Here is a 258,565-nt window from a genome sequence, read left to right on the forward strand (position 1 = left end):
TCCCAGCTGCAAAAGTTTGTCATGATGACAGAAAGCAGCACGTGCCCCTCTCTCAGCATGTCCCAGCTGCCTCCTCCCCCACCCTTACTGGCACCCCCACTGCCCACCCTGACAGCAACACCGCCGGCCTCTTTCTCTCCCCTCCCCAGTCCCTCCCTTTCTCCTTGCCTTTGCATCGCCTGGTTCCTGCTCCCCATGAGTCTTTATTTCCAGGCCTCTTTCCTCTCTGTCTTCATAAATAATCCAGGAGAGGCACTTCCAGTGCCACCTTTTCATGGGCTAAGTAAAGTGGGTGGCTCTGAGACAAACTCCTCCCCAAACCCATCATCAGATCGGGAAACTGGGGGAAGGGCACATGGCGCCCCCTCCTGCCCCTGCAGCACTGTCCCTTCAGACTGGAACAGACGTGTCTTGTGTACCCACTCGGCAGGCTCCCAGACTTGCAGGGAATACTGCTCTTCCCCAACTTCTTCAGAAGTATTTTTACAACCTGAAGAATAGGAAGGATGGAATTAAGCAAAATTCTAAATTAGTATCCAGCTCACAATACACCCAGCCAGTCCTAAATTAGGTGGTTTCACCTGGTAAAAAGGTCCTGGGTTTTTAGGTGTTCAGACCTGACTTTGTGTCCCAGCTACCACTTCCTGGTTTTGTGGATTTAGGCAAGTTCCTTAACACTCTTTCCTCCACCGCAAAAAGCTTGATCGCCTCATTGTCTTGCCAAGGGTTTCAGCCCCGGGCAAGTTCACTACGGATTTGATGAGACCAAAAAGTGACAATGGAACGATCTTGGGGTGAGATGGTTTCTACCCAACTTTATTCTCACGGTGGCAGGTAAGTCACTAGAATCCCATTCACTCACAGGGAGTGTGCATGCTTCAAGCCATTCTGCCTCTGGGCCTCTCTGTCCTCTGCGCTGCCACCACTTCAGTCTGCTCTCCTGCAGCCTTGCAGCTATGCCACCATGCCGCCCAGAATACAATGAGTCAATAATGTATTGCCACTGTGTGTGCAGTGAACAAGCCAACCAGGGCCAGATGAGAATCCTGAGAAAAGGAACCTTCACCTTATCCACATTCCACCCCTCCAGGATTCTCACCCCTCAATCCATGTGCCCTCAATCATCTGCAATGGTCTCTGTCAAAAGAAGCTGGAACATGGTAACCTAATTCCATAATAACAATGTAGGCTACAACAATATACAAATAACAAAAATTACAACAAATTATAATAACCCTCAAGCCTGAGGAGATCCATTGCCACCAAGTGGTCATCCTGGCTGTATTCAAACTGGTTCTACTCACATGAGTTAACCAAAAGGACCATGGGTGGGCCTTACAATACGCACCTTCTCCAGCCTCTCCAGCAGAAAGTCTTGCAGACACACAGGCAGATCTTGTTGCTTTGTTTCTGGCTTCTGCTTCATCCTCAGCAGCCAGAACTTCTGTTCCGGTCTCAGTTGTTGCCACAGCTCCAGTAAGATTCTATTTGACTTTCCATCTAATTTATTTCTGTCTGCAACTGCCTTTATCAAACCAACACACATCTGGGTCCTCATGACCTTCATGAGGCCTTTCAAATTCTTTCTTCGAGTAGCAGACCGTATTTCCTTTTGTGCTTTCATTGCTTGAGCCTGAGGATAGAAGCAGAGCATGGAGTCTCCATGACCTGGGGAGGGGGCTGCCGGTTGCCGACTCTTTATTTTCCTTCTGGCTTTCCACCAGCTTCCAACCGGGTGGGGTTTCAATCCAGGAGGGGCTGATGCCTCCGGCACTGGCAGGGCCTCCACCCGACCTGTTCATCAAACCTCCCCTCCTCCGTTTCTGGGGCTGACAGCTCCATTACATCCTTCACCTGCCCCATGGCACCTGCAGCCTGCACTCCCGGGCTGCTTCTACTCGGGCCACTGCTCCTCTCATGCTGCTTCCTGCCACGACATCCTTTACCATTTCCACAGCACCTCGTAAGGACATCACTTCAGTCATGAACAAATTTTTTACCTCCTCAACGGCACCTCACAGCTCATGGACTTGTGCTGCTCTTCTCATGCTTCCTGCAGGAGGGCGTCTTTCTCCCTTACAGCCTTTCTCAATATTGTGAGAAGAAAACTCCCCACCATTCCCCGGTCTCAGGGGCACTCTGTTTCTCTAAGGAATTCCCTATATTGCTGAGGGCCAACTTTACTGCCTCAGGCGTTGCCTCCTCCCCTTCCCAGTCTCAGAGTGGGGCCAATCCTGTAGGAGGGAAGCCACGTCGAACCACAGGTCCACTGGGGGACAGTCGAAGGTCTCCCCATTCACAGATGCAGCCCACTCAAACACTCCTCCCGTGAGGGCAGCCTGTTCTTTTCCTTGGTCAACAATGAATCCTGCCAATGTCACCAATTGTCTTGCCAATGGGTTTCAGCCCCGGGCAAGTTCACTATGGATTCAATGACACCAAAGAAATGACAGTGGAACATTCTCGGGGTGAAAGGGTTATACCCAACTTTATTCCCACAGTGGCAGGTCGATCACTAGAATCCCGTCCACGCAGAGCGAGTGAGTCTGCATGCAGCAAGCCGGTCTCTGCCTCTGGGCCTCTCTGCCCGCAGCCGTCTCAGTCTCTGTCCTCGGCACTGCCACCACTCCAGCCTCTGCTCTTCTGCAGCCAAGTGGCCATGCTACCACGTCACCCAGAGCACTGGGCGGAGCTCTTTACATAGAGTCAGTAACAACATATTGCCCACACGTGTGTAGTGAGCTAGCCGACCAGGGCCAAGTGAGACTCGTGACCATAAGTATCTTCACTTTATCCACACTCATCTTGTAAAAATTAAAAATTTTTTAAAGAATGGAGAGATTAAAAAAAACTGGCTTGGCCAGTTGCAGTAACAATTAAAAGATGTAAAATGTACCAAAGGAACAGCTCTATAGGTTCTCATGACTGTTCTTTTTCTTCATTCCTTTCTTTGAGTTTGAACATTATCAGGCCAACTCTTCAGGCCAGTGTGGACAGGGGGTTCTGGCTTGGCTGGACTCGCCACCCTGTGCATCACCCTGGCTCTCCCCATGGACCAAAGTACCACTTGACACCCAAGCTGAGCCAAAGTGATGCCAGCTTTTTCCATGATTTGCACCTTCTGTCTACAGGGCCAAAAGAGCCCACCCCCAATCCTGAGTATGCAAATAGGGTGGCCTCCTGAAATTGCCTCTATCTATTAATGAAGTCTTGCTTAGTTTTGCAGCTCCAGCATTAAAACTCCAATTAGTCACACATGAGAATCCTCCCTGGGGGCTGTGCTGGGAAGGGGACAGGAGGAGGAAGTTGGAGCTGCAATGATTGTGTGGTTCAGCAAACCCAGACACTCAGTTCTCTATACTCAGCAGCAAAAGAAGTGCTTAGAACGCAGCTGGCTCTCAAAAAAAGAAAAAGAAAAGACAGGAAAATGTTGGATAAGTAAATAAATGGCACTCCATAAAATGGTATATTCAAAGACAAACAGATGCGAGAGAATATAGAAGGTTCAGGAAACCACATGTGATTTGGTCTTGCAGAAAGGAAAGGTGTAAGAGAGATAGTAGGGTCCAAACAACAAAGTTGGGCAAGTCTGCACCCTTACCTGAAGGCAGACGCAGACTGAGGTCTGTCTCCCAGACCCTAGATTCCTCCCTCCCTTGCCAAGGTCTGCATTCCAGTCCCCCACCTTGCCCATGACCTGCTGTAGCTGGTTTTCCTCTCCCTTCTGCTACTAATCCTTTGCCTTCACAGGATGTCATCACAAGATCTGTGTGGCTTTATTAACAATAGCTGACAGCCAGAGACATTCCAGTTGTCCATTACAGATGAATGAGTAAACAAATTGTGGTATAGCCATACAATGGGAGAATTAACTGATATACACAAAAGCATGAAGGAATTTCAAAAATATTAGGCTGAGCAATGGAAGCTAGAGAAGAAATAATCATCAAACTGCTAAAATTAAAAAAAAGTCAGTCTAGATTCTATACACAGCAAAATATCTTCCAAAACTACAAGCAAAATTACCACATTTTTAAACTAATAAAAACTAATTAATTTGCCAGAAATCTTAATGGAAAGTTTCAAAACTTAAACTAAATGATAATAAATACCTGACAGCAAAACCAGTGGGAATCAGCTAAAACTATGCTTAGAGTAAAATTATACCCTTAAAATGCATATAGTAGAAAGAAGAAAATTTGATTAATCTAAGCATCCACCTCAAGAGTTGAGGAAAAAAATCAAATTAAACAAAACAAAACAAAAAAAGGAGAAGGAATAAAATAAGATGGTAAATAAAGAACAGAGAAGATCAACAAAGCCAAAAGTTGGTTCTTCCAAAAGAAAAAATCCCTGTCAAACTAAGAAATAAACAGAGAAAACACAAATGACACGTGTATAAATAAATGAATATCACTACAGATTCTGTAGCTATTAAAAATATAACTACCATAACTCACCCAAAATGATGTGGGTCATTCAAATAGTACTATAACTGTTACAGAAAATGAATTTGTAATTTATAATTTTAAAATTCCCTGAAATCTCCAGGTCCAGATAGTTTCATTAGAGAATATACCAAACACTTGAAGAACATTTAACAGCAATTCTACATAATATCTTCTAGAAGAAAGAAAAGGAGGGAATACTTTCCAACTCTTTTTAAGAAGCTGAGATAACTCTGATGCCAAAACTAGACAAAGATAGTACAAAAAAAGAAAACAACAAGCAAGTATACAAACACAGATATAAACAACAAATACAGATGTGCATTTTATTATTAACAGAATATTAGGAAAAATTCGACATTATATAAAAAGAAGCATACACCATGGCCCCGGAAGATGACTGGTTAGCCAGAGACGGTAAGATTCCTCAAGGGAGGAACAACCTAAGACAGGCACAGTCGCAGGGGGGCCATCAGGTGAGAATTTGGGGATCAACAGAGGTGAGGCTCAGAACCTCACCCCCCTGCTTTGAGAGACATCTTCTGCATCCGTGGATGTTTTGCTGCCCTTGTCTAGCCTGGATTAATACTTAGTCCATAGGCACACACCTGATCATCTGATCATCTACATTTGCCCTCTTACAGCACTAAACTATGTTTTCTACCTTTATCTTGCATCTACCTACCACTTCAGCATTTTATTAAAAATAAAAATAATAATAATAATAAAGGGAGAAATGTGGGATCAACATATAAATCAAGTACAAAAATCAAACGAATATTCATATTTGACCTGATTGTTTATAGGTCATAATGCGTAATCAAAACCGAAAGTTTCTGTGATGACTGCCCTTGTACTGTTCACCATGTAAGAATTTATTCACTATGTAAGAATTCGTTCACCATGTAAGAACTTGTTCGTTATGCTTCAGAAGATTGGAGACTGACGAGAATTAGGCTTGAGATGGATTAATGATTGTACATTGAGCATTGACCCCCCCTATATTGAATTTTATTGTTAACAACCATTTGATCAATAAATATGAGAGATGCCCTCTCAAAAAAAAAAAAAAAGAAGCATACACCATGATCAAGCAGAGTTCATTCCAAGGATGCAAAACTGGTCAGTACTCAAACATCAGTCAGCATGACCAACCATATTTACTGGAGGCCAAGGAAGAAAAATCACATGATCATAACTGAAAGCTTGTGACAAAATTCAGTGTCATTTATAATACAAACTCTCAAAAAAATTAGGAATAGAGGGGAATTTCCTCAGCTTAATAAAAAACATGCAATACCATTTCTACTAGATGTTGAAAGACTTAAAGCTTCCTTCCTAAGACTGAGAAGAAGGCAAGGATGTCCACTTTTACCATTCTTTAAAATAAAGAACAAATGCTTTGTTGAGGTACAATTGATACACATACTTGATGTATAAAGCTTGATAAATTTGGAAATAAGTATACATCCAGGAATCTATGCCATAAACATATTCATAACCTTCAAGTTTCCTAATGTCCCCTTATTTTTTTGCAACAACAACACTTCACATAAGATCTACTCCCTTAGCATATGTTTTAAGTATACAATACAGTTTTGTTAGCTGTAGTCACTATACTAAAGTAGGTCTCTAGGTCTTATTTATCTGGTATAACTACAACATTGTGCCCTTTGTACTCTTTAACTAATACCTCCCTGATTCCCCTTGCCCCCAGTCCCTGGCAACTACCATTCTACTCTCTGCATCTGTGAATTTGACTATTTTCTATTCCTCATACAAGCGGTATCATGTAGTATTTATCCTGTGTCTAACTTGTTTCACTTAGCATAATGTCCTCCAGGTTCATCCATGTTGTTGCAAATAGGAAGATGTCGTTCTTTTTTAAAAGGCTAAATAATATTCGTTTATATGTATTTTCTTACCACATTTTCTTTATCCATTCATCCAGTGATGGGCATTTAGGTTGCTTCCATTTCTTGGCTATTGTGAATAATTCTGAAATGACCATGGGAGTACAGGTATCTCTTTAGATCCAATTGCAATTCCTTGGATATATATACCCAAAAGTGAAATTGCTGGATGATCTGTTATTCTTTTTTTAATTTTTTAAGGACCTCTACTGTTCTGCATGGTAGCTGCATGAATTTACATTCCTACCAACAGTACATAGTGGTTTGCTTCTCTCCACATCCTCACAACACTTGTTATCTCCTGTCTTATTGATTTAATAGCCATCCTAACAGGTATGAGATGATACATCATTGTAGTTTTGATCTGCATTTCCTTCATGGCTGGTGATGTTGAATATCTTTCAATATACTTTTGTATGTATTGTCTATGCCATTTGTACGTTGTTTTGGAGAAATGTCCGTTCAGTTTCCACATTTTTAAAATAGGTTATTTCTTTTTCTGCTATTGAGTTGCAGAAGTTCCTTATTTTGGATATTAACCCTTTACCAAATATATACTTTGCAAGTATTTTCTCCCATTCCATAGGTTGCTTTTTCATTTTGTTGATGGTTTGTTTTGCTGTACAGAGCTTTTTAGTTTGATGTAGTACCACTTGTTTATTTTTGTTTTTCTTGCTTGTGTTTTGCTGTCATAAACAAAAAAACTGTTGCTAAAGCCAATGTCAAGAAACTTTTTCCCGTATTTCTTCTTGGAGTTTTATGATTTCAGGTCTTACATTTCAGTCTTTAACCCATTTTGAGTTGATTTTTTTATGTATGGCATAAGAGCCCAGTTTCATTCTTTTGCATATGCATAGCCAATTTTCCTCAAGATCATTTATGGAAAAGACTATCCCTTTCCTATTGTGTATTCTTGGCACACTTTTCTAAGATCAGTTGACTGTACATGTGTGTATTTATTTCTGGGCTCTCTACTCTGTCCCATTGCTCTGTATGACTATGCCAGTATCATACTATTTTGACTACTATGGCTTTGTATTATATTTTGAAATCAGAACAATGCTTCCAGTTTTGTTCTTTTTGCTCAAAATTACTTTGGCTATTCAGGGTCTTTTGTGGTTCCATACTAATTTAAGGATTTTTTTTGTTTCTGTAAAGTATGCCATTGAGATTTTGATAGGGATTGCACTGAATCTGTAGATCACTTTGGGTAGTATAGACATTTTAACAATATTAAGTCTTCCAATCCATAAATACAGTATGTCTTTCCATTTATTTGTATCTTTTTTATTTCTTTCATCAGTCCTTTATAGTTTTCAGTGTGCAAGTCTTTCACCTCCTTGGTTAAATTTGTTCTGAAGTATTTTATTCTTTTTCATGCTATTATAAATGGTACTGTTTTCTTAATTTCTTTTTTGGATAGTTCATCATTAATATATAGAAACAACCTATTTTTGTTCATGTGCTTACTTAACCAAGACTTTATTATTCTATATAACATGCATTGCACAATACATGACACCAGTAATTCAAACTTTGGTGCTATTAGACAGGTCAAATTCCCTACAGCCAGAAAGGAGGGAGAATGGCAGAACCTAACAAGAACTCCTATCACATAGACACAACAGCTTCCAACTTATCAACCTGGCCAAGGTAGGAAAATGGGGAGTGAGTTCACAGTGTAAATCTGCCATCCTCCTGGCATGCAGCAGTATGGTGTTTCTGGTTTTTGTTTTCTTTGTTCCTGCAGTCCCTGCCAACCCACATGGGTGTCCTTCTCCTCTCCTAAAACCCATGTCAAGCAAATAGTGTCATTCTCCCCTGTGCTACAGCACATATCTTTCTTGGACTATCTATCTCTTTGCTTGCATCTGATGCCAGACCTCAAACGTCTCACTTGTGTATCTGCACCCATTCCATCACTTAAGTGTACCTCTCACCTGTGCTTTAGCCTCTACCTGCTTATGTTTGTCTACAGTCTGTGTCTCTAGTCCATCTAGACAACCAGGGTTTTCACTTGCTGCTCCTCCAACCCCTGTGTAAACTCATGTGTTTCCTTGCCCTGTGCCTGCAGCCTTGTGCACCTCTAACATCTCCAAATTCTGTGCCCCACATGATTGTTGCTCACCTATTATAGGACATCTTAACTCCTTCTAGGTTTTACCCAATACTAATAAATCTGCTTTATATATGTTCCTAGTAGTTTTTATGTGGATGTATGTTTTCACAACAGGTGGAAAAATACACTGAGGCACAATTGCTGCACTATGGTGACACTATGCTTAGTTTCACAAGATTCTGGCAAGATACCTTCTCATTTGTATTCCCATCAGCAATGAATTAGATTTCTTTTTGTCTTACATCTAGCAGTTGGAATTGTCAGTTTTGGGTATTTGGCCATTCTAATAAATGGGTAGGGTATCTCTCTGGTGTTTTAATTTGCTTTACTTTAATGCACAATGCATATTGTTTTCCAGTAATTCCCCCCTGTTGAGCAATTTATACATGGTTATTTCCCATTTATAAATTTTTTGGTAAGGTGTCTACTCATATGGCCTATTTATTTTAATTTGGGGAATTTGCTTTCTTATTGCAGAGTTTTACTAGTTCTCTGAATGTTTTGCATGAAAATCTTTCTTCAGATATATGCTTTGAAAATATATTCTCCTAGTCAGAGGCCTGTCTTTCCATTCTTTGAACATTGTCTTTCATGGAATGGACTTTTCAAATATAATAATGTTCACATTATCCACTTTTTTTCTTTCACTGTACTTTTTTGCATTGCATATGAAAACTAAGCATCAAACTCTAACTCAAGTACATTTTATCCCGTTTCCTACCACAATTTTTGTAGTTTTGCATTTTATATTCAAAGTAATGAAAGATTTTGAGTTGATTTATTTCTAAGGTGCAGAGTTAATGTCTTCTTTAATTTCCTTATGGTTGTCCATTTGTACTCTTAGCATTTGTAGATGATGACTAAAGACTAAAAGACTTTCTTTTCTGTGTTGATGTGCCTCTATTCCTTTGACCAAGGTCAAGTTTCTTTTATGTGCACAGGTCTATCCACTGGCTCTATTTTGTTCTATTTACCTACGTGTCTGTTTAAAAATAATCATGTTCTCTTGGTTATTGTAGTTTTATAATAAACCTTGAAATTCATTGACTTGTTCATCATCAGTATTGTCTAGACTACTCAATGTTTAAAACAAGTTTGTTGATACCTACAAAATAGCTTGCTGAGATTTTTATTGGAATTGCACTGGACCTTTAAATCAATTAAAGAAGAATTGACATCTTAATAATATTGTACCTTTTGATCATGAACAAATATATCTCAATTGATTTATTTTTCTTTCATTGCTTTCAGGAGTATTTCACACTTTAAAAAATATGTATTCCATTTTTTAAAACTTAAAAAGAATTCACTCATTTCTTTTATCGTTTACCCCCCACTTTTGCAACTACCTGTATCTGTTCTCTATATCTATGAGTTTGTTGGGAGTTGTTGTTAGATTCCACATATAAAAGAAATTATACAAAGTCTGTCTGGCTCATTTTAGTTAGCATAATGCCCTAGAGGTTCATCCATGTTGCAAATGGCAAGACTTCATTCATTTTTATGGCTTTATGATATTCTATTTGTTGGAAAAAATACATATATATATATATATATATCACATTTTCTTTATCAATTCAGCTATTGCTGGACACTTAGGTGGTTTCCACGTTCTGGCTATTGTAAATAATACTGCAATGAACATGGGGGTGCATATATGTTTTTGAATTAGTGTTTACATTTTCTTTGGATAAATACCCAGATGTGGAATTGCTGGATCATATGGTAGTTCTATTTTTAATTTTTGAGGAATATCTATATTGTTTCCCATAGTAGTTGCATTAACTTACCTTTTCACTAACAGTGCACAAAGATTCCCTTTTCTCCACATCCTCACCAAAACTTACCTCTTGTCTTTTCTTTGACAGCCATTCCCACAGGTATGAGGTGGCATCTCTTTGTGGTTTTTATTGTATTTCCCTGATGGTAAATGATGTTGAACATCTTTTAATGTATCTGTTGACCAACTGTATGTTTTCTTTGGAAAATATTTATTCAGATCCTCTGCCCATTTTTTAATAAATTTTTTTTTTGCTATTGAGTTATATGAGTTCTTTGTATATCTTAGGTATTAGCCTTTTATCAGATATATGCTTTGTATTTATTTTCTCCCTTCAGTAGTTTGTCTTTTCATTTTGTTGATGGTTTCCTTTGCTTGACAGAACCTTTTTGGTTTGACATAGTCCCAATTACTTATTTTTTCTTTTGTTGTTTTGGTTTTGGTGTCAGATTCAAAAAAATTATCACCAAGACCTGTGTCAAGGAACTTACCATCTATGTTTTCTTCTAGAGTTTTATGTTTCAGTTCTTACATTCAAGTCTTTAATCTACTTAGAATTAATGGTATAAGACAGTGGTTCAGTTTATTTTTTGTATGTGGTTGTCCAATTTTCCCAACACCATTTATTGAAGAGAAGAATGTCCTTTCCCTCTGTATAGTCTCAGCTCCTTTATCGTAAATTAATTGACTGTATATGTGTGGTTTTATATCTAGGCTCTCTATTTTGTTCCATTGATCTATGCATCTGTTTTTATACCAATACAATTCTGTTTTAATTACTATAGCTTTGTAGTATAGTTTGCAATCAGGCAGCATGATGCCTCCGCTTTGTTCTTTCTCAAGATCCTTTTGACTATTAGGAGTCTCTTATACTTCCATACAAATGTTTTGGATTGTTTGTTCTATTTCTGGGAAAAATACCATTGGAAATATGGTAGGGATTGCACTAAATCTGTGTATTGCTTTGGGTAAAATTGACAGTTTAACAATATTAATTCCTCCAATCTGTGAGCACAGAATATCTTTTCATTTATTTGTGTCTTCTTCAATTTTTTTCATTAATGTCTTATAGTTTTCAGTATACAGGTCTTTCACCTCTTTGGTTAAATTTATTCCTAGGCAATGTTTTTTATGCAATTGTAAATGGAACTGTTTTCTTAATTTCTCTTTCTGATGGTTCATTATTAGTGTATAGAATACAGACATTCAGTGTTTTCTGTTTTGTAGTTCCCTTCATTCAAGCTCCACTGAGAAATAAATGGCATACATCACTGTGTAAGTTCAAGGTATATGGCACAATGGTTTGATTTACATATAGTGTGATGATTACCACAATAGGTCTAGTTAGCATCCATCATCTCATACAGATACAATGAAAAGAAAAGAAAGACAAATTTCTCCTTGTGATGAGATCTCTTAGGGTCTTTCTTAACAGCTCTCCTATATATCACGGTGTTAGTTATAGTGCTGACTATAGTCATCATGTTCTACACTCATCTCTAGTACTTACTGATAACTGGAAGTTTGTGCCTTTTGATTACTTTCCTCCAATTTCTCCTCCCCAACCCACTGCCTCTCATAACCACAAATCTGTTCTCTTTTTCTATGAGTTTGGTGTTTGTTTTCTAATTCCTTTCTTCCTCTCTTTCTTTTCCCCACTTGTGATTGGATGTTTTTATATATATTTGATGTTCTTGTTTGAAGTTTTATATATATATATATATATATGTGTGTGTGTATATATATACATATATATACAAAATATGTATATAGTGATATACTTTCTTTTCTCTTTATCTTTTTTATTACTGTAGTTTTTTCTTTGTGTTTACCAAGAGGCTTGCATAAAACTTCTTATAGTTGTAACAGTCTATTTTAAACTGATAACAATTTAGTCACATATAAAACCTTAGTCACTTTAGTCACTTACAAATCTTTATCACATACAGAAATTCCACATTTTTACTCCCTCACCTGAACACACACTTTCTTATAAACATCAGAAATTACTTCTTTTATACTGTGTATTCATTAGTAAGTTTTTATGATTGTAAATATTTGTGAACTTTGCTTTTCAACCTTTATCCTGGGTTTCCAAGTGATTTACATACCAACATTACAGCATTACATTACTTTGTGTTTGTCTATATGTTTACCTTTACCAGTGAGATTTATACTTGCATATGTTTTCCATTGCTGTTTAGCATATTTGCATTTGAACTTGAAGAACTCCCTTTCTCACTTCTTGTAAGGCAGGTATAGTGGTAATGAATTCCTTCAGCTTTATCTGTCAAGAAAATATCTTAGTTCTCCTTGATTTTGAAAGGACAGTTTTGGCAGGTACAGTATTCTTGGTTGGTCAGGTTTTTCTCTTTCAGCACTTTGTATCTTTCTGCTCTTTATTATGGTCTTTTTAACAAATCATGCTGGAGCAACTGTATATCCACAGGCAAAAAAAAAAGAGCCTTCACCTAAACTTCACACCTTATTCAGAAAATAACTTCAAATGATCACAAATTTAAAAGTAAAATGTAAAACCATAAAACTTTTAGAGTAAAGCATAGGAGAAAATCTTCAGGACCTATGTTTTTCTAAAATTTTTTTAGTTTTTCAAATTTACATTTTATTGAATAACTGGACGAATACTGCAAAATGGTCATTATCTACATTTTGTGCTCCAATTTTCATGAGATAATGTCCTTTGTAGCCCACCCTAACTGCAAACATACCAGAAAGGAAATTCTGAAAAACTGTATTTCAGGCTAGCCAAATTAACACATTAAAAACCATACAGATATATAGACATATGGAAAAAAATGTATGTTGACACTATACAATCCCTCACCATACCACACATCATACAAAAAAGAGTCAATTCTGAATGCATTGTATATCTGAACATAAAGAGCATAGCAATAAGTCTTCTAGAAGAGAACATAGAGAAACATCTGCATCACCTTGAGATTGCCAAATATCTCTTAAGTGGGACAGAAAAAACACTAATCACAATGAAAAAAAATAATTTACATACATTAAAATTTGGAAATTACACTTGTGAAAAGACAAGACATAGACTGGGAGATTTATGAATATAAAAGCAAACCTCAGCTGGTAAGAAATATTTGTAATATGTACAAGTGACCTACAAAGAACTGTTTCAAGGATACACAGAGAATGTCTTTAAAAACGGGAAAAAGACAGGCAGGTAATCAAATAGGAAAGGAACATTTTCAAATCACCAATAAACATATGAAAAGATGTTCTTCATGAAAGTGTCAGTTAAAACCACAGTTAAAAACCAAGGGCTACACAATAAAATGGCTAAAGTGTAAAAGAGTACCAGTACCAAAAGTTGTCAAGGAAATGGAGCAACTGGAGCTTTCAGATCCCACTGCAAGAAGTAGAAATGTGTACGACCAGGGGAGAAAACTGTTTGGCAGCGTCCATGAAAGTTAAATGCATTCATAACTCATGATTTAATAATTTCAGCAAAGGTAGGAACAATGTAAATGCCCATATCATAATAAAATGGATTAATAATAGCAGTATATCATATCATAGAATATAGCAATGAAAATGAATGAACTCTTGCTATACACAACATCATTATTGAATCTCACAACAAATTGAATGAAAGAAGCAAGGCACAAAGAATATTGGGTGATTCTATTTATAGGGTCCAAAACAGGTATTAAAAATCTATGATGTTAAATTTGAAGTTATATTTATCTTTAAGAAAGAGTGGGAATAATGACTAGAAGGTGGCATTGAGTGTCTTCAAGGATATTGCTAATGTCCTATTTGTTGACCTGGTTAGTGATTACTTGGGTGTATTCTTCCGTGAAAATTTACTGAACTCACTTGAAAATTAAGTGCTTTTCTGTATAAATGTTGCCTTTCAACAAGAATTTTTATTAGAAAGTTAAATTTGAAATGGTAATTATCAGCAAATACTAGACACAAAAGGGGCAGAAACTTTTTAGATATAGATTGCCCCAGGGAGGCCAGGAAATACCAACCACACAGGGGACCAGATGCTTGAAAGTGAGGAACTTCTCAAGAATGAGTGCCAGGAACCAAGAGCAGGTGGACTGGGAGGGAATGCCAAGGTACTAGACAAAGAAGAGGTGGAGTAGAAGATCCTTAAAATACAGTGGCTGAAATAGGACATCAGAAGCTGAAAAGCACTTTAAAATGAAGGAAGTGGTGGTGCCCAGGTGAGCATTTGAGAGAGACATTAGAGAGCAGTGGGATGATCTGAAATAAGACTTGTTATAACCATTTATCCCAGTAATTTTGTAGTCTTTCTGTGCAGTACTTGTTGGTTCCCAACTGATAGAGGTCACCTTGGAATCCTAGGCTATAGAATTTAACTTCTGCCAGTTCCCAAAGGATTTCAGTGCAAGACAGAGAAGGGAGTTCACACTGTGATATATACTAAATATTCAAAACCACCCCTCTCTGTCTCCTCCTTGGTCTTTGAAAAACCAAGAATGTTTATAGTACAATAATGAAATAAAAATAAAGTCATTCATCAAAAGCCCTGTATTTATTTTCTTTATGTCTGAAGGTTGTTAAATCCTAATTATCCTGAACTATTTTCATACTGGTGAGCAGCTTCCACTTATGAAGTCAGTAATTAATATTCAATTTGCCTAGAGCTTTCAGATTTGCATGTTAATTATTGATTTCTTAATCACCAGGATGGATATTTGAGAGCTTTAGAGAACACTGACATTTCCATAAATGTTACAGTGATCATTTCTGTAGATTGGGGTTTTTAAGAAAATATTTTGTAATCATTCACTTTCAGATTTCCTCTCCACCTGCAGATCTGTTTCTTTTTGTGAGGCATCTGCTCAAGCTTTGCATTGCTGTTATTGATAGAATTACAAGTATGAATCTGGAAAGAGACAGTGTTCTCCTTTAATGTCTCACCCTGACCATCCCTCTACCAGCGTCATCCCTCCAGGAGGGGCAGAGTGAGGAACACCAGCAGAGAAGAGGCAGATGAAGCTGGGACGAGTCTGGCTAGACTCTGGGGATGTGACCTGGCCTTAGTGGTTGGTTTAGTCAAGGTATCTTGATTATCCAAAGCACAGAACTCAAAGAAACTCTAGTTGGGAGATTGAGAAATATAATGGGAGGACGTTCTAATGGCAGGTGATAGTGATACTGACATGCAGAAAGCAGCAACATCAGCTGCAGCCATTCAGTTCTTCCACAGTGGAACCCAGCCAGTCACGGGAGGACCCAAGGAACAGGTCTACTCATTTCCCAGGGTAAAGGAACTGACATGACAAGACCTGAACATGTTCTTATGAACTTACTCACTGGGTTGGTGCTCAGATCAGAGTTCCAGCCTAAGCTGGAGCCTGAGTGTCTTCTTACCACAGTCATCCCACAGCTAGAGTCAGGGAAGCCATAAACACACATGAGTCATTATTATGGGGCAGCTGAAGGAGTATTTCATGAATTCAAGAACTGGAAAAAAGACCCATATGCCAAGTCCATCCAAACCATGCTTGAATCAGTCAGGAGGAGACTAGCCAACAGCCAGGAAAAGATGTGCTTGGCCAAATGATGGGACAAATGGAGTGGAAGAAAAAGGCATTGCAGTGATGTTAGAGGTTGGATAACAAACAGGTAGCGATGGAGGAGGTAGGATATAGAGTGGAGCAGTTTAGAAATGAGTCTTGAAAATATAACTGCTAAATCTGACACTCTACTGCCCAAACAGTAAATGGGCCTCAACATGAAAGGCTGTTAGAGGCTAGACCTGTGTTAAGAGGGTTGGGAAAGGAAATGCTCTGGCTTCAGTGCTCACTAGTAAGCATTCACCCTGGAATAGCAGTTCTGCAACAGGTGACTAATGAACTCCACCAGAGCAGGCTGATAATGCTACAGATTTCATTCCTGCTGTCTGGATTGGCTAATAAATGGAGAGGGCCTAATTCCACAGAAGGAGCTATAAAAGGAATTTGTCTTGACAGAAAGCTACTGGAAAATTCCAAGCTACTAATTTATGCTGACCACTATATTGATGTTATTTAGTGAGTTGATCCAAAGAGGATATTTCCCAGCAAGGAATGTAACCAATAGAATAGCATAACATATCAATAGCCTATATATCTTTAAGCATCCAAAAGTACCTTAATGTGGTTTCAGTAGATCGACTGACCATTCTTCCACCATACAAGATTATAGGATTTTGGAAACTTAATTAAAGGTATTTTTTAAACTACTCAGGGTGGTAAACATGAATCCACTGTTTAAGCACTTTAAGCAACATTTCAAACTGGGAGCATCATGCCTGCCATTATCCCAAGATATTAAATAACTCAAGAGGAAGCCAGATGCGTGGCAATGTGTACACCCATCATTGCCTTTATATTCTACTCCATCCCTTCCCTGAAACATTTCTGCCCCCTATTGAGCTTTTAGCCTGACCTCCAAGTGGCCCAACACAGCTTGATGTAGCCGTCACTTTAAGATGACTCACCCAATGCTCAATCTTGACCTTCTTCTCACTTGCCTGCAGTGGTAGACCATATTAATAACTCCAATTCTGCATCCTTTCTGGATCCATTCCCTTTCATTGTGACTAAATAGACAAAGAATATTCCCATGTCCACCCCCTCTCTGTCTCCAACCTGGAGTCTGTCATGTGACTTGTTTTGCCAAAATGAATGTGAGTAGGCAAGAGTGAACAAATGTTTGCAGAGTGCATTTTTGGTCTTGGCTAAGAGTCAAGAATCTTCAGGATCTCTGACATGTTTTGAATCTCTATCTCAGGAGCATAAGAAAATCCAAGTGTTCTCCCAAACTTCTTGGGGCCGAAGGGTTCTGCAAGGTCCTCTCTGCTCTTGATTCCCATATCTTATTTTCCCACTTGGCACTATAACAGCATGGGAATTACCAAAAAGCTGCTATCCTCTGGATTCCATTGACTCTCAGATCCCCAGTATTTTCCAGAGGTTCCGGACCCTTCATATGCAGTGAGCCAACACTGGGAGCTGTTTCTCAGTGACGCTCACCTGCACACACTCTTCTCCTTCATTCACAACTTGTTTCTCTCTTCAAATGCAGAGATTTTTCTTTTTCTTCTATGAGTCGAAATAGGGAGAAAAGGGAAACAGCTAGCCTAGTGTTCTTTCAAGCCGATTTCTTATGTCAAGATAACTCGTTTTGTTCTTGTTTTTCTTTCTAATTCTGCTATGGCCTCCCTTCCTGGAAGGCCAAAGTCCAGTTTGAGCGGTGGGAAGGGCAACAGAATGAACAAGGGAACAAGGCAACAGTGCCACAGGCAGAAACTGATTATTATTCCATTTGTTCACTTGCATATCGAACAAGTATGGGCCAAATCACAGACAGGTTCAGGCAAATAGACAAACCGCCTAAATTACCAAACCAGAAATAGGAGCTCAGAAGCACTATCAAGTCACTGGACACCAAAGTAGGCTACAGCTATTGGTAGAAGCCCCATGCCATAGAGACATCAAGAAAAAAAGCCAAGTTATAGAAGATAAAATAGAAAGATCTATGCCATGGCACATGTGTTGGACTCAAGGAAGGGCAAATGGAGATGCGCTTATTGTGGGTGTGCAAGATCAGGCTAGATGGATGATGCTGTGACTCACTGATTCAACGTGCTCATGCCTCAGCTGCACTGTGATCACATTTTCTCAGTCTTAATGCAGCTGTTTTCTTAAATCACTGCCTAACAATCCTGAGGAGTACGAAAAGATCTGCTTTTCTCCCCCAGATGGGATAAACCAGCCCTCAGTGACTTTTTTTAGTTTTGCACAGTCACATATCTTAGGAATGCTTTGGTCATATGATTATAGGTACAAATATTGCTGTCAAACCACCTTTATTTGTTGTAAGTTCTCTCCCTGCACAGTGATTTACCCTTTAATACAACTGCTCTGATAGGGACAAGATCTTTTTGTTCCTTCTTCTCTCATCCATCCCTGTTACCCCAGGACCAGCCTAGCATAGGGCCTGGCACAGATTACACTTGAAGAATATGCAGTGGTGGTGAAACACCCTTGAAAGTAATTGCCATACTGCTGATCCTAGTCCAAACATCTGGTTAGTGATACCCTCCTGTTGGCCTTTACGCCTTACTCTGACCATGAACTAAACCTCCTGTGTACTCACATCATGCTAGTATTGACCTGGACTTGCTCACCCATGAGTTTCAAAACCCTAGAAGAAATATCTGGAAAAGAGTAAAAGGAAAGTATTGGAGTAAGTCCAGCCTGAACACCAGACAGAGACAAACTGTGGAAGACTAAACATCCTCCATCTAAAAAATGATGTGCCAGTGTTCTGAGGCAAGCGTGAGGAGCTGTCTGGGTCAAGGATGATCATTATTTCTGCTGTCTGGACCACTGGAGACAGAATCCATGACCCCAGTGCATCTTTTCCATCTTGGACATATATTATTCTATGAATTTTTGATGTTTCAATCTGTGTGCTTTGGGGAGAATAGTGGTGATTACAAAAGAGTACTTCCCAATCTTCTGGGTGTGAGGTAGATGGCTGGCTTCCGGGCCTATCTGCAGCAGGGAGCATTATGCTAGCTGTGAGCCGATCTTACACACGCCACTTCTGAAAGGCAGGCTAAATCCTGTCAAAACAGGAAGAAGTTGTTGCCAGTGTCTTTAGGTGCTCTATTTCATACAATATGGAGTGGTTATTTGGGATTAAAAGAAAAATTGAATCTGTATCAAAAAGAGGTTTGCGATTCCTTACCTTCCTGACAAATGTGTTATTACTGCCTTTGCAAAGGGGCCTTACCTGTCTGTCAGAATATACTTTGTTTGCATTTTGTGTGAAATCCTCTTTTACTTCTGAAGACACATCTGTGGAATAAAATGAATGATTCTAACAGGCATTTCTCAGGGGGAAGCACAAGCCTTTACCCAGCCCATCCTGGCCTCTGAATAGCACCATTTTTTTGTTGAAATGGAGTCATGGCCCTGTGTGCTTTCAAAACAGAACCCCATGGATTTCCTTCATTTCTAAGGTCTCTACTGCAGCTCTCATTCACATGCTATTTAAGAGATTCCTTCCTGAACATTCTCCCTCATTTTTCAAGAAGTAAGTACTTTTCATTTAAGGTGGGCAGGGTGGGTGGGGGTGTTGGGAGGGTGCATTGCAGCTCTGTGACTGTGAGCCCCCACTGTGTTAAGATCCTCAGGACAAGGGTTCTCTCTTGTTTCCTAACATGCTCCGAGTTAGCAGTGCATCATCCTCTGGAGTGAGTCACCCAATCTTCAGGCTACCATCTCTTGCACTTGGTGAAAACTTTGAAATGTGGTGCCAAGAGCCAGCTCTAGCATAGTGGTGGTTCCTATCTAGAGCTCTCGATTTACAGAGTGTTTGCACATTCTCTATCTCTTTTGAGCCTTTTAACAATCTTAGGAGGTAGTTGTTTGCTCACTTTACAGATCAGAAAATAAAGGTTTGATGAGGCTAAGGGTCTTCCCAGAATCAAAGAACTCTACGAATGGTCTAACCCTGCTCTCCTATCCCAGGCTTCTTCCACTGCCAAATAAAAGCAATTATCAATGAGACCAAAAGTTATGGGACTGAGGCCTGTACCAGGTATACACTGGGCTTGCCCACAGTCTCCTGGGTGACTCAAACATGCAGGCAGAGCTGAGAACAGCTGCGTTCCCCCATACAGGCCTCCTCTACATGCCGGCCCTTTGCTCAGGGATGAGAATGGAAGTAATGACTTTTCACATAGGAAGAGGCTGGGGGGTTGTGCATATGTGTGGGGGGGTGTTAAAGGGAGGGAGCAGGAGGAAGTGCCTAATCTGCATATGCACCTCAGGAACTCCAAGAAGTCAAGGTACCTGGGGTCCTCCTTCCTTTAAGGGTCTAGACTCACTGAGAGAAATGGCAGAAGGGTTTCAGGGAAAGGTGGTCAGATCATAGCCACAATTTAAGACTGTCTTTGTATGTAGTACATTTATTTTATTTCAGAGTTTCTCAAACTCTGCGCCATTAACAGTTGAGACCAGATAAGTTTGGATAATGGTAATTTTACTTTATATTGTAGGGTGTTGGCAGCATCCCTGGCCTCAACCCATTAATGCCAGTAGCAACCCCTTTCCCCACTGCTGTGAGAGCTAAAAATGTCTCCAGATATTCTCAAATGTCTCCAGGGGAACAAAATCATCCATCCCCAGTTGACAACTACTGCTTTATTTCATTGTATTTAATGTACACTTACCTATCTCCCCTTAACTGCAGGCACTTGCAGGCAGGGACTCTGCCAAACACACCTCTACAATCCTCATACCTGGTAGCACACCACAGAGACCTTTCATCTCACAGCGGCCAGTTAAATTGACCTTCATTCCCAGGAGTGATCCTCCAGGGGTTTGTGCTTCACAGTCCTGGTCCCTTGGCCATAGTTTACTAGACAGGAAGTGGATTCTTAATTCGAACTCCACCAATCAGATTCTCTCTCCTGTTGGTACTGAGACTGATAGACTATGTCAGCATGGGCTGGTCTTTGCATGGATGAGTTGAGAGTGTAAGCAACCTAGCACATGAACTGAGATGCAGAGAAAAACATTTTTCCAAGAAATAAGAATGAAACAGATGCTAAAACAGAGACTAGGGACAAGATGAAAGCACCTCTGGGCTCATGAAGGTTTCTGCTTGATGTTTTTCCAGTCCCTTCCTGAGGCCTGACTGCATTTCTACCTTGGGTTCTAGGAAAAATCCCTCCTCTTTATGGTAGACTCTTTTTTCGCACATAAAATAAGTTTGATTGAATTTTGATACTTGTAACCAAAGAAACCTTACTAATACATGAGCCCTGGTACTGGGTAGATATTCACAAATCTTGTCTAATTAATTGACTAATTAATTAATAAGCCACAGCCAAAAACAGGAGGCCGAGAGAACAGAAGGATGCCACAAAAACACCACCAGGGACCTGGGGGCCACTGGATGGAGATGGCTCATCCCTCTAGCAGTGCGCAGCCCAGCCTGGAAGCAGAGGCAGATCCAGACACTGGGGAGAAGGAGTTCAGTGGCAGAGTGAGACGTGCCATAATAAAACCTGTTAGGGTGTTGACAAGAATTCAGTCCTCTGAGTCTTTCCAAGCTGGGCCCATCCTGGGGCAATAGGGCTCCAACTGGCCTGCAAAGAATCTAATTATTCACTCAGCCACAGCTGCTGCTCCTAAAGCATTGCAAGGCAACTCCCAGTTCTCGGTCATCCACACGGTAATGCAGTTTTGTTCCCAGCTCTCCAAGGGTATCCTGGAATGAGCTAAGATCCTCCTAGATGTGGGTCTGCAGCAGACTGGGATTTGAGGAAAGCCCTTCCAGCTCATGCCTGGGCACACCAAGACGGCATTCCGTTCTAAAAGACAAACGGCACATAGGGCGAGGACCAGGCGAAGGTCCCATGTGACTCCAGGGGCAGGCAAACACGTCCCAGCATTAGGCCAGACAGGACAGGCACAGAAGGTCCCTGGCCTCCTGAAAGATGAGCAGATGGGTCTGGATGAGGCAGCTAATTCTGGTTACAACCGGGAGGGCTCTGCATTGTTGAGTAACAGCACTACTGATGAGGGCATCACCTAAGTGAAGCCAAAGCCACAATGGCTGACATATGAAAAGGTGCTCAACATTCCTAATCATTAGGAAATGGAATTCAAAACCACAGCCATTAGGATGACTACTGTCATAAAAAAGGAAAATAACAAGTGTTGTCAAATATGTGGAGAACTTGGAACTCTCACACTGTTGGTGGAAATGTAAAATGATGCAGTCACATGGAAAACACTGTGGCAGTTTCTCAAAAAAATTTTAAAAAAAGAATTACCATGTGGTTTAGCAATTCTACTTCTGGGTATATACCCAAAAGAAGTGAAAGCAGAGTCTTAGATATTTATAAACCCATATTCATTGCAGCATTATTCATGATAGCCAAAATGTGGAAACCACCCAAATGTCTATGGCGATGAATTGATAAACAAATGTGGCATATACACATGATGGAATATCATTCTGCCTTTAAAAGGAATGAAATCTTGGTGTACATTATGAATCAACCTTGAGGACATTATGCTAAGTGAAATAAGTCAGTCACAGAAAGACAAATGCTGTACGATTCTTCTTATGTAAGGTACCCAGAATAATGAAATTCACAGAGTCAGAAATGGTGGTTGCCAAGGTCTGGGGGGAGAAGGTAATGGAGAGCTGCTGTTTAATAGGTACAGTCTCAGCTTTGCAAGATGAAAGGGGCTCTGGAGATGGGTTGTACGACAATGTGAAAGCACTGACACTGCTGAACTGTGCACTCAGAATGGCTAAGATGGTAAATGTAATGCTATGTGTCTTTTATCACAATTTTTAAAAAAACAAACATAATGGCAGACAGCATCATCAACACAGCAAGCCTAGAGGATGGAGACAACCCACCTTTGCTCACAGAGCAGAGGGTTCCTTGTGAATGGCTCATAGCATAAGGCAAACAACTGCCAGCTCAGAGTTTCAGGCAAGAGACTTCTCTGTGTGGGTCGTTTCCCTTGGACAATGTTTCCCTGTAAAACACCCAAGGCATCTGCACAACATGTTTCTGTGTCCATTCTTGCTAGTCCATCACACCATCTGGAGCTGTTTAGGGAAGCCAGGATGCAAGAGCAACCCAAAGAAGGTACATGATCCTCATCTTGTAGGTATAGGCTATCTCTGTCACCAGAGAGTCACAGAAGTCGGGGTGGCAGAGCAGAGCTGGGTGAGAGAACTTGGGCACTGACAGAGCTAGCGCATAAGGCATGGAACCAAGGCACATGCTGCCATTGCTGTATATTGAGGAGATAAACTTTGGCTGTGAAAGCAACCTTTGGTGGCTTGAAAGAGTAACCCTATAGGAAAATGGATGGTCAGGAAGAAAACACCTCTCCAGCAGACCCAGGCTGGTGGGCAGCCGGTAGAATAAATCATCACCCAGGGCCTCACTGAACCCTAGACAGGAGGATCCCTCTAGGAATTAAGTTGGTTAATTCCTCCTCTGCGCAGCCTTCCTGGCACACCCCTGCAAATGTGAGCCACTCCTTCTTGAGGATCTCAGCACCTCCAAATGCCCTCCTAATTCAGATTTGGTTTGTTTCTCCACAGGCCCTCATGGACACAGGGGTGACAAGCAGAAAGCCCCACACAGGTTTGCTAAAAGAGCAGACTGGTGAGGGACACAGCTCCTGACAGCGAGGACATGCCTTGGGCGTTTCTGCCCCCTGCCCCCAGCCACTACAAAGGGGATTACTTAGGCTGACCTCGTAGAAAGCACAAGAGCCTACAGAGCAATTTTGAAATAAGAATTTCTAGTGTGGCAGGTGATCTATAAAACGCGGCACCTTTAGTCCCAGCATCAAACCCTAGGGAACCAACCACTAAGCCATGCGTGGCACAGGAAGTCCCCAGCTTCTAAAAGCACTATGTCCCCAGCCTTTCTTTATTTATTCAGTGGTACATTCCACAATATTAATTGAGTAAGAGTGTGGCAGATTTTGGGCTAAATGCTAGGAAACCAAAGTAGAGAAGGTTCTCCTGTCATGGAGCTTACATTCTTAGGCAGAGGCAATTTTTCCTCTGAAATGTAACTGAGTGTGGGGCAACTGAAAGATGCCCAGCACCTTTACACAGGGGGCTCACAATCCCCTTCAGGTCTTTAACTAATAAAACCGAATCTGTGCCCTTTATAAAGAGGGTTAGAACAGGACCATGCTCTAAGCATCAAGGCTTCCTGGTACTAAAAACATGAAGATTCCATTCTTTAACTCAAGGTTGTCTGTCTTTTCAAGAAAGCATCCTAGGAGCCCGCCCTAGGCAGGAAAGTTAAGTCTTCAATCCTGGTCCACAAAGAAGCTGGCCTTCTTCTAAGACCAAGCACAATAAAGCCATTATGTCACATTGGCTCAAAGCAATGACTTTTAGAGTCAAATGGCTTAATCCCACCAGTTATTGACTGTGTGAACTTGACCTTCTCAGTTTCCCCATGTGTAAAATGTAGATAATAATCTCATCCTCCCAGAGTTTCTAAGTACATTGAAAGAGGTCCTGTATTTAAAGCAGTTGCACCAAGCCTAGCATATGAGATTCTCAGAGAAGTTCAGGGGTTCCCTCTCCTCCCTTGGGCCGAATCTCCCTTCTCCCACCCTCTGGCCTAAGACCCCACATGCTCTTCTAAAGCCTCCTTCCCCTCTGTAGTACCAAGACAGTACTCATTTCACCCAGTCTCCCATTTCTCGTTTCTGTCCCCAGATAACCACCAAGACCTGAAGTATCCTGAGGATCACAAGTCTGTGAGTCCCTGTCACTCACCTGTAGACCCCACATCTAGGGAAGAATCACCCAGGAGAGGACTCAGGTGGTGTGGAACTCACGCAAGGGAATACTGGGGACAAGGGGACACTCAGAGACCCCCAGGAACAGAGTTGCCCATGTCCCAAGCCCGGCAGGATAGCTCCTCAGCAATGAAGCAATCACTTGAAATCTCACCAACAAGCTAAAGTAATCAATTTCGGCTGAATTCGCCCTCTGCCATACTCCTTCTGCCAAGCCAGCACTCACGGGTGGATGAGTTACCTGTTTGTACAGTAGTGCCTCCCAGTTTTATTACAAATTAAACATGCACACATTATAAACAAACAATAGGCATCTCTAGAGCAAATATACAGCTTTCAGACCCCTCATAAATTCTTCAAGAGGAGCTCTTTGCAGTTTATAGCCTCAATACAATTTTGAGTGAGTTACAGCCCCAGGTGGGGTGTCAGAAAGGAGACTGCTCATTTAGGGGGGTTATAGAGAGCCTCTCTGCTCTCCCATGTTGCTGCAGACTTGTGCAGGCTTGGAGTGTGGCCAAGGCCCAGCCCCACACTGGCCCACCCTCACCTCTCCATGCCTTTTGATTTCTTAGAAGAATTTCTTTCTCTAACAAGCTCAGAATTCACCCCTGCTCACCAAATACCAAAAATCTGGGACTAGGGAAATCATATCCATTTACCCACCTTTCTCTTCTTAAAATCTGATGTGGGGAGACCAAGGTCCCAGAGCGGCTGAGAAACTTACCAGTAAGCTGTAGAAAGACTAGACACAGATGTGCTGACTCCCAGTTCAGTGCTCTTCTGAGCACGCTGTGGGCTCCAGGAATCTGACTTATATCAAAGGGCTTCTAAGTGCTCTGGATGATTAAGTGCTATAAAGGGTAGGAAATCAGAGAAAGGAACCAAAGGGTAGGAGTGGGAGATAGAGTCAGAACACCAAACACAAAATCAGGACCCACATGGAAGGAGCAGCATGGGGCCCATGCACGGCCTGAGTCTCATTCCTGAGGGAGGACAGCGGAGACACACAGGCATGCAGAGCCAGTGACAAGCCGGGAGGCAGACAAGGAGCAAGGATTTCTAGAACTGAACCTGGGAACAAGTTTGCACTTAGAACATTCCTCTCTTCCATGGAATGGGATTAATGCCTTTGTAGAATCTCACCTCACACCAACCCTTTGTTCTGAGCCTTAGAGTAAGTCAATAGGGACACCATTCAAGAAGGTCCTAGACCAAGTGGGAGATTTCCATCTCAGGAGATGCTAAGAGAATGTCCTATCCCCATAGCAAATGCCTTCTTGGGGTCTCTTACAGGTTTCATGTGACTCTGACAAGGGCAGTCTCCAAAAGAGGTAGGTGCTTGGGTATTAGCTCTTGCTCTGCATATTCAGATGAGAAAACTGAGGCTCCTAGAAGCCAGCTACTGAAAATGATACAGCTCATAACCAAAGGGCTCCTTATTTTACTCTGGCGTTCAGATTCCCCTTCCAGAGCTCTTCCCCACCACACCTCCTCCTAAACTACCTCCTAGCTATTCAAGCCAGCTCCATAGCATTCCTGCCTGCTTAAACAGCATTACAGGTGACAATGGCTTTTCATTAAACTTTACTTTCTGAGAATGTTGTCAGGGTCATGATAACCCTGGAGAGCATCATCAAAACTCTGGAAGATCTCTCTCTCTAACCATCATATGCATAGAGCCTGGGGAGGGTGAGAAAACGCAGACGGCGGTAGAGAGCCATGGGTCAAGGTGAGCTAGCGTGGGTTCCATACGTTGTGGTTCCCTCGGCCGTACCCCCACTTCTTGTGGGATTCTCTCTTGTGGAGGGTAGGGTGTGACATGATAACTCCTTTTCTTCTCCTTGTCCTTTCTCTGGGTATCCCCATTTGACTCCACAGCTAAGACTATCATTCCTAAAGGAAATAATCTGTAGTAGTGAAAAAAGCAAAAAGAAAGAAAAGGTTCTAAATGTCCAGCAAGAGAAAAAGAGTCAAGAAAATCATGTATTCATTTGCTAGAATAATACATAGTCATTATAAGTGATATTTATAAAGTATATCACAGGTGAATGTGTAGTCTATGAAGTTTTCAGTGGAGAATGTTCACAGCTATATGAGAACTGCGAACAGAGAACTCTGTGTAGGAAAAAGGCTAGATAGAAATGTAACTAAAATAAATCATGGATTGTCTGAATAGTAAGATAATAAGACATAGTCATGAACTGAATGTTTGTATCCTGCACACATACCCCTGCAGCCCCACACGCACACAGACACACACAAATTCCTCTGCTAAGATCCTAAACCCCAGGTGATGGTATTAAGAGGTGGGGCCTTTGGAAGGTGACAAGGTCATGTGGGTGGAGCCTTCAGGAACAGGATTAGTACCTTTTCTCTATTTCTCATCCCTCTGTGCCACCGTGTCTCCATTTCTCATCTCTCTGTGCCACCACCTCCTCTTTTGTTCAGTTTGAATAAAAATAATATCTATTACACGTTGTCCCTGTGATGATTACACGGAATCAAGCATGAAGAGCGCTTGGCACAACCCCTGGCACATGACAAGTGTGCCCCATGTTCCCAGTGATCATTCCCGTTGGCCTTGCTGCTGTCGCGAAGTCCAGTGCAGGAGCTAGAGGCCAAGAGTGCATACAGGACCGAGAACAGCCTAGCTCCCCCTTCTGGTGGACTGGACCCCAAGGATACTACATGAGGACAGCAGTGCTAGAGGGAGCTTTGACCTTTCTATTCTTAAAGAGCCCCTGGCTGGTCTGCAGTGAAAAGAAGTTGCTGTGCAAGGTCATTGGTTAGCCAAGCTCCCATTCTCTTCACTGTGAGTTTTTCCTGGCTCTAGACCCTCTCAGGACATCATTGCATTTTTGAAATGGGGGCTGGGGGGCTCTCTGTATAAATTTTTCTGAGGAGAAAGACTCCTAGATTGTTTTCTAGACTTGTACATGTTCTTTTGATTGGAACCTAAATTCTTACATTGAAAGGAATATTCCTGCTGCCGAAAGCATTCATCAATAAATGATGAGAGATTAGACAGGACAACAATAGAATTCCAAATAGCAATTGAGTTTCTCTGAAGAAAATGACTATTTTGTGTCCAGGAAGTTCTGTTAGCTTCTTGGCATTGAAGCTATGTGACTGGGAAAATAACAGTAATTTTTCCAAAGTGACAGATTTCCTTAGAATAAATGAATGGATTCCTTTTATCCAGTTCTTTAAAATCCCCTCTGAGCAGATTCTAGCCCATCACATCTCTGGTCTGAGAACTGTATTGTGCATTCACAGGTAGTCTTGGATTACTACGTGCATGGAAGTACCCTATGGGAAAGACCCTCCTTGCTGCTCACAAACCTTGAGTATGAAACTGGCATCCAGAATGAAGATGAAATCAGAGGATTTCTACCAATAATGCCTCTTAGCAATACCCTTGGACCTATGAGACTCAAAGTTACTGTTGGCAAGATATGTTGATGATATATTGTCAGTTTAAAATAACTCAATCCACTGAGCCCAGTGTTGTCTGCCATTTTCTAAAGCTTAATGATGAGAGGATCAGTCCTAATTAGTATGCCTTCCTTCAGAGAAATCAGGACACTTTGTGCTTATGTCCATCAATGTCACTCTAACCCATCATTAGGCTGATCAAGACCCAGGGGAAAACAGAGGAAGCTTAGTAACAGAAAAAAGAGGCCTCAGCATATCAAACCCCTATTTTGTTCCCATGTAGCAGTGTCTCCTGATACATATCCCAAGGCTTTCACCCATCCCCAGTGCAGTTGGAATAAATGTTTATAAAGAGTAGGACCTGTTTTACGGAGCACAGGTTTTAATGAGTATAGGGATATGTGTACCACCAATTTATCCTCTGCCTTTTGGCAATAAAATTTGACTGCATCTGAAGGAGATTTTCATAGTTCTATAAAGAAAGGCAGCTTATAGCATAAAAGGCTTATAGTTTTTCAGGGAGAAAAGAAAAATAGAAGCTGAAAGTGGTTAAAAACAAAACAAAAAACAATAAAACCTTCCCATACAGCTTACAAGAAATGAACTATCCTAAACGCCCATGGTCTTTGAGACTTGCCACAGGAAGTGCTCCTAATATTTGATGATTCCATTTCCATGATGACTGGCACATTTCAGAAGCGAATGCCTTTCTTCTGGATTTCTTTCCTGCATCACCATTATTATTGCTGTCACTGTTAGGTTAGGCACTAGTTTTAGCTAAAGCAACAAATTATCAAAAATTCACAACCTTCAAGGCTCTCCCTGAGCCTTCAGTACACCTATACTGGATCTTATGTTATCATTATTGCATTTTTATTTCTGTCAGTGTAGGACTCTTCAGAGATCTGAAAAACTCTCCATCTCTGTGAACAGAAAAGCATTCCCAAACTCTATAGATTTCCCCCAAACAAGTAAAAATATTATTACCTGGGGAATTCAGAACCCCGTGTTGCTTTTGCCTTAACTAACACGAAGATTTCATTCTACATTGCCATCAACCTTCCCTCTGGCTGTGAGAAATTCTACCGTACTGGAGTGGAGATATGGATGCAATGGGTGGTGGCTCTCAGTAATGTGGACCATCCAACAGAGGCCGAGGTACTGTGTAGGGCATACTGTGAGCTCCTGGAGCTAGGAAATGAAGCTTACTTGTTCTCTGTCCTTCAGCACCGAGTGTAGGATCCTTGAGTGCTTGTTGAATCTAGCTAGCTCAACTGAATAAGAGGGTTCCAACTAAAGCAACCAGATGGATGGTCCAAGACTCAGGGTCTGATAGTTTATTCTGCACTGACTTAGCCAAGATGAGGCAGGCCATTGATGGTGTGTTGGGTTGGGGAAAGAAGGTGTTGATGGAGCAGTGAAATGGAAGAACTTGGGATTAGGGGAGATGCACACAGACAGGTGATGACAATTTTAGTGATCCGTCCATTCCCAGCAGGACTTCAGCCAGTAACTTGGGAGCGGGTGGTTCAGGAAGAAGGTTTCAGGTCCTTTCCACCACCATCCAGCAGGGAGGGAAACACTGAACTGAGTGTAAGTCCCAACCACAGAGACAAAGTTTAGGTTGGGCCCCAGTCACAGAAAAAGAATATGATATAAGGCATGATTGCCAGGGAACTACAGGGCAGAAGTTGACACAAATGCTCAGCCCAGCAAAGTCTTATACTGAGTCAGGAATGACCAGCATTGGGCAGCCCCTCAAACAAACAGAGCACATCCTTACGACTCAAACCTCAAGTCTGGGAGTGTGACTTAACTCCTAGACCCTGGGGTGTCAGGCTACTAATGTCCTAGCTATGCGACAGCCATGCCCTTGTGAGAAATGGTTAGGGGATTTATAAGGCCCTGAACCTGACCAACCCCCAAGACACAAGCAGAGAAAAATCTGCAGCTCTTCCCTGACCAGTTTCTACTGAAATTTCAAATACTTGGTAGTTTAGGCTCAAATTGGACCAAAAAAGTACATTCTCATAGAATAGTTATTAAAAGATGATCTTGGCCTGATTTTGTCCATTATTTGAAGGAAAAGAGCAGGTGGTACAGCATCTTTTTCTAGGTAGCAAATCTAAGTTCTTGATTTTTTTAAGTGTCTGGCACAAGGTTTGGGAAGGTTGGTGAGTAGGCTGGATGTGCCTTGCCTTGAGGAATCTTTCTTGGTGTCGGCTAAGCTCCCCTGGTGTAACCAGGCAACTAGATGATTTTTATCAAGACTGCAGAAGCAGGAGAGCTGGCCAAGTTCTATAAATCGGTGCTCTGAGAAAGGTGTGTCGGTGGCTTCTGGTAGCTGGCGAGAAGAGGGAAGAAAAATACCACTCACAATGATCACAGCACACAGAGTAGGAGAAAGAGAGGACAGAGGTCCTGATGGGAAGAGGAAAGGAGGCTGTTTCATTCAAGATCCAAGGAGCCCAGGGATTAATACAGATGTGCCTCTTGTGGGCAACTGGAGTCTTAAAGAGGGCAGACTCTCTACCCTTCTCTCCTCCCACCGGCATCCAAATCTAAGTTGTGTTTTTAGTATGATCTATTCCCATTGTATCAGTCAGTTCAATCAGAAAAAAAGATTCCTCCAGGTTTTCCAAATAGGGGAGGTTTTCGTGTAGAGAATTAGACACATACACAACCACCAGAAGGGCTTAAGGAGCAAAGATCAAGGTAGCAGCTGCCAGAGTTCATAAAATGGAGAAGTGACCAGAGCAGGGAAGTGGTTGCCAACAATCTCTGCGGCTCACAGCTCAAAGCAAGTGACATGGGTGTTAGCCTGGAGGTGCTGCAAGCCTCAGGAATTTCAGAGAAGTTGGTCTCAGCTGCCTGCAGCAGGTGGTTCATAGGAACTCATTTGGAACCTTCTGCAAACCTCACCTTAGCCCCTTCCCATCTGCCCATGATTGTGCCAGAAAATGAAGGCTTCTCATGCTTCCCTCTCAGCTTTCAACAGAGTTTACAGAATCTACTCCAGAAACATCCTGAACTGGAATTCTGGGAAATGTGCTTGCAGACTTCTCTGTAATGATGATGTAATGATAAAGATAATGGAGAGGCAGACAGAGAAGATGTGGCATTAACAGCAGACAGTCTGGTACACCCACTGAGAATGGAGGTTTTGCCAGTATTTTTATCCTTGGCATGTACTTGTAGATTTGAAGTGTGCTATTGAATCACTTTTGAATCTATCTCCTTTCACAGGCTTGCACTGGGTGCTTGAGAAATGGGAGAGAATGCTAACTTGTTTATTCACTCATCCCCTGGAATATTTGCTAAGTCGTACTATGTGCCAGGTGCTGGGCATACACTGGTGAACATGACAGACAAGGCTCTGCCCTCAGACTTTACATTCTAATAAAAGATGCAAGACAGTACTAAAATGAACAAACAGAACAATGGAATTTCTTTTTCCTAAGAACTTTATTGGGCACTGCTAAGATCTTTTTATGAAATAAAGTCCTAAGCAGCTGACAGACTCACATGCAACTTCTTCATTATCCTCTCCTTTCCTTCAGAGCCATGCTTCTTGCTGCCTCAAATACCACGTTATAACTTGTCAAGTCACTGGGTCACACATAGCTCTTTGTGGCACCACCCCAGTTTCTTGCTTTCAAACTAGAAGGCTTTGTCCTTCACAACAGCGTGCATCTACAGGATTAATCACCCCCCAGAACCAGTGTTATGTCAATAAAGATGTGGTTAGTGTTACTGTGAGCTAACAAGCACTCTGCAAGACACCTGGGACTGGTCATTGTGGAAAACACAGTCCCTGAACCTTGGGGCAGCAGACCTGTCCACAGTGGCAGTGCCAGGGGCCATTGCTCTGATGGCACAATGCCCAGAGCTCTGTGAAAACCAGCATGGGACAGCTAGGGAAGCCGAGCCATCATCTAGGCCTTGGAGAAGAGAGAAGAGTTTGACAGGTGGTCAAGGGAGGGGAAGGAATGATATGCACCAAGGCCCGGAGGCAGGATGGTGAGAAGTTTGGGTTGGCTGAAACATGAAAATGAAAGACTGGAGAAGTAGTACAGAAAAAGATGGCAAAGATCCAAACGAGAGCAGTGATGTTGAAGGTAAAGAGGGAGAAAAGAATGTAAGAGACATTTCTGAGGTTGCATAGTCAGTTCTTTGCAACCAAAAGACATCGGCAGAGGGGCGAGGAGGAGCACGTAGGAGGGCTCTCAGGTGTTCACCCTGGAGGACTGAGAAGGTGGGAGCTCCACTAACTGGATGGAGTCCTAGCAGGAAGCACAGGTGAGCAGTGAGGTTTCAGCTCAATATGGCATGTGTGGAATTTGATGTGGGGAGCCTCCAGGCCAAAATGGGTTCCCAGACAAAGACATGTCCAATGTGTGGCTCTGTTGGAGCCCTGGGGACCATGCTGCTGAAGTGCACATCCTTCTGTCTGATAAGTAACCATGTCTGGTAGCCAATCAGTCCTACAGATGTGTCTGGACTGCGCAGAGGGTTTGAGCAGGCATCTTCATGAATGCGCTTGCTGGAGTCACGGGGTGGAAAGAGTCACTGGGGTGACTTTCGACACAGCTCTTCCCCATACCCACCTCATCTTTCTATTGTATTCATGTCTTTCTTCCTTTCTTCTCTTCCTGCTTTTCCCTTGCAGCTCCCAGTGAATGCTTGATGAATCCTGGCTCAGTGAATAGGCTAAACCCTCCACTTAGAAGGCAAGCCCTAGCTTTTATCTTCCTCTGTGGGTCTGAGTTTGCTAGAATCAGAGTAATATTAGCACAGTTTGTTTGGATTAGCATGAAGACTTCTAATACGCTCTTTGCAATATTCCAATTTTAATAACTTTAATAATTACTGCTTCCTTTTTCTAATTAAGAGCTTAGAGACAGAGACCTTGGAGATGGACCAAAACAGTGGCATTTTTGGTACTGTGGAGAATGGAAAGAAATGATTGCGTAGCAGAATCAATGTTCAGAGCCAGCTAAGAAGTACTTGGACTTCAGTTCTGGGAGCAATTATTGTGCCCCATTGTGGACAAGGGCCCCAATGCCAGAGATAGAGATGCAGCAGGCAATTCCTCCATTTTTTCTGGGGTCCAACTAGGATGCCCCAGGTTGCACTCTGACAACAATAACATAAATTTCGTCACAATATCTTTCTGGAAATGTGCCTAACAGTCCTTAGAGCTTAGGAGAAATCCAGACCACCTTGGCTCTCTGTCACGGTTTCAACTTTGGGGCAGGGCACTGGGGGGACCAAGCAAAAGTTCCCATTGGGGAGTTGCCTTCAAACCACAAAAGCTACTTCCTGTCCTCAGCTCCAGGAGCAGCTGTGCATTTTAGGGTGTGTCTTCCCTGCTAGAAGCTAACCTGAAGGACCCAGACACGCCCTCAGGACGCTCAGGCTAACTTTTTGTCATTTCCTGGCACTGCAGGGGTGTGGAAGCCACCACAAAGGGAAGCTCCATTCTCTGGGAGCTTTGGGTGAGGAGAAGGCGAAGTGCTGAGCCTGCTGTCAAAGTGCCGCTCCTTTGGAGAGCTGGCTGTAGCTCAGAGCAGTGGGGGGGGGGGGGGTCTTCTGCTCCCACTTCAACCCAGCCCAGACCAGTCATTACACAGTAAGTCTTTGTGCTTGAAGCCCAGCTCTGCAATGAGCTTGTCTTCAAGCTGAGCAGCTGTTATTTTGAACTCTCATGTATGGGATTGTGTTGTGCCCTTTTCCCTCAGTCATACTGCAACCCCTCTTCTAACAAACTCAATCTTTAGTGATTTCAAGGGGCTTTGCCTTTCTCAGGAAGACCCTCCAAAGGATTCCCCTGCCACCCTCTAAGAAATGCTAGCCTCAGGGAGTCAAAAGTGGCCTTTTACATCCTTCCCACTGAAGAAGAGAAAAAAATGCACATATTCAATCTCCAGTGGGTGACCCACTGGTAAGGACTCCAAATCCCAGAGATACACTTGATGCTACCTCTGCCTCAAAAAACTGTGGTTTTTGGAGGAATCAGACACAGGCAATAATACTTTTATAAGATAGGATAGACTAAGATTAAAGATGGCAATGAGAGGAGAGACAGAGGCTTCCTCCTAAAACCCACATATGTGAAACAAATACTAACAGAATTAAAAGGGGAAATAGAATGCAATGCATTCATTCTAGGAAACATCAACACTCCACTCACTCTGAAGGAAAGATCAACCAGACAGAAGATAAGTAAGGAGACAGAGGCACTGAATAACACAATAGAACAATCTAAAACTGAATTAGAAAATATAGTTGGTGCAACTAATCCTGAGAGAGCAACAGGAAAGAGGACAGCATCAGATAGCATACACCTGGAGAAAAGAGCAGAACTAACCTAACGGGTAATGTACCAAAGCTGTGGCCAGGCAGGACCCAAGCCCTTCCCCAACCCCAGCTCACCAGTGAGAGGAAAAGAAACAGAGCAGGGAGGGAGTGGAAGACCTGGGACTGCTGAATGCCTAGCTCTGGAGATCTGCTCTGGGAGCACAAACCTACATTTCATGGTGCTTTCATGAGACTCGCATGACTACCCAGTTGGAAAGTTAATACAGGCAGAATTCCTGGAAGACTGAGATTCCAGCCACTTGTGAAAAGCAGGGATCCATATCCAGCTGCTCTGGGACAAAAGCTTATACCTGTGTGCTCAGCCCACTGGTTAAGGCAGTGGAGACAGGCACAGCAGCCGGGAGGCAGGGAACAGCTCTTTCCTCCCCCCAGGCACCAATACCACTCCCCTGTGACACCCAACATTGCTTCATGGGCTCAGAAGCTCCAGAGTAGAGCTTCTGGACACTAGAGGGTGGCATATACAGATATGGTCCAAAGGAACCTGGTCCAGAGTAAAATTAATATAACTCCGGAGCAAGATTTAAATGACATGGACCTTATGACTCTTCCAGAAAGGGAGTTCAAAATAAAAATCATCAACATGCTAATGGAGGTATGGAAAGATATCCAAGAACTCAGGAATGAATTCAGGTCAGAGATCCAATCGCTGAAGAGCACAATGGAGGGTATTAAAAGCAGGTTGATTACAGTGGAGGAGACAATAAATGAAATAGAAACTAAAGAGGAGGAATACAGAGAAGCTGAAGCACACAGAGAAAAAAGGATCTCTAAGAATGAAAGAATATTGAGAGAACTGTGTGACCAATCCAAACGGAACAATGTTCGCATAATAGGGATACCAGAAGAAGAAGAGAGAGAGAAAGGGATAGAAAGTGTCTTTGAGGAGGTAGTTGCTGAAAACTTCCCCAATATGGGGAAGGACATACTCTCTCTGGCCATGGAGATCCACAGATCTCCTAACACAAGGGATCCAAGGAAGACAACACCAAAACACATAGTAATTAAAATGGGAAAGATCAAGGATAAGGACAGGCTGCTAAAAGCAGCCAGAGGGAGAAATAAGATCACATACAAAGGAAAGCCCATCAGGCTAACATCAGACATCTCAGCAGAAATCTTACAGGCCAGAAGGGAGGGGCATGATGTATTTAATGCCATGAAGCAGAAGGGCCTGGAACCAAGATTACTTTATCTGGCAAGATTATCATTTAAATTTGAAGGAGGGATTAAACAATTTCCAGATAAGCAAAAGCTGTGAGAATTTACCTCCCACAAACCATCTCTACAGTCTATTTTGGAGGGACTGCTATAGATGGAAGTGTTCCAAAGGTTTAATAGCTGTCACCAGAGGTAATAAAACCACAGTAAAGAAAGTAGAACAGCTAATTACTAAGCAAATGCAAAATTAAAATAACTATCCCTGAAGTTAATCAAGGAATAGACAAAGAATACAGAATATGATACCTAATATATAAAGAATGGAGGAGGAAGAAAAAGGAGGAGAAAAAAAAAAGAACCATTGATTGTGTTTGTAACAGCATAGTAAGTTAGTTAAGTTATACTCTTAGATAGTAAGGAAATTAACCTTGAACCTTTGGTAACCATGAGTCTAAAGCCTGCAATGGCAATAAGTACATACCTATTGATAATCACCCTAAATGTAAATGGACTGAATCTACAAATCAAAAGATATAGACTCACTGAATGGATAAAAAAAAAAAAAGACCCATCTATATGCTGCCTGCAAGAGACTCACTTTAAACCCAAAGACATACATAGACTAAAAGTGAAGGAATAGAAAAAGATATTTCATGCAACTAACAGAGAGAAAAAAGCAGGAGTTGCAGTACTCGTATCAGACAAAATAGACTTCAAAACATAGATAGTAACAAGAGACAAAGAAGGACATTATGTAATGATAAAGGGGTCAATCCAACAAGAGGACATAACCATTATAAATATCTATATTCCCAACACAGGAGCACCCACATATGTGAAACAAATACTAACAGAATTAAAAGGGGAAATAGAATGCAATGCATTCATTCTAGGAAACGTCAACACTCCACTCACTCTGAAGGAAAGATCAACCAGACAGAAGATAAGTAAGGAGACAGAGGCACTGAAAAACACAATAGAACAGATGAACCTAACAGATATCTACAGAACTCTAAACCCAAAAGCAACACATTCTTCTCAAGTGCACATGGAACATTTTCAAGGATAGATCATATACTAGGCCACAAAAAGAGCTTCAGTAAATTCAAAAATATTGATATTGTACCAACCAGTTTCTCAGATCACAAAGCTATGAAATAGAAATAAATTATGCAAAGAAAATGAAAAATCCCACAAACACATGGAGGCTTCACAACATGCTCCTAAATAACCAACAGATCAATGACCAAATAAAAACAGAGACCAAGCAATAAATATATGGAGACAAGTGACAACAATAATTCAACACTGCAAAATCTGTGGGACACAGCCAAGGCTGTGCTAAGAGGAAAGTATATTGCAATACAGGCCTACCTCAAGAAAGAACAACAATCCCATATAAGCAGTCTAAACTCACAATTAATGATAGTAGAAAAAGAACAACAAATGAGGCCCAAAGATAATAGAAGGAGGGACATAATAAAGATAAGAGCAGAAATAAATAAAATTGAGAAGAATAAAACAATAGAAAGAATCAATGACAGCAAGAGCTGGTTCTTCCAGAAAATAAACAAAATAGATAAACCCCTAGCGAGACTTATCAAGAAAAAAAGAGAGCCTACACACATAAAGAGAATCAGAAATGAGAAAAGAAAAATCACTATGGACACCACAGAAATACAAAGAATTATTAGAGAATACTATGAAAAATTATATGCTAACAAACTGGATAACTTAGAAGAAATGGACAACTTTCTAGAAAAATACAACCTTCCAAGGCTGACCAAGGAAGAAACAGAAAATCTGAACAGACCAATTATCAGCAATGAAATTTAACTGGTAATCAAAAACCTACCTAAGAACAAAACTCCTGGACCAGATGGCTTCACTGCTGAATCTTATCAAACATTTAGTCAAGACTAATACCCATTCTCCTTAAAGTTTTCCAAAATATAGAAGAGGAGGGAATACTTCCAAACTCATTCTATGAGTCCAACCTCACTCTAATACCAAAACCAGGCAAAGACACCACAAAAAAAAAGAAAATTACAGACCAATATCCCTGATGAACATAGATGCAAAAATACCCAACAAAATATTAGCAACTCAAATTCAAAAATACATCAAAAAGATCATCCATCATGATCAAGTTGGATTTATGCCAGGGATGCAAGGATGGCACAACATTCAAAAATCCATCAACATCATCCACCAGATCAACAAAAAGAATGACAAAAACTACATAATCATCTCCATAGATGCTGAAAAAGCATTTGACAAAATTCAACATCCATTCGTGATAAAAACTCTCAACAAAATGGGTATAAAGGGCAAGTACCTCAACATAATAAAGGTCATATATGCAAACCTACAGCCAACATTATACTTAACAGTGAGAAGCTGAAAGCTTTTCCTTTAAGATCGGGAACAAGACAAGGATGCCCACTCTCCCCACTTCTATTCAACATAGTACTGGAGGTCCTCGCCACAGCAATCAGACAACACAAAGAAATAAAAGGCATCCAGATTGGATGAAGTTAAACTGTCCCTGTTTGCACATGACATGATATTGTACATAAAAAACCCTAAAGAATCCACTCCAAAACTACTAGATCTAATATCTGAATTCAGCAAAGTTGCAGGATACAAAATTAATACACAGAAATCTGTGGCATTCCTATACACTAACAATGAATTAGCAGACAGAGAAATCAGGAAAGCAATTCCATTCACAACGACATCAAAAAGAATAAAATACCTAGGAATAAACCTAACCAAGGAACCTAACCTATACTCTGAAAACTACAAGACATTCATGAGAGAAATGAAAGAAGATGCCAATAAATGGAAACACATCCCATGTTCTTGGATAGGAAGAATTAATATTGTCAAAATGGCCATCCTGCCTAAAGCAATCTATAGATTCAATGCAATTCCTATCAAAATACCAACAGCATTCTTCAATGAACTAGAGAAAATCGTCCTAAAATTCATATGGAACCACAAAAGACCTCAATAGCCAAAGCAGTCCTGAGAAGGAAGAATAAAGCAGGGGGAATTATGCTCCCCAACTTCAAGCTCTACTACAAAGCCACAGTAATCAAGACAATTTGGTACTGGAACAAGAACAGATCCATAGACCAATGGAACAGACTAGAGAGCCCTGATATAAACCCAAGCATATATGGTCAATTAATATATGATAAAGGAGACATGGACATACAATGGGGAAATGACAGCCTCTTCAACAGCTGGTGTTGGCAAAACTGGACAGCTACATGCAAGAGAATGAAACTGGATTATTGTTTAACCCTATACAAAAAGTAAACTCGAAATGGATTAAAGACTTGAATGTAAGTCATGAAACCATAAAACTCTTAGAAGACAACATAGGCAAACATCTCCTGAATATAAGCATGAGCAACTTCTTCCTGAACCCATCTCCTCAAGAAAGGGAAACAAAAGCAAAAATGAACTCATGGGACTACAGCAAACTAAAAAGTTTTTGTACGGCAAAGGACATCATCAACAAAACAAAAAGGAATCTTACAGTATGGGAGAATATATTTGTAAATGACATATCTGACAAGGGGTTAACATCCAAAATATATAAAGAACTTACACACCTCAACACCCAAAAAGCAAATAACCTGATTAACAAATGGGCAGAGGATATGAAGAGACAGTTCTCCAAAGAAGAAATTCAGATGGCCAACAGACACATGAAAAGATGCTCCACATCACTGATCATCAGGGAAATGCAAATTAAAACCGCAATGAGATATCACCTCACACCAGTAAGGATGGCCAGCATCGAAAAGACTAAGAACAACAATGTTGGTGAGGATGCAGAGAAGGGGGAACCCTCCTATGCTGCTGGTAGGAATGTAAACTAGTTCAACCATTGTGGAAAGCAATATAGAGGTTCCTCAAAAAACTAAAAATAGAAATACCATTTGACCCTGGAATCCCACTTCTTGGAATATAGCCAAAGAATACAACTTCTCAGATTCAAAAAGACTTATGCACCCCTATGTTCATCGCAGCACTTTTTACAATAGCCAAGATATGGAAGCAACCTAAGTGTCCATCTGTAGATGAATGGATAAAGAAGATGTGGTACATATATACAATGGAATACTATTCCGCCATAAGAAAGAAACAAATCTTACCATTTGCAACAACACAGATGGAGCTGGAGGACATTATGCTCAGTGAAATAAGCCAGGCAGAGAAAGACAAGTGCCAAATGATTTCCCTCATTTGTGGAGTATAACAATGAAGCAAAACTGAAGGAACAAAATGGCAGCAGACTCAGAGACTCCAAGAATGAACTAGTGGTTAACAAAGGGGAGGGGTGCAGCAGGGCAGATGGGGAGGGAGGGAGAAGGGGACTGAAGGGTATTATGTTTAGTACACATGGTGTGGGGGATCATGGGGAGAACAGTGTATCACAGTGAAGGGACATAGTGGATCTCTGGCAACTTGCTACACTGATGGACAGTGACTGTATTGGGGTATGGGTGGGGACTTGATAATATGGGTAAATGTAGTAACCACATTGTTTTTTCATGTGAAACCTTCATAAGAGTGTATATCAATCATACCTTAATAAAAAAAAATTTTTAATTAAAAAAAAATAGGATAGACTAAGTACCAAATATAAGTTTAAAAAAGTCCCCATTCATTCTGACTTGGTGAATTGGGGAGAGTTCCATAGAGGACCTATTTGATCTAGTTCTTAGAAGATAAGGATATACAAATTGATAATAAGGGAAATGGTATTTCAGGACGGGAGTGCAAAATGAGCAGCCAGGGAAGCTCAAAAAATCAAGTTTTACTTAAAGAACAATGAGGGGTCTGGTAGTGATAAAGAGCAGGGTTTACTTTTACCAGGCTAGATGGACCTGAAGCTGAAACGTGTGATGGCATTCAACCACAAGGCCTTGAGTGCAGTGGTGAGGACTTGGGTCTTTATTCTGGAGGGGTTGGAAAAGCACCATGGCAGGTTTGCCCAGAGAGGAGTGATCCAATCCTTCCTCAGATGACTGAGCTTTAGGAGGTTCACTGCTCATCCATGTGAAGGATAGAGAAAACAACAGGCCACCAGCCTGAAAGTTATTGCTACCTGCCCAGAAATGAGAGAGAAAGGGCAACAGAATGCAGGGGAGATGGTACAGAGAGAATCAGTAGGCTTCTGCCACTGACTAGCTGAGGTACAACTGTCTGACTATATGTTTGATCTCCCTCACCAGAGTGCAAGCTCCTTGAGGGCAGGAACCATGCTGTGGGGTAAATGGAAATTTTCACCCAAAATGCCTAGAATTTCCTGCCTGGCCTTAGTCCATTTAAATACCAATGAATGTTTACCATAGCAGAACCTCCCCGTCCATCTGGGGCAAGGGGTGGAGAGAAAATAGCCATTCTCTCCTCCTCTCTGTTCCTGGTACCTAATTGGTCTGTCCCTCACCAGTCACCAAGAACCCACCCATGGAGTCCCTGCAGGAAGGGGAGGACAGGGGGTTAGTGTGCAAGCTGCAGTAGCTGGAGAGGGTGGACAGCGCCAGGACTGGCTAGCAAACTTGAGCAAGCTGTGAGCAATAAAAACTCTTTCTCCCAACTGGCCCTTCCTCTCATCTTCCTTCAGTTTCACCAGACTCATAGGGAACTTGTTCCATTAGGGGGACCCCCTTTCTCCCAGAGCTACACTTGCCTTATTCATCTTTGTGGCCTTAGTGTTTAACACACGGGGCTCTCATTGTAGTAGACGTCTTAACCTGCTAGCCATAGGTAGATGTGGATAAAGTGAAGGTTCTTATGAGCAGGATTCTCACCTGACCCTGGTTGGCTTGCTCACTACACACGTGTGGGCAATACATTACTATTGACTCTACATAAAGAGCTCCGCCCAGTGCTCTGGGCAACATGATGGTAGGGTCATGTGGCTGCATGGCTGCAGGAGAGCAGAGACTGGAGTGGTGGCAGCACTGACAACAGAGACTGAGACTGCTGCCGGGGCAGAGTCCCAGAGGCAGAGACCGGCTTGCTGCATGCAGACTGGCTCTGAGTGGACGGGATTCTAGTGATTGACCTGCCACCGTGGGAATAAAGTCAAGTATAAACCCTTTCACCCCAAAAATGTTCCATTGTCATTCCTCAGTCCCATTGAATCCATAGTGAACTTGCCCAGGGCTGAAACCCATTGGCAAGACAGTGGGCTTCAAAGGAGTCTGGAAATCCCCTAAAAATTCTACGCAGAATTTTGTGTGTCTGTGCATATGTGCACCTTTCTATTGAAGAGGTCTATAGCTTTTATCACACTCTCAGTGGACCCTAGAACTGAAAAAATGGTTAAGAACAACTCTAAAAATTTGTTATCTTCATAAATGTGACTCTCGGTTTCTGTTTTTATTACTTCTCTAAGGACCAACTTCAAATGTGTATATATATATATACATATACACACACACACACACACACACACACACATATAAGAGGACAGGGTCAAAAACATTAAATGGATACTGTGAACATTATTATATTTTATTTGTAGTCAAAACCCAACATGCAAATTCAGCTATGAGCCTAAGTTTTGCTGAAACTCTGAAAGACATTTTCCCTGCTTGTTCCTGCCCTCATTCTCCGGTAACACATTGCAGAACCTACTCTCCAATCACTAATGCTTGTATAAGGGTGTGGATCAGTTTTAATTTGGACTTTAGCTTCTGCTGCTAGTGCCTTTGAAGAAGCACCTTCCTGAGAATGCCAATTTGCACCTTTCAGTTTGGGCCAGATAATTAGGATGCAGGCTCACCTGCTACCCATTCTATCTCTGTGTGGGGTGGTGGAGCACAGACAGGGCATTGATGGGCAACTGACACTTTCACCAAGCATTGAACGGGGTCATGTTGTCCGAACCCAGGCTGAAGAAGGAGTTTGTGCCACTTCTGCATACCAGAACAGTCTGGGAGACATGGCTTGGATGTCAAACTATTGGATTCTTTTTTGTGATAACCCAGGGGCTTGTGGGGACTACGGAAGAGAGCATTTAAAAGTGGGACTGACCTGAAGAATCTGGAGCATATGTTCCCTGGAAGAAGGAGGCTCTGACTTCCAAAAAAAAAAAAAAACACATGCAATCTATGGGTGTGGCGGGGGATAAGATACATACATAGGAAAAAGAACCTACATAAAAATGGACAAAGAATCGAATGTTTAGCATGAGGTAAGTTATTTAGATGAAGGGGAAAGAGGCTGTAGGAATTCAGATAAAAGAGCTGCTGCTGTGTGATGAAGCCCAGAAACAAAAGGACCTGAAAGAGGGGATGAACGCAAGGAATTAGCACAGTACACCCACCCCCCACTTTCACATTTAACTTCATTCCTCTTCCTGTAACAACTAGGGAGCACTAACTGTGGGCTGGATACAAGACCCAGTGATTTTACATATATGTTATCTATCAATCCTCATGACACACATAAGGAAGGAATTAGTATTCTCATTTCATGAATGAAAACTGAAGCTCAGAAAGAGGAAAACCTTTCCTAGGAGGCACAGCTATTAAGTAGCTGAGCCAGAACTAAAACACAGGTCTGTCTGAGTCCAAAGACTAAATTCTTTTCACACCACGCAGTGTCCTTAAAAAACTGTTAGGACAGCGTGGATAAGTCTCACAAACTCTTTTTTCACTCATACAGGATAATAACTGATTCATTCTTCTGAAACACACTTTTTCATACAGTACAATGTGGTCATCTTTCCATGTATGTACATATGTCTACTTCATCATCTTAGATTAATGCCTATTATTACATAGTACAGAGGAACTATTATTTATTTAACCAGCGCTCTGTTGATAGCATTTAGGTCATTTCTACTTTTTCACTGCCACAACAAATACTACACGGTGAACATCATTTAAATTTTGATAATCCTGTAAAATTACCCTCCAAAAAGATTATAAGAATTTACACTTCTCAGAAATACAAATATTTCCATTGCTTCTAGAAAGCCATCAATCGGCTCCACTTCAAAATTTCTAGGAGGAAAGAGGTTTACAATGAAAGTTTCAGGTTCAGAATGGGAGTGCCTATTCTTGCTGGACTTGAATTTATTTCCTGTGTCTTGTAACATGCACACTGGAGCCCAGTCCTTAACACTCTTTCTCAGCCCAGGTGTCTGGACACCACCCAGCAGCCAGCAATTCAGATCTGTCCTCAGTGCTCTGTGCACTTGGCTTACATGGCCATCAGGATCGGCAATACTCGTCAGCCCCCAAGCCTGTCTCCGGAGATCCTGTAACGGAGCCTCCCTAAGTGAGCACAGAGCCAGTGACCATCTCTAATTCCCACAGAACAGTCATTCTGTCTATCTGATGGGCTTCTGTCCTGGTCCCTGGCTTTCCCTTCAGTTTAGCACTTGGGATGCAGCCCAACTAGCTCGGACTCTGCCCTCTTCTCCTTGCTCCTCTCTGCCCTTCCTCCCAATCCTGCTTCCTCTAACTCAGCCATGTATTAGTCCCAGCATTTCCCCAACAGATGGGCATGCTGGGAATCTTGAGATGTCCACTGACTTCTTGTTGCTGTAACTGTGTCTTGGACTGGATCAGAATTCACCTCATCCTCTAGAGAAGGGGATTGATGTCCTCTAGAATTAGAGAATTAACAACTCTGACTTTTAACATAGTTGCCTAGGCATCCAACTGCCAGCCTGTGCTACCCTCCCTCCTGCAATGCCAGGGCCTCACCTCTCATTTCATTTATTCATTCAGTAAACATTTATTATATGCTATGCACATTTTCTACCAAATTGCAAAACTCCTGAAATAACTTACATACACATCAAGCTCTACATTTTTATTGTAATATGGTTGGAAGGTGTTTGAATTATTACTGTAGATTGGATATAATTCAGTCTTTTTTCTGGAGGAGCTACACTCCTAGACAGTGGCCATCATTGTACTCTATTCCATCTCATTGACATTGTATAATAATAGCCAACATGTATCAAATACTCACCAAGTGTTGGTCCAAGAAGTGTGCATGTGTTATTAATCCTCACCACAACAAGCTTACGAGAGAAGTATTGTTGTAGTCCCACTTTATAGGTGAAGATCTGAGGCTAAATAAATTACCCATGTTCACCCAGGCTGTAACTGACAGAGCCAGTATCCAAACCCAGGCGTCCAACACCAGAGCTTCTGCTCTTAACCGTTATGGCATCCTGCCTTTCCATAGTGGTTTTCTATATCAGATCATTGGTCAGAAGCCCAAGAAATTAATCCATGGCAGCTTTGGAGAAGCCTGAAAGAAGAAGAGTCCAAGACCTATAACGAGATCAACAGCTCTGGTCTCTGGCAATGGAACCACTTAGCAGGTGTAGGGATCTATAGGCAGTGGGCACCATTGTGGCTAACAGTCCAATGATGTGATGAGAGAGAGTCAGAGGCCAGTGCTGAGGACACAGAGCTCAGTTCTGCCCTGCTGCCAGGCATCTTGCTGATGAGAAGTGACCATTCAGCCTTATTCTTCTTTTAACCCTGGTCATCCCCAAGCTTCTCTGCATGGTGGGTAAGCGTTCACTGTGGGAACTAAGGGCAAGGACTCTGGGGTCAGACTGTTTGGGTCCATACTGCATCCTAGCTCTACTACAAATCACAGATGTGTGATCTTGAGATAATTTACTGAACATATCTATACCTCAATATTTAGGTGTATAAAATAGTGGAATTAATAGTATCTGTCTTAGTGAGTTGTGGGGTTTATATGATGGGGTGCATATATTTTTTAAATACCAGTAAACGTGAACTATTTTAATATCATCTCAAAGTCTGGCTGATCACTTTGGAACAGCTGAGACAGTGAACATAAACCACAACAAAAAGATTTGTTTTTGTACTTGTGCTGTAAAGGGTGCGTTCAGAGTGGGGCAGGTGATGGTAGGCGGCAATTTGAGTGAAAATAACTATCAGTTTGCTGGGACTGTGATAGCAAAGCCACACAGATGGGGAGGTTTTCGGAACAAAAAGGTAGTGGCTCCAGTTCAGGAGGCTGCAAGTCCAAGATCAAGTGTCAGCAGGGTTGGTTTCTTCTGTGGACCATGAAGGGAGGATCTGCTCCAGGCCTCTCATTGACACAGACGACCATCTTCTATCCATGCTGTTCTATTTATTATCTACAATACCATCTCCCCTCTATGTTATGTCTCTGTGTCTAAATTCCACCTTTTTATAGGGATGCCACTCTTGTTGTATTAGGGGCACTTCAATGCCATCATTTTAACTTGATTACCCCTGAAAAGGCCCCATGTAAATGAGGTCATGTGCTGAGCTAATAAGAGCTAGGATTTCAGCATATGACTTTTCACATAATACAATTCAACCCATAATAATGACTAGGAATAAAGGTTTATTTTTGTGCAGCTACCATGTGTTGAACACATTACAAACTCTGACTCTTTTTAAAAGCCACAGCAAACTTTCAGGTATCTACTAAGATAATCGAGATTCAGAGGTACAGTGACTCACCCATAAACAGCTAGTCATAATGAACCAAGATTTGAATCAGGACCATCCAGCCCTAAGCCTTTAAATGACATATAACACTGTCCTTTTCAGTTGGTACCTAAGGAGCAGTGACTCAGGACCATTCCCGTTCAGGTGTGAGGGCTTGTCTAATCTCTGTGCCCACCTCTGTAATTCCTCTGCATGGGAGGAGGGTTAGTTCTGTTCACATACCAATCCATGGGGTCTCCAGAAAAATCATAGACTAGCAGAGCAGGAAGGAACCTCTGTTGTCAACCAGTCCATCCCCTGCTCTGCAGAAGAAGAATGAGTTACATGCACAAGGTCACAGAGGAAGAGAGGAATAGTCTTGCATCTGCTCTCTCTACCCAACACTACCTTTACTGGAAGAATTCTCAACTGTGCTAGTTAATCTAATTTATTTAGCAAATTGCTTAACAGATTAAGCCATCTATACAAAATCATGAGATTAATCATTTTTAATCAAATACAGTCTGACACAGTGTGAAATAGCCAAAGGTAGGTCTGTCATGCAAACATCCTGCAGCCTTAATTGCCAAATGGCTGGAATGATGGACAGCCCCTCACATTTATCACAAGAAGCATTAAACTTCTTACATAACTTATTTTCTATACCAACACTTTTAACAGTAAGAAATAGGGAAAAGGTAATCTGTTCTTATCACAGGAAGTGTTATATAAAAAAGGAGAAACATATCAAATTTTCATATCCATTCTCCAGACCATAAATATGGTGTTCCTCCATAATAGCATCTGTCTTCTCACAATCCCCAGCTTTGGGACACAACCACCTGGCTGGCATCTGGGCAAATGTCCACTGCCATGTGGCTTTCTCTGACCCAGAATACCATCCAAGTTTCTCAAGAGCATTAATCAGGCAAGATGACAACAGAATTGAGGCAGCAACACGATGGCAAGGCTAGTAGTGAGAGGTGAGATTACATGAAAAGAGCCAACAATCTAAGAGCCTAACAATCTACACCCAACTCTGCCTCTTAGAAACAGGACAACCTTGGGCAGATAACTCAGCCTTCTAAAAAACTCAATTTCCCAACCTTTAAATGCCTACATCACAGGTTGTAAGGATTAAAGAAGACAATAGTTGAGAAAATGCACAGCACAGCAGCTGGCAAACAGTAGGGACTTAAATACTTTTTTTAATTGTTAGTGTATGGTAAGTAATTTTCTTCCCTCTAAAACTGATCTGGGGTAATGTGTGTTCCTTCCCTTATTTGTACACAAATAAGAATGGAATGGAGTATCATATGGCCGATCTTTGTTCCAATGCTGCCACCTGCTGCTAGACAGCCAAATTCCATTTCTGTTCCATTAGCTGTTACTTCAAAGGGATGCACTGGCATACGTGGTGGATTAAATGGGATGCACACAGACAAATCCCTCCCCAGCACACTTCCCTCCATCTCCACCCTTCAGATCCCGGTCATGAGCACACCTGACTTATCTGATCCTGGAGTTACAGCCTAATTTCTTTGGCAGGAGGGATTTTTCAGACAGAGGATGACTTTCGTCACGTTTTCCAGCATTGGGAACATGCTGCTCTAGAAGTCAAAAATCAGTATGTAGCCAGCAGACATATTTCACTGAAACTACATGTTGTTGGCCCACACTGGTTTATTGTGAATAAAATTCAAATCACCTGCTAATGCTTACATTTCAGTTTTCACTTTAAAATATAGATATTCAGATTGTTGAAAAATCGAAAGCTGCAGCAACACGTGACTCACATGCCTCCATGACAGCAAGTAGCTGGAGCTGAGTAGCAAATAGCCCTGTAGCCTGAGCAGGCCTTCTCCAGTTTGACACTACCAGTCACCTCTGGGTCTTCCATTTGGCCTGCCTTACTTAGTAAGGTTATCTTGCTGACCCCTGACCCTGGCTCCACACAATTGTTGTCTCCCTAAATCCCAACCACAAAGTCTTTCAGGGACTAGGATGGCTAAATAGAGTAGGGTTGACTTACATCTTCAAGTAATACTAATAATTAGTAATTACCAAGCACCTACTCTGTATCAGGCACAACAAAGAGCATTTTGACTCTAACTTTTGACCTCAAAGATATTTCATCCTGGTGTACTTTCAGATCTTATATCTTTGCTCCATGCATGGCTTTGTTCACTGGGCCAAGAAATAGAAAATCGCTAACACAACCAATTCTTAATAAATATGACTTGCAGAAATAATCTATACAAAGCAAAACTCATAATGGCAAGTGCTTCAAACAGTAAAACTTATTATTGACTTTTAAATGACCCCCCCAAAAAAAAGCATTTCTTCTAGGTATTATGGAAGACAGCAAAATTTGAACTCAAATTTTTATGTTAAAAAAATAGAATCTTCACAATGTTTTGATCTAATCATTTGACCCAGAATAATTGTACTTGCTATAAACAATGACCAAAGAAAAAACTCACAATAGCAAAAATTACAGTCAGTAAAGCTACATAGGAAAAAAAAGCTAATTAGTTGATTGTCAAAATATGTATATGGAAAAAAATGACCTTAGTAAGAAAAATTCGGTTAAATACAATGTTTAATTGGAAAAAAGAAATGTTTTTAGGAAACTGTTAAATTACGTTGGTTTTACTAACTGCCCTTCTCCTGCAAAACTACAGAAAACCCACATTAACAATCTAACATGTGTCTGTCCACATATTTCTCTATATTATATAATCTCACATCATCATATTCATATTGGCCAAGTCTTTTGATTGATTGTCATATGAAAATTGAATCATATTATATATATTTCCTGGCATCTTATTTTTCTCACTTAACAATATCTTACAGAGATCCTTTCAAAGCAGAATAGGTTTATTTGCATAAAGAAGGTCCATGAGCAGGATTGCTAGGTTGAAGGAAAGATATATTTTTCTTTTTAAAAGAAGTTTCCAGACTACTTTCCAAAGAACTAGAATAGCTCACATTTCCCTTGGCAAAGCATGCAAGTAGCTCTTTATATCCCACCAGCAGTTGGCATTTCTGCTTCTTTCTAGCAGTCTGGAAGAGGTAATGATGAATCTCATTCTTACTTTAATTTGCATTTCTCTAACTTCTAGTGGATTTGAGCAGCTTTTCATATGTTTTCTGGTAACTAAATTTGCTCTTCCACAAAATGCCTGTTTATATGTCTTGGCCATTTTTATTGGATAGTATGTCATTTGCTTGCCATTTGTAAGAGTTCTTGTTATATTTTTATTACAAATCTTATACCTGTTATATGCATTATTATTTTTTTTCCAAATCAGTCCTTTGTCTATTGGCTTTATCTATAACATCTTTGCCATATGAGAGTTAGGAATGTTTACATAGTTAAACATGATTAAACTTCTGGTATACAGGTCCTCCCTCTTTATTCCCAATCCTTAGAAAATCTAGGAATATAGTTTCCTAGATGATGTTGCAAGTTATTATTAGTTTTTACATTTAGTTTTTATATCTATCTTTAATTTAGTTTAGAATATACATAAGATAGGGTCCATGCTTTTGTTCCAAATGGATAGCTGGTTTTGCCAGGACCGTTCACTAGAATGCAACCTTTTTCCACTGAACTAAACTACTGACTTTGTAATATAGGAGATGCTTATATATTCCAGGATCTTTTTCCAGGGTCTCTATTCTATTTTCTTTCCAGCCCTAGTCTGCATGTCACTGCTCCATACTATATCCTTAAGATTAACTAAAGCTAAATCTACATATGCAAATCATTTTGACTGACTTAATTAAAAAGATTAGTCAATTGCAGAAATTAGATTTTTACAAAGTTTAAGTTATTCTAATTTTTACTTAAAATAGGTATCTTGACATAAGTGGAATCAGCAATAATGTATTCATGCTTGGTAAACTCTTGGGGAATTTTAATTCTCTTTAACTAACAAACAGACTCCTTGTTTCCTTCATCCTAAAACTGGTTTTTGACCAGCACCAGTAATTTCTGTGGAAGAAAGCAAAACCCTCTTTATCTGAGACTATGAATGTTATTTAATTCTTGAAAGTGGTATTCAAATTAACATGAGACTTCATTCAGTTTAATAAAACACTACCTAATTAGGAAGAAGCTTTACTATTATCTCTGGGGGTATATTAATATCATTAAAATAACATATGGTTCAGAAAGTTGTATGTACATTTATAATTTTGTTCCCTTCTGAATACAAAAAACTAATTAAGATTATTACTATCTTTAAACCTTTTTCTCAAAGGAAATGTTCTTCATTCTAAGCTACATATCTTCTTTGGAAAAAAATATATTTTAAAAGAAATTCTGAAATCCTACAAGAACATAGGCTCTGTTTGTATCCAAAAGAGAACTCCTTTCCTCCAATCCTCCTCATATCTCTGTAGTACAATACCAATCAGGATTGCTGTATGTGATGTTTTCTTTCTCTATCGATGACAGCTTTTTAACAATTTTTTTTTCATAAGTAAACTGGAGAGAGAAACTAATCCTCTACATATTTCAGGCAAAAAGAAAGAAAGAAAGGAGTGTAGGGCTTGGCAGGAGAGTACAGACAAGTCCACTCTCTCACCTTAGATATGGACTCAGATAATTGCTCATCAGTCTATTTTTCTTTGTCTTCACAGAAAAACCCTCTCTGCCCTCATGGTCGATATACTTCCGTTTGTCCCTTGCCCTTCTGTTTTCCTTCCATCTCAGCATTCCACTTTCTGACTTTCTTGTTCTGTGTGTAATATATCTCTGCTGAAACTGTTCTTCCAAAGGCCATCCTCCCTGTTATGAGTTGCACTGTGTTCCTACAAAATTCATATGTTGAGGTCCTAACCCCCAGTACCTCAGTACTTGACCTCATTTGGAAGTACAGCTCCTGCAGACATAATTAGTTAAGGTGAAGTCAATCTGGAGTCGGGGGACTCCCTAATCCAACATGACTGGTGTCCTTATAAAAAAGGTAAAGTTGGAGGCAGACACAGGAAGAATTACCACGTGATGACAGAGGCAGAGATTGGGTGTTGCATCTACATGCGGAGGAACGTCAAGACTGCCAGCAAACCACCAAAGCTAGGGGAGATGCATGGAGCAGATTCTTCCTCAAAGCTCTAAAGGAAGCAAGCGTGCTGACACCTTGACCTTGGACTGCCAGCCTCCAGAACTGTGAGACAATACATTTTTGTCATTTAAGCCACCCAGTCTGTGGTACTTTGTTATGGAAGCACTAGCAAACGAATATATTCCCCTTCATATAATATATATAATATATTCTAAATTTAATGGTATTTTCTCTATGCCCAACCACATTAATTTCTCACTTCAACTGATAAGAGTGGTCACCAAGTGAAACTCTCTCCTAAACTGTAAAACTATAGTCTGTTATCTTCTGTTGTTCTTCTTATCTTCTTCTCTGACTTCTCCTCCATCCTCTAAAAACGTCATTACCCAAGTTTCTAGCCATAATCATTTCCATTACTGGTGGTAATAAATATTTTAAATAACTAGCTTTTACTGAGCATATGCCAGGCATCATTCTAAATATATTACATATATCATCATATTTAATCTTCACATCCCCTCTGATAAAAATGCTATTGTCTATCCCATTTTATAGATGAGAAAACTGAGGCCTAAAGAGGTTAAGTAACTTGCCTGAGGTCACATGAAGAGTATGTGGCAGAGCCGGGATTCAAATTCAGGTCTGTCTGACTCCAGGGCACAGAATCACTTTTACACTACCTCTCGCTCTTTCTCCATAGAGAAATCTCCTCTGAAATCTTACGGAATTCCACTGCTTTGTTTTCTCCTCCATTAAGTTGGTCCTCTATTCTATATCTCCAGAGCCATTTTCCTCCCATACTCCAAGCCTGAATTTCCACCTCAAACTCGTCTTGTCTAAAACTGAGTTCCTCCCATTTCCTTCCGAATATGTTCACCTTCTGTGCCCACTGTTGGCTCTGTCATCTTCTCAGCTGCCCATGCTTAGATACTTCATAGCGTTTTCGGTTCGTCTCTGTCCCCTGCCCCTGGCCCACCTTGGCTTTCAGTATGCCCTCCTCACTAAACCTCATCATTCTAGCTTTTGATTGAGAGACATATGACTCTTCCTGTCACTTGAACACTAAGAGGCCATTGTAGGGTTACTATTTGGCTTAATTTCGATATTGTTGCATCTCAGGGAATAGAGAGGCCCAAGGAGAGAGACAGAGGTGGCAGAAGAGCCAGTCAGTGGAGCAGTCAAAACACACATATTTATCAATTAAATTCACCATCTTATATGGGCATGGCTTAAGGTTCCCCAAAACAATTACAGTAGTAACATTAAAGATCGCGCTCACAAATCACCATAACAAATATAATAATAATGAAAAAGTTTGAAAGATTGTGAGTATTTCCAAGACATAACACAGAGACACAAAGTGAGCAAATGCTTTTGGAAAAATGGCACCAAGAGACTCACTGGGCGCAAGGTCGCCACAAACCTTCAATTTGTAAACAACACAATAGCTGTGTAGTGCAGTAAAGCAAAGCACAATAAAACGAGGTATGCCTGTATTCGTCTGCATGTCTTACATTCCTCACCAGACTGAGTTCCCAGAGGGAGAGCGGGACTGTGATTCATCTTAGAATTTACCACAGCACTTAACAGAGTATCTAGTATATGGTAGGTAGTCAGTAAGTATTGATTGGCTTGATTTTTAATGTCTCTAAGTAAATTACTGTGTTAGACTGTTTGAAATTCACAGAGCTCAAAGCAGTTAAACTTTGAAAGTAGATTCAAATCACCAAAATCACCAGGATGCCTGGCTCACCTGGGACTCATTCTGATCCAGTCCCAGCTTGTTATTATACACAACAACCTGCTTTTTGTCCCTGAGGAGCACTCCAGGTTAAACTAACCCACTGGCACCAAAACCCTTTTCTCCTCATTCCCACCACACCCTGGAAGGCCTGAACATGTCATTATCCTTCATCATGTCTCAGACTCCAAGATGCTAGGTAGATGGCTAAACTCCTTTGCAGTGATAACAAGGTAACTGGTACTAAAGTACTTTGAACTTGGTAGGTCCCATTTACCTTGTTGTTAAGAGCATTGCCAGGCCAGAGGCCACCCTTAAGAGGCTCCAGCATGTCCCTGAAGCCAGGCTGTTCAACAAGTCTGTGGGAAAGATTGGAGAAAAACTTCAAAGTCTTTCAGTCCTAAGCTAGGGGAACGCAGGTGACCATTCACCTGATTGCACAGCCAGAGGGGATCTCAGGGCCTGTTGAGGAACAAGTGTTGCCCTTTTCCCCACAGATTTGAGATTCCCAGTGTGGCAGTTAGGTGGATGGTAAGATTTCCAGGCAAGAAGGAAGGCCTTCTGGTCTTTGGAAAAACAGGTTGTGACATCCTTACAAAGCAATGTCTCCATGTGTTTCCAGAGTTCCAAGATACTAAAGCTTGGGGCCAGTGTACAATCCAAAAAAGTCCTATGCTCAGAAATGCTTCTTCCTCCCCACAAGTGAGGTCTTCTTTTTTGGGGATAAACACCTTCCCTTAGGTCTTAATACAAGCAGATCCCAGATAGGCTCACACCTCTACTCATGCTCAGACATATTTGGTCCTTAAATGGAAGGCAGCTCATCTCCAGGTGGGACCTGTTATACTGGTGAGTTTTTCTATGATGTTGTGTGGTTTGGGGGAGAGACAGGGTAGTGCACTTTAGTGCACAATTTCTTCAGCACATAATAGACACTTGGTAAACACTATGCATCTGAATGAATGAATGTGCTTATAGAAAGGAGGAAACAGCAGGGAGGAGAGAGAGGTGGAGAGGAGAGCTGGTAAAAGAGAGAGGAAAAGAGACCCAAGAAAATACAGGGGAGGGGAGAGGAGAGACAAAAGACAGGAGTAAGAGAAAAAAGGAAAAGAGAGAGAGGTGAAAGAAAAATTGGGGCAGAGAAATTGATAAGAAATCTGAGGAATACAAATGAATGCCCCAGTCGAGGCACTGTCACTTCTACTCCAGCAAACACGACTTTAAACACAGAGAACAACTGATGAGAGAGTAGTTTTAGCTTTGTGTACAAATCTCTCTGTTGAAAATGTGTGGCAAGTATGGGCTCAAGTTTTGCTCCAAAATAAATCAAGTGCAAAAGATTATAGCTGCATATCTAATATACTTGAGAGCAAATTTTGTATTGAAACTCAAAAAGACAGGTGCTCACACTCTATTCGAAAGCCTGGCATCTATCGCTGCCTGCAGGGAAGGTCTTTGATTTGGATAAAACCTCCCAGCGCACATCAAATGAAAGTGATATTTTGGGAGCACTTAAAACTCTAGTGTTGTGGTTTTTACTAACAGTTTGTAGTAAGAATAAAAATGCCAGCATTTTAATGTCAACTAAAAAAATGAGCAAAATACAATATAATAGTCTGATAACACTATGTAATAAAAGAAAATGTTAGAAGTAAATACTTCCAAAGTACTACATTTTTAAACAAAAGGACAGTTACTGATTTTTTTCCTACTCGTCAGTTTTCCAAATTTTCCAAGTCAATATGTTTCGTTGTCATGACACGACAAATGAAGCTGTATTTAAAAATGAAGTTCTCTAAGCTGTATTTTCAAGTGGGAAAAAAAAACCCATGAGAATAGTATACTACCATTTCTATGAAATATATTCATTTTATAGTCTATGACCGGACAAAAACAGAAGGAATTAATAACAAGTTTCATCTAGGCAGGTAACTAAGGGATGAAGAATAGGAGTGAGAGGAAGAATTACTTTCCCTGCATGTCCTTTTATAGCATTTTTTTCATGTACATGCATGACTTCTATTAACTGAGATACAATAAAATGCTCTGCTGAAAGGCCGTGCAAGTGCAGACCCCAGCAGGTCTGCCGTCTCCCCAGCACAGGGGAGGGCTATCCCTGCCCTGGAAGGAGGCCCCTGGACAGCCAGAGAAACAGCCAGGGGTTGGCTCTCCTGTGACTTCCCTATCGCCTCCCCGCACCCCACCTCACAGCTGACCCTCCCCGATCTTAGACCACCAAGTGTTGCACTGTATGACCTTCCTAAACTGGCCCTCACACCAGGGTTAGTGAGCTGCAGGCCATTCTGCACTGGAACTTTCCCTTTGTCCAGACTGAATAAATATCAGGCCATTTTCTAGGGATCAACTTTCTTCTTAAAGGAAAAAGAAAGCAATACCTAGGAGAAAGCCTGACTTTCATTCAAAAACATGGGTGCAACCTTATGCCTATTAACTTCATACCTCTTTTGCCCTCTCCTTTGCTGTTTTATCTACTGTGGTTCCACATGTCTAAACCAATCTAGGGGGCAGTTTGTGGGGGATGATACAGCTTTGTCAAAAGAAAAGCTATCCCCATCCCTATATGCTACTGAGGAAGCACACGCCTGCAAAATAAAAGAGAGCCCTAAGACGTAACTGTCTGACACAGGAAAGAGGGGCCTCAGAGAGCAAAGCATTACTCTTTCTTTTGGCTGACATGCTGGTCAAGAAACCCTGCAGAACTGAAAGAGTGTCTCAGTGCTACTGCTCAGTGTTTGTGTCACACACATAACCAAGTACCTCCATCTAAAATGTTCTAAAATGATCATTACCTTTTACATTTTCATATACCTAAGGAATCAAAGGCTACCTGTATGAGTGGAGATGCCAGTCAATCAGAATGACTGCAGAGGAATAGGAAAGACCCACAACTTTATTTTAAATGAGGTGTGATAATTGAAGTCATTATCAAATTTTTGGAAGTTAATAGCTTTGGCAGAGAGTTGCTTCCAAATTGTATGAAGAACGAAAAACATCTGACAATTAATATATCCTACAAATTAAAGGGCCTTAAATCAATTTCCTAGTAAGTTCAGAAAAGGAACATTTGTGCATGCCTCTAAATTTTATCATTTATGAATGCAAACTGAAAAAATATTGTACATTATGGGAAACATAAAAACAATATATTAAAACAACAAATAACTTTCCAACAAATTACACCATATACCAGGATTTCCTATTTTCACATTTGTCAAAAGTACTTCTAAAATGTTGTAGCATGACTTCATTATAACACATGAACAATGTAAAACCATATTTAAGATTCTGAATTACCAAACAATGAGCTTTGAACCTTAAAAATAATATTTGGAATAACATGTTTTACTGCTTAAACAATAGCAAAAATAATTAGGTGATATAGTCAACAATTTATGCAACCATCTATTTGTTCAAAATGCTCATATTTCTAATTACATAGTATCTTAGAATAAGCATGGTATATAGTTCAATAGCTAGGGATCAAACTCTAAGTTTTGTTTAAATAAGTGTTTCTCATGTGGTATGGAAACCTAAACATAGGCTACCTACAAGACATCCAAACTATTGGGAAAAAAAATTAAAATATGGTCATCTTTACATTTGCAAAAAATCTCTCTTTTTAAACCATCAGTGAACACTTTTTTATTATTCACTTAACTGTTTCCTAGAAATTAACAGTCACAGTGAAGATAACAACATTTTAGGTAACCTTTTTTTTCTGGAAAGGTGGACAAACTAATATCTCTGTTTCCTATTCTTACTCAAAATGGAGGTCAGCTGATGTTGCCTTATCTATATTTGCTGGGAACTCAGTGTTACCATCACGAGAAATTGCTGCTCCCCCACTTCCCCAGCCCATTCCCTCCAACTTACAACAAAAAAATGCTAAAATTCAACATTATGTATGTATGTGTGTAGGCATGTGTATCATGCTAAGATTTCTTATTTTCTAAATACAAAATAACACAAACATAAAAACCGAAAAATTCTGCTTTGAAAATTTGGATTAGCTCATATTCCTGGGTAATTTCTAGGTGTAAACACTTCACTCTGTTTTGTTTTTTATTTTCACTAAAGGCTCTTTAGAAATACTAGTATCATTCTGGCTTGTTTAAAAAAAGGATAAATTCAATATTGTCTGAATATGTTTTAGCTACTCTGTTTTCTGCAGCCTGAGCAAGCAGAGCTTTCCCTCTGGCTACAATCATGAAGGACTGTAGTCATTATACATGCGTCTTCATCATCACCTTCTATAAAGCTCAGTCTTCAGTACATTTTTAGGAGTCACATGAACTCCATCACTAGTATCCGGCGTGTTACAAAATACACCCACAGCCCCTTTTAGCCAAGACCTGCTTTTCCAGTCAAACTCAAATCCAGAGGCTGTTCGTCCCAGTCTACTTTCTCTCTGAAGAGTAAAAAAGTAGCTACAGCTGAGAAACTAAAAACTCTGACTGGCTTTCTCTTCAGTGCCCACATGACTTGATTCTCTTAAAAGATCTTAAGTATATTGAACTGTTTCTCCACTTAACAATCTCCGCGGAATCACGAAATGGTGACTCCTTTCCCCACTTCCAGCCCTGATATGTTTGGAAGTTGCTGAGGACAAATAACTACAGTGTCTGCTGTGACTGACTTCAGGGTACAAGTTTCAGTTTCTTTAAAAAAAAAAAAAAGGCTTTGAGTTAGAGAAATCTCTTGGCTGTGATCAAAACTGCTGCCCACTTGTTCAGGACTCGAAGTGCCTGTTGGAGAAGCCTTCTTATCTTTCAGGTTCTCCACCCAAAATTCATCTTCTGAGTTACATGCTTTCAATTCCAGCACAGATGGACCGGATGACAAAGGAAGCTCTATGCGATGAGGACAGCTGTTTATTACAGGGACGGCAACTCCTAACACAAGGCCAACAATGGCTTCCTTATGTGCCTCTTTCTGCTTTTTGGAATCTGCTAGGATCCTATCATCAAAGCAGGAAGAAGCAGTCTTAAGACCTTCATTGTAACTATCTCTGGAAGTACTGGCTACCCGGTGTTCCCTGTCTACATCATGACAGGCCAACACATATAAATACTTACCCAGGCCTCTTGCCTTGTCTCAGTTTCACTTTTCTGGGCAGAGAAGAGTTCCTGTAACATCTTTAATAAGTTATTCTTGACTGACTTTTTAAATGTGTTTTTCTCTTCTTCTGTCCTTTCTTGCCAATATTTGACAAGAATAAAGGTGAAAAAGAAAAGATTTGATTCTGATAAATGTCATCTTCCATTGGTTTGATATTGCCTAGACCTTTTTTTGTCATGTTTAGAATGTTTGTTTTTAGGAGTCTTTTTTTCTTTTTACAAGGCAAGGCATTGGAAATGTTTGAAATATTTTTCAAAGTATTTAGGTGTGCTCAACAGAATTTCATATCTTCATTTTCCTTATACAACTGATGATCCATGGAAGACTTCTATTTTTGTTTTCTCTCACCATCACTGAGGAGGTCAAAAGCTGGGGGCTGGAATCCCTGAAGACTTGCTCACTCTCATGCTTGCACTTGTCCTTTGGAACCTTCTATTTCTTATTCGATTTTCTAGCTCTATCTTTTCTTTGATGATGAATTTTCTTTTATAGCCATCAGAGTTTTCAAGCTGGTATTCATCTGGTTTGAATAAAACAGATAACAGTAGGCTCCATTCATGCATATAATAAATATCTAAGTCACCACTATATGCACACAGATCTGCATTAGGTCCTATCTGTGTCATACCTCAAGAAGGTTCATTGAAGAAGGGGAAATACAGGTCCTTGAAAGAAAAAAAATCAAGCCACTATATGAACAAGTACGTAATAAGTGGTCAGACTGAAGATGGTTATATCTAAAAGTAACTCTGTAATATTGTTTTAGCAGTGCTATCTATAATACATATTACAATACTTTGATTGAAATGCTAGTAATATTGGATATGTCTAGCAACAGTCTAAAATAATTCAGCTTAACTGGTAGTGACTTCATGCACTTTAAGCAGAAATGGTTGCTTTCCTAATTATGTGCTTCCCAAATAAAGCACAGGTTATGATTTAATTTTTAAGCAGAAAAAAAAAAGTTTCTATTGCCAGCTTGCCAAATTAGTGAATTTTAAAGAAGAGAATGTTTCTGTTTGATAAAGTGACTGAAGTTGTGAGTGATGTTTTGGGTAAGAAAAGGAGAAAATCAGTGATAAAACTTCACCTAGGGAGCATGAATCTAGGAGAAAAGCCCCTTTAAAACCACAGACACATCAAATCACCAAAAAAATTGAAGGTGCTGATTTACAATAACAGCTGTATTCATTTAATAACATATCATAAAGCCAACAAAGCCATGTTCTGCTGGTAAGGTGCTAGTAAATGTCTAGGTAAACTTCCCCCTAAGAACTGCACAGTATCCACAATAGTAATTTACTCTTACGTAGTGTGTTCCTGCTTTCAAAATGCTTTCACAACCCATACCAATAAATGAAAAAGGATACTATGTGGTGAGCCAGATGTCACTGTAATGTAAATTGAGGGGGGAAATGTCTGGACCATTAGGCAGAGGTTGCAGGCAGGATAGCTGTTTCTTTCGCACCTTGCATTATATGAAGATAAATCCCAGAGTAGGAAGCAGCGTTCCAATCAAAGCAAAACCAAATAAGGCTGTCAAGACCAACTGAAACACAAGGCGAGAAAATCACACTGGGTATGTGACTCAAATGTCTACCCACTGCCCTACACAATAACAGGGAAGGAATAAAAATAGACCACAAGTCTGGATTCCACTGGTTAATTTAAACTGCTTGTCATCTCATTCTTAAATGTGCCACTCTGACTGAAGAGGGTTGGCAGCAAGTAAATAGAGCATGGTTTTTAGGGAGGACCTAGAGAGATAAAGCTGTGCTCCAACATACTCACTAAGCCACATGGCACCTTTCCATACAAAGCTAAACAGAATTGATCCCAGAAAACAAAATAAAATAAAACAAAACTAATCTGTGAGGTGGGCTAAGGCAGCCTCCGTCCTTTAGGGGTGTTCCCTTGTCTACTTCCCTCTATTTACAATTTTTTAGTGCTCTACACACCTGAACCCTAACATTCATAGTCCCCAACCCCCCATGCTTAGGCCTTGGAAACAGGAAAAACATCTTCAGGGTCAATCAGTTGAGGTCAGATATCCTTAACCAGAATTTAACACATAGAATCAGATGTCTGGAAATGACCTTACAAGTCATTTCTCACCCTCTGCATCAATTCTCCCATAATAATCCCTCCACATGGAATCCAGCCTGAGTAAATACCTCCCCGATTGTAAATTAAGGTCTCCTGGGGCAGTCTATTCCATTTCTGGACTGTTCTAATCATTAAAAGGATCTCAGTCATGCTAGCCAAAATTAGCTCCCTTCAGTTTCTCCTCACTTGGGAAACAGAAGACAAGTCCTCTCTCCTCCTGGCAGCCTTTTCCTTTGTTTGAAGGCAGCTGTCACCTAGCCACTGAGCACTATGTTCCTGCAGTTCAAATATGCCCAACTGCTCCTCCTATGACATGATTTATAGCCTCCTAACCAACTTTTTCAACTTCTCTTGGACATGTTGCTGTTCAATGAAGTCCCTCTAAAAAAACGTGCCACCCACAATGGAATACAATATTGCAGGAATGACCTAAATATGGAAAGAATGCCTTTGTCTACTGTTAAAAGAATTGCAGGCGCCAAGGATCATATGAGTAAGAGAAGGGTTTCTGTTGTTATCAGACTTCTTTTCTTGGGGTTGGGGAAATAGGAGGTAGGCTAGAAGGATGAGAAGAGAATCACCCTGGTTTTCATTCCGTGATTCTGGAGTTAAATTTTAAAAGCACAAATGAGCATCAGCTATGTGCAAAGCTCTCTGCTAGGGCCTTTTGAAGAAACAAATAAGATACCGTGTTGAAAGGGTCCCTCATACTATGTCCCTTTCTCCTTCACACAAATCAGAATTACACCAGATGTTTTATTAAAGTAGGCTGTGTCAGTCATCCACGTTAGGGTACCCGGTTGAGGATAGAAGACCCTCAGGAAGATGAGCTTCATCTGCCCCCAGCACAGCTGTTAACAACACCTGTTCCCTAGAGCCCTTGAAGTATTTCATCATTGGTCCCACTGACACCCCTACCACACCAGCTTGGCTCCTGTGCACTCTGCCCCCTCTTCCCAGTCTGAGAGCTCTCCCTACTTCTCCAACACAGCCTCTCCTCCTTCCTCTGCCCAGATCCCCAGATACTGCACATCTATAGTATCCATTCTCCCGGCCCCCACGTGTGCTTCTCCATTGCCTGCTGACTGGGAGCTCCTGAGCCCAGGGCTTGTCTGTGTACCATGGAACCCCAGCACCTTGTGTTATTTGCCTAGTAACTGCTGACAAAGGGATGGGGGGTTTGCAGCCACCATCCTGTGATTAAGGATACACACACTGAGGCTGTTCAGCTCTAGTAGACTGACTTTCATAGAATCAAGAACTGAAAACTTTCCATCATTCATTCCACAGATGATAAAATGAGAGAAGTCCGAAAAGTTGACTGACCCATTTGAGGTTACAGAGGGCCCCTAGTAGTAGAGCGTGGACTGCCTTCATTCCCAGCTCAGTGCCCCTTCCGCTGGGGGAGGTTTTTAAAATCGGAATACTTTCTGTATGTATTTGAAGAATTGGCCGAAGAGCAGATGTCACTCTACCTCTTCTTCTTAATATTTGAATAAAGAATTGAATAAAGATTTCGAAGTTTCCTAAATGTCTAAACGCCCACCACACTTAGTATAGAAAATAGGCCCCTTCAAAGCTAACTTCCTACCAAAAAGCTGTGGCAGAGCGCTGGTCTCCCAGGTCCTGGGCAGAGGTCGGGAAACTGCAGCTCCGCCCCAGAACAAGGGGACAGTGGCACTCGGGCACAGTTGGGTGGGACACCGGAGGCCCGGCCTCTCGGAGAGAAAAGAGCGCACTCGCTCCCGAAAGATCTTCAGGGTTCGGGCGGCCGCCCGGGCACGCGAGGGGCAGGGAAGAGGCCTCGGCTCCGGTCTTCGGACCCACCGCCCAGCGGGACCTGGCAGCGCCCGCCACCCGGGGCACCGAGCCTCAGCTCCGGGGCTACGCACCCTCTCCTCCTGCAGTCCTGCTCTTCCACCGATTCTAGTCCTGGCTGCCCTTCCTCCCACCTGCAGTCCGCTCTCTCCTAGCGTTACCCTTCACTGCACAGACACACTGCCCTTGCCTCCCTCCGCTCCAGCCTCCAGACCCCGCAGAGACAGGGGCAGAGAGCACCACCCTTCGCGCGCTGACCGACAGGAAGTCCAACTCTGCCCTTAAAGTTCTTGGTTTGAGCCTCGTATAGTTACTAGTATTGTGTCCATTTTACAGATTGGGAGACTGAGGCACAGGGTGGTTTAAAAGCTTACCGTCAATGGATACAACAAAGTGGTATATTCGTACAACAGAATGCTATTGAGCAATAAAAAGAACAAACTACTGATACACTCCATAACATGGATGAACCTGAAAAACAGCATGCTAAGTGAAAGAAGCCAGACACAAAAGAAAATACACTCACTAATCCCATTTATATGAAATTCCAGAAAAGGAAAATCAATAGTAACAGAAAGCAGATGAGTGGTTGCCTGGGGCCAGAGATGGGGCAGGAAGGAACTTTTTAGGCCATGAAAGTGTCCCAAAATGTTATTATTATGGTGGTTGCACAACTATGTGCATTTACCCAAATTCATCAAGCTGTGCACTTAAAATGCATAGTTTTTGTGGTATGTTAAATGTACCTCAAAACACTGCAAAAAAAAATGTATGAGGGCAGGACAAAAGAGTACCCTGGATAACACCAAGAATGAATAGAGAGGACATAGGAAAGGTGGAAAGGCAGAGTCAGAGAGGGGTGAGAACTAGGAAAGGTATGGCACCAAAGCCAAGTGGACAGACTAGTGCCTGGTGCTTTGTAGGTGCCAAATAAATTCTTGTTGAATGAGCTACGTCCAGAGGAAAAAAGTGGTCAGTATACCACAGTGAGGTCCTGGAGGGTGAGAATTTTAAAGAGGCCACTGGGAGTTAAGCTGGAACCAGGAGAAGCAGTCTCAAGAGGAAAAGTCCACTGGTTTTCTGAGCTTCAGTGTTCTGAAGGTTTCAGGGAGCGAAATGCAGGGGCATGGGGTGCTGTCAGCAGATCACCTGCCTTAGAGTTCAGTTAAACATAAAACAGTTGTAAACAAAACCAGTGATATATTGAGCTTATTTATGATTTTCCAACCAAAACTATGATGGTTTACAAAATTCATCATAGTTTTAAAATTATTTAAAATGCTTATTTATTAGGGTTCTATTATATAAGATTATTTTGAAATTTTTTTAATACTGCTGGATCAATGGCTTGAAAAGTAGTTGATGATCTTTCCCATGTTCTGATTTTTGGGGGTACATGCTCAAGGCCCTAGAAGAGTGACAATTACAGAAGTTGTATCCTCTGCAGTGTGAATTTTCAGACACTGGTTATGATTAGTAGTGTCTGTGATACTCCGCAAAGTCAGCCCCCAGGGTAGCCTTTCCAAACCTCATGCTCTGGTTTGTAGGACCAGTCACAATGACAGATGGAAAAAGGTGTGGTCATAAGTTAAATAAGTTAAAGGCTGGTGGGCTGATTAATGGTCTCAGCATGAAGCTTTGGGTCTCTAACCCTGACAGATCATTAGCTCTCAGAAAATGTCCAGCCTCTGGAGGTCCATGGTTACTATTATAAACTAATAAGTACATGAAAACATAAAACAGAGCAAATGGCCTTTTTATGTGCTGGAGATATTTTAAAACTAAGCTGCATATTTCCATAAATTCAGAGTCCTTTTGTAGCATAAATCCTCCCTTAGCTTTCACAAAGCAGGAGCAGAAACCATTAGAAGAGCCATACTTCACCATTAATGTTGCATTAAATTTTAACCATTGCAGTCATGGTTCAGGAGATATTTTCATTATAATCCAGTATTTTTAGGACCTTGCAACATAACCTAATTCAATATTCTCTTTTAACAAATTGATTGTATTCATACTGGTTTCTGACTCAATGGCTATGAATGCCTTAGATTTGATAAATCTTAATCAGTCCTTAAGGTTATTTAAATGTTAGAAAAGATAAAATTGTCAGATGCAAAGCAATATATATTATATGGGGAAAGTATTAAGCCCCTGCAGGAAGGGACATTGTTCAGCCACTGTTTCATTGTTATTAAGTACAGTATGTTCCAATGAAAAATACATACAGCATCACAATAAACAGGTAGTATGGAAAAAAAGGAAGCCAAAAGTTTATGACTACTGGAATCATTGTCTATTTCCTTAATTTCTAGTCTACATTTTCCTTAAAAAAAAAAAAAGTGAATTGGCTAGCAAAAAAGGGCAATTGCAGTAATGGGGAAAAGAATCAAGGGGGAAAATGGCAGACTTTGGCTATTTCAACAATAGGAGCCACGTGAGTCCCTGGGAGGGACTAGGGATCTGGATTCTTTGGTGCTGAGGCCCAGACGAATGGAAACTTGACAACCTGACAGAACTGTCATCAGAGAGAAAATGTGTGTGGGGTCCTCCAGGAAAACAAACTATTAAATTGTGGAAACCTCTTAATGTTGAATCATGTCACATTCTCTTTGACCATTGGACTGCGGCTCCTTAGTGACACTTTGCTATGAACTGAATTGTGTTCCCCCTTAACCTGTGAAACCCTAACCTCCACTGTGACTGTGTCTGAGTAGGAACTTTAGGACATAATTAAGGTTAAATGAGGTAACAAGGATGGTGCCTCACCCTAAGGACTGTGGCCTTATAAGAAGAGAGATCTTTCTCTCTCTTTCTCCCCCCACCTATTCTCTCTCACCTTGCTGTGTAAGGACATAGCAAGAAAACAGCTATTTGCAAGCCAGGAAGAGGGCTCTCACCAGAACCTGACCACACTGGCACCCTGGTCTTGGACGTCCAGTCTCCAGAACTGTGAAAAAATTAATTTCCGTTATTTAAGCCACCCTGTCAATGGGATAACAGCCCAAGCTGACTAATACACACTTTGACAAAACCCAACTTGTCACCCTTAGGAATGAGAAAGCAGTATGCAGTCAGTCAGCCAGGAAAACTAGGTCAGTGTAGAAGACAGCAGGATCTAATCAGGTATTTCTACCTGTCCTATAAACTACAAAATAAAAATAATTTTAAAAAATTAATAAATTTGACTCTTCCTCAGTGTCATGTAGTAAAGACACAGGTTTTCTTTAACAAAGCTGTATGGTAAGTCTATTCATGTCAGTCTTCTTTTTAACAAGTTTGGGGAAAAAAAGCATCTGCATAGATGTCCCTAAATGGGAGACTGATTATTTAAATTATGTTGTTTTGATTACATAACTATGAACTCTTGTTTTAGGTAATTTTGAAAAAATATTATAACATAATATTAAGTAAAAAGAATTAAAATAAGAAAGACATACTCCAATTATATGATCTAAAAAAAAACTATAAGGGCAACTTAAAAATCAAAATAGTAGTACTGGGTGGCTGGAATATGAGTCACTTTTTCTGAAATGTTTCTAGATGTTCTTTTTTATTATTTACAAATCTCAAAATAAATTCAAAAGCACCTATGGTTATCTTCTGTGGAGAAATGTCTTCTATTTACCAAACTAACTATGCCTTTTGTTAGCTATTGAAGATGCCAATTGTGATTAAGTTTCATTTTATTGAAAGCACTGCCATTTTAAACACATAGAGTCAAAAATGACTAAATTCAAACAACCAAATGTTTCAATTTTAATGAGATCTGAAAGCTTTAATTTAACTAAATATCTTCAAAAGGCAAGGTCAAATGAACATTGTGGTGATGAGATATATTCATCTCACTGTAAATGTCATGAGTGTCTAGTGTTTCAACATGAAAATAAGATGGTGTTCTTAGAAAAAGGAAAGCATTCAACTCCCAACAAATCTGGATCCTGATCACTAAGTACAAGTGAATAACAAAGACCTCGAACCATTTATTCATTCATTTAGGTCAATTGACATTTACTAATCACTTTATAGGGTTAAGATTTAAGGCACAGGCTTTGGAGCCAGACTGCTGGTTTTAAATCTCTACTCCATTGCTTACTGGGGTTGGGATCCTGTATATTTGTCAAGATAAATTAGGTTTGTAATGGTGTCTTAGTTTGTTTGGGCTGTTCTAACAAAAACACCATAGACTGGGTGGCTTATAAACAACAAACATTAATCTTTCACAGTTCTGAAGGCTGGGCAGTCCATGATCACACACAGGCAGATACAGTGCCTGGTGAGAGCCTGCTTCCTGGTTCCTAGATGTGTGTCTTGCTGTGTCCTCCCATGGCAGAAAAGTGAGGGAGCAATCTGGGGTTACTTTTATAAGGGTAATAATCCCGTTCATGCTCTCATGAACCTAATCACCTCCCCAGAGCCGCATGTCTGAATGCCATCACACTGAGGGGGAGGTTTCAACATGTGAATCTGGGGGTAAGGAGCTGCAAATTTCAGTCTATAGTATGTGGTAACAGATCAAAACTGAAAGCTCAGTGACTTAAAACATTTCTCACTCATGCTACATTTCTGTTGTGAGGGAGAAAGAGCTGTGCTCCCCAGAGCCACTCAGCCATCCGGGGTGATGGAGGCTCTAGCATTTTGTAGCTATGTATGCACTTCAGCTTTTTGAGCACTGGAGAGTCTCATGCCAACAGTTTAATGCTTCAGCAGAGAAGGACCCATGGCACAGAAGTGACACATACCAATTCTACTCATAGCTTATTGAGCCTCACCATTCAGAAGGCCATCTAATTGCAAGAGGATAGGAAAATGAATCTTCCTCATGCTTAGAAAGAAAGGAGACCCAGGGAAAGATGAGTACTAAAAGCCTCTATGACATCTTGGGCAAATTACTTAACCTCTTTGTGGTTCCCTTTCTTCATCTATAGTATGAAGATAAAAAAATTGTCTAGTTTATACCATTATTGTGCAGGATTAAGTTAATATACATAAATATTTTGATACTCAATGAATGGTACTTTTATTATGCACCAGTCATTGTGCTAAGCACTAGTCATTGCATTAAGCACAAACAGATGAGTTAGACAGCTCTCTCCACCCATGGAGTCCACATTCTAGAGGAGAATAGAGATATATAAATAATAATTCCACAGGAAACCTGATTAGTACTACTCTGGAAAATTGTTGTTGTTCTGAATCCTCCAGTAATGCAGAAAAACAAAGCAGAATAGGAAGGTGGGACACAGGCTGTGGAATCAGCCAATTCTTGATTTAACTTGGCTTTGACACTTACAGGCTGTGACTTAGACAAGTGGCTAAACCTCTCTTAGCCTCAGTATCCTTCTCTATAAAACAAGAGCTTAAAAACATTCACCTGTAGTTAGTTATGAGGATGAAAGTTGAAGCAGGTGGCATAATGTGGATAGGAGCTATTTTTTAATATGTTCTTAAACATTCTTGACAGAAATTATTTCTACTGTCCATTTCAAGTGAATAAATATCCCCAGAGTTCCTATGTGCCTACCCATACTCACTGAGAAATATAATGTTAGCTAACTTGTCTTTTTCAGGTCATACCAGTTTAAAGCAAAAAGTAAAAAATTAAAATAAACAAAACAAACTAAAACCTACATAGTCCAGTACCATAAAAAGATAGTTGGTATTTTGCTTTAATGTGAATTCCTAATGAATAAATATCTATATACTTTTCTGATATCTAATATCTAATAATTCCTACATATAGTCAATACATATATCATTAAAGCTTACAACATAGCTATAAATTAATAATTAACCTTATTGAAATATTTGCAATGAAATTAGATTAGGTTTTCCTAAGCCACTAGCCTTAGCATGATACCATGAACACCAGGAAACCAAGAGCATAGGAGGAACTGAGCTTAAAGTTTCTCCCTCCCTAGTCCATTTGGGTTCTTATCCATCTGCTCATATCTGAGAGCTCTACCCCAGCCTCTGAAAACCACCCAAACCCCCACAGCTGCTTTAACCTGACATCTGTGGCCACCTCCTCCACAGCACAGTGCTGCTCTGTGGCAGAATCCTAGGCTTCTGGTTGAGGCTTAGCTACTGAAGTCACCACCACCCCTACCCTACCCATGTGCCTAATCTGGAGAGATCCTCAGGCTTCTTCCTGTCTGTAGACCCAGAAATCTGATGTGTCCCAAAAGGTTTATCCGCTTCTGTGCCTCTCCAGTGTCAGTCAAGTTCACAGTCCCGCCTTTCCTGAGAGGCAGCACAATGGACCTTCCAGAGGAGGTGAACTCCCACGTACCTGGCTAGGGTGAGGATGTGTCTTCCTCAGTGGCTGACCAGGCCCACAACCACCCAGTCACAAGACACTTTCTGCTTCCTTCCTGCTCTGGCAAGGTTTCTCAGTGGAACTTGAGAGGTAGAGAACACGTGTGTCAGAGAGTGTGTGTGTGTGTGTGTGTGTGTGTGCTAATTTAGGTCAGTGTCTAGTCCTATTTCTCAGTATATATTTATGTTCATCTAAAACATGTGAACTCATGTTCCTGATTAAAGTTTTCCCTTTTGGAACACACAACTTGATTTTTTTTAAATTATTCTTATTTTATGTATCCATCCAAGAGAGATTTATTCCTGCCAATGCAGTGACAGTGTATGATGGCTTTTGTAGAATGTCTACTGGCATAGACAAATGTGGAACAACTAATACCGTATCTATTTAACTGCAATTATGTTAAGTGCTGAAAAGAAGGGAAACAAGTGCCTAAGAGATGGTATGACAAGGCACTTGACTTCATCCAAAGAGGGAGAAAGGTTTTCTGAAGGCTGAGTTGATTGAGCTGAACTCTGCAGGGTAAATAGAAAATAACTGGGCAAAGGAGGTGTGGCCAGGTGGGGGTGGGAAACACCATAGGAGGGAGCATTCCAGGAAGTTGAAACAGGGGCAAAGGCCCTAGCAAAGGAAGAGCTGACTCCTCAGGAACTGAAAGACTGGCTGAAGGGCAAAGATCTAGGAGGAGAGTCCCCACGAGGAAGCAGGTGAGCAGGCAGGGGCCAGATCATGAGGAGCCTTACTGGTCATGCTGACGTAGGTCTTTTACCTTATGAACTATGGGAAGTATTGAAGATTGTAAGCAAAAAAGTTGCATGATTCTTTTTAAGAAGATTATACTAACTTCTGTGTGGGAAAGGTATTGGAGGGAGGGAGTAGAATTAAGAAGCTGTCTCATTAATCCTAACTGACAGATGATAGTGGGTTAGCCTGCCTTGTGACAGTACAGATGGAGAAAACTGGACAGTTTTGAGATATATTTGTGGGGTAGAATTGACAAACAACTAAGGTCTAAAAATTTAAATTAGTAAATATGAATTTGAGTGTAAAAAGGGAAACATCTTAATAAGGTACAGGAAAGTCCCTATTTAGAAAGGGTGGCAGAATTTACTTTGAGACAATAACATTTATGCAGAGACAAGGTCAGACTTTATGCTTAAAACCTAACATTCTGTGCTGTTACAGATACAATATATCTTTATATATATAAACTTTGTTTATCTTTATAATATATAACTTTATATATTATATGTTATATATAAATGTAATCATTTATAGATTCCATATTTAATACATATTCATATATATCCATATTATATTTATGAAAATATGTGGACTCAAAATGTGCCCTTGAGACCCGTGAAGAACTCTGAGATGTTTGGGTCCTATTCCTGTAGAACATTGGGCTGCACAGATAGGCCTTCTCAGCCTGGTTGGTTTGCTTGGGATATAGTGGATGTAGTTAGAGAATTACATAATTTAAGTTGTACCAACATATTTAACGCTACTTTGTTTCTTCTTATTCCTGAGAGAAGAAGGATTTACAACAACTAAAACCATAGGTTTCCAGTGAAAGACAGGCACAGATACAGGAGCAGGAGAGAAAAGCCTCTAGTATCTTCATTTCCTTCAACCTTCTAGAATCAGATGCATTCCTGATGCTTGAGAAAGTCTGAATAGTGAAATATGAGTTGTGGCCGTCTTTTACTTCTGGGTAGGTGCCATTGGATCGTGAAGAAAATGCCAGGCAATGAGTTTAGAAATAGTATTTCTAACTCCAGTTCTAGACCTGGCTTCCTGGATTGCCTAGAGTCAATTACCTGACTCTCTGAGCCTTGGTTTTTCAGCAGTAGAATTTGGATTCAATTACATCTGGGATTCCAATAATATTCAATTCTGTGGTTCAAATAGAGAATATGAAAACTCCTACCTAATATTTCACAGACACAATTTCTCTAACCATTCATTAGTTCATCTGACAAAAGAGAACCTACTAGGTGCCAAGTATTGTTGTAGGCATCAGGCACACAGCAGCGAACAGAAACAAACATTCTCATGGCATTTACGTTCTAGCATCCCTGGTGGCTCTACACAAACCTGGGCCATTCAGAATCTCATCTTTAATAAACAGTTAACAGAAGGTTTTTGATTTCTGGTTTTTTGTTTGCTGGTTGGTTAGCACTAATAAAAAGCTGTTCTTTCAGTACTTATTCCAGGCATTATCTCCTCCAGGAAACTATTCCTTTGGAAACTCAAGTTGGGCTAAATAGTTCCTTCTTGTGTAAGTTATAGCATTTCATGCTCTGTGATTTATTCATAAATTGTGTGTAAGAAAATAATAGAATACACACACATTTGCTTTATTAAAGAAGAAAAATTAAAATTTACTAACATTTTACATGTAGTTTTACATCAGCACTCCCACTAGGCATGCATATCTGATAGCCTCCTGGTGCATACTGTACCCGGGTTACTTGAATAGGAGCTTCCACAGCAAAGAGGGGGTCACTGAGGGTTCAGTGAGGTAGATTTACAGATTTCATTATCTGGTTTTAACTAACTTGCCCTCACAAAATAGAAAGGTGGCTTTAAGAGATTCCTACAAAAACAACAGATGGAATATAACGCCAAAGATAGTGAAAACTTAGATGGCATTTGCCACACAACAGGTACTGTCCGAAGTGCTTTGTCTCTATTAATTCATTTAATCCTCACAAAAATCCTGTGAGGAAGGCACTATTTTTATTCCCAATGTGAACAGGAGGAAACTTAGGCACAGAGTTCAAATAAGTTGCCACTGAAAGGCAGAGCTTCACCTCAGCGTGGGCAGTCAGTCTCTAGCCCATTCTCCTAACTGCAGTGTGATACCCAACGTAAGCATGAAGAACTGAGACAATTACAGAGCGAAACTTCTCCTGGCATCACGCCTCAGTCAGACATTTTATCAAGTTAAAAGTCTGACCAGTCTGACACCCAAACAAATTTTTATGAAACCATCAAGAAGATATTTGAAATAATGGGTTTGCATTCACTGTCCTTAATGAGGAAACTTGCCTTTAGTTAGTTGTTTATTATGTCCTAGGATATTAGCCAATAAGAGTAGGCTGTGTATTGAATCTATAAACAAGTTAATCAACACATATATTAATGGTTTATTAAATAATTATCAGGTCAAAAAAACTTGGAGACCACTGCCCTGAAGAGTAACATTAACACTTAGCTAAACAACTTTTCTATAAAGTTTCCAGAAGTTTATGCTCCAAATTGGTTATTGTAGTTATCTTCTGGGAAATGAGATTGTGTACATGTAATAGTTTTAAGATAAAATATCCACTTAACTACTTCTAGACTTCAAACAACCATGAAATATTTTGTAAGGAAAATTTAAAGAACAAAATTTATTTCTATTGGTCTTTACTACTAACTCCAAAATGCCTAACTTCTTAGTAAGGCATTTAGGACCTTCCCTGATGTTTGTGGCCCTCTTCTCCAGCTCTTAAAATGCCCCTCTTGCTTTTGCTTTCCCCGAATCTCCTCTCACTGGAGTCTCTATTGGGTTGTCAGCACTCAGTTCAGTCTTTGGCCATTGCATTAGGTGTGTGACCCTGAGTGGGCCAGTCATACATAAAGTAGCCCCTTTTCCTTGCTGTAACACATTTTTCCAGTCATCTGAGGCTCACATGGTATGTCCTGCACAACCAGTTCCCCTACACATTCAAGACTTTACACATCTATTGTATCTTTTTAACATAGTTGTTTCAATTATGGATATGGCTGCCACATGTGATCGTATAAGCCGTATAATGAACACGGATGACCAACTATGGGCAAATGGAAGCTGAAGTCTAGCCCAGGCATGGCTCACCAAGCTTTGCAGTCCGGAGTGCCTTTTCCCAATTGACACATGGGCTGGCACTGATCTAACTAGATTGTAAGCTCCCTAAGAGCTGAGAACATTCTTGTTCATCTCTCTGGCATAGTTCCTGGCAGCATGCATTGTCAGAAGACTCAATAACTATCTGTTGAGTGAATTTCAGAGTACATATTCAGACATAAAACTCTTACATGCTCCATCATTTTTAATCTATTTTATTCAATTATGCAAGAAATCAGTCAGTGCACTGACTTTACACTCTCTTAAGCATTTACCACAATGTCAAACACCTTAAGGATATTTAGTGGAGATTAATTTATTATGATAAGTGACCCTTGCTCATTTTCCATTCATTTCATCACATTTCTTTATTGTTTTCATCATCTCTTTTCTAAGTTTCACCTATTGTATTTTATATTCTAAAGAACCTTGTATGATTGTAGTGCTCACACACATAATAAATTTTGAAGTTTTTGTAGTTAAATCAGAGGAGACATTGAGTCTGGCTAAGAATTTATTATTCCTAATGAACAACAGTACCATATACACAGCAGGAATCCAACAAATGTTGATTATTGACAAAAATCATGATGATCATTGAGGTCAAAAACCTATACTCTGCCCATAGAGAGGTAAATGATATAATAATTGAAGTTGCTTAAATTTTTTAAATTAAAAAACGACCTAATTCTGTGCAGGAAGAAAATTCTATTAACAACTAATATCTAGGTGTTGATTTCAAGTTTTTCTACCAGAAGACTCATGTAAACTAATGAGAAGATGTCCTTTACTCACTTGTGCTGATCTGTGAAAGGCCCTGATAGACAAGTTTATAAGCTATAGAAGCTACAGAATTTTCTACAGAATCTACAGAAGCTAACAAGGCTTCATCTGTGGTGAAAGACTCTGAAGTCAGACTGATGGCATTTGAATTCTAGCTCCATCATTTATTAGCCTTGTGATCTTGGCAAGTTACATAACTCATCTAGTTTCTTTCTGTAAAATGGGAATAATAATTTTACTTAACTCAGAAGTTGCTCTGAGGAATAATAAGATACTGTGTATAAAATATGTAACACAGTACCTGGATGATAGTAAATACTCAACACAAATTTGTGATTGTTGTTACAGATAATAAAGAACTCAAGAAACAAAGCAGACAGTAAAAGACCATAAATTTTCAAATATTGGGCATGTACAACATGCCAATCATCATGTTGGTCAATTTTTATACCTTATTTTCTTAATTAGTTGTTTTAAAATTATGTAAGACACACATGCTCCCCTCCCCTGTAAAAGAATTAAAAGAACACAGCATGATTTGATGTGAAAGTGAAAAATAAAAGATCCCAGCTAACATTTGATATTGAGATTGAGCAACCTCTATTCCAGGGATTCAGAGATAACACTATAAACTTTCTTTTGGTAAGGTAGGATCATGTGCTGGTAGAGAATTTTATGACTATAATAGCATATATACATAACACCCATCTTTTAGTACGCAAAGGCACTACATACTATCCCATGACTTGCTTATTTTTTTCATTTATTATATTTTGGTTTTCTTTCTGTATCACTTTTTAAACATAAATCTTTCATTTCAGAATAATTCCAGATTTATAGAAAGTTGTAGTATGAACTCACATGAAATATATTAAATGAAATATGTAATATTAACATATTATATAACCAAAGTACATGTGTCAAAAATAAGAAATTAATACTGGTACTTTTTTAACCTGGTTTTTATTCAGATTTCACTAGTTTTTCCACTACTGTCCTTTCTCTGTTCTAGGATCCAAACCAGTATACCATGCTGCAGTAGGTCCACATCAGTTTTTACTTTTCTACCTCACTCTGCCTCCACAACAGCATAGTATTGTATAGTGCAGATGTACCACAATTTACATAATCCTACTGACGGATTTTCATATTGCTTTTAGCCTTTGCTTATTACAAACAATACTGTAATGAACATCATTATGTATATATCTTTGCTCATTTGTGCTGTATGATAATTTTTAGCAATAGAATTGCAGGGTAACAAGATGTGTACATTTTGAGTATAATTTTGATATACATATTGCCATATTGCCTTCAATGAAGTTTCTACTAATTCATATGCTGCAAAATGTAAATGAGTTCTTATTTCTCCATAAGTCTTGCTAATCTGAGAGTGGGGATGGCATTTTGGTTGTTTTTTCATTTGCAGTTTTTTAATGATGAGTAAAGTAGAGACTCTTTTCAGATGTTTATTGGCAATTTGTAGTTCATTTTTTATGAAGTGCCAATTTATCTCCTTGAAGTGTTCTTCTCCTGGGTTGTTCATCTTTTCCTTTTTGTTTATAAGAGCTCTTTTATATTAAGGAAATTAGCCATTTGTTGTATTTGTTGCAAATGATCCTCCATGATATTTTGTCTTTTGATTTTGTTTATATTAATATTTTGCTATACACAAGTTAAAAAATTTTAATCACCGTCTTTCCCTTTATATTTCTGGGTTTCATTTTTGTTCTGTGACAATATTATTATTATAAAATATTTGCCTCTGTATACATTATTTCTAATCCTCACAATTCTGTCAAGTAGTTATTGCAACAAACCTCTTGATATTCTCCAGGAATGTTGAGATCTCTTCAAACACCAAATTTGTAAATATTACACTATTGCAAAGATCTTATGAAATCATTTCAAATGATTAACACCATGACTCCAACTTTATTTTAATGGATTCCTCCTTATTTTTGAGGACTTACAAAATTATTTGTAGAAACCTAGAGAAAGCTAGTATGAATCATGGACAATTCATCTTTGGTTGCCTTAAACTCTGATATTTGTGTCTCCTTTGATAGATTTCCCAAGACATTTTCTGTTGATGTGAGTCTTTTTTTATGCTGTTTGAATACACTGACTTATAACCCTTTTTCTTCTATGAACTTATTCAGCTCAGAAAGAGGTAAGCATTTCTGTGGCAATGATTTTTTTGTTTATGTCAATAGAAAATGCCATATCAGGTCCTTGAGCCAATCTTTCTTTGAGGTCAAAGTAGGTTGAGGGCTCTGCTAATGTCCTCACTCTATTGCTTCATAAAAACACTTGTACATGTTCCTAGGTTTCTCCTGGATTAAATTCTTGAGCATCATGTTTCTTGTTCTTATCTTCAGAGTTAGTCATCTTTTCAATGTCTGCTAGATTTTCTACTCAGTTAATGGCTTTTATCCCCTGGTGGTAGAAGTTCTCACTGAAATAGTATTCCAAATTGTTTTTTCTTGTTTCCTGATTGATGATGTCATTTTTAACCCAAATATAAGCCATTGACTAATGCCACATCCCACTCTCTAACTTAGCCAAAGAGCCCATCTCATGGCTAAGATCCATCACTTCATTAATTTGTTCAATCTCATTGCTAATAGTTGAATTTCTTTTCAGAGCCATTTTCAAAGAAGAAAATTTTAAGCAATTTCATGGATAGATACTACTAAGTGGAGTAGGAAAATGAAACTGTATCAAAGTTTAGTTGCTGAGTGATTAACAAGATTTATTTATTAACCAAATGACTAGCTTATTTACTCACTTATTCAACAAATATTTTAAAGCATCTACTATACACCAGGCATTGTTATAGGCTGCATGGTCCCTCATGGAGTTCAGTCTAGTGCTGGGATAATTATAGCCAGTATATATTGATTGTTTAATGCACTCCAGACAGTGTGCTGCATTTTTCAAAGGCTGTATATCAATTTTCCTCACTTGTAAGTTGGAGATAATAGTAATTATGTGTGAAGCTGTTGACAGAATCGAATGAAATAATATATGTATAACAAGGCTGGATACACACACACACACACACACATATATACATACACACATATATGTATATATAATATACATTCAACCAATCTTAACTGTTATAGCTTTGGTATTATTATGATTTTCTTTATTATTTAATGTAACCTTATAAAGTGGGGCTATTATTATCCTCATTTTACAGATAAGAAAACTTAAGCTTTAAGTGAATATAAGAGATCTATCCAAGGTAGGCCATACAGTTAATAATAACAGAAGTAGGATTCAAATTGAGGTTCAGCGTATTTCTTTTCCACTCAGCTATACAGTCTCCTATATGCTGGCTAGTATATAAAGTTCAAACGTCCTCTTTAGCTACATGTCACGGACTTTTCCAGTTAAAACTGCAAATGTTAAATTGGTAAATGCCATTTATTCTACTTATTACCTCCATTTTCTTGTTGAGAAAAAAGAGGTTTAGAGAGGTCATACATAGAAAAAGCATCAGAGTTTAGATCTCAAAACAGTCTGGCTCCAAAGCCACATAACACTGGACAAAAGATTTTATTTTGAACCTTATTAAAGCATAGTCATGGTGACAATTTCTATTCACATTTGTGAAATATGCTTAATATTATTACTGTAGTTATAGTGGTGAACATCATTATCAGCTGACTGTACAATGACTTTGACTATATGGCTTATTAAAAATAGTTAAAAATGTAGAAATATTTAACAAAGGATCTTGAAATACTTTAAAAAATAAAAGAAATCCCTTAAGTATTACCATGAGCATTTTAAATATACTTTTTATTTTGGAGAAATTATAGATTTGCAAAAAAGTTTTTAAGATACAACAGAGAATCCACAGGTTCCCTTCCCAACTTCCTCCATGGTCAACATCTTATGTTACAGTCATCCATTTATCAAAACTAAGCAACTAACATGGAAGCATTATTAGTGGCTAAATTACAGAGTTTATTTGGACTTTACCAGTTTTACCATTGATGTTCTTTTTCTGTTCCAGGATCCAACCCAGGGCACCACATTGCATTCAGTTGTCATGTCTCACCAGTCTCCTCTGGTCTGTGACAGTTTCTCAGGCTTTCATTGCTTTCCTTGAGCTTAACTGCCTTGAGTGATACTAGCCAGATATACTGTAGGATGTCCCTCAATCTAGGTTTGTCCGATTTATTTTTCATGTTTTTATTGGAGTTATACTGTGAACATTTTTAAATGAAGGAAAAGAGAAAAACAATCCAAAAAAATCTTTATGGAAAGGCAACAAATCTCTGACCTACTCCTGTCCTTTGTTTCTTAATGTGAGTCTCACAAAAAAGTTATTAATTCAAAAAAATGTAAGCACCTACTATATGCCAGACACTATTCTAGGCATAGCAGATACATCAGGCTGGACTGAATGAATGGTCATGAAAGGCCTCTTTAAGAACATAACATTTGAGAGACCCAAATGATAAGGTGGCATTAGATAAGAGCAAGGATTTGGGAAAAGAACATTCAGGGAAAGGGAATAACTAGTGCAAAGACTTTGTAGCAAACATAAACTTGATGTATTCAATAAAAGCAGAGAGGCTGGGTTATTGTTGTAAGAGGAAGAGTGGTAGATGAGATGACCAAGGTAGACAGGGGTTAGAATACATTGGGTTTTACAGGCCATGATAAGGAATATGGATTCTATGCTGAGTAGGACAAAAACTCTGAGAGGTTTTAGCTAAAAGAAGGACATAATCTGTTATACTTTAAAAAGATCTCTCTGGATGCTGTGTGAAATATCCATTTTGGGGAATAAAAGTAGAAGCCAGGAGCCCAGTTAGGAGATAATTGCAGTAGTCTGGACAAGAAAAGATGATTGGAGTCAGATGAGCAGTAGTGGATATAAAGAGAAGTGGTTGGATTGGGATATATTTCAGAGGAGGAAGCAATAACACTTAATAGTAAAGGTAAAATCGAGATTCTCGAGTTTTTGGCTTGCTCAGCTCAATTAATGATGGTGAGATCTGTTGAGGTGGGGAGAATTGACAGAGCATATGTTGCAGGAGGAAGGTAGAGGAGGCTTGAAAGCTAAACGTTGTGTTTAGGTCAAGTTAAATTTGTGATGTTTTGAGTCATCAGAAGGGTAGATGGATGTATGAGTTTGGAGCCCATTGGAGAGGTCAGGGCTAGAGATATAAAATCCATATATAAAATAAATAAGCCCATATGCATGTAATATCAGTAATTTAACTTACTAGGAAGTCTATTTGTTCATTTATTTATTAATCAATTCATACATTTATCACTACTCCCCAAATATTTATTGCATACCTACCACCTATCAGGCTCTAGTGCAGTCATGCCAGTAACCTCTAAAGAGAAGAGTATGCAATCGAAGAAGGTGGATTCATGAGAAAACAGTATTAGAACTTTTAAAGAATATTTATTTTTATCTAAAAACAGAAGAAAAAAATTAAGTCTAACAAATACTTAGTAAATTGATACTGGCATCCCACTATTAATGAATGGAAAGTGTGAGTTATGCAATGTGGAGAACAATCCAGGGATTTCTTTATTTTCTTTCCTTTTAATATATTGTGATTTATTCCAGTTTATGTGTGCTGGGTTAAGTAGATTTACCAATTAGATTATTATTTTATTAAAATAACCCTCACTAAAATGAAAGTAGTTAAAAAAGATTTTTGGAAAGAAAATATAACTTGGAAATAGTAATACAAGCATAAACAGAAGAAGTGATGGTAGAGATGACACATCTACTTCCAGCATGAGTGCTACAGAAGCCATCTTGTTAAGTAGTGGGCAGATTAGAGATTTGGAAATATTTCCATGATGAGATTTTGGTGTAAAAATGACTTATGTGCGCTACCCAAGGCTGGGACTAAGGTGAGGCAAGTGAGGCATTCACCTTGGGCACAAAATTTAAGAGGGCACCCAAAACTTAGTTTTTGCAACATTTAAAAAAGTCAAAAGTCATTTAAAAAAGTCCAAATTAATGCAAAAATCTATGATGAACAAGATGTTAAAATTTTAAAGACAAGATCCATACCACAAAAAACATCTTATACATGTACGCTTAAACTTGAAGACATAGTTTTCCAACCTATTAAAAAATCTTTCAAGCAATGTAGTCCAAAGAGTTTTGAACCCATTTGTTAAAAATACAAAAATGCAACATCTTCTGGCTGACATCAGGGAAGAAAGCTACCAGTTGAATTTCAAATACTTCTCAGGTTTGGTAGATGGAAGTGATAAAAACGGATACTTGGCATTAGTAAGAGCAGCCATGGATACACTTCTTCAGTTAAGGTCTACGTATCTTTTCTGAGTTTTTTTTCTTTTTCAGCTTATGAGAGCAATTAAAACAAAGTACGGAAATAACCTGAATCAGACAATTTAATAACTGTTACATGAAGTATTAAAGATTTTTAAAACCACTGAAACCTAGTTAATCATACTGCTTTCATTAAATATTTTTAGTGAGAGTAACAAGGATTTTTTATACCAATAATATAAAAAATTACTCTTACAGTTACTTTACATGTTTATTTCATCTATCTTATCCTTTTTACATTTTAAAACTGTTTATGTCTTACACAGCAGGACGTGTATATAACTTAAGACATAAATATGTAGCTATCTTTTGTGGAGGGTAGGGTGGGTAATTGAGGAAGCAATAGAAGTTTGGAGAGCGCAGGTACAGGTAATGCTGCAGGTGTTGGGAACAAGGTAGAATTATGTTATCTCAGCATGCTGTGAAGTTACTGAACCCATGGGGTGTCTTCATCAAAGACACCACACCGAGTCTTTTAATAATGGAAGGCTTAGGAATGAGTGGGATTTGGAAAAACAATTATTGGAAAAATTGTTCAGTATGCAGTAGAGCACAATGCTAACTGCCAGAGAAGAAATAAAAGTATCTAAAAACATTTTAATAGAGGATCATAGGTTCAAACTGCAGCCCTATCCTCTGAAGCTACCCTCAGTAGGAGACTTGAACCTGCTGGAGAACAAGTTCCCTTAAAGAGGGCAGGAGAGTGCCACTCTAATGGAGGGTGCGTGTGTGGAGAATTGGGACACCATTTCTTTGAGGAAACGGCTGTTGCCCGCCCCTAGTAGGAGACGGGCCTGGAGGCCACCGCAAGCCGGGACACTCAGAGGGGTGGGGAGAGGGGACAACTGGCTGGGACCGCGTCTGAGGGCTGAGGCCGAAGGAAGCCCGTGGAGCTCTCTCTTCCGGGAAGAGGCCAGCGGTATGTGAAAAGGGGACGAGGTTCAGGCGCTTTTCTAACGGCAAGGGACAGCATCATAGGTGGTAGGATCAGGTAACGGGCTTTAGGCTGAGTCTCGCTGGTGGGCAGGAGTCCGAAGAGCCCAAGAAGCCATGGAGTACTCTGAGGCCTGGTCTTCTCCCTGCCGACAGAGGGCATCCCGAGATGGACGCTCCAGAATCCCTCTAACGAAAAGCATTTGCTCGGCTGCTCAACCAATTTTGTACATCCTGAGGCTGAATAAGAGCTGAGGTAATTAGACGTGAGTAACAGCTGCCTGAGAACCTGGAGCACCCGGCTGGGAGTCCGACGGCCCGAATTCTCGCGAGAGCGGCCGCCGCCATTTTTCCATTGATTGCAGCGCTCTGGGGGAGGGGCCGACGGCGGCGGCGGCGGCGGCGGCGGCGGCGGCGCCGCGGGTCGGTTTCTGCGCGTTGGTGTCTCAGGCCCAGGGCGAGGCCTCCGCGGTTGCCGGAGAGCAGGTAGCGGAGAGGATGACTGCCGCTGCCATTCTCTCGTGAGGTAGAGAGCCACCACCATCCTCCTCCTCCCCCGCAGGGTGGAGAGGAGCGTCCAGAGCCTGAGCGATGGTGCCCGGCGAGGAGAACCAACTGGTCCCGAAAGAGGTGAGGGGCCAGCGGAGGCGGCTAGGCCCAAGGCCTGCGGCCGCTCAAGGCAGCGCAGTCTCGGCCGGAGGCCGGCTGCGGGCCCAGCTCGGGGGCCGGCTCAGCTGTGGGGAGGGAGGAGGTGTAGTGGTGTGGGCTGTGTGGTGGGTGCGGCGAGCAGCTGGGAGACCCGCCTGGGTCTAGGGGGCCAGGGAACGGAGACCTCCCCACTCGGCTTAGTGGGGCAGGGCAAATAAAGGAGCGGACTGGAAGAATCAGGCCCTGCTTCGGGGGAGAAGGTGGCCTTTGTAAGTACTTATTTAAAATGTCGAGCCTAGATTATTTCAAAGAAAAAATTCTCGAACAGTTGGTAATGGGCACCACAGGGTGACGGTGCTGCTTCTGGTTTTGACAGTAGCCGAGGGTAGCTTTCAGGGCTTGTAAAATCTACACCCAACTTGAGATCTGTCGGAGGACAGAGTTAACTGTTCGGACTTTCTCAAACTCCTCTTACTTGATAGCACTATTGGCCTGCTCAAATGGGGCCTACCGAAGATCGCTGAAAAGTAGTAAATGTGACTTTCATGTAAAGGTAAGAGATACCTAAACATTGCCATATGGAGAGCTGAACTACTTTTTGGAGTTGGGTTGTGTTTGCCGTTTGGAGGACTTCTTAAATTATTAAACCCAAGTGATATGACAAGCCTTCACTTCTTGGCTTCTCATGAATAGTAGTAGAAGATTAATGGTAGAATCCAGTACAGGCCAGTAAATTTCAATATATTAATAGTATCTCTGTTGGCTTTATAAATATCTTCAGCATATCCAAACGTGTATTTTTAACTGGTTGATCATGCTTTAGATTTTTATTTCTCATATACCTTAAATAGAGGCCAGAGTCTGGTTGAAATGAGCTGTGTAGAATCTTGATATTTATGAGTGGTATTCATTAAAAATTCTTAATTTTCTTCCTCTTTGTAGCAGTTTTCTTGCTATTTCAGAAAGCTCAGACACTGCAAATATGACATTGTTATGTATCTATGATAAAATATTTTTCCAATTTTATCAGATAAAGTTTTGCAAGGACAGTTTTTAAAAAACTCAGTTATGGTGTCAGTATTTATTCATCAAGCATTATCAACTCTGTGCAGAGTAGATTACAGATGAATTAGAGTCTCCTCCTAAAGGGAACACTAGTAATACTCATTGAGTTCCAGTTAGGGTCTAGGTACTTTACTAGGTAAGTAAGTAGATTTTATGCAAGGATGGAAGTGATAGTGCTTTAAGAAAGATATAAACATGCATTTTCTTTTAGAGCTACATATTGCTGGTTTTCATGGCTATAAAAAACAGTTATACTTCCTTACTTTTTTGACCATTAGAGAAACATGCTATAGGTGGAACTCTGTTTAAGAAGCCTCAACATCAGATTTCTTTCCCTAATAATTTGATGTATAGAAAATATGATACAGATACACAGTTTCACAGGAACATATCTGTTGTGTAAAAACTGATAATGTAATACTGCTTTTACTTTTGGATTTAAAGATTCAGTGTTTCTCTCTCCCTTAAGACTAACTCTCTTACCTGAGGCTTCAAGCAATCTCAACTTTTTTTTCTTCTTTTTCTGGACCAGATGTCTTTTTTCCCCCTCTTTCTGTTCCCTAGACTCATCTTTAGGATTTTCTTTTTCCCCTGACTCTCTTCATAATTCCTGGAAGCATGACAGTGCTCTCAAATCTGAAGACTCACTTGAAGTCATTGCCTTTTTTAGCTAGCCAACTAGTTCTTTTTTTAATCGCTGTATTCCTATTCTTTTTTTTTTTTTTGCTTGCTTACTTTTCCTGAATTTTTTGATGCATTGATACTTAAAGAAAAAAAAACCCACCATTCTTTGATTTTAGTAATACTATACTTTTCTGTTCTTGTTTTCTACCTGTTTGTCCCGTCTGCCGACTCATTTAGTCAGTGCCTTTTCCTTCTTTGCTGTGATCTTAATTATCACTTTTTTTGGTCTTCGTCATCCTCTGCCTAGTCTTTTTAGAATCATACAGTGCTAAAGCTGAGAGAAAGTATAGTGGTCATCTAGTAACTTAAACCCTTTCACTTTACAGATAAGGAAATTAGAGCTAAATGATTGAAAGAGACTTGTTCAGGGTCACATGAGTAAATGACAGAGCTAGGACTAGAACTCAGTCCCTTGCCACTATTCCTTGATTATACTCTTCTTTTACAGACCCCTCCATGTAACATAGAGGCTCAATAAAGATTGTTTGTAGTTCTCTAAGTACATATACTATGTGAAAATAATTGCAAAATTAAAACATTTCTTGCTTCTGTTATAATGGCTTATTGTCAACAATCCAGAGGATTTTTTTTTTCTTTTTTTTTTTTTTTTGAGGCCCTTTGTACAGGGAATCTCTAACCCCTACTAGATTTAGATCTTGGTTAGGTGTGGGTATTCATGTGTGTATGTAGTTGTTGAATAGTGTAGTACAAGAAGTTAGCAAACTGCAACCCATGGGCCAAATCCTGCCTTCAGTCTTGTCTTCGTATGGCCTATGAGTTAAGAATGACTTTCACATTTTCAAATTGTTGACAAAAATAAAAAGAATAATAATATTGTGTGACACATGAAAATAAGTGAAATCCAGATTTTGGTATTCTTAAAATTTTATTGGGACATAGGAATATAGCCATACCCGCTTATCTACTCTGCTCTGTGGTTACAGCAGAGTTCAGTAATTGCTACAGGTGGTGTATACAGGATAAATTTGAAATTACTTAGCTTGTATTCAAGGTCTAGTGCAGTTGATTCTGGCCACAATCTGCCTTTTCTGGTTGTCTCTTCTTCCATGAAACAAGTTTTTAATGCAGCCAAACAGGTTTCTTTCTAATTTGCTTTTTACTTCTATTTGTGCTATTTTCTTTTTCCTACTTTCCTGCACCAGTTCAGAACTTTGATACACATTTTTCTATAAGTACCTCAAATCTCCTTTATTTTTAAAAGCCTTTTTTGACCATTTTAACCTTAGGGATTTCTCCTCCTTAGAAGATCTTTATACATGAATCAAATTCATTTGACAATGAAGAGTGCTTTGTGACATCTGTTATAGTCTGAAACTGTAATGTAGTTCCTCAGCAGTGCTATATATATTTTATGTATTATAGGAATAGGCCAGTATCCTTCCTGGAGCAGATATTCAATAATAATCATTGATGTGGTCACAGGATTATAAGGAAACTTGGAATTCTAACTGATTATCCCTTCCTTGGATGATTTCCCCCACATCCTTGGCAAACTGTTTTTGCTTAAATACCTTCATGACTAATCTCTGATAGCACTGTTGTCTTAGAAGAGATCTGTTATTTTAAGTTTTTGAGTTGAGAGAAATCTAGATTTCAGTAGCTGCCATCTTTCGGTGGTTGCCTTTGGACAGTAGAGAAATGTTAATTCATTTTTCATAGGATAATCTTTTCTTATTGTTGAGGATGGGGGAGGGAAGCAGGAGAGCCATCCCTTTCTATCCTACAGTCTGAGCATCCTCAGTTCTTTAACTTTTTCAGTTGCTGTCTTTTAGACATAATCCAGCATTTTTAGTACTCCGAAATTGTACCTAGAGAAGAGCAAAGAGAGTATGGTTCATTGTGGTTAACAACAAAGCTTTTCACATCCTTTTTTTCACTCTATGTGTGTTTGAAATGTTGTGTATTGATAATTGGCTTTCAGATCTCTTGCTTTTCATATAATTCTAATTTTTATTTATTCTGTTGTTTTTATTTAATTTCCTTACAAGGGGTTGTGACATTAGTATTTATTGAGTTCTACTGTGCATATTACTATACTCTACCATAAGGGGAAAACTTAGAAGTAGAAAGAATTCATTCTTCAAGTATCTTATACATGATAAGGTACATATTTACTAATGCTTTTAAAATAATGCATTCACTGTAGTGCTTAAAGTAGTGTCCAAGGAGTATAAAAGTGTAGAGAAGTGGAAAAATGAAAGAAAATGAGTAAGAGCATGTAATCATATTGCAGTGAGTTTTTTCCTGCTTCTCTTTTCCATGCAATAAACACTATGCCTATCTGAACTAATGAGGATAATAGTAATAATCAACATTTATTGAGCTTTATGTCAGATACTGTTATATGGGCTATGTGTGTATGAACTCATTTGAGCTTCACAGTGAACTCACACTACATAAGGGCCATTGATATTGAGAACTCTCAAAACATTAGCACAGCTTGCTTTTCATCTGTTGTCTGTTTTTTTTTTAATAAAGTCCATCAGTATCTATTACAGAACATGTCAAGTGAATATTCTTTTAATATTATTTCTCCTAATTAAATTACCTGAGGAAATGTGTTGCAATGGTTATTATTATTTTTGGTGGTTCTTTCAAAATTAGCCTTTTTTCTTAAACTTGGGGTGCTGATTCTCCTTTACCAGTAAGAGGCAAGTATGTCACAGTGTAGCACAGAGAAGACAAGTAGGGACTATGTGGCATCTTACTGCACTGACGGGACAGTGACTGCAATGGGGTATTGGGGGGACTTGATAATAAGGGTGAATGTAGTAACCACATTGTTTTTCTTGTGAAACCTTATAAGATTGTGTATCAATGATAACTTAATAAAAAAAAGAGGCAAGTATGTCAAGTAACACTCATTAGTGGTTTACATAAATCAGAGTGTTTAATAAAAATCATTAGTTAAGTATTTCAGATATTAGTGGAAATGCTCATTTAATAAAGTGAAAAAGCCTGAATGCAGATTGTGTATGATTCCACTTTGTCAAGGAAAAAGAACAATTTAAATTTATATGCATTGAAAAATTAGAAGGAGCACTCAATTATTAACAATTGCTGTTTTTGGAGAGCTGGATTATTGAACTACATTTAGTTTTTTTTAACATATTTCAACAATGACCATGTATGTCACTAAAAATAGAAATTTAGATAATCTGTAGTTTTTGAGTTAGTTACTTATATAGTGTTATATTGCCATTTTTTATGCTCATGCATTTTATTTTCCCCCAGTCTTTCTGATCTGTGTATTAGCTACAGAGTAATCTGATTCACTTGTATGGCTTCAATCTTTGATTGAAATGTACACATTTATATTTCTAGCCCTTCCTCTCTTCTAGATTCAAATATTCACTTGCATGTTAGGTATCTCTACTTGGTTGTTACTCTAGGATCTGCAAATTAAATATGGGTAATATTAAGCTCATTTCTCTTCTCTCCCTCTTCTCATATCGTACTCTCCAAATAATTCTTTCTCTGTATTCTCTTGTTCAGTTAATGTCATTACCACTTATTTGTTTAAGTTAGGATATTTTTTAACTCCTTTTTCCTTTTCTTTACAAGTAGTTAATCACTTAGGAAATACTTCTTATACCCTTACCTTTCACTCCATTGCTCTATTTTCTCATTCAGATATAGTCTTCTAAATGGTCTTTCTGCTTCTAGGCTCTCCATCCTTCCCACAAGCTGCCAGAGTAACTTTAAAACAGATGAAATTATGACTTAACTGCTTTAAAGTTTATAGTTATTACCCTCTAATTGCAAATTGAGTAATAGGTACTATTTATAAACACTGTGTGCCAGACACTATGCTAAATAATTTACATACATTATCTCATTTAATTCCTATAGCAGTCCTTTAAGGAAGCTATTATTTTTTATTATCTATTTTGTAGATGAAGAAAGTAAGGCTTAAAGAGGTTAAGTGCCTTGCTCTAAGTTGTATAGCTGTTTGATTTTAAGGTAGTATGGGCTTAACCAGCAGAAAAGTTCTTCATTATCTAGCCTCAATATATTTTTTTTAATTTAATTTTTCTCGGAGTCATATGTCACATATTTTAAATAGTTGAATAGCTCTGTAGGACTATTTACAAACATAGTAGTCCTGTGCTAATTCTCGTTGGGGTTTCCAGAGGAAACTACTTTCAACTCATTCTTTTGATGTCTATCTCTTTATCTCAAAATGGCATACTTAAATTTAAAGTGTTCCTTCTTGATGTTTCAGTTTAAGGGATTATCTACTGACTTTCCACAGTGGAAGATACGGATATGGTTTACCACTATCCCCAACCACACACAGACACACTGACCATTCCTAATATTGGCATGCTGCAAGCTGTTTGGATACATCAGTATTCAGAGTTTATACTGATGTGACTATTACTATTGAGCCATGTAGTTTGTGTGATTATTTCCCTTTCCTATACATCATTTTGTTTTCCCTGAGTTAATTTTTTTTTAAATTTGGTTTTGCTTAGTTTTCAGTCTATTTGTCATTAATTTAGCCAAGTAATTCTCAAGCAGGGGCAGCCCGTGGACATTTGGCCACGTTGGGTGGGTGGAGAGAGGGCAGGGAGTGTCCTACTGATACCTAGTAAGGGGAAGCCCTCCCTGCTGCCACTCATCCTACAGTGCACAGGACAGCCTCGCAACAAAGAATTATGTGGCCCAAACTATTATCTCAAACAATGTCAATAGTGGCATTGTTAAGAAACCCTGATTTAGTTAAAATTCTTTCTGAAGTGTATAAATCTCCTCATATTATGTTCAGACCTACCCATATTTTTGTTGAATTTGATTGAATTGCAACTGTTTTAGATTTGCCTTTACTGTTATCTTCGTGATTCCCCTCAGGTCTCTCTTTGTATTGGAGCTCCTGGTTTTGTATCTGATGTTTTTATCTTTCTTTGCTTTTTTTTCTTCCCATTTTGGAAGGGTATTTTCAATAGCTTTCTGGATGGGATATAATTTTTTCAAGACTTCATTTAATTCTGAAAATGTTGTTTCTACCTTCTTATATAGTTTGGGCAGAGAATTGTTGGTCAGAAATAATTTTCTCTCAGAATTTTAAAAACATTGCTCCATTTTCCTCTTTTTTCAGCATTGCTGTTGAGACATGAGATGCCTGGAAGATTCTTTTCCACTATTTTGACTTTTTTTCCTTTCTGGAAGTTTGGAGAATCTTTTTCCTTAGAGTTATGAAATTCTATGTTATGTGTCATGGTATAAGTCTGTTTTTATCCATTTCTGCTGGGTTTAGGATAGTCTCACTCAATCTGGAATTTATCTCATCAGTTCTGGAAATTTCCTTAAATGATTTCTTTGATTTCCTCCCCTTTGTTTTCTCTATTCCCTCTCTTGAATTCCTATGAGTTAGCTATTGGGTCTCCTGGGTTTCTCTAACTTTCTTGTCTGTTTTCATCTATTTTCCATTTCTTTTTCTTTATCTCCCTACTTTCTGGGAGATTTTTCTCAACTTTGTCTTCCAATTCTTACATGAAGGTCTTTTTTCTGCTTTCATATTTATAATTTCTAAGCACTTAATTTCTGAAAACATTTTTAATGCTGTTTTTGTTTTATAGATGCAGTGTCTTCTTTTATCTTTCTTGAGAAATTATTGGTAGTTTCCTTCTCTGCATATTCTTTTTTCCAAATTTCCTTTTTCTGTTTGTTTACTTGGGGCTTTGTCTTTCATATTAGATGCTTTCCTTGGATGTGTGGTGATCCTTAGAAGGCAATGTTCATCTTTAAAAAGCTGAGTGGAAACTGCCAGTGGGTGATGATGGTTTTCCCCGTATATTTGGGTAATTTCCTTGTAGACTCCCAGTAATACATCTTTTCTCTTCTGCTGAATTGATTTCCTAGAAAAGATTTCTGATCCTTTGCCTGGCAAGAGCAGTAGGAAATGGGGATGTGGGTTTCATCATTAAGCATGCAGATACACTTTCTTTTAATTTTCCAGTTTTCAGTGCAGCACCCTTCAGATTCATCTGAGTCTGGCATCTTCTAGTCCAGAGATACCCTGTTTTATGTTCTCAGTTAGTGTTTACCCTTTTGCTAGGAAGGGTCGGAGTAGAAGTGGGGTTCTGGGATTCTAACCATTCCTAAGCAGACTTCAGTCTATTCTCTGGTTTGGACTCCACTCTGACTCCCAGTATTTGAAACTGCCAATTCCTGAGCCTTTTAGATTATTTTTTCCTTAAAAAAAATTTTTTTTTTAATGGAAGAGTTGCAAAAAGAATACAGAGTTCCTGTATACCCTTCACCAAGCTTCTTATGTTAACATCTTATTTAACCATAGAATACTTAAAAATAATAAATTAACCTTAGTATAGTGCTGTTACTAACACTACAGAATTTATTCAGATTTTATTAGTTTTTCCACTAGTGGCCTTTTTTATTCCAAGGTTCAAATTTAGGATCCCACATTGCATTTAGTTGTCATGTCTCCTTTGTTTCCTTTTATCTGTGACAATTCTGTTTTAACTTCTCTTTCATGACCTTGACACTTTCGAATAATACTGGTAAATTACTTTGTAAAGCTGTCTGTCTGAAGTGGATTGAGGTTATGCATGCAAGAAAAGGCTATCACAGTCATGATGTGTCCTCAGTGCAACATATGGAGGAGGTGGGAAAACATAATGGTGATATATATTACTCGTGATGTTGATCATGATCACTTGGGTGAGGTGGTATCTACTGGGTTTCTCCACTGTGAAGTTACTTTTTCCTCTTTAATGATTACTTAATAGTTTGAGACCATGCAGATACCTTTTCCTGCTTAAACATCAGCTCACTAATTTTAACATCCATCTATGGATCTAACCTTATTACTATTGCATTCTAATAGTGATTTTCTATTTCCCTCATTATTTCTACACTTACTAGTTGGAATTCTTTTGTGAGGAAGGGTTGTTGTTCATATTTATTGGATAAATGAAAATGAATAATAGTAATTAAATATGCTAGTCATTACAGTTACAGTTCTGATTATGACTTGTCAGCTAAATATCTATGTGTATAGCACAAATCCTAAATGATTGATTCGACAGTTTTTTTTTTAATATCAAATATTGTTGATATAAAAGTACTGATCTAATTGCTTTGAGAACTGGAACATGTAACAAAGTATAAATATTAAAAACAAATTTCTGGGCCTAATGAGATCCTGAGATTGTACTAATGAGTATGTATAGATGTTTGTTAAAATACCCAACTAGATTAACAAATTATTGGTTTATGAAATTCAATGTGAAGTATTATTTTAAAGCAGGATCCATATTAAGGATAGTTTGTTTTTGAGAGAACTCTATATATGTTTGATAATTCTGATTTCCTGTAACTCTAGAGTAGAATTAATTGACATGGATGGAAGAGATTTATACTGGTTGTGCTTTAGATTTGATGCAGTATGGCTAACTGCTATAAGACTTGCAGTGTTTCAATTATTAACATTGTATGCTTGTATTAAATAAACATAGTAGCTTTCCAGTAGAGAAAAATTAAGGGCTGGTAAGTAACATGATTAAGAAAAAAGGTCTGGAATTCTAATCTTTCTGTATATAGTAAATCAGTACCTTTGGTAAGATTACAGGTTTAACTTGAGGAAAACCATGAACCTCATTTATGACTAAAGTGAAATATTCTAGTATAAATAACCAAAGCATTGTAGTTTGACTGTAAACACCTTTCTTGTTTCAGATGATACTTCCTATTTTTATTTAATCATAAATACTTAATGATTATACTTCAATTTTTCTTAGTGTAGATTTCCATAGCTCTGATGCAGTAGAATTCATTCATTCAGTTAAGCATTGAGTTAGGAGCTGCCAGGATCCAGAGATTCAAAGACAAATAAGGAACCTGACCCAGTTCTAGATGCTAGTCTGGTCTAATGGAAGAGACAGACAGGGTAAGGAGACAAATGTATAACATGGAAACAAAGTGGGACCATAGAAGAGGGAGCCACTAGCTTTATCTAGGGGATTGTGTGAGAACATAGTATTTGATCTAGTCAAAAATGATGACTTGATTGCCAGGTAAAGAGGGAGGTAAAATAAGAACTTTTAGTTGAAGGAATAGCATTTAAGGCACTAACGTTTGTACCACATTTTAGAAAGTGCCTGGGGTTAAGTTAGAGAAGACAGTTCAGGCAGGTTGTGGCTTAAAATTCTCAAGGCTATGTATGCTTATAAGGAGTTGAGATTTTTATTGTGTAGTTATTAGGTGGCCAGAAATATTTGTTTTTCTTTTCCTCAGAAAAAAATTTATAGATTTGTTTATAATTGTTACAAAGCTTAATTGCTAAAAGTTGTTTCCTGATGTTTTTTATTTTTGTGAATGCTTTATGTCCCTGCATTAATGTGAAAAGTTTACATAAATAAGAATGGGGAGGGAGGAACTTGCTAATATTCTCACTTTTCTTTTGTGATTATCTAATTAGGTACTTCCTTTGTTTAAGAATGAAATGTTTGCCATGATAATATTTTTTTTTATTTTTTTAATTTGTTATCATTAATCTACAGTTACATGAAGGACATTGTGTTTACTAGGCTCCCCCCTTCACCAAACCCCCCCCCCTACATACCCCTTCACAGTCACTGTCCATCAGCAGAGTAAGATGCTGTAAAATCACTACTTGTCTTCTCTGTGTTGCACAGCCCTCCCTGTGCCCCCCCACACACACTATACATGCTATTCATAATGCCCCCTTTCTTTTTCCCCACCCTTATCTCTCCCTTCCCACCCATCCTCCCCCAGTCCCTTTTCCCTTGGTAACTGTTAGTCCATTCTTGGGTTCTGTGAGTCTGCTGCTGTTTTGTTCCTTCAGTTTTTTTCTTTGTTCTAATACTCCACAGATAAGTGAAATCATTTGATACTTGTCTTTCTCTACCTGGCTTATTTCACTGAGCATACTACCCTCTAGCTCCATCCATGTTGTTGCAAATGGTGGGATTTTTTTTCTTCTTATGGCTGCATAATATTCCATTGTGTATATGTACCATATCTTCTTTATCCATTCATCTACTGATGGGCATTTAGGTTGCTTCCATATTTTGGCTATTGTAAATAGTGCAGCGATAAACATAGAGGAGCATCTGTCTTTTTCAAACTGGAGTGCTGGATTCTTAGGGTAAATTCCTAGAAGTGGAATTCCTGGGTCAAATGGTATTTCTATTTTGAGCATTTTGAGGAACCTCCATACTGCTTTCCACAATGGTTGAACTAATTTACATTCCCACCAGCAGTGTAGGAGGGTTCCCCTTTCTCCACAACCTCTCCAACATTTGTTGTTGTTTGTCTTTTGGATGGTAGCCATCCTTACTGGTGTGAGGTGATATCTCATCGTGGTTTTAATTTGCATTTCTCTGATGACAAGTGATGTGTGGAGCATCCTTTCATGTGTCTGTTGGCCATCTGAATTTCTTCTTTAGAGAACTGTCTATTCAGCTCCTCTGCCCATTTTTTAATTGGATTATTTGCTTTTTGTTTGTTGAGGTGTGTGAGCTCTTTATATATTTTGAATGTCAAGCCTTTATCGGATCTGTCATTTATGAATATATTCTCCCATACTGTAGGGTAACTTTTTGTTCTATTGATGGTGTCCTTTGCTGTATAGAAGCTTTTCAGCTTGATATAGTCCCACTTGTTCATTTTTGCTTTTGTTTTCCTTGCCCGGGGAGATATGTTCAAGAAGAGGTCACTCATGTTTATGTCCAAGAGATTTTTGCCTATGTTTTTTTCTAAGAGTTTTATGGTTTCATGACTTATGTTCAAGTCTTTGATCCATTTTGAATTTACTTTTGTGTATGGGGTTAGACAGTGATCCAGTTTCATTCTCTTGCATGTAGCTGTCCAGTTTGGCCTACACCAACTGTTGAAGAGGCTGTCATTTCCCCATTGTATATCCATCGCTCCTTTATCGTATATCAATTGACCATATATGCTTGAGTTTATATCTGGACTCTATTCTGTTCCATTGTTCTGTGGTTCTGTTCTTGTGCCAGTACCAAATTGTCTTGATTACTGTGGCTTTGTAGTAGAACTTGAAGTCAGGGAGCATAATTCTGCCTGCTTTATTCTTCCTTCTCAGTATTGCTTTGGCTATTCGGGGTCTTTTGTCATTCCATATGAATTTTAGAACTATTTGCTCTAGTTCATTGAAGAGTGCTGTAGGTATTTTGATAGGGATTGCATTGAATCTGTAGGTTGCTTTAGACAGGATGGCCATTTTGACGATATTATTTCTTCCTAGCCAAAACCATGGGATGAATTTCCATTTATTAGTGTCCTCTTTAATTTCTCCTAAGAGTGTCTTACAGTTTTCAGGGTATAGGTCTTTCACTTCCTTGGTTAGGTTTATTCCTAGGTATTTTATTCTTTTTGATGCAATTGTGAATGGAATTGTTTTCCCGATTTCTCTTTCTGCTAGTTCATTGTTAATGTATAGGAATGCAACAGATTTCTGTGCATTAATTTTATATCCCACAACTTTGCTGAATTCAGATATTAGATCTAGTAGTTTTGAGGTGGATTCTTTAGGGTTTTTTAAATAAAATATCATGTCATCTGCAAACAGGGACAGTTTGACTTCTTCCTTGCCTATCTAGATGCCTTTATTTCTTTGTATTGTCTGAGTGCCGTGGCTAGGACCTCCAGAAATATGTTGAATAAAAGTGGGAAGAGTGGGTGTCCTTGTCTCATTCCTGATCTTAAAGGAATAGTTTTCAGCTTCTCGCTGTTAAGTATAATGTTGGTTGTGGGTTTGCCATATATGGCTTTTATTATGTTGAGTTATTGCCCTCTATACCCAGTTTGTTGAGAGTTTTTATCATGAATGGATGTTGAGGTTTGTCAAATGCTTTTTCAGCATCTATGGAGATGGTCATGTGGTTTTTGTGCTTTTTGTTGATGTAGTGGATGATGTTGATGGATTTTTCAAATGTTGTGCCATCCTTGCATCCCTGGGATGAATCCCACTTGATCATGATGGATGATCTTTTTGATGTATTTTTGAATTTGGTTTGCTAATATTTTGTTGAATGTTTTTGCATCTATGTTCATCAGGGATATTGGTGTGTAATTTTCTTTTTTTGTGGTGTCTTTGCCTGGTTTTGTTATTGCTTTGTTTTTTTTTAACCATTCTAGTAAGTGTGTGGTGATATCTCTCTCTGGTTTTAATTTGCATAGCTCTAATGACTGACGATGTAGAGCATCTTTTCATGTGCTTGAGGTTTTTTATTAAGTTTGATCTTAAAAAGCATACTTTATGTAAATATTATATGTTTAAAGTTTTGCTAGGTCCTGATAGGAGAGAGAGAAGAGTAGCTTTCAGCTCAAGGAGTTTATGATTTCCACAGGGAGAACTGATGATGTGTTAGATGAAAGGGGCTATAATTTTGGTAGGCCCTTGGGTTCACATAGTAGCTGGTCTGGTGGAAAGGTCAGTGGTTTGAGAATTAGGAAACTTAGTGTGACTTTGCCTTAGTCGCCTAAGCTTTCTGAGTCTTCCTTTCTGTCTTTTTTCAAATGAAGGACCAGATAAGATTTAAAATTTGTCTCTGAATTATAAGCCTGTGTAAATTCTATAGTAGTAGGTTTTTTACTACGTTTTTAGTAGTGTGTTCTTAAACTTTGTGAGAAGGCCGTACAATCAGAAAACAAAAGTTCTTTGCAGGTTTTTCCTGTCTGATGAAATTCCTATTACCCCAAAAGAGATACTCTTGAAATTTTAAATATTATAAATTATAACAAATTTTCTAATAGTCAATGATTGCATTTTTCCTAGGTCTATTATAAGGATTCTAACTGACAGTTCTATAACAATACCTTTTGTATGATATTTTATTATTATTTATAGGGAATTTTCAAGTTATTCTCTCTTGATCTTCAGAAAAAACCCTTTGTAGACCCTGAAATTGAGAGCTAAGTGACTTACATAGGATTACACAGCTAGAAGAAAAGTAGCCATCTTGACTTGAGGGTTCTAATTTACCCTCCATAGTACTTTGCTCTTTGCACATAGGCCACTCCAATAGAGAATAAACAGTCTTTAAATAGTTCTAAACCTTAACAGTTTTCTCAGTTGTAGTTTTTCATGTTGAGTATTATAATATAATATTTTTACATTAAAATTATTATACATGTTCTAAATAAAAATCATGGTACTTAATAAAAAACCTCAATAAGCTTCTTTGATTTAGTAATAATGCAGTAGAACATTCAAGACCTGTAAACAGCTCAGTTGTATCACAAGCTGAGTCACTGCTTGTCAACAGCAACTTACAGAAAAAAGTTTAGCTGTAATCAAAAACAAAGATAACAGGAATAGTAAAGGACATGTTTCTCCTCCTGAGAGTAGTTTGTTTGGTTTCTAAGTTTAGATACCTACAGTATATTATTAGTAGGTTACCCATTACCAATAGTAGAACAACTATTAAAAGGAATAAGGCAGAAGTGGATAGAGTGTCAAGATAGAAGTGAGAGAAAAATCAATGTCATTATAATTTTAATGTCATAAATATGTCAACATTCTAAAGTCATCAGAAAGCCTGTATTTTTTAGATGTTTTCATATGTGACCTGGGCAAGTCACTTCAGGTTGCTGAATTTTTTAATTCATCTGTAAAATAAGGAACTTGATCTGATGTCCAAAGGTCCATCTAGCTTTAAATATTATAATTCTTTGTCATGTGTCATGAGTCATCTGGCTGATTGTTTCTTAACTGTCAAGTGAAACATGTTGAGCATAGTTATTGAAAAGTATTTTTTTAATATTCTAAAGCCTTAAAAATTAGTTTACTACAAATGGATTGAGGGCTTCATTTGTTATTTATTACAACTAAAAGTAAGTTATATAATCAAAAGAGGTTTATATTTTTAGCTTTATAATTAATATAGAGTTCTAGGAGCTTCTTTTATGGGTATTTTAGAAGAAAATGGAATACAGTTGTCTGAGGGACACCCTAATGCTATACTACTAAGGATAGGTATGAAAATATGTGATTTTAGAAAAGTTTTAAAACATCCCAAATCCAAGTCATACTGTTATATTTTATCACTTAAATGTGCTGTATAATTTGAAAACATGTCATATATTGGTAGTTGATGTTATAACATGTTTTATATTAGTTTAAATTTAAGTCCTTATTTTGATATACTGAACAAGTACCTGTTAATGATATATATTACTTTATCAGAGAATTTGTATTTCATAAAATAGAAAGTACTTATAATATTTTTATGCTTTGAACCAAGCTTTTAGAAGAGGTAAAAAGTCATCTTTTAGAAAATTCCTGTATGAAGATTTGAATTTAGAAAGTAGGCTGAAGCAGGTCGTGATTACTATTCCTTTAAATAGTAAAACCCTTGCACTAAAAAAATTTCGAAATTTTAAATTCAGTTTGGAAATTTTTCAAACTTTCAAAATAAATTTTTAGATATTTACTTGTTTTTTTATTAAAATATTATTGATATACACTCTTAAGAACGTTTCACATGAAAAAACAATGTGGTTACTACATTTACCCATATTATCAAGTCCCTACCCATACCCCCATTGCAGTCACTGTCCATCAGTGTAGTAAGATGCCACAGATTCACTGTTTGTCTTCTCTGTGCTACACTGTCTTCCCCTTGACCCCTCACACCATGTGTACTAAACATAATACCCCTCAATCCCCTTCACCCTCCCTACCCACGCACCCTCCCACACCCTTCCCCTTTGGTAACCACTAGTCCCTTCTTGGAGTCTGTGAGTCTGCTGCTGTTTTGTTCCTTCAGTTTTGCTTTGTTGTTATACTCCACAAATGAGGGAAGTCATTTGGCACTTGTCTTTCTCTGCCTGGCTTATTTCACTGAGCATAATATCCTCTAGCTCCATGCATGTTTTTGCAAATGGTAGGATTTGTTTCTTTCTTATGGCTGAATAGTATTCCATTGTGTATATGTACCACATCTTCTTTATCCATTTATCTGCCGACGGACTACTTAGATTGCTTCCATATCTTGGCTATTGTAAAAAGTGCTGCAATAAACATAGGGGTGCATATTGTCTTTTTGAATCTGAGAACTTGTATTCTTTGGGTAAATTCCAAGGAGTGGGATTCCCGGGTTAAATGGTATTTCTATTTTTATTTTTTTGAGAAACCTCCATATTGCTTTCTACAGTGGTTGAACTAGCTTACATTTCCACCAGCAGTGAGAGTGTTCCCCTTTCTCTGCATCCTCACCAGCATTGTTGTTCTTAGTCTTTTCGATGCTAGCCATCCTTACTGATGTGAGGTGATATCTCATTGTGGTTTTAATTTGCATTTCCCTGATGATTAGTGATGTGGAGCATCTTTTCATATGTCTGTTGGCCATCTGAATTTCTTCTTTGGAAAATTGTCTCTTCATATCCTCCACGATATTTATTTAAGTTTTCAGAGCACATTTATACTTCCAAAAACAAAAGCAGTAACATATCAAATTATTTTCCTGAATTAATATATTTTGTTTAGAAAATTCCTAAAGGGCTTAGACTTTCTATTTCTGTGGTTTATTTTCAGTAGTAAAGATTGTAAAGTAGCCATTTTCATGCAGCTAAGCAGAAGCATGCATAAGATCTGCTTATGCTTTTTCCTGTACACTTATTTGTGGTTTTTGTTCATGTTCATATTAAATATTTTTGGTTTTCTGAGTATTTATATATTTTTAGCTAATATGCTCAAATTTTTGGACATAAATATTAACAAGAGGAACTAAATTCTAATTTTTAAAAAACTGATACCAAATGAATTATTTTTGAGAAATTTACACCTGAAACTAAATATTATATGAGTATAATTTGACAATGATGAAAAGGCTTTGGTTAAGAGAGATGAGGAAAAGATGGCGACATGAGAAGTGAGGCAGAAACCTCCTCACAAAACTACATATAACATGAAAATACAGCAAATACAAGTATTCCTGAAAGAGTGAACCAAAGACTGCAGAACAGACTGCCTACATCTGGGGAAAAAAGAAAACCTCATGGAAAAGGGTAAACTAGCAAAGCCATGATCCGGCAGGATCCAGGCCCTCCCCTGACCCTAGCTCACTGGCGGGAGGAAGAGAAATGGAGCAGGGAGGGGGTAGAAGACCGGGACAGCTAAATACTCACCCCTGAAGATTTGTTCCGGGAAGCAAGAACCCACATTACATGGGGCTCTGGAGACTAGTGGGGTTGGAAAATAGAGACAGGCAGAATACTCAAAAAGACTGTGATTTCAGCCACTCGTGGAGAACAGGTAACCACAACAGGCTGCTTCGAGACAAAAGAAAGGCGGGCACTTTGAAAGACTGCCCAACAGCAAGAGGGCTGCTAAACGGGTAAGGATTACAGAGAGCTTGCTGCTCAGGAGAAAGGACAGGTGGACAAAATTGTCACGGCACACTCAGCCCAGCCTGTTGGGAACTTTAAGGAGCTTCACACACTCCATCCCTGTGGCTGGCAACACAGTGCCAAGGCCCCCCATGTGATACGCAGGCTGCCACTCCCTTCTCCTGGCAGACACTGGTTCTGCACACCAGGTGCCTGAGCCATCACACCAGGCCAGCCGGAGGGTAGCTCCTGCCTACAGAGCTACATGAACATAGCACAGGGGCTACTCACTGCACACTTGGCCCACTGGGCCTGCCAGTGGAGGCAGGCCCTATAGCTGGGAAGCAGGAAGAGCTCTTTCCTTCCGGCAAGCGCCGGTTCCATTCACCTGTGACCCCCGCCATAGCTACAGGTGCTGGGAAGTTCCAGAGAGTAGAGCTTCTCAGCATTAGAGGGTGCTCCCTACACAAAGTTTTATTCCATACGAATAACTAAAAAAATGATACGGCAAAAAAATTTTGTACGACCAAAAAATACAGCAGAAGATGCCAGAAAGAAGGATAAGTGAAACTGAACTCACAGATCTTGATAAAGATTTCAAAATAAAAATCATATACATGCTCACACAGCTACAGAAAAATATTCAAGATCTCAGGGAGGACTTCCATTATTAATTTCTTGTTTAGCCCATGAATTAGTGTGTTTCTTAATTTTGTGATTATGTGTGGATTTTCTAGTTATCTTTTTTAACATTTAATTCAGTAGCATTATAGTGAGAGTAATCTGTATATCAGTCTTTTAGAATTTGCTGAGACTTGCTTTATATAAAGCCTAATATTAGACTAGTTTTTATAAACGCTCTGTGTGTACTTTGAAAGAATATGCATTTTGCAGCTGTCAGTATAGTTTTTTCATATATCTATTAGCTCAGGCTTCTTAATTTTGATGTCTATTTATTCTGTATCTTTGTTGATCTTTTAAAAATTTGTCAGATAACAGATGTGTGTTAAAATCTCACACGATTTATGTATTTTTCATTATACTATCAGTTTTTGCTGTATATTTCAAAGCTATCGTTTGATATATTCAGACGTTTTGGGCCATCACATTAGAATGTCCCCCATCTTAAGATCCCTAAATGAATCACATTTGTAGTCTTTGCCATAGAAAGTAAGATTTATTAGCTCTTGGGATTAAGACCTGATTTCTTTAGGGACCATATTTCAGCCTACTCTGTTATTGCTATTTCTTTTTCTATTCTCTCTTGGCTGCGTTAGGTTTAAATTATTTTTTCATTCCATTCTAATTGCTCTTTGACTTTGGAAGTTATATACTGTTTATATTCTTATAGTGGAAGTATATTTCTGATTTAATATGCACAGCTACCAAAATTAAAATTAATTTAATTTCCTCCTGGATAATGTAAGCATCTCAGAGTGCTTTAATTCTAATAAATTCCTCACTTATATAGCATAGTTTTTATATACTTCAACTGTCTTTTCTTTTTTTAAACACATGTTTAGTTTATGCACGTATTTATCACTTCTTTGCTCTTCACTTTTAAAAAATTTGTGATAATGTATATGTAACATACAATTTACCATTTTAACCATTTTTACATGTACAGTTCAGGCATTAAATACATTCATATTGTGCAGACATCACCAGAACAACATATCCATATTTTCCCCCTTAGCCTTAGCCCCTACCAGCCACAATTCTATTTTCTCTTTGTGAATTTGACTTCTCTAGGTACCTTCTGTAAGTAGAATCATACAATATTTGTCCTTTCCTGTCTGGTTTCTTTCCTTTCCCATAAATGTCTTTAGTATTAAATCCATGTTGTTGTATATACTCGAATTTCATTACTTTTTAAGGCTAAATGATATTCTGTTGTGTTGTGTGTATATGTCACATTTTGTTTACCATTTCATTTGTCAGTATGCATTTGGGTTGTTTTCTACCTTTTGGCTTTTGTGGATGATGCTGCCACACAGCTGAAACCTATACTATTTTCCAGTGGCTGCATCATTTTACATTCCCACCAGCAGTGCACAAAGTACTCTAGTTTCAACACATCCTCTCCAACATTTGTTGTTTTCAAGGGGGCAGGGCGGGGTTGTTTGTTTATTTGTTAGTTATTGATTTTGGTCTTTTGGTAATAGCCGTCCTATGGGTGTGAAGTGACGTCTCGTGTTTTTTATTTGCATGTCCCTAATTATTGGTAATGATAAACGTCTTTTCATGTGCTTGTTGGCCATTCATGTATCTTATTTCAAGAAATGTCTATTCAAGTCCTTTGCACATTTTTTAACCAGGGTATTTGGGATTTTTTAATGTTAAGTTGTTAGAATTGTTTATATATTCTGGATATTAATCCTATGATTTGCAGATATTGGCCTCCATTTCATGGATTGCCTTTTTCTCTTATACTTTGGTGAACAAAAGTTTTGGATTTAGATGAAATCCAATTTATCTGTTGTTGTGGTTGTCGTCTGCTCTTGGTATCACCGAGAGAGCATTGCCAGATCCAGTGTCATGAAGCTTTTCTCCTGTGTCTTCTTCTAAAAGTTTTATAGTTTTAGCTTTCACATTTAGGTCTTTGATCCATTTTGAGTTAATTTTTTTAATTTTAATTTTCAAACAAAATTAATTTTGTAATTAATTAAAAATCTGTTTCGAGTACATTTCTTTTTGTATCACACTCCTTTGTCAAAGAAAAAATGTTTTGGGACTAAAGTTTAAACACCAAATTAAAAATTTAATGCCCATGAGGGGTAGAGGTGAGGATAAGACTCAAGGCTCAGGACGAGGAAAGTGGTAGGTTTTTTTTGAGGTTGTAATATGAATTGCCTCAAAAATAAATTTTCTCCATGCTCTGATTAGCTGGCAATATATGAGTTGACTGTTTTTAGGCATTGTATGTACTTTGAGCTGGCAGTATTTTTTCCAGAAAATTGTCATTATGGTGGACATGATTGTGGCACCACAGGATTATGGTGCTACAGTAGTTTAGAAGAAATCAGATATGCTTCACTGTCATCAGGGTAGGTGGGTAGAGCAGAATTCATCAACTTCCCTCTAGGATCACTTTTCTTGCTGTCTATAGCTTTTTTTTTTGAGAGGGCATCTCTCATATTTATCGATCATATGGTTGTTAACAACAATAAAATTCTGTATAGGGGACTCAATGCACAATCATTAATCAACCCCAAGCCTAATTCTCAACAGTCTCCAATTTTCTGAAGCATAACAAACAAGTTTTTACATGGTGAACAAGTTCTTACATAGCGAATAAGTTCTTACATGGTGAACAGTGCAAGGGCAGTCACCACAGAAACTTTCTGTTTTGATCACGCATCATGAACTATAAACAATCAGGCCAATTATGATTATTCATTTGATTTTTATACTTGATTTATATATGAATCCCACATTTCTTCCTTATTATTATTATCATTATTATTTTTAATAAAATTCTGAAGTGGTAGGTAGGTGCAAGATAAAGGTAGAATACATAGTTTAGTGCTGTAAGAGGGCAAATGTAGATGATCAGGTGTGTGCCTATAGACTAAGTATTAATCCAAGCTAGACAAGGGGAACAAAACATCCACGGAAGCATAAGATTTCTCTCAAAACGGGGGTGAGGTTCTAAACCTCACCGCTGTTGATCCCCAATTTCTCACCTGATGGCCCCCCTGTGACTGTACCTGTCTTAGGTTGTTCCTCCCTTGAGGAATCTTACCCGTCTCTGGCTGACAAATCATCTTCCGGGGCCATACAGGGAAATGTAAAGTTGGCAAGTGAGAGAGAAGCAATATTGTTTGAAAAGGTTAGCTTTTTACTTTTTTGCAGATTTATACCCTGTGGCTTCTATGCCCAGCATTTGTCTTGAGGTATCTTTACCACTTGGAAGAATTATGATACTCGGTAATTTCGATATGAGGCACGAATTCTACTTAGGGGTTGTAATTATGAAGGAAGAAGAGAAGCTATAGAAATAGCAGACGGAAGAAAACATGGGAAGATTGATTATTTCTTTGACATATCTTCTTGTAGTGTAACATAAGCGTGTATAGGTTTTAAATTACTAATTAAATTGCGTGCACACATTAACATAATAGGAATACAGCTACATAACCAAAGCAGACCTACAATTACCAGCCATATCCAGTGAAACCAAGAAAACCAGTTAGGCACCCTAGGCATTTGTGAAAACTTATCAATGATATGATGGATATTGTCTAACTGAATTTGAATATTTTGAGATAAATCAGACAAATTAAAACAACACATTCCTGGAAACTGTTCACATCCCATATCTTTTAAGATAGTCTATAGCCGCAAGATTTTGGAGCACTGCAACTTGCACTTCTCCTAATTCTTGGTTGAGTTCCGACATTATAGATCCAGTCATATTTGTTGTTTTACTGTATGCAGAGGCCAGCTTAGATATCTCCTTCTTCATTCCAATGGCAAGTCCAGGAACCGGTGGGATGAATGCAGCTACAACTGCAACAGCACCAGGATGTTTGTTGAAGTTTTTTGATGATCATCTTCTGGAATGACTCTTCCAGAGAATGTTGATGTTGGAAGTTCTTCTTCATATCGTATGTTAATTCGTTTTCTGGGTAGCCAAATTAGGCTTTGATCCTCTGTATAAACACAAACTAACCCTTTGCCCACACTTTGATATGCCCTTTATACCATTGTGAAGAACTTATTGGAGATCACCACACAGGAACTGCTTTTTTTTTTTTTTTAAGAGAAAGGAATATTATCAGAAAAATGTACTTCCATAGCTGATCATCTGACACCCTTTAAATGATCAAAATTAAGGATATTTAAAGCATGCATTAATCAGTGATTTGCAGTTAGTTTTATCTTATCAGGGAGTAATCCCCCTTTGTCTATAGCTTTTTTTGAGAGGTTATTGTGAAATATAATTTCCCATAATATAAACAGGAAGACAGAAGTGGAAACAACCTTTTTTCATGTCTTTTCATTAACATTCTGACAGCATCTGATCCCTGAAGCTTTTGTAGCCTCCTGTAATGATGATGGGTACCAGCATCTATGGGTGCAAGGGTCTAGGAGTTAACCTGCCTCAAGTGGGTGCTGCTCACTTGGAGTGTCTCCTGTGGTCACAGTCATACTTTGACTGGGATTCTAGACTTCAGAAAAGATTCTTAGACAGCAAAGCATTAAATACTTTGGCATTAGAACTGCTGAAGAAGAAGGAGAATAACTTTTTAAAGGTTTTTTTTTAACAAGCATCTGTGTTGTCATAAAAATCTGTTTTTATACCCCTTGGAGACATTTTTGCTGTATATAGCAGTCTGGGTCTGGGTCTTAACTTAATATTTTTCAGAACATTGGAGGTATGCTCCATTCTTCTGTCTTTCATTTCTGCTGTTAAGAAATCAATGGTCAGTCTAATTGTTTTTTATTTTAAAGTAATTTCATTTCTCTGTCTCTATTTAAACTTTTTATTTACTTTGCTTGAGGTTTGTTGGGTTTCTTGAAACTGATTTGGTGTACTTCATCAGTTCTTGAAAGTTCTTTGGCATTATCTATTTAAATATTAAATATTCCCTCTACTTCCATTTTCTCTCTCTTTCCTCCTGGATACATATTAGATCTTCTTACTGTATCCTTCATGTTTCATTTTAATGTCCTTATGTTTTACATCTCAATGTCACTAAAAGTTTAGAAAATTTTAATTCTACTGTGGAGTTAATTCTTTTTTCAAATATTTTTAATACACTTTTAAGCTTGGTATTTTTAATTTTATTATTTTTAGGTATTTTATAAAAGAATATTTATTATATTCTTCTAGGAATTCTGTTTGGTACTTTTAAGCCCTGCTAATTGCTATCATCTACTCCTAATTTCAAGACTCTTATTTCTGGGAGCATATTAAACATACTTATTTTATATGTGACTGATAGGTCCAATATTGAAGCCTTTACGTGTGTCATCTGTTTACTCTTTGCTGACTCACTCATGGTGCCTTTTTTCTTACGTATTCACTGATTTAAAAAAATAGAGCAATTCATTTTTCTTGTAATTATGAAAATACTGTAAGGTGGGTTCTTCCATAAAAATATGTTTCTGCAAATGACCTGGCAGCATTATTATTGTAGAATCATTTTTTTTCTTTTTTTCAAATGAACTTTTTATTTGGAATAAGTTTGGATTTACAGAAAAGTTACAAAGATAGTACAAAGTCTCTATATACCCCTCACTAGATTTCACTTTCCCTTTATGTTATCATCTTACATTACTTCTTGGTTTCTTTTTTTTTTATTATTTTTTATTTTATTTTGGTATCATTAGTCTACAGTTACATGAGGAGCATTATGTTTGCTAGACTTCCCCCTTCACCAATTCCCCCCCCCACAAACTCCATTACAGTCACTGTCCATCAGCATAGTAAGATGCTCTAGAGTCACTACCTGTCTTCTCTGTATTGCATACCCCTCCCTGTGCCTCCCCCCACATTATACATGCTAATCTTAATGGCCCCTTTCTTCCCCCCACCCCCCTTATCCCTCCCTTCCCACCCATCCTCTCCAGTCCCTTTTCCTTTGGTAACTGATAGTCCATTCTTGGGTTCTGTGATTCTGCTGCTGTTTTGTTTCTTCAGTTTTTTCTCTGTTCTTATACCCCACATATGAGTGAAATCATTTGGTACTTGTCTCTCTCCGCCTGGCTTATTTCACTGAGCATAATACCCTCTAGCTCCATCCATGTTGTTGCAAATGGTAGGATTTGTTTTTTTTCTTATGGCTGAATAATATTCCATTGTGTATATGTACCACATCTTCTTTATCCATTCATCTACTGATGGACACTTAGGTTGCTTCCATTTGTAGAATCATTTTTAGTGTAATTCTTGGCTTGGGGTTTTCATATCACCCAGACAATATGAATTGGGGCTACAAATCAGCTGAGGGCCAGCTTGCGGGTACACATTCTTAAGAGTACTACTCCCACACCACATCCCATCCCCACTCAGTTCCAAGGTTTAAAACAGGCAATCCTCTTTTAGTCTCTATGAAAGAGAGGTGAAAGAGTAGAATAATACTGCTAGTAAGTAGGGCTTATTTTTTAAATTAAGTATTTTATTTTGAGATAACTGTAGATTCATCCATGTTGTGGGAATAAAAGAGACCTCCTGTACTCTACTCAGTTTCCCTAAATGGTGACATCTTATAAAACTATAGTGCAGTATCACAACAAAGATACTGATGCTTATGTAATCAAAATACAGAACATTTTCATCTCCACAAAGACCTCTCGTGGTGCTCTTTTATAACCACACCCACTTCCGTTCCACTCCCAGCCCCTCTTTAACCCCTGACAATCACTAAATTTTCTCCATTTCTGTACTTGGTCATTTCATAAATGTTGTATAAATGTAATTTTCTATACTTGGTCATTTCATAAATGTTGTATAAATGCAATTTTACTGTATACAACTTTCTGGACTTCTTTTTTTAAACAATATGTAATTGGAGGTTCATCTAGGTTGTATATGTATTGACAGTTTGTTCCTTTTAATTGCTTAGTAGTATCTGTGGTATAGATGAATAAAAATCAGGAGGAAGGGAACATATTTTGCATGCTGTGTTCTTCCCTCCTGATGTTCTCAGGCCCCCTGATATCATTTCCTTTTTTTTAGAGAACTTTTGTTAGTCATTCCTATAGAGTAATTTTACTGGAGACAAATTCTTTTAGTTTTTCTTCATTTGAGAATGACTTGAATCCTGATAGATTACAAAAGCGATTACTGATCATTCCTGAGAGACATTTTTGGTTAGAGGATTCTGGGTTAGCTTTTATGTTCTGTAAGCTCCTGAAAAATATTGTGCAACTTCCCTCTGGCCTCTGGTTTCCGATAAGAATATTGTCTTCAATTTTTTTTTTGTCATTTTTTTCTTTCCTATGTTTCATTTTTGGTGGTTTCTATTGTCATGCTAAGTTCATTAATCTTTGTTCAGTGGTCCCTAATCTTTTGATCCCATATATTGTATATTTCATATCAGGTATTGTGCTTTTCATCTCTCGAAATTTAAGTTGGATCTTTTTTATATCTTCCATGCTTTTCCTTAACATACTCTCCTCTAAATTCTTAAATTACAGAATATAGTTCTGAACCTTTTATATATCCTTGTCTACTAATTGTATCATCTATGTCATTTCTGGGTTAGTTTACATTGATTATTTTTCCTTGTTATGGGTTATAGTTTCCTGCTTTTTTTGCAGACCTGTTTATTTTCTATTAGGTGCTAAACATTGTGATTTTTACTTTGAAGGAGGGCTGGGCATTTTTTTATTCCCATAAATGTTCTTAAGCTTTGTTCTCAGATACAGTTAATTTACTTATAAACAATTTGATCCTTTTGAGACTTGCTTTTAAACTTTGTAAGATTGAACCAGAGTAGCATTTAGACTGAGCCTAATTTGGCCCCGCAACTGAGTTAATACTCTCCTGAGTACTGTTATCTGATGCCTTGTGCATTCTGAGTTTTCGTTTCACTCTGGATGGTAGGAACTCTAGTGAGCTCCAGGGTTCTTTCCTGTGGTTCTTTCCCCTGCCTCAGATAGTTTCTTAACTTGCACAGGCTGATGCCTACTCAGCTGAATACTCAAGAACTACTGTGCAGGTATTTTGAGCTTGCCGTATGCATAGGCTTTCTTCTCTCCACTATTCTCTGTAAATTCTAGCTAAATTGGCCCCTTTGAACTCTCAACCTTATCTCTTCAACTCAGGGAGAGATAAAGTGTGGATAAAGTGAAGGTTCCTATGGCCAGGATTCTCACCTGGCCCTGGTCCGCTAGCTCACCACACACATGTGGGCAATACCTTGTTATTGACTCTATAAAGAGCTCTGCCCAGTACTCTGGGTGACACTGTGGTATAGCCGCACGGCTGCAGGAGAGCAGACACTGGAGTGGTGGCAGCACCGATGAAAGAGACTGAGACAGCTGCGGAGGCAGAGACATGGAGGATGATAGACCTGCAGACTTTTGGATGCAGATGTAATTCTAGTGCTCAACCTATCACAGGGAGAACAAGTCGTGGACTTTCCATTGTCATTCTTTGGTCTCATTGAGTCCATAGTGAACTTGCCTGGGGCTGAGAGCCATTAGCAAGACAATTGGTGACAGTCCTTAGGATTCATTGTTGACCAAGGAAGAGAACAGATTGCCTTCATGGGAGGACTGTTTGAGTGGGCTGCATCTGAGGATGGGGAGACACTCGAGTGTCCCCCAGTGGACCTGTGGTCTGACGTGGCCCGCCTCCTACAGGATTGGGCCCCACCCTGAGACTGGGAAGGGGAGGAGGCAACGCCTGAGGCAGTAAAGTTGGCCCTCAGCAATATAGGGAATTCCTTAGAGAAACAGAGTGCCCCTGAGGCCAGGGAATGGTGGGGAGTTTTCTTCTCAAAATATTGAGAAAGGCTGTAAGGGAGAAAGACGCCCTCCTACAGGAAGCATGAGAAGAGCAGCACAAGTCCATGAGCTGTGAGGTGCCGTTGAGGAGGTAAAAAATTTGTTCATGACTGAAGTGATGTCCTTACGAGGCGCTGTGGAAATGGTAAAGGATGTCGTGGCAGGAAGCAGCACGAGAGGAGCAGTGGCCCGACAAGAAGCAACCCGAGAGTGCAGGCTGCAGGTGCCATGGGGCAGGTGAAGGATGTAATGGAGCTGTCAGCCCCAGAAATGGAGGAGCGGAGGTTTGATGAACAGGTAGGGGTGGGGGGCCTGCCAGTGCCAGAGGCATCAGCCCCTCCTATGTTGAAATCCTACCCTGTTGAAAGCTGGTGGAAAGCCCAGAAGAAAATAAAGACTCTGCAACCGTGGGTTCCTCCAGGAGAGGTGCAGCCCCCTCCCCAGGTCATGAAGACTCCATGCTCTTCTTCTATCCTCAGGCTCAAGCAATGAAAGCACAAAAGGAAAATTCGATCTGCTACTCGAAGGAAAAATTTAAAGGGCCCCATATCTGGGCTGATTTGATAAAGGCAGGAGCAGACAGAAAGAAATTGGATCAGAAGTCAAATAGAATCTTACTGGAGCTGTGGCATCAACTGAGACCGGAACAGAAGTTCCGGCTGCTGAGGGTGAAGCAGAAGCCAGAAACAAAGCAATAAGATTGGCCTGTGTGTCTGCAAGACTTTCTGCTGGAGAGGCTGAGGTGGATACTGTAAGACCTGCTCATGGTTCTTTTGGTTAACTCATTTAAGTAGAATCGGTTTGAATACAGCCAGGATGACCACTTGGTGGCAATGTATCATCTCAGGCTTGAGGGTTATTATAATTTGTTGTAGTTTTTGTTATTTATATATTGTTGTAGCCTCTGTTATTGTTACGGAATTTGGCTACTGTGTTCTAGTTTCCTTGCACAGGGACCATTGTAGAAAATTGAGGGCACATAGATTGAGAGGTGAGAATCCTGGAGGGGTGGAGTGTGGAAAAAGTGAAGGCTTCTGTGGCCAGAATTCTCACCTGGCCCTGGTCAGCTAGCTCACTACACACGTGTGGGCAATACGTTGCTATTAACTCTATATAAAGAGTTTCGCCCAGTACTCTGGGTGACACAGTGGCACGGCTGCGGGGCTGCAGGAGAGCAGAGACTGGAGTGGTGGCAGCGCTGAGGAAAGAGATTGAGACTGCTGCGGAGGCAGAGACAAGGAGGATTACAGACCTGCAGACTGCTGGATGCAGACATAATTCTAGTGCTGGATCTATCGCCAGGTAACAAACCCTTTCAGCCCGAGAACTGTTCTGTTCCATTGTCATTCTTTGGTCCCATTGAATCCGTAGTGAACTTGCCAGGGCTTAGACCCACTGGCAAGACGTTGGGTTCTCCTTCCCTGCACTGAAGTCTGAAAGGTCTTATTTTGTTTGTTTCTGCTTTCACAGTGATTGGAGAATTGTGTCACCTGCTTTTTAATAACATTTGGGAACTATTGTTTCATATATTTCATCTAGTTTTTTAAATTTAAGGTGGGGAGGGTAAATCCAGTCTGCTATTTCATCTTGTCTCATATGGAAGTTTATTTAGACAGTAAACAAGTAAAATAGAAATAAATACATCAGGTGACTATGTAAGTGCTCTGGGGAAACCTGAAGCAAGGTAGGGAGATGAAGAATACCAAAACGATTGTAATTTTGAATAGGATGGTGAGAAAAAGACTATATTGAAAATTTGACTATTCCAGTTACTTTTTGCTGTATAACAGACTGCCCCCAAACCTAGTAACTTTTGCTCACTGATGTGCAATTTGGGCAAGTCTGGGCTGGAATAATTTGTTTCTGCTCTGCTGAGCATCATCTGGGACAACTGAAAGGCAGGGGGGCTAAAATCATCTGAATGCTTCCTCACATATGTGGTGGTTGATGCTGGTTGCCTGCTGGGATCTCATTTGGGCGATAGCTAGAACATCTACACATGACCTTGCCATGTGCCTGCTTGGCTACCATATAGCACAGTGGCCAGGTTCCCAGGGCAGGCATCTGAGAAAGAGCCAGGAGGAAGTCATAATGCCTTATTAACCCAGCCTTGTAACACATTTTGTGTATCACAGAAGTCACTAAGACTGGCCCATATTAAAGGCACTGGAATTAAACTCCTGTTCTTGCTAGGAGATATGTCAAAGAATTTTTAAGGCTGCCACAGTGATATTTGAACAAAGAAGGTGAGGACATCCAGGAGAAGAGCATTCCAGGTATTGTACATGCAAAGGCTCCAGGGCTGGTGGATGTCTGATAGTTTAGATTCGGTTATTCACTGCTATTTTCTCAGCACCTAAACCAGTGTTTCATAGATAATTACACGTCAATTCCTATTTGTGGAAGAGAGAGATGGCATTTGGCACCAAGTATCAAAAATCCTAAAAATGAGTTCACAACCTTTGATCTAGTAATGCTTTAGGAATTTATCTTCAGGAAAATAATTGTACAAATAAGCAAGCTGTAGTGAAAATTTAGAAGTATCTGAATGCCCATTATTATTGATTAGTTAAATAAATTATGGTCTGTCTATATAATGGAACACTGCAGTTTTAACAATGTTTTGGCACAGAAAGATGAATGAGTGTTGAGGGACAAGGAGCAGAATTCAAATAGTGATGTACAGACAATCCTTTTTGGTTAATAATCTCTATATAACAGATATATGCATTGAATGGAAAGAGAGATAGAATGTGTATCAAATTGTTAATAATTGCTGTGGGGCTTATTTTAGAGTTGCTTGTCAAAAACTATGCACTGCTATTATAATAGAAATGTTTCTATTATAAAAGCAGATAGTATACATTTTTTTTAATCAACATTGAATAGTATCCCAGTTACTACAAGTGATAAAAAGTACCTTATCCATTAGTTTTTTTTTTCTTAGAGACAGTGAAGGAAAACAATCTACATTAAAAAATCTGGAATGATCTAAAACCAAGAGTTTTCAAGAGCTTAGCTCTTGACTATAGGTTATCTTTATTTCCTTTTAACATTTCTGTATTTTCTTAATTGCTAAGATAAGCTTGTTTCATAATAAGGAAAATATTTATATTAAGAGAAAATAGCTGTAAGGGGTAAGGTTAAGCAGCCTTAGTTTGAGAATATTTTCATGTGAAAAATCCAAATTTGTAAACCAGCAAAATCAGGGATTTTTTAATTTCCATGCAGAGCTCCTTTAAAGGACTCAAAATATTATGTGATGGAAGGCAGATATTGTGTGATCTCATTTGTGGAATCTAAAAATTCTGAACTCATAGAAACAGAATAGCTTGATGGTTGCCATAGTTAGGAGGTGGGGTGGGGAAAATAGGTGAAGGTGGTCACAAGGTATAAACTTCCTGTTATAAATAAGTTCTGGGGATGTAATGTACAGCATGGAGGCTATAGTTAATAATACTGTATTGTATATCTCGAAGTTGCTAAGACAGTAGATCTTAAAAGATCTCATAAGGAAAAAAATTTGTAGCTATGTGAGATGATGGTTGTTAACTAAAATTGTTGTAACCATTTTCCAGTATATTCATGTATCACATCTTTATGTCACACACCTTAAACTCTTATGATATTATATGTTAATTATATCCCAGTAAAACTGGGAAAAGTATTGTGGAACTTTAGAACTTTAATTTATACACAATTCTTAAGCTTACCATTCTTCATTAAAATGTGATTGTTTTTCGTGTTAGTATTTTCTTTATTACTATAGCGATTTTCAGTAACCTTAAAAGAGTAATTGAAGCCTAAGATAAAAAGTTTAATTTATAAATTAAATCTTAGATGGTGTAATAATACTTTAATTAATACATATTTTATTGCAAAATGTCCTTAGGTTAATTGTTCTCAATACACTATCTTACCTCTTTATTTTAAAGAAATAATTTGTAATTCATTTTGTTCTTGTATACCATAGGATGTGTTTTGGAGATGCAGACAAAATATCTTTGATGAAATGAAGAAGAAATTTTTACAGGTAGACTGCTGATGTTATTGCTTTAGTGTGATAATCAGCAGAGCAAATAACAGCATGTTAGTATTTTTACTTAATAACAAGGCATGTCTTGTTTTATGCGTGTTGGCCTATTTATTTCTACCCAACTGTAATAAAAGAAAGTCAACTTAAATGAACGTGTGGATGACAGTCCCTTGTTTTTAACAAGTGATTGGGGGTGGGGGGGGGGAACTGATGTAAAAACTGCCAAACTCTTTGTTTTGGTTTTTGGGTATGGTAGTTGTTTATTTTTTGCCAATATTTTTTATTTTCTGAAATATTAATAGTGCTAGGATTAAATAATCTAATAATTTAGAGAGTCAAAACCCAAAAACCTTATTTGAAGAATTAAAACTATTACATTCCCGACAGCCTGTATGGATTATAAACCTAAATTTTGTTCTGATGTGGTATCCCATTCTAATCTTCACTTAATACCTCATTCTTCCTCATGTCCCTTTAGCTCTTAAGTTTTTTCTTCAAGGTTCTTCCTTTAATCTCTTCTCTCCTCTCCAAGTGATCTGTGGCAAGAGACTACTTAGAAAAAGATCATACATCAAGAGTTTGCTGGGAGGTTGGGAAAGGAGGTATGCTGGAATGGAGTGGAGGAAGAATCTTAAAAATAAAATAATCTTTTTATTCATAGACGTTAGGACACCCATAATTGTCACTTATTAAAGTAAAAGTGCACAGTCTGAATGAGGCTGATAAATTTAGTAAATTTCAGTCAGCAAAAATATTCACACCATCAATTTAATTCTTTTTAATCTCTGGCACTATACTAACCAGGGTAATGTGCTAAGGCCTAATTTCTTAGTTCATAGCCACTCCAATACCAAGACATAGATAAAGTGGATTTTAAAGTTTGCAACCATAGATTTTTTGTAATAACATTGAAAGGAAGAAAATCTTGAGAGAAAATGGGTTGACATTAAGTTCAGTGGTAAAGAAATCCCTTTGTAATGTTTCTAAATTCTTTACATTAATTAATTTTTTTCTTACAAAAACGTGAATCTTTATAACTTTGAATTTTGTTTGCTCTTGTTTCTACATGCTAATGCCATCATGAATATATACCATCAATTATATGCCTTGTTCTGTGTTTTTTAATAAGAAACACCTGGAAGTATTTTTTTTATAAGATAAAAATTGTGATGTTAACTTCAGAAAACTCAAGTTTGACTTTGAACTATTAGGAATGACAAGAAAAAGAGACAAGATACCTTAAGAGACAAACATGCCTTCAATAGGTTCTGAAATTCTTTAGACAGAAGAACTATGTTGACCTCTTCTAGATGTTCCTAGCAACAAGCCTATCTGTGAAAGAAAAATATGTTTTCAATGTTTTTATCCTAATACATTTTACCTTTTGAATAGGACGTGGTTTTATTCTTATTTTGCTTTGTTTTTTCAAGGATTCTTCCTTCAGGCTTTGTTAGAAAAATCTAACTTTGTTTCTACAGTGAGTATAGACAAACACAGAACACATTCTTAGTATATATAGTATCAATATAGCTGTTGCTTACCTCCCCTTATTTTCCCAAGTGTAATGTTGTTATGAATTGTCCATAAAATAAGTAGCTTTAGTTTTATACTTTACACCTTTTTTTGTAATTGCTTAGATTTTTCTTCTAGAGAACTCTGTGCCCCTCTACTAGTTCACATAAGATATATTAAATGTTTCCCAAGTAAACATACTTTATGCTTTCTCAAACTTTGTACCTATTCTTTCTTACCTGTTTTTTCTTATTCATCACTAAACTTTTGACTCAAAAATTGTTCTCCCTTCCCTAAATTATGATGTATCCTCCAGACACCTTACCTTAATGTTGGGTCTAGTACTTAAGTGGACACCCTTCCCACTACTACCAGCACCACATCCTTGCCAATGAGTGCTTACATGAGATTAAATGTAGTTAGGTGTGGTTTTGTTTTATATTGCTCTCCAGAGCCTATCCCAAAACTTAGTGGCTTGAAACAATGATTAATTTGTTTGCTCACAATTCTTTGGGAAGAGTTCTGGGCAAAGGCTCAGCTAGTAGTTTTTCTGTTCCAGGTGGTATCACTGATGATCATTAGTTGGCTGCATTTGGCTGGTAACTGGCTTTGGATGGAATGTCCAGAAAGGCATTTCTACTTATCAGGCACCCCAGTGCACAATGTGACCACTTTCGCTCTTTGTGGATTGTTGGGTATTCCTCACAACATGGTGGTCCCAGGGTAACTGGATTTTTTTGTGGTGACTGGCTTACAAGAGGGATTCTAAGAAGTGCAAAAGCAGAAGCTGCTGATTTCTTAAGGTCCCACCTTAAATCATACAGTGTCATTTCTGTCACATTCTGTTGGTCCTAGCTGCTCACAAGGCCAGCTCAGATTCATGGGAAGAGGAAAAAGAAAGGAGAGAAGTAAGCTAAGAAGTTTTGGTTATCTTTAACTTAACTCAGGATGCTGCTGCTTTTTTCTTTGGGCATAAGCAGGATTAATCAGAGGTAGAGTCCCAAATAATAAGAAGAAAGATAGCTACCCTACTTTCCCAATTCTAAGAAATACCTTTTTATGTTTAAATATTCTGTGTATCTGCATGTTTAATATAATATTATAGACGTTTTTTTCTTATAAAGCTGTTGCAAAATTATTGGAACACCTTACTGATAATATCTGAGAACTGAAAAAATAATTTTCTCTTATCAGTTCCCAAATTAGGGGTGGAAGGGAAGAGAGAGATTTCACCTCAGTGTGATTAGTGATGTCAATAGTGATATCAAAATTTAGATTTAGTCCATGGATGATAGCCGTATATTAGATTAAGTTAGAAATAAAAAAAGGGGCCAGAAGATTGGGTATAAAGCTAAAGGATTTACAAGTGAATTAGAGCTTAAAGGAAGAGTACAGCTTCTGTTTGTTTGTTTGTTTAAATTATCGTAGAATTGAATTCAAGAGTAAAATGTTATTAGCCCAGAAATTCTGCTTATAGGAATTTTAAGGAAACAGAAAAATGTGTAAATTTTTGTAGGTTTTTCATTACAGAGTTATTTCTTAAGCATAATTAAGTCTAGCCTAAGAGTCAGTGAAATGGAGTTGTTAGAGCGCATTATTATTAATCTGTGTAATTAAATACTATTCAACTGTTAAAATGAGTTAGAAAAAGTTGGACAGGGAAAGATTACACCACATGTTTGTAGGTCAAGAAAGAAGTTACAAAACAGCATCTATATTCTAACCCAATATTTGTGTTTTTAAAAGTGTGTGTGTGTGTATGTGTAGGAAAATATTTGGAAGGATATAGACCAAATACAGTTATCTGTGTGTAATGGGATTACAGATGATTTCCACTTTTCCTTTATATTCTTCCTATTTAAAAAGAAAAAAGAGGGCAAATTACTTATATGCAATGCATGGAAAAGAATGCTCTTGTCATTAAAAAGAATAAAAGAGACACCTGAGATTTAATTTTCTATTTACTATAATATATTTACTCTTTGGATGAGATTCCTTTAAGGATAATTGTCCCCACGCTTTTGGGTAGAAGGAGAGGAAGCTGGAATGCCTGTATCTTGTGCATGTATGTATATATGCACATACATACATATGTGAAAAGAACCAGGAACTGCTTATGCCTGGCCATATGATGTTACTACATCACCTTTCTTGTGTATACTGCTATGTCAGCACTTCTGATTTCTGAATTTTTTGGTAGGGTCATCTATCTTGGACCATCACCTCCAACCTGTCTGAAGCTTTAAAGTCTGGCCACTATAGTATTTTTACCTGAAAAACTTGAATCTACCTCTGAAGTAATGCTACTAAAACTAAAATTGCATCTTTTGTAGTTGAAATTTAGTTTGCGTTGCTCATTCTCTTATAATAAATCAGAGTTTAAAAATGGTCCACTTTATGTTTCTCAGTTTGGGATAAAAATGTATAGAACAATCCATTACATATTAATATAACACCTAAAGTTTATAGATAATGTTTTTTTTTCCTTATTAGTGATGCTCTTTTATTATCTTGGGTATATTCTATAGAAATGTATTTTCCTTTTCACTTTTAAATATTTTTATTTAGTAAACATTTTGATGTATCTGAAATGCGGTGTTAGTCAATCTGTTTATAAACATTATACTTCTTTTATAGCAGGTTGTTTCTGTTCTAAATGAATTAGACTAACCTTAATTTAAATAATCTCTTATAAACCCCAAATAGTATGTGGTAGAAACAAATTGTAATACCCCACCAAACAAAAAATCCTGTGGCTATCCTACCCTCAGTACTAGTTAGTGATAATAATTCTAATACAAAAATGGCTAATTTAGAAGCAGTTAAAGGTTGGAGTAGTATTATTGTAAAAAAGAGGAAAGAAAGAAATTGTGGTATGTAGCACCAGTTTGTACAGTTCATATTTCTGAAAAGCCTACTATGGTGAGATGGGATGGTGAGAGGTCCCCCAAATAAATGAATGCTGCAGTTGACTTAGAGGGAAAGCAAGAGATTGTATGATCAGATTTATATTTTAAATACTATTCTGGATTGGAAAAAGTTAAGACTGGAAGAAGTTAGACTTCTCAGGAAGCTATTGCCATCATCTTGGTGTAATAAGATTCTAGAATAGAAAGGAACAAAGCAGGCAGGAGTAAAGAGAAAGGGGATAGTTCAGGATATCCAGAAAGTAAAAGTGATAGAATTTGGTGATTTTATTAGGTGAGGAGATGAGGAAGATGCTCAACTATCTGGTTTCAGTAGCTGGTAGAATAATGACACCCTTCATTGAATTGGGCATTACAGAAGGACAGTAAGAACTTCCACTGATGTTGCTGAAGCCTACTGATCTATGCAAAGTGGAAAAGCAAAACTGTCCTTCAACAGCTTTGAGGAAGGGTGTAGCTTTTTTTAGAATGTCTCCTTTAAAAATTTTTTGTCTTGATAATTAATGAGTTATGCACCAGATGAAAAAGAAGGAAGGAGCATTGTGACCCTTAACTCCCTTCTACATTGTAATTGAAAGTGTTTTTCCTTGCTTTTCCTTCTTCTGCTGGCTGATTTGTTTGGGTAAGCCTGTCAGTTCCCACCACATTGATGATGGGGCTTTTGGTCATCTGGTATATAGGTACAGCAGTGTAAAGGTCAGAAAGGCCTGGTTGCCTATGGCCCTTAGTTAGGGTTTTGCAGTCTTGAACAATTGTCACTGCATTTCTACACAGTCCGTTTCTTTAGGAAACCCAGAAATGTTTGACTTAACTGCTAGCATAGTAATGACATAATTTAAAGAATCAGAATTTATTATTTTCAGCCCAGAATTACTCAGGTATATTGTCATCATGGCTTGTTGACCATTGATTTACAACCTTGAAAGGCAAAAGCAAACATCCACAGAGTGACTCTTGATTCTTAAGTATGTCCAGTTTTTCTAAAGCAAACATATATGTTGCTTTACATAATTGACATATCCTTTAGAGTGTATTTCAGGCATAACAAAACAGTAATACTAGCACAGAGAAAATATTTTGCAGGATTTTTAAACTTTTAGTCATAGAAAATATGGCTAACTATAATTGTTGCATTTTCCTTTTAAGATAAATAACAGGGGTTTTTTTGTTCCTGTTTTTTAATTTCAGATAGACAATGCTGCTGAAGAACCTAGAGTCTTATGTATAATACAAGATACTACTAATTCAAAGACAGTAAATGAACGGATCACTTTAAACTTACCGGCTTCTACTCCTCTCAGAAAGCTCTTTGAAGATGTGGCCGACAAAGTAGGCTACATAAATGGAACCTTTGATTTGGTGTTGGGAAATGGAATCAGTACTGCTGATATGGTAAAACCCTAGACTTAAAGCATCTCTTCTAAGCTGCTAATAATAATATAGTCATTATTGTTGTTATTAATGAGTGTATTCAATCCTTAATATATTAAATGAGTATATTAAATCCCTCTTTAATAGCATAAGCAAAACTATAAAAACTACATTTGTTCCTTAGCATTTATTTTGGATTCAACATTTACTTATCCTAAAGGTTACATGATGTCATTTTGTCAGTTTTTTTATTCATGTAAGATGACTATTATAATATTGTATCAACTAAAGAAAATTTTCCATTTACTGAATGAAATGATATTTGTTAATAGTTTTCCATGAAAAAGACATATAATCACATGTATTTTATAATCTGATATTTGGGAAAGAAAAAAATGTTGGTAGAAAGAGGAATGGAGATGTATACCCAATAATAACAGATTATGTACCAGATAGAGTGGTAGGAACCTGATCAAGAAGTTTGGTGGTACCATGACTACTACTTCAAAGATTTCACTGTCCATTTGTAGAGACAGATGTATCAATAGATAATTACACTAACATGAGTTTACTATGAGTGAAAAGAGGAGGGATTAGTCAGTTTTGCATGGCAGAGGAGCAAAGGAGACTATTAAGTTGGATCTCATCTGTACTATTAGAGTAGTCTAAATAGTCTTGTTTCCTGTCTCTCAGACCAACTTCATACTGTATACTACTGTTAGATTAGATTATCTTCAGTCATTTTTGATCATAATATTCATGTCACCTTCCAGTTCAGGAACCTTCAATGACTGCTCACTGCCCATTGATTAAAAATCAGATTCTCTGGGTTAGCATTCAAGACAAGTTTCTAATTACTCCTTTAAGTCTTTGTAATCTTTACTCCCAGATACTGGACTAATGTATTTTCTTAACTCAAATGTCCATAGTTTTCCATCTCCATGCTTTTGCTTATATCGCCTCTTTCTGTCCTGTGCCATTTGCTGCCCTTAAGTTTTCCAGGAAAATACATCTAATGGCAAATGAAATTGAAAGTGTATCCCTGTGGTATTTGGTGGGCATAGTTTTAATTGGCTCCATAAGAGAATCAGTTTGATGTTTTGATATGTGTTTGATATTGCGTGATTTGCCTTTAAAATTCATGGTATTTTCTTTCTATTCTGTAATATATTTGTGGTTTTCTTTAAGTATAGAACTGTGTTTTAAATTAATCAACTTTTTCCCTGTGAAACTGATCAGTAACATTGGTAGTCCAAAAAGATATAAAAAGAGAAACAATATTTAATCTGAAATTAGGTAATTGCACGTTATATCACCGTGGAAGTTCTAGTGTTGCCTTTTTTTTATTATGGCATCATTACTATACAATCACATGAGCAACATTGTGGTTACTAGATTCCCCCCATTATCAAGTCCCCCCCACATACCCCATTATAGTCACTGTCCATCAGCATAGTAAGATGCCATAGAGACACTACTTGTCTTTGTGCTATACGGCTTTCCCCTTGCCCTCCCCCACCCTCATTATGTGTGCTAGTCATGTTGCCACTTAATCCCCTTATCCCTCCCTTACTCCACACCCTCCCCAGTCCCTTTCCCTTTGGTAACTGTTAGTCCATTCTTGGGTTCTGTGAGTCTGCTGCTATTTTGTTCCTTCAGTTTTTGCTTTGTTGTTATACTCCACAGATGAGTGAAATCATTTGATACTTGTCTTTCTCCATCTGGCTTATTTCACTGAGCATAATACCCTCTAGCTCCATCTGTGTTGTTGCAAATGGTAGGATTTGTTTTCTTCTTATGACTGAATAATATTCCATTGTGAATATGTACCACATCTTTATCCATTCATCTACTGATGGACACTTACTTCCATTTATTGGCTATTGTAAATAGTGCTGCAATAAACAAAGGGGTGCATATGTCTTTTTGAATCTGGGATCCTGCATTCTTGGGGTAAATTCCTAGGAGTGGAATTTCTGGGTCAAATGGTATTTCTATTTTTAGTTTTTTTGAGGAACCTCCATACTGCCTTCCACAATGGTTGAACTAATTTACATTCCCACCAGCAGTGTAGGAGGGTTCCCCTTTCTCCACATCCTAGCTAGCATTTATTGTTGTTTGTCTTTTGGATGTTGGCCATCCTAACTGGTATGAGGTGATATCTCATTGTGGTTTTAATTTGTATTTCTCTGATGATTAGCAATGTGGAGCATCCTTTCATGTGTCTGTTGGCCATCTGAATTTCTTGTTTGGAGAAGTGTCTGTTCAGATCCTCTGACCATTTTTTAGTCAGATTATTTGCTTTTTGTTTGTTGAGGTATGTGAGCTCTTTATATATTTTGGATGTCAACATCTTATTGGATATGTCATTTATGAATATATTCTCCCATACTGTCGGATGCCTTTTTGTTCTACTGGTGGTATCCTTTGCGTACAGAAGCTTTTTAGTTTGATATAGTCCTGCATATTCATTTTTGCTCTTGCTTCCCTAGCCCGGGGAGATATGTTCTTGAAAAAGTTGCTCATATTTATATTCAAGAGAGTTTTGCCTATGTTTTCTTCCCAAGTCCTATTTATCTTTTACTTTTAAGAAGCCTTACTTAATGTTTTCTTATGTCACTTTAAAAGTAATCTTTCTCTTTGTCTTCTGTTGCACTTTTTCTTCTACAATGCCATTTATCATTGTGTTCTTTTATTGTGGTAATCTTTCATTTATGTCAGTCCATTTGGTAGAATCTAAGTATCTTTTTGCCTGGAACCTCATAGTATTTTTTATCCTCCGTAGATACTCCTGTTAGACACTCAAAAAGTATGTGCTAAATTAACATCTGCAGTAGCTTCAGTTAGCTCTGTATCAGGACTGCCTATTTCTCTTTCTTCAGTTATGACTGTTCTCAGTTCTGAATTTTTGTATTTCTTTTTTGGGGTTACTATACATTTCTATTAAGTATACTGCCACCTGCTTACTGCACAATGCTGCATGTATACTTCTTTGAAAACCTAACCCATTTAGCAACCTACTTACCTTGTATACACAGAAACGTTTATGAAGGTAAAATACCTATATATATATGTTTTCTAGCTATATCATCTGATTATTTATATCCTGCCAGAGAATGTAAAGATGTCTTTCCTTCTTCCATGTGGATTCTCCTAGTTTCAGATTTTCTATGTTCTGTTTTTCTCTGATTTCTAGATGTAAGCCAAGAGAGATAATGTAAGTTTATTATTTTATTTACTTAACATTTATTTTGCACTTACTCTGTGCCTTGTATTTTACTGATACTAGGCTTTATACAAGTATAACCTCATGTAATCCTTACAACTATTCTATGAGGTAGGTGTTGTTTATAGCCTCGTATGAGTGAGGATACTGAGTCATGGGGAAGTGAAGTAACTTCCCCGAAGTCACACAAACAGCAATTGGCAGAATCTCTTACAGTTAATGTTTTTTGTCTTCAATGCCTATACTTTTATATGTTAACTTCCTAAAAATAAAGGCATTTCCATAAAATAAGTCCTTCTGAGGAGACATTCTTCATGTCTTTGAAACATTAAGATTTCTTAATGTAACAAAATAGTTTTAAAACAAAGGAATAAGATGTTCATCTCATCCTTCATTTTTCTCAGCAGTAGAGTGTGGATGAGTAGTGCTTGGGGCATGCAGAGCTCCACTGCTCATCCACCAACTAGAGTGTATCAGAATGACAACGCTTGAAATTGCCATGCCAGAGAAAAGATTTAGGTAAAGACCAAATATCTTAGATGTTTAATTTTCAAAGGAGTGATCATCTCCATCCCCCTGGAATCCTCTGGATACTGGTAGTGGACTTGGAATAGGTATCATTTATGAAACAAGCTTTGCCTTAAGGGGTGTTTCTGAAGGTGCAAATTTTATTATATTACATAATTATTTTGGTGGGTTGCTTATTGTGTGCTTAACTAGGAATTCTTATACATATATTAAAAGATCTTTTTACAGGTTTCCATTATGTAAAATTATCTTTAGTTAATTTTCATGAAGATCCATTAATACTATATTGTATATTTTGAAGAACATAGAAACACAAATGTTCATAATTCTTTCTGTGTGTGTGTGTGTGCAGTATTTGCCATTACTTCTTAACCGTTACCTTTTCTTTTTTAGTTTTTTAGATGTTGGGAAATGTGAACATCTGGGATACCTGTCAGTATATGTACTGTCACTGGGCTTAGCATCCCAATTCATGAGTATATGAGTTAATTCCAAGTCTAGATTACCAGAATCTTTATTTAAAACAGTGTTTGAGCCCAGTAATTGTAGAGATGTGTCTATTTACATATTTCTTATATTTTATTATTACAGGTAGTATTTCTCAAGTACTTGTCTTGAGACATTTTATTTTATTCTTGCAGGTTCCATTGGATCATACCAGTGACAAGTCTCTTCTTGATGCTAATTTTGAGCCAGGAAAGAAGAACTTTCTGCATTTGACAGATAAAGATGGTGAACAGCCTCAGATACTACTGGTAAATTATTTAGAAAGCCCTATATTCATAATTTTGGGGCACTGTCATCTATTGCTTAGGAAGCAGTTTTCCAAAGGAAGGAGGAAAGATATGATTTGTGATTTATGTATAATAAATTATTTCCTTTATGTTTATTATAAATGTATGTTAACAGGGTTATACTGGGCACTATAACCCTGTTTGTGTATATAATCTGTTGTCACTCAGGGAATGTGGGTTGCTGTCTTTAAGACCACTACCATGATAGGAATGAGGGTCAGTCTAGGATAAGTTAAAACACTACAAAGCAGTCCCACTGTATTTCAGTGGCCTCTCCTTTGTTTAAGTATTCGCTTGGTTGCTGTAAGTCTTCGGTAGTTATGCTCAGATTTTTCGGTATTTTGTGGGAGGGACAGACCCCCCAGAATTCTCTACTGTGCCATTTTTCACTCCCAATTTTTCCCTCCACCCTTTTTTTGGTTTGTAATGACTAGCTTACCAGTTATATGCTTTATTTCTATTATTGTAGTGTTTGCCCTAATTCATATTTCAGTAGGCTTTCCTGTTTGGTCCAGTGGCCTTGGTGATCATCTACTCCAGTAACTTCCAATTTGAGGGGCATTCCTTTAGAAAAGATTGAAAAAACCTGGTCTGATTTACCTTTCTATTTTATAAACTGAGGAAAATAAGGTTCACAGAGTTTATGGGTATTTTTCAGAATCCTTCTATTCAGTGAAACTTTATTGAGGAAAAGTTCTTCTGTGTGGCACTTTTCATTTAGAAGTCTCTTGTGAGTTAGAATGCCTCTCTGAACAGTAGACAATAATTAAACAGAGGAAATCCACACTGAAGCAATATCAAAATACGTTGTTCTCTGACGTTCCTTAATCTTATCATTTATATTTTTATGATATGGGAAGATTTTGATAGTTGGGTGACATTGAAATCTAAATTAGCTATTAATTAGGTAACACTGGATATACAGTTTGGGAATTGATGTTTTAAAATCCACAGTGATTACTCTTCAGCTCTATCTTAATTTTTTATGCTTATTTTATATCCTTTATCCTTTCTGACATCTTCCTCATTGATAGGATGTTTCCTTTTGGAAACAGGAGGAATCTATCCATTTCATCCAACACCTGCTAGAACTACTTGTCAAGGATGATGTAAAAATGAATGACAGACTCCCTCATCAAGGAGTTGACAATAGTACTTTTAATATATTAGTACCAAAAATCTCCTTCTCTCATGTAAACAAAGTTTGAAAGAGAATTAAAGAAACTGAGAAAGTAGCAACTTTGGAAGGAGATATGAGCACCTCCCTAGTCTTTTATATTGGGCATCTTTCAAATATTTCTACAGGATATGGTTAGGGTTTACATTCCTTTGAATGTCTTGGTGGTAACAGTAATTGTAATACCTCAGCATTTTTTTTTTTCATTACCACAGCAATTAGTATGTCTTTTTTCATTGTTTTAACAACATTTGCCATTCAGTAAATAATTGGTTATGCTGCATTTCAGGAGGATTCCAGTGCTGGGGATGACAGTGTCCATGACAGATTTATAGGTCCACTTCCAAGAGAAGGTTCTGTGGGCTCTACCAGTGATTATGTCAGCCAAAGCTACTCTTACTCATCTATTTTGAATAAATCAGAAACTGGTAAGATTTATTATTATTAATGTTGTTGTATTTTCATAAATCATAGAGCGGTAGACCCAGAGTAACCCTTAAAATCTCAAGCGTAATCCCCTCATTTTTTGGATTAGAAAACTGAGACCCAGAACAAGATCACTAAGCAGAAGTCTGAACAATAGCATGATTTTCGTTTCCCTTCATTCATTATTGCTTTTACTGTTTTGTTTCGGCCACTGTTTAATAAATACAGCAAAAAAATTGAATATTTTATTTTGAAGGAAGACTTTTAATTTTGATAATTTTCCAGCTTGAATTTAATCTTAAATTTTTCAAGTTGACTTCCCCTGGAAAGGAGCGTCTCTGTTACCTATTTTTGGATTAGAATACTCTGGGAGATACTTCTATTTTGAAGCAGATGGGCCAGGCTTATTTTATTAGACCTACTGTGTTACCTTTCAGTTAATTATACGTTTGAAATTAATCATATAATTTTAAAAGTCCTATTAACTTTTTTTCAGAACATTATTAAACCTAGATTTTTGAAATTTTTCAATATATTGTGTGAAATTGCTTTATTTATACAAAGGTTTATTTATATATGATTGACTAATTGCCTAAAAATATGATCTAGGTACTTTTACATAACCTTTTATCTTACAACCAATCTTCACAGTAGATACTATTATTCATACTAAAAGAAATAAAACAGGTTCAGAGAAGCTTTTTATTGCACACCTAGTTAATGCTAGGTATGACTTCCGAATCTTTACTCTTAGAACTTCAAAACAGATGAGTTTAAATACTACATGTAAAAATCTAGTACAAAAAGAAAACTATAGTGTTAAATTGCAAATTTTGTTTTAATGTGATCTGTAATCTTCCACATACTATTATTTTGTAATTAAATTAAAATATAGAATAATTGCCTCATGGCTAATCATTTGTGTAGCCTTAATGGTGTATTTGTTCTGGAAAGGGCAGTAAAAGCTGGTCATGGTTGGTACTTTGGACCATTTATATCAGTAGAATTTTTTGCAGCAAATTTCTCAGGAATAAAAAAAAATGCAAAATTATTTTCTATTTCAGATAATAGATAATAAAGTTTTTTATTACACTATAGTAGTGATTCTCACATTTTTATTTCTTTAAAAATCATTTGGGTATATTTGTTAAAAAATATAGGTTCCAAGACATTATTTCCGAAAGTACTGATGAAGCTCTTCTGGAGTAGGCTGGATAAGAATTAAGATTCTTAAATACTTGCTTTGTATTCTGACAACCAAAGTCCTTTGTGTAGGAGTATGTATAGAACTCCTGCTTTATGCTATGTATTTATATAGCTTTCTGATACCTGTAAATTCCTAGACTAGAACTTTACTTTTAAAAAATGTTCTTCTCTGATTATAAAAATGTAATACATGCTCATTTTCATACTCTAAAATGAAGAAAGTGAAAATCACTAAATCACTGACAGTACTAACACAAATGACTTTTAGTGATTTTGCTTATTTTTCTCATCTTTCCTTCATATATGTGCTTGTAAGAAAATGAGAGGAATCATATTGCAAGCATATTTTTAATCAATATTTTTTGCTTAATACTATATTTCAATGCTATTAGTTTTTTAATATAGGGCTTTAAATGGCTGTGTGGTTTAGATATTTAGTTATTACTGATATCATGATTAACTTTCATGTACATACATTTTTATTTTTATCTCTAGTTATTTCCTTAGGGTAAGTTCTCCAAAATTGAATTACTAACTTGACATTTATTTAAAAAAACTTTAGAGGCCTTTGATATACATTGCCCTGTAATCACAGTCTTCATTCCTAATTATTGTTCCTTGCATACCTCTCTATTCAACTCCTTTTCCCTGCCTATACATATTCCTCCATTGTTCTGGGGGTTCCTCTGTTCTTTCCCTATCTGACTTCTTTATAATCACTCTGTATACTGCCTTTCTGAATTAAAATAGTCTATCAAAGGAGTTGTGGTTCAAAAATTTTGTTAGTGACTACTGAATTTTTATTTTCCTTAAGAAATTATTGTAAATCTTAGCACTATGTAAAAATGTTTTCATTGGGAAATGCTTTCATGATTTCAGCTCAGACTCTAGGATCACACTTCTTCATAAAGCAGTAGGCTTGGGGTCTATTTACACATTCCTTCTTGTCTCTATTGCCAACCAACTCTTTCTAGTAGGCAACCACTGTTGATAGGAGATGGTTGGTGGCGGTGGTGGGTGGGGACAGGGCTGTCATGTGTGTGAATTTTGAGGGATAAAGAATGGTTGAAAACTTATGTAGAATGTAGCCTCACAGGTGACTATAAACTATGTGACTAAGATGTTTCATCATTAAATCCATGATATCTGTCCTTGACCAGTTTCTTTAACAATTATTTTACCAATTCCAGGATTTGGCCTGTTTGATTTCTACTTCATTACCTGTTGGTTCTGTTCAGGATTTCTTTCTGAAGAGTCTGTTAATTCAGTAGCATTTTTACTAGTCTCACTAAAATCTTCATACATGTGGAAAGTAGTACACTTTTGTGAGACACTGTTCATTCTGTGTAAATATAGTACTGAATCAAATACAAAAGACCATATGGATTTCTGTGTGATTTTTATCACTAATCAACATAGAGTGATGGCAAAATTGTTATTAAACCTCCTTCTCCTGCCACCTTTTTTTAAGCCCAAAGAAAGGAAACAAGATCACAAATAAATGATATATGATTTATTTACAGGTACACAAAAGACAATAGCAGTATTCATTTAGCTTTTAAGGCTACAGGCAGAGTGGTTGTCCCTGTCTGTTGAGGAATTGGGAGGAGAAGATGGAGAAAAAGCAAATCCCAGACAGCTTCAGTTGAGAAGCAGCAAAACCGTCTTGGTCTCCTGCCAAAATGCCATTTGCGGGGAAGAGTCTATTTATATGAACTAAGAATGAAATAATACTTCTCATTGTTAATAATCAGACCAGATACCATACAGATTTGTGTCACTTATAAGTCATATGCACTGCCCCCATATGTGCACCTGCTGCAGGGCTAAGTAATGGGATAGAAAGATAAATCAGATTTGACCAGTCTGATGGGGAAGACATATATAAATAAGTAGGTAATTACGAAACAGTGAGATAAAGGCACTGATACAGATTAAAGACCCAGTGCTCTGAGAACAACTCAGGTGGAGGGTGGTTATGAATTGAAGCAGTTTATAATAATATAACAATGTAGAGTGCAATGTATAAACAGTGTTCTTAAAGATGAAAGGCATTAGAAATCAAAGTTTGAACTTTAGTCTGGAATGAAAGGTGGGTACCTACAGGTGTGGATAGTGTGGAATCTATTCCTGTTTTTCAGAGCTGATTAAGGTTCATCATGTGCATTTCTTGGTCCTTTCATCATCATCTTTGTCAATTTAGTTATCCCCAGAGCCTACCATCTCTGAAGACATTTTTCATAGTTGTTGGGAAATTGAAAAAGTACTTTGAAAAGTTTCAGTGAATACCTTTGGCATCTGTTGAGAAAAATTTTAAGTTTTTTTGTGTGTGTCTTGTATGCGGGGGATTTCAGCCCTGGGCAAGTTCACTCTGAATTTGGTGAGATTGAATAACAACTGAAAGTTGGTGATTAAAGGGTTTATAACAAGCTTTTGTCTCATGATGGCAGGTCTAGTGATAGAATCACATCTGCCTCTGCCAAGTTTGCAGTCATCACTGTGTCTGCCTCCAGGCCTCTCCTCCCCCTAAATCACTGTGTCTGCCTCCAGGCCTCTCCTCCGCCTAACTCCCACGGCGAGAGCACCGGGTGGAGCTCCTTATATAGCAACACTGACAACTATGGCTCACTGCCAGCAGGTGTGCAAGCATGCACCTGTGAGCAGTGCACATGTGTAATGGGCAAATAGATTAGGGTCAGGTGAGGATCCTGGACATTTTCCTTACATTTTGAAACAACCAAATCATTCAATATTGAGTGGGAATAAGTAAGTCTGATTACTAAGCAAAAATATTCACATTTTGCTCAAATAAAATGATGTGTGTGTACATGTATCTCATAAATTGGGCCTGAAGTCTGCTTCAAAAGAGAAGTTCCAAAAATGTTCTCAACAGTGGTAGCCATATCCAATTAGATATATAAAGCTAAGTGCTTTTAATCTTTCACTTGAATTTTTAATTCATATAAATGTCTCCTTTCCCTCTCCCCCTCACTTCCTCTGTTCTTTCCCTATCTGACTTCTTTATAATCACTCTGTATAGTGGACTGATTTGTAAAAGCTCATACTTTATAGGCTTGTTAAAATAGAAGTCACTCTTGAGTTTTTTTGTAATGAATTTATCTCATGTTATTAATTCTTCATGGAAATTGGTTCTAGGGCCTGATGATAGGGGTAACTGGTTCAGTTCAGTCTTCCAATGTTGGATGTGTATGTTATTTAAAGTGAATATGTTTGTACTTCTCCATTTTAATCCACAACTTTTAGATTTGGGGAGCAAAGATTATTTTTATGCCAGTTAAACATACGTAGATCCCTCTTCAAATTTTATTAAATGTGATATATCCATGTGTATCTCTGGACATATAAACAACATGTCCTTTTTCTGAGAAACAAGGTTTACATAGTACACATATTAGAAAAAGGATCTTTCTTAGGCATTATTAAAAAAATTGAAATAATTTCCAACTGAGTAACTTTAACCTGTCAATTTTTATTGGCATTAAATTCTTACATTTTTTTTAATGTAAAAATACTGATCTATGTATTTTTGTTTTTTCTTTTTAAAGGATATGTGGGATTAGTAAACCAAGCAATGACTTGCTACTTGAATAGCCTTTTGCAAACACTTTTTATGACTCCCGAATTTAGGAATGCATTATATAAGTGAGTATTCAAAAAAGTTATGTAAATAAAAATGACCTAAGAATGATAACACGGTTTTTAACAAAATATAATATACCTTCTTGCACTTAACTTGTAAGATTTGGGGCACTTCTCCCTTCATAAGACACAACTTCTTACATAGTATTTACAAAAAGGATCTTAATGAGAGATTGGCATATAAAAAAATTAGTGGGGAGAGAGAATCAGAAGTACATAGACAACAAAGGATAAAATTAATAAGATTTACACTTGGAATAAATTGTTGTATTTAAGCTTCCCTCACAGTTTTAACACCCTTATGAAGAAATATGTCATCTGCTTTTTGAGATACTCCGAATATGGAAACCGTATTTTTCCCCTTCTCTATTTAAGAAACAAAGTTGTCTTTTTAAAGTTATAAACTTTGTTTCTAATTAAGATAATACAACTGTCCTGTGTATGTGTATGTGTGCCCTTGTGTATGTGTTTCTAGAAAACTGTATGTACATCAGGTCCTTTAAAATGCTGTGTGAAGGAAGTTCATATTTAAATCAAGTCTGAAAGTCAGACTTTTACTTTTAGGAGTATTCTGTTACAATACACTTAATATACCCTTGCTTTGTATATTTTCTTTAAGGTATATATATAACTTTTATTTTTTAAGACATTTTAAAGTACAAACTAACTGATTTTTCCCCCTTTTTTGTGGAAAAAAATCTTGAATAACATCTTGAAATTACTATAAATATGTTTTTTAAGTATTTTTGAGACTTTAATACTAGTTGTATTGCTCAAACATTAAATTACATATTATATTCATGTGTAAGCTCATCATCTGAATTTGCTTGTAAAGATTGACATGTTTTTTTATTTAGCAAGTATTTGTTTACCTAGTAGTATTTATAGGTGCTTAGTAATTGAGATGGAGTTAAAAATAAGGTCTTTGTTCTTGAGTAATATACAAGTAGCTCCACAGTAGCAATATGTATGTGTATGAAATAGTTTAAATAACATTTAAGGACAGCTAAATTCCATGAGAATTTAGAGAAAGGAGATTAATGAAACTTGGAGAGGGGGCTTAGCATAGAAAATAGAACTTGAGGTAAATATGAACTAGGTGTGGTTTGGCCAGATTGAGAAGAAAGAAAGTGCGTTGCATACAGGTGCAGACAGGAGGTCTTCCAAGAGCAAAAGTAAGTAATAGGAACTGCTACCTAAATGTTAGTTATTACTAGTGTGTATCAGATGCTGTTTGGAGTACTTTACCTTGTAGACTCATTTAAATTGTATGGCAACTCTATGACTTAGGTGCTCTTATTATCCACATTTTGTAAAGGAGGTAACTAAATGCACAGACAGGTTAAATACTTTGCCAGAGGCCACAATGTTAGAAATAACACACCCAGTGATGCCAGAATCCATTACTCTATTCTGCCCGTATTATAGCTGATGTCAGTGAGTATGTCACAGGGGCCTCCAGAATATCAGCGTAACTGGAGTTTTTGTCAGAGTCCTGAAAGATGATGTTAACAGGTGGATGGATTCTAGAGCCTAACAGTAAAACTGGAACAAACTGAATAGTCATGATAATGTCCTGCTTTGGCAAGTAGGGCATAGGAATGGGAATCCTGGGAGCTTTATTAACCGTGAATTCTAATATCCTGAAAGTAGTCTGTAAATTTATAGCACTATGGAGAAGAATAAGAGCATATACAGGACTATGCATTCAGCAAACACATGCTGGATACTTACTGTGTGCTAAGCACTCTTTTAGGCACAGGGATTATAGGATTTACAGTGAATAAGACAGAGGCCCTCTCTTAGACCTTTGATAGGTCAGCCTCTATAAATAAGCTCATCTCATACACTGTCGAATGCCATGAAGAAAATAAAGCAGGGCAATGTGGAAAGAGTACCTTTCAGGAGGTGGGGTGGTAGTGTGGGTGGGTATCTCTGAGGAATTATCTTCTGAATAGGCTTCACAGGAGCCAGGTCTGTGAAGCTCTGGAGGAAGAATATTCAAGGCAGAAAAAATTTCGAAGGCCTTAAAAGGACAAAAGAAATCCATTGTGACTGGAACCCAATGAGTGAGGAGGGGGAGTGAGACATACTGTTAAAGAGGAAGGCCCCAAATGCCCTATTGTGAGAATAGAGTGCTGTTTACTGCAGGTGGAGAAACAAAGCCTGAAAGCCAGATGCTGTTCCATAAGCAGAACTAAGAAAGGAATGGTTCCTTAAAAAGGGTAGACCTTGCTAGACTACAGACAGGGTAGCACCATCATGATAGACCTTGCTAGACTACAGACAGGGTAGCACCATCATGAAAGGCTAGAGTTCTGTTCGTTTATTTTCTTCACTCATTGTGTAATAGCCAACAGAGAATCTACCACTTTAGATTTAGAGGCAAGTAATGTGTAAAATATAGTGTTTTATATAGTGCAGTGTGCAGGATTGATTTGAAAGATAAGGAGCCCTGAAGGAATCTGTTGTAAACCAGGCATGGATAAACGAGGGTCAGAATGAAGATGGTGGCAGTGATTCTGATATTTCATATTGAAAACTGATATGACTTAGTGACAAATTTTATTTAGAAGTAAAGGAAAGGGGAGAATCAAATATGGCACCAAAGTTTCTTACTTTTAGGTGACTGCAGTAACAGCAAGTAATAGCAAGATTTATAACTCAAAAGTATTTGTACCAAGAGTAAAGGACAGGTGAGAATTCAGTTTTTATATTACAGTCATTTCTCCCCAATAGTGAATTTCCTTTTCAGGAAAGTTAAGTGTAAGTCCCTTCTGTTGAGGAGCATAAGAATAAAAGAGGGCCAGGATTATAACAGATGTCAGATAATTAATGGAGGTGTTTGCAAGGAAGCTTTGAGAAGAAAAAAGTGAAAGATACTCTACTGACATGTGCGAAGCAGAAGAGAGCTCCAGTGCATAAAAAGAGGGTCAGGATCACAGAGCTGCCACATCTAAGCCCTACGCAAAGCACTGAACGCTTTAGCAGAGGGCTCTGCCACAAGAAAACAAGCCTTTTAGTTCATTTGTAAACTGCAGCAGAGGAATATTAATGTCCCAGCCTCCTTTTGGTACTAAAAATCTACTAAGGAAGTAGAAAGTAATAATAATCTTATTGCCAGTTCAAGATATAGAAAATCATTAAAATTATCCTACTTTAATATTTTGTCTTTGGCATTTTATTGAATATAAAATTATTTTAAGGACTTTTGTGGATTCATTACCAACTTTACTCCCTTAGTCTTATTTTTCCCATGTGATCTTAAGTTCTTTAGTTACAAATTTGGTTGATACTGAGACAGTCCCTGTAGCTAGGGCTAGACTGGTGTTTATCCAGTTTGTGAGGGTAAAAATCTTATCTGGGTTATTCTATTACTTTAAGACTTCATTATGGAAAATTTCAGATATCTTAAAAAATAGTGAAGTAGTGTAATGAATACCTCTGTATCCATCACCCAGCTTTGAACATTATCAACTAATGATCAGTCTTTTTTACTTAAAAACCCCCGACTCTGATTACTTGGAAGCATATTCCCATCATATTGTCTGTAAATTTTATCTCAGGTCAGTGCTGATTTTTCCCTGATGGCCTCGTAATTTTTTTTAAAACAATCTGTTCAAATCAGAATCCAAACAACACCCAAGAATTGAAATTGATTAGCAAGACTCCATCTATTTCATGTATTTTTGATTCTCTTCTATCCTTTTCCTCCTTGTAATTTGTTCCTTGAAAAAATATATATATATTAAAAACAGATGTCCTTCCTATTGTTTTCCACAGTTTGGGTTTTGGTGGTTGAAAGCCAGTGTCATTTAATACTATTCTGTTTCCCATATTTGGGGGAAATTAGGAATAAGAACAAGAGTCTTGATCAGGTTCAAGTTCAGTGATTATTTTTAAATGAGCTTTGCCTTTTATTTGTGTTGCCTTCTTGTGACTTGTTAAACTCTAAATTTCTTCTGAATTTATGAATTGGAGAGACTATTTCATTAGATATTAAGAGCTACAATTAGTATTCAAATTCTGTATAGCCCCCAGAGTTAAGATCTTAACATTTTTATGATGTTAATATTAATTATGCTTTAAAGAATACAAATATTTTGTAAATAATTTCAAACATTTCATTCCAATAGGTGGGAATTTGAAGAATCTGAAGAAGATCCAGTGACAAGTATCCCATACCAACTTCAAAGGCTTTTTGTTTTGTTACAAACCAGCAAAAAAAGAGCAATTGAAACCACAGATGTTACACGGAGCTTTGGATGGGATAGTAGTGAGGGTACTAATTCACTTGTAATGATAAATATTTAAACTATCTACTAATAATAAATATTTCTGGTGTTCAAAGGAATTCTTGGGGACAATATTGTAAACAATAACAGATATTAACAACTTAGTCAACTTTACCTTCAGTCAAACCTTTTCATTGCTTTTTGCTGGAACTTAAAAATAACTTAAAATTTAAGCTCTGAGGGATAAATTGATAAGTTAAATTTTTCTTGTAAAAAAGTTGGTTATACTTTATATACTTAGAGTTTTGTAAGTTTGTTTTTTTCTTAACATATTTCTTAACTCTACAGTGAAAAGATAAAGTTGCAGTTATCATAACACTATAAAGCATGTGTTATTTATAAAATGCTAGTTTATTTTTTTCTTAGGATTCCTTTTCATGACTATAATGTGTATTTATGTTCTTTTTAAATTTATTTTGTGCATTCTTTTGTGCAGATTTTTTCATGTTTCTGACATTTTGTTTTTAAACTTTTCGTTTTAACAATGATTCATTACACTAAATTTACTGCTATTTTTTATTAAATTTTCTCTTAAACTAGCTTGGCAGCAGCATGATGTACAAGAACTATGCAGAGTCATGTTTGATGCTTTGGAACAGAAATGGAAACAAACAGAACAGGTACATCTCTCAGGTTGATAGGGGAATGTTTTATAATAAATTATTAATTACCTTAAAGTGACTTAAATTTTACTGGACTGTCTTAAAACTTCAGTGTTAGTCCAGTTGTTAAAGTGTTGAATGAGGAACTGAAAGTTCTAGGTTTTCATTTGGCTATTCCTGAGTCAAGATCCTCATTAAACTACTCTACATCTCAGTTTCCTCATCTTTAAAATCAGGAAGTTGAGCTCTGTGGTCTAGGTGGTTCCTTTTTAGCCAAAAACTATGTAATTCATACCTATATATACGTGTGTGTGTGTGGTTCTTTCAGGTGAATTTTGAACAGTACTTTCAGATATTTACTAAGTAAATTGTATGTCTTACAAGCTGTAGCACATTGTAAAGTATGTTCATCAAGCATTACCTTTGTTTTGACTAATGAAGTATAATACATGCTTTTGACATTTAAGGTCCTTGTTAATCTGACCCTCTTCTTATCCAGTTGGAAAGAGGATGATGTCAGAAATGGGGAGAACATTAGTTTAGTTCATTGTGGGATGAGGAATAAGAATTGGATGGGCCTTAGGACTCAGTATAGGAAAGAGTTTTCTCTGGCTGTAGTGATAGAGGATCATAGGGTTAAAAAAGGGGAAGAATTTGAAAGATAGCCTGGAGGGTCTGCCGTCTGATTGAAATTGTTATGATAGCTTTAACCAGAGTTGTTTGAACTATGGATTGTGATGCATTCAGAGTTATGAAGTCAGTTTAGTGATTCTATATCAGCACTTAGAAAAAAATGGAATAGAACTGAAAAATGTAAGAAAGCATCACAGAAATAAGGGTATTGCTTTATGCAAATTTTGTTACAGGTATAGGTACTTGTTTGCAATGTAAATTATTTTCTTAGTGTGCGTTGCTGTCAAAAAACTGTTTGAAAAACACTGGTTTGAACCACTTAGAAATGACTTCCCAGATGCAGAAAACATAGTCAAATATAACTAGAGCAGGTAAATAAAGAAGGCTTCATTAATAAATAGCAGTGTAGACAGTGATGGTGGACCCTAGTTTGAAGGCTTTTAAGTCCTAGACGTTTGGCGAGATATAAATGTAAATTTATGAAAGAGGAACCATAGTACACTTTCCTTCTTGCCTGTTCTTAAGAAATAGTGAAAAAATTGTTTACTTCATTTAGTCGTCTAGTTTATGTAAATAGTCCTGTGGAATTGTATTTTGTACTTTATGTTTATGGTATTAGGGACTGTTTCTTCTTGATACGTCTGAAGTTCCCCTTTGCCTGCTTACATCTCAGAGGGTCAACACTTCCATTTAAATCAGCTGGAGCATTCCTACTGAGTTCCCAAATTTTGGTCTAAGAATCTTGAAGCAAGACATTCACATTCACATGAGGGTCCTTAGGGGGTTACATGTCTTCTTTGGGCTGGAAAAGCCCCAGTTAACTAGGTTTGGGACTAGGTGAGAGGTCCTTTCTTTTAGGTGAGAATATTTTGAGGAAAATGATATTCAAGTTTTTTTTTTCTAATTTCTACACATTAAAAAAAATCACAGTGTAATATTTACCCTTAAACTTGTTTTATGTATATTACTGAAAGTTAAAAAGTTTTATTTGCATCTTGAATTAGTAGATAGAATTTTCAAAATCAGAATATATTATTGGGAGAGGGATACTATACATATGTAAAGCTATAAAAACAGGTAGTTATTTAGCTGTGTAATTATCAAAATGCCTAACTTGATAAATTAGGATGTATTTTCATCCTAATAAAAGGATAATTTGAGGCTTAATAGTATAATAAGTTGGTAACTGATTTCAATAAAACATATCAGCATGGTTTTTAGTGATAAGAAAATTGAAACAGTTAATGTTTTGTACATTGATTGCTAAAATTGTTAACCTAATTTTATTGATCTTCAGTTGATTTTTGTAGAGCTTTTTTTATTTTTTTATGTATATATTTTTTGTAGAGCTTTTTTTAAAATAGAGTTGTAGATAAAGCTTTCTGCAACTTCAACAGTAAGAATGAATATCCTTTTGAAACTCATTTTTAAAAGCTTGAATTACTGTGTTTTCATATATTTTAAAAATGATTTTTAAGGAACACTTTTTAAAATTAAATGTTCTTACTTTTAGGCTGATCTTATAAATGAACTATATCAAGGCAAGCTGAAGGACTACGTGAGATGTCTGGAATGTGGCTATGAGGGCTGGAGAATCGACACATATCTTGATATTCCATTGGTCATCCGACCTTATGGGTCCAGCCAAGCATTTGCTAGTGTGGTGTGTACCTTTCAGCTGCCTGCTTGTGTATCCATACACAGAATACATAATAGCACAGTGGTATAATCTATTGTAAGGTAAGTATCATCCTAGATACACCTTCTTGGGTTGTTAGTAATTCCTGCATTTAAACTAGCAAGATCTAGAAGATTTTTGACCCTTTAGTGAGTCCTAATAGTGCATGTATGAGAGGGAAAATGAATGCAAATATACTGCTTCATGGTTCAGTATTTTATTCTTTCTGGTAGATGACTAGATTATTTCATCTTATTCTTTTTCTACCTCTAAACAGTATTTTGTAAATGCTATTTTCATAACCATTTTTTTACATTGGAAAATACTATTTGTTTTGGAGGCATTGTTCTATATACTTTTAAAACTGGAAAAGTTACCTCTGATTTTTTATGATAAACAGAGGTCATATTTTTTAAAGGAGCACTCCTATTCTAAATTTAGTTTAAAAACTATGCATTGTATAAACTTAGTATTTTGGAGACTATGACAGACAGACAGATAGACACACACACATATATAAAATCAGTTTGATTATTTATATACAGGGTGTCTAATTGGGAGATTAAGATTTTCTTATTCTTCCTCTTGTTACCCGTTTAAGCTTTTTTATAATTTTACTATGGTATTTCATTGTGTTTACTTATACAAAAGGAGGGCCATGGAAGGAGTTAAGTTGATATTTAAAGTTTAAAATGTCCAGAAACATTTATTGTGAATCTATAATGAGCCAGGGGAAACTGAGAGTTTAACTAAAACATCCAAAGACGTAATTTTCCATCTTGATGTTGTGTTGGGTTTTATCTATGCAGTTACCAAGCTAATGGTGGCTTGTAGCTAAAATCAGTGTTTTTAAAGCTGATTTTAAAGGATAAAGTCCATACGTTATCATCTAAAAGTAGTCCTTTAAGTATAGTTTAGACCTCTGGCCTCTAGAACAATTGATTCCCTTTGCTTTTCTCTCCTGTTTTTATATGGCTATCAGGAAATAATCAACATGAAGTTATGGAATCAGTCAGAGGGATTCCAAAGTAGAAGACCTTATCTGGATAGTGGAAGATCCAAGTCTCCTTTCCCTACTATTTTTTAGTCAGTTCCCTGAATAGATTTGAAAAAATTTTTTGCATGTTTAATATGCCCTTTGTAAACTGTCATTCTAGCTATATGCAGTTGGCTAATTTTGTTTTTCATTTTTTGTTTTTACCTTTATTTTGTCAGTTTAAAGTGGAAAGGACATACTGAAAAATTATTGAAAAATTATTAACATTTGTCTTTCATTGACTTATTTCCTAACTCATTTTTAAATATTGGCACTTCTTTAGCAGAATATTTGGTAGTCGCAAGTGGTAAAGACTACTTTTTCTACTTTGTTTATGAAAGTTTTTTCACATATACATTCAGTTTAGTTTCTTATATATTAATTGAATATTGAGAAAGCTAGTTTATTTGTGTTATGTTAGAATCTTACATTTGAATATTCAGCAAGTATAATTGCTTAGCTAAATCTTTGTCATTATTTTTTTACCTGCTGAATTGCCACCACTCTCATAAATCCACGGTAGGCACAGCACTGGGGCAGTTTGGAAGTTTTTTGGAGAAGTGAAAAAAACACATTTATAAAATGGAATCTCCAAAGGTAGTATCCTCCATTGATATACAGGTGGTGGTGGTAGAGTGGTGTGATTCAGTGGGAATTGGAAGTTACAGCTATGAAGCAGTATGTTAGCAAGTTTATAACACACATGCACTGATAGCGCTTGCAGAAGGGAACTTAAAACTTCCTAGACTTTGCTGGAATCTTTTGAGGGGAATTATAGCAGGTGAACTACCCAAGATAGGAGTTCTAAGGAAGATACTGCCTTCAGAGAACTTTAGTTAGAGGTAAGTGATTTTCCATCATTTTTTCTCAGTTCAAAATCTATAACTTACACGTCTTAATCCACAGAAAACATCACACAGCATCTAAAGTTAGTTTTATATCACTGTTGCCATTGTGTATTTTGTTAATTGTACATGTTTTGAAAAGGATTTATTACAAATGTGGATTGTCAAGTTCTAGTTAAAACAAGCATTATAAAATATCTTATTCAGATTATACATAATATTTGGCTTTAATTTGAATTGAACTCATTTAAAATTTATATTCCTGCTTTTATTAGTGGACTCTGGTATTTTTGTTTTAACTGGGTATACACACACATGAATACATGAAAATACACACATACACACATGTACGTACATACACAACATTGATGGTTATACATTCTGTTTATTGTACAGTTCAGTGAGCCACAATATTACAGATATGTGTATATAGTCAAGTCAACACCTGATGTTTAATTTCAAACAATTAAGTGTGAAGTTATGTTAAAAATTCATGTTTTTTTTAATACCTTCATCTGAAACATCCAGTTTCTAGAGTTTTTCATCTCTGGAGATAATAATATTTAAGATTAAAATATGAATGGAATTAGCACTTAGCTAACTTTTCATTTAACATCTATAATCAATTTTTAATTATTTTTAGCATGATTAATAGCATACTTTTTTTAATGAGTGCTGTGGATCACAATTTTTAAAAAGCTTTTCATCATAATATTTTCTTTATTGAATTACATTTCAGTTATTACAACTGATATTTATTAAATTTCTGGTCTTCATCTTAGCTGGCCAAGTAGGGAATGGGAATCAGTATTTAAAGGCTCTTCTACCACTCTCTCTCTCTCTCATACTGAGTTCTGTTCAACACTAGTCTCCAATGGAATTTAATAGAAGTTTTGGAGAATGCTTCTTTGATTAGATAAATTTGGGCAACTGTGTAATTATAATCTTCTTTGAGCAGTTTACAATGCATATTTCATGTTAAATAAGCTGTGGGGACTCCTGTAGTAGAGAAGTTTGTGTCACTGTGTTTAACCTAGCATTTTCTTTCTATGTGGGACATAGTTAATATTTCAAGGGACACTAGGATTCTGAGGAACATATTTTGGGAAGCTCTGCATTAAATTAAGGTGACTTGAGGGATGGCTCTGCTTTGTTATATTAACATTTATGTCCTTCGGATTTTGAGGGGGAGTGGAGTACTAAAATATGTGTTATAACTTCCCATTATTTTACATGCTTTGTTATTAATTCTGAAAAATTAGTAACAGGTGAAAATTGCTTGTATTAGTCTTTTAAAAATCTCATTCTTAATAATTGATTAATTAGAACCTTTTATTTTCACTGATTAGAGCTGTCCATATAAAAAACAATCTCACTGAATTTCATAATCAAAGAAATCTTGACTCTGCTATTGCCAAGCATATTCGAGGATGTATTATTACAAAGAGATAGTACTAAATACATTCTAATGATACATGGGAAATAGAATTTTTATTGGCTAATTATGAAGTCATATTTGATAAATTAAGCAAAAAATGGCATGGCCTTATTTGATGCTAATCAAGGAAGAGCTTTTCGATTTAACAGTAAAATTTTAGACACTATCTTTTTATGGGTCTCTTTTGTCATAAAACATTTTATTGAGTTGACTACTCTGTGGCAGGCACTGTTCTAGGCCATTTTCTGATAGGATAGTTTTATTCTGTTATTTGGTAAGTTATTTAAATATCTGTTTATTATGACAAAATGTGTTCAAAAGTCTGAAATTAGGTTTAGTTATATAATTCCATATAGTGTTTTGTAAAGATTAGGTTATGTAAAAGTTTTGTTCCCTAAGCAAACAAAGTTTAATGATTATTTTAAAGTTTTGAATGGAAAATTGTTAAATTCATAAGTGTTTCAAGTGTTTAGTATATACAAGGTTATATCGTAAGTTCTGCCCTGATTTAACGGATAATTTGAACATTTTTATCTGGCTGGCTTGGCCACATAACTCATTTGTATGGTGGAGTGGTCCAAATTTGTAAGCATTACATAAAGAAAAATCTCTTCCACAGACTCTACCCTCATTTTTTCAGGAATTTGTATGGTTGGACATAGTGGGAACCAGTTTAAAAAGTGGGGACTTCTGCTCTCAGGAAGATGGAGTAAATGTACATTGCCCTAGTCCTCCTGCTAAAACAACTGAAAATCTTGAACATTATGTATAAAATAAACACAAGAAGACTCTGAAAGGTGGAGAAAAGGCATAAAGACTAGGGACCTCAGGACTCAAGGAATGACATAGGGTGAGTTCCCTGGGTTTTCTTTTTGCCTAATATCCCAAACTTGGAGCTGAAGAAGCCTGAGACAGCAACAGGCACAGACTAAAAAGCCTGTTTTCTCTAGCCACAAGCCCCAAAAGGGGACAGCCTAGTAAGGCAGAAAACTTTTACAAAACTGCTCTGCTCTAGCTAAACATTACAGAAATACTGTGGCCCAACTCATGCCTTCCAAGGCTGCATAGGGAGCCTAGACTTCCACCCTCATGCAGCTCTAACAAGCCTCTCCAAAGCCCCTGCGTGGTTTCAGAGAAGACTGAGTAGGATGCCAGGAGTTTCATACCTGCTGGGCAGTAACAAACATCTCCACTACCCTCCTCTTATTCCCCTAGTTTGCTCTCATTAGACACCCTGGGGTGAAGCTGGCCTTTTACTCCCACCTAACAGTAAGGAGATACTCCTTTCCTTCTCCACTGGAGTGGTGTCAGAAGAGGCCTAATCGAGAGTCAGGACATTTCTCATCTCTGAGTGGTAAGGAGGCTAGCCCCCTCCCATCTGTGGTGTCAGTGGAGGCCACAGGGGAATAGTAATGAGATATACCTGCCCCTCACTGCCTAGGTGATACAGCAGAGGCCTACTGAACAGCCAGGATAAATGCCCTTGCCCAGAAGTAATAAGGAACTCCTCCTCACCTCGGTGTCAACAGCGGCCAAGTGGGAAACCTAGTCTTCAACTCCCACCTGACAGTAAGGAGGCAGGGGCCTTTTCTCCAGCTGGAGCAGTTGCAGAGAAGCCAACCAAAATAGAAGATTTAAATAAGGTCCAGAATCTCATAACATAATACCCAAATGTCCAGGTTTCAATAAAAAAATCACTCTACATCCTAAGAATCGGGAAAATATCATTTTGAATTAAAGGAGAGACAATCAATAGATGCCAACACGGAAATGACAGATGTTCAAATTATCTGACAAATATTTTAAAGTAGCCATCATAGAAATATTTCAGTGAGAGATCTCAAACCCACTGGAAATAAATAGAAAATAGAAAGTTTCAGGGAAGAAATAACAGATAATAATGAAATAAATGGGAATTTAGAACTGAAAAATACAATAATCAAAATTAAAAACTTGATGGATAGTTTCAACTGCAGAATGGAAGAGATAGTGGAAAGAATCAGTGAACTTGAAGAAAGAACAACAGAAATTGCCCAGTCTAAACAGCAGAGAGAAAAATAGCAGTGGAAAATAAAAAAGGTCCACAGGACCTATAGGACTATAATAAAAGATCTAACTTTTGTGTCATTGGCTTCCTGGAAGGAAAGGAAAAAGAAGGCAGGGCTGGAAGAATACTTAAAGAAATAAATGAAGAAATTTTTTTTTAATGGCTGAAAATTCTCAAATTTGGCCAAGATATAAACTTTATAGATCCAAGAAGCTGAGCAAATCCCAAACAGGGTAAGCCTAAATCATTATACATCAAGTCCAATTATAGTCAAATTTCTGAAAAACTAAAGGCAAAGAAAATACCTTGAAAACATGAGTAAGGAGAGGCACCTTTTCTTACAGGCTAAAACCACTCTGATATCTCATAAGCAGATTTATTATAAAAAACTGTGGAAGCCAGAAGGAAGCTGCATACTTTTCAAGTGTTGAAAGGAAAGAAATGTCAACTAAAGTCTCAACACCCAATGAAAATAGTCTTTAGGAATGAAGGGGAAATCAAGACATTCTTGAATGAGGAAACACTAAAGAGAATTTCTCACCAGAAAACCTATCTTTAAAAAATACCTAATAAAATGCTCTAAACTGAAAAAGGAAATGATAAAAGGAAGACCTCTTGGAATATTAGAAATAAAGGAAGAACATGTAAGCTAAAAATTTGGGTAAATACAATAGGCTTTCCTTCTCCCGAGTTTTCTAAGTTATGTTTGATGAGCTCAACCAGACTTACAATACAGTCTGATTTGGTTCTGAATGTATGTGGAGGACATATTTAAGACAATTTTTATTACAAATGGGAGAGGATAAAAAACCATAAAGGGAGGTATAGTTTCTATATGCACTTGAACTGGTGAAAAGATGGCACCAATAGAATAAGTATGTCTATTTAATATACTTAGAGAAATCACTGAAAAAGATGATACTCCAAAACACTACAGATAAATCAAAATAGAATTTAAAAAAATGTTTAGGTAAGTAAGAGAAGAAAAAAAACTAAAATAGCACTTAGTTACATATAAATGGTCTAAGTCTACCAACTAATAGGCAGAGATCAACATACAGATTTAAAAAACATGACCCAATAGCAGATAGCATGCTGTCTACAAATAATCCCTTCAAATATATTAGTATACACAGGCTGAAAGTAAAAGGATAGAAAATGATATATCAATGTAAATATTAAGCGAAATGAGGAATGGCTATACTAATATCAAATAAAGTAGACTTCAGAGCAAAGAAAATTACTAGAGACAGAGTCATTTTATAATAATAAAAGGGCCAATTCATCAAGACAGCAATCCTAAGTGTGTATGTACCAAAGAACAGAGCTACAAAACATGAAGCAAATTGTCCAAAATGAAAGGAGAAATTGTCAAATCTACAGTTATAGTTGGGGGACTTCAAAATCCCTCTCAATAGTTAGTAGGTAGAAGAACCTCTAGGCAGCAAATTAACGATGTAGAACTCAACACCATCAACCAATAGGATCTAATAGACATAAAATGCTCCACTCAACAGGAGCAGAATACATATCCTTTTCAAATCCCTGTGGACTATATACCAGGATACAACATACTCTGGACCACAAAACAAATGTCAACAAATTTTAAAAGAATTAAAATTAGAGTGTTCTTCCCAAATACAATGGAATCAAATTAGAAATCAGTAACAAAAGGAAACCAGAAAATTGCCAAATGTTTGAAAAATAAACAACACACTTCTAATAATCCCTGAATCAATGAGGAAGTCTCAATGGAAATAAAATAAATTTGAACTGAATGAAAATGAAAATATATGAAAAATTGTGAGGCACATCTTAAGCAATACTGAGAGGAATCTTAGAGTATTAAATGCTCACCTTCAGTAAAATGTTTACATTAGTGGAAAGAGGAAGTTTTGAGTCAATAATCTAAGCTCCACCTATCCTGGAAAAAGAAAAGCTAAAGAAATTCATAGCAAGCAGAACAAAGGTCATAATAAAGAAGAAAGCAGAAATCAGTGAAATTGAAAACAGAAAAATAGAGAAAATCAATATAACAGCTAATTCTTTGAAAAGATCAATACAGTTGACAAACCTATAGCAGGACTGGCAGGTAAAACAAAAAAGGCAAAAATTTCCAATATTAGAAATGAAAAGAATACCACTACAGATCTTACATATTCAAAAGGAGAGTAAGGCACTACAGTGAAACAACTCTGCACACATACATTTTTGATTATTTGGATGAAATGAACCAATACCTTAAAAAGTACAAACTACAACTCATTCAGTATGAATTAAATAATTTGAATAACCCTATAACTGTTAAGGTATTAAATTCATAATTAAAAATCCCTCAGAAAGGAAATCTCTAAATTGGGGTGGTTTCACTGGAGAAGTATACCAAACATTTTAGAAGAACAAAAACCAGTGAGACATAATCTCTTCCAAAAGGTAGAAATTGAGGGAAATCTTTCCCAATTTATTCTACAAAGCTTGTTTTTCTTATTCTGATGCTAAACCAAACATAGTTAAAAGAGAAGAAAACCTGTGAGGAAGCCATATCATTAGTGCAAATAGATGGGGAAATCCTTACCAAAATATTAGCAGATATAAATAAATAATATATAAAAAGAGTTATATGCCATGACCAAGTAGAGTTCATTTTAGGAAAGCTGGCCAGTATTAAAAATCAATCAGTGTAAACTGCCATATTAATTTGCAAAAGAAGAACATTCACATGATTATATCAGTTGACTCAGAAAAAGCATTTGTCAAAATTCAGTATCCACTCATGATGAAAACTCAAAAAAGTAGGAATAGAAGGTAATTTTATCAAATTGACAAAGAACGTATTCAAAAAACCTACAACTAATATAATACTTCATGGTGAGAGACTGAATGCTTTCCCCTTACAATGTCAAGCTTGCGTACGCAAGGATGTCTGCTCTCACCAGTCTTACTTAATACAGTATCAGAAGTTTTAGCCACACAGTAAGAAAAGAAGAGGAAATAAAAACCATACCAATTAAAAGAAAAACAAAAATATCCCCCAGCCCTTTTAGGATAACATGATTTTTATGTAGAAAATCCCAAGGCATCTACAAAAAAAATCCCCACAAAAATACTAGAACTAGTGAGTTTATCAAGATAACAGGATATCAGGTACATATACAAAAATGAATTGTTTTGCAGAATACTAGCAAAGAATATGTGGAAAGTGAAATTCAAAATAAAATACTACTTACAAATGTGAGAAAAAAAGCTTTAGGTGTAAATGCAACAAAATAATTACTAGATCTATATGTTGGAATCTGCAAATTGTGAGAAGAGTACCTAAATAAGTGTGGAGAGGTATACCATGTTCATTGATTGGAAGGTTCAATATAGTAAACATGTCAGTTCTTCCCAAGATTATATATAGTTTTAATACATTTTCTCTCAGAATCTGGCAAGATTTTAAAGTGATACACAGAAGCTTTTTCTAAAGTTCATGTAGGAACTAAAATAGCTAGAATTGTTAAAAGAATTTTGGAGAAGAAAAAGTGGGAGAAAAAAGTCTGCCTGATTTCAAGACTTACTGTGTAGCACAGTAATTAAGACTGTGGTATTGGTGGACAAATAGCCAGACAGAATAGAAAACCCAGAAATAATAGATCCACACAAATATGCCAAACTAATTTTTGAGAGGCACAAAAGTGACTCAATAGAGGAAGGATGGTCTTTTCAACAAATGGTGGTGGAACAATTGGGCATCCATATCCACAAAAGTGAACCTCTACTTAACCTCATACCTTGTACAAAAATTAACTCAAGATGGACAATAGACTTAAACATAAAATGTAAAGTATAAACTTATAGTAAAAGTCCATAGGGAAAAAAAATTTCCAGATCTAGGATTTGATACCAAAAGTACAACCCCCAAAGGGATGAATTGGATCTCATCAAAATTTAAAAAAATAAAAACACTATTTGGAAGCCTATGTGAAGAAGATAAGAAAAGCTACAGACAGGGAGGACATATTTGCAAACAACATATCTGACAAAGGACTAATGTCTAGAATATATAAAGTCTCAAAATACAATAAAAAAAACATGCAGTCTGTAGACAGTTGGTAAAAGACATAACATTTCATTGAAGAGGATATCCACATATCAGATAAATGCAAGAAAAAAATGTTCCACATCACTAGGGAAATACAAACCCAAGTCACAATGAAGACATCACTCTCTACCTACAGAATGGCTAAAATAAAAAATACCAGTAGCACAAAAAAAGGCTGGCAACAATATGGAGAAAATCACTCATCCATTCTTGGGAATGTAAAATGTCACAGGCAGTTTCTTATGAAACTGAGACATACAGTTATCCTGAACCTCCAGCAATTGTACTCTGAGTTATTTATCCCAGAGAAATGAAATCTTTGTAAACTGTTGCTTATATCAAAACCTATATGTGAATGTTCATAGCATCTTTATTTTTAATATCCTCAAACTGGAATCAGGCCAGAGGTCCTTAAACAAATGAATGGTTTGGCAAATGGTGCTTTATACAAACCATAGAATACTACTCAGCAATAAAAAGGAACAAACTATTGATACATACAAGAATCTGAATTTTCAGGGAATTATGCTCAGTGAAAAAAGCCTAGCCCAAAAGGTTATATATGATGTAATTCCATTTATATGACATTTTTGATATATGACAATATTTTAGAAGTTGAGGACAGACTAATCATTGCCAGAGCTTTAGATTTGGTAGGGTTGGGGAAGAATGGGTAGGTGGTTACTATTCAAGAGCAACAGGATGGATCCTTATGCTGTAGGAACTGTTCGCATTCTCTTGACTGTGGTGATTTAAACATGAAGGTATATAGATGATAAAATTGTGTAGAACTTAATACCCACACATAGACAAGTACTTTAAAATTGGAAAAATCTGAATAAGATAACTGGATTGTATCAATGTCAATATCCTGGTTGTATTATTTATTATACTATAATTTTGCAAAACATTAGGGGAAACAGGGCAAAGTGTACAAGGGGCTTTATATTTTTTCTTGTAATTGTATGTGAATCTACAAATGTCTCAAAAATTAGAATTAGAAAAAGTGGATGGCTTAGGTAAAAGTATCTAGGGCTCTTTTCCTACTTAAAAATCAAAACAAAATAAAGCTTAAGGTATATATCCTGGGAAAGACAGTTGAGTATATCTGTGGGAAGATATGTCACTATATAGCAATAGTGCAGAATTGCTAAGTACATCAAAATCAGTTAGGAAATTGTTGTCATTGGTGGTTCTGACTCAACTTCATTTGTCCAGTCTCCAAAATAAAATAACATATTTTGGCATCCATTTCTCCACTCAAAATAGACATTGAATAATAAAGAATTTTATATATAGGTTAAGGATAAAAGAAATGAGAGGATTTGTAAGCAGTGCCATTCTTTGGTTCTATCTTTTGATTGTACTGTTCCTAGGTTTTCTTCATTAACTATAAAATTGTGATAACCACTCTTTTTTTATTTGGAGAACTAAGGATATAAGAACTTTATGTTCTACTCTGAGCCCTGAAAGTTACAGTTTAAAAAAATATACAGTTATATTTTTATAATATGTGAGAAGTAAAGTCTAGAAAATAAAATTATCATCACTCTGGAATTATGAAAAATAGTCGTAGTCATCCCAAAGCTAATGTGGAAAATCTAAAGAAGATAGTTGGATTATATCAATGTCACAAATAATTTGACATCCTTAAGAGGACAGTTCAAGGTAAGTAGTATACTTTGTATTAATAATGGTAGAATGTTTACAGTATTTTCTGTTTTTATGATCCTTAACTTTTTTGATATGTAAAATAGAGTGTGGCATGATCTTTAGTTATCTGATGCATTACATTAAATGAAAATAAATATATATATTTACATTAGCCCATAATTTACATAATTCATTTATTGAATAAATGGATGAATTGAAGCTCATTTTTATAAATGATTAATTGTATTTATAATTATCCTGGTGACAGCTTGGTAAAAAGTGAATAAAAGAGCTGTAGAAAATTAATACAGCTTAACTGATGGCTGAGTCTGAATGATAATGGTGGCTAGCTGAATCTGCATATTTCCATACATCCTCCAAAAAAAACATAGACTAAAAGGAACACAAATGAAATGCAACTAATCCATACCTGCTGTATAAACTAGGAGTCAGAAGGCCATGAACTTCAAATTACCTGTGATTATCAAAATAATCACCAAGTTCCAATAGAGCTTCTGCAGCTATGGAGTATGGATTGGGAAGCTTTAGAGACTCTATGAAGCAGAGGAGAGGGGATTGAAGGATTTAAATAAAACAAAGACACCTTCAAAGAGAAAGTACAGCAGTGTGTGCCAAACAGTGAACACAGAATGGGACCTGATAGGGTATAGCACCAGCTACAGGAAAGTAGTTTTAGAACGAGCAGAATTAGAAGCAGCAGCCTTAGAGGGATTTTGTTTCTGAAGGAGGAAATACATAAGAAAGGCCTATTTATAATTATAAATAAAGATAAAGATAAATAAAGTGTAATGCCTCTGAGTCATAGGGAAGAGAAAAAAAAAAGAAAGAAAAATTAAGGGTCCTGTAAAATGAAAGAAATTACCAGTTTCTCTCCCATTATCCATTGAAGAAACTGCACTTGACTAAGTTGACAAAAGAAGGTACTCTTCAGACTAAAGAATTCTGTCCACAAAGTGACTAAGGTGAAAAATACAACTTACACAGTACCACTGTTAGAAGAAAACAGAAAATATGTATTAAAGCACTTCCCCTGATGAACCTTCCCACTGCCCCACCTCCTAGAAAAAGAAAATAACCAGAAAGTAAAATATTATAACACAGTACTCTAAACTACATATTCTCAACAAAACAAAACCTGGTGTCCAGCAATTTAAGAAGAGAAATGGATAAAAAAATAAATGCAATGTAAGTTGATTAAACTTGGGAAAGAAATTGAAGATGATGACAAAATTATGTTAGAAATGAAAAGTAAATTATAAAATGCTTAAAAGAGAGCAGAATGGAATAAATACCTATGAAGAAATTGAATGAAAATGAGACACAGAAGGAAAAAGACCTGAGAGGAAATGTAAAGGAAGACCAACAAAGAAGGTTCAACATAATTGGGGTCTGTGAAGAATAAACACAGCACAGTGGAACAAAATTACAAACTGTAATCCAGGAAAACTTTCTGGGAAAGGGGAAATAAATACCTACTTTTTGAAGGCCCTATCATGTACTTAAAAAAATTGACCTGGAACAACCAGCTTCAAGACATTTTAGCAAACTATCTAAGGATAAATTCGGCTGTTGTCATATTTTTGAAGAGAACAACATGCAATTCACAGCAACAGAATAGTAATTTCAAGGAAAGAAAGTACAGGCCAAGGATTTGATTCCAGCTAGGTTTTCCTTCAATTGTGGTATTCGAAAATCAATTTTTGAACTTGGAAGAATGTATTGAATATTGTATTCATGAGCCCTACCCGAGTTTTTTAGAGGATGAGCTCCATCCAACCAAGAGGTCACTTCAGCAAAAGGACTGTGGGAGTTTAATATATTGTAAAATTATGAACTAAATAAAACAAGATTGGGGACATGGGTAGAAAAATAGCATGAAATGTTAGACAAAGTACAAAGAATGTCACTCTGAAAAAAAAGGAGAAAGGGGAGAATAAGGGAAAATAGAATATGATCATAGACTGTTGAATAGGTAGGAGACAAAAGATGACATTTAAAACTGGCAGGCCAGACACTAAAAGCTTGAAGAAGGAAAAGGAAGAAAATTAGGATTAAGGGCACTAGCAAAAGTATAAATACTATAGAACAAAATTATTAACCTTCTTAAATACCAAAATAAAAGTTTAAAAATAGCAAAGAATATCACATAAAGTAACACAGCAGATTTTACTTAGTATAGTAATTAAATGTAGTGACTCAATGAAACAAAACATCATACCAAACATGACTGGGCTTAAATTGCCTATTAAAAGAAAAAGTTTAAGGTTGGCTCATAAAACAAATGTTAAAATTTGGTTCAAGCAAAAATCTATTAGTGGATGCTCACTCAGTTAAGGGTGGAAAGTCTGTGAAGGCTCAGGATTTTTGCATGGCTCTCAAGTGTCTCCTTACAGATTGTTAATTAGCTGTAAGGGGGTGGGGGGGAAGGATTATAGTGGAGAAATTGGATAACTCCTTGACCAGGTGATTAAAATTTATATTCCTAATAAGGAGGTTAGGGACATCATGGCCTGTGACTGATAGCTTTAGAAGGACAGTACATTATTACTTTAGTAGTCTAGTAAGGAATATGTAACCTAAACCTAATCATAAGGAACATCAGACAAACCCAAATTACAGACATTTTATAAAATGACACCTCTTCAAAAAACAGTAACGTCATGAAAGAAAGGCTTTAGAACTGTTCCAGAGAAAATGAATTTGAAGAGACAGCCAGGTGCAATCTGTGATTCTGGATTCAATTCTTACTGGGTGGAGAGAAAAGCACTATTAGGATAAAGGTAGCAAAATGTTAGAAGTTGCTGAGTTTGAGTTAAGAGTTTATGGGAACTTTCTGTTCTTTACACTGTTTTCTGAGTTAAAACAACTCTAGCTATGAATTATATAAGCCAGAGACCTATACAAACAGTTCAGTAAAGTAAAATTTGAGTTACGTAATTTTCTCACTGCCCATCTGCTCTGATTATTTTTTAGATACTGAATGTTTTTCAAGTTCAGTTTCCATTTGGAAAGCTCAGCACATTCCATAAGTCTATGTTAAGGTGTAGATGTGATTTCTCTTAAGTATAGAATTGGTTTTTAATCTACCTTCATCATTGTCCCATCCGCACATCGTTATGTATTTTTCTGAACATTTGAAAGACTTACACATCATGCTTTTCCTCTTAATACTTCAAAGTGACTTTTAAGAACTAAAAATATTCTTACATAAACAACAGTTATCAAACTCAGGAAAATTTCATCCTTTTCTCTTATGTTTTTACAAGATTTGCCCTTTTCATGCTTAAAAGATGCTTGAGAAAAAATTCATTTTCTAAATGTGTCCTTTCCTGTGACCTCCTGTAAAGTACTTAGTCACATGGAAAAAAACCCCCAGCTATTTGGTTCCATCCACCCCTTGGTGCTTCATCGTATCGTATCTGAGAGAAGAAAATATGAAATAGATGAGGTTAGAAGCATTTTGAATATCTCTTCATATTTTTTATCTTATTCCAAAATGAGCTATATCAAACAATATATGGGTAGTAGTTTTAGAAGCTTTGCCAGCTATTTTACAACTAAGTCCATTTTGCCATATCAGGCTTCTTTATTTAATTTTTGAGTAACAGCTTGTTCTATGACAGATAAAAGAAAAACAGTTGAAAATGTTGTTTTAATAATTCCATTTCTTTTGCTTTCTGTTTAATAAATATTGCCGGTAGCTCTGCTTAGACTGTGTGAAGAAAAGAGATGACATCAAATCAAAGTTGAGATTATGCAATATAAGCTTACATTCTGTATTAACTAAAATTTATTTTTTTGTGAAAAATCAGTGATTAAAAATTAAAATAAAAATTAATAACTTTATGCCCACTGATTCTTCAACACTATTCATACTAAGTTTCTTGCTTCTATCTTAAGGCTGTAAAGAGAACTAAATGGTTCCACTAGGTGAACAATCCAGGAGCTCTCATACATTTTCAAATGGAGTGATATCTGACAAACAGTGAGAAAGTTGCACAGTGTTTTTCAGACCTTACAACTAATACAGTGGTGGATTACTGACTGATGTAAATATATCAATTAAGGATGATTATTAGATTTTTTAATGTATGGGTAATGTGGATTCTTCAGAGTGCTGTGTTATATTCTATATGATTAAAAATGTCTCCTTTTACAAGAAGATTGAAATGATACATGTAACTGCTTTTCTAAGAAGTATGGAATTGGTTTTTAATCTAAAGACAGGATTTTTGTTAGATAATTTAGTCAAATGTCAAAATGTAAAGTCAGTACAAATTAGGTAGAATTGACTAACTCTAATGTGCAATACTAGGAAAGGCAATACTAAGAAGTACTAGGAAATACTGCTCATGCAAAATGAGGTCTTTTTTTTTTCTTACTCAGTTTTTATGATAATACTATTTTACTATTGTTATTTTTTTCCTTTTTGCACTTTGAGTTACTAACTTTCTAGCCATTCTACTTATAAGTATTTTGGTAATAGTATTTGTATATTCACAGCTTTGTCATTAACATTATAATATTTTTAAGTAATTATAAAACAATTATTTTTTCTAACTAGGAAGAAGCATTACATGCATTTATTCAGCCAGAGATCCTGGATGGCCCAAATCAGTATTTTTGTGAACGTTGTAAAAAGAAGTGTGATGCACGAAAGGTAGATGCCATGTAGAAATTAACACTTAATTATCTGAGATAATATTCAAGTATTCAATAGGTCCCTTCTTTTTAGGGTCTTCGGTTTTTGCATTTCCCTTATCTGCTGACCTTACAATTAAAAAGATTCGATTTTGATTATACAACCATGCACCGGATTAAATTGAATGATCGGATGACATTTCCTGAGGAGCTAGATATGAGTACATTTATTGATGTTGAAGATGAGGTAAAACATTAATTTTTTTCTTGTTATTTTTTTCATTAATCCATTTTGGTCTGTCATGTGTTTAAAAGAGCTACTATTTGGGGTATCTGAACACTGATGTTTAAACTGTCTTCTTGATAGAAGCTTTTTCTTATTTTCTAAGGCCAATTCTATAAAAAGAAATAGCTTTGTATAAGCTTTTATTGTCCAACATAAATTGTATTTCACGTATCTTGTTTGACCAGAATAACTTATGATGATGTTATTTGAAAACACAAAGGATATCAAATTCAAATTATTTCTTTGAGTGATGTTTTTCTTAGTTATTGAAACCAGTCTAGAGGTAGACTATACTTGTTTTTCTGGTACATAGGCAACACAGAACAAATACATATGAGTGAATGAACAGGCATACATGGTAGTATGGCCTTAATTTCTTGTATTTGTTTCAGTGTCTTTTTTAAGGATTAAGGTTTCTGGGTTATTCTCATTAAAGTTTGCCAACTTTTAAATTGTCTAGGTTGGAAAGTTAGAAATTAAAAGCATTTTGTGTTTTCCTTTTTTAATAAGTTTTTTAAAATTAAAACTATTTAAATAGTTTGAGAATGGAACTTTGAAGGACGTAGATAATGCTCATCAATTTCTTCCACTTACTGACCTCCCTGGATTTCCTGGTTCCTCTGTCCTTATCCAGTACAGCATTCATAATGCCCCAGTCTCTTTTTTTTAGAAACTGTCTTGATTCATTATGTGGAATATTTATAATTACTTAATATAGTTATTACAGTGTGGTAAATCATTTTTAGTCTCAAAACTGCCATGAAGCATTTTTCTGATAGGAACTGATCACTAATTATAAAAATGCCTTTTCTCAGAAGCTTAAAAATAATTTAAAACATTCAGCAAGTTTTATTTAGTGCTCTTGAGTACTAAGAGGTATTGTGTGATGGGAGAGCCTCTCTTTCCATGTCTATAAAATGAGGATAATAACTGCTTTTTATAGCTTTTATAGAAGAGAGTACCTTACAATAAAGTAGATATTCACTGAAAGGTAACTATGACCAGATAACATTTTGAAAGATTTAATTTAAAGTAATATCTCAAGTATTGTGTTTAAGCTAGGAAATCTACTCAAAGCATATCAAACTCAAAGGGGACAAAATCTTTATAGAATTACCACACAGAGATCAGTATGAGATTAGTCTTCTGTATATTCCTAATGTATTTCTCGTAAAGGGATATCTTTTCCAAGGAAATCTTCCAGAACTTAAAGGTTTCTGAAGTTCTAAGTACACTTCTTGGGAGAAGAGATGTTTCAGCTTAAAGGAGTTTCAGAAATGATCTCTTTGTATATAGGGTAGAGATCTGAAGTTGGTTTTCACCTCCATTTTTCCTTGAACTAGACTTACTTGAGGGATGAAGACTGTATGTTAAATGTAGTCCCTACAACAAAGTTCTCGGCCAAAAGGTGGTGCTCATTGTATATTGCTTGGTTAATTCAAGAACTTTCTGTGCAGTGCCTTTACATATCAAGAGCCTACGTCTTACAGAAGAATTCTCTAACTATTTAAATAAAACATTTTTAGGTATGTATATAATACTACACTAAAGGAAAAGGGGAAAGAATTGGGGATTCCTAAGAGGTAGATGTCTTCAAATTAAATTATAATGAAAGATTTTATATCATAACATGGAAAAGTATGATTTTTTGTTGTTGCATTTCCACCTCCTGTACAGAAGAGTATAAAATTCCTAAGGATAAATACAATGTCTTGTGTTACGTTAATTTCTATAATACCATAACATAGTGATAAACCAAATTGAACTTATTGTTCAAGAAAAGAGATGATATTCTTTTGGGATTTGAAAACAAAAGCTCATTTTTAGCACTAAATTCTCTGCTTTTACATGTTTTGGTGAAAAATGTTGATTTTATATTTTTACTTTGCAACTATACATTAATGGGGTTTAATAGAATTCTGAATCACTAATATGTTAAATTAGAATTTTAAGGAAGTTAATAGAAATGCTTTTAAAATATACTTCTGTTTAATTTTATTTAAGGTCTCACTTTTTAAGAGAGAATAGATTTACTTTAAGTATTTTTATTAACAATATCTTAAATTATGTGAAAAAGTTAGCATATAGGTAAAAAGTTTTACTGAGTATATATTTTACCTTTTATTTAGCTTATAATTGTAAGATAATTATTTTTTATTAAGAAATCTCCTCAGACTGAAAGTTGCACTGACAGTGGAGCAGAAAATGAAGGCAGTTGTCACAGTGATCAAATGAGCAATGATTTCTCCAATGATGATGGTGTTGATGAAGGGATCTGCCTTGAAAGTAACAGTGGAACTGAGAAGATTTCAAAATCTGGACTTGAAAAGGTACGTTTTATAGTTTGTGGATTTTAGTTAACAGAGAATAAAGTGGTCTCTCAGCTGCCATGTAATTCTATAGCTGTTGTGACCGATAAAGTTCTCTTTAAAAGAAGTTCAATTTTTGAAAGACTTTATCTAAGATACTATTCTTTATGCATATATATGACTATACTTAAACTAGGAAAGGCAACCTATAGGTGGGAGCATTAACTTCTGGGAGGCTGAACTGTACCTATGTAAGCAAGCTGTGTTGTGGTATGGAAAGGTTGCCTAATAGTCAGGAAACTATTTCTGCCTTGAAAGTTGCTACAAGCCTGTAAGTCGTACATCATATCAAAGTTTTCTTATATAGTAAAATGCAAGTATTAGACTGGATCTGTTGGCTAAACAAATTCTGGCTATGGAACCCTTTCCGAAAAAATTAATAATAGAACTGATCTTTTGAGGTAAGAGAAAAACAAAACCCTCAGTCCTTCTCCCCTCCCCCATGACAGCCCTTAAGACACTTCAAAAAATAATAAAGTTCCATGGATTATAATTTGAAGGGTATAAGACTTGGTAATTTCTAAGATGTCATCTTTCTTGTCACAGTGTCAGTGATCTTCAAGATTACATCAAACTTTTTCTTTCATATTCATATAATCTGCTTTATCTAGAGGGAGAATTACAGATCATATGTCTTGAATATGGTATAAATAATCTCTAGTGCAAAGACTGATCACTAGCTCAAGTTTTATTAAATAATATAGAGCTTTTCATGGAGTTTCACTTGCATAAATCTATCTTTAGATGAAGACCATTATTTTTACCACCCACATCACTACCCTATATCTTTTAAAATTATCTTCTTTCAGGCAGGCAGATGATCATGACTTGCTATATAATCAATAATGTAATGAGTACATTATAACTTAGTTTATACTAAGTTCAACATTGCATTCAAGCAAGGGTTGGAAAACTGTGGCTCAGGAGCCAAATCCAGCCCCCTTACCTGTTTTCCTACCTAGACAATTTTATCTATTTTTTTTTCCATCTTAATACACTAGGTAGAACTTCCCATAGTGTTGAATAGGAGTGATAAGAGGACATCTTGCCTTGTTCCCAGTCTCAGGAGGAAAGTGTGCAGTTTGGCACCATTAAGTGTGGTGTTGGCTCTAGGTTTTTTTCTTGTTGTTGTTATTTTGTTATCATTAATCTACAATTACATGAAGAACATTATGTTTACTAGGCTCCCCCCTTCACCAAGTCCCCCCACACACACCCCATTACAGTCAGTGTCCATCAGCGTAGTAAGATGTTATAGAATCACTACTTGTCTTCTCTGTGTTGCACAGCCCTCCCCATTCCCCCCACCACATTATACATGCTAATCGTAATACCCCCTTTCTTCTTCCCCGCCTTGTTCCCTCCCTTCCCTCGCATTCTCTCCAGTCTCTTTTCCTTTGGTAACTGTTAGTCCATTCTTGGGTTCTGTGATTCTGCTGCTGTTTTGTTCCTTCAGTTTTTCTTTGTTCTTATACTCCACATATGAGTGAAATCATTTGGTATTTGTCTTTCTCTGCTTGTCTTATTTCACTGAGCATAATACCCTCTAGCTCTGTCCATGTTGTTGCAAATGGTAGAATTTGTTTTCTTCTCATGGCCGAATAATACTCCATCGTGTATATGTACCACATCTTCTTTATGCATTCATGTACTGATGAACACTTAGGTTGCTTCCATTTCTTGGCTATTGTAAATAGTGATGCGATGTTAGCCATCTGAATTTCTTTGGAGAACTGTCTGCTCAGCTCCTCTACCCATTTTTTAATTGGATTATTTACTTTTTGTTTGTTGAGGTGCATGAGCTCTTTATATATTTTAGATGTCAAGCCTTTATCAGATGTCATTTATGAATATATTCTCCCATACCGTAGGGTAAACTGTTCTATTGATGGTGTCCTTTGCTGTACAGAAGCGTTTCAGCTTGATGTACTCCCACTTATTCATTTTTGCTTTTGTTTTCCTTGCCCAGGGAGATATGTTCATGAAGAAGTTGCTCATGCTTATGTCCAAGAGATTTTTGACTATGTTTTTTTCTAAGAGTTTTATGGTTTCATGACTTACATTCAGGTCTTTGATCCATTTCTAGTTTACTTTTGTGTATGGGGTTAGACAGTGATCTAGTTTCGTAGCTGTCCAGTTTTGCCAGCACCATCTGTTGAAGAGGCTGTCATTTCCCCATTGTATGTCCATGGCTCCTTTATCGAATATTAATTGACCATATATGTTTGGGTTAATGTCTGGAGTCTCTATTCTGTTCCACTGGTCTGTGGCTCTGTTCTTGTGCCAGTACCAAATTGTCTTGATTACTGTGGCTTTGGAGTAGAGCTTGAAGTTGGGGAGTGAGATCCCCTCTACTTTATTTCTTCCTTCTCAGGATTGCTTTGGCTATTCGGGGTCTTTGTTGTTTCCATATGAATTTTTGAACTATTTGTTCCAGTTCGTTGAAGAATGTTGTTGGTAATTTGATAGGGATTGCATCGAATCTATATATTGCTTTGGGCAGGCTGGCCATTTTGATGATAGTAATTCTTCCTAGCCAAGAGCATGGGATGAGTTTCCATTTGCTAGTGTCCTCTTTAATTTCTCTTAAGAGTGTCTTACAGTTTTCAGGGTATAAGTCTTTCACTTCCTTGGTTAGGTATTTAATTCTTTTTGATGTAATTGTGAATGGAATTGTTTTCCTGATTTCTCTTTCTATTAGTTCATTGTTAGTGTATAGGAAAGCCACAGATTTCTGTGTGTTAATTTTGTATCCTGCAACTTTGCTGTATTCTGGTATCAGTTTTAGTAGTTTTGGAGTTGAGTCTTTAGGGATTTTTATGTACAATGTCATGTCATCTGCAAATAGTGACAGTTTGACTTCTTCTTTACCAATTTGGATTGGTTGTATTTCTTTGTCTTGTCTAATTGCCATGACTAGGACCTCCAGTACTATGTTGAATAACACTGGGGAGAGTGGGTATCCCTGTCTTGTTCCCGATCTCAGAGGAAAAGCTTTCAGCTTCTCGCTGTTCACTATGATGTTGGCTTTGGGCTTATGATATATGGCCTTTATTATGTTGAGGTACTTGCCCTGTATACCCATTTTGTTGAGAGTTTTTATCATGAATGGATGTTGAATTTTGTCAAATGCTTTTTCAGCATCTATGGAGATGATCATGTGGTTTTTGTCTTTCTTTTTGTTTATGTAATGGATGATGTTGATGGATTTTCAAATGTTGTACCATCCTTGCGTCCCTGGGATAAATCCCACTTGGTCATAGTGTATGATCCTTTTGATGTATTTTTTAATTCGGTTTGCTAATATTTTGTTGAGTATTTTTGCATCTACGTTCATCAGGGATTTTGGTCTGTAGTTTTCTTTTTTGGTGGGGTCTTTGCCTGCTTTTAGTATTAGGGTGATGTTGGCTTCATAGAATGAGTTTGGGAGTATTCCCTCCTCTTCTATTTTTTGGAAAACTTTAAGGAGAATGGGTATTATATCTTCTCTGTATGTCTGATAAAATTCCGAGGTAAATCCATCTGGCCTGGGGGTTTTGTTCCTGGGTAGTTTTTTGATTACTGCTTCAGTTTCATTGCTGGTAATTGGTCTGTTTAGATTTTCTGTTTCTTTCTGGGCCAGTCTTGGAAGGTTGTAATTTTCTAGGAAGTTGTCCATTTCTCCTGTTTTTTCTAGCTTGTTAGCATATAGGTTTTCATAGTAGTCTCTAATAATTCTTTGTATTTCTGAGAGGTCCGTTGTGAATTTTCCTTTCTCGTTTCTGATTCTGTTGATGTGTGTTGATTCTCGTTTTCTCTTAATAATTCTGGCTAGAGGCATATCTATTTTGTTTATTTTCTCAAAGAACCAGCTCTTGGTTTCATTGATTTTTTTCTATTGTTTTATTCTTCTCAATTTTATTTCTTTCTTTTCTGATCTTTATTATGTCCCTCCTTCTGCTGACTTTAGACCTCATTTGTTCTTCTTTTTCCAATTTTGATAATTGTGACATTAGACTATTTGTTTCAGATTGTTCTTCCTTCTTTAAATATGCCTGGATTGCTATATACTTTCCTCTTAAGACTCCTTTTGCTGCGTCCCACAGAAGTTGGGACTTTGTGTTGTTGTTATTTGTTTCCATATATTGCTTGATCTCTATTTTCATTTGGTCATTGATCCATTGATTATTTAGGAGCACGTTGTTAAGCCTCCGTGTGTTTGTAGGCCTTTTTGCTTTCTTTGTACAATTTAGTTCTACTTTTATTCCTTTGTGGTCTGAAAAGTTGGTTGGTAGAATTTCAATCTTTTTGAATTTACTGACACTCTCTTTGTGGCCTAGTATGTGGTCTGTTCTTGAAAATGTTCCATGTGCACTTGAGAAGAATGTGTATCCTGTTGCTTTTGGATGTAGAGTTCTATAGATGTCTATTAGGTCCATCTGTTCTAGTGTGTTGTTCAGTGCCTCTGTGTCCTTACTTATTTTCTGTCTGGTGGATCTGTCCTTTGGAGTGAGTGGTGTGTTGAAGTTTCCTAAAATGAATGCTTTGCATTCTATTTCCTCCTTTAGTTCTGTTAGTATTTGTTTCACATATGCTGGTGCTCCTGTGTTGGGTGCATATATGTTTATAATGGTTATATCCTCTTTTTGGACTGAGCCCTTTATCATTATGTAATGTCCTTCTTTATCTCTTGTGACTTTGTTTGTTTTGAAGTCTATTTTGTCTGATACTAGTACTGCAGCACCTGCTTTTTCTCCCTGTTGTTTGCATGGAATATCTTTTTCCATCCCTTCACTTTTAGTCTGTGCACTTTAGTCTTTGGGTTTGAGGTGGGTCTCTTGTAAGCAGCATATAGATGGGTCTTGCTTTTTTATCCATCATACTGCTCTGTGTCTTTTGATTGGTTCATTCAGTCCATTTACATTTAGGGTGATTACTGAAAGATATGTACTTATTGCCATTGCAGGCTTTAGATTCGTGGTTACCAAAGGTTCAAGGTTAGCTTCCTTAGGATCTTACTGCCTACCTTAATTCGCTTATTGAGCTGTTATAGACACTTTCTGGTGATTCTCCCTACAATGCACTGCAGCAGTACTTCACCCTGTGCACTGCTCCAGTGCTCCCTGTACTACACTGCTCCTGGACTCCCTCCATCACACTGCCCCAGTGCTTCCTCCACTGCACTGCTGTAGTACCTCACCCCGTGCACTGCTGCAGAGCTCCCGCTACTGCTATGTTCCAGTCCTCCCTCCCATGCATTCGTCCATTCCTTTCTACATGGCTCTCCAGTGTTGCTTCCAAGGCACGGTCCCAGTGCCCCTCCTCCCTTCTTTATATGTTGGGTGTTTTATTCTGTGCTCTTTTGTGTTTCCTTTAACTGCTTTTTTGGGTAGTTGATTTTATTTTTTGTCTTTATTTAGGATTTGGTTGGTCTGCTTTCTTTGCTGTGTTTTTATTTTCTCGGGTGACATCTGTTTAGCCTTAAGAGTGCTCCCATCTAGAGCAGTCCCTCTAAAATACCCTGTAGAGGTGGTTTGTGGGAGGCAAATTCCCTCAACTTTTGCTTGTCTGGGAATTGTTTAATCCCTCCTTCATATTTAAATGATAATCGTGCTAGATACAGTATTCTTGGTTCAAGGCCCTTCTGTTTCATTGCATTAAATATATCATGCCATTCTCTCCTGGCCTGTAAGGTTTCTGTTGAGAAGTCTGATGATAGCCTAATGGGTTTTCCTTTGTAGGTGACCTTTTGCCTCTCTCTAGTTGCCTTTAAAACTCTGTCCTTGTCCTTGATCTTTGCCATTTTAATTAATATGTGTCTTGGTGTTGTCCTCCTTGGGTCCCTTCTGTTGGGAGTTCTGTATACTTCTGTGGTCTGTACAATTATTTCCTCCCCCAGTTTGGGGACGTTTTCAGCAATTATTTCTTCAAATACACTTTTTATCCCTTTTTCTCTCTCTTCTTCTGGTACCCCTATAAGGCAGATATTGTTCCTTTTGGATTGGTCACTCAGTTCTCTTAATATTGTTTCATTCCTTGAGATCCTTTATCACTCTCTGTGTCAGCTTCTATGTGTTCCTGTTCTCTGGTTTCTGTTCCATCAATGGCCTCTTGCATCTTATCCATTCTGCTTATAAATCCTTCCAGAGATTGTTTCATTTCTGTAATCTCCTTCCAGACTTCATCCCTTAGCTCTTGCATATTTCTCTGCAGCTCCATCAGCTTGGTTATGACCTTTATTTTGAATTCTTTTTCGGGGAAAGTGGTTAGGTCTGTCTCCCCAGATTCCTTCTCAGGGGAGGATGTCTGGGTTAGTCTGGTCTGTATTAAATTCTTCTGCCTTTTCATGGTGATAGAGGTAGTTGTGGGGAGCTGGCGCATGTGTTGGCTGGGAGAACGTCCCTTCTTGCTGGTTTGTAGCCTTCCTCTCCTGGGACAATGGTGACCCCTAGCAGCTTGTGCTGGGCAGCTGCGCGCAGATGGGGTCTCTGATTCTTGCCCAGCTGCTGTGGAGTTAAGCTCCGTGGTTGCTGTGGGCATGGCTGGCCTCAGGCTGCTGCTCCTCTCTGGCAGAGTGGTGTCAGAGGAGAAACGTATGGGAGGCTGTATATCTCCGTGAGGGGCCTCCGAGCTGTGCTGCTGCCCAGGGGTTTAGGGTGCCCGGAGTTCCCTGGGATTCCCAGCTGCTGGACTATGTGTCCCAGGTTGCTTCCGTCCAGCTGTGGGGTCCCTGTCCCTTTAAGTCTTTCAGAAAGCACTCGCTTTTCCCAGGGACGCTGGCTGTGGGGACCCACTCGCAGGTTTTACTGTCCTGTTTCCCTAGTATCCAGCACCCCATGCACTGTGTGTCTGCGCTCTGGTGTGGATGGCTAGGACTGGTTATTTAGCAGTCCTGGGCTCCCTCTCCCTCTCCGCTCCAACTCCTCTCCTCCCACTGGGAGCTGGGGTGAGGGACGCTCGGTTCCCGCCGGGCCACGGCTTGTATCTTACCCCCTTCGTGAGGCACTGGGTTCTCACAGGTGTAGATGTATCCTGGCTGTTGTCCTGTATCTTCTGGTCTCTCTCTTAGGGATAGTTGTATTTGTTGTATTTTCAAAAATATATATGGTCTTGGGAGGAGATTTCTCCTGCTCTAGTCATGCCGCCATCTTGGCTCCGCCTGGCTCTAGGTTTTTTAGTAGATGTTTTTTATTGAGGTTCCCCCCTTCCTAGTTTGTTGAGAATTTTTATTGTGAATGGTAACTGGATTTTGTTGAATGCTTTTCTGACTCAACTGATAAGATAGTGCAATTCTTCTTTAGCCTGGGTTTCATAGATTGATTTTCTAATGTTGAACCAGCTTTGTGTACCTACAAGATGTCAGATCAAAAGATCACCATATCACATATATTACACAAATATACTAAAAGATGTTCCAAATCATTATACACCCCACCTGTCTTGTAAAGGAAATAAGATCTCATTTTAATTAAAAAAATAGTGTTATTTGGAATCTCTTGATCTTAACTGTAGATATCAGAACAATCTTGTATTTATCACTTGCTTTGAAAATTTTGGAATATTATTTTCTTTTTACATAAATAAATTTGTTTCATATATGCATAGTTCCAAAGGCTTCAGCATAATTAAAATGTGAAGGCATACACTGAATGAAACTTATGAAACTTGTGATCTATGAAATTATGTGGTGATTTTAATTATCTTAGAGGAAAGTTGACCTACAAAATATATAGGACAACTAACATGTTACTTCACTAAGGATTAATAGAGAAAAGGAAATATACAAATAATGGTTTTGTTTTTTTCCTCTTCTCTGAGTTACTTTTATTTTTCCCCCTTAGAATTCCTTGATCTATGAGCTCTTCTCCGTCATGGTTCATTCAGGGAGTGCTGCTGGTGGTCATTATTATGCTTGCATAAAGTCATTCAGTGATGAACTATGGTATAGCTTCAATGATCAACATGTCAGCAGGGTAAGGAGGGGTTTCTAAAATTATTATTCTGAAAGACAGAAATAGGGATGTTTCTAGTCAATAGCAGTGTTTATTAAAAATGGGTGATAGTCTGGCTAGTATGACTAAGACTGTCTGTCTAAGACACATACCGAATCAGTCTTTTGTTTTTGCTTGCAGTAAATTTTCTGCTTTGTTAATTGTTTTTACTTGTCTGTTTTGTTTTTGTTTGGGGCTTGCTGAGTTTTTCCAGAGATAAACTTCTTATTTTCCTCTTGCCTGCGCCTTCATGTGGGCTGCCTATTTAGGGTACTAGAACTGATTGGCCAGTGCAGCCCCTGAGTATGATTAAATTCTGTGAATTAGTATCTGTGGTATCATTTGGTATCTCATTTAACTCTGAGGCTAAAAATTGGGCTACGCATTTCCATAAAGGTAGTGGTGTTAAAGGTTTCACAAAAAAGTAAATAATGTAACTTTTTAGATAACACAAGAGGACATTAAGAAAACACATGGTGGGTCTTCAGGAAGCAGAGGATATTACTCCAGTGCTTTTGCAAGGTAAGTAACTTCCTAATTTTAGTGTTTATAAATTAGAATTAATTTTAGCCTCTCAACATTTTTTACCATTAAAAAGATTTAACCCAGGGTTTGGCAAACTATAACCCATGAGCTAAATCCATCCTGCCTCCAGTTTTTGGAAATAAAGCTTTATTAGAACACAGCCATACTCATTTGTTTAAATATTGTTTGTAGATCTTTTCCCAGTACTAGAGTAGAGTTAAGTTGTTGTGTCACAGACCATATGTCCCACAAAGCCTCAGAGTTTCACTGTGTGGTCCATTCCAGAAAAAAATTTACTGACTCCCAACTTAACTATAGTAATCATTCTAGGACAGAAGTTTTTTGAGGACTTTATTCTGCTATGAAGAAGAGATATGAAATCTTCTCATAAAAGTGTCAGTAAAAGCAAAGTCAATTTTTCCTTTTTTCTGGAATGTTTTAAATTTGATCCTGTGTCAAGAGCAGTTACATGGTTTTCTAGTTGTTTGAAACAAAAAAATACTACTTTAAAGAAGTATTTGATGCTAGGAAATGGGATCTTTACAATCTACTTTTTGTCCCCATTTTTTTTTATTTCTTCTAGCTCTACAAATGCATATATGCTGATATATAGACTGAAGGATTCAGCAAGAAATGCAAGTATGTTAAATAGTTATTTGGTTTTAGTCTGTGTTGTAAATTAATTTCTTCTGCAAGTTTTGTAAACCCAGATAACCACTTTTAAATAAGACAGTTAAGTGTTCTTATGCCTGGAAGAATTAACTGTAAAGACTGTTATGAGATACTATCAGTGGTAAAAACACTTAGAAAAAAGTTGAACTATTTTGTAATACACTAAGAGACAAAACTTATACTACATTAAATAAATCAAATATTTATTTGCAGTAAGATTGTACTATATGCAGTTCAATTCAGTGATGATAACCCCCAGTCCTATATAGCAATCATAACTCACCAGCTGCATGTCCTAGTACAAGTTATTTAACTTTTCTAAGTCTTAATTTCCACATCTATAAATTGGGAATAATTATAGTATTTATAGAGTGGTTGTAAAAAATTAAATGGGATAACATTTTGAGCACTTAGCATTATGTCTAGTGCATGGTAAGAACTCAAATTTTGCTATTACTGCTTTTTTTCTATTGTAAGTATTTTGGGTATGTTAGTATCTAAATGCTTTGCACAGGGACCCTACATGAAGAAAACTTCTGACTTACCATGCTAGAAATGTCCTTAAGAACTAGTTAGGTATCATTGCTTATTTGCTTAAAAAGCAAAGTTTTATGAGTCTAGTATATATCCTTTATTATATTTTAATTTTTAATGCGTTTCCACAATAATCTTGTTTATAAAGAATGTGGGTTTGTCTTTTTGTTGTGTAATTATTACTTTAAGAATTATAGTTGCAGTCCTTGTTTTTCCTTGCTGATTCTGACTCTGACTGAAGCAGTATTGCAGACGGGGGTGTGTGTGTGTGTGTACACATACATACATACATACATACCCAGGTGATGTGTTTGCTCATGTTCTTTTCAAAATTAATTCAATTACTGTTTGATTTCAGCATACTTCCTTTGTTTAGTAACTATAGTACTTTGAGTAAATATCTTTTAAGTAATATGTTTTTCTTTACATTTTTGTAATCCCTCATTAGATTGTGAATTCAGTTGGTACAAGACTTAGGACTTACTCATCTCTTCACCAATTATATAGTCCAGGATCTGTCATATTGAGATACTCAATAATTTACTGTGGAATTAATGTGGGAAAAAAATTATAAGTCATTTCAGCAGAGATTTCAAAGTAGATGTAATGGTTCTTATTTTATAAATAAATACACTATACCCCAAAGAGAAGATTGTCCAAGGCTACCTAGAGATAGAGCCAGGATTGCAGTTTGTATGTCCTCTGTTCCACCTGGCAATTCAGATATTTCCATTAGTACAGTAACTCAGCTTTGCTTTATCCAGTCTCTCCACTTTAGTTTTCTGGTGAAGCACCAGAGGGCGCTGCATGTATGATATGGAATACTTTTTAAATTAAAGCTTATTTCTAAAAACAGTGGATGTTTACCCTCCACTAAGGTATATTTTTTTATATATAAATTTTTCTCCCTATTTAATGTCTAATAATCACTGTCTTTATTAATAATCACTCTTTATTAAACAATGTCATAATTTCACATTGTCTTTTAATACTTTGAGTTATATATGAAGTTCGTTGATTAGAAAGCAGCTAAACGACTACTTTGAGAAGAAAGAAAATTATTTTAGTGAATAATAATAAACAAATTAAAAGCATTTGCAGTAGTAACAACAGTATTTGTTACATTTTATTATATCCCAGGTAACTCTATGGTATAGGTGCTATTAATAAACTGAAGAATCCAAGACCTAAAGAATTAAACTTGCCCAAGATCACATAATTTTTTGATGATAGCATGATTTGAAACCAGAAATTATTATATTTCCAAGTGTCAGAGGGGCTTTTTAATTCTAAAAATCTTAATCTACATACCAGTGTTGTCCTGGAGCCAAATTAATCTATTATGCATAAATCTATGGCTTTTTAAAATGTGAGACCTAACCACATGTCATTATCAACTACCTCTTCACCCTTGTCTGGAAAAAGCTCATATTCTAAGTTGAAAGATTAATGTAATGAAGATATATTTTATTAAGACTATAGTAGAAGTTTATGAAATGTAGTAGAACAAAATTTAATAAAGGAAGCTTGATTTCAGTGGCACTGTCTTATCCTGTTTTTATTATTAATAGAATTTCTAGAAGTAGATGAATATCCAGAACATATTAAAAACTTGGTGCACAGAGAGAGAGAATTGGAAGAACAAGAAAAGAGGCAACGAGAAATTGAGCGTAATACATGCAAGGTTAGATTTTATGATCTTATTTTTAATTAAAAAGTGTTTATTGAAATTTGCTTATGTGAAATTCTCATAACTAACTCATTAGAGATTCTGTAGACAGTTGTGTTTATAATCATTAAGCAATGTAACCACTATATTGTTGAAGTGAGATATTCTATTTTATGAATAAAACAAACATGTAGTGCTAATAGTGTCAGTGAGGTTACAATGAGGTAAACGTCACATTTTGCTTAAGAGGAGTAAATTGATAAAAACTTTCTGTATATAAGTTGAGTACATTTGTCAACTATATTCCATTTTTTTAAAAAAAAAGAAAAAATTGAGTAAAATTTATTGAGCTTCAAGCAAATTCATGTTTTTTTATATAATTCTGTTAAGGAAATATTACTTATGAATAGTCACAAGTACTATAAAAATTTCAACCACAAGGACATTCGCCGCAGTATTTTCTAAAATAGGAAAAAATTGGAAATAATCCAAATGTATCAGTAGAGGAAAGATTATATAAATGATACATGCTTATAAAGAAACATACAGTTGTTAAAAATAATGTTTTTAAATTTTTTTGAGACATATCACTGTCAATTGAGAAAAATAGACATGACAGAATGATTCCAATTATGTTTTCTTAAAATTGTATTTTGACTATTAGAAAAAAATGCTGTCTACAGAAGAAATAAACTTTAAGTCATCATGATCTGCTGAGTTGATATTTTACATTTTCTAGATAAAATTATTCTGTTTACATCCTGTGAAACAAGTAATGATGGAAAATAAATTGGAGGTTCATAAGGATAAGACATTAAAGGAAGCAGTAGAAATGGCTTATAAGGTATGTTTAATTACACTGTTGGCATTTGATTAGTGATATTTCAGATAACAGTATTGACATATTTTCCGATGTTTTTATTATAGTCCATAGTAACACAAGTAGTTGCCATAATTTTTGTAGCCTATTTAAATCATGTATCTCTTAACAGAGTTATTATACCTGTATTTTGGAACATGCTCAGTTCATTTTTAAGAAGTTTCTCATTTTAAAAGCCAGTTAACCTTTCTCTAGAATTAAGAATTAGAGTTAGAAGCAAATAAGTTTATTTATTCTTTATGTTCATTTAGCAGATACTTACTGAACACCTATCAGATGAGGCATCAGGGCACCAGGGGGGAACAGGGCCTACTCACTGCCCTCATGGAGTTCCCAGGCCTCTGGGAAAAAACAGACAGAAATATTTTAAACATCAAAATTTGTAAATATTTTGTTGTTTAGATGCTATAAATAAATAAGTCTGTAGTATATTGCCATTACTTGTTCTGAGATTTTAGCCATGAGGAGACAGCTATGCAAAAGTTGGGGAAGAATATTTTAAGTAGAAGTAACAGCATGTGTAAAAACTGAGGTAAGGAAGTACATGGCATGATCAAGAAACATGGGGTATTATGTTTAGGTTGTCTTGAATGAGAATAAAATGAAATTAGAGACTTTGTAACAATAGAAGTTTTCATTTTATTCTAAGAATAATAGAAAGTTATTGGTGGGTTTTGAAAAGCAAATACAAAGGGAAGCATTTTTTAGCTAGATTGTTCTTAATGTCATCTGTGATATTTGACAGATTAATTTTTTGCCCTTTTCATTTAAGCATTAACATCATTTGTCTGAACTTAAACAGTCATTACCCTGAAAAAAATTGCATGCTACATCATTTCATTTATAATTGCGTATAGAACCAATGAGAGAACTAAAAATAGTCTACAAGATAGCTGACATTGTTTCTCAGTATGACCCAGCACAACCTACACCAGATTGTGCTGCATCACATTCTTATTAAAAAACTAATTCTACACACAAATCTGAAATTCTGTATTGGGTGCCTGGAAATATACATTTTAAACAAGTACCTAAGGTGATTTTTAGGCATACTGAAGTTTGAGAGCCACTTTGTATTATGTACCTGGTGCTTCATAGCATTTATCAGTATTGAAAAGTTGTGTTTGATTGTGTGACTATTTTAAGTAATGTCACTATCCCTCACTAAACTATGAGTACTTAAAAGGGAAAAAAGTATTCAGGTTTTGCTTATGATTGCATTTGTAGTACTTTTGCCTGGTATTATAGGAGAGTCAAAATTGGATGGTTATGTGAATGAATAAATGGATGGATGGCTGTAGAATCACCTCATTAAAGTAAAGAGCTTTTAAACAGTGGTGGACTGCAAGCTTTCATCTTTGCAAAATAATAGTGAAATCAAATTAGACAAATGGAAAAACTACTATACAGTTTTGCAGTAAGGTCAGTCACCAGTAACAGTAAAAGTGGTTTATATTCCATCATTTTTTTTAAACTTTTTATTAAGGTATGATTGATATACACTCTTATGAAGGTTTCACATGAAAAAACAATGTGGTTACTACATTTACCCATATTATCAACTCCCCATCCATACCCCAATGCAGTCACTGTCCATCAGTGCAGCAAGTTGCCAGAGATCCAGTATGTCCCTTCTCTGTGATACACTGTTCTCCCCGTGATCCCTCACCCCATGTGTACTAAATATAATACCCCTCAGTCCCCTTTTCCCTCCCTCCCCACCCACCCTCCCACACCCCTCCACCTTGGTAACCACTAGTTCATTCTTGGAGTCTCCGAGTCTGCTGCCATTTTGTTCCTTCAGTTTTGCCTCATTGTTATACTCCATAAATGAGGGAAATCATTTGGCATTTGTCTTTCTCCGCCTGGCTTATTTCACTGAGCATAATGTCCTCCAGCTCCATCCATGTTGTTGGCAAATGGTAGGATTTGTTTCTTTCTTATGGCTAAGTAGTATTCCATTGTGTATATGTACCACATCTTCTTTATCCATTCATCTACAGATGGACACTTAGGTTGCTTCCATATCTTGGCTATTGTAAAAAGTGCTGCAATGAACACAGGGGTGCATATGTCTATTTGAATCTGAGAAGTTGTATTCGTTGGGTATATTCCAAGGAGTGGGATTCCGGGGTCAAATGGTATTTCTATTTTTAGTTTTTTGAGGAACCTCCATATTGCTTTCCACAATGGCTGAACTAGCTTACATTCCCACCAACAGTGTAGGAGGATTCCCCTTTCTCTGCATCCTAGCCAACATTTGTTGTTCTTAGTCTTTTTGACGATGGCCATCCTTACTGGTGTGAGGTGATATCTCATTGTGGTTCTAATTTGCATTTCTATGATGATTAGTGATGTGGAGCATCTTTTCATGTGTCTGTTAGCCATCTGAATTTCTTCTTTGGAGAACCATCTCTTCATATCCTCTGCCCATTTGTTAATCGGGTTATTTGCTTTTTGGGTGTTGAGGTGTGTAAGTTCTGTATATATTTTGGATGTTAACCCCTTGTCAGATATGTCATTTACAAATATATTCTCCCATACTGTAGGATGCCTTTTTGTTTTGTTGATGATGTCATTTGATGTACAGAAACTTTTAGTTTGATGTAGTCCCATGAGTTCATTTTTGCTTTTGTTTCCCTTTCTCGAGGAGATGGGTTCAGGAAGAAGTTGCTCATGCTTATATTCAGGAGGTGTTTGCCTATGTTGTCTTCTAGGGGTTTTACATTGTTTCATGACTTACATTCAAGTCTTTAATCCATTTCGAGTCTACTTTTGTGTATGGGGTTAAACAATAATCCAGTTTCATTCTCTTGCATGTAGCTGTCCAGTTTTGCCAACACCAGCTGTTGAAGAGGTGTCATTTCCCCATTGTATGTCCATGGCTCCTTTATCATATATTAATTGACCATATATGCTTGGGTTTATATCAGGGCTCTCTAGTCTGTTCCATTGGTCTATGGGTCTGTTCTTGTGCCAGTACCAAATTGTCTTGATTACTGTGGCTTTGTAGTAGTAGAGCTTGAAGTTGGGGAGCATAATTCCCCCTACTTTATTCTTCCTTCTCAGGATTGCTTTGGCTATTTGAGGTCTTTTGTGGTTCCTTATGAATTTTGGGACGATTTTCTGTAGTTCATTGAAGAATGCTGTTGGTATTTTGATAGGAATTGCATTGAATCTATAGATTGCTTTGGGCAGGATGGCCATTTTGACAATATTAATTCTTCCTATCCATGAGCATAGGATGTGTTTCCATTTATTGGTATCTTCTTTAATTTCTCTCGTGAGTGTCTTGTAGTTTTCAGAGTATAGGTCTTCACTTCCTTGGTTAGGTTTATTCCTAGGTATTTTATTCTTTTTGATGTAATTGTGAATGGAATTGTTTTACTGATTTCTCTCTCTGCTAGTTCATTGCTGGTGTATAGGAATGCCACAGATTTCTGTGTATTAATTTTGTACCCTGCAACTTTGCTGAATTCAGATATTAGATCTAGTAGTTTTGGAGTGGAGTCTTTAGGGTTTTATATGTACAATATCATTTCATCTGCAAACAGGGACAGTTTAACTTCTTCCTTGCCAATCTGGATGCCTTTTATTTCTTTGTGTTGTCTGATTGTTGTGGCTAGGACCTCCAGTACTATGTTGAATAGAAGTGGGGAGAGTGGGCGTCCTTGTCTTGTACCTGATCTTAAAGGAAAAGCTTTCATCTTCTCGCTGTTAAGTATAATGTTGACTGTGGGTTTGTCATATATGGCCTTTATTATGTTGACGTACTTGCCCACAATACCCATTTTGTTGAGAGTTTTCATCATGAATGGATGTTGAATTTTGTCAAATGCTTTTTCAGCATCTATGGAGATGATTATGTGGTTTTTTGTCCTTCTTTTTGTTGATGTGTTGGATGATATTGATGGATTTTCGAATGTTGTACCATCCTTGCATCCCTGGCATAAATCCAACTTGATCATGATGGGTGATCTTTTTGATGTGTTTTTGAATTCGATTTGCTAATATTTTGTTGAGTATTTTTGCATCTATGTTCATCAGGGATATTGCTGTGTAATTTTCTTTTTTTGTGGTCTTTGCCTGGTTTTGATATTAGAGTGATGCTGGCCTCATAGAATAAATTTGGAAGTATTCCCCCCTCTTCTATTTTTTGGAAAACTTTAAGAAGAATGGGTATTAGGTCTTCACTAAATGTTTGATAAAATTCAGCAGTGAAAATGGTTTTCTTGGCTTCACTGGAGATGGATGGTAATTATAGATTTGCTTTGTTTATGTCACCGTATTCCTATTATGTTAATATGTGTGTGCAAATTAGTTAGTTTAAAACCTATACATACTTAAGGTACTCTACAAGAAGATATGTCAAAGAAATAATCAATCCTCCCATGTTTTCTTCCATATGCTACCTCTATAGCTTTTCTTCTTCCTTCCTAATTACAACCCTTAAACAGAATTCGTGCCTCATATCAAATTTACCGAGTATCATAATTCCTCCAGGTGGTAAAGATACCTCGAGACAAGTGCTGGGCATAGAAGCCACAGGGCATAAATCTGCAAAGAAGTAAAAAGTTAACCTTTTCAAACAATATGGCTTCTCTCTCACTTACCAACTTTACATTTCCCTGTATGGCCCCAGAAGATGACTGGTTAGCCAGAGACGGGTAAGATTCCTCAAGGGAGGAACAACCTAAGACAGGCACAGTCGCAGGGGGGCCATCAGGTGAGAAATTGGGGATCAACAGAGGTGAGGCTCAGAACCTCACCCCCCCTGCTTTGAGAGAAATCTTCTGCATCTGTGGATGTTTTGCTGCCCTTGTCTAGCCTGGATTAATACTTAGTCCATAGGCACACACCTGATCATCTACATTTGCTCTCTTACAGCACTAAACTATGTTTTCTACCTTTATCTTGCATCTACCTATCACTTCAGCATTTTATTAAAAATAAAAATAATAATAATAATAAAGGGAGAAATGTGGGATCAACATATAAATCAAGTATAAAAATCAAACGAATATTCATATTTGACCTGATTGTTTATAGTTCATAATGCGTGATCAAAACCGAATGTTTCTGTGATTAATGCCCTTGTACTGTTCACCATGTAAGAATTTATTCACTATGTAAGAATTCGTTCACCATGTAAGAACTTGTTCGTTATGCTTCAGAAGGTTGGAGACTGATGAGAATTAGGCTTGAGATGGATAAATGATTGTACATTGAGCATTGACCCCCCATACTGAATTTTATTGTTGTTAACAACTATTTGATCAATAAATATGAGAGATGCCCTCTCCAAAAAAAAAAAAAAAAATTCAGCAGTGAAGCCATCTGGTCCAGGAGTTTTGTTCTTAGGTAGGTTTTTGATTACCAGTTCAATTTCGTTGCTGGTAATTGGTCTGTTCAGATTTTCTGTTTCTTCCTTGGTCAGCCTTGGAAGGTTGTATTTTTCTAGAAAGTTGTCCATTTTTTCTAGGTTATCCAGTTTGTTAGCATATAAATTTTCATAGTATTCTCTAATAATTCTTTGTATTTCTGTGATGTCTGTAGTGATTTTTCCTTTCTCATTTCTGATTCTGTTTATGTGTGTAGACTCTCTTTTTTTCTTGATAAGTCTGGCTAGGGGTTTATCTATTTCGTTTATTTTCTTGAAGAACCAGCTCTTGCTTTCATTGATTCTTTCTATTGTTTTATTCTTCTCAATTTTGTTTATTTCTTCTTATCTTTATTATGTCCCTCCTTCTACCATCTTTGGGCCTCATTTGTTGTTCTTTTTCTAGTATCATTAATTGTGAGTTTAGACTGCTTATATGGGATTTTTGTTCTTTCTTGAGGTAGGCATGTACTGCAATATACTTTCCTCTTAGCACAGTCTTGGCTGCATCCCACAGATTTTGCGGTGTTGAATTATTGTTGTCATTTGTCTCCATATATTGCTTGATCTCTGTTTTTATTTGGTCATTGATCTGTTGGTTATTTAGGAGCATGTTGTGACGCCTCCATGTGTTTATTGGATTTTTCATTTCTTTGTGTAATTTATTTCTAGTTTCATAGCTTTATGATCTGAGAAACTGGTTGGTACAATTTCAATATTTTTGAATTTACTGAAGCTCTTTTTGTGGCCTAGTATATGATTTATTCTTGAAAATGTTCCATGTGTACTTGAGAAGAATGTGTATTCTGTTGCTTTTGGGCGTAGAGTTCTGTAGATGTCTGTTAGGTCCATCTGTTCTATTGTGTTGGTCAGTGCCTCTGTCTCCTTACTTATCTTCTGTCTGGTTGATCTGTCCTTCAGAGTGAGTGGAGTGTCGAAGTCTCCTAGAATGAATGCATTGCATTCTATTTCCCCTTTTAATTCAGTTAGTATTTGTTTCACATATGTGGGTGCTCCTGTGTTGGGAGCATAGATATTTATAATGGTTATATCTTCTTGTTGGATTGACCCCTTTATCATTATGTAATGTCCTTCTTTGTCTCTTGTTACTTTCTGTATTTTGAAGTCTATTTTGTGTGATACAAGTACTCCTGTTTTTTTCTCTCTGTTAGTTGCATAAAATATCTTTTTCCATTCCTTCACTTTTAGTCTGTGTATGTCTTTGGGTTTAAAGTGAGTCTCTTGCAGGCAGCATATAGATGGGTCCTGTTTTTTTTATCCATTCAGTGACTCTATGTCTTTTGATTGGTTTATTCAGTCCATTTACATTTAGGGTGATTATCGATAGGTATGTACTTATTGCCATTCTGGCTTTAGATTCACGGTTACCAAAGGTTCAAGGTTAATTTCCTTACTATCTAAGAGTCTAACTTAACTCACTTAATATGCTGTTACAAACACAATCTAAAGGTTCTTTTCTTTTTCTTCTCCTTTTTCTTCCTCCTTCATTCTTTATATACTAGATATCATATTCTGTATTCTTTGTCTATCCCTTGATTGACTTTAGGAATAGTTAATTTAATTTTGCGTTTGCTTAGTAATTAGTTATTCTACTTTCTTTACTGTGGTTTTATTTCCTCTGGTGACAGCTATTAAACCTTAGGAACACTTCCATCTATAGCAGTTCCTCCAAAACAGACTGTAGAGATGGTCTGTGGGAGGTAAATTCTCTCGGCTTTTGCTTATCTGGAAATTGTTTAATCCGTCCTTCAAATTTAAATGATAATCTTGCCAGATAAAGTAATCTTGGTTCCAGGCCCTTCTGCTTCATTGCATTAAACACATCATGCCACTCCCCTTCTGGCCTGTAAGGTTTCTGCTGAGAAGTCTGATGTTAGCCTGATGGGCTTTCCTTTTTATGTGATCTTATTTCTCTCTGGCTGCTTTTAATAGTCAGTCCTTATCCTTGATCTTTGCCAATTTTATTACTATATGTCTTGGTGTTGTCTTCCTTGAGTCCCTTGTGTTGGGAGATCTGTGGATCTCCATGGCCTGAGAGACTATCTCATTCCCCAGACTGGGGAAGCTTTCAGCAACTAACTCCTCAAAGACACTTTCTGTCCCTTTCTCCTTCTCTTCTTCTGGTATCCCTATAATGCAAATATTGTTCCGTTTGGATTGGTCACAAAGTTCTCTCAATATTCTTTCATTCTTAGAGATCCTTTTTTCTCTCTGTGCTTCAGCTTCTATGTATTCCTCTTCTTTAGTTTCTATTTCATTTATCTTCTCCTCCACTGTATCCAACCTGCTTTTAATACCTGTACCTTCCATCATGTTCTTTAGCAATTGGATCTCTGTCCTGAATTCATTCCTGTGTTCTTGGATATTTTTCCGTACCTCCATTAGCATGTTGATGATTTTTATTTTGAACTCCCTTTCAGGAAGAGTCACGAGGTCCATATCATTTAAATCTTTCTTGGGAGCTGTATTAATAATTTTACTCTGGACAAGGTTCCTTTGGCATTTCATGTTTGTATATGGTACCCTCTAGTGTCCAGAAGCTCTATTCTGGAGCTGCTCAGCCCCTGAAGCAATGTCGGGTGTTGCAGGGGAGCGGTACTGGTGCCTGGTGGGAGGAAAGAGCTGTTCCCCACCTCTTGGCTGCCGTGCCTGTCTCCACTGCCTTAAGCAGTGGGCCGAGCACACAGGTATAAGCTTTTGTCCCAGAGCAGCCGGATATGGATCCCTGCTTTCCACAAGCGGCTGGAATCTCAGTCTCTCCAGGAATTCTGCCTGTATTAGCTTTCCAACCCGGTAATCATGCGAGTATCATGGAAGCACCGTGAAATGTAGGTTTGTGCTCCCAGAGCAGATTTCCGGAGCTAGGTATTCAGCAGTCCCAGGCCTTCCACTCCCTCCCTGCTCCATTTCTCTTCCTCCTGCCCGTGAGCTGGGGTGGGGGAATGGCTCGGGTCCCGCCTGGCCACAGCTTTAGTACATTACCTTGTTCCTTGAGGTCTGCTCTTTTCTCCAGGTGTGTGCAGTCTGGTGCTGTCCAGTTTCCTGTTCCTCTCTCAGGATTAGTTGTGCCAACTATATTTTCTAATTGTATACAGTTTTAGGAGGAAGCCTCTGTCTCTCCTCTCACATCGCCATCTTTAATCCAATCTATTCCATCACTTTTTGATAGAGGAAGAAAAAAATATTGTCTTGAAAATATGAAGTAAAAGTTCACAAATATAAAGGGTCAAACAGAAGTGAGACCTGAATCAATCCTATGTTCCAGAAATAGAGCCTCCATCTCTGGGGATGTGTTGGGGGTGAGTAGAGGTCATTGGGGATATGTATCAAGTCTACACATTTTTCTTTAACGTACCTTAAATCACAAACCTTAAATAAGTATTAAATACTCCTAACTTTTAACTTTGAAGTCTTAGAGTTTGATGCAAATTATAAATACATGGATTTTACTGTTTGTGAAGGCCTACTAGCTATGCAATTACACATCAGACTATAATACTATTTTTTTTTTTCCTTGGGGGTTGTTTTCTTTTAGATGATGGATTTAGAAGAAGTAATACCCATGGATTGCTGTCGCCTTGTTAAATATGATGAGTTTCATGATTATCTTGAACGATCATATGAAGGAGAAGAAGATACGCCAATGGGACTTTTACTAGGTGGAGTCAAGTCAACATACATGTTTGATCTGCTGTTGGAGACAAGAAAACCTGATCAAGTTTTCCAGTCTTATAAACCTGGAGGTAAGGAACTTTATCATATTTTCAGTTGTACTAGAGTTAAAATTTTCATAGGAAGGTTTTTTGTTTATAAAAATCAGTTTAATTTCCTATTTTTTCTATGTTCTTAAAAATTAGAATAATTTTTTAGGAAATGGTCAGCAACAAGCTTAGAATTTAGTTCTAGATTACTTTCAAAGAGCTATATATACAAGATTTAAAAAATACAACAGCAAAACTTCTGGCTTATAGTCTTCAGTGGGATTTTTCTCCTCTAGTACTGAATCATCCCTCATTTTTTATGTCTCCCTTCATCTTCTCGCTCGCTCCCTCCCTCCCTGTCCTTTCTTTCTCTCTCCCTCTGTTGTTTTCTTCATCCTAGCTTCCTTCTATCAGTCGTTAATTAGAATTCAGATTATGTTCTCTACTTTTATTCCTAAAAATTGAACTTACAAAACCTTCTATGCTTTCAAATTCTGTTCCTCTGTGGATCCTATACAGACCCCCTTTTTTAAATAAAGGATTCTCTTTCCGAAGTGGATTAAGAATGGTATTCTTTCAGGGCCACCTCCTGTCAGTCTCTGCCCTGTATGTAAAGAATACCTTTGGAACATTTCCTTGCAGATTATTTTTGAGCTAGATAGCAAAAATTATGATTAAATCATAAGTCAGCAATAAAACTGCTTCTTTAAAAGAGAACTCTAAATGTGAGTATGGATTGTAAAATTTATAAATAATCTCCTTTTTCATTAATAATCAAGACTTTAGGAGATAGATTATTTTGTCAGATTTAGTTTAACAACATGAGGGGAAAACTGAGGCTTGATTTGTATTATACATAAGAGTTTAAAACAGCTAAACTAGAAAATATCTACTGAATGTAGTATTTAAAGATCATGTATTTTTTCTAATGACTAAAAGTTCAGTTATATATAATCTCCTTAAAACAGAAGATGAGATTAAATTATAATATGAAGAATTTAAATGAAAAAACAAATGTGAACAAAACAGTTTATCTGTAGAATTTTCCATAGGACATAGAGAATTTTTTTTTGAGAAAAAGAAGTCTGATTATGAACAAGGTCTTGAATAGTTAAATGAAGTTTGTTCAAAAGCAAGTAGGACTGATATGACCCCTTTACTATTTGTTTGCATTCTCTAGCTATTTATATTTATTTAGTGCTGTGGTTTTGGTCTGTATTTTGGAACTTTGGAAATATATTTCTAATATGCTTGATAAATTGACAGTGGTATTATTTTTACAAGTAAAGTATTTTTAAAAATCACATTGACTTTTGTCACTTTTCTAAAGAGATCTAGACCTTTTTTATCAGTCTAATTTCGATTTCTTTATGTATGTAGTGTGATAAATTGTGAAAGAGAAGTTTTAACATACATGTATAACATGCATCCACCATCTTGATAGTTTTAAAAATGTTGTCTTTGCCATCTATTAGAAACACATTAAGAATGCATTGCTTATGTGAAATATATTTTAAAAATAAACCTCGATGTAATGTTTTTATGTTTTTTAAATGTGACAGAAGTGATGGTGAAAGTTCATGTTGTTGATCTAAAGACAGAATCTGTAGCTTCTCCTATCACTGTCCGTGCTTACTTAAATCAAACAGTTACAGAATTCAAACAACTTATTTCAAAGGTAAGTTATAAAATTGGTCAGTACATATTTATGACTGCCTGCTTTGTTAAGTACTCTATGATAATTATGAGTAAGACATAAGAACCAATTTTTACCTCAAGGAGCCAATATTTATAGCCAGGAGGCAACTATGGTTAGGGGAGAAGGATGCCTCAAATAGAAGAAGCAGATTGACCCAAAATATGAAGGTAAGGAAGTATGCAGCAAGTGCACGTAGCACTGGCATATATGTTTGGCTGGATCATGGAAATACATGCCTGGAAATAAAACTTCAATTTATCTAATAGAGGGTTTTAAAATAGTAAACACAAAAGTTTGGGCTGTATTTTATTTAAGTAATAGGAAGTTATTTGTTTTCCTAAGTGCAGCAGTGGTATAATAAGAGCTGTACTGTAGAACAGCAAACTGGCAACACTATACTAGTGTTACAGATGAACTGAGGGAGGACTCAGGAGTGTAGATGCGGAGGTTGTTTAAATAATTCAGGTGAAGGCATGTGTCTACTAATGAAAGAAGGTGTGGTTTGTAATGTGATTATATAAGTAGAATCTGTAGGACTTACGACTGATAAATATTGGGGTAAGGCAGAAGCACAGATAATCTGAGGAGTGTCAAACTTGGGTAGCCAGAAAGGTTAGTATTTATTAATAGAAACGGGGGAGAGTAAGGTCTAGGAGCAGAATTGATGGGGAAAGTGATGAAATAAGTATTGACTAAATTGTGTGAGTTAGTAACAAAGAATGTAGGCTCACTTCGAATTTTTGAGCTAGAAAAATACGATGAAAACATTCACATTTCCTTGGACAAAACAACTAGTCTACTCTAGAGGAATGGTGGTTAATCCATCAGGAGTTGTGCACTCTATAGAACACTGAGCACACAAATGTAAGCAGAATTTTGCAAGGTTCCTAAACCCCAGGTTAAGATCCCTTGAGGCAGTGGAAACTGTTCAGTAAACAAGTCAAGCAGTTGTGTCAAGTTTCCTGTTACTCATCTTATGGGAGTTTTATCTTTGTTTCATTTGGGTTTTTTTATTGCCTATTTCAACGGGCTTATAGTGAACATTAATAAAACAAATGCTCTGTGAAAAAAATTGTGAAGTATTATATAAAATTATCTTTTAATTATTAACAATGATTTCTAACACTTTTGCCAAAGTAATAATTGGAGGAAAATAATTATACTGTGAAGTCACATTTTATGATTAAATCGCTCATGAAAAGGTTACATTAGTATAATGTCTCTGTGTTACAGTTTAACCTAGAGTATAAACACTGACATAGACTACAGAATAGACACAGTACATTCCCTGCCCTAGTAATTTTATTGGGGAAAAATAATGTCTAGAAAATAAAGGCAGTCACAAAACATTGTACGAAGCAATACAATGTTTAACGTCTGACTAGACTAAACTGTGAAATAATTAGTTATCATTAGTTGTGCTGAAAACAAATCATGGGTTTTCAAATGTAAATTATTTTTATCTACTTAGTTAATGTGAAGTTCATAAAATGACAACAAAATTAAGGACATGGAATTTAAGATTAACTTTAAATTTTACCTACTAATTTAATTTCATTTTACACAGAAGAAAATTGATTTTGTAAGAGTACAAACAACTATTCACAGAATACAACAGAACCTGTGAAAAGTCAACAAGTTAAACAGATGTTGGTTTGACAGCTGATGCTCTCAAAGAGTCAATAACTCAATTTCTTTGGAACCAAATCACCTCATTTACATGGCAAGTTTGAGAGGAATAGAATTTTTTGTAAAAAATCATTACCTTTGAAACAGTTTCAGAGCATACATTTATAAGTAATATTTTGTTTTCCTGATTTACAGCATATTTGTAGTGGGAATGATTTTTCCCATAAAGTCTTTAAAAATGGGTAAACCTCTACTAAGGTTATTTTTCTCTTACTACTTGTTTGCTGTTTTTAAGAACTCAGCAGTGCTTTATTGTCCTATATTTCTAAGTCAAACAATTATTCTTGAAAGTACTATTTTTATTAAATTGCTTTCTTTATAGGCCATCCACTTACCTGCTGAAACAATGAGAATTGTGCTGGAACGCTGCTACAATGATTTGCGTCTTCTCACTGTGCCCAGTAAAACCCTAAAAACTGAAGGTTTTTTTAGAAGTAATAAGGTATCTCTTTTATTTTTTCATTACTATTTTCTATGTTGGTTATAGTAAATGAAATTTCATTCAATTTTATAAGCCTGGCTGCTAGAGCTACCCACCATCTGTCTGTAAGTTAGCTTTTAAATTCTCATATCCTCTCAGTAATTACTTTCCTTTGTAGTCAGGTCACATCACCCTTCTTTCTGACCTTTGGGTCCATCTTGCTTGTTCTCCTCCATGCCTTGTTCATGCGCTGCACCCACCTGCAATGTTCTTCCCACTCCCCCTACGTTTTTTTCAAACCCCAAATTAGTCCTGACTCTTTGGAGGAGCCTTCATGACTATTTCTATCCCCCAATGACTATATCCTCTGAATTTTGTTCATTCTTGAGCTTCTCCTATAAAGCAGTACTTCTTGGTGACCCAACATTATTCCCTTTACCTATATATTTTTCTCTGTTAGAAAGTAGTAAGTTCATATTGATATTTGTTTCATTTCTTGATGTGTTCCATCCTTTATTATTTTTCCTGTTTGTTCCTAATGCCACTGTTTTTATTCTGGGTAAAATGTGTCCAAAATCTTCCTTGTTTCTCCGTCTTTTACCCTTTTCCAGTCTCATTCATCTTAGTGCAGTCTAGTCTTTTATCTCATTTAACCTTTTTTAATATTGTTTTATTAATCATAATGTGTCATTTTTATTCACCCTCTGCCTTCTCCTACATTTCTGTGGTGGTTGTGTATGTAACATTAAAATCTCTTATCCAATCTAATACTCTCTTAGGGTAAGGAATGGGATATTTTTAAAGGTTAGTTGACAGTCCTGATTTATAACATTTATTAAATGATAATAGTATCTTTTTAAGCAAAACTCAAAATGCTATTTAATAACTGCCAAATTTATGTATGCATTTCACTTTTTAAAATATTACTATGGAAAATTTCACACATATACAGAAGTAGGCTAGTGTAATGAACCCCTGTGTACTCATCACCCAGCTTCTCCAATCACCAGTTCTTGTTTCATCTATATTTAACCACCTACTTCCCCCAGGTTGTTTGAAAAATACCCAAGCATATTATTTCATCTGTAAATAATCTGAATGTATATCTCTAAAAGATGGGAATGCCTTTTTAATAACATAACTACAGTTACATTATTACACCTGAAGTTTTAACAAAAATGCCTTAATATTAACCAGTATCTATCTAGTCAGTGTTTAGATTTTCCTGATTATCTTATAAAAATTTTTCCAATAGGATCTGTTTGTTCAAATCAGGATCTAAATAAAGTCCATAATATATCTCTTAAGTTTGTTTTAATCTAAGGATTCCTCTATGTGTGTGTGTGTGTGTTTCCTTGCTATTTATTTGCCATAGAATCAAATCATCTATTAGCTCTTTTTCTATAATCTGGATTTTGATGTTGCATTCCCAAGATGTCTTTATTCATGTTCCTCTGTATATATTCATGCTAAGCTTTGTCTTCCTAAAGAGCAAGATGTGGAAAGCAAAAATTTTCTGAAAGTGGACAACCCAATAAACAAGATATCTGCGTGCATGTGTGTGTATGTCCCATCTGTCTTAGCAGTTCTATGGCTAATTACAAAGGTATATGGACATAATGCTCATTTTATCTAGCCTCTAAAAACAGTGCATGTGTCCTTTAGAAACAGCATCATACCAAATTTTATGACTGATTGTGTACTGTCTTGTTGATGTGACACTATTCCTGTGATGAATGAGAATGCCCCTGAAATTAATGATGTAATATAACTCTTTGACTTACTATTTAGGTATTTGTTGAAAGTTCTGAGACTTTGGATTACCAGCTGGCCTTTACAGACTCTCATTTATGGAAACTCCTGGATCGGCATGCAAACACGATCAGATTGTTTGTTTTGTTACCTGAACAATCCCCAGGATCTTACTCCAAAAGGACAACATACCAGAAAGCTGATGGCGATTCTGGCAATGTGGACAATGACTGTGAGAGGGTTAAAGGACCTGTGGGGAGCCTGAAGTCTGTGGAAGCTATTCTGGAAGAAAGCACTGAAAAACTCAAAAGCTTGTCGCTGCAGCAGCAACAGGATGGAGATAACGGGGATAGCAGCAAAAGTACTGAGACAAGTGACTTTGAAAACATTGAATCACCTCTGAATGAGAGAGACTCTTCATCAGTGGATAATAGAGAACTTGAGCAGCATATTCAGACTTCTGATCCTGAAAATTTTCAATCTGAAGAACGATCAGACTCAGATGTGAATAATGACAGGAGCACAAGTTCAGTGGACAGCGATATTCTGAGCTCCAGCCACAGCAGTGACACTTTGTGCAATGCAGATAATGCCCAAGTCCATCTGCCTAATGGGCTTGACTCTCATAGCATCACAAGTAGTAGAAGAACTAAAGCAAATGAAGGGAAAAAAGAGACTTGGGATACAGCAGAAGAAGACTCTGGAACTGATAGTGAATATGATGAGAGTGGCAAGAGCAGGGGAGAAATACAGTACATGTATTTCAAAGCAGAACCTTATGCTGCAGATGAAGGTTCAGGGGAAGGACACAAATGTATGTACTTAAAAAGGCTTCTTGAAGCAGCATCAATTTTTTTTCTTGGTTTATTTAGATTTTTAGTTAAGAAAAGTCAGCTAAGAGTTAGGTGCTTCATTCTAAGACCACTAAAACTTCCTGGCTTATAAGATGGTTCTCTGTTGCCTTTGCTGTTATTTTTGATGCAGTTATAGGGAGACCTATGCAACATATTAGACCTATGACAGTAATGATGTCATAGTGGGGAGAGAAATAAAAAAAGAAGAAAGAAAATAAAAATAAGAATTTTTTAAAGAGGAAAGAATTATGATAAAAATACTAAGTAAAAAATTAAGAAATAATTTAAAAGTTAATAATATGCAAAGAAAAAAGGGGACAGGGCACAGACACTTTAGAAAACTTGATGTTAAATGCCTAGGAAAATTTTTTATTTGTGCATCCCCTCCCTTTCCTCCATCCCTCAATACAAACAACTCCTTTCCCACACTCCATAAAAAAGTCAGTAATCAACTGGGCAAGTCAGAGAAAAGGAAGGAGCTTTTAGTTTTTAAAGTTGATACTTTGAAGTAAGCTCCAGGCAAGGTATAACCTAGGAGTTCCAAATTACATCATCTCAGAAAGACAAGATACCTCTGTCTGGGCATTTGGCAGAAGCAACAGCAAGACACAACAACATTAAAATAATAAAACAACTCTTACAAAATATCAGACTAAAACCAGCCAAAGAATTAGCAGGACAACCAAGTTCAATATATAATCCTGAGCATAAGTGGGAAATAGCTGAAAAACTAAATAGTTTGCATTAGTCTTCAACAAGGTAAATATTACTCCTTATATTTTTATATTTTGGTTTTCACACTTGTTCTCACTTGAAAATTCTCTGAAATTAATAAAGCAAACATTGATATCCTCATTTGACTGATAAGAAAACAGAAGCTGATAAGGGATGAATAGCTGGTCCAGAAGTCTCTCTCTCTCTCTATTCAGTAGTGGAACCATTATTAGAATATAAGGCTTCTAATTGGATGTACTTGATCCTGTTACCTTTGTAACAGTAGGAACACTCCCATTCTTCATCCATCCATTCACTCATTCACCCAAATAATATTCCCTGAATCCATGCTTAGATACCAGGCTCTGTGTAGAAGTTGAAGTGGAGATGACTAAGCTGCAGCCTTATGCTTCATCTAGTTGGGGGAAGCTAAACAAACAACCACTATAAAAGTTAACTGCTATGATGCTGGTAGTCTTGAAACTTGGTACTTTAAAAAGAAGTTGTAGAAATTATGAAATCAGTAGTAAAAATACATTTGTGTTTTTAACTGTTTGGGTCCAGGTGACATCCATACATATATCTTGCAGAAACTCAAGTGGGAAAATGCATTTTGATGGGCCAAAATGCAGACAGAGAAACTCTAATAATGCTTTAAATGTCTGTGGAATTCTTACCTCATAAGGTTCATTAACTTATTACCACATTTAGTTCTCAATAGCTGTGTGAAATTGACAGTTAGACACTTGTCACTGATGAAGAAACTTGCTCAACCAAGTTGCAATATTTGCCCAAGGTCACACAGTTAGTGGGTCACACTCATTACTGGGCTCAAATACATGTATCTGATTATAAGCCTAGTGTACATTCTTCACCCCATAACTGCTACCAGTGCTCCTTACTTTTGTATATTGTAAAAGAAAGATAGGCAGTGGCTACTCTGCTTACTTCCCATCCTCAACCTTTCAAGGGAATGGAGAAATTAAAAGTATCTTCTCTTTAAGAAAAGGTTAGGTATTTAAGTGATTTGTTTTAGAATGCGGTGCTGAAACTTGACTGTATGAGTCTCAACCTGAAGAAGTATTCGGTGGGAATACTTAGAATTTCAGAATCTCATTGCTATCTTAGAATGGTTAATGAAATATTTAAAAGGAGGTGACTTTTTGGGAAATTCCTAGTGGGCTAATTTTCTAGCATTCATTGAAATCATAAACATGGTGACAAAGAGAACCATTTACTACAATTTATTTAGGCTTTCAGAAGCCATTGAAAAGAAAGTGAAAACACTGGAAAAATGCCTTTTCCTCGTTAGAAAACTGACTTAGAGATGGGGGTAGGGTTCATAGCCAGCAGCCAATTTTCAGGAGTCTAAGTGTGAGTCATCACAGGTCATCAGTGACTTGAAAGTAGGTGCCTGGGAAATGTAGATGTTGAGTTCTAAAGAACAATGAAATGGCAAGGTTTAATAAGTGAAGAGTGACTTTCTATTTACAGTATAGGCAATTCATTAGGTAATAACTGAACTACACTTTAATAGTGGTCTTTATCCATTACAATCCAGGAATTGTTCCAGGGAATATAGGCATTTCTCTGAAAATATTGTTCCAATGTGACCTAAAAATGGTAGTGCATTTGCACTGAAATTTCTTTGTACAATTGTGATTATCGTCTTATTGAAGAAATACATAAAAGAAAGAAAAAGAAAAACCCTAAAGATATTTTGAAGTTATACTATAAAGAAACTGAACTCTTCAGTTTGAAGAGGTGGATGGGAAAGATGGTATGATGGTAATCTCTATAACTATAAAATAATTATACCCAGTCAGTTAAGCTAATATATTTTGTAGGGCTATGTTAAACATTTTACATGTTTTGACCCAAAAACATTATGAAATAAAAATACCATTATTTACATATTGTAATAGAGGTAATTGAAGTACAGAGAAGTCAAAATCACAAATCTAGTAGACAAGGAGGAACCAAAAATTTATTCAGGCCAGGCCATTCAACTCCAGAACACTCGGTCTTAATCACCATATTGGGCCATGTCAGTAACCAACAAACATTTGTGTCTTCCTGTGATATAATATTACTCCAAGTTATAAGAGAAATGCAGTGATAGTTTGTATTTGACTAATGCTTTAGAATTCACTACATTTGTCATGACAATAATTGGTGAAGCAGGTGTAATAATCCCATGAGAAAACTGAGGCCCAGAAAGATTTGATGACCTACCTATTGCCATTTATCAGACTACAGTGGCAAAACTGAAATTTAGCCATAGGGTTCTGATTTCTAATCAAGTAATTATTTCATTATACCATCTCTCAAGAAATTTAGTACTTTGGAGATAATATAAACAGAGGCTTGTTTGCCAAAGGCTAGATTGTTAACATTTAGGGGCTCTCCTTAAGGCTTAGAAATGGACATTTCAAACAAATTAAAAGGAATGCTGCCTCAAAAAGTGCATATAATTAAAAAGTTCATCACACTGATTTTATATATTCTTCTCATTTGTACTTGCCATATTTTCTATAGTGAACCTGTATCTTATAACCAGGAAAACAGTAAATGATCATTAATTTATTTGAAAAAATCTCAAAAAAATTCCTCAACCCTAGTTGGTGTGACCCTTGAATGTAACCAAGTGTGTTTTCAGATCTCATCCTTGACCTTTGATGTGAATTTTTCAGAAAACCACAGCTTACCCTAGAGAGAATCTTAGGGCAGCAGAAGGACTGGGGACCTGAGGCAGCGTAGCAGGTCATGTGTTCTGCACTGCTTTGTACTAGACAAAGAGAAAAATTCGAAGATTTTCCTCTTTACTAGAATATGACAACTAAGTAAATAGAAATATTCCAGAAGGATGCTTAATGAGAGGCTTAAAAAATAAAGGAGAAGAGTTTAAAATAATAAGCATTAGAAAAAATAAAACTCATCAAAGATAATCCTATTACAATGTCAAGAGAGCTTAAATTGAAGCTTGGAAGAGGTGGTAGTTTCTAATCCATGTAGATACTGTTCCTAGCACAGTCCAACACATGATAAAACAGACATCTTCATATGGTAGTCTTGACATTTTTTTCTAGCAGAAATCCCAGAATTATATGTACTATTTTTGAAGCAAGTACTATATAATGACTCTACTAAAGCATGATAGATATATTACCTCATTGAATTCACACTGAGGTAGGCACTATTATGTTCATTTTTCAAATGAAGAAATGGATGTACAGAGGCTTAATGGCTTATTCCTTGTCATATAGCTAGTAAGGAAGCAGAAGAGGCAGGGTCAGAACCCAGCTGGAATCCATACTATGACTGTGTAGAACTAGAAATTTGTGTATTTAAAAAGAATTCCTGGAAGTTTACATCCAAATTTAGCAGCCAAAATAAATAAATAAGCACTTAAATATCAGAACATTTAAAGCTGTCAGATTATACCTGTCATATACTCACTGTCCCTGTTTTGATGCAATATTGTACATTAGCTAAGAGGCAGTAACTGAAAAGGGGTGCTTTTTCCTGTTTGCAGTATATTAAAAAGTATATAATCTGTTTTCTTTAGGAAGTTTTCTTTTGCATTTTTATTTGTTGTTTTTTTTTCTCTTTGTGTTTAGGGTTGATGGTGCATGTTGATAAAAGAATTACTCTGGCTGCTTTCAAACAACATTTAGAGCCCTTTGTTGGAGTTTTGTCCTCTCACTTCAAAGTCTTTCGAGTGTATGCCAGCAATCAAGAGTTTGAGAGCGTCCGACTGAATGAGACACTTTCATCATTTTCTGATGACAATAAGGTTGATAAAATTTTGAATAATTAGAACTTGTTTTAAATTATTTGAGAACATATGCACTGTCTCCTACTAAGGTGAATTAGATACCCTAAAAGGTCTTTTTTTTTTTATGTTTCGTGATTATATGTTTTATGTTGTTGTCTTCCTTCATTCATCTAACAAACATTTGTTAAATGTTAACTATGTATCAATTACTGTTCTAGGTGCTGGGGAATCAGGTAAAAGATACACCTGTTCTCAAAGAGTTCATAATCTAGAGAATTTTGGAAGACAAAACTGAACAATGGAGTAAGAATGGGTTGTTTGTTCTTCTGGGACAGTGCATCTAAAAAAACTGTTTTTAATTTGTAGATTACAATTAGACTGGGGAGAGCACTTAAAAAAGGAGAATACAGAGTTAAAGTGTACCAGCTTCTAGTCAATGAACAAGAGGTAAGTAATACATTTGCGAGCAATATAAGGTCACTTTGGGTAGTTATCAAAAATACACAGTGCAGAGGTTTTATTACTCTAAAGAGGTTGTTTCTTTTATCCCTCTAAAGCAGAGGTCAGCAAACTTTTTCTAGGAAGTGTTTTAGTTTTTCAGGCCATACTGCCTCTGTTGTAACTACTCATTTCTGCCTCTGTAGCACAAAAGCAGACATACACAATACATAAACCAATGGGAGTGGCTATATCCCAATAAAATGCTTATAACACACACAGATGAATGTGGCCCTCAGACCGTCTTTTGTTGTCCCTGTGATGTAAAGTGTTGCTACAAATGGAGTGAAGCAGAAATTTCCTGCTTTTAAAAGGACTTGCTTGTGCTTGTTTTCTGGAATGATCATATAATGCTACAAGTAGATAGCAGTTTACCTGTAGAATATATAGGTACTTCCTGTGTTCAGAGAGTCATTTTGTTATTTAATTAGCATTTATCTAGTGTTTACCATGTGCTCTAAGTGCTTGCAAGTATTAACTTTTTTAATCCTCATCAATTAACTATAAGTACTATTTATTCCATTTTATAGATGAAGAAACTGAGGCACAGAGAAGTTAAGTAACTTGCCCAAGGTCATACAACTTCTAAATGGTGGATTAAGGATCTAAACAAGTTATGTTTTCAGGGGGATAATCAATAAAATGTCTTAGTTCCTGTGATATAAAAGGCTCTGGCAAATAGCCAGAAGAATAAGGCAAAGACCCTATTATCAGGATGTTTATAACATCCTGGACCTAGACAAATATGAAAAGCAAATAGCAAATACAGTAGTACTCCCTTATCCACAGAGGATGTGTTCCAAGACCCCTGGTGGATTATTGAAACCAGATAGTATCAAACCCTATATATGCACTTTGTTTTTTCCTGTACATACATACCTGTGATCAAGTTTAATTCAGGCACAGTGATAAATCAACAACAGTAAATAATAATAAAATAGAACAATGATAACAATATACTGTAATAAAAGCTAAGTGAATGTGATAGCTCTCAGAATATCATTATACTGTACTCTCACCCTTCTTGTGATGATGTGATACAATAAAATGCCTAGTGATGAGATGAAGCGAGCCAAATGATGTAGGCACTGTGACAGTGTTTGGCTGCTATTGACCTGACAATAGGTCAAAAGGAGAATCATCTGCTTCTGAACTGCAGTTGATTGTGGTAACTGAAACCACAGATAAGGGGCGACTACTGTAAAGGGATAAATTTTGTATAAAATGACTTCATTCATTCAAAAAATATTTTATCAGGCAACCATCATCTCTCTTATTTGTGACTCATTACAGTCATTTTGACTCATGTTGCTAATAATTTGGGGGTTTGTGGACACTATGTCTCTTTTGAGACAATGAGTGTATTTGAAGAATTAGCATTTCCCTCATTTTAGTCCATAAAAATGATTTTTTTTACTTTTAAAAATGTGATAATTTTATTATTAGAAGGAAAATATGAATGTGTTATTTAATCTTCACAGTGACTCTGAGAAAGACACTATCGCCAGGTTACAGATAAGGAAACTGAGGCACAGAAATGTTAAGGAAATTTGCCCAAGATAGCAGTTAGTAAGTAGTGGAATGAAGATTTGAACCTAGGAAGACAGACTCCCAAACACAGGCCCGTAATTGTTACACTATAAAGTACAAATAAAATGTCTTGTTAATTTTTATTTTAATGTATAATGCAGTTCTCTAATGGGTTATATTTATATTCCTAGCCATGCAAGTTCCTGCTAGATGCTGTGTTTGCTAAAGGAATGACTGTACGGCAATCAAAGGAGGAATTAATTCCTCAACTCAGGGAGCAGTGTGGTTTAGAGCTCAGTATTGACAGGTACAGTAAAGTTACAGTCATCAGAAATTTGAAGGAAAACTATGTAGTCAATTGATGTGGATTGGTATGATTCTCTAGAACTAGAAGAAAATTCCTGTACTCTTCAGAATTTTAGTGCTACAGATTAATAGACCTAAACAAAAGTATTAGAATTTGAACTTCCTCTGTAGGTTACTAAATTTGAAGTCTTGGGAACATTGCGTTTTATTTTCCCCCTATTTTAATGAATAACCATTTGACTTTTGTATTTAAACATAGTTGATTTTTTCTTGATGTCTGATTCATGTCTTTTTTTCTTAAGAATTTCAAATTACAGTAGTTTAAAATGTCTTATCAAATTTGTAGGTTTCGTCTAAGGAAAAAAACATGGAAGAATCCTGGCACTGTCTTTCTGGATTATCATATTTATGAAGAAGATATTAATATATCCAGCAATTGGGAGGTTTTCCTTGAAGTTCTTGATGGTATTATGAATACTTTTATGGGGAAATATCAGTTAGAAATGCTCTAGAACTAGTAGAAGCTTATAAATTTTATCATATAATGAGTTTCTTCTTTCTCTTCTCTGGGTCCCATTTGCCTTTTAAATATTTATTTACCTTTAAGAATACTAATTCTTCCTTAAAGGGAAGTTGGAATATCAAAGTTGTATTTTTAGTATTTCTTACAGGAAAATTTTTTACCTGTAATTTACATTTTCTTTTTTTTACAGTTTATTTTGTTTGGGGGATGTAGTATTGATAATTTCATCAGATTTTGAAAACAATGACTGTATTAGTTTCTGAGGCTGTCCTAACAAAGTACTACAAGCTGGGTGGATTAAACAACAGAAATTTATTGTCTAACAGTTTTGGAGGCTAGGAATGTGAATCGGAGTGTAGGAGGATTGATTCCTTCTGAGTGCTGTGAGGGAGAATGCTCAGTGCCACTCTCCTACCTTGTGGCAGTTTGCTGGCAACCTTTGCTGTTCCTTGGCTTCATCCTGATCTTTGTCTTTGTCTTCACATGATGGTCTCCCTGTGGGCTTGTTTGTCTGTGTCCAAATTAGCCCATATTTAAGGACAATTTAAGATTCATTTAAGATTGGGACACCTCCTAATGACTTCATATTAACTTTATTGCCACTATAAGGACCCTGTTTCCAAATACGGTCTTGTTCTGAGGTACTAGGGTTAGAACCTCAAGATGTCTTTTGAGGGGAGTCGGGGAACAGGGACACAATTTAACTCATAACAGTGACCTAGAAGAGCACTTGTGTTTATCATACCTTCTGGTTTTAATGATAATTGGTACATTTACAGGGTTTTTTTGTTCCTTTGTTTTTGTTTTCCAGAGGAGGTAGTAGGAGAGAAGTTGGCTTTGGAGAGATTGTATCAAGGGAAATAATGAGTTCTGTGACTTTACTGTTGCCTAGAAAGATCTTTATTTTTATGTTTTGCCATTGAAATTAAAATATCATAAATTCTGGATATTGCTATAGAATATTATGATAGTTTTCATACACCTCAGTAATACTAATACCTCACCTGTTTTAGACTATTTCAGGTCTAATTTGGTTTAAATTTCAGTGGTCGAAACTCTTGATTAATCGACAAGTTAACTGAGGAGACAAGGAACAACCAGCACATTATACACATAGTGTGTAGGCAGGCGCTGTAGACTGTGACTCTACTTGGGGTGTGGGGCTGCAGGGAGTGATCACTGTGTAGGGAGGCCAGGAAGAGGCCATGAGGGACATAGAAGTCACCCTGCTAGGAAGGATTGGGTATGTATCAGTGGAGGTGGATTAGCCAGAAAATGTTACTGGTTGGCAGGTACCTGAATAAGTATCATTTCAGTGTATATTTTAGCATCAAAACAACTAGTTGAGAAATAGGTCATGTGATTAAATCCAAGAAACATTATATTGACTTATAATTTGCTAGACACTGCTAATTCCTGGTGCTACATGAATGAGTAAGAAACAGTGATTACCCTCAAGATGCACACAAGTTTGTGGAAGAACCAGCACTCCAAACCTGTAATTCCAAAATGAGAGGTACTAAGGACCAAATAGGAACAATATGCTCTTGTGTACGCTACAGAGATAGATGACAGTTGACCTGGATTTTGAACGTTCAGTAAGTTTGGGAGTAAATGAAAAGCTTGAGTGAAACAAGAAGATAAAATGAAGATGATTTGATTATGATTTTAGATTGTGTGGTAGTAGCCAACAGAGAAGCAAAGATTGGAGATCCAGGGAAGAGAGTACTTGATAAGAGTATGTAACAGGAGGCAGCAGGGAGTGGAATTAGAGATACTGGAGGAAGGAGAGCTTGCTTGCAAAAAGAGTTAGTAATTATCTTCTGAGGCTAGGGGGAAGACAGTAAATATCCCACTCTCAAAAACTCCTTGGGATAATTGTTTTCTTTTATGCCCCCTTTTAAGAATTACACTTGAAGTAAATTTTTTGTTTAGTTATACAATATAGGAAAAGTCAAATTATGAACCTCTAGAGAAAATAAAATGATGACCTGATCTTGCCTATTCATAGGGGTGGAGAAGATGAAATCCATGTCACAGCTTGCAGTTTTGTCAAGACGGTGGAGGCCTTCAGAGATGAAGTTGGATCCCTTCCAGGAGGTTGTGTTGGAGAGCAGTAGTGTTGATGAGTTGCGAGAGAAGGTAACTTCACTTTAACCAAAATGAGCTATAAACATTTTTTTCTATGTTGCATAATAGCCTAGGAAGAAAGTGCCAAACACTGATTCAACAACCTTTCTTTCTTTGTCACTCCTGTGACACCGTGTGTCACACACGTTTGTTTCTTTAGGCTCCTGAAACTTTGAAACATGATATTGGCTTCTGGTCATCCAGAAGTGGACCTTTACTTTTCTGTTACTTGGACCATGTTTGTCCCCTGAATAGTTAAGGTTACTTAGAAATTATTAAGAGTAAATTGCTATGTGTATTAAAAAACCCAAATGAGATAGAATTGAATAAAGAATCTAGATGAAGTTCCATTTGCATTTGGGATTTTAAAGGTGGAAATTCTAAGGATCTTTGGAGAAAGAGTGAATTATTCATAAGTAGTATGAGGACAGTTGGCATTTTGGAAAAAAATTTTATTATCTGTACTCCACTTCGAACACAAAAATAAATATCTCAGTATATTAAGATTGTACTTTAAAAACAATAAAATGATAAATGTACTAGCTAAAAATACTGAAAATATTTTTATAATCCTGGAGAAAGAAAAATACTTGTAAGCTTAATACAGAAACTAGATAGAGACCACATAAAATTTAAATCTGCCCAGCCTCCCCTGCAAAAAAATTTTTGTAAAACAATCCATAAACAGAGCTGTAAAACAAGAAACAGATGAAACATGATGTCCATAATTTATAAGGAGCTACTGTATTAATGAGAAAAAGATGAACAATCTAATTTAAAAATAGACAAAACATGAATAGACAATTTATCAAAGAAGAAATGCAAGTTAAAACAGTAACAGCTTTTTTCGCCTCATAATAGAAAATCAGTAAACACCGAGAGTTATAAAGGTTTGGGGAAAAGAGGCAGTTTCATGCATCTTTGATTAAGTAGTTAAATTGACAATATTTTCGGGGTTTAGTTTGGCATTATTTAGCAACATTTCAGAAGTGTAATTCCACATCTAAAGAAATATTTGCAGACGTCTGCAAGGATATTCATGAAGGCATATAGTGTGGCATGTAACTGGGAAAAAATTAAAAATAGGCTCAATGTCCATCAATAGGAAATAAAATAGTATATTGTTCAGCCATTGAAGAGAATGAAGTCACTCTGCATCCTGTTCTTTATATGTAGAGGCTCTGTAAAACTTATATAGAGATACTTCATAAATACAATTTTATATTTTAAAAATGTGTATGTAGTTTATGTATGCATAGGAAGAGGCATGGAAGGAATCTACTAAACTAATATTTCTGGGACGCAGCATTTTTAGGATGGACAGAGAAGAGAATTCTACTTTCTGCCTTTTTTTCTAATTTTTTTGTGTCAAACATTTATTACTTTAAAAAATTCAAGTTATTTCTCTGTGAAGTAAAAAGAACACTCTTCTAAGCAAATTAATTTTTGAAATGAATTCATACAAGATGTTTCCTTTTACAGCTTTGTGAAATCAGTGGGGTTCCTTTGGAAGACATTGAATTTGCCAAGGTAAACTCATGAAAATGTTTTCATCTGCCTACTAGTGCTCAATAGACATGGCAAATGACACGATTTATTCATTCACTCTTTTTTCCTTAGGGTAGAGGAACTTTTCCCTGTGATATTTCTGTCCTTGATATTCATCAGGATTTGGACTGGAATCCTAAAGTTTCTACCCTGAATGTCTGGCCTCTTTATATCTGTGATGATGGTGCAGTCATATTTTATAGGTAACCTTCACAGTGTTTGTTATTTCTAGTGATAAAGTATTTTTGTTGTACCTAATATATTGTTTTCTATAAATACCTCCACTGTTGTTATGCCTTAGAGTAGTCGTCACCAGCAGAGATATGACAGCCACAGATTACATTTTGAAATTTTCTAGGAGCCACATTAAAAAGTGGAACAGGTGAAATTAATTTAAAAAGTATTTTTAACCCAGTATGTCCAAAATATTATCAGTATAAAATGTAGTCAGTATAATTATGAGGTATTTTACATTCTTTCTCTTGTAGTACATCTTACTTAGAAATATTATGTGTATGTTAAACTCCCAGCACATCTGTTTGGATCAGGCATCCTTCAAGAGTTCAGCAGACACCTGTGGCTGGTGGCTATTGTATTACCATGTTGGGCAACACATATTTGGAGGAAAAAGAATAGTCATTGGAGCCTGGCAGATATGAGTTCAGATTCAGCTTTATTATTTACAGTTCCTCATCTGTAAAATGGTGACAATGATCTCAATCTTGCAGAATTTTATGAGAATTAGAGCTATTGCATTTTTAAAAAAAGTGGCACAGTGCCTGTTATAAAGTTCAATAAATGATACTATTGTTATAATAATATGGAAAGTATTCTATGCCATTTTTGGAAATGGGTGCTATGTTAATATAATAAACACTTAGAAATCTAGGGTATGTTTAGTATTGAGATTTAACTTAATCGGTGACAGATTTCATTTTCTCATTGAGGAGCATTATAGCATTCAAACATAGAGACAGATGGTTATAGTGATCTAATATGTAATATTTCAAATGTAGGGATAAAACAGAAGAATTAATGGAGTTGACAGATGAGCAAAGAAATGAACTCATGAAAAAAGAAAGCAGTCGACTCCAGAAGACAGGACATCGTGTGACTTACTCACCTCGGAAAGAGAAAGCACTAAAAATATATCTGGATGGAGCACCAAATAAAGATCTGACTCAAGACTGACTCTGCTAGTGTAGCATTTTCCCTGGGGGATTTTTGGTTTTAATTAGACGGTTCACTGCTACTGTGTAGTGCCATTATGGCCGGACATGGTTAGGGGTAACCTGGTGACACCAGCACTGATTGGACTGCCCTTCACCAATCAGAAGCTCAGTGCCCAGTGGGCCACTGTTTGAACATGGAATCATGTTGTGCACTATAGTCAAATGTACTGTAATGTGAAAAGGGATGTGCAAAAAAAACAAAAAAAATAAAAAAGCAAAACCTACTACCAGAAAAGGGGAAAGAGGGATGAGTAAACTTCTTTTACTGCAGACAAATGTGCACATAGTTGCTAGTAAGACTAGCCTCAAGCAGGATGCTCATAGCTTAATAATAAAAGCTGTGCAAAGGCCATGAATGAATGAATTTTCTGTTCATTTCACTGATACACACATTACCTCATTGACAATTCGGAAGTAAATGCAACGTGTGTTGACTCTTGGAAAGCAGCAAAAACAGGCACTGAAGAAATTCTTAGAACCAGCTGTAACCTAGTAAAGAATTGTTAAGTTGTGTTTTCATTTTGTTTCATTTTTTGCTAAGTATTAAAACATTATTCTGGAACATCAGTATGTTTCCCTTAGACCGCTCCCAGCAGGTGGCAGCTCACATCGCTGCAATATTGTAATTATAACTGACTGTGCGTAAGTTATGGATGTAGACAATACGTTTCACTCGTTCATTCAGCATGTAAATAAAATCGATCCTATTGAGTTATCATAACTAAAGTTCAACTATTTCCCATGGTTATTATTTTCACATATCATTCATGATGTACATTTGTGTACATTGGGAAGTGTAGTAGTCTATGTAAATGCAATCCTCAGTGAGATTCCTCAGTGCTGGGTCCCATACGATTGTATTTGCCCTTTTTAATGAGGTTTTCTTGTTCAGTGGCTTCAGGTTTTTTTCTTTGTACATTTACTTTTGAAGATTTACTTCAAGTTTGAATCTTCTAGAACCTTTGTTAAGTCCCACTTTAATTTTTGGAGTTACTTTGTAGTCATATGTAGTTTAACTTTGGGGAAACGTCTTAATATTGTATTGAACAAACTTGCTAGTAAGTAAGGTCCTGGCACAGGCTGATTCAGTCAACATGATTTCATTGCAAAGTCTATTAGAATCAGCAAGTTTTTGCTTTGCTAAATATGACTATTCAATGAACACAATTCTACGTAAATTTTGAAAATGCCATCTAATTTATAAAAATCAGTAAAAAGATTTTGGTAAAACTTTTTCATGCCAGATGCTGTTTACAACAATGAACATGCCAATAAAACATTTGTTCATTCTGTTGTGTTATTTTAGTCATTAAACTTTTATGGAAGAATCTGGGTTAAGAATAGATTTGTTTTCTTTGTAACATTTTGTAATGTATATTGAATAATTCCCATTTCTATGATAAGGTATGTTTAAAGTTTTCATAAGAGATGTAAAGATGTTAATACTTAACTATGGAGGATACTGTATTTCAAAATCAGATTTTTACCCTTTTTCCTTTTAAGAAAGATATAATTAGTAAATAGTATTAGAAGATGTTGGCTCTGAAGTTTGGATATAATAATTGAAAAGTTCATAATGTCTTTAAGGTCTCTTGGAGTCAGGAGAAAGGCTTTTCTAAGGTATTTTTCTGGCTAATTTTTATTCCATGAAAACTAGCTTTTTGCTAAATTTGATTGAAATGCTGTTCTAAGTTTGCATTAGTGGAATTGGTATTCTCAAGATGAAAAACTTGGAAGCATTTGTGGTGATTTGTCCTTCAGATAGATCACTTGGATGTTCTGATGTAATGTGACAGCTTTTTGGTTGTACTTTCTTGGAATATAGGGGTTAATAAATCAGGTTTCTGCTTTCAAGGACTGACTGTGGAGCAGAAGAGGCTGATATATAAACCAAATGGGCTTTGGGACTCACTTTGGTTTAATGTTTCTATGACTAAATAGGTAACATTCTTACACCTCCTCATTGTGTGCCTTCTGCCCTGTTTGTGTGTGTGTATGTGTGTGTGTGTGTGTGTGGCTTCTAACTGCAGGCATATTACAAATACCAAGAGTAAAGAAAATATATTTCACATAGTAAAGATAAATCGAAAGCTTCTTGTTTTTCAGTGCCTGGTAGAGTGAAAACACATTGTTGCACTTAATAATTTCTGTAAAGGTTGTGGTGAACTTTTCAAAGTGGATTTTTGGCAGAAACAGTACTTTATAGGATGGTGATTAATGTGTGTCAGCCTCCCTCAGATTCAGAGAATCAAGTGAGTACCTGTAAGCCAAGAGTCAGAGCACTGTGTGGATCAAATGTTCCAAGCCCAGAGGCAATGGAATCTGCTGATCACTTACCTGATGAATCTCCTGAGGCTGACAGGGCCCAGATGCAATAAATCATGACCCTGCTTCTCACAGGTCACACCAAGGTTTTGAAGAGCTTTTACAGTGCAGCACATGGGTTGTGTCAATCAGACATGCCCTGTGAGAACCAAGTACTACATTCTGAGATAAGTGTCAAAAGCAAGGGGTACTTTCTGGCCAAAGAAGCAAAAGTTAGAATTTCAGGACCACATTGTGCTTAGCGGATCTGTACATCCACTTGTCAAATTAAGGAAGTATAAGTAAGAGAGTAGTCATGATCAGATGAAAATAGCTAGTGAGGGAGCCCCACATTGGAGTGTTTGATGATCTCTCAGAATGGGAAGTATTAGAAATTCTGGGAAAATGGGGGTAGGGCAGTGTGGGGAGGGGGGCCTGTGAATGTATGCCTCGGCTGGAAGGTAGTCAAGTAGCTGTTGGTTGACAGGCTACCCTGTTAGAAAATTGTGGCACATCTCTAGGCCAGAAAAGGAGAACTACAGACTTGCAGCTTGGTCCAGGCCAAAAGAGTGCCCAGCATCAGGGCACTGCAGTGTTGTTAGTAAATGTGGAAGTGACCTGTGAATGTATGGAATACAATAAAATTTGTTACTCTGGTTCATTTGTTAGTTCCTCTTCGATTGGCTACTATAGTTCTCCCTCTGAATTTCATCCTTTTCTGCATCAACACTCTAACCAACATTTTTAAACTTGTGCTTTACAGGTTGTAGTCTACATGGCATAGAAGATAATCTGAAGTAGCAAATTTGTTGTTCGGTAAATAAAACTTCCATCTAAACAATTCTGTGTAATTTTTGAAAAACCAGTATTTTGTTCACTATCCATCAAAAGCCTTATAAGGCCATTCATCCTTAAATCCAATGTAAAATTGTGTGAATGTACAGCTTCTTAGGGGGCTATTAAAATGTTTTCTCAGGTTAGCAAAGAAGATCATGACCCAAATAAAATAGCCACCTGTGCTTGGCAGACATGAAATCAAGATACCCCTTCAGTGTTGTTCATGTGGGAAAGAGGAGCATTACATGATCATTTAGTTATTTTCAATAACTAATTTTCAAAACTGGCTTTCAGAAACCAAAATACTTGACAAAATCAAGAGTGCATTAAAACGTTATGACCATTTAGAAACAAATTCCCCAACCACTAGGGGCTAAGCTGGGGGTGCAAAACAGCATTGAGAGGAATGCTCTGCCCCCTCCTGGTGACAGCAGTGCTGCACCCTCCCCTCACCAGCTAATCTGTAAGAAGAAGCTGGTCTGATTGGTCAGTCTGAGAATTCAGTAGGAATTCAGCTATAGTGGACCTTATAGACTTGCCTGAAAAGTGGGGACAATGGTCACCCCTCTGCTACCTTTGCTCCCACCCTGTCCCTTCCCCCAGTACAGAGGGCACTCAGTATTCAATCTCTCTAATAATGTTTAAGTGACTTGTTTAATTAAGGAGCATCAACTTGTTGAGATACAAATAGCAGTGGTTCTGTTTTTCTAGTAACCATGCCCACTGTGTTCTTATCAAATGCAGTTTCTCACTGGAAGTGGGCTCTGATGAAGTGGAGCAGGATGATATACCTGAATATAAGTTTAATCTGAGGTACCCCTGTCTCCCTGGCATCTAATACAGGGCCTGACAAATAGGTGCTCTAAATTTTTGTTGAAGTAATTTTCAGCCTCTTGTCCAAACACTGAAATTTACCTTGTCTTCCAGCCACTGTGAAGTACTTGCAGTTACCACGGTATACTGTCCCTCTTGCCTCCCTCTGCCCTGGCCCAGAATGCCCTTCCTTGTTTCTTCTAGTGTCCTGATAAACTCCTGTTATCTCTCAGACCAGTTCCCACCCCAGTGCTCCCAAGCCAACTGATCCTTTGCGTTGCCCATGACACTGTCCTGATGTTGAGTGGACACTTGGCTTTGTAAGGGTGCTGGATTTAGTGTTTCTCCCTCATTAGGCTGTGATGCTTTCAAGATAGGGGCCTTGTCTGGATCAACTTGGCACCCCCAGAGCATATCACAGCACCTGGTTTTGAGGAGGCTCCCAGTAAATATCTGCTCAGTGATAAGGAGGTAGAGTGGTCCTGAGGATTTCTGACACCAAATAGAGAACAGCTCTATAATCTTAAAATTATTAGTATATCCTGGGCATTCAGCACACTAGATACTGTTTTTGTTCAATTTCTAACTTTATCATTTAGTGAGCCTCCATTTCTTCATGAGTTAAATGAAGTAGCTTTATTATTATAGTGCCTGAAGAACTTACATATTATGACCCAGAACTGCATTTGATTAAAGAAGGTTCCCAAGAAAAGTCATATGCATTCCATTTACTTTTTCAGAATTACTCGAGACTAATTCCCAATAAAAATGGTTAACAATTCCAAAAAATTTGGATGCTAAAAGAAGCGTGCTTCAGTTGTCTGGAAAATTTACTTCCATGGAAGAGTATTTTGGGGTTTTGGGTGTTTTTTTTTTTGACAGTGCAAGTCATTTCCATTTTATTTTTTCTGGCCTGAAAGGGTTTTATATTTATTCAAATCCGAAAGGAAAAATGACGTCCAAGAACTACAAAACAGTAGTTTAAGTGATTTATGCTTGATTTCTAAATGCCACGTATGTGTTTATACATAATTTAAAACTTAAAGCATGCTTATACCATATGAAACTTTAAATTTTAATAACTCTGGATGAATACATGATGGAAAGAGTCCATGGCATCTGAAAATACCATTTGTGTAACAACATACTGTCCAGTGCTCTCAGTTTGAATATTACAACCATATTTCATAGAGCCTTGCTTGGTTTGATTTTCTCCATGTGGTTGATCACGGTCTTCAGTTGCTGGTAAGTAATTTTGCAAATTTCATTTATAATCCTAGCCTTACAATGACTTAAGTACTGTTTCTGGCAAATTAACATACATTATGCTCCAATCATGCAACTTCAAAGTTACTGACATTAACTAATTGTCATAGTGGGGCAGTGTCAACAATATTTGTTGACATTAGGATGATTGCTATCATCTACACTGGGAGAACGCTGCTTTTTCTAACAGTGGAAGTTTAATCTTACAGGGATATGTGAACTAGTTTGACCTTAATTCCAGACATGCCTCAAAAAAGGAAAGTTCCCATCGTTCCTCGTTTTAGAGGGTACTTTTGGTAACAAGGCTGATGGCGAGGAGTGGGGAGAGCACTGGGTCAAATCCTGCTCTGGTCTTCACTGGCTGTGTGACTTGGGCAAGCAGCTGGATGTCTGAGCCTCAAGAGATCCTAACAGTGCCCCCCCATCACTAGCTATGGTTAAAAGCCTGTCTATAGATTTGAAACTGCTGCCCTGGCACAGAGGTAGAAGCTGAGTAACACTGCCTGAAAGGCTGAATGCATGTGACACAGTGAGGCAAACATTTCACCTGCAGCAGCTGAAGGCACAGCTTGCCTATGCTCAGGGGAAGCGCTGCCTGAAAAATCAATGTTACATTTTGCCAGGTTTATGTTTGCAAAGCAGGCCACTCTTCTCCACATGTGTGAGTCAACATTTCCCTATAACCTGTCATGGGGAAATTCTGGGTCCTTTTCTATCCCCAGCCCTTCAACAATTCTCCAGACCACATAGAACAAAATGAAAGGTGCCATTTGTCAACTAGCAAAGGCAAAGAAGCCAATAATTTGGCACAGTTTAGCAGCCCTGTTCTGCCTTCACCCCAACACCCAGCACCCACACATGCCTGTCTTTCCCAGGGCACAGTCTGGGGAAGCTGGACCAATGCACAGCACCTCATTCCACTTCAAGCCAAGGGGAAAATGAACTGGACAGAGGCTGTGGGAAAAAGCCCGGTGAGCTCACACCTAGAGGACACAGCTGGGGAAATAAATTAGCTATTTCTATTACATGTCTGCCTTAAGGACATCCCTGGGTCTAAATCTCTTCTCCCTCCAGCAGCTCAGAGGCAGCACCCGGCTCCCCAAGTGCCATTTCCATAGACAGGCTCCTCTCCAGGTTCTCCAGCTCCTGACGCACCTCCTCAATGAAGCCACCATCTACGTACTCCTCGGGGACCTCTCTGGGTACCAGGCTCTCTTCTTCCATGCGGCTCCCAATGAAGGCTGGCTTGCACACGTACACCAGGCTGTGGCTGGGGAGAGGGGCTGTGGCTCAGCCGGGCAGTGCCTCCCCGCTGGGGCAAAGCCCACCTCTCAGCATGAGGGAGCTGGGCTTGAAGCCCCGGCCTGAAGCGAAGGCCATGCCTTTGCCTCTGTCCACCTTCGAAACACCTCCTGTAACATCTCTTCAACAGCCTTAACTTCCTGTCAACATCTTACTGAGGGAGGGCCACTTCCGGAGAAGGTACTTGAGGGGCAGCTCCCTGCTCCAGCTGCAGGTCGGCCTGCCTATGACTAACTCAGGCTCAGCATCCTAGAGGAAGGCCTTGAGGACACCAGGGTCTGAAAGTTTACAGCAACAAGGTGCCCCTCCAGCCCCCCGCCCATCTGAGTCCCCGGGCAGGAGGCATCCCTGACAGCGAGCAGGAGCTGAACAGCCTTGTCTGCTGGGCCTCTGGAGAGCCCTGGGCCTGGAAGTCCAGGGTGGGCGGTTCTGCCTGTCCGCCCAGCAACCTGGGTTCTGCAGGAACAGAAGGTTGGAGAGCAGCTGCTGAGAGGTCCAGTGAGACGTGCACTGAGAACTGGTCACGGCTCAGCTGATGCTTCAGTCTTGGCAGCTTCTGATACCACTGGCCATGCCCTCTAATGTGGTGGCCCACTCTCTTGGCTTGGCCCCTACCTTTCTGACTGTGCCTTCTCGGTCACCTCTGCTTGTCCTTCGTTGTGACAGGTGTGGGTTCCCTCCTCAGCCCTCAGCTTTTCTCCCCCAACTCCCTCTCCCAGATCCATCCACTCAGGAGGCTTAACCACCATCCTGGGGCTCCTAGGAAGCCCAAGCCACTCCTTCTCCTGAGCCCCAGGCCTACAGATTTGGCTGCTGTTGAAACCTCCTCTGGAAGACCCATGGACCCCTCAAGTTTAACCTATCCTAAACTAAATTCACATCTCTCCTCTACTCCTGCTCCTGAGTCCCCACGGGGGTGGCATGTTGTCTGCTCTCTGCCCCGGTAGGGAGAGCAGGTGGGACCTCACCTGTGAGGCTGGCAGAGAAGGCCACTGGCACATGGGCATCGGTCCAAAGCTCCATCAGGCTCCAGCTCCCAGGTGATGAGGTCCAGAAGCCGGCTGGCAGGGTCATGGCAGAGCTCCCCCTCCACCGGAAGGGGTGTGCACACAGGGAACAAGAGGTCTGGGGCCAGGCAAGAGGCACACCTGCTAACTCCTCCATGCCCAGCATCAAGTAGGCAGACACCAGGGGAGGGAGAAGAGACAGGGTGCAGCCTCCCGCCTTCAAACCTCAACCCAAAAGTGGAAATTAGGATTGAAGAGGTGCAATTAGAAGAAACAAAATGGCCGCATGCACTCAGGAGAAAACAGGCCAGGAGGGCTGGAGTATGTAGGGAGGACTGCCTGAAAGAGGCAGGCTTGTGCTGGGTTTTGAGGCCACAGGTCTAGAGGGACTAAGAGTGCAAGAAAGGTGTTGAAGGCTGGAGCACAGCACCAACAAAGGCCTTGGGATTGGGCTTGGTATGGTAGGAAAGGTTGGGACAGAGAGATTCCCAAATGGGCCGAAGTGAGTATAGAGAAAAGGGTAAGCATAAGGTAGAGGGGATGGAGAGAGGCTACTCAAATCCCACCTGCCCTGGGCTCACACACCTTGAAAAAATGTAACTTTTCTAGGCATTGACAGGGAAAAAGAGAGAGAGAGAAATGGTCTTCCACTCCAGATTGGGACCCCTACTCAGGCAGAGGCTGGGGGGCTGGGTCACACACTAAGTGAGCATTTGGGAACCTACCCGGGATGTGGGGCCCTGAAAAGGTGTGGCTGGCATGGGCAGGGCCTCAGGAGACCCAAGACAGTGCAGCTTGGGACAAGTCTTGCCCTGTCCCCAGAGGGGACCCTACGCACCTCTCTGGAAGGCACAGCACAGCCCAGGCCGGCAGTCCCTCTGGTTGTCACAGATGGTCCCGTTGCTGCCTTTGGTGGCCGTCTTGCTGCAGTGACCCCAAACACACAGCTGATCCCCACAGCACTCACTGTCTCGGGTGCAGAGCTGGAGAGAGGTGGGAAAGCCCAACAGCCTCTGGCTCATGGCCCTGGGAGAGCCTTGAGCCCAGCCCAGAAATCCGGAAGATACTGCAGCCGGGCTAACCCACGGCCCCATTAGAGGAAGAAACCAAGGTCAAGGTCTCTGTGGCTTTTGGTACAAGTCAAGAGGGTGGAGATAGGAGCTAGGCTGGTGAGGACATGAGGGGTTAGAACACTAGAAAAATGGCACCAGGGAGAGTCATGTATCTGAGTCTTCCTACACAGCTTGAGATTTTGCAAGGATGGTAGCGTGTTTTTTCAGTACCCCCTGCCCCCCAGACTTGTGCCTTGCTTCCTTTTTTTAGGTCCCTAAGGTCAGGAAGGAAGGTGATTTACAAGGAGGAAGGAGACCAGCAACAGTGTGATTCTGGTATCTAATTAATCAGGGCCCAAAGCCCAGAAGGCCAGGTGGCTGCAGCAGGTGTGTGGGTGCCATGGCCTGGAGTCGCCCAGGGAAGGCAACTAGAGATGGCACTGAGCAGGCAGGCCGGGACAGCGGCAGTTGCCCAACCTCGGGGGGCACCCATCAGGCAAGCAAGAAGCCCTGTATTTTCCAAACTAGTTATTGTGTTGTGTTATAATCTTAAGGTAAAAGGACAAAAAAAGTCTATGAGCCTATAAAGCTAAGTCCAAGGCATGTGTTGGGTGGAGGGAGAGTCTCTGCCCCCTTGGCTTCAGGCTTCTCCATGCATCTCCGTCAAGGAAGTTCCCTGGCTGCCTCCTGGCCCTCCTTCTGCCCTGTCTGATTGGGCAGAGGAGGAGGAAGACCTGGGCAGTGGGTTGCAGGCTGGGAAGGAGAGGCTGTCCTTTCCCTGCCCCGGGGACTGTAGCAATGTCTGCTGGGACAGGTCTTCCCCAGGGGAAGGGACAGGAGTAGAGCCTCCTCCTCTTCCCTCCCTCTCCCATCTGTCATCCTGAGTCAGGGATGGGACCAGAGCTCTGTGGTGGGCAGGGGTGGCAGCAGATCTGCAGACGGCTCCCTAGGCACTCTGGAGGTCAGCCCCATCCAAGTGTGAACGAACAGGCTTCTGGGGAACCCAGCCTTCTCCCCCAGGCCCCCTCTGCTGGGACCCAGCCTCCGGCCCCAGTGCAGTCACGAATGCCTCTGGGCACACTCACAGTCTGCTGTTCATGGCACGGCTGGCAGGTGTACTTGAAGCTGGCAAACTGGCAGTACCTGGCGGGCCCACAGTCCTCATCAATGATGCACTCCTGGGGGGCGGTGCACAGCTTCGTCAGTGAAAGGCAGGTCAGCAGTCCACAGTGCCCGCAAGGGCAAAGCCCCGTCTTACCACTGCCCTTACCCCACAGGCTCGGGCAATCAGGCGGCCCCCACTCCCCTCCTGCCCCAGCCCCAGCCCCAGCTCTTCAACATCCACGCTGCCACAGGGCGGGCCTGCCTGGGCTTCTGCCCTCCAGGATGCCACACCCGTCCACACAATCTGGTTTGTGCTGCCCTCCCCCTCACACACCCGGGCAGGGAGCAGACTCGCGGGCATTCTTCAACTCAAGCAGATGGATTTAATAAAAGAACTAATGAGTTCCAGGCCCCAGGCGGCTGCACAGGAGGGGCTGGAGTCCAGGCCCACCCGGGGCCCTGCCGACTGGGAAAGGGCTGCAGCCACAGCAAGCCCTCCCCAGGGTCCCTGATCGGGTCTGGGACTGCCGGGCAAAGGCAGCCCAGCTTCCCAGGGACAGAAGGGGGCTGGCTGGCACCGGGCCTGCCAGCCCAGGTGCCCTCTGGTGGCCAGCCCCGCCTGGAGGGTGGGAGGGAAGGAAGGGAGTCTATTGAGCACCGAGGCCCGGAGGCCCCGAGGCCCACAAGAGGGAGGCCTCCGTGGGCTGTGTCAGCTCCAGGGCTTGTTGCCCGGCCCAGGCAATGAAACGGCAGCTACAAGGGAAGCAGGGCAGGAGGAGCGGGAGGCCACAACCAGACCAAGCACCGAGGAGCCCTGACAGGCGCCCACACAGGCAGGCACCGCCACCCTGCTCTACCTGTGACTCCTCCCAGCAGGGGGCGGGGGGGAGATTACTTTCCCCACGTTGCTAGCCTGAGAATGGAAGATCTGAGAGGCCAAGGGGACCCCCAAGTAGCTCAGCTAATGTGGGGTCAGGGGACTCTCTCCCACACCAGCCCTCAGGCAGGGGCCAAGGGCTCCGATGGGCTTTCAGGGACAAGCGGATGGGAAAGATCCCCCTGAGGCGGGTACACTGGAGCTCTAGCAAACCTTCCAGAAGGGTCTGGGGAAGAGAAGGACCTGCCTTCCCCTCTCACCAGGCTGTGCTCCACCCTGAAAGAATGAGGAGGCAGATCAGTAAGCCCACAGGCCCTGGCCTAAGTGGCTGGTGCTGGTTCCTACCTCTGCTCTGAACTGAGTTCAGATGGGTACGGACAGGGAGTCTGCCAGCAGGGCTTCTAGGGACCCTGGAAGCAAGAGTACGTGTGTAGGCCTGGGAGGCAGCAGGGAGTCCCTGGCCAGGTAGCCTGGGGAATGGGGCTCTGTCACTGGGAGGTGGCTGCTCTCCCTGGTCCAGCTCTAGGTGACCTCTGGCCAACACCACAGCCCAACATTGCACTGGGCACATGGTCCAGGGCAGCTGTCGGCTCAGCCTCTGCACAGTGCCATTGCAATGCCAGCTCTGGCGCCGATGCCCAGCCTGTCTCACTGGTCCACTGGACACCATCTTCCCTCAGCCCCTCTGAAGGATGACAGGGAACAGGCCAACCTGGAGACAGTGGTACACGTCACCACCATGCGCCAGGCCCTGTGCTCACCAGGGGCTCCAGGAGAGACAAGGGCTGACACCCAGAATAACTGAAGAGCAACTCAAGTCTTCACTGTGACTTCTTTTAAAATGCCAAAGGACAGCGCACTGCCTGACAGACGCCATGAAGAAGGGCATGAAATCGCTCTTCTCGGTGTCTCCAGAGTTCCGCTCATTTCAGCCCTCCCGTGCAGCTCTGCCCACGGTTCCGATCACGACAGCAAGCGGGGCAGCTCAGCAGGGGGAGCTCTCCCTCCCAAAAGGAGAGGTCCATGTCTTGTTCCAGCCCAGCAGCCCTCAAAGGTCAGCATACTACCAGCACTGTCTCTATGGTACAAGCTGAGGCTCAGACTGGGTGGAGGGGCTGCCCAAGTTAAGGGCTGAGCTGGAGGCTAGGCACTAGGTCTGTCTGACGCCACTGTGGCTTGAAAAATCCATGGGCTGTGAGTAAGCCAGGAGACACACCTCATCTCAGCCACCACACGCCCCAAGACACAGTCAGTTCAGCCAGTTCAGCTGCAAGGGCCTTGATGCTTCTTCCAGAACAGCAGGAGAATGGGCTGGGAGGGCCTGTAGGCATCAAGGCCCTTCTCCGAATCTGGCCAGATTTTGAGGCTCTGCGATGCAAATGTGAATATGAGAAGGCCCTTGCCCTCAAGAATTTACAATTCAATGGAAAACAACAAAGAAAAAGGCAACCCACTGGAGAAGAGACCAAGGACTGAGCAGCCAATTCACAACAGAAACTGTCTTGCCTCTCCTATGGAAAAAGATGTTCTTCCTCACAAATACAAGAAAATGCAATTTAAAGGAGTAGGATGCCATGTTTTCACCTAAAATGGAAACAGTTACAAAGGTTAATATCTGTGGGAGGCAGAATAATACTCCCCCCACCCCCACCTGCAAAAAGGTTCTACTCCTTGGAACCTGCTGAGTAGTCACATTGCACTGCAGAGGGAAATTAAGGTCACAGGTGGAATTAAGGTTGCTAATGGGCTGACCTGATGATTTAAGGAGAGAGTCCTGGATTATCCAGGTGCACCCAATGCAATAAGGGCTTCGGAAGTGGAAAAGGGGGCAGAAGACTCTGTGTTAGAGTGATACTGCATGGGGAGGGGTCCAGAGTCATCCAGACTCCATGCTTTGGGTATGGAAGGGGGCCACGGGCCAAGGCACAGACCCTCTCCTAGAGCCTGCAGGGGTACGGCCCTGCCGACACTTTGATTTCAGCCCAGTGAGACTGCGTCAGACTTCTGGCCTCCAAAACGGTAAGATAATACATTTGTGTCGTTTTAAAACTACTAAACTTATAAGAAGTTGTTACAGCAGCAATAGAAAATGAATATAATATCCAATGTTGGTAGTGATTTGTGGAAATGGGCATTGTTAGATGATTTGGTGGTAATTAAAAGTGAACTGGATATTTTTGTAGGCAATTATCAGCATTTATCAAAAATTTAAATGCATATGTCATTTGACTCAGTAATTTCCCTTCTAGGTGATTATCCTCAGGGACACTTGTCTGCATGTGCCACTGTCTGAGTACAGGGACCCTTACTTAAAGCTACGTTGTTACATTATCTGCAGTCCAGAAATAACAGAAGTGCCCCAAATAGGGGGTTGATTAAAGTATTGTATTATGCAGTCATTTCACAGGGAAACACCACCAAGCAGACATTTTTAAAAATTAGGTAGTTCTTTGCTTTGTGATGTTTCCAAACATTAGTAAGGAAACATACATATCCCATTAATTTGGCTTATTTCCCAAGAATCCTGTAGACTTGGAATTTCCATTACATGCTTCCTCTTGCAGATCTTTAATTAAAAAAATATGAGCTAAGACCCTCCCAGCACCAGTCCTGCCAAGGCCCTGCTATTTACAACTCTTCTCAAATAGAGCACATTCACCCTTAGGAATATCTTCCTTTCCCTTACCTGGCTCCTGCTCCCGACAACACACTCCCTGCAGAACGACAGTGAAGCAATTCTTTTGTTTTCTAGATATGGAAATATGTTTGGTATGGAACCTCACCAAACTACTTTTGCAAAGCCTCAATATACTAAAGCTCCTGGTTTCCTTTGCTGACATGTTTTCGCTCTGCCAGAGCTCTGGGGGCTTGGTTCGGCATGACTTCCCAGAGAAAGCTGGGCGCTTTTTGTTCTCATAGTCTGCCAGCCTGTTGGTTGTGGATGTGCATTCCCAGCAGCCCCAGAAATACTCTGTAACAGTGGTGATCATACTGGAAACTTTGGAACTCCACGGTGAGAAGCCTAAAAGGCTAGAAGGCACAAACTTTGAGTCCCAGTTTTGCCACTTAATAGCTGTGTGATCTTGGGCTACAGATTGAAAGTGAGCAGAACAGGCCTGCCTCACCAGCTGTTGTATTGAGCTAGTGCTCTCTGAATGGTGCCATAGCAACAGAAAGCATGTGTCCTACACCCACCCTATGCCTGACTCCCCGTGGAGCCCCGACAGACAGAAGGGCAGGTCTAAACAGCAGGGGCGATGTCTCCACCAGCCAGCTACACTCCATCTCTCTGCCTGTCAGCACTTGGGGGTTTCACGTCCAGTTCTGACTTACCTCTCTCTAGGGTGTCGGGTGGGTGGGCAGGGGCCAGTATAATCAGGAGGAATACAGTTCCAGAAGGCAGAGAGGCCTCTCGCTGTGTGAACACCAGACATTCCATTCGATAAGGCTGTTAGCTTTGGGTGTTTCCTGAGGATCCCTTTATAGTGGGGGGCAGTGTCCCCTTTCCTGGTGTTACAGGCCTGGGGAACAGGTCAGCTCTCCCACCTTAAACAGAACTGAGTGGGAGGGGAGAGCACAGGTTGGGGCCCCCCAACTACACCCAGGCCTGGAGCTGAGAAATGCAGATTTTATTCTTTTCAGCTTACCTGTGTTCAAGGGTTATATTCACATTTGGGCCAATGTTTAAAGGGGCCTCAGCACCTAGCTGGGCACAGGATGGCTGAGGTGGTGAACTCTGAAGGTAGAGGCCTACGAAGTGAGAGAGGCTTGGCTGAATGGCCATGGAGGTTCCGAGATTGGGGTACCTTTTAGACCATTAGGACAGGAAGAGAGACTCTGTGCTACCCCCAAGGCAAACTTAAAGACCCACAGCAGTACAGAATGTGGGGGTTACTGGGGCCCCACGGAACAGGGGCGGTGAGCCACCTTGCCCTCAGAGCCCACAACAGCAGACTATGGCCTCCTGGCACTGAGCCCTGGGGAGATGGGGCCACTCAGACCCACCACTTGGCAGAACTTCTTTCATCCCCTCAACATGGATCTTATTCCCATTTCACAGATGTGGAAACTGGGACTAAAGGTTAAGGATCTGCCCAGTCACTCAGCTCAGAGGTGGAGGCAGAAGTCTGAACCAGTCGTCTGACCCTAAGGAAAGGTTCTTTGCATCTCCTGGGAAGATCGGTGTTTTCCTCTCCCTTCTGCACTCAGCAGAGTGTGCCTAGGGCAGGGCTCCAGGCCCCCTGCATCCCTGGAAACAGAAGGCAGAAACTCAGGGCCAAGGCCACGAACCCTGGGCATCTGGGCCTCAGTGTTCCTTACTACCGGCTTCAGTGGCTCTCCTCCAGTACTGGCCACTCCCTGTCTGTCCTTGCTTCTCCCTCCCATCCTGACAAGCAGCCTAGAGGCTGGTCACCAGATCCGAGGCCATTCAGAGGCCCATCTTTGTTGTCCCGAGGAGGGAGCTTTATTTAGAAAGCCCTGGCCAGAGGCCTGTGGCACTCCACTCAGAAGCCTGCGGGAGGGGGGCCGCAGGAACACATCATAGAGTTGGCAGGCCTAGAAGTGGCCCTGGTGCTTCGACATGATCATGAAATAGTGGAAAATGGCAAAGGAGCCATTCTGTGTCTTTGATTTTCCTGTTCAGAGTTTATCAGAGGAGGACAGCTCCGAAGAGGTGGAAACCCAAAGTAGGAGTTAGAAAACGGCAGGCAAGCCCTGTGAGCTTTCCCAGCATCTGTGTGGGGGTGAGTGGGGTGCAGCTTCCCTGTGGCCCCTCTGCTGCCACCCTTCACTTCTCACTCTAGCCAGGAGCACTTTGCCTGCAATTCCCAGGAATCCCAGACTTCCTCTTGCCTTTTCTTGTGAGGCCCAAGGAGGGGGCCCCCTGGTGCACCCCTCTCGGGCCAGGGCTACCCACAGTGTCCTCTCAAGCCCAAGGCTCCGGAAGGAACATCTTCAGGAGAGGGGATGAGGGGACATGAAATGGAGGCCCAGGGGACCCCCCACCTTAACTTGCTCAGCCTCAGAGCTCTGTACCCTGCAGCTGGACGGGAAGGCGGCAGCCAACATTCAGAGCACCGACTTCATGTCTGCGCCCGCTTGGGCTTCAGTCTGCTCCCTCTGATCCTCACAGCCACCCTGTGAGGTCAGCCACCTACTACATATGCCAGCATGTGCTTGGCACACAGTTGCTATTCATTAAAAGAATAAAGAAAAAATAGATGAATCAGTGAACTGTTGATCCATCTCCGTTTTGAGGATATGGAAACTGAGGCTCAGAGCCCAAGGTCACTGATGGAGTTTGAAAAGCTGAATCTCATCAGACCTGTGAGCCAAGCTGGCTCTTTCCACTGCCTGCTGCTGCCTCCAGATGCCCAGTCATGGGTTGAGTTGTGTCCCCTCACCATTCACATGTTGAAGTCCTAAGCCCTAGTACCTCAGAATGTGACCTTACTTGAGGCACAGGGTCACTGCAGATTAATTAAGATGAGGTCACTAGTGTGGACCCTCACCCAGTATGCCCAATGTCCTTGTGAAAAGTGGAAATTCAGATGCAGAGACAGACCGGCATGGGGGGAAAACGATGTGAAGCCACAGCGAGAGGACGGCCACCCACAAGCCAGGGACAGAGACCGGCACACATCCCTCCCTCAAACCCTCAGGAGGAGCCGACTCCACGGACGCCCTGGTTTGGACTTCCAGCCTCCGGAACAGTGAGACAGTACGTCGAGCCGCCCAGTTTGTGGGGCTCAGTTACAGCAGCTGTAGGACTACAGGTCTCTGTCCCGACCCTCCCACAGCCCATGTCTCCTCTGTTCTGGATCTTCCTCCACATCCAGCCTCTGTTCCTGAGCATCAGTGTCTCCTGGGAGAGAAGACGGAGGGGGAGGCCCATGGGAGGCACTGGCACCTTCTGAAGGATGTTGAACCCCAGGGACCAGAACAGGTTTTCCTGGCTGAGCCCCTCATCAACCAGAAAGTTCTATGCTCTCGCACCCCAGGGACACACTCTGGTTACTCAAGGTTTGGGGGGATAGCCATTCCCTGGCCCCGTGTGTGGGGTGGTGCTGGTCCCTGAGTACCCTCTGAATGAGCAGAGGGTAGTCTGTGGGGAAAACAAATGTCCCTCCTGGATGTGGGGCTCTTCTACGACCCCTGGCCCCATGTGCAGAGCTGGTCCTACAGAGAAGAGCAGACTTTGGGGACCAACTGTCCTGGTTTGCCCTAGGATGCAAGCCTGGTGCCAACACCAGAAATTCCTGAGCACAGCAGGAGAGCCGGTCACTGAAGGGAAAACGCTCCTGCCTTCTCTCTCAGCCCAGCTGCTGCATTCACATTCACCACACTGGCTAATTCCTTTGTTCTTCCACCCTTTCAAGGCCATGTAGCACCACATGTGCCCAGGGCAGCATGACAGTGAGATAGGCTTTAGGGTTCACTTATAGACTGGGTGATCCTGGGCTGATCACTGCCTCTCTGTGCCTCAGTTTCTGTATCTGTAAAAGGGGGAGCCTCACGAGTTGTTGCAATTGACTAAAAGAGATCATATGTACACCCTTGGAAGAGTGACTGGTTTCCAGGACATCCCCCAGGGGTGCACCAGTACCTGCACTGCTTACCTCCCAGCAGAGGCTCAACAGTTGGCCTCAGAGAGGCTGGGGAGCCTGAGCGTGAACTTGGGCCAGTGGGTCTCACTCTATTAATGAATATCATTTCTTCTAACAAGGCTCAGAATGGCAGGTCAGTCAGGGCTTCTGACCCCTCACCATGAGACAACCCCTGGTTCACCCTGGAGCTGTCTGCTCTGGGGGAAGACAAGAGGGAGGAGGATAGCCCCAGAACTACGGGGCCCAGGACTGGCCATCTGACCAAGGAGGACAAGCAGGTGTGCGCAGGGCAAGGAAGAACAACTGCGTTTCACTCACCCCTGGGAGCTTAGGCATCAGCATCTCGTCCTCACTGTCTTCCAAAATGAGCAAGGAAAGCCCCATTTTATAGGCAAGGAAACCGAGGCAGGGAGACGAAGTCACTTACGAAGGTCATGGGTAGGAAGTGGCAGGGCTAGCACTCAAGCCCACCCCAGTGGTCTGGAGATAAGATGGACCCTGGGGAAAGGGCAGGCTCTGGGCCCAGTGTGGGGGGTGGGGGGGCAGGAAGTTGCTTTGGCGCAAGGCAGCTGGAGGGTTAGAAAGGGTGCTGAGTGGGAGGAAGCCTCCCCTTCATTGTAAGGGATTTCCAAGTCAGGTTTCCCCTCAGAGTCCTTTTTTGACCTTAAAATGAGGCCAATCACAGGAACCTGCAAATGCACAAGTGCCTCCGCACAGGGGGTGTCCCCAGCCCCTCCCGGATGCTGTCGGCCAGCTCAGGGCTGGTAAGGCACCAAACCTCAAGCATTCTGGCCTGACCCACAATGCAGAGATTGCCCCATGGAAAAAGCCAGGCAGGAGCCCAGAGCTGATCCAGCTATTTTCCTGAAGCCCCAGTGTCTGCAAAAGCCTGGGCCTCCTGGGGCTGCGCCTGCCAATCCTTTCTTCCTGTCACACAGCCAGAACAGAGGAAAATGCATCCCCCAGCTAAGCTCAGCACAGCAGGGATGGAGAATGCCCACTGCCAGCCCTCCAGTGCCTAGATCATTCCGGGAAAATAGTCCTGGAGTTCCCTTTCTCCTCCTGTCCCTCCCCCCAAGCATGTAGCCTCTAGATCTGTGCCCCTCGGGAGCCTCGCATCCCCTCACCGCCCTGGGAATTCAGGATGGAGAAGAAGGGTATTCCAGACAAAAGTGTGTTCCGTTCTGCAGGGATCCTTCTGGCTGCCAGGCCACAGGCCCAGCTGGCCCCACACTCACAAAACTTCCTGACACATTCTTTTAGCTGGAGTAACATTTCCTCTGGAGAACTCAGACCGTATTTAATTCCAAAGGAAACGTCTTCATCTGCCCGAGTCCTCTCTCACCAGATGTGTGCCGTCTCCCCCTCGGTTGGGAGCAATGAAGGGAGCCCTCGGCACCCTCTCTCCCCACAAGGTTTCCGGGGTCTGTGGGCTTGCACAGCCCCAGCCCATTCCACAGGCAGACGGTGGGGCCCTCCTGGATCTGACCTTCACCAAGCACACAGTCAGTGCTCCGCATGCAGAGGCCTGCTCTTCAAGTCATCAGGAGCCTCGCAGGAACTGCGCGTCCAAAGCACCAACATTCTGGCACCTGGCCCTGCAGCACCTCCAGGTCTTCCTCGACCCCCCAGTGTCTCCTTGTTCAGGGTTACATTAAGACCATTTAGTTTTGGGACCTCACAGTAGGACTGCCAGAATTTAGCAGGATGCTCAGTGAAATTCAAATTTCAGGTAAACAAGTAATATTTTTATATAGTAGACCACAATTATTGCATGGGACAGACATATACTAAAATTTATTTATGAATTTTATTTATTATACAGGGCATCTTGTGTTTTATCTGCCAGCCCTATCAACAGGGGAAGATAGAACAGGTGTGTTTCTTGGAAGAGAGAGAGTAGGTTGGCCTTGGACAGGAAAAGGACAGGAGGAGGGGCTAGTGACCACAAAGGAGGGGTGGCATGGCCTCAAAGATCATGAAGAGAAGCCAAAAAGGACATCCAGGAGCCTGCTTTTGACCTTGGAGCCTTGGCTAGAAGGAGACCACCCCAAGGCTTATATGGAGTTTCCTGTATGCTAAGAGTCATCCTACATCCTAAGCACTGACTCATGCCATCTTCACATAAGTGCATTGGAGAGGTACTATTCTTTTCTGTTTTACAGAAGAGGAAACTGAGGCACAGAAAACTTAAGTAACTTGCCCAAAGTCACACAGATGGTGAGCAGGGGACCTGGGATGTGAACCCAGGCCCACTGGCTCCCACACCAGGTCAGACAGCAAACAGGGGCAAGGATCCAGGAGCCTGCCCCTGCCATCCCAAAGGGCCTCACCCTTCCCAGCTAGCGCTGCCTCTGCCCACAGCATTGCCACGTGGGGTACAAAGAGCAGCAGAAGAAGTAGGGGCAGAATTCCCCATACCAGGGAAGGTAAAATCACACAGGGGGCCCTCAACTTCCCCAGCTGCTCAGTTTCTCCCATCCACTGGAGGGCACAGCTGCCCACCCATGTCGGGGAACCAGGGTGCCGGGCCAGGACATGGCCTCGGCAGGAGCCGCCCTCTCGGTATTGCTATTTCTGTGCAGGACCCACAGGCCTCGTGGCTGCTGCCCCCCTCGTGGTGCCCACAGTCCATGGACGCAGCACAGGAGGGCCCTCACCCTGGTCAATCTGAAGTCCCATGTGCGACTCTAAGAGAAATGTTTCCAGTACTGGGTAGAGAGCCAGATTCTTGCCAAGTTCCCAGGAACTGAATCCGGACTGGATCCCAGGAGAAGGCACTGAGTGCCACAGAGAAACAAAGCAGGCTTCACTCCTTTCCAACTCCAACTCCTGAGAGGGCTCTATTTCTGCCCTGCTCCCCCTAGAGGCTCAGACTCATCACAAGAGTGGGGCTGGAGGCAGCGGGGGGCTTGGCTGCCCTCAGGTCTCCACCTCCCCCAGTGAGGTCACACCTCATTCTGGGCACAATTGTGGCAGCAAACAGGCTGGTCTCCAGTGACCAGCCTCTCTCTCTCTCCATGAGGCTCCCCACTGCAGCCCTGAAACACAAACCTGATTACGTCCCTAATCATAACTGTCCGGAAAGCTGCCCCAGCAGAGAGGCCCTTGAGAAGGCAGAGGCTGGATTAACTCAAGCAACACCTAATGGGAGGGGACAGGCTGCCCTCCAGCCCTGGCAACAGCCAGACTGCATCACGGACACTAGCATAATAAGATAACGTGAAAACCAGCTGTACCCCCAGTGAGCTGGGAGAGGGGCCCTGGGGTTCCTTCACTGGGGAGCTCTCTGCCCTGGCTGCAGCAGGCAGCACCTGGGACCCATGGGCTGCCCTCAACAATAGTGACGTCCCGTGGCTTGAATTCTCACTTACCCAGGAACGTTCACACAACCAGTCTGGCTCCCCAGGACTTTGACAACAGATGGGGGCTGTCCTGGATGGGGTCCCAACATTCTTGCCAATGGAAAGAGATGCTCCTCATTCCTGCAAATGAATAACCTGGCTCTTTGGTTCACGCATCAGTGAGGTATGATTTCATTAGCAAGAGGGCCAAGAGTGCCCAGTGTCTGGATCTCCTGGCTCGGGTGTCCTGGATCCCAGCGTACCCACTAAGCTTGAGAGTCCTCTGAGCCCTTCACCCTGAAGACACTCTACTCTGCTGCTCACTGTTTTTCTCACCAGTCACTACCTGGAGCCCAAACTCTGCATGGCCTACAGAGCCCTTCACAGTCAGTGGCTGATCCGCTTTCCAGTCTGGTTTCCTGACAACCCCCTTCCCCAAGACCCAGTCTTGGTCCCTGCTTTTAGGATGCCTTCCCTGATCCATCTTTGAAGAGCAACACAAATATCTCCTCTTCAATGCCGCTCTCCCTGACTCTCCCCTCTGGGCAGCTGGCGCCTGTCTACCGGATGCCCCAGCCCTCCCTACCCACCTCAGTAAAAGGCAGGTGTATGATTGGGCTCAAAGGACCAACCAGTGCTTATAGACTTCTGGAGACTCGCACTGTGAAAGCCAAAACTCAGACTGATGGCAGCTCTTCGGCGGGGTGACCCTCTCCAGCAGAGCTCAACGTGGCTGCCTGTGGCTGCCTGGGCCCAGGCAACCCAAGATGGGCAACACCCCAGTCCCAAAGGCCCCCAAGACCTTGACCTAACTCACTGGCCTCTTCTCACCCAGAGCAAATACAGCATCTTTGGAAACAGGAAACAGGAGGAACTGGAAGAGCAGAGCACCTGCCACCTGACCGTCCTGTCCCCACCCTAGGAGAGTGCTAGGCTGCAGGGACTCACTGAAAACAACTGAGGTAGAGGGGATAACTTTCAAGTCCAGGTCACCAGGGGCAATATAGCTGCTGCTCAGCACTTTCCCCCTGCAGACGCTTGCCCTCTGAACCAAGCCTCCATGTTGGGAGGAAGCCCAGGCTGTGTGGACAGCTGGCAGCACCAGTTGAGGTCCCAAGCAACAGCCAGAAGCATGAGTGCAAACAGCCCCGAGATGATTCTGGCCTTAGCAGCTGAGTCACCCCCTGGCTTCAAGTCTGAGCTCTCACATTGTGGAGCAAAGTATCCTCCCTGTACCTTGTCCAGTTCCTAACCCTTAATGCATAAGCAGAACAAACAGCTGCTTTACACCACCGAGTTTTGGGGTAACAGAAAACCAGACCCAGTGCACCCAAACTTGCCCTTCGCCTTTCCCATCTTCCTGCCTGGCACTTAGAAGGTGACGATCTCATGGCTCAGCAAGCATTGTCAGTGCCTATGCCTGGGCCCACTTCCCTGCAGGTAGGCTGACAGGAAGCCTGGCAAGTTGTGCGCCCTCCGGACGCTCAGGCAGCCATTTAGACCGAGGAGGTGCACTCCACATCCACCTGCTGGTTGCCGTATGCTTGGTGGCTGTTTCATGAACTTCTTCATCTCTACTTTGCCCCCCTCTGGACTTGGCCACTCTCCAACCAAGCAGTTTTGATGCCATTTTCGCTGGCTGGACAGCTCTCCTCACTGTTCAAGAGTCCAGCAGAGCTAGCATTTCTATGGCCTGAGAGGTTTTTTTCTATAAATTATCAATCCTTGATTTTGAGTCTCCCTGGTTGGCTGCTGGAGGTGCCCCCCTGTGGACCTGGTTGGTCTCTGAACAAAAAGCCAACCCCCCAATTCTAGCCTTGACCCCTGGTGCTGGGAGGGAGGTCGACAGTGAGGATCTTTATGTTTTCTTTTAAAATAAATGTTCTGGGCAATGAATGGTGGTGTCAGACGCTACATGTGGGGAGCCACGGTGGGCCCTGCTGGGCTATGCTGTCTGAGGAGCCAGGGGCACTCCTTGCCCAGTGTCAGGGCCTGGAGGGGGACACAAAAAGAGATGCATTCTGGAAATTGTGAGCAGTTGTCCTGGGGAAGAGCACGGGCTCTCCCAGGGAGAGAGGGATCTTGGGTATTGCCAGGTCTCCTAGGAGGAGTATCTATGAGAAGGCAGGTCTGGTTCTTGTTTCTCACAAGTTTTTAGGCCCTGGTCTGAAGGGCTGCACCTGCTTTACCCCTTCTAGCCTCTCATGCACAAGCTCAGCCACTTCGGGTAAATCTCCATCACCTTCCTCTTCCTCCTTTTCTGGCTTAGGGCTGAAAGAGCTGTCTGGCTCACATCTTCATCTGTACTCCGCATCCCCCACCTCCTTCCTGCCAGGCCTTGGCCACTTGGTGCAACCACATGTACCAGAACCAGAGCCCCGCCGGGTGCCGGCATCTGCCTCCAGCCTTGGAGGACAGCAGAGCCACTGCCATGACAGTGGTGTCCTGGGCCTTTACACTTCTGTGACTAGGGCAGGCCATGGCCAGGCCTCAGGTCACAGGCCAGGATGATGCCCTCACGCAAGCATGATGGGCAGGGACTTGTGGGGTGGCCACAGCCTTGTGTCTCCACACTCAGAAATCTTCTTTTCAGGCACTAAGGAAATCACCTCACTTCAATCAAGGAACCTATAGGATTAAACATGATCAGATTCACATCATTTACGTGCATCCACTAAGCCTGGCAATGTTCACATGGTTGGTTGTGTGATTATTCATTGGCAGGAAAGAATAATGCAGATAAAGAGTGGGAATAGGCAGGTTTCAGGGATAGTGTACAATGTCTGTTTATGTTTTTAGTGATTACAAGGACCAAAGTAGGTTCTGAAAGGCTTCTTTTTGGTTCCATTCAGGACCGTCCTTCTGTCCTAGGGATGGATGGGGTTTCTGCATATTTACTTATTTGGATTCTGGTTTGTACTTTCCATGTGAGTCAGTGAGCTGACTCAGCCTGTCCCCATCCCTTCACATTGCTTTTCCTTTGTCTTGGGAGGAAAGTAATAAATGTGTCATGTCCCTGCTTAGTCTTAGCACCTGGAGATGGTGCCTGTACAAGATCTAGTTCCTCAGAGGAAGGTATTCTGAGACTCAGTCCCTAGGCACCCATGCTGGAGAGAAGGGTGGGTGATGAAGACGAGATCGCCTTCTTCTATTGGTCCATCCCAAAAGCTCAGGGCTGGAGTCTCCACAGGAACAGGTGAACCTCCTCTGAGGGAGAACAGGCCCCAGGGGTGCACATGTCAGCCCTCCTGACTTATTGATAATCTCCAACTGGACATCTTGTCTGCATCCTCAACCTGAGAACTGGGTGAAACACGCCTTGGAGGGAGAAGGTCAGGATGCACTGCAGGAGTCAGCTGAGGCTGACAAGCTGTAGCAAAGGCCTTGGGCCTTCTAAGAGCGGGGCTGACCCCTGCTGGAGTCCTGAGCCACAGGAGCCATCAGACAAGCTTCCCATCTGAGCCACAGAGGTGTCAAAGGGCAGATCTGGGACCGCCAGCACACTCCTACATCCCTAATGCCAGCATGTTCCAGAGCCCCCATGGTGCTGGGGATGAGAATACGTTCAAATTTCAGTTGCCTGCAAAGGGTCTTCACAGTTCTTAGGATTCAAACTACCTGAATGGAATGTGGCATTACCCAGGCTGGGGTTCAAGTCCGGACTACAGTGGTGGGGACCCCACTCCAGGGGACACAAGGATAGACCACCTTCCACAAACTCCTCTCTGCCTGAAAGGCCGTGTCTAGATCTGAGGAACTGCGAGGCCCACTGTGGGCACTGGCCACTGACCTTTTCTGGAACAGGAGGTCTTAACCTTTGCTGTGCCATGGACTCCTATGGCAGTTAAATGAAGCCCGGGGACCCCTGCTCAGAATAATGCAATTTAGATGAATAAAGGCAAACACATAAGAGTACAAGGAAAAATGATTGCACTGAAATGCTGTTATCAAAATATTTTGGAATACAGTGTTTTACGGGCTTGTTTACTAACACACTGAATAGTAACATTTACTGTCAGGTGTGACAACGGCCTTGATTTCTAAGCAGTGGTGAGTGTAATGCTAATTCAAGACATCTGCAACAGTGGTGAGAGGATACGAAGACATCTGTGATTCCTGCTGGTAACAAGGGTACTCCAGACAACACCCTGCTTTGCTGCCTACGTTCAGGATGGAAGGAAGTGCCACTTTAACAGAGAAAACAAAGGCACACTTCTTCTGTGGGATTTTAATGCATATCCAAGATGAAGGACCACTGCTTTAGTGCCTCCAATCTATGACCCTCTTTTAAAAACACATCTCAAAGAATTCTTTCAACTTCCTTTGAAAAAAATAGGAAAAGAAGAAAATTTAAAGCAGTATAACACAAAACAAGCACAGAGTTGTTCCCTCCTCAGCCCCTAGCAGAAAACAGTCACTACCCCAGGCCACTGCCAGGCTGGGGGGTGGGAGAGCCAGCCTGGCATTCACCCTGGGCCAAACCCCTATCCTGGCCTCTTTCCCACCCTTTGCAGTTACCTTTCTCCTCCCAACACTGCCCAGAAAGTTTTACCACAGGGAGGACTGGAGAAGGGGCTTGTGGAATTGTTCAGTCTTTCAAACTGAACCATTTATGTTAATGAGCCTAGAAAAAGTCTTCATGTATTTCAGGTCTGGAAAACATGCTTTGGCCTCATTTTGCTCACAAGTGGGCATGGCTCAGTTTGTTTCACCATGGTGGGAAGGCAGGAGACGCAGAAAGCCACAGCTGTGCGCAGGGGCACAGAGAAGGTGGGCTGGGCACACCTAGGCATCCTGCCCCAGCACTGCCCGCAGAGGCACTGGCGCTGAGAAATCCACACACGCCACTGGGTCTGCTCCAGCCCCACCAGCTCAGACCCAGGCCCCAGGCTATAAACAGGACCTACTCTCTCGACTGTGAGCTACCTAATTCCGCCTCCTTCCTCAATTCTCCTTGCCGGGCAAGTCCGGGCAAATCCAGGCAAGTCACTTAACATCACCAGGCCACACCTTCCTCATCTGCAGAATGGAAATGCTAAAACCTTACCAATTCTGTTGCCAGAAAGATTAAGGTGATAAGTGTGTCCACATGTCATGGCATGTGCCAGACATTCAATTACTATTAGTGACCTTTGCACCTGATCTTTGTAAGGTAATGTATGGTAGAAAGGGTCTGGGCTTTGGAGTAGAAACTTATTTCCAGATCCCAGCCCTGCCACTTAGTAGCTGTGTGGTCTTGGCAAGTCACTCTGTGATGCCTTTTCTTTTCTTTAAAATGGAGCTAGTGCCCGTTTTTGGTGGGTTTGGTAAGAGTTAAAGAAAAGAGCTTATATAAAATGGTCATATAGCACCTGGCACATAGTAGGTGCTCAATGAATATTAGTTCTCTGTCCTTCCTCTCACCCTCCAAATGCAAGTAAAGCTGTCAGGGGGACAGAGCAGCTCTGCCAGGGCAGGCACTGAGTATGACTACAAGCCCTTGGTTTGGCCTCTGGCTCCAGGCCATGTGTTCTTTCTAGGGAAGGAGGGCCTGGTAGGGAAAGGAAGACCCCAGAAGCAATGGGAAAAGCAAAAGGATGCTGGCTGGGAAGCGTCTGCATGTGGGGCTGGCCTAACTCCTGCTGCTTCCGGGTCTTTAGAAGGATGGGGTCTGCCAGCCTCCCCCTGGCACCCCTGGCAGGGCCGCACACCCTCCTCCATCTTCTAGCCAGCACGTTTCCCGCCCTGACCACTAACCCACGAGACAGTGTGCTCTCTCTGCCTTTTGTACCTGCTTCCCCTTCGGGGAGGCCCTGAATTATGAGACTATGGAAAATTCATGCTGTTTCCCTGTAGCTGTATGTTCCACAACACATCACTGAAATGTGTCAATGGCCAACTTTTTCAGATTTGGGTGCATGCCACCCACTTAAAACGCTCCTCTCCTGTGGTACAGCATGCTTCTCGCTCTTGGCAGTGAGTCTCATACCTGATGGGTGGCGAGAGCAAAAGAGAGTGGGGAGAGATTCTGGTTTCCTAACCACCCTCCTCTGACATCCTCCCCTGGGGATCCCAACAGGCTCTGCCATCCCTGGGAGGGAAAGATCCTAGCATTTAGTGCCACACAGTTGTCCTTTTATGATTTTGGTTTTTCATTCTGGGCCTTGGGGTGGGGAGAGGAGCCTTACTGATTCTTGATACAAGTTAACAGGAATGTAACTTGTGATGGTGGAAGGTTCCTGATAACCTCTTCAAGAGCACCCAGAATGAGGGCTGCAAACTTCCATGCTTTTTCTCCCAGAAATATATCTTCTTGTTGAAAAGGCCAAAATGTATATCTGGGTTCATACTACAATTCTGCCATTCAACCATCTTCCACAACTTTGAGAATTTAACTTCTCTAAACTCCAGTGTCCTCATCTGTAAAATAATACCTACTTTTCAGTATTATAAGGATTAAAAAATAAAACATGTAAAAAATACTTGGTATGTGGCCCAACAAACAGTAGGTGTTCAATAATAAAGGCAAGAAAACCACAGAAGGGGTCACTTTTCAAGCAAATAAAACTCATCTATATACTTGCAGTCTTTGCTGAATCTTATCTTCAAGGATTTCTGCTTCAGTTTATATTCCCCAGTTTACTCCCTTGTCATACAGCTTTCATCCATAAAATTTGTTCATCCAACAGTAGGCACTGACCCCATGCCAATTCAGAGGTGAGCACGACCATGCCCCTGCCTTAACAGGGCCCAACGCTTCTAGATACTTCTAGCCATCACTTATGAACTTCTCATTTTGCTCCCTGGGAGGAGAACCTTCTCCATCAATCTTCACCATCTTCCTCAGCATTAGGCAGACCTTCTTCCCTGTTCCTAATCTTATGAGATGTCACAAAAATGGTAGCACCCAGACTCTGCTTTCTGAACAGGAAACTGCAGGTCCACAGTGTACTAAAAACTGAACTGGACATGAGGGGCCAACTCCAACAGCTGCGTGATTTGTAGAAAATTATGCACATCCCATCTGTGCTTTCTTATCCAAAATGAGAGGTTTAGTCTGGAGCAGGGAAGAGAAAGGGATTTCAAATATAATGCTTTTCCAGTTAATTATCAGGAACTGCTTGAAATGTATTGTCTCAAGTTCTGAGGCTCTTCGGGGTTCATTAGGAAGTAACTGCAATTGATTAGTCATGTCTGCCATAGACTTGCCACTGGGAGTGTACATGTGCCGCACATTTTCATCTCAGGTTTACAGGAGCTCAAAGGACCCTGTGAATTCTGCCACTCTGACTCAGTGAAATATTGCTTTACCTTATCTTTGGCATGAGGCCTGTGTTCACACACAAAGGCTTCTTTACTTGTTTGGTCTAGCACCTTCGCCACCATCACCTGAGCAACTTTCTCTCATACTGTGTTTCCAAGGACAAGAACCTTACAACAAAATTAAGTATTTACTGATTTATCACACTCACATTACTGCTTCCTGCCCCTGGGTCCAGGAAAATGGGTCAGAAAGGTAAATTTACATTTGCTGAGCCTCTGTTAAGTGCCAGATACTTTCCATATATTGTCTCTAACTTTGACACCTGTGGAGCAGTCACTACCTTCTGCTTTCACAGAGCAGGAACCAGCGCTCATGGCAGAGAGGAAAGCTGCCCCAGGAGCAGGGATTCCACCCTGTGGCACTTCAGACTCCAATCTCACTCCACTGAACTCCCCTAAAAATGTGCGCAAGTGAGAGAAACAAGATGGCGGCGTGAGTAGAGCAGCGGAAATCTCCTCCCAAAACCACATATATTTTTGAAAATACAACAAAGACAACTCTTCCTAAAAGAGAGACCAAAAGACACAGGACCACATCCACACCTGCGAGAACCCAGCACCTTGCTAAGGGGGTAAGATACAAGCCCCGGCCTGGTGGGACCCGAGCACCCCACACCCCAGCTCCCAGTGGGAGGAAGGAGTTGGAGCGGGAAGGGAGAGGGAGCCCAGGACTGCTAAACACCCAGCCCTAGCCATCCGCACCAGAGTGCAGACAGAGTGCGTGCGTGGGGTACTGGAAACTAGGGAAACAGGACAGTAAGACCTGTGAGCGGGTCCCCCCAGCCAGCACCCCTGGGACAAAGAAAAGTGAGTGCTTTTTGGAAGTCTTAAAGGGACAAGGACCCCACAGCCGGACAGAAGCACCCTGGGACACTTTGCCCAGCAGCTGCGAATTCTGGGGAACTCTGGGTGCCCAAACCCCTGCAGTGCAGCTCGGAGGCCCCTCATGGAGATAAACAACCTCCCGCCTGTTCCCCCTCTGACGCGGCTCTGTCATATTGAAGCAGCAGCCCGAGGCAGGCCACACGCACAGCAACAGCGGAGATAAACTCCATAGCAGCCGGGCAAGAATTAGAAGCCCCGTCTGTGTGCAGCTGCCCAGCACAAGCCACTAGAGGTCGCTGTTCTCCCAGGAGAGGAAGGCCTTAAACTGGCAAGAAGGGACTTTCTCTTACCCAACACATGCACCAGCTCCCCACAAATATATCTATCACCATGAAAAGGCAGAAGAAATTGATACAGACCAAGATCACAGAGGCAAACCCTGAGAAGGAGATAGACCTAACCAGTCTTCCTGAAAAAGAATTAAAAATAAAGCTCATAACCATGCTGATGGAGCTGCAGAGAAATATGCAAGAGCTAAGGGATGAAGTCCGGAGGGAGATTACAGACGTCCAGAGGGAGATTTCAGAAATGAAACAATCTCTGGAAGGATTTATAAACAAAATGGATAAGATGCAAGAGGCCATTGATGGAATAGAAACCAGAGAACAGGAACGCACAGAAGCTGACACAGAGAGAGATAAAAGGATCTCCAGGAATGAAACAATATTAAGAGAACTGTGTGACCAATCCAAAAGGAACACTATCCACATTATAGGGGTACCAGAAGAAGAAGAGAGAGAAAAAGGAATAGAAAGAGTATTTGAAGAAACAGTTGCTGAAAACTTCCCCAAACTGGGGGAGGAAATAGTTGCTCAGACCATGAAGCACACAGAACTCCCAATGGAGGGGACCCAAAGAGGACAACACCAAGACACATAATAATTAAAATGGCAAAGATCAAGTACAAGGACAGAGTTTTAAAGGCAGCTAGAGAGAAAAAGGTCACCTACAAAGGAAAACCCATCAGGCTATCATCAGACTTCTCAACAGAAACAATACAGTCCAGAAGAGAATGGCATGATATATTTAATGCAATGAAAGAGAAGGGCCTTGAACCAAGAATACTGTATCCAGCATGTCTATCATTTAAATATGAAGGAGGGATTAAACAATTCCCAGACAAGCAAAAGTTGAGGGAATTTGCCTCCTACCTCTACAGGGTATCTTAGAGGGACTGCTCTAGATGGAAGCACTTCTATGACTAAATAGATGTCACCAGAGAAAATAAAATCACAGCAAAGAAAGCAGACTAACCAAATACTAACTAAAGGAAAAAATAAAATCAACTACCCACAAAAGCAGTTAAAGGAAGCACAAAAGAGCACAGAATAAAACAACCAAAATATAAAGAATGGAGGAGGAGGAATAAGAAGGGAGAAAAATAAAGAATGACCAGACAGTGTTTAAAATAGCTCAATAAGCGAGTTAAGTTAGACAGTAAGATACTAAAGAAGCTAACCTTGAACCTTTGGCAACCACGAATCTAAAGCCTGCAATGGCAATAAGTACATATCTTTTAATAATCACCCTAAATGTAAAAGGACTGAATGCACCAATCAAAAGACACATAATAATAGAACGGATAAAAAAGCAAGACCCATCTCTATGCTGCTTACAAGAGACTCACCTCAAACCCAAAGATTATAGGAACAAAGAAAGACTGAAGGAACAAAACAGCAGCAGAATCATAGAACCTAAGAATGGACTAACAGTTACCAAAGGGAAAGGGACTGGGGAGAAAGGGAGGGAAGGGAGGGATAAGGGTGGGGAAAAAGAAAGGGGACATTACAATTAGCATGTATAATGTCAGGGGGGGCACAGGGAGGGCTGTGCAACACAGAGAAGACAAGTAGTGATTCTACAGCATCTTACTATGCTGATGGACAGTGACTGTAATGGGGATTGTGGGGGGGATTTGGTGAAGGGGGGACCCTAGTAAACATAATATTCTTCATGTAATTGTAGATTAATGACAACAAAATAAATTTTTAAAAAATCTAATTTAAAAAAAAGAGAAAAAAAAATGTGCGCGAGTGACCTGTTTATTCCTTTGCTTCCAGGAGAAGGAGGTGAAAAATGAAACAGACAGCAGGTCTAGACAGAGCAATGAGATCTGGGCAAACACTTAGATGACTCAATCCCCATCCGTCACTTTTCCTCCAGTCTGCAGGGACGGGACCAGGAGACATTCCCGCTGATCCGGGAGGCGGGCTCAGGTCCTTCAGTCTGGGGCATGACTGTGACTTCCCTGAGAACATTAGGAACGACCCTCTGCATCCCAAACCCCCATCCTGACCTAGTTTTCCTTCCACTGGCCTCACTTCGGACCCCAGAGGAGGAAGGGCATGACCATGGCCTCTCTGGGCACTGTCCTCTGTCCTTCCTCCCAGGAAGCCCTCCTGACCACCAGTGGGAATTTAAAAACCATCGTCATCACCACAAAACCCTCTCCCCAGAGGCCTGAGTCCCCACCTGAGCCCCCAGTAAAGTGGGAGGCCCCCAAAGGCTCTGGGATTCTTCTAGACCATGTGGGGGGACCTCATAAAGGAGAGTGTGGAGGGAACACAAATTTCTAACAGTCAAGAAATCACATCTTTGGATTCTATGGACGAATCACCAAGGTGCAGCCTGGGCCTGCGGGCCCCCAGCCTATAGGCAGTTTTCAGCATGTTGGCTGGAGGCTGGGGCGCAGTAGGAACCTCTGGTTAGTGGTGTCCCTGACACAGGACACCCCCTGAGGCTCTGGCTGCCAGACTGCAGAGGCAACCGCTGGGACCAGGGTTGGGAAGGTACTGCCTCGACCAAAAGCAGCAGAGCTAAAGGGCTGTACTTTTGTTCCCTAATGTTCTCAGGGAAGTCACAGTCATGCCCCAGACTGAAGGACCTGAGCCCGCCTCCCGGATCAGCTGGAATGTCTCCTGGTCCCGTCCCTGCAGACTGGAGGAAAATAGTCATCACATAAAGACCAGTACCCTGTAATTTCATTCATAAGTAGTCAAATTCATAGAGGCAGAAAGTAGAAGGGTGGTTGCCAGGGGCTACTTTTGTACAGCCCTTTAGCTCAAACTGGGCAATAAGTGCACTAGTGCCCACAGTCATGGAAACCAAGAGGTAACAAAAAGTCCCAACCTCGTGCTCCACTGGTGACAATATGCAATGGTGCAGCTGCTATGGGAACCAGTATGGCAGTTTCTCAAAAATTTAAAAACAGTATTATAATATGATCCAGCAATTACATTTCTGGGTATATACCCAAAAGAATAGAAATCAGGGACTCAGAGATAAGGTTGAACACCCATGCTCACAGTATTATTCACAGTAGCCAAGAGGTGTAAACTACCCAACTGTCCACTGACAGATGAATGGAAAACAAAATGTGATATATACATACAGTGAAATATCATGCAACCTTGAAAAGGTAGGGACAACATAGGTGAACCTTGAGGAGGTTATGCTAAGTGAAATAGGCATCACATAAAGACCAGTACTCTGTGATTTCATTCATAAGTAGTCAAATTCATAGAGGCAGAAAGTAGAAGGGTGGTTGCCAGGGGCTAAAGGGAGGAAGGCGGTAGGGAGTCATTATTTAATATGTATAGTATTTCAATTCTGCAAGATGTGACGATGAATTCTAGAAATCAGTTGCACAACAATGTGAATGCACTTAGTACTGAAGCATATACTTAAAAATGGTTGGGGTGGTAAATTTTGTTATACATATTTTACCACAATTTTTTTAAATGTTCTAATAAGAAAATGGGTTTTGGGAGTTCTGGAATCAGTAAGACCTTAAGTGATTTGTTTCTGAGTACTGGCTCTGCCACCTAGCTCTGTTTGACTTCTCTGAGCCTCAGGAATGTCATCCCTAGATTATGGCCAACAGGCATCTGCCCTGTATGGCTGCCTCACAGATCACATGAGAGGAAGCTGGTGGCCAGACCCCAAGCACAGTGCCTGGCACACAGCCTAGAACGACAGCTCCCACCTCCACCATCATCTGTTACTGTTGTCATTATGGTCATTACTGAGCACTCAGTCACATTGGGTTGGTGTGAACTGTTACCAGGATTTACCCTGAAAATGAGAAACAGGTGGATCTGGAGGGGGGTGATTAATCTGGCCACTTCCTGTGTCATAGTGACTAAATGAGGGAACACTGGGGAATGTGGTGGTCCTTGGTGTTCTTTTAAAAATAAAACAGAATGGACTAAAGAGCTTCATGTATTTTTCCAAATGATGCCAAAGGGCAAGGCCACATATCTTACAGCCAGGATGCAAAGGCCCCTTATGTCCATGGTGAATGTTGTCCAGGAAGGATCTCCAGGTCCCAAGAGCAGTGGACAGCCACACAGCTGCACAGGGGATGCTCTTCAGTCCCTGACATGCTCAGACTACTCAGAAACCACAGAAACTGGCTTGTCTTGTAGCTGACACCATCAGCTTAATGAGATTTCAAGTTCAATCAGTGTCACCTATCTGTCCTGCCCTCTGGCACCAGGCAAAGGCAGAATGTTGCATTTCTGAGTAGAAGTTTCCCCATTCCAGGCCCTGAAGCCAGGCATTTTTCTGGGCACAAGGGACTCAGCAGTTTTAAACTTGAACTTCAGCGGATGAAGCAAAACTTTGTTCCCACCAATGTCTCTGCAGTCCAAGTCATGTCATTCTGGCTCTTTCTTCTGGAGATTGCGTGGAGCCTCTCCATACATTATGAATACAGTACAAAGCACGTTAAAACATTTCAGATGCGGAATATGTTTTTAACTCAACATGCATTTCTAATTCCTTGGCTGGGCTCTCAAAACCCTTCGTGATCTAATTCCTGCCTCTCCCCCCTCATCTGCTGCTCCTCCAAACACACATCCAGCTCTGGCATTCTAAACTATGTAGCAGTCCTCAAACATGTTCTTATGTCCACATGCCTCCTTGACTTTGCACAAAGCATGCTTCTGCAAGGAATACGCTTGCTTCCTTCTTGAGAATTCCTAGACATCATTCAAAATACAGCTCAACTGACACCTTTTCCAGGAAGCTGCCTGAAGTGTGAAGGGTCTGAAACGTCACTTGCAAAGTGACAAGCCTTCCACAGTTTCATGGATGCCAGCAGAAGACATGAGACTCCTGGGTCAGAGACAAAGGACTTAATTGCTGATAGCACAGAAGCAGCATGAGCTTTGTGTTTGGGAAAGTCCCCCAAGTTCCACTGGGCAATGTGGAGGGGCCCAGGTAGATGCTGTGAGTGCAGGGTGGGTGCATCACAGCTGAGGAATGTCAAGCTTAGAGAACCCAAATCTTTTACAACAGACTGCAATCAAACCTGCCCTCTGCCAAGGAGAAAGAGCTATCTCTGTCTCCCAAGGCTCCTTGCTGTACAAACATCCTTAAAAAGATAATCTGGAATTAGTCTCTCTGCTTTTAAAGTGAACAGAAATACCAGAGATCATGAAGGATTGTCTCCCAACAGGCTTACCTGATCTGGTGCCTGCATAATGTTCCCACCAGGCCCCATATAACCTCTGCCTTAGGAAATATGAATCCACATTGTAACGATTTGTTTATTTTTTTGGTTCATCACCAGCCTGGGTGCTTTCTGATGTTAGGGAATGTCTTTTACCTTTATCTGCCAGACACACAGTAAAGCATTCAATGAATGTGTAAATAAATGGATGAGTTGAATAATAATACTGGGTATTTTGATAGCCATGGTTTTGGGGTAATCAACAACAAATGCCTGCTATTTCCTGATTCAAAATACAGCTCAACTGACACCTTTCCCAGGAAGCTGCCTGAAGTGTGAAGGGTCTGCATTCTAGGTGCTTTTTTTAACCTGAATTATTTTATCCTCATGACAGCACTATATGGGGGTACTTTATTAACTCCATGGTACATGTGAAGAAACTAAGGCTTAGAGTAGTTAAGGAATTCAAAGTCACATGGCTCATAAGCAATCTGAGCTGCACTTTGAACTGGACTGGCCTGTGCCCAAGCCCTTAGCCACCCATGGACATGCTCCTCCTACCAGGAGGCTGCTAAGCATTTATTTGGGGGTGTCTGTAGAGGTGGAAGGAGAAGGAAGGAGAGGATGCCTGTCTTTTTGTGTTTACAGGGGTGGAGGCAGTAGCCTGCATGTCACCATCACCTACTGCCTGGCGTGGCTCACAGCCTATCAGCCACCTCACATGGGCACCGAGAGCTCCCACAGTTCCCACTGGAACTTCACACCTTCTAATCTGCCCCACGTTGGGCAGGTGGTGTTTGGTCTTGGGAACAGCCTGGAATGCAAAACTGACCTTTCTCTCTAGAAAAGGGAAGAGGGGATGGGATAAATCTATGGAGCATTCTGTCACAACTGACATTTTCAAACAGCCATTCCCCTTCACCTTATCATAATCAAAGAAATATGAACATAAAGATATAGATGGAGAAATCACCCACTGTGACACCCACTATAGGTAAGCATCGGTGAACTACAGTCTCAGGAATTGCTGCTAAGAGTATAAACTTAGTACCTGTTCTCAAGGAAAATTGGGCAGTATCTCTCAAAATCTTAGATATGCACACCCTTTGACATAATTTAATTTCTAGGATTTACATAATGAAAACACTTGCAAAAGTGTTTTAAAATATAGATGTTCATAGCAAAATTATAAATAACTCACAAGCTCTATTTAAAACATCCAAAAATATAGAAATCTATAAAGGAAAAATCTCTGTAAATTTCAATTCCTCTGGTGATATCTATTAATGATTTAGTACACATTATTTGGCCAGGCTTTTATGCATAGTTTTTCTTTCTTATGAGATATTTTTATATATTGATAGATAAAATATATTGTATAAATGAAGCAAAACTGAAGGAACAAAATAGCAGACTCAGAGACTCCAAGAATGAACTAGTGGTTACCAAAGGGGAGGGGTGTGGGAGGGCAGGTGGGGAGGGAGGGAGAAGGGGATTGAGGGGTATTATGTTTAGTACACAGGGTGTCAGGGATCACGGGGAGAACAATGTATCACAGAGAAGGCACATAGTGGATCTCTGGCAACTTGCTGCACTGATGGACAGTGACTGCATTGGGGTATGGGTGGGGACTTGATAATATGGGTCAATGTAGTAACCACATTGTTTTTTCATGTGAAACCTTCATAAGAGTGTATATCAATCATACCTTAATAAAAAATTTAAAAAATAAAAATAAAACTAACTAAATAAACAAAGTATATTGTATATATACTCTGCAAAGGAGAGGTTTTATCCCCTTTACATTTTATTGAAGGAATCCTTTTATAACAACTTATATGAACCCTATATGAGACTCATTTATTAACTTCATAGTATTCTGATTTTGGATGTGGAATCGTGTACAGTTAATTAATTCCTTCTTGAAGATACTTAGGCTGAGGAGAATAAAATTTAATATAAACCAGGATACAGCTCAAAAGAAATGTTTACTCCTTAACAACTTGTTCCCACACATCAGCTTTATTTGGGATTGTGTATCCATTTCCCAGAGTAATCCAGAGCTCTTCAATTTTCCCTATCATTTTTTCCTGGTGGATTAAGGCAAAAATGAGGGCCTTCTACTTGGCCAGATATCACATTAACTCAAAATATATATCTAGAAACACAAATGTACCCACACATCTGGTTACAGGGCCGGGGAACCGTGCATTCACATGAGACTGTGTCATCACTCACAGCCACAAGCTGCTCTTTTCTGCAGAACCCGGTACACATTCTTCCAACTGTGGCTGCCCTGGAACTTGTCAGCACTTGTCCACCACCTATGCTTGCCATTCATTATGGCCCATGCTTCTTTCAGTTTGTACCCCAACCAGACATGCAGGACTCCCAAGGACTAGAACGGCAGGGTGAGTCAGCCTTGAGGCTGGAGCACAGTGCTTCTGGCAAAGGCTTTTCCTCAGTGGAGGAGGCAGGGCACCAGAGAACTTAGCCCAAGGCTGCAGACATCAAAAGAAAGAGCCTGTGGAGTTCTCAACCATATCCTCAGCTCCTAGGCAAAGTCTTTCTTTTTGCAATAGATAGCTGGGAACCAGGGGAGAAGCCAGTTAAAAACCAGTTTTACTTTTTTCAGAAATAATGAGCCTTATGTAAAAAGTTTTTCTAAACCTTGTCTTCTAGATTCTCAGCCAGTTTTGTGAATGGGGGATTATTTGCCCCATTTGATACATGAAGAAACTGAATCACAGAGGACAGAGCTTGTAAGGGTCAGGGCTGGGTTTGAACCCAGGCCAGCCTCACAACTGCTTGGGATTTCTTCATTCTGCCTGGAGCCAAGCAGACAAAGAAGGGCTGCCTTTTTGGGCACTTGGCCATCTAGCCTCGCTCTGCCCAGCACGACTCTCCAGAAGACAAGTCCTGGGGACTGGCTGACTTTCCAGCCCTTCCTGTTGAAATAAACCCTTGATGATTTGTCATCATGGTGTCCTCTGCAATTCCACTAAATTGGTAAGGGCAACTCCAGCTTCAAAAATCAGGGCATCAGGAGCGAACAAAGCCAGCACCCCACCTATGTTTACGTGTTGGGGCCAAGGTGGAACCTGACCCTAACAGAGCTCATTCAACACCTTTCTCCTCCCACACTCCCCAAGGGGGTCACAGAGCTTTGAGGTGACAGATGCTTACAGTTCAACAGGAAACAAACATGAATTTTCAACAAGTTCAGCCACAGTTTGTCAGCCCACTTCTCCCAGACTTCACACAAATATCAAACAGAGAAGACATTAGATTTCACACTTGGGAAGAATTCCATTGTCACTATCCACAGTCCACTGTCTCCAGTTAAAAAGGCACCATTGGCACTGATCATTCCCTGGGACAAAGCAGTCAGTGGGTCCCTCCACTTGCTACTATCTGCTTTGACGTAGGGAAATTTGCCTGGGGCCTCACAAGTCTCGAGCAATATCCTGGAGTCAGTTGGACGTGACTGAACCTGTGGGTTCAAACTAAGCATGTTCAGCTGAATCAACAAACAAACCTCCTCTTTATATCATATTCTAATGTGAAAACAGAAAAAACAACAAATGCACACTGTGCTCAGCTTTGTAGCTGTGAGCTGCATTTTAATTTGAGGACATGTCCCTTCAAAATGGTGCCTTGGCTAACTGGGCCAGATTCTTCATATCTGGGGACACAGGTCTACAAATAAGAGCTTCCAATTCATGCATAATGGCTTGTCCACTTTCCTCCTAACCCCCTGAACAAAAGTGGCTTCACATCAGTCAGCCTGCCCACTGGCCTGGGAAGGGAGACAGGCTGAGGGCTCAGCACAAAAGACTCACAGGAGGGTGTCAGACCACATTGCCATCGCCAGGGCGCTCAGGCGGAACAACAAGCAGCAATGTCTTTTTCCCCTTTCACATGTGATTGCGAAAAGAGACCAGTACCTCACACAGACTGTGCTAACATCTCGAGACAGGCATATAATGTTACTGTCTATAATTTTCCAGGGGCCTCGTCCAGTTACCATACATATTAAGACATGCACCACCATTTGAAGAAAGGAAAATATGGGGTGCTTGGTGCTTATTTTTAATTTAATTCATCTGGGAATTTTAAATCCTGAAAACTTAGCCCCTGCTTGCAGTATTTTAAAGTTTAAATGGCACACAATTTTGTCTTTTTCAATGGCAAACCACCCTTTTCCACTTAAGAGAAAGTTTTTTCAGTGTGTAATGCATTTAAAAAATCATTACATTACAAAAAAAATTATGGTACCTTAGAAATCATTACATTATATTATGGAATGGGAGAGTGGTGACAATGTTTGACCTCTTGTACTCCTTTGAAGGCAATCTTGTCTTTCCTCAGCCCTACTCAGTAAAAGGAGCCCATGTCTCTGTAAAGGTGACAGTAGAGCCCCAGCTCAATGGTGTTGGGGGGATGGTGACCCAGGAATAGAAGAGTTCGGGGGCACCTGAAACTAGATCTTGTGTCTCTGACTCTTGGCAAGCACACCAACCACAGCAAGGCTCTGTGTAAGGTGCACCTGCCACCATTCCAGCACATGACAGCCATTTCACAGGTGGCTTAAAAATTCTCCAAAGAATTCTCTAAAGACCCACAGGACTTCATCACTGGCCAGTCAAGCATCAGATGCCCTGTGCCTCTCTTCTAGCCAATCAAATTGGAGTATATTCTCACAGAGAAAACTATTGAGTTAATATCACAAGGATCTGAGCAGGAATAAAGAGAAACTTGGTGAGTCTCTACCTTAAGGATTTTTTGGATCTCTCTCCCCCGTACATGCTCGCACAGGGGTCCAGATTACACACTGCCCAAGAGTGTGCATATATGTGCTCCTTGCATGATGCACGGATGAGACAGCATGGGCAGGCATGGAGATTCAGGGCACAGACACACATGGGCACAAGGCCATGCACACTTGGGAAAGATGGCAAACAAACTCACTGGCTGCAGTATGCAAGTAGGGCAGCTGCTCCCTGACCCACACATGCTCTGGGCACCTTTGAGGTCTTGTCTCTCACCCACCCCCCACTCTCCGATCCTCAGGTTCCCCCACCAGAGGGCTCAAAGCCAGACACAGTCGCCTCACTTGCACGGCAAAGGCAGTGGCAAAGGATTTCATTGTAGGCCATATGTGTGCCTGGGCCTCTAGCAGCTTTATGAGAGCTGCTCCCTCCTGCCCACAGTGTGAAGTCTGGGTGGCCCTTGGCAGGCTAAACAAAGGCGTGTGTGCCCTGGGGTGTGAGCGTGGGGAGATGAGGACTCACATGGCTCCTTCTGCCTTCTTCATCTCCCACAGACGTGATGACTGTCTGTGAAAAGACCACGTGTCCAGTCTGGTTGTTGGTGATCTGTGGTAGGAAAGTTCACGAACACAAAATAGAAGTAATTCTGGGAAAATCCCACAAGTTGTTCTTCCCCCAACCCCCTAACAGTTTTCTGAAGCAGGAGCATCTGTCAACGAAGACAGAATGTCCACCCCACCTTTCTTTCTCAGTTCTACTAGCAGCGTCAGATAAACAGCTTCCCCTCTGTGCCGCCATACAGACACAGCAGAGCCTGCCTCCCAGGGCTGCTATGCAGGCGGATGAGGCGCTCTGTGCAAAGCACTCAGCACAAACCTGTCATCTAGCAAATGCTCAGCATTAGCTATTTTTATTGTTCTTGGGTCTCATCACTGGAAACTCAACATCAACTTTCTTTTAAAAATCTACAGGTCTGGGTGTCTAACCAAACATCTTTCATAAGAAGCAAGCAGGTTTATTAGCTACAGCTGTCCCCTTCTTGATAATGGTGAACTGTTTCATTAAGAAAGTGCTTAAGCTTAAGTGCTTAACTATTTCATCATGAAACTTCCCAATATTCCAGAATATCCTCTAGATGGGGAAATGTCAGGCCAAACTTAATGAGAGAACATTCCTGTCTCTGATTCTGTAGCCAGGAGCAGGTACCTTGCAGCTGAACCTTAGAATCTTGACATGGAACTCAGGCCATTCCTGCATCATCAGAGGCCATGGCTAATGTTTGGTTTGGTGATAAAGAACAGGAAGGCCCCTGGCCCAGGAGTTAGGAGATCTGTGTTCTTTGAGCCTTGGTTCAGCTGCCAACAACCATGCAACAAGTAACATAGAACAAGTCATTTCCCTTTTCTGAGTCACAATTTTCTAACTTCTAGGTCATCACAGAAACCTACAGCCAGAACAAGGTGGAAACTCTCAGCCTAATTGAGGAGGTAAAAATCATGTCTTCATCAACATACTTTAAAATGTTTATGTAAATAATTCCTCTCCTCAGCTAAAAAAGGATGTCTTCTTCCTCTGTGCCAGATTTTTTACAGGATTACCCAATACTGTCATTTTTAAAAAATTCTATGGTACTCTATGTACAGATTGCAGGACTTCTCAGAGCCTTTATTATACTTACGTGCATTGTTGTTATCTCTAGGAGGAGAAATGTATACAATGTTTTCCAAATACATCTCACCACCACTGAGCCCCTCTTTCATGGTGGAGCACTGCACGGGGCAGGTGCTCCATGGAGCCCACTTGAGAGTTAATGCTCTGTACTGATAACATAAGTTTACTATAACAAGAGTAATAACAACTTGCTGTGGCATAGAACTTTATAATTTACAAGGGACTCTCATATGTAATTTATTTGGCCCTCATGACACTGTTATATTGATGTTGATATCCCTATATCATAACTATGGATAGCGAGGGGTCAAATATTTAAATCATTTTTCAAAATCACACTAGTTAAGGCAGACTTACTCTTGGGTATTCTAATATCTATAAGGAGTAACTTCAAGAGGCAGCTGAACCTGTTGGCTAATTACTGTCAAAAAGGATGACCTAATGTTGGTTTTGACCAGAATAAAATAATCACTCCAGTCTTCAGATGAGCAATGCTAAAGGCTTCTGTTCAGCAGGTAACTCATTCATTTGTCTGGAGAGGCGCACTCTGAGGCTGGGCCCACCAGAAAGCAGTGGGTGAAGAGCTGCACAAAGACTACTTGATGGTCAAGACAATGGCCCATAAAAATTGATGCCTTTATGCTCTAACACAGAAACACTATTGTGTCAACCAAGTCATTACCTGGGCACTTGAACAAAAGTAAACTTCTGTGAAAGCCATCAGAACCTTGCATATAGGAGTTGAGATGAAAACATCAAACTTCTTGACGTTCATAATAGAATGTCAACTCTACAGCCTCTAACAATGATCCCGAGTATCTGCACAGCAGACTTTCTTCAAGAGAACATAGCCTTCCATGGTTTGTTCTCAAAGTCCTGCCTGCCAAAGTCACACTAGAGGGCAGGTGACGAAGAACAGGCTTCACCAAGGGCAGGCTACTGTGATGTTTCTCTAGATCTGCTATATTTTCTTCCTCAAGTCATATCGGTAATGAACTTGCTTGCTTCTCATGCAAGATATTAGACCCACAGAAACTTAGACAGGTGGCAGGTTGGAAGAAACTCTACTGCAGAAGTTTGAATGGATAACCAGCAAATGAATGAATGTTTAATCATGTGGCACTGGAGGCATCCCCTTCTGAAGACAGAGTATATCACATTTAAGTTCCTCTTAAGGCAACAGTGAAGATCTTTTCCCACAACATGGACTCTATTTCAACTCTCTACTGAAACATATATAAAAAACTATGAGATAAATTTCCCAAATTCAATTCTGGGAAAGTATCTCTCTAGATACTTGTTTGCTTCCTTTCTTCAAATGATAAAAATTTCTGACCATTCCTTTGCAACTGGACTGGCAGGAAACCTGGAGTTGAATTTATTTCTTAAATACAAAAGCAATTTAGGTTTTTGATACATATCTCTTCCCTTTAAATAGCTCCCTCACTCCCTCTGGGATTTAATCTGTATTTTACCATCCTCATTGATACTTTTTGTTCTTGTATTAAATACATAAACAAGAGCTTAGTTCCCTGATGGGATCTGGTGCTAGAGAAAGGAAGATGTGCTGGCCATGACCTCCCTTACCTTGTGAATTTCTCGATGCACATGGATGGTATTATTTCCAACCTTGGTTTCTGTGTTGGTCTCATTGTGATAGCTGGAAGGTAAGTTCACCATGTTCACCTCTGATGACGTTTTAGCAGCAGCTTCTTCTGCCTCCATCTATGAAACCAATGAATGTGATAAGAGAAATTGTTTTCTCTTGATACAAATGAATGTTCATTAGAAAAAAAGAACCTCTCTTTTCCTCTTCTGCAATTACAAATAACAGTGGTAACAACAGGAACCATTAACTGAATACCCACCAAGATAGTACATTGTACTAAATGTTTTACATATATTATAGCCTTAAATCCTACAAGTACCCCAGGAAGTGGGTGTTAAGGTACCCATTTTGTAAATGGGGAACCTGAGTCTCAGGGAGACTAGATAACTTCCCAATACTCTCAGTGAAGCGTGGATTTGAGCAGGTTTCTGTTCAACAGTCTTAGCCCTGAATAAATGCTCTTGGGGCCCACTCATCTCCCTGTGGTCCAAGCATTCAATTCCCTTAGTGCAGGTGCCTCATTAGCGCAGTAGGTAGTGCGTCAGTCTCAATTCCCTTAGTGCAATAACCAAATCTGTCTCTCTCTGAGAGCATTCTCTGGCTGCAGAGAAGTGCTCAGTCTGCACAGGCTCAAGTGCTAGGGAGTTGAAACCCCAGCAACAATCTCCACCCAGTGAAGGACAGGCTATGGGGGTAAGCACCCCAGCTCCCTCTCCCCTCTGTCTGTGGAGACAGTCCCTCTCCGCAGACCCCCAGTGGGACTGAGTCCCGGGTGCCCTTGCAGTAACCTGCTCATTGCCTTTCTTCTCTTCCATCTCACTTTGTACTTCCTCCCAGTGCTTCTGGGATCACTTCCCAAATAAATTATTTCCTCCCAAGCTCATGTTGCAGGGTCTGATTGGGAGTGAGAGGGGCATTTAGAAGGAGCTATTTTGCCAGGAAATGTTTAGATAAAGGTGGAAAAAGCAGAGTAGATATCATGTTTTGAAGAGTCTGCTAACAAAATGGAGCAGAAATGAACAGACCTAGGACAGGAAACAGGATGGGCAAGAAAAGGATTTTTTAATTTTTTTTTGTGTGTGAAAAATCCTGGCATGTTTAGTGATAGAAAAGATACAGCTGAAAAAGAGTAGAAGGCTGAAGATGTTAGCAAGGCTATACACAGAAGGAGAGGGGAATATTTTTTAAATTGCCATTGGAATCTGAATCCTCCAGTCTCTGGCTTTCAAATAATGGACCAGTTACCAAATCTAGAGTTTGCCTTTGGCTGAGAAGATAGCCATTTTTTAAAACCTTCTCCCTCCCAACCAGTGGTTATTTCAACATAACGAGCTAACAGTTCTTTATGGCATCATGAACTAAAATGTACAGTTTACAGTGGAAATTTCAACCACAATTATTACTGCCACTAGCAAGAGAAACTTAAGCCTGAAGCAAAAGGAACTGTTTCACAGAGGAGGAATGTGGATGTTATTAAAAATGGCATTTACAGTTGGTTGAATCTGTGTGTGTGTTAAAGGAGCATATTAGGAAAAATGGGAGAGATAAGTCTAGGCTTGGTATTGGGTTCTGCCCAGGAATAGGTGAGGTGGTAAGAACATTCATAGGCCAGTTACAGATGTGGCTCTGAGTAGGGAGAGGGAGTGGCAGACAGTGGTTTTATCCTCAAAATACATTTATCAGTAATGTGTAGAATGATAAGACAGGAAAATAGGAACAGCCTAGATTGAACCATTTGAAGATCTGCTTCCCCCAATAATGTCCTACAAGTAAAGTTAACTTCATCTTTCCGCTTAAGAGAAATCAACAGCTTGAGTCAGCTGGAATATTTAAAATGTCAGGATGTTACTTGGAGGCAGATTCATGATGCAACTATGTAAACAATTAATGCATCTGGCCTAGTCCTTTCTGGTTCTTACCCAGGACAACAATTAAATATCAACTATCCTGTGTTTATGAGATTTAAGGGCCTTCCTGGCAGTCTCTTTAAAAAACTAATGTTAATAGCCACAGCCTATTGAGATCTATTATTTATCAGGCACTGGTGGCTCTTTGTTATGTATTTATACTAGTACTATTAATATGATGACAGCAATAGCCATAATTTATTGAGAACCAACAAATCTCCCATAATCCTTATAACTACTTCATGACGGGATGACTTATACCAATTTTACTTAGCTCCATTTAGACAGATAACTTGCTGTGCTTGTATCCTCTCCTTTAAATCTCCCCTTATCCCTAAGGGGTGTGGACCCTTCCTCCATTTCAGAGCCTGGATCCCACCACTGGTTAGTGGTGGAGCTGGGATCAGAAGAAGGAAGGTTGGTCTCCAGGTCCTGTTCTCCTACCACACAGGTGCTCAGCCTCTCTCAACATTTTCCCACTGCCCCTGAGGACACTCTTTGGGAAACCATCACTGAGCACGGTAGAGGTGGCCAACATCTCCCCCGAGGGCAAAGTTCAACAAGCCTCTATTTACAACTCAAGTAGAGTCGTGTCTGGAGGAAGGAACCTGGAGCCTGGCAGAGTCAACAGAGACCTCTCCCATGGCCGCTGAAGGCCTGCCAGGCCCCCAGCTGCTCTGATCAATGAAGAGATTGAAGAGGTTCCTGTTGTTCCAGGAGCTGCCATCAGAGGACGACAGTGCATGGGCAAGTTCACACACATAGAAACGTGGATGGGACCTCTTCGGTTTCAGTGGGAATCTGTAATGCAGAAGGGAAAGTCCTGGAACCCAGATAAGGAAGGCAGATAGATAGATGACTTGCTCTGGAACCAGAATGATCAATTCTTTTTGAAGATACAGAGTCACGAGATGCTAGGACCTATCTGACTCCTGGCCGCCTGTAATTGTTCCATGTCATGCTTCTTTGCTTTCACAGGAAACAGAATGTCCATGGGTTTTGGACTCTGGTCTGTCCAGGCATGTTCAGTACAGCTGCCCATACAAATGCCTCCAAATCCAGTGTCCCCCTCATTGCATACTCCATCAAGCTGACTGTTATGGGAATGAAGGGGAAATATCCCCAAACTACACCAGGCAGAGGGAGAATGCAAACTCTCCTGGTAGACCAGAGCTAATATTTAAGGCTTTGCCCAACTGGAGTGTGAAGAAGCAGGGTCATGGACATGACTGCCCCACCAGCCTGAACATCTAGTCTCTCACTCCTCCACTGAAATGGCTAGCTTCTCTCCAAAGACAGGGTGTAGCCAGAGCTGGCCCCAACTGTGGCCATGGCCACCACCCCAGGCACCAGGGACAGCTCCCCACACCTGGACTAGGAGGATTGGCCTGCTGCACCTCCTGTCCAGGCAACCGTGGCAGTGCTTGAGCGCCCACCAGAGAGGATGCCATCCTGAGTGTCCGGACCTCAGTGGTTCATGCAAGAGGCCAGGCAAAATCCTTCCAAGGCATCAGGTATCTGATACTAACATAACAGCTGCTATATATTTGCCCACCTATTGCCAGGTGCTCACATGTATCATGGATATAATTCTCACAGGAAACTGAGGTACAGGATGTGAAGGGATATACCGAATGTCACCCCACTAATGAATGGCAGAGGAGGATCTTGAACCCAGGACTAACTCCAAAGCACTTCTGGGGTGGAGATGGGTTGCTTTTCACATCGCCCCTTCTCTTCTCACCCACCATCGTCTGTCTGACAATTTACTGCTGGGATATGGGATTTCAAGTTTCCTTCTCTGACCCACATGGTATTTGGGGAAACCCGGGCAGATTCTCAGCAAAGTTTAGGGTTCTTTGTCCCACATGGCATCTTAAATGTGTCTTGTAAAGATGACACAGGCTGAGTCCAATGAACAAGCTAGGACTTGAGAGCCTAGAGCATCCTCAGCCTCTGCAAATCCACAGGCTGGAATACCAGGAGCCTCGCAAGCATCCGCTTACAACACAGAGGCGGGGGAGGCGGGGGAGGCGGTGGGGCCGGGTAGGAGTAGCAAATGCACAATTGAAGACAGTTGTAGGGTGGTGACCGGCAGCCTGCAGGCAGGTGGTAACCCCGGCTGCCCATGGGTGGGTCCTGCCAGAGACTCTCAGCGAACAGGCTTAGATCCAGATCTTTTGGCAGGAAGGCAGAATGAGGTGGGAGTTGAGATCACCCTGAGCTGCCTCCAGATCACTCGAATCTGCTGCAGGGCCTTCCCAGCCCCTTACCGGGCCCAAGGGCCCTGGCCAGCGCTGGGAGCACTGCTTCCCCCAGACCCCGCTGCCCCCGGCCCGCGCTTCCTGGGGCCCGCGCCCTCCGGACGCACCCACCTCCTCCACCGCGCTGCGCAGTTTGTGCTGCGTGTCCTCCATCAGTTCTTCAACCTCGCGGAACATCTCGTTGAGCGTGGCCTCCTCCTGTGGGTAGCTGAGAACCCGGCCGGGCTCGATGGGAGCCGAGGTTGCTGTGGGAGCCGGCGCGGGGGCCGTGGGGACAGCCGCTGCCAGCAGCAGGCACAGCAGGGTGCCGCCGAGCCGCCGCATCTCCGCTCTGCGCCGCCGCCGCCTGTGCCCGGAACCCGGTCAGAGGCGTTCCGACTAACCCCCTCGCCAGCCCCGCCGCCGCGTCCCGTCCCTCGCCGGGCACTCCTCCCCGCACCGACCCCCAGATGCGAGCCGACTGAGCCCCTCCGGACTCAGCTCCCCGGGAGGGAGGCGCCCCACACCCGCTCCAGCCCTCGCGCCCTGGTCCCTTCCGTACGCCGACCCTCATCCTAGCGCACAGACTGTGCTCGGCCCCAGCCCCCCGAGATGGCCCCCTCCCCTGAGCAACGCAACCCGCCAAGAGCGCTCCCGCTCACCCCGGCTACGCGCGGGGTTCCTGCCCTGCTCCTCCGCGACCAGGTCGGAGCGCAGCTCTGGGGCCGCGACCGCACTCCCACCGCAACCCCATCCCAGCCGCATCTGGGGTGGCAGAGCGCGGGGCAGCACCCTCCCCTCGCGGTCGAATCGAGCGCCGCCGCCCCTCACCCACCCAGGCAAAACCGAGCAGAGCCATCCACCATCCCCGCCGCCGCCCCTCACTCACCCCCGCTGGACTGAGCTGTGCTCCGGGCTGGACTCGCCAGGCCTCACCAACAGGCCGCCGCGGGGCTGCGGGAGCTGGAGCGGTGCGGTGGGCCGGCCGCGGGTGCGCGAGCGCGGCGGGGATGCGGCAGCGCTGGTACCCGAGCGAGCCCGCAACGCCCCGCCCGCCAGGTCCCCGCCCCGCGGGAGGGGCGGCGGCCCAGCCCAATGCCATTGGCCGCCTGGGCCCCGGCGACCTCACGCCCCAGGCCTGCCTCTGCCTCCGCGATCACACCGGGGAGGCCGCCTCTTCTGCCTCCGCGGCATCCTAATCCATTGTCTTCTCTGGCCTGGATTCTGGGAACAGTTTAGGGGAGACGGGAAAGGTGTTATTCCTGCGTCCCACCTTGTCCCTTCCAAGCCTCACTCTACGTAGCATGCAGGATAAAATCTCAGCCCCTCAACCTGGCATCCAACGTCCATCACAGGCTGGCCTTAATGGGGCTGCCATGGATGACGCCGCGGTACTCCAGCCAAGAAGACCCACTTACAGCTCCTGGCCTAGGTGATGAGAATCAGCAAGCTCCCTGGAGGCTGCATGGCAGAGTGGTCAAGACCAGACACCCGCAGCCAGACTGCCTGGTGTGTGAATCCCAGCTCTGCTCCTTAATCCCTCACCAATCTGGCCACGTTACTGGGTTTGGCAGCGCTTCAGTTAGCCCAAATGTAACCTGGAGGTTATACTAGGAAGAGGATCTTCTAGTGTACAAGCATGACGCATACAGGGAACTGTGGGCACCTTATGTTAAGTGGGGACATCATAATGGGAACAGAAATTCGTCCTATCCATAGCAGTCTCCCCACTGCCTAGAACAGGGGATGGGGGAGCACTCCCTATTTTTTAACATTTTTAAAAAATATGTGAGTGCCCAGAACAGAGAATACTCACATATTTTTTAACAGATGAGGGTTTTCTCAAACGTCCTTCTCTTTTCTTCCTGTTACTCCTGTCTGGACGGTTCTCCCTCTTCCCATTGGCCTGGCTCACTCCTCCCCATCCTTCAAGACTCAGAGTCCTGCCCGAGCTCTCTCCCTCCCCTTCCCATCTCACCTCTAGTTTCCCCTGGCACCACATGCCTCCCTTGCTGAGGTCCCTCTCGTCGTGGCCCGTGTCCCACCGGGGGCAGAGGCAGACTTGCTCACCTTTGCATCCCCAGGGCTGCAGCCATAATACACACTTGGTCCCTGAGAAATGGATGGGCTCATCATTCTAACAATAGCTCCTGTTATTTCTATGGAGTGATACCATTACCTTTCCATTAGCTCTCTGGGGTGGCTAAGCCCAGGCAAGGAACCAGGAGCTACCTCCCAGGACACACCACCTTGCTGCTTCAGGCACGTGCACTAGGAAGAAAGTAAACCCGAGGCTGCTACTGGGAGGCACGTTTTGGGGCCCAGCCAAGAGTTGCTGTGGTTCAGATTTACAGAGCACACCATGCTCTTTCAGTTCTCCACAGAGCTGTTTAAAAGACTAGAAATCTCCCCAAATAAGATGTGTTTTCTGCCTTACATCTTTTGCCATGAGTGGAGGTCCTGACTTACAGACTGAGCTTTGAAAAAAAAAATTGTTGAGCTGCCCAACTGTCAGGTAAAAGGCTACATGTTTTCTTATTTGGGGTCTGATTTTTGCATTCCTAAAGGTAAGGATGTATGGATAGTTCCATTATGAAGTGAAACTTCAAAAAAAGAAAGAAAGAAAAAGAGGGAAAGAAGGAAGAAAAGTAAGAGATAAGAAAATCTACAGGCCTCAGAATTTAAGTGCATTCCCTGGCCCACTTCTTGCCAGTCCCACCAGCAACCTGAGGTATTCCCAGACAGGGAGGAAAGGCACTGGGGTCAGCAGCAGAGATGGGCTCTGAACAGATCCACCCAGCCTGGGCTCCAGGAAGCTTGGGGACAGGGGTGGGGGAAGCTGTGGGTTTGCAGCCTGAGTTGTGAAAGGGTCACAGTCTTGATGGCCACCTGGTCATTGTGAGCTGAGGGGCCCAGGGACACACAGAGTGTGCGGAGCTGTCCAGATCAATCATCTTTAGGGTAAGGAACAGTCCAGAATTCCACAGTTCCCATTACATTTCTAGTCTAAGCTCTCTATCAATTAACACTTGTTTTTTCTTTTTGTGGTATTGGAAACACTCTGGAATTATTTAAAACTTCTGACTTCTCACATTTTCTATATGAGGAATCTGCAGAGGCATAAACTGGGCTCCCCTTTCATGGTTGAGTACGCAGCAGCAGTAACCTGCTGGAAATTACTTAGGGAGTGAGCTCCTGAAACCCATGACCCTGTGCCTCAGGACACTGCATGAACGTGGTCATTGTTACAATAGCAGAAAGGTGATCGCCCCTCAATGTTTTTCAGCAGGAGGATGGATAAACTGGGATTTCTACAAACAATAGAAGAGAGCAGTTAAAGTAATGAACAATATTTCTAGGCAACAACAAGGATAAATTACAAAAGAAAATGTGGAATGGAAAATGCCATCTGTGCATATTTGAAAAACACAAAACAACAGCTTGTATTGTTTATGGATGCTGTAGATATAGTAGAAAATATATTTTTTTAAGTAGAAAAAATATATATAGTAAAAAAATGTCTAGGCTGCCACAGAGGTGGAAGGCAGGGGAAAAGATGGGGACTATCTTCAGTCATATTTATAACATTCTGTATCTTTTAGAAGGAGAGTGTACCTGTGTGGAGAAGTTCCGAAGCAAACGTGTCCAAATATTCACATCTACTTAAATCATCATAGTTGATTAAGTACATGTGGGTTTACGGGTGTGTCTGTTGCATTATTTTCCTTATCCTTGAAATAGTTTGTTAATAAGTTGAAACCAAAAAGAAAAAAAAAAGCAAAAGGAAACTTCCCCCACTCCCACCCTAACACCCACAACAACATGAAACAAAAACGTCTAGGGCCAAACAGACTTGTCTTGCATGTGTTTTTGACAGAAATGCTCACCTCCGCGAGGCCCAGCAGTGGCCTCCGTTACTGTGAGGTGAGAAGGGCTGGGAGATCCCCACCAGGCTGGCTTGGAGGGACATTTCTCTTCATAAAAGGTGCTTCTGTCTGCTTGAATGGCTGGGAGCTCCTCCTGGGGTGGGTGGAAGGAGCTGGATAATGGGTCTGAGCAGTGGGCAGGGCTTACCTGTCAGGAGGGAACCCCAGATATCCAGAACTCAGAGGCACTCAAGTCTGCAGAGGTTAACTGTTATGCTCTGATTTCTAAAACTTTTAACCATTTATAATAATTAACTAGACTAGGGGAGGATTTACACATTTCTCTTTTTTTTCTTTACCTTCTATTATAAGTAAGCTATACTGAACACAACTTGAAAACAAACGTAAAAGGTTAGCTCAGAGATAATGTTATCTGCAGGACTATTTAGTATCTGTTTTCCCTGCTAGAATGCAGGACAGGTGAGACTGCATGGGATGCCTGTCCCCACAACTATCTGCCAGCCAGGGCTTCTGCTCAGGGCTGGAGCCCCTGCCCTCCAGGAATTTGCAGTATATGAAGTAACTGAGAAGTAAGCGGATAATGCCAGGGCAATAGAATGGAGGAAAAGACAGAGAGGCTGATTCTTTTCAGAATGTCCTGGAGGGGTGTCCATTCTTGGCCCAATTAACTCAGGTGGGAGTAGGATGACCTACTTCCCTACCCTTTGATTGGAGCAGGGACAAACACCTGTCTAAAGCTTGGCCCAGCAGACTCTTTCTCGGATTTTGAGGCTGGGATCATTCAGCTGCTTAAGGACAAAAGCCAGCATGGAGAGAGAGCTTCAGAGACAGACAGATTGAAAGAGAGGGACATTTAAAAGCAGAGTCTATGAGCCTACGAGCGGAGGTGACCAGCAGGAAGAGTGTAGCGGCTGCCTCCCATGGCCTTCAGGGGCTTGGTCTTTTGTGAGTCCGCCTGAGCCCCAGCTGCTCTTACACGCTGGGAGATGTTTTTAGAGTCTTCTCATATGCTTCCCTTCTTATTAGAGCTACGTTTAGTGACTTTTTGCTACTGGCTACCAAACTCCAAACTGCCTTAAATGCTTGGGGTGGGGCTTCCTATATTTTAACAAGGCAATCCTCTTCAAGGAAAAGGAGGTTTCTACTCCTCTCTGAGACCCATGTATTAGAAACAGAGGGCCAACACATCTTGCAGGACAAGGCCATGTCAGCTGTGCTCCCCTTTGCTGGCTGCCCCCTGACCCACAGTGCCAGCTACTAATTTCATCGAGGCCTCCCAGGTCCTGCCTGTAACTTGTGATTGTTCTGAAGAAATTGGTGCCAAGATTTTTCAGAATGGAAATTCCATCTGGCTTTGGAAAGAGTGGTCACATGGATTCAGGGTTTCCATGAGTAACAGCCACTGAATATCCAAAACATACATTTAATTTGCCAAGTTTCCATGGGTGGGTGAACAAAAGAGACCCAGAGGACTGTGTCCCTGACCATCGCCCATGGAATGCAGTGCTGGAGAGCTGAGCCCCGAGCCCGGCTGTGGCTGTTTTATTCAGCAGGTGGATTTGTGCGCTCTGTGTGTCCTTGCATGTGCGTCTGAAGTGGAAGATGACTATGGAGCAAGAGGATTTGGGCTGAGCCAGTGCCCAAAGAGGAAAAGCAAAGAACTAATGTTATTAGGCAAATCTGGAGGAAGAATATCTAGAAATGTGTTACTACCCAATCCTTTCTAGTGCTTGGGGGCAGATGACATATTTATTTCTTCTTTGGAGCAAGTTTGAGTGTAGGCTACATGACAGAGCCACCTGTGAAGCTCGCTAAACAATGCGGTTCCCTGGGTGCCCTTTGGAGTCACCGGTTTTGTAGGTATGAGATGGGGCACTTCAGGCTGCATCCTGGAATAGTCCTGGCCAGGATTCTGTCATCATCAGGCCTCACCCAAAGGCTGTGCTCCCAACCCTCACTCCCTCCCCTCACCTGAGGGATGGCTTGGTCAGGCCCAGCAGGCCTGGCTTTCCCAGGGCTGTGCTTGGAAGCTGCAGGAGTAGTGGAAAGAAGGCTAGAGAGTCCTGGGTTTGGGGTCTAGCTTGAACCCTAAATGCCATGTTCTGAATATCCCAGGATTCTCTTGTTTTGGGGGACATAAGTCCCCAAACCAAGGGCTGTTGGCCCAGGCCTACTGTCACTAAGATGATAGTCTGGAAGTTCACAAGGAATTTGTTTGTGAGCCTGAGATTCAGTCCTACATTCCAATCACCTTCACTGTCATTACCTCCAAGATAATTGTGCCATCTTGAAGATAATGAGCCAAGTTTTAATCTCAACAGCCTGGCAGGGTGTTTCCAGTTAAGTGGGGGTGTCTGTTGTTAGTTTCTGCTATGTTAAGATCGTCACCAGTCAGCAGTAAAAAAAGAATGAATTGCTTATACACATGACAACTTGGGCGCATCTCAAATGCATTATGCTAAGGGACAGAAGCCATACTCAAAAGGCTCTATATTGACTCCATTCGTAGGATGTTCTAGAATGAGCAGAACAATAGGGACTACAAGCAGATTCTTGGTTGCCAGAGGCTGGGGTGGGGGAGAGAGGTTGATTACAAAGGGGCATGGGGACACTTGGGGGATTCTGTATCTTGATTGTGGTGGTAGGCAGTGGACATTGATTTACATATGTCAAAACTTATAGAACTGTACCCTGAAAAGACTGAATTTCTTATATGTAATTGATACCCAGATTAAAAGACAATGGGCTGGGGTGAGGGAAGAGGTGAGTTAGCTTGCCCAAGGTCAGAGCCAGGGATTCAAACAGGTTGTGTTGAACTCCTGTATCCAGACTTTGATGTTCTGCAATGCAACCGCTCACAAAGTGCAGGTGGAAGGGGCACTTCCAGAAATGGTGTTGTGTCAGTGCTCAGGAGTCAGACAAAGAAGCCAGCATCAGGGACACCACATCATTGGGAGAGGAGCTGTGTTCCTGTCATAGTTTTGATACCTTCTAGATTTATAACTTTGGGTAAGCTAATTTATCTATCTAAAATCTTGGTTTCTCATCTTTTAAATAATTTCTCCTTTGTTAAAAGAGAGCAACGAAAGCTGTCAGAAATAAGTCCCTATTGGGAGGCACTAATGTCATTGTAAGCAGCAGCACCAGCCCTGTTACTCTCCCGCCAGCTAACTGGGCCAAGCCTCTCTACCTCTCTGTGCCCTCCTTTCCATCTATAAAAGGAAGACGGCGACTATATCTACCTCATCGACTGCTGTGTGTCTTACAGGCAAGAGTTCCTTAAGGCACTTAGCAGAATGCCTGGTGCACAGTAAGCATCAATGAGCATTTGCCCTTGTTATATTATCATCCTCAACGTCATGATGAAGCTGAACCAACGACGTCCTTGTAAGGTGAGCAGGAACAGATTCCCTTTGTGAGTGCTTGTCTGGGGCTCAAGGGAAGGCAGGGTGAGAGCAGGGTCCATGGCAACCTTGCTTGGACCACAAAGGGTGATGGGCGTTTTGGTGCAGACAGCTCTTCTGTTTACACAGGCCGGCCTTTTATCTGCCTTGATGCACAGTGCCGCCAGGATGGCTGGGTCAGAAGTTCACGCAGTGACCACGCTCCCATCCACACGTAGGTCCTGTTGCCAAGGCTCTCACATTTTAGACCCCTTTTCTTTTCTCACTCAGGGTCTGCACATCCCTTCCTGCAATACAATTTCCATCTAGCCTCTGCTGCAACGTGAACAAGATTCAAATGAAGGGTCATTCAAAGTCCCAATGTTAATGAGGGAAGGACTCACATGTTTGGAGCAATTTGTACAGATACTGTAAAAATTGCATCCACTCATTTTTATTCCTCTGTTACTATCATGCTCTCTCTGTTCCTTCTCAGTCTAAAGCAGATACCTGGAGTGGGTCTGCTTGCTTAGTATGTCTGCAGGATGATAGCCCCTTGCTGGTTTGACAGTGCTGTGTGGAAATTCACCCGTGGGCACTGAGGCTGGCCAGCTCTGCCAGGAAGCACACACCATCACCCCTCATGGTTCTGGCTGAAGGCTCTCGAACATCAGCAACATCAGAATCCCCTGGGGACAGGGTGAGTGGGACTAAGTACAAGCTCCTGGGAGAGGCCCTGGACCTTTGCCTCTCTAGCTAATTCCTAGGTGAACCTAATCCTCTTAGCTCAGGGACCAAACCTCTGGAATCTCTGTTCATGACTGTTGGGGGAGGTAACAAGCTGCAGCAGTGATCAGAAGATGATGACAGAGTTGCTGGCAGCCACTCCCGCCAAGTAAGAGGAAGGGCTGACTGTAGATCAAATCAAAAGGAAAACTGGGGGTTTTTCCTAAGCTTGACAGTTTACTATCTGCCAGCAGCTTACACCAAACATTCTTGATTGGGCTCAAACTACAGGACCGAGAAAGAAGGAAATGATAAAAGATCTGTTCAAAAAATGAGCAACTGATGAGGGGCCAGAAACCAGGTGGACAAAGATGTTTACAGAACATAACTGGTATTCAAAGGGCAGAGCTAAAAATACCCTGCGGAGTGTGTCACCCAAGGTGAGGTGAGGTCAGAGCAGGGAGACAGTAAAAAGTGAGCCACTTAGGCGTGGGCATGCTGTGTGATACAGGCGGGGGCAAGCAGAGGGGCCCAAATCTGTAAAGGGGATATGGCTGCCTGAGAGCAGCCTGCTTTTATGAGCTGGTGCCTAAATAAATCCTACTGTGGGCAACTGATGGTTAAAGGAACCAGGCAGGAATCAACAATTCTCTAAAGAGTTAGATGAGCAGAGGTGTTGTGTTTTAAGAAACATATTTGATAAAACTATGAGATACTATCAAAAGAACCAGACAACTCTGTCATTTATTCATTCATTCATTCCACAGATACTTACTGGGTGCTTAGGCTGTCCTAGGCACTGGGAATATGGATGACAAAATAGCAAAACCTCTGTTTTTATAGAGTTTACATTCCACAGGATGGAGAGAGCTCCAAATACACACACACACAGAGATCACATTTTATATTTATATATTAGCTGGTGATCAAAGCTACAAAGAAAATAAAGCAGAAGAGGACTGAGAAGGATGGGGAGTTGCTGTGTTACATGTGTGCTGGAGAGACTTCTCTTGTCGGTGGCATTTGAGCAGACGTAAAGAAATGAAAAATGGTATCTGATAAGGGTCTAGTATCCAGAAGAACCCTTAAAACTCAACAACAAAAAGGTGAACAATCCAATTTAAGAAATGGACAAAGCACTTGGCAGACATTTCTCCCAAAAAGATACACAAATGGCAACAAGCACAAGAAAAGATGCTCAGCAGCTTATACCTTACACTGAACACCGTTAGTCATGGGAGAAATGCCTATCAAACCACTTCACACCCACTGGGATGGCTGTCATTTAAAACATGGCAGTAAGTGCCTGTGAGCATGTGCGTGGGGCCAGAAGGCACCTCTCCCTGTGAGATCCGCCATGCCTGCTGTCTTCCAAACGAACGCTGGCTTGTGCTCCACACCCACTGCCAGCAGCCCGGGCCCGCGGCTGAGGTGCTTCCCAGCCACCTGCGCTCTCTGCTTGGCCAGTTTTTTGGGAGCCACCTGAAAGAGAGGCCCACCTCCTCAGCAGCTCAGGGGGAGAGTGGGGGGCAGGAGGGTCAGCTGAAGCAGCCGTGGGTGACTCGGTGGCTCCCCAGAAGTCAGGTCCATGGCTCCTGCTGGCCTCTAGTGTGTCAGAATCTTATTTCAAGCACAAGCACCCACTCCTGTTTTCACTTCCTGATGCTGTGCGCAGCATTGTCCCTTGTTTTGTAATCTTCATCACCCCTGCTGGACCACAAGCATCTTGGGGGCAGGCGCCTCATCTTACCATTCAGCCCACTGTGCAGGAGGGCACATCTCAACAGGCAGTGTCATCCCTGAAGGGCCAAGAATTGGTTCTTGGGGGACAAAAATATGTTTATGTATAAAGCACAGATGTATATAGAGTATGTAAACAGATACACAGCATAGTGTGGTAGTACAATTTCATGGGAGTTGGGGGAGGTTAGAAAACATTGCCTGAAATGGCTTGAGGGGACAGATACTAATAAAATAAAAAAGCCTGAGAAACCTTGGAACAGTTAAGTGCATCAGAATCTCATCTTGAGAAGGGAACCATAAATCCTGCTCCTAGGGCTGTTGTGAGGATTTAATGAGGTAACAGGTGTCCCGCCTTGGGGATGTGGCACACGGCAGACCCACACCAATTATAAGATTTCTTCCACTTGATGCTCTGGTTGCCTGAGAGTAGACCCTCCTGGAACCTGGCCTTTCCCAGTTCCTCTGGCCACTCCATCAGTCGCCTACCTGTGCCCCTGCCCATTGGGTGCTGCAGGCACAGTAAGGTGTCCGTCATTTGGGTTCAGTGGGCCCCTGTCATTCACAGGTGAGGTGGGTCCATAGTCCGCCAAGGACTGCAGCCCTGTCCCCACCAGTGACCACATAGGCTGGGGCCATAGGGAGTCCAAGCAGCCCCTTTCTAGAGCCCTTCACCCTTGCTGGCTGGCCACCCCTCCTCTACCTCCAGCTCCACACTAGCCAGGAGACAGTCTGAGCAGAGCGCTCTCAAGAGGGCTCCTGTGATCAAAAAGACAGATAGTGAAAGTGCTGGAGAGGATGGCAAGAAACGGGAACCTGTTGGCCCTGCTGGTGGGAATGTACAACAGTGCAGGCACCTTCGAACGTCTGCTAGTTCCTCAAATGGTTCTACATGAAGTTAGCAAGTGACCCAGTAATTCCACTCCTACGTATGTATGGACCCAAGAGAAATGAAAACCTCTCCACACAAAAACTTGTACATGAATGTTCCTGGTAGTATTACCCAAAATAGCACAAATGTAGGAACAACCCAAATATCCATCAACTGATGCACAGACAATATGTGGTATATCCATAAATGCAGAGACTATTTGGCAATAAAAAGAAATGAAGTCTTGATGCGTGCCACAACATGGAAATAATTACACTAAATAAAACATTATGGTAATGTTCCTACTAAGTGAAGGAAGTCCGTCAGAAAGGAGGACATACTGTGTGGTTCCTTTTATATAAAATGTTCAGAAGAGGCAAATCCATAGCGACAGAAAATAGATTAGTGGTTTCCTGGGCCAGGGGTGGGGTGCGGGCAGCAGGCTGGGGGGAAATGGTGCGGGGTCACTAATGGATATGGGGGGTTTTTTTTGGATAATGAAAATCTTCTAAAACTCTGTTGATGCTTGTAGAACTCTGTACATAGTCTAAAACAGAGCTGAGTGGAACTGTCATACACTCCTGCCATTCTGTCCCGGGTTGTCACCACAATTTGGAGAGAATCTGGACATAAGTCAGGGAATATAAAAAATGTTTTGTTTTCCTCAGTGGAAACACCTACCTTTTGGGACTTAGATTTAACACAAAAACATTTAAAACTAGCTGTATGATACTGAATGAGTCATTCCTCCTTTGTGACTGTTTACTGTCCTATGAAAAAAGACAGTGGGACCAGATGGATTGTTTCCAAATTATGCTCCAGGAAACTATCCCTGGGAAGAGGTTATTCCAACCCCACATCTGCAACTAGAGCAGCCATAATTTAAATTTTTTTCTCCCTCATTTTACATATTTTACATATTTGTCTAGTGTAAGCCTTTTCTCTCTCTCTCTCTCTCTCTCTCTCTCTCTCTCTCTCTCTCTCTCTCTCTCTCTCTCTCTCTCTCTCTCTCTCTCTCTCTTTCTCCTTTTTCCTTCTAATATAAAATCCTGGGGCTAAAACCAAAAAGAAAAAAAAACCCTCACTGCTAAATAATCTGTAACATCCTTCTGGCTGTCATGTTCACACACATGTGCACCTGTGTGCTATTGGCTTAACGTGTGTGCATACCTCTTGTCTGTGTTAGGTGTGCACGAGGACCTCTGGGCCCAGAATTACTTGGTGGAGAACTGGCAGTGAATCTGTAGCCTGCTTGACTTTGAAGCGCTCACTCAAAGATAACCACTTTTCATAGCAGCATTCCTAAGTGTGAATAACCTTTGGCAGCTAAAGCAGAGTAAGAAATTCAACCACTGGTGCACGGAAAACCTGTTTTTCCAAATGCTGGAATGTTTCAGATGCACTGTGACCAGACGGTACTGGGAATTGAAGGGGTGTGGAAACAGCGCCACCTTGTGCTTCTCGCGGTCATTTTCTTGAGCACGGCTGGCTGGTCCCAGAGGTAAGAGCAAGCCCCTTAAGGATTATGCTTCCGGAACTGGGGATTCTGTTTTCTGGGAAGGGATCCCGGCGGCTCTCTGTGAGCAGAGCCTAGGTTTGAGCCCAGGTTCCCTCTGGGCAGCCGGCCCAGCTGCCTGACTCAGGAGCCCTTCTCTGAAAGCCGCTACACTACTGAGGCTTACCGGAAGCTGACGCCGTTGCTGTGCCCCAGCGGGCCTAGAACAGCGGACAGGTCTAGCCAGGTGGGCCTGGGAGGTCTCTGAGAGCCCCCATCAGTCAGCAGCGCCAGTCCCTGCTGACTAGTCCTAGGAGGAAGCTTGTACAGCCTGCACTTTTCAAGATTCCCAGGAGGTGGCGCCAAAGTACTGCCGAGAACGTTCGGGCGGGGACTGGCTTCCTCTGAGCACCTGGACTCCCTCTGCAGGGCCAGAAAGCAGGCCTTGGGTTTCCGGTGGTATAACCACAGAGACCTGCTGTCCCACAACCATGGGGCCACAGGGCCCCTGTTGATGAAGGCCAGGAAGGTGCCGCTCTTACTGTTTCCCCGTGGTCAGTGAGAGTGGGCTCTGAGTGCCCCTTTGAACCCCAGCCCCTGCCCAGGGCATGACACCGACTGTGTGGGAAATGGGGTTCAGGATGCCACGCAAGGACTGACTAGGTCCTGTGCACGTCCTATGCTGGGATTTCCCATCATCACAATGACTTCAGTGTGCCAGGCTGAGAGGCTGGGAGCTGGCAGAGAACTTGGCCATCATTAAGAGCTGGTATGCCTGGAATGGGCTATAAATGTATTACGACATTGGCCCTCAGGGTCCTAACCCTTGGAATGGCTGCATGCAACCAAGAACCAAGAGGGGGGGTACCCCTTGAGCCAACTGCCCCTGGGAATAAGCAGCCTCTTTTATTGTACAATTATTGTTTTCTATACAGATATCCTCTGATTATTGAAAGTTTGCATAAGGCCACTTCACTTAGTACCTATTTTTGCTAACCAAAAGAAAAATTCTTAACTCTTAGCACACTGCCTTCCACTTGTGTGGTTGTTGCAAGATAATACAGAAATGGCACCCAGCAGACCTAGGATCAAACCCTGACTTTGCCACTTACCAGTTTTGTGGCCATGGAGAGGTCACTTAGCCTCTATCAGCCACCATTCTCTCATCTATGAAATGGGGTAACATTGCCCTGCTCCAGCGATTGTTGGGAGGATTAAATGAAGTAGAACAGATGAGTCACCGGATGCAGAGTCTGGCACACAGTTTTATGGCCTGACCATCCCACATCCCAACTTCATCTTCTTGCATCGACTCATTCATTAGCCCTTATCACTGTGTCCATACCTGTGTCAGATTTCATGGCTCATTCAAAGGGAGCTCAGGGCTTGATTCTAGAAGGAGATTGTAATCTAGGTGGGAGGAGAGAGGTGTGCCACGAAGCAACCTGAAAACAATTCTAAAGTAATACACAGGGCAGCGCCTCATCTGGTGATACAGGGCCCAACAGGAGAGGCCTTCTGTGGGGCAGGAGGCTTATGTGAGAAGACCCCGTGAGGAAGGGGTGAATAAGAGGGGTCCGGAAGGCAGCACAGAATGTGGACTGGCACAGCTGATGGCAGGGAGGTGGCAGTGGAGAATGGTGTGGCAGAGGGACAGCAGGAGCAAAGAGTCCCAGAGGCGGGTAGGGGAGTGGCCTGAGCTGACGCACAGTGCGGGGCAGCTGAGCCAAGATTTTCATGGAGGGGCCATCCATGAGGGTTTGCTAAGAAAATCACTGAGCTCTTGAAGCTGGGCTGAGCTGCTTGAGTGTGATGAAGCAGGCGGTTGCCGGGCAGATGGAGAGAGCTGCGGAACAGGCAGATTGTGCTGGCAGCTCCAGCAGGGGGTCTGTGAGCGAGTCCTGCAGTCACTGTGACCAGCAGACAGGTGTGACATCAGGGGCCTCTTACCAAGAGCTGTTAACATACTGTGAGTTCCAATGGCTGGATCCCAACCCAGTAACCAGAAACAGCACTCAGCTGGCCTGTCCAACTAGTCCACAGTGACTGAGAGTGGGCAGTGGATGGGCACTGAGAGGAAACAGGGTGGCAGAAATGCATTTACAGCATATCAGAATCTGAGCCCCAGGTCCTCATTCAGTTAAGGAAAAGAACAGGCTGAAACTGAGACTGGAGGTAGGGATGAGAAGAGTAGGAAGGTATCTACAGAGAGGACTGGGTGTCTGAGAAGCAGGGCTAGGCGCAAATTCATCAGGCAGAAATGCACAGCCCTGTGTGCACATGCCTATATACACACACATGCACAAGTACACATGCATAACCCCCCAATTTATATATGCATACTAATTACCCCTGGGGCCCTAAGGGAACATGCATATGCACATGTATGCAGGTGCATGTACATGCATAAATCAATACACATGTTCTCCCCCACCCTGACTTCTCCTTCCAAGGCTGGAGCTGGGGCTGGAGTTGGTTTTACAGCAACCAAGCCAGAAATCATGTATCCTGCCTGGGCACTGAAACCATTTCTGATGGAGGCTTCTCTGGGCTTTGCTTGTAAACACTATTTATTTTGGAAAGCAGCTTCTCTGTTTACAAATAAAAAGTTGGGACATGCAGCATTGGATTTCCCTGATCTGACATTGACCTAGAAAGATGTGCTGGCAGGCACAGCAAATGCGTTGCCCCACTGTGCTGGCAGGCCACAAGTGAGTTTCCCTCGTGGCTTTGCTTTCAGAGGCTAAGATGCCAGTGAGGGTGGGCAGTGCAGCCTCTCCTCTGGAGCAGCACTCTCCCTGAAGAACTGGGGAAGCTGAGCCCACATTTGGGGGCTTCCTTCAGGCCTCGTGCTCATGGCCTTGAAGAGCAGCTGGCAGGGGGAGTCAGAGCAGCTGGGGAGGAGGCTCTCTGGAGGGGCAGCCTGTCACAGGGCCCGGTGCCAGAGCCAGCTTGCAGAAAGTAATGAGCTCCAGCACATGCAGAGCAGGGATGGGGCCCAGCTATGGAGGTCCCTAGAATTGTTACCAGCAACTTCAGCTCTGGGTGAGGTTTGAAGCAGGCTTCTGTCCCTTGGAGGTAGACAGGCTCCCAGGAAGCAGAGCTGCCAGGCCCAGCTGCAGAAGGTCACAGTCTGCTACAGGCCTGCAAGGGCCCTGGGGACTAGTTGTGTAGCATAGGAACAGAAGCAGAGAGCAGGGTCTCAGGCAGGAGCCCTGCATCCTGGTGGGAACATGAGCGCCCATGGTCTCCTTGGGGGCTCTGGGCTGTGGTCTGTGCAGAATCAAAGGAGACTTAAGAAGCAATCTGCAATCCACTGCCCCCATGGAGCCACAGAATTCCTTGGAATCCTTCAGCTGAGCAGGTGACTGAATTCTGTGCCTGTTAGGACCAGAGTTACATTTCACCCACCTTCCTCATGGGCTTTCATGAGGATGAAATGAGCTCAGAAATGTAGCCTGCCCAGCCGGGGCTGGTGACACAATAGTGCTCAATAAATCTGAGATCAAATCCCAGCTTCTCCGCTCACTAGCTGTGTATCCTGGGCAGGCTATTCATCTGTGCTTTAATTTACTCATCTGTAGGGTGCAGATAATAATAAAATGTACCTCATAGAACTGCTGGGGATTAAATGAGTTAATATAGAGAAAGCACTTTGAATAGTGCCTGGCATTTAAAAAGCATGATTACTGCTTACTATGATATTAAATGTTATTCGTAATAATTTATTCATGTATTCATTCACTTCTTCATTCCACAAGTGTCTGTGTCAGACACTGAAAATACAGCAGTGAGCAATAGCCAATAAACCCTGTGGGAGGTAAAATCATGGCCCTCCAAAGACGTCCTGCAGAACCAGTAATTGTGCTGTTACATAGCAATGGGGAATTAAGGATGCTGATCAGCTGACTGGATGACAGGGCGATTATCTTGGATTACCCCAGTGGCCCGGGGGAATCACGAGGGTCCTCCTACAAAGAAGAGAGAGACAGGAGAGGCCGAGTCAGAGAAGACGTGTGATGATGCAGCAGCCATCAGAGTGGTGTGGCTGGGCTTTGAAGATGGACAAGGACACGAGCAAAGGAGTGGGGGTGCCTCTGGAATCTGGGAAAGGAAAGAAAACAGATTCTCCCCTGGAGCTTCCAGAAAAGACTACGGCTCTGCCCCTGATTTTAGCCCAGTGAGATGTCTGACCTCCAGAACTGTAGGTCAGACTACAGTTGTTTTAAGCCACTAAGTTTGTGGGAATTCGTTACAGCAGCAATAGCATCGAGCATGAACCCTTCAACATGGAGCTTACATTCTGATAGGAAATACAAGGAATAAGGAAACAAATACCTGGTGTGTGGGCTGGGCTTTCCCTTCCCTTCGCATGGGGTGGTGAGCCAGGCTGCTGCGCACAGATGAGGCAGTGGGGAGCAGGGGGCAGGACAGGCTGACCAGAGCTTGTCTGTCAGCTGTACCCCCAGCTATGACCCCCACCCAGCTCTTCATGCCCCTTCATGTGCACGTGGCTGGAGAGCCATCTGGGTGCTTCTGGCTCTGGTCTGACACAGGCTAAGGTTCACAGGCCCCTGAGCAGGGTAAGGCTGGTGTGCTGTGTCTGGTCCCGGAGTGGGTAGGTCCTGCTGCCAGAATTTGGGGCACTTAGATGCCCCCCCGAGGCCTGCCAGTGGGGAGACAAGAACATGTGATTTGTCAAAGCGAGTCAGGAGTGAATGCCAAGGCCAGGCAGCTGCGCCTGTGAAAGTCTCTCCAGGTTTCTGTCATGACAAGCTCTTGTTCAGCATAATAAGGAGCACCGAATACAGGCTCAAGGTAGTTTTCACTGTGAACACCCTTGCTGCCAATATCTTTGCTGCAAGCAGTTTCACTGCATAACTGCTTGGCCGTAAGGCAAGTTTGCCATGAAAGATAAAGATAAAATCAGTGGTTGACAGTTTGGTGTCATTTCTCCATTGACTAAGTTCCCTTTTTTTTTTTTTTTTTTGAGAGGGCATCTCTCATATTTATTGATCAAATGGTTGTTAACAACAATAAAATTCTGTATAGGGGACTCAATGCACAATCATTAATCAACCCCAAGCCTAATTCTCAAGAGTCTCCAATCTTCTGAAGCATAACCAACAAGTTCTTACATGGTGCTAAGTTCCCATTTTTATACTCAGTGGTACCCCATTATCTGAGGTTTCAGTTACTCCAGTCACAGTCTGGAAGCAGAGGATCCTCCTTCTGACGAATCATCAGAAGGCCAATGGTCGCCTAGCTCTACGTCATGCCTGCATCATCCCCTCACTTCAGCTCATCACCGCATTTTATCGCCTCACATCCTCACAAGAAGGGTGAGTGCTATATAAAGAGATATTTTGAGAGAGAGAGAGACCGCTTCACATAACTTTCAATACAGTCTTGTTATAGTTGTTCTATTTCATCATTAGTTATTGTTTTTAATCTCTTATTGTGCCTAATTTATAAATTAAACTTTATTATAGGTATGTATATATAGTAAAAAACATGGTATACAGTGGGTTTGGCATCATCCGTGGTTTTAGGCACCCACTGGAGGTCTTAGAACAGGAGGGGAGACTATATAACCCTTAGCTGGCCCTCATAATGGTCTGAACAGTGACAAGAAGAGATGGTGGTCTTACAATAGTGGAAGATAACTGCACATACCAACTTAATAGAAAATACAAGGATAAAACTTACTCTAAGTGTGGAATAAGAGTGTAGAGCCAGATTGCATACTATAGTATACTAGAAAATGATAATATCTCAGTTACAATGATAAGGCTCATTGCAAATGCATTACAGCATTAGTATTTCTTTCACATTTCCCATAGAACTTTGGAAGTTTACCAGTGAACATGCAACAATATGCCAGGACATGGAACAATATGCCAAGAATGAACAACAGTGTTAGAAGGCTTTCCCAGCACAATACAAATCTCAGTTATGAATATATATCCCAGTATTTGGAAACTGATCTCTCTGTTAATGAAAGAAGGAATAATAAATTTTATTAATTTTTTTCATGTTTCATTATGTCTTTTTTAATGCCCTCCTTTTATTTTTCATTTTTTTCTTTTAAGGCAAAATTGCCTTTTGCCCA

General features: G+C 39.9%; 2 protein-coding genes across 6 annotated transcripts; one reads left to right on the top strand and one right to left on the bottom strand.

Moving 5' to 3' along the window:
- The first annotated feature begins 80,622 nt into the window (after positions 1-80,622).
- USP47 (ubiquitin specific peptidase 47) lies at positions 80,623-195,850 on the top strand. Of its 4 annotated transcripts, none has more exons than XM_037026374.2 (29): positions 80,623-80,884; positions 111,450-111,509; positions 117,140-117,343; positions 121,718-121,831; positions 123,337-123,475; positions 128,246-128,342; positions 132,476-132,621; positions 133,175-133,254; positions 135,383-135,532; positions 151,236-151,331; positions 151,407-151,559; positions 153,761-153,928; positions 161,788-161,919; positions 162,383-162,459; positions 163,046-163,101; positions 165,240-165,352; positions 166,077-166,181; positions 175,154-175,361; positions 176,882-176,997; positions 179,030-179,149; positions 180,920-181,694; positions 186,069-186,244; positions 186,593-186,673; positions 188,446-188,561; positions 188,907-189,025; positions 191,095-191,225; positions 192,696-192,743; positions 192,834-192,964; positions 193,778-195,850. In XM_037026374.2, exons 1-29 carry the CDS (start codon positions 80,846-80,848, stop codon positions 193,950-193,952), a joined length of 4,125 nt encoding a protein of 1,374 aa, XP_036882269.2. In that variant the 5' UTR covers positions 80,623-80,845; the 3' UTR covers positions 193,953-195,850. The 4 variants fall into 4 exon arrangements, with proteins under 4 accessions (XP_036882269.2, XP_036882270.2, XP_036882272.2 ...); XM_037026376.2 differs by lacking the exon at positions 80,623-80,884 and adding an exon at positions 109,629-109,752; XM_037026375.2 differs by lacking the exon at positions 111,450-111,509 and having other exon boundaries at positions 80,624-80,884.
- A 3,073-nt stretch (positions 195,851-198,923) lies between these two features.
- On the bottom strand, positions 198,924-241,398 carry DKK3 (dickkopf WNT signaling pathway inhibitor 3). Of its 2 annotated transcripts, none has more exons than XM_037026378.2 (8): positions 241,241-241,398; positions 240,484-240,718; positions 236,180-236,317; positions 233,444-233,527; positions 203,660-203,752; positions 202,361-202,505; positions 201,484-201,640; positions 198,924-200,483 (listed from the first exon to the last, which is right to left on the bottom strand). In XM_037026378.2, the coding sequence occupies exons 2-8, from the start codon at positions 240,694-240,696 to the stop codon at positions 200,267-200,269; spliced, it is 1,047 nt and encodes a 348-aa protein (XP_036882273.1). In that variant the 5' UTR covers positions 240,697-240,718; positions 241,241-241,398; the 3' UTR covers positions 198,924-200,266. The 2 variants fall into 2 exon arrangements, with proteins under 2 accessions (XP_036882273.1, XP_017512937.2); XM_017657448.3 differs by lacking the exon at positions 241,241-241,398 and adding an exon at positions 241,014-241,107.
- Between the last annotated feature and the right edge of the window lie 17,167 nt (positions 241,399-258,565).

Source organism: Manis javanica, chromosome 11 (genome assembly GCF_040802235.1).
Source record: "Manis javanica isolate MJ-LG chromosome 11, MJ_LKY, whole genome shotgun sequence".
In the NCBI taxonomy this organism is placed as follows: Eukaryota; Metazoa; Chordata; class Mammalia; order Pholidota; family Manidae; genus Manis; species Manis javanica.

Coding starts and splice junctions, on each gene's coding strand:
- USP47 (XM_037026374.2), top strand. CDS start 80,846: ATGGTGCCCGGCGAGGAGAACCAACTGGTCCCGAAAGAG. Junction 165,353..166,076: donor TTGAGCGTAATACATGCAAG/GTTAGATTTTAT, acceptor TACATTTTCTAG/ATAAAATTATTCTGTTTACA. Junction 191,226..192,695: donor TTGATGAGTTGCGAGAGAAG/GTAACTTCACTT, acceptor TTCCTTTTACAG/CTTTGTGAAATCAGTGGGGT.
- DKK3 (XM_037026378.2), bottom strand. CDS start 240,696: ATGCGGCGGCTCGGCGGCACCCTGCTGTGCCTGCTGCTGGCAGCGGCT. Junction 233,528..236,179: donor TGCATCGAGAAATTCACAAG/GTAAGGGAGGTC, acceptor TTCCTACCACAG/ATCACCAACAACCAGACTGG. Junction 203,753..233,443: donor AAGAAGGCAGAAGGAGCCAT/GTGAGTCCTCAT, acceptor ACCGCCCCCCAG/GAGTGCATCATTGATGAGGA.